Source organism: Mustela erminea, chromosome 19, assembly GCF_009829155.1.
Source record: "Mustela erminea isolate mMusErm1 chromosome 19, mMusErm1.Pri, whole genome shotgun sequence".
Classification (NCBI taxonomy): domain Eukaryota; kingdom Metazoa; phylum Chordata; class Mammalia; order Carnivora; family Mustelidae; genus Mustela; species Mustela erminea.
The window spans coordinates 2,594,114-2,871,605 of record NC_045632.1 but is presented as its reverse complement, the minus strand read 5'-3'; the positions used below and the strand labels follow the sequence as shown (position 1 = coordinate 2,871,605).

Here is a 277,492-nt window from a genome sequence, read left to right as displayed (position 1 = left end):
CTTATGCTTAACTGACTGAGGAAGGAGGAAGGGAGGGAGGAAAGGGAGGATGGAGTGACAGGAGAGAAGAGTCACAGGGGATGGACAGAGACAAAGCAATGGAAAATCGGGATGGAGAGAAAGGTGCAGCCCGGGGGGGGGGGGGGGGGGGGGGGAGACAGGAGCTTTCATTTTTAGCATCGGCAGTGGCTGGCCTGGCCTCTGGGGTGGGCCCTGGAACAAAGCTCTGTGTCCCCACTCCTTGCTGGAGACAGTCAGTAATAGGAATAGATATTCTCAGTCCAGTAGCCTCTGACCACCTGCTCTTTGCAGAGCTGACTGGACGGCCTTGCATTTGCTGCCTGCTGTCGTGGAGCTGGAACCCAGCACGACCCTCAGCCAGAGTCCAGGAACGGAAGGAAGCGAGGTCCTTCCATCCTAATCACTAGTGAAACTGTCCCTAGACGAGGACCCACCTAGCTTGAGTGGGCCCTTAAGTCAGTCGGACAAAACGATGTAGGTCCCCAGAGCTCAGAGTTGACGGGCCTTCCCGAGTACCACCCTGATGGGCCCTGAGGCCGGCTGGGTCCGGGGATGCCTGAGCCGATAGAAAGCCTTCCTCTTACAACACACACTGCCTCTAACCGCAGTCACAAAGAACTAGACTGTTTGTCTGGAGTCTTCCCAACAGTCTCCCAGGAGGAAAACCATAGGCAAGACAGGCCATGCAGAGGCAGCCCTCCGCCCCCTAAAATGCACCACACACCCTTGTTCCGAAAACCAGCAAAGCAGGAGGACAATTAAGGAAAGAGTTCGGATCTGGTTACCTTATTCCAAACGTGGCAAGCGAAAAAAAAAAAAAAAATCAAGCAAGAAGGGTTCTTTGCAATTCCGCACATGATTCAGCATGACGTTCGCGTTCAGCCTCGATTTGGGGTGGTATCGCCACGAGAGCGCGCGTGGAGGGCTGCGGTCTCCAAAGCCTTTGATGTGCCCTGCACGCTGGGTTATCCCAGGCCAGCCTGACCCCACGCTCCACTTTCAGCTGCTGCAGGAAACATCAGCTCCAGTCCCTCTGGCAAGCCGCTCTTCAGCTGGAAAGAGGAAGAAAGGCGCGTTTGAGACCAGGGATGACAAGCATCTAGGTTAAGAGGTGGAGAGAGGGAGGATGAACCAGGGTGCTCTGTCAGAAGACCCACGCATGGAAATTCCCTGCCCTGCTCTCTCCACTCCTGCCTCCAGCCCAGAGGCACCTGTCATTTCTTGGTGGCAGGAACAGACATACGGTCAGAGGTCCCACTTGGCACGTTTTACTTCAAAGTCACCTTCCCCAAGAAAGCAACGATCTCAAGGCACGAGGCCAGAAACAGGACCAATATTTGTGACAAAGGGCACTAGGGTCTCTTTGATATAGCCGTTCTCTGTGGTGGCATGGATTTAGTTCCCATAACTGGCTCTCTGTCATGGCCCAGGCCCAGAGTTCAAGGGGAAGCCTCAGCCTGAGAGCCGGGGGCCCTGGGGAAGCACTAAACCTGGTTCCCAGTTGGGGTCATATAGACGCCCACTCCACCTCCCCGTGGATTGCTTCCTCCTGCCTCCTTATCCTCACCTAGACTCCGAGTCTCCGCACAAGCGCAAGAGGACGCGGACCAACCTGTGGGACAGAAACGGGGTTGGCAATGGAGCCAATCTATTGTCATTTCCTGCCTGAGGTAGGCTCTGCGGAGAGTTCAGCTTCTGGCTACAGTGTTAGTTTGAAGCAGATTCTTTGGGATCTGGTTCTGGCAGGAAGTGGGCAGTGTCCCCAGAGCTGGCCTTGGACTCCCTGGGATCCTGAAGGAATTCCCAACTCCCAAGTCCGTCTGAAGGGAACCAGACTGGACATGGGGAAAGCTCGTGTGAGCTCTCTGGAGGGTGGGAGGGGCTGGGATGGTGCAACCCATCAAGCTACAGCTGGTCCAAACAACTTCCGGGGGGCTACCAAATGTTCCAGGGATCAAGTCTGCTCAGCTGTCTCCATTTCACCCCAGTAAATCCTAATATATATATATATATCTCCATATACACACACACACACACACACACACATTCAGTGATATCGGTATTTGTATCCACAAGCACATAGCATGACGAATGTGTCTATTTTGTGGGACACTCAGAACAATGCCCCCTGGTAAATATCCAAATGTTTGCAAAACATTGGAAAACAATCTTCTCAGGGCAATAACTTTATATATCCTCTACATCAGTGAGGAGTCCAGATTTCAGTCAAGATAAACACACTTGGAGTAATTCATTTAGAAAAGGAATTTATCGGAAGGGTACAAGGGAGCCCCAAGAATCAACTGGGAGGCTGGAAAAATGGGCACAGAGCCTAGCTGTCCTAGCTCTTTTCAAAACCAAGCTATGGGGGCGCCTGGGTGGCTCAGTGGGTTAAACCTCTGCCTTCGGCTCCGGTCATGATCTCAGGGTCCTGGGATTGAGCCCCCTGTCCAGCTCTCTGCTCAGCGGGGAGCCTGCTTCCTCCTCTTTCTCTGCCTGCTTCTGTGCCTATTTGTGATCTCTGTCTTTCAAATAAATAAATAAAAATCTTAAAAATAAAAAAAACAAGCTATGGATCAAAAACCAGGAATGACTGCTCCCCAATGTATGTGCCTGAAACGGGGGTCTCAGTGCAGTTGCTACCGCCCCCCGCCATGAGAAACACTGTGTTTTCTGGCCCCAGAGTGCTCTGCTCACCCACCAGAAACAGGGTCAGCTGCAGCCTTCATGTAGCCAGAGAGATGGCAGCCCGGGGTGAACTGCTAGAACCCAGAGCTCTCCCAGGACCTGCTGACGTCAGGTCATATCTCAGATGTCTTCCAGGTGAGGAAATCCTGAGAACATTGGAGCCTGGTCACAGATCTTGAGAGTCCCTCCCAAGTCACAGTGTTGACATTTTTTTTTTTTCAAGAACTATGATCTCCAATATGGGAGCCACTGGTCACAGCAGCTTTTTTAATCAATTAAAATTAAATAAAATGTTGGGTTTATTTCCTTGATTTCCAGTACAATGGAGAATGTGTTCGCCATGGCAGAAAGTTCTGTTGGACGGTGCTGAACAAAATGCTTTGAGAGGAGAATTTAAAGAGCCTCTCAGTGATGAAGTGTATAAAACCAGCAAAATGAAGAAAGATTCCAATTTCCTAACTCTTGTGGGTTTTCTCCCACAATGTAACCCACTGTGGTTGGGTTGCCTGGGCGGCTTGCCACTGCCTGGTGGGAATTGTCTTCTCCCAGAACATGTTCCTGGAAAGTCTCTGACTGTGCCCTTAGACACAAAATGGAAAATCTCAAAATGAAGTCTGCAAAAACGTCACCAAATCATGTACACTTGCAACTGGTAAACTTCATGACGTGTAAACTAGATCCCAATAAAGTTGTTCCAAAGTAGGATAAATTCTGTGCAAAAGACAAAATCACTTATGTAGAGTGTCTTTCTTTTTTGTTTTTAAAGATTTTATTTTATTTATTTCTTTGAGATAGAGAGAGAGTGCACACAAGTATCGGGGAGGGGCAGAGGGAGAAGCAGATGCCCCGCTGAGCAGGGAGCTTGACAGGGGGCTCCATCCCAGGGCCCTGAGGTCATGACCTGAGCCCAAGGCAGACGCTCAACAGTCTGAGCCACCCAGGAGCCCTGAGTCTATCTATCTTTCCCCATTATGGCCAACAGCAGCACAGTACATATAAGGCTCTTCAGAAATGGCGAGGTGAAAATAAAGACAAACATGAAAAAACCACTTGTCAGAAACTGGGAAGGGACGGAGATGTTAACCTTACTGCATCCTGCCACATCCTACGGTTCCTCTCAGAAGACACAAGACTTCTGGGTCAGAGACAAAGGACAGATTTGCTCCCAGCAGTAGAGAATAACCAGGTGCCAGCATTTGCACCTGTCCCCTGAGCCACAGCACCTACAGGGCAAGGAAGGAGGTCCGGGGGACGGCAGCGCACACAGAGGGTTGCATTACAGGAGATGTACTTGTATCTTAAGTAAGAAAACCCAAATTTTTTATAATGGGTGGTAAGCCTGCCTGGCTTTTGTCCTGGAAGATCTTACCACTATTATACAGGACACTGAACAAATCCGTCCTCCCCCTGGAGGGAGATACTCCCTCTTATCTTTCAAGGCTCTTCACACTACAAATATTCTTTTTTTTTTTTTTTTTAGATTTTATTTATTTATTGGACAGAGAGAGATCACAAGTAGGTAGAGAGGCAGGCAGAGAGAGAGGGGGAAGCAGGCTCCCCACTGAGCAGAGAGCCTGATGCGGGGCTCGATCCCAGGACCCTGAGATCATGACCTGAGCCAAAGGCAGTCTGAGTCACCCACTAACTCACTAACCACTCACTAACCCACTGCGTCACCCAGGCGCCCCTCTTTTTTTTTTTTTTTTTTAAGATGTTTTCACACTACTTGAAAGGAACTTGGAAGAAAGAGCAGTCAATACCTCCTGGCAAGACAGGCAAAAACACAAGAGACACACGGAGAATGGTCACCAACACCAACAAACAATATTAAAACAAAGAAACACCTACAGTAGTCCCCCCCCCTTCCCTTATCCATGGTGGGATATTTCCAAAATCCCCAGTGGATGCCTGAAACCATGGATAGTATCCGATCCCATAAATACTATGTTTTTTCCTATAGGATACCATAGGTGTCCACAAATACCTATGATAAAGTGTAATTTATAAATCAGGCACAGTAATGGATTAACAGCAATAACTAATAATAAAAAGAGAATTATAATAATACGCTGTACTAAAAGCTATATGAGTGTGGACTCTCTCTCTCAAAATATCTTGGTGTAGTGTAGCGCACTCATCCTTCCCGAGATGACCCGGGAGACGTGATGAGATGGAGTGAGTGGAGTGACAGGCATTAGGACACAGCATTAGGCTACTATCGACCTGGAGATAGTCCTTCAGAATTAGGGTTATCTGCCTCCCCCCCATGGCAGGTAAAGCAGGGACTGCTGTAAATAAACGAGTTAAGAATAGAGAGCAGGCTTGTGGTCTGGGAAGTTGTTGTCTTTGCTAAGATGGTTGTGACAGTCCTGAGCAGGAGGGAAGACACTAGGATCACAGAACCGTGACCTGGTTTCCATCTTCAAGGTTGCTCAAAATCAGGGAGCGACTCCCACTGTCTCCAGGATGAAACCCAACCCAGTCTGCCCAGCACGTCCAGCAAGGTCCTTCCTGATCTGCCCTGCTTGTTCTACAGCACCTTCTCCTCCAGCACTGCTGGCCTCCGCCATGCACCCCAACACTCTCTCCCCGTGGTTCCCCAAACAGGTTCCTGGCTCACCTGCGGGTCTCTGGGTATTATCCTCCTGGCCTTCACAGGAGTCATTCAATCTTCTCGCAGGGCTTGGCTGAGGCCGCCCCTCCTCCCCACCCTCCCAGCACTGCCAATTCCTCCCACTGATAATGAATAAGGTGTATGGTGGCTCAGTGGGTTAAGCAACCAACTCTTGACTTAAGTTCAGCTCAGGATCTCAGGAGATGGAGCCTCTATCTGGGGCTCCATGCTGGGTATGGAATCTGCTTAAGATTCTTTCTCTGCCTCTCCCTCTGGCCCCGCCCTTCTCACCTTCCCATTCCAGTTCCTGCGCACTGGGCAGGCACTTTCTCTCTCTCTCTCTCTTAAAAACAAACAAACAAACAAACAAACAAAAAAACCATTCTATCTGTCCCCCATAGCGCTCATGCTTAACACTATCATTGGTTCATGGGCCATGTGGAGCCAACCTAGGCTCCTTTTAAATTTTCAAAGGCATGCATAGATAGGGTAAAACTTCCAGCTCATGCTTTTTTAGAAATTAAAAATTAAAATCGCTCTCCCTTCCTTTGACCTTCCTCCCCATCAGCACTCCTGAGTCCCACGCTTTTACCAGTTTCTGGCATTAGCCCGTTCGTGGCTTTAAATAATGTGCTTTCGATTCTCTTTCATGATTTTAAGGACCCGACTCTACCATTTCCAAGCAGTGGGATTTTTTTGTCCAGTGACTTAGTGTCTCGGACCTTCGGTGTGCTCTTCACATACAATGAAATAACCACACTTGCCCCTGGTTGGTACTTAGGTACGATATAAAGCAAATGCCGTTGTAATTATCACGGACACTGGAGACTCCAGCATACTCCTTATGATCCAAATTGAGTCCATTTCTGGAAACATTTTGGATAGACATGTTTCAGGACATAAGAATTTGGACTCTATTTTTTTTAAGATTTTTTTGTGTGTGTGTGGGTGGTTAGGAGCTGGCTCGGTGGCTGAGTCAGTGGAACGTCCGACTCTTGACCTCAGCTCAGGTCTTGATCTCAGAGTCCTGTGTTCAAGCCTCGCATTGGGCTCAAAACGTGGGACTTGAACTTACAACCTTACAAGATCAAGACTTGCATGCTGCCCGGACTGAACCAGTTGGGCGCTCCAGCTTTTGGGGGCTGAATCTACCAGCCTTGCTTCTTGCTTGACAAGAGGTTTCATGAGGTTTCTATGAAGATAACTTAATTACACGGAAATTAATTCTTCTACTAGTAATTTATGATTTGGCTTTATAGTTGGTTATACTGTTTATCTACAGCATTCTCCTCCCTGAGGCCAGGAATTCCTCCGTTGTAGGTTCAGAATTATGACTGAATTATTAATTCATTCATAAGCTAATTAATTTAGAAGACAGGAACGCAGTTTTTCACGTCTGTGATCCCATCAGCAGAGGGGTGGGTGTGTCTCCAAGGTTGGGTCTCCTGTTGGGATGCCTTGGGCATGAGGAGACAGTGTGGAAATCTGCTATGCCAATACCAACCTACGCAGTGCCTGCTGAGACAGCACATACAGTAAAACTGGAAGGATACAGAAATTAGCACGGCACCTGTACAAGGAGGACACGCAAATCTGCAAAGCGCTCCCTTTTAAAATAAACAAACAAAAGCAGAAATATACACCAACCCACACAGACTTCTGCCAAATTAGGGGAGGAGGGCTCATTTATATGCGAGTATCCTCAGACTCTAACAGCCCTCCAGGCTGTCGTAACTTGCTTCAAGTTACACACGCATTGTTTGCTGACTTAATGCCTTTGGTCTCTAACAGAATTAACTTGGCTACTTTGAAATTTACAGACAACTGGCCTTGGGCAATAAGGGATCAGAACTTCCGCAGGCCACAGAGGCAGGCAGGTCCACTTGAAGTCCCCTGGGCTTTCTGACTCTCTCAAAACTCTTTTAGCAAATGAGTCTAAGGTCATGCACCACATTACCAACCCCACTTTGCACATCTGTAAAACTTGTCCTCCTTGGCAGAAAGAACAGAATACTCTTGCACAACAACAGGGTATGAAAATATCAGACCTTCTTGTGCACCCCACCCAAACCCAGGGCACCAAGGAACTGGAATTTCTGGTACAATCAATCTCCCAGCACAGAGGTAACTCAGGAGCTGGCACCAGCCAGAAAGGTCACTGATCCCAGCACTTCCTTAACGGATTCAACCCCTTTGAAAAATCTCCAGGCTGGGCAGAAACTTTGGAGTTGGCCTTTGGACAAAAGCCCACCCTCTCCCCAGGTGGCCAGCCTCCTGAGTAAAGCTCCTCTCCCCAATCAAAACTCATCTCTTGAGTACCGACCTTTCCAGGGAAAGGCTGCTGAACTTGGGTTTTAGGAACAAGACCACTCCTATTCAAAATTACTCAGGCACTTACAGAGGAGAGGGAGGAGTCCCATCGGCCGCAACAATGCACTTTTACAAGGATGGGAATACTCTGCTTTCTCTTTGTCCAGCCTTTCCCATCTTTTTCTTGTGCCATGAGAAGGAAGCCATCAGGAGACAGAGGGGCACAACTAGTAATATCCCACGTACTTATCTCTTCACACAATTAACGTTCATGGTGACAGTAGAATCCTAGGAAGGAGCATGGATGGAATGTTCCTTCAGACAAGGCACTCCTGTAGTCTGCTGCCTTGCAGTGTTTTATGAACTCTGGAGGCCTATCCTGTGGTTGCCTATTCCTTTCTGGTTCACTCTGGTGGAGTTTCTGCAGCCCCACTCTTCTTCTAGATCATTCTGAAGCTCCATCATTTCCCACAAATGAGTCTGAAGAAGACGCACAGGGTGGGTCTGGAGGTGCCTTGCAGGGGAGGGGAGAACGGGGACCCCTTGAAGCCTCCAGGGCAGGGGAACACGGAAAGTCTAGAAAAAAGTGGGCCTCTGGCCGGTGACTTGATAAGCGATCATTTCCAGGTGGGCTTTCCCTGGAGGCCTTCAGAGAACGGCACTTGCCAGAGTCACCACTTTGAAAGTATCCGTGGTCATACGGACCCTGAGGTTTGGCAAGTGTGTCTACCAGAGTCCCAGGATCAAGTCCCAGCCCCAGCTCTGTGGCTGCTCTGCCCACAACTGCTCTGGAGTCGAGATTCGAGAACCGTGGTGCCCAGGATCTTTGGTAAGGATCCACGGGGCACTCCCCCCAAGCTTCTGTCTTGTCGCATCCCAAATGGACCCATGAACCTCAAACGTAATGCTCTCTCGCCTGCTCGATTCTTGGCTTCCTGCTTGGTCATCACCCCCAGGCCAGCTCTGGCTGCAGCTCAGTCTCCCCCTGACCGGCAACTATTAGACCCGACCTTTCCTGGAGCCCTTCCTGCCACCCTGAGTCTGTGTCAACATCCACTCTGAGCTGTGGCCCACGCTGAATGCAGCTCAGTGACGTCATCTGCTGTACCCCGGTGCTGACCACTGACCGGATGCTTATACTCTCTCCATCATTCTCATGTCCCTCCGCTGCCGCTGCGGCTGCTGCCTCCCATTCTAAACTCCGTGAGCTCAGGCTCGGAAGGAATCACAGGTGAGAGCAGGTGGAGTGTGGAGGGAGGAGGTGGTACCGTGGTTGGAGGTGGGTGTTAGGGTCTGTAATCAAAGGAGCGAGACTGATAAAAAGCGAAGGTCAAGCAAAGCTTTATTTCGCGCCAAGCATCAGGAATCATAACGACCATCAAACACACCGACCGGGGCCCGCCCCTCCAGAGAGGACGACCCCTCCCTGCTTTCCAGACTAACTTTTATAGAGCAAAGGCCATGCGGTTGGGCCCGGCCACACACAGGTGGCCAATGAGATTGTAACACACACAGGAAACTCCACAGTGATGCTAGGCGACCAACTGAATTACAATTTACCCTAGTAGACATTTGAACCAGCCTATCACACCTTGGTTAAGATTGGCACCAAAAGTCTCCCAAAGGGCGGGGCCCATACTCCTCGGTAGCTTGGAGACAGTGTGCGCCCCCACTGATTGAATACCTCCACCTGGCCGGACCCACCCTTGTACTTGGACTTTGTTACCTGCAACTGGTTTCCATGACTTGCTTTTAAATAACTTCCCCTGGGGGGGGAGGGGCAAGGTCAATTTAAGTTTTACAACAAAATGGCAGTTCAACCGGGGTGGGGCTGCTCTGGCTGAATAGGCCCTTACAAAATGGAATCTTTTATTTGATTTGAGCAGCTTCATTTTTGATTTATATAAAAATGCAGGGTCACACACTGTTGTGATAATATTTAATTTTTAGGGGCACCTGGGTGGCTCAGTGGGTTAAGTCTCTGCCTTTGGCTCAGGTCATAATCTCAGGGTCCTGCGATCAAGCCCCACATCGGGCTCTCTGCTCTGCAAGGAGCCTGCTTCCTCTCTCTCTCTGCCTGCCTCTCTGCCTGCTTGTGATCTCTCTCTCTCTCTCTTTGTCAAATAAATAAATAAAATCTTTAAAAAATATTTAATTTTTAGAATTAGCTTCCTGCTGTTCCAACTGTATGAGACTATTGCTACGATTTTGCAGACCCTGACATCATTGTAAATTTCGGGTAAGTCCATTCTGAATGTAAATTTCAGTAGTTCTGGAGCTGATGATTCTCTCAAGACAAGTTCTCTAAAAATATTTAACTTTACAAATCGGTCCTGTGTAGCGTGGATTTATTTAAATGCAAATATATCCAAGGGTATTTTGCTGTCTCATTTGACATTTCTTATAACTTGTGAAGTTGTCTAAGAAACCAAACGGGGCTTCATAATTTGTATATAACTCAAACGTTTTGTGTTTCATTGTATCTTCAACTATAAGGAAAAATGACTTTTTTAAAATTACCTTCCTGGGGCGTCTGGGTGGCTCAGTGGGTTAAGCCTTGGCCTTCGGCTCAGGTCATGATCTCAGGATCCCGGGATCGAGCCCAGCATCGGGCTTTCTGCTCAGTGGGGAGCCTGCTTCCTCCTCTCTCTCTGCCTGCCTCTCTGCCTACTTGTGATCTCTCCCTCTGCCAAATAAATAAATAAAATCTTTAAAAATAATAAAATTACCTTCCTGGAGGGGTGCCTGGATGGCTCAGTTGCTAAAGCGTCCAGCTCTTAATCTTAGGGTTGTAAGTTCAAGCCCCACACTAGGCTCCATGCTGGGCGTGGAGCCTACCTTTAAAGAAAGAAAAAAAAAAAAAGAATTATTAAACATTTTATGAAGGCAGAAGTTTGGATAGGATCATTTGAATATAATTTTCCTTGGGTTTTGTCTTTTGGGCTTTTTTGGTAGGGGAGGAAGGGTCCGTGTTCCATAATTCCTGGTACCCTAACCACAAGCATGGTGGACCCCTTGGTCACTCACCACTTGAGGAATTTTCCTTTGTTTTCTGATGATTTTTTTCTTTTTTTTTTAATTTTTTTAAAAGATTTTATTTATTTATTTGTCAGAGAGAGAGCAAGCAAGAGCGAGCACAGGCAGACAGAGTGGCAGGCAGAGTTAGAGGGAGAAGCAGGCTCCCCGCGGGGCAAGGAGCCAGATGTGGGACTCCATCCCATGACGCCGGGATCACGACCCGAGCCAAAGGACCCGAGCCGAAGGCAGCTGCTCAACCAGCTGAGCCACCCAGGCGTCCCTCTGATGATTTTTTTCTTAATATATATTGAACTTTGTGAAGTACCTTTCTGTGTCTATTGAAATGACCATACAGGTTCTTCCTTACTCTGACGCCATGGCAAACTATACAGATTTTTTTTTAATGATAAATAAAGTCATTGCACTTAACGCTATTGTCTTAGAAACCAAATCATCATATTCCTTAGTGTTGTATCAAACACCAACAATATCAGTTCAAATTAGAGGAAATACATGCCAATACCAGCTTCTGACAATAAAACTAAGGAAGGTTCAAGTCCCGAAGTTTGGCTACTTGAGGTCAGGAAATCATGGAAAAATTCCAGAGTATATTTTATCATTCTGCACATTGAAGGAGGGCAGGAAAGACAGCGGTGTTCTCTTGTATCACAAGATCACGTCTTCCCCTTTATTTCTGGAAGCACTAACTTGAAGAGGTCCTGGCACATTCCAGTTATAATAATTTTTCTCCCATGAACAATTATCTCATATTTGCAGTATGTTGAAAAAAATGTCATCTTGTAAGTCTTTTCTTTTCTTTTGAGTCTGAACCACTAAGACTCCCGGGTACTTTGGGAGACCCTGATGGGTTGGATGGCGTGCTGAATGCATCAAAAATCAAATTTGAGCCCTTGGCTCCGCCAGTGAACTGTGAGGCTCGATCTTGGCGTTCTAAGTTTGAGCCCCACATTGGTTGTAGAGATTACTTTAAAATATTTATTTTTTAAATCAAGTTTTGTCCTTTGAAAATACTCTTAAATACATACGCACACCACGGACATGGTGGAATGTGTATGGACATGGAGCTCAGATCTCTCTCACTGGAACTTTGACATCTGAGGAAACGTGTGTGTTAGAAGTTGCACGTTAATTCTGGTTTGTTCCTTCTCCCTGAGCGGCTGGGCTTCCTTTTCCACGTTCTTTGTTGTTCTCTTGCTCTCTTTTCTCCCTTTGCTATTTTCTGCTGCCTCAGAACATCTGCCGGCTAGGCCAGCTCGCATCCTCTTGCCATGCCCTGGTACTTTTCTTGCTACGTGTCTCTGTCACCTAATTCAGGAAACTGACGGGAAAAAGCCAAATTTGCAGAGATGCCAATCAACCCCAGAAACCATCTGGAAGGCCAAAACCTAACGGCCCATTCCCCTCCTCCTCCTCCTCCTCCTCCTCTTCCTCCTCCACCGGCTGCCTCTCCTCCTCCTGCTCCTGCTCCCCACCCACCATCTCCCTCCTCCTCCCTCTCTCTCCTCCTCTCCCTCCTCCAGCCTCCTCCTTCTCCTCCTTCTTCTCCTCCTTCTTCTCCTCCCCTTTCTCCCTCCTCCTCCTCCTTCTCTCCCTCCTCCCCCCCCTCTTTTTTTTAAAAAAGTTCTCTCTACACCCAACATGGGGGTTCAAACTCACAACCCTGAGATCGAGAGTCACGTGTTCTGCTGACTGAGCCAGCCAGGCGCTCCATGACACACTTTTCTTAATAATAGTTTCCTGAACTTTCCTTACAGTTGCTGTCTCGTCCTTAAAACAGCTGGATCCCAGTTGTTTCAAAATGTTTTGTACTGTGGCCACATTCCCACCTCGCCCTGGGTCTCTACCCGTGTGGGTGGCTCTCCCTCTCAAGCAGCCCACTCTTCGTCATGCATCTACTTAGGAACTGATGAACTATCGGCTCTGGTTGCAAAATTATCTGATGGCCAGGTGACTTCTGTCCTCTGCCAGATCTGCAACCTCGATCTCCTTAGGAACAAGAATCCTGCCTCGAAGCAGCTTTAAGCTTTAAGTCACCAACTTCCTGATGGCCAGTGGGGAAAATCACAACTTGCCCTCCCCCTCCACTCTGCTGTGGGCTGCCCCGGACACAGGATATGAAGGCTCGTGCTTCACCGACTGGGTTTTGAACGTTAAGCACACGCAGAGCTGCTGGGTTAAACCTCATTTGCTCTCGTTACATATTTGTTGGATTCTGTCTGCTTGTACTTTATTAAAGCGTTTTTGTATCCATGATTTTCTTTATCTGTCAGACAGAGAGAGCAAGGGGGAGCAGGAGGTAGAGGGAGAAGCAGGCTCCCCTCTGAGTGGAACCCTAACCCAGGACCCTGGGATCATGACCTGAGCCGAAGACAGTCGCTTAACCCACTGAGCCCCCACCAGGCGTCCCATTGCCTCCATTAAAAAAAAAAAATTTTTTTTAATAAACATATAATGTATTTTTATCCCCAGGGGTACAGGTCTGTGAATCGCCAGGTTTACACATTTCACAGCACTCACCATAGCACATACCCTCCCCAATGTCCATAACCCCACCACCCTCTCCTGACTCCCCTACCCCCAGCAACCCTCAGTCTGTTTTTTGAGATTGAGTCTTTTATGGTTTGTCTCCCTCCCGATCCCATCTTCTTTCATGTTTTCTTTTCCTGCCCCCCAACCCCTCCACATTGTATCTCCACTACCTCATATCAGGGAGATCATATGATGGTTGTCTTTCTCCGATTGACTTATTTCGCTAAGCATGATACGCTCTAGTTCCATCCACATGGTCACAAATTCATTGCCTCCATTTTCATGAGGGATATTGGTCTGTGATTTTTCTTTTTCGGGAATATCTTTCTTTCTGGCTTTGATATCAGGATTACGCTGATGTCATAAACGAGTTAGGGAGTACTTCTTACCTCGATTTTCAGAAAGAGTTTGTACGAAACTGTCCTTTATTCCTTGAATGTTTGAATCCACCAATAGAACTGTCAGGGTCTGGGATTTCACTCTCCGTTACAGGTCAACAAATTATTCCGTAATTGTTGCATAAAAGTTGGCAGAAATCTCAAAACACCTGGGTCAGAGACAGAGGACTTTGGTATTCAGAGCGTATCAAAAGGAAGAGGATTAGCGTGTCCATATTGATGCATCCCCCCCCACCACCACCACCCCCACAAGTACCATGGGGCAGGCAGGGGGAGTCAGAGCCTGGCCGGCTTGCCTGCGGTTGTATCGCAACACAGAGCTTCAGGAATCTGAGCAGTAAGTCAGTCTCCTCTTTATCTGGGAGATAAAGCCTTCCGGGCTGCCAGCTGTAACCACGATCTTAAGAAATACATAAACAGCCATCTGAGCTTGGATTCCTTTCTCGCTCAACAAGAATGTTCAGGGATGCTCAGTTCCTTCTGTGGATTGCCTCTCTCTGGGGGCTCAAAGGGAGAATTCTTTCCATGTGTTCTATTCGTTCTTTCAGCTTCTGGTGGAAGCTGGTAACTTTGGCTGTGCCGGCATTGTTCCAATCTCTGCCTCTGTCTCTGCAGGGCTTTCCCTTCTGTCTCTAGTCAAACACCCCTCTCTTTCCCCCTTCTAAGTGTGATTGTATTTAGAGCCTACCTGGGTAATCCCAGATAATCTCCCCATCTCAAGACCCTCCCTGAGTATAATCACACCTGCAAAGATTTGGGGGGAGAGGGTCTTTTTGCCAAGGAAAGTAACACTCACAGTTTCCAGCATTAGGATATGGGTATCTTTGAGGAGGACCACTTTTCAGCCTACCACAGCCATTATATTACACAACCTTTCAAAGACACAGTGAACACAATTGCCCTAATCGAGAGGTTGAAACAAGGAATTAGTAAAAATCTCTCTAATTTATGGAGCATCAAAGGGCAGAAGAATTTGGTAAGAGGCCTGATCTTAGGTGAGGCTCAGCAATATTATCACAGATACAGATTCTCTGTATCTTCTCTGCCTTCCGAATAGGTGACCACACTAATTGTGGCTTCCCTCATGGTTGAAATCAGGTTTCCAGAAGTTTCCGTGGGTGTAGTTATAGACCTCCAAGAGGGTCTGCTATCTTTCACTCCCTCTCCCTCTCTGCTCCTCAAAATGACCTCTTAAAAATGCAAAGTGGTGGGCAGTGCCCAGCTGGCTCAGTTGCTGGAGCAGAGGTTGAAACTCTTGATCTTAGGGTTGTGAGGTCTAGCCCCACGGTGGGTGTGGAGATTATTTAAAAATTTTAAAAAAAATTTTTTAATTAGAAATAAAAATGCAGTGGCACCTGGGTGGCTCAGTGGGTTAGGCCACTGCCTTCGACTCGGGTCATGATCTCAGGGTCCTGGGATCGAGCCCCACATCGGGCTCTCTGCTCAGTGGGGAGCCTGCTTCCCCCACCTCTCTGCCTACTTGTGATCTCTCTCTCTGTGTCAAATAAATAAATACAATCTTTAAAAAATAATAAAAAATGAAATAAAAATGCAAAGTGGGTTAGCATCACTCCTTACATGCTTTTCTGTGGCTTTCCAGTGCTCACAGCACAAATCCAGGCCCTTACCAAGCCAGACAAGCCCCAGGAGAATCTGGTTCTACTGAGCTGGCTCCCCACACACTCTGGTCCTTTCCAGTCCAGCAACAGCAACCTTCTTATAGCTCCAGAACATTGCCCTGCAGTTTCTCTTCTCCACACCTCTACTCCAGCTGGTCCCTCTGACACAACAGCTCTCTCTCTGGACCCTGGCTGATTGTGCCTATAGGTGCTGTGTGATCAACACGAAACTCAGTAACTCTGGGCTCTAGTTCTTCATGGCATGGTTGCCATAGCTCTTATTAGGAGCAAACCACTCTCAGGGACACACAGACCCCCAAGAAAATCACAGAACAGGACCCTTGAGAGGCTGAGGCTGTCTCCTTACTATTGAGATTGGGGAAAAGCGCGCCAGGGAGGGCAGGGACAGCTGAGGACGGCGCGCCCTCTGGCGGTGGAAGAAGGGAACAGAGGAGAAGGATGCTTTTCCCCCTCGCCGAAACCAAGCTCAAGGTCAGAGTTGATGATGATGTTCTTTGGGGGCCTGCTACCTGCCAGGCCTAATGCTAGCCGCGCCACCCATGTGAAATATAGTATATCTGGAGTTATTTTAAATAGTTAGGAGTTTCTTTGTTTCTGTGTGTCTTCCCTACTAGAAAGTGAGTAAAGGGACGCCTTGTTTTTGTGTTTTTTTAAAAGATTTTATTTATTTATTTGACAGACAGAGATCACAAGTAGGCAGAGAGGCAGGCAGAGAGAAAGGGAGGAAGCAGGCTCCCCGCTGAGCAGAGAGCCAGATGTGGGGCTCGATCCTAGGACCTTGGGTCATGACCAAGCTGAGGGCAGAGGCTTTAACCCACTGAGCCAGGCGCCCCATGGGACGCCTGATTTTGTTGTTGTTTTGGTTTTGTTTTGTTTTTTGTTTTGTTTTTAAGATTTTATTTATTCATTTGACAGAGAGAGGGGGAGTGGGGGAGCGGCAGGCAGAGGCAGAGGGAGAAGCAGGCTTCCTGCCCAGCGGGGAAGCTGACGCAGGGCTTGATCCCAGGACCATGGGATCACGACCCCAGCAAAAGACAGACACTCAACCAACTGAGCCACCCAGGCACCCTGGGACTCCTGTTTTATTTACCATTGAGTCCCCAGGACCTGCAATAGGTAGAGCAGGGAGCCTGCTTCCTCCACCTGCCGTTCCCCCTGCTTGTACTCTCGTGCTCTCTTGCTCTCTCTCCTATGCTTGCTTTCTCTCTCCCTCTCTCTCTGGCAAATAAGTAAATAAATAAAAAATTTTTATTTACTCGACAGAGATCACAACTAGGCAGAGAGGTGGGGGGGGGGTGGCGGGCAGGCTCCCTGCTGAGCAGAGAGCCCAATGTGGGGCTCAATCCCAGGACCCTGAGACCATGACCTGAGCCGAAGGCAGAGTCTTAACCCACTGAGCCACCCAGGTGCCCCAAATAAAACATTTTTAAATAAAAATAAATAAATCTTTTTAAAAAAAGAGGAACAACAACAAAAAAAGGTATTAATCGCATGACTTAAAGTCAACTGACTGAGAGATTCAACAAATGTGCAAGAAGCTGTCCCCTTCCCCCTCCTCCCCTCCTTCCCTCCAATGGCCCCGAGTGAACCATGGTCTCTGGCAGGAGAAAAAAAATCCATTTTGAAAGTGCACAGTCACGCTTGGTGTGGACTGTTGCTTTGCACACAGCTTTCTATGTTGTGTTTCTGAAGGTGTTTTTGCAAAGAGGCAAGACCGTATTTTGCCTAGCAGCTGTCTGCTTGATGTATAACTTTTCAATATTTAGCAATAGGGTATGTAGACGTCTATCTGTACTTTTTTAAAAGAATACAAGTCAGGGGAAGGGCAGAGAGAGGGAGGAGCAGACTCTGCTGAGCATGGAAACCAAGGCGGGGCTCGATCCCAGGACCCCGGAACCCAGGACCCTGAGACCATGACCTGAGCCAAGGGCAGAGCTTAACCCACTGAGCCACCCAGGCGCCCTGGGCCTCTATCTGTACTCTTGCCCAGGAACATTCATCTGAGGGGCAGTCCTGATGCTTACGACAGCTCTCTGAGGGCAGAACTGTCCTTAAACACATTCACAGATGGAGAAACGGAGGGTAGCTTCGAATGTGATCTTCCCATGTATCTGCCACCAGCTGTATGCAAGGAACTGGGGATATAATAGTATGCAAAACGGGGGAAATGATAGCCCCTTCCTTATCTTTAAGTCGGGTGATGACATGTCCTCAGTTGTCTGGGACAGTCCATGTTTGCCTGCTGACCCAGCAAAACTATCAGTAGCTCTGGACTACTGTAGGTCTAGGCTACTTATAGACCCCACTGTATACGAGAGACAGAAATTCATCAAAAAATTGCCCAGGTAAGTTAATAACTATGCTTGTGATAAACACGAAGGAAAGGAAATGATGTGGGGAAAACAACTGGGGGAATTCGTCACCTCCTCAGGTGACACAGAAAGAAGAGTGACAGGATGGGACAAGTGAGGGGGGCTTGGGAATGTCAAGGAAAAAAAAGAAGATTCTGCATTGTGTTTTAACTTTGTTTTTGCTACAATCGGCATTTAGTTTGACTTTCTCTCATTGTTGAGATGACAAAGAAAACCAGTGTTTTTTGCTAACTGCAAGAGAATCTGAGGAGTTTTTATAATGGCTGACTTAATTATAACGAGATCAAAGAAAAGCAGTTGATGAATTAAATATTGAAAAAATCCAACTTCCTAAAACATACAGGGAGTAGATCTAATTCCCTATTTAGAAAAATGTATCAGTAATACAGTGTCAGGATTAAAGGTAATACAATTACCCACTGAAGCTCTTGTAAATGCTCACAAGGGTATGTCTCAATTTTAGGCTGACAAGAGACAGAATAAATAGAATTCTAACAAGGGAAGACTTCACACCACCTGTTCATAGTACCGGCAAGCAGTCCGATGTGTAAATATCCCTGTCTTGTTACAAAAGGCAAGCTGAATGTTTTGTCATCTTAAAGGTAAGGTACAAGTTCCCAAATTTTTTAAGGTTCCTCTATTTAAAACTTGTACACAGTGTGAAGAAAGTCCCCTGGGGACAGGGTATCAAAGTATCCTTAAAGGCAGCAAGAAGGGCAGGGAAGCTTGATGTCTCGGGAGTGAGCCAAGCAAGGTTAGGCTGATGTCAGATCATGGTGAGGTGCTTGGGACTCACCCTAAGGGTCATGAGAAGCCACAGAAAACTGCGATTCACTTTTGAGAGTGACCTGATCAGATCTGAGCTGTGGTCTCACGGGAGCCAAGGTGCATGCTGGGAAGTCACCGAGGAGGTGGGAGCAAAATCCAGGGGCAAGACTATGGTGACTGGACCAAGATGGGGAGGGGGCAGTAGCCAGCCTAATTCATAGGACATTTAGGAGATAACAGCAACATGACTTGGGGGTGACTGGATATTTATCAGTCATTCAGGATTTATTGAGCACGTGCTATGTACGGGCTGTTGTTCTGGGGGGGGGGTGGGTGCTGGAAACAAGAGGAGACAGAGTAGAGGTTGGTCAAGGATGGTAAGCTCATGCATGGCTTTTGTGACTGGAAGACCATCACAGCATTCCTTTAGATGGGGACTCTTGGAAGAGGGCTGATTATGGAGGAGCACATCCTAAACCATTCTGGGAACCTTGCATTTGAGTTCCCCGTGGGACATCCAATTAGTGATGTCAAGTAGGCAGGTGGATATACAGATGCAGACGTCATCTGAAAGCTCCAGGCTGGACATATAAAGTCTGGAAGTCAGCTGCATTTCAGGGGCAGCTGAAGTCATCGCATGGATAAAATCCTCCAGTAGAACAAGTATAGTAAGATGGTCAAGGAAGGAAGACGGAGTCAAAAAGGGAGAGAAAAAGACCAGCTAGAGAAGCAGAAGGAAAATCAAGACAGTCTTGTGCCACAGAGGCTGAGGAAAGTGAATGTTTCAAAAGGGTTGTGGTCGACTATGTCAAATGCTATCTAATTGCCCAAGGCAATCCAGCTAAGGTGTGGCAGGACTGAAATTTAAAATTAGGTCTAACTATTTAATACAGTGCCAGGCCAAATGGCTAGCCATTTGGAAACAAAATTAACCCCCTACCTCACACTGTATGCAATTGCAAATTCTTGCCAAGGTAAAAGTCTAAAAGTAGAAACACAGATAACAATATTTTTTTAAACAGAAAAAGTTTTACAGTCTTGGTGTGTTAAGGTATTCTTAAGGCAGGGCAGGAAACACAGCATCCATAAAAGAAAGAAACAGACTTTTCTTTTTAATAAACTAGAGGAAAATGTTTGCAGCACATTTGGCAGTGTCAATACTCTCCATATACAACGACCCAACAGCAAAACTGAGAGACTTAAAGAGATGAACAGACAGTTCGCAGAAAATGGATGCAAATAGCCATAGATAACCACCTCTCTGATCCTTGAAGAAGTGCAAATAAAACAGTAATGACACCATTCCTTGGATTGGTAAAGCATTTTAAAGCTGATCCCATTACTGGGGAAAAGAAATACGAAAACTTTTTTAGGATGATATTTGGCAATATTTATTAAAAATTTTAATGTAGGGGCACCTGGGTGGCTCAGTGGGTTAAAGCCTCTGCCTTCGGCTCAGGTCATGATCCCAGGGTCCTGGGATCAAGCCCCACATCAGGCTCTCTGCTCAGCAGGGAGCCTGTTTCCCCTCTCTCTGCCTGCTTCTCTGCCTACCTGTGATCTCTGTCTGTCAAATAAATAAATAAATTCTTTGAAAAAATTTTTAATGTAGCTCTATTTCCTGATGTGGGTGCTGGGTACATGGTGTATTCATGGCGTGAAATTAACATAGTTCTTCACTCTATTAATTCTAACAACCCTATTTAAAAAGTACAATTTTCTATATGTATGTTATTCCTTGATGCTTTCAAAAAGACCACAGACACAAAATGTACACACCCAATGACTCAACAGTCCCAGTTATGGGATTCTTTCCTTCAATTTGCAAATTGATAACAAAAAGATGAACAACCCAATTTATTTTATTTTTTTAAGATTTTTTTCCTTTAGGCATCTCTGTACCCAACGTGGGGCTTGAACTCACAACTCTGAGATCTAGAGGTGTGTGTTCTACAGACTGAGCCAACCAGGTGCCTCCAGTCCAATGTATTTCAAAAATGGACAACGGACATGGCAGCCAATCGACAGAAGATGATTCCCAGCAGGCAGAAAACACAGGGAACAAAATGTCCTGAGTGGTCATAAAAATGCCATTTCAAGTTAAAAAGAGATCTCTATTGCTTTACACTCATAAATTTAATAATTGATAACATCCACCTCTGGGATACAAGGGGGTTCCAATACGGTACTGGTAGAAATAGGAATTGTTAACAGCCTCCGGGGGAAAACCATTGGGTAATAACTATTAAATATGTAGAGTCTTTGACCTAGAAAGCTTATATTTTATCAGTTATCAGTATGTATGTCTGATAATATTTTGTGCATGGGGGAGGTTGTGGAATGAAGAACAGCAAAGCTTTAAAAAAAAAGCAATGATCCTCTCCAAATGGCAAGCCTATACCATGAAATACTATGAGACTATTACAAAGATTCCATTAGAATTAGCTGTGTTCAACTAGAGAGAGGGACATGGGATAGGAGGTCACAAAAGGCAAAGTGATGTGCGTGATTTGATTTTGGTGTTTTTTTTTTAAGGCTTTATTTATTTATTTGACAGAGATCACAAGTAGGCAGAGAGGAAGGCAGAGGGAGAGAGGGGGAAGCAGGGTCCCTGCTGAGCAGAGAGCCCAGTGCGGGGCTTGATCCCAGGCCCCTGAGATCATGACCTGAGCAGAAGGCAGAGGCTTAACCCACTGAGCCACCCAGGCGCCCCTTGATTTTGTTATTTAAAAAAATACAGTTGGGGCACCTGGCTGGGTCAGTCGATAGGACATGAGGTTCTTGATCTTGGGGTTGTGAGTTCGAGCCCCATGTTGGGTGTAGGGATTCCTTAAAAATAAAAAAATTTTGAAAAAGGTAATAAAATACTTAAAAACTGAAATACACACACACACACACACACACACATATGATCTTACATATATGTTTGTAGGAAGCAGACCGTGGTCTAAAACTCCATCTCTGGGGTTCTAGAAGCCTGTGGCTAAACCCCAGCATTCCTGTCTTCTCCCCATACGTGATAACCTCTCTGGGCCTCAGTTTTCTTGACTGTAAAAGGGGCTAATTATAATATCTATCTCCCAGATCCACTGGAAGAAAGTGAAGTGGCAAAAAATGCTTAGCGACGCCTGGTGGGCCAGTCCGGATCACAGAGGTAAGCGTGCTCTCCGAACCACCGACAACGCCATGGAGGAAATCCTACCACACTGTGAGTGAGCTCTGGCGGACACAGCAGGAGGGGAATGGGACACAGGGGATTAACATTTTGTATCAGTTTGACTGGTTACAGCCAGCATGGGTTACTTGTGTAATTTTTTTTTTTTAATCCACTAAAGTGGAAGGAAAGGAGGAAGAGCAAAGGAGGGAGTCGGCCCTGAATTTACCAGCTCTCTGAGAAGTGGTGGGAAAGGGGGCTTGGGCAGGGCAGAGGCCCCACTACACCCCAACAGGTGATCTTAAGCCACCAAGTGGCCTGGGCAAATGGCTGTTCCTCTCTCGACTTCAAGAGTCCCTTCTGGGCAGAATGGAGTTGCCAGCGTCACCCAATGCAAAACATGCAGCTGACTACCAAGGACAGGTTTGAGTTTGAGTCCCAGTGGCCCTTATGTGACACTAGGAGCCGGACCTGTTGTAAGGGCTCCACTCTTATCCACCCACTTGCTTCCTTAGTTCACATCAACCTTCTGAGTAAGGTACTTCACAGTATCCCCATTTTGTAGGTGGGGGAAACTGAGGCACAGAACGCTCACTTGCAGGAGCTCACACACTGAAATGTGGCCAGAATTCAAATGCAGGTTCTGAATCCAGCCTGTGGAGCACCAAGTCCTCCTATGTCCCCCTCTCCCAGCCTCAGTTTACTCAACTGCAAAATGGGCTTCTCAACACTCAACATCTTCAGTTCATTGCAAGGGTTAAATAACCATGGGATTGGGCCTAGGAGAAGTGTTTTTTAAAATGGGAGCTTTGGGGGCACCTGGGTGGCTCAGTGGGTTAAGCCTCTGCCTTCGCTAGGGTCATGATCTTAAGGTCCTGGGATCAAGCCCCACATCAGGCTCTCAGGGAGCCTGCTTCCCACCTGCTCCCCTCTCGCCCCACCTGCCTCTCTGCCTATTTGTGATCTCTGTTAAATAAATAAATAAAATATTAAAATAAAATAAAATGGGAGCTTTTGATTCTTAAATACAGAGATTAAATGGGCAAGAGAAGGTTGGGAGGGGTGGGATGTGGGTGAAACAGACAAGAGGGATTAAGAGATATAAACTTCTAGTTATAAAATAAGTCACAGGGGTGAAAAGTACAGCTTAGGGAATGTGGTCAACAAGATTGTCATTGCATAGTTTGGGGATAGATAGGGGCCACACTTATCACCGGGAGCACTGAGTAAAGTACAGAACTGTCCAATCACTATGTTGTATACCTGAAACTAAAATAAACTTGTATGTTAATTGCACCTTAATTTAAAAAGGGGGGGAGGGAGCCTTTGTTACCCAGGACCCTCCAGGAGGAAGACAAAGGCACACAGGCCACCACCTCCTGTGTTAACGTTCCTGGTGAGTTATTCAAAGCCCCGCTGGTAAGGGAAACAAAGCTGGGCAGGGTGCCAGGCCCTTGCTCTTCCAGAAACCACAGGGCGAGGTGACCAGAGGCCTGTGCACCCCTCCCCACGCTGACTCTCAGCCAGGAGACAGGCCCCTTGGCTTTGCCACAGGCTCCCCACTTCCCCCACCTCACCACAAAATATCCTGTTGTGGCCAGAGAAGGTAGCAGAATCTGGGGTGTAGAGAGACCCGCCTGTTCTGCCTGGGTGTGAAGCAAGGCCCTCCCCGCTGCCGGGCCCCAGCAGATAAAGGTGGCCCGGGCCAGCCTCGAGCTCCTAGCTGTGCCTGCGTGCCTCACCTGCTATGTCCGCCCCCTGTGCGCTGCTCACCTGGGCCCTCCTGGCTCTCTTCAGCCTCGGGCTCGGGGTGCCTGGAGAAGACCTCCCTTGCTCCTGCTGCCCCATAGTGCCCCGGAGAGAGTGGAAGGCCCCGGCATCCAAGTGCGTGGATAAGTTGAAACTGCCCGCACGCTACGTGGTGGTGTCGCACACGGCCGGCAGCCCCTGTGACAGCCCAGCCTTGTGCCTGAACCAGGTCCAGAACGTGCACAACTACCACACGGGGATGCTGAACTGGTGTGACGTGGGCTACAAGTGAGTGCGGAGCGGGGGCAAAGGCTGGAGCCAGGGCGGATGGAGGGAAAGGGGTGCAGGCCCGAGGGACCCGCCCTGGCCGGCCATTCTAGACTCCCCCTGGCTGACGGGTGGGCTTGCTTTCTCCCCAGGGCGGGCACACAAGACTGTGCGCACGGCACACAGGTGCTAAGAGCGGAAAGGGCTGAAGTCCATGCTCTGCTCGCCCCCGTGGGAGGGAAAGCCTTTGCCAACACAAAAGAAACTGTCCTCTACACTGCAGTCATTTCATAAAGTCCGCCGCCTCTGCTGGGAGGCAGATAAGCAGGCTGGTTCAGCCCACAGGACAGGGGACAGCGAGGGGGACGGGGGGTAGGGGTGGGGGTGTCACCAACGCTTTCCCCATTTTCATTTGCTCTCCCTCCTCTGGTCAGCTTGTGGCCCCCACCGGGTCACTAAATCAGCCAATACATACGTGCAAAGCCCTTAGGACACCACCTGGCATGCAGTAGGAACCCCCAAGTTCATGGGCTCTTGCCCTTAGGCACTTACTATGTGCCAGGCCCTGCCCAGGTGCTGGGACAGGGGACACATGACCAGTGCGAATCTGGCCCAATGGGATTTAAAGACCAAAAGGGAGGAACAAGTGGGAAACAAGCAAAGGCAACCAGATAAATTCAGCCGGTGATGGAAGCAATAAGGCAGGACGAGAGTTGTGGGGGAGACTGAGGTGGCTCTGGGATGGGGGGCGGCGGGAAGAGTGGTAAGTTGCAAGGTCCAGCAGGGGTAAAGGCTAAGAGGACAAGTGAGAGGGTCATGCCTGGAGGACAGAGGTCAGAGTGGCTGGAAGGAGCTGGGAGGAATGACATGAAACGAACAGGGAAGACCAGGTGGGCAGCGCCTTGTGGACCACCCTAAGAAAGACTGGAGCCATGGGAGGGGCGTGAGCTCTCTGGGTGTAAGAGCCCCCTCTGGCGGCTGTGGGGAGAACAGACTGCAGGTGGGTGACTGCAGAAACAAGACGGTAAGATCTCCGTCTGGGGCCCATGCTCGCTTCCCGCCCCCCCCCCCTCCCCCGCCCACACTGCAGCGAATGACTTTGAACCCTACAGGTTCTCAGACCTTGGTAAGCAGCAGTCACGGTACTGGAAATCCAGGTTCCTGGCTTCCAATAGGGCTGGGGAAACCTGACATCACTGGAATTCTAGCCGATGAGGGTATCCCCAGCAACTTGGCTCAAGCTTTTACAATCCCAAGGCTCCATCTTCCAGGATTTGTCTCCAAGACTCAGGGGCTCTGATCCTAATTTTCCATGAGGTATTGAAAGCTTGACTCCCCAGCCTCTGGCCTAAATCGCCTCACAGAAAAGCAGACCGAAGTCTGTTTCTCAGATTTTAGGATTTAGAGTCTGATCCCAACATTCTGGATCTCTCTTCTTGTCACTTTACATTTTTTGGGTCTCAGTGCCTTTACTGAGAAAAAGGGCTCCTCACTCGACCCAGCTGGTGGTGGTGCTGGAGGCTTAAACTAGAGGCTTCCATTTCACAAACACACAGGGAGTCCCAATTGCCCATGCCACGTGCTGAGGCTGTGGCAAGGCCAAAAGCAGCCCAGTCCTGGGGGCCATCATCACCCTGGAATTTCTAGTCTCTCTGGAGCCAGATTCTTCTGCACCTGGCTTCCTGCATGGGAGGCTCAGGACCCAAAGATTCTGAACGTCCAACGTTCTTTCCATCATTGGTGACTGTGAGAGCTAGAGGTTGGAAGCAGTGATCTCGCAACTCCAAAATGCTGATCTTCTAGCTAATCCCAATGTGCCAAAATCAGACTCACTCCATCAAGATGTGTCAGATGAGTCTTGAGGATCTGATGCCAGGACTGGAAACTTCCAAGAGCCAGATGCCAGGACTCCAGGGTCTGTATCTGGTTTTGATGCCCATCCTTGAGTCTCAGATCCTGTCACTCAGTGTACCCCAGCAGGGAACAGAGAGCAGGAAGCAGGCTGAGCCAAGGGGAGAAGAGCTTCTTGGAGGAGAGTTCTGAGAGGGAGGGGTCTACGGGGAATGACCTTGGGGTTGACAGTGTACCTGCCTCAGAGGACTGCATAAGAGGACTCAGCAAATCAAGAGTTCAACAAATCCTCCTGGGGGGCTGGAGGAAGCAAGGAATCACCTGGGTGGGAGTCTCAGGGACCCGGATGAGAATCCAGACTCCTCTCTCTGGTTGTGTGATTGCAGGCAGATGTCCCTACCTCGCTGATTCTCCACCTGCAGAATGGGGGCAGTACTGGCTCACGGGTGGCTGTGAGCGTGTAGTGTCGTGCCTAGGATCTGGCAGGGGCAAGAGGCATTGGATTTCAGGAGAAGAGGGAGGTGTTGAGGGGAATTATGTGTGAGTAGCATGGGGCAGGGGAGGAAGGGGGGAGGAGGCCCTCCCTTACTCATCAAGTCCACCCACCCACCCACCCACACAGCTTCCTGATTGGAGAAGATGGGCTTGTGTATGAAGGCCGGGGCTGGGACACCAAGGGTGACCACACAGGCAAGATCTGGAACCCTATCTCCATTGGCATCTCCTTCATGGGTAACTATATGGGTGAGTGTCCAACTGCTGGCACGGTGGGCCGGCCTGGGATCTGGGGGATGGTGCCGCATGCTTTGTGGTCCTTGGGAAGTTCTGCCACCTCTAAGCTCTGTGACCTCGGGAAGTGAGTCAGCTTCTCCAAGCCTCACCAATTCCTTCAGAGAATGACCATTTCTTTGCAACTGCATGGTCTGGGCCAGGACGAGTTAATCTGTATAAAAGTTCTTTGGCCAGTCTGTGGCTCATAGAATATGAGCCTGAGACACAGCCACCGTCATGGGGAGGACCCAGAGGTCTGGGGGCAGAGGAGGGAGGATAAGCTCTCATCTTGATACTTGCTGAGGGTTTAACCTGTACCAGGCACTGTTCTGTGAGGGCTTTACATAAAAAAACTCATTTTCTTGTCCCACAGCCCCATGGGCACATGCCATCATTCCCTCCTTTCGCCAATGAGGAAACTGAGAACGGCAGGATTAAGTTCCTGCTAGAGGACTGGCAGACCCCGTTCTGGGTGCTGGTGGGGCAGGGTGAACAACTGGAACCACTGCCCCACACTACCTCTGCCCCTCAAGGAAGCCCCAGCCTAACTCCTGCTTCTGTCTCCCCCAGAGCGGTCACCTCCACCCCGGGCCCTCAGGGCGGCCCAGAGTCTGCTGGCTTGTGGTGTGGCTCAGGGAAAGCTGAGTCCCAGATATGAGGTCAAAGGACACCGGGATGTGCAGCGGACACTCTCTCCAGGTGACCAACTCTATGAGATCATCCAGACTTGGCCACACTACCACGAGTGAGACCCTGTCTACCTCCTCCACACCCAGAAACCCCACCACCGACCCTCCAATAAAGGAGTAGCTCAAACTGCGTTCCTGCGTCCCACCACATGTCTCCCCTCCCTCTCTACCTCCCACAAGACCCCCAGCCATTCCCACCCGCCCCGGGGCCCAGCACTCTGTCCTCGCTGGTGCTCAGAACCCAGAGGCCCCGACCCTGAACCAAGACCCCAGAGATCCCAGCTTGGAAGGAACATCACAGCTCAGAACCCAGAGGTCTCAGGTCAGAGCGCAGGAATCAGCACCAAGTTGGCCCAGATGTCATTGACAGCAGCTCAGGGGTCCCGTGGGACCACGAACCATGCTCCACAACACCCCTCCTCTAGCACTCAGTCAAAGATATCCTGTGCAACATCTCTGCTTGGACCCCTTTGAGGATGAGCTGCTCACTACCACCCTTCATTACTTTAGAGAGTCAGCAAGTTTTTCCTGACTCTGAACCCCAAAGTGCCTCCCAGAAAGACACCAGGCCCCATTTACAGCCACCACCCAATCCTCACGTCTTCCCCACTCCAGCCCCACCCTTCAGTCATAAGCTGAAGGATCCCAGAGGCAAATACGTTTATTTACAAAATGCACATACCCTCCCTCCCAGCATGCAGTGTGTTGGGGGGAATCAAGGCTTCACACACCTGAAACCCCCTGTGAGCACCAGCAGAGGAGGAGCCTGAGTGGGGCTGGATGGACAAGTCGACCAGCGCCCCCACTCGGAATCCAGTTGTGGGGGGGATGGAGGGGCTGTACTCCCTGTGGGGGTCACGACCGTGTGTCCAGTCGGTTCATATATTCCTGCAAGGCCTTCAGGCGCGCGTCTATTTCGGCCATGTCCGCCGCCTGGTGGTCGGAGCTGTATTCTGTGAGAGCGGGTGTGGGTGCAGTGGCCGTGAGGGCCCAGCACACTTCCTTTGGGCCCAGGGGGCTGGGGAGGGAGAGATGTGGAGTCCCGGGCTCACCTTTCATAGGGACCCAGCCTCCTGAACTGGTCAGGCGTCTCTGATGGTGGCTGCGTTCCAGAGGGGTGGACTTCTGCTGCTGGGGGAGACGGGAAGGAGGGGTTCGGTATTCTCCCTCCATTCCCGTCCCCCAGATCCCACTGGAAATTTTGAACCTAAGGGCCTCAAAGAACTGGGACTGACACCAACTGGGCACTTACTAGATACAAAATCGCCTCCTGGTATCTCCACCGGAGCCCCCTGGGATGAAAACTACTACCATCCCCTTTGAACAATTTACGAAACTGAGGCTAAGGGGCACCTGGGTGGCTCAGTGGGTTAAAGCCTCTGACTTCTCAGGTCATGATCCCAGGGTCCTGGGATCAAGCCCGGCATTGGGCTCTCTGCTCAGCAGGGAGCCTGCTTCCCACCCCCCTCTCTCTGCCTGCTTCTCTGCCTACTTGTGATCTGTGTCTGTCAAATAAATATATAAAATCTTAAATTTAAAAAAAAAAGAAAAGAAAGCGATGATAAGAACTACCAGGAGTCACACACGTGACAGGAAGGCGGGGCCATGTTTTAAGAGATGGTCACTTGAGGCCAGGTGCCATCAGCAGGTATCATCTCCCCCAACCCAACTCCACACTCCCCTCCAATCCAATGGTCTCAAAACATTCTGCATCCAGATGCATATCAAAAGACCCCTTGGCAACCTGACTGCCCCAGAAGGGAAATGATGGGCTTCTGGTGGTTTCCTGCTACCCCCACCCCCTTCAAGATCTGGGGAAAGACACTCACCTTGCTGGGCCCACCCCAGGTTGTGGGGCTGGGAGGCTTCCCGTGGCGGCGCACGCTTGACAGGAAGAGAGTATTCAGGAACAGCGCGAGGAGCCTTGGGCACCTCCCACCTAGCCCACCAGGGTGGTTTCAAGGCTCCCGTCCCTATCACCCAATCTCCCCGCAAAAGGCTGTTTCCAGACACCCCAAATTCCCGTTTGGAGGCGGTCCTTTCCCTGGGCCCAAGTTTTACCCTCTAGGAAGGGATTCGGAGAAATCCTCCAACTCGCTGCAGGAGCTGGCGGACGAGCAGCGGCTGCGGAAACTGTCCACTAGAGCGGGGAGCAGAGAGTAAGCCAAGCCTCCTGCGCTCGCCCGCCCGGGGCGCCCAGCCCGCCGGCCCACCCCGCGCACTGCAGCCCAGTTACCGGAGGAGCTGCGGTTTCGAGAGCGGTGAGCCGCGTCCCCTCGGCCGCTCACGGCAGCGGGGGGCCGAGTCTGGCGAGACCAGGAGAGGGACGGACCGTCCCCGCTTCCTCCGCTGCCCAGTCGGTTCCGCTGCTGCTGCTGCCTAGGGAGCGGAGGAGGAGACACCACCTTGTGCGCCCAACTGATGCTAGGAATGGCGTCGCTGGGACCCTCTAGGTCACAGCCAGGGCCAGTATCCCAGCTGAGGTCACACAGGAAAGGGAAGGAAAAGACATGCGGACACACAGACCTGGGGGCAGGGGGCAGGAAAGGAGGTGGAGGTAAGGTGGAAAGCAGGAGCAGGGAAAGGGAGAGATAGAGCGGGTGACAGACGATGGCGACAGATGGGAGACGAGGATGGACAAGTGCACAGGCCCGGGGGTGTGTGTGTAAAGGGACAGGTAAGGAGGAAATGGGCGCTAACCTCAATTTGATCTCTCTCTGCTTCTTCTCTTTGGCTTTCACAAAGGCCGTAGGGTCAAAACGTGGCGCGCGACTACCTAGGATGGGGTGGGAGAGCGTGGAGAGAAGAGGCTGGGGTCACAGGACCACGTCTCCACAGCGCCAGTCCATCCCCCACCCTACCGCGGGCAGGGCAGCGCAGGGCAGAGACCTGTGGGCGAGGGTGAGGGGCGGGCAGGGCGGCCTCTACCCCGGCCCCCCCGGCCACTCTCCCGGGAAGAAGAGCGGGTCGCACCGCGACCACGCGATGTGGAGCGCTCCCGCGACGACGAAGCCCGATCCTCCCGCGCCCGGGGCTGCGGCACTGGCGGAGTCCGTCTCCTGCGGGCACAGGGCCCAGCGTCCGTTTCCCACCCGCCAGCTCCTGTGTCAACTTCTATCTCAAGCCTCTTCTCGGATCACACCCTTTCCCAACCTTCAGGTCCATCCCCATCAACTAGACATTCACGCCCTTGCACAGACCCTCACAGATACCTTGTCCCAGGCTCCGCCCCTCTCGAAGTCACAGAGAACCCTCCCCCACAAAAAGAACCTGTCACTTCCCTACATCCGAACAAACCCCCTTCACCAGACCCTTCTTCCTGAGGTCTCCCACAGCTCCCTAGAAATCCTTTCCAATAATCCATCACCCATCCCAATAAATAACATCGGACATCAACCAGATCCCCACCAGCTGGGCCATGCCCTTTCGCTCCACAAGATCCATAGGTCCCACCCCTCCCCCCCTTATCTCCAGCCCCAGTCTCCTGACTGACCCTTCAAGCCCTGTCCATCTCTTCACAGACTCGTCCTGCCGTATCCAACTTTCCGCCCCACGCAGTCTATCAGATTCCTTCCAACCCTCTATCCCCCCCTACTCTAAGCCTCCCTTTCACTCAGGCCCCGACCCTACGGCCTGGGCCCCGCCCTCCCACCCACAGACTCCGCTCCTGCTCCCCAGGCCCCACCCATCCAGTCCCTGGCCCCGCCCCTCCAGACCTCCTCTCTCACCCCCTCTTGTACACAGCCAGCTCGGTGTTCACCGTCCTAAGCCGGGCGCGCAGGCTCCGCTCCGAAGCCTTCACCTCCTCGAGCTGCCAGGAGTGAACAGGGGCGTAGAGGACCACACTGAAGCCGAGGTCCAAACGTCACTGGTCACCCCGCCGCCCGCCACACCCCCTCACCTCCTTGGCCAGGCGCCGGCAATCCTGGCTGCGGCGGCTGACCCCGCGGTGTCCGAGGCCCCGCTCTTGCCGCAGCTCCAGCTCCAGGCTCCGGACGAGCCCACGCAGGGCCTCAGCCTCCTGGCGCGCTGCCCTCCCGGCCAGAGCCTCCTCGCGTGACTGGCCCAGCTGCGCCTCCAGTTCTCGCTTCTCAGATGCCAGGCGTGAAACCCTGGGGAAGACAAGAGTAGGGAGGGGGACTCACAGGATCCCATCACTGTCATTTCTCCATGGGGCTGGGCACGAACCATTTCATCTGCTCCACGAAGGTAGGCAGGCACCCCCACCACTCCAGCTGCCCCCATGGTCCCATCATCTCTCCTCCGCCTCCCGCACATGAGGAACACGGCCACATCACTCCCACTCATCCCACGGGGAGAACACAGCCCTGTGAGTTCCACTGCCAAAATAAGTCATTGATCTGTCCTTCTCTATACTCTGAAAACCTAGCCCTGAGGTAGGTCCTGACCTTGGACTTCCTCCAAGACTCTCAGTCGGCTCACACTGCCTCCTATTCACCAGAAGACTCTTTCTAAAATGCAAATCCAATGGGGCATCTGGGTGGCTCAGGTGGCTGGGCTTCTGATTCTTGATTTCGGCTCAGGTCATGATCTCAGGGTCCTGAGACTGAGCCCTGCACGGATCCCCTCATCTGGCTCCACGCTCAGCCTGGGGTCTGCTTGTCCTTCTCCCTCCCCTGCTTGCACTCTCTCACATGCGATCTCTCTCTCCCTCTCTCTCTAAAACAAATACATAAAATTTTACTTATTTATTTATTTTTAATTTTAAAGATTTTATTTATTTGTCAGAGAGAGATCACAAGTAGGCAGAGAGACAGGCAGAAAGAGAGGAGGAAGCAGGCTCCTTGCCAAGCAGAGAGCCTGATGTGGGACTCGATCCCAGGACCCTGAGATCATGACCTGAGCCAAAGGCAGAGTCTTAATCCACTGAGCCACCCGTGCTCCCATAAATAAAACTTTAAAGATGCAAACCCAATCAGGTCATTACTATGCTCAAAACCTTCCTTGAGAAAAAGACATACACACAAGGCTATTCATTGCAGAACTCTTTGTAATAGCAAAAAGAGTAGAAATAACCAAAATGTACACCAACAGAAAATAAGTTGAATTTCTACTGTATAGCCACTCAATGTCCTAGCCAGTGCAATACGGCAAGAAAAAGAAATGAAAGGGAAGGATTAAGGAAGAATGAAGAAAACAGTCATTTGCAGATGAAATGATTATAAGTATTGAAAATCAAAGGAAGTCTACAAATTATAAGAAATAATAAGAAAACTGACCAAAGTTACTAGATACAAAATCAACATATAAATAAAACTATCAGGTGTCTAGGTGGCTCCGTTAACCAACTGAGCACCTGCCATCAGCTCAAGTCAAGATCTCAGGGTCCTGGGATCCAGCCCTGGGGCTCCCTGCTCAGCAGGGAGTCTGCTTCTCCCTTTCCCACTCCCCCCAACTCCTGCTCTCTCTGTGTCTCTCAATTAACATCAACATGGTTTATATTTAAAGAAACCATTAGCAAAATCATCCAAAGATGGAAAAATCTAACAAAATATAGACCTACATAAACACATAGGTATACTGTTTACATATTAGAATACACACTATTGGGGCACCTGGGTGGCTCAGTTGGTTAAGTGACTGCCTTCAGCTCAGGTCATGATCCCAGAGTCCTGGGATTGAGTCCCGCATCAGGCTCCCTGCTCCATGGGGAGTCAGCTTCTCCCTCTGACCTTCTCTCCTCTCATGCTCTCTCTGTCTCTCTCTCAAATAAATAAATCAAATCTAAAAAAAAAAAAAAAAAGAATACACACTATTTATACAGATTTCAGCTTTTCAGCTTCCCCTAAATTATTCTATAGATTCAATGCAATACCAATAAAAATCCCAACAAGTTTTGGGGCACCCGGCTGGCTCAGTCAGTGGAGCATCTAACTCTTGGTCTTAGGGCCATGAGTTCAAGCCCCATGTTGGGTGTAGAGATTATTTAAAAAGAATAATATCTTAAGCCCGTTATTTAAAAAAAATTCCAGCAAGTTTTATGTTTTTGTACTGAAAAACCTATTGATTCTAAAATTCATAAAGAAATGTAAATTTCCAGGGCGCCTGGGTGGCCAGGAAGTCTGCTTCTCCTTCTTGCATTCCCCCTGCTTGTATTCCCACTTTCACTGTCTCTCTCTCTGTCAAATAAATAAACAAAATCTTTTTTTTTTTTTTTTTAGATTTTATTTACTTATTTGACAGACAGAGAATCACAAGTAGGCAGAGAGAGAGGGGGAAAGCAGGCTCCCTGCTGAGCAGAGAGCCCAATGTGGGGCTTCATCCCAGGACTCTGGGATCATGACCTGAGCCGAAGGCAGAGGCCTTTTTTCTTTTTAAGATTTATTTATTTTTTTTATTTATTTGACAGACAGAGATCACAAGTAGGCAGAGAGGCAGGCAGAGAGGGAGGAAGAAGCAGGCTCCCCGCTAAGCAGAGGGAGCCTGATTTGGGGCTCGATCCCAAGACCCCGGGATCATGACCTGAGCTGAAGGCAGAGGCTTTAACCCACTGGGGCACACAGGCGCCCCAAATAAATAAAATCTTTAAAAAAAAAAAGGAGTTGATCAAGTAAAGAAAAAAAACAAGAGAGAAATGTAAATTTCCGGGAAGGCTGGGTGGCTCAGTTGGTTGAGAGTCTGCCTTTATTTAGCTCAGGTCGTGATCCCAGGGTCCTGGGATCGAGCCCCACATTGGGCTCCTTGCTCAGCTAGAGGCTTGCTTCTTTCTTTACCTCTGCCTGTCTATGCTCTCTTTCTCTCTCTGAAAAATAAATAAAATCTTTTTAAAAAAATGTTAAGTTTCAAAAAATAACCAAGAAAAATTCTTAAAGTGGAAAAACAAAAGTCAGAAGACTTCCTCTACCCAGTATCAGCCTAATTATAAAGCTACAATAATTTTAACAGTGTGGTGCTGGCACAAGGACAGACAAAACAATGGACTACAGAGCACAGAACCTCACCTGATGTGTGATACATATATAAACATTATTGATGATAAAGGTGAAAATGGCTAGGGAGTAAGGAAAGGATACTCTTATCAATAAATGTCATTGGGCTGATTGGTCATGTGAAAAAAACCATGAATGCTCTCCTACCTCCCCAAAAATCAATTTCAGGTATATTGTAGACATAAATGTGAAAAGCAAAAGACAAAGAATTATAGAAGATGATACAGGACAACAGCTTCATGATACTGAGAGAAAAGGATTCTAAAAACAGACATAAAAATCACTAACTTCAGAAAAAAAATTTATAAATTAGTTTACATAAAATTAAGAACTACATAAAGGTGCCTGTTTATCAAAAGACACTATTAAGAGAGTGAAAAGGCCAGCTATAGAGGGCAAGAAGGTTTCTGAAATACATAAAATTAACAAAGGGCTCATATCCTGACTATATAAAGAGTTCCTGGAAATCACTAAGAAATAGATGACAGAAGAAAAATAGGCAGCTGACAAAACAGGAAATCCAAATGGCTACTAAATATATGAAAAACTGTTCAATCTCACTGGTAATTAGCAAATGAAGAGTACAAAGAGATGCTAGGCTGATGGAAACTTAATAAGAAGGAACCAAGTCTCCGTATCCAAACTCATCAGCCCCAACACCATCTGACAGTAGGCAAGCACACAGTACCACCAAGGAGGGCGTCTTGCCAGAAACCTAAATCTGATGAGCCTATAGGTTTAACAACTACTTCACAGGAAATACAAGGAATGGGGAATGCATTAACCACAGAGACAGAATGAAGTATTTACAGAGGAGATATGATGTCTGGGATTTGCTTCTGAGGGAAAGGGGAGTACACAGATCAAACAAGATGGGCAAAATGTAGATAACCATTGAATCGGAGGCAAAGGACGTGGGCATCATACTATTGTCTACTTTTGTGTGTTCTTGGAATTTTTCCTAATAAAACACTTCTTGGTGCCTGGGTAGCTCTGTCAGTTAAGCGAATGCCTTCAGCTCAAGTCCTGATCCCATGGTCCTGGGATCCAGTCCCCCCTCAGGCGCCCTGCTGAGCAGGGAGCCTGCTTCTCCCTCTGCCTGCTGATTCCCCACTTGTGCTCTCTCTCTGTGTCAAATAAATAAATAAAAATCTTTAAAAAAACAAAAAAGTTCTTAAAATTTGTGGCTCCCCTATATTCTCCAAGGAGCTTCCCATTCAGCCCCACCTATTTGACGTCCCTCTTCCCTTCCTCTCCCCGCACCTTCCCCTCCAGCCAAGCTTCTCTTTGCAGATACAAGTCTTCCTTCTGGAACACTCTCTCACCTTCAAATGTCACATCCCCTGCCTGCTGCCAGGCTAGGTCACGTCTCTCTCTTCTCTGCTTTTGTGGTTCTCTGTACATTTCCTTCCTAAAGCTAACATTTATCAGTGTGATTATCTGTTTTCTGTCTGGATCCTCCAGCCGTCTGGCCACTGTGAGGGACCCGAGTTCTGCCGCCAGATTGACTATGTTTGACTCTACCCCACTTATTACAAGCTGGGTGACCTTGGGCAGTTTGACCTCACATCTCTGCAAAGTGGGATGATAAAAATAATAATTCCCACCTATAAGGTTGTAAGAATCTATGAAGAGTGCTTGGGATCATATCTGACACTGAGTAAGGGCTCAAGAGGCATTAACTAGGGCTGGGCAGCGAGCCTGGCACACAATACGAACCGGGAAAATGTCCTATGGATGAATGAATGAATTTGGAGTCGACCCGAACTCCCGAACTCCAGTTAGGAAGAGGAAGTTGGGAAGAGGAAGATAAGAAGCCTTTGACCAGCTATAGGATCTCAAGCTACCCTTGCTAGTTCTGGCTGGTTCTGAAGGGCAAAGGGCACCACGCTGTGGCCAGTCTGGGAAACACATACATCCACACAAACCAGTCCTAAGGCTGAACTGAGGACAAAGCTTGCGCTGCTTCCCAGCAACGCACAGCCAATCTCTTCCAGGAGGACCCACAAGGCTCTCCAGCTCCGTAAGCTCCCACTCCTCCCCGTCAGCCCCAACACTCAGTCCTGGCCGAGCAGCCTAGCAGCTGCCAACAGAACAGAGCGCAGCAGCTAAAGGAAACAAAGGGGGCTTGGTGCTGGCTGCCCAGATTCAAGGTCTAGCCTGGCCATATTACTCACTGTGACTGGGGCAAATTCTCTAACCTCTCTGGGCCTCCATGTTCCTCCCCAGCAAAACGAGGATAACAGCAATGCCTGCCTTACAAGGATTAAAGGGATGAAGTCATAAACCACTGAGCAGAATCCCTGGTACACAGTGAAATCCTCAATAAACATTAGCTGCTGTAATAATTATTATTGTTACTTCTATTATTGTTACTGAGCGCCTGGGTGGCTCTGACTGACTGTGCCATGTCCGACTCTTGATCTCAGCTCAGGTCTTAATCTCAGAGTTGCGAGTTCAAGCCCCATGTTGGGCTCCATGCTGCGTGTGGGGCCTGACATTAAAAAATAAAAAAGATAAACAAATAAAAATATTATTTGCCCTACCCAATGGATGGGGTCCCCTCCAAGTGGGGATGGAGTCCCTGATTCAGCACCCCACAAGGCATAGCACATGGTAGGTACTCAGTAAACATGCCAAAAAGACTGCTTTCTTCACTTTACTCTCCTAGTCCCCTTGTTCTCACCACATCCTACCAAATACAATGCCTTTGCACATGTTGTTCCTTCTGCCTAGAATACCCTTCCCTTACTAGGCAGGCTCCAGTCTCCCCTCTGGGCTTCCCACGTTCCACCCACTGTGAATCGTAACTGTCTGCAGACAGAGCTATCTCCCCCCACTGGACTGGGAGTCCCAGGAGGGCAGGGCCAGGACTGTCTCCATCAGTGCTGTGTCCCCAGCACCACCCAGCACGAGGCAGGCACAGAGGAGGGGCTCAGAATAAGTACCTGGTGAATGAGGGCCCACCATCCTCCCAGTAGCCCGGAGCACGGGGCCCTGAGGCGCCCCCCCCCCCCAGCCCCAGCCGCCCTCCCCTCCCAGACTCACTGCTCCCTCAGGTGCCAGATCTCCGTGTCCCGCGTGTCCCGAGCATCCGGGCCGTCTAGCCCTCGAAGGCGGCCCAGCTCCTCCTTCAGTGAGCGGATGATGCCCTGCAGGACCACAGGGTCTGGCTTGCCCTGGTACGGGAGGGGCAGCGGGTAGTGAATCCTGGGGAGGATTAGAACCGTGGCAGCTCAGAGGCCAAGAATCCACCCAAGGGCAACTACCAGAACCTGAGAGCCTTTGAGTATGAAAACCCCCAATTCCAAAAACCTCACATTCCTAGAGACTTAAGTTCCCAATGCAGCTTCGAGCCCACTCCCTGCTCCCCTGCCCCTCGCACCCACCTGCCGGCCGGCAGACTCCCTTATCTAGTAGACTTGGAACCACCGGCACCGACAGGCCTGGTGGAGTCTGAGCTGACTCCCCTGTCATTCACTGCTGATGGAGTGAACCTGCCACCAAGCACAGTCCTAATTCAGGTTCCACAGGGGTAGATTCTAAATGGCCCAACCTGCAACACCTCTTGGCTGAAGAAAGGTAAGTCACCTCAATCTACTGCCCCACCAGATGCTATGCATCTGGGACTGACATCCTCCCGCTAGAAAATCAGATGCAGCAGACACCATCCCCTGGCTCCCCAACGGCCATTTCTGGCACCCTTTTGCCTTGCTGCCTCCCAATATACAGGCTAAAGCAAGCTTATTATCCTAGCATCCCCTGCATGTGACTGCTTGTGGCCACGTATTAAGGAAAGGCCACAAGACCATTCCTGGCCAAGTATTATAGGAAATCTGTTGGGCATTTCCTAAGAACACTTTTGCTTTCCTGATAAAAATGGTAAATGCCATAACAAGTACAGCCCCGTTCTCTTCCTCTTGCTTTGATATAGAATAAGTGCCTGGAGGGCCAGCAGCCATTTTGTGACCATGAAGAGGTAAGTATGGAGGTCAAAAAGTCAACACATCAGGGATGACAAAAGGAAACAAAACAAAACAGCGGGAGCCTGAGTCCCTAATGAAACTTTTTGTTGTGTCATAAACTATTGTTTGTTTCAAGCACTAATAATAGTTATTCTGCTATTTATAGCCCAACACAGTATTAAATGATACAAATCTCAACCCTGAAGATTCCAAAGGCAACACCCACCAGCCCCCCCCCCTTGCCCTCAGGGGGTTCCTGAGTTCTACCATCTGCGCACCAGCCTGAGCTTAGAGCCAGTCTCTTATCCCCACCTGTCAAACTCCACAGAGTAGATGAGGATCAGGTAGCGCTTGGAGTTGAGCTGGGCTGATCTGGAGGCCAAGGGGCCTGAGCGGCTCCCCATCTTGCGATTCCGCAGGGACTCCAGATCTGTGTAGGTCAGTAGGTCAAGGGTGACCGACTCACTGCTCTGTTGGAAGAGCACGAGGACGGGAGGAAATGCTGGGCGACCCGACAGGGCCACACCCAGAACACACAACCCACCTACCCAGGCCACACCCATCCATTCTTTGGGCTTGCTGGGCTTTTCCTACACTGAGGAGGATGATCAAGATGGCCCTGCCTTAGGCCTGGCACAAGGATGTCAGAGGGAGAAACGGGAAAGAACCTAAATGCTCACCCATGGGAGACAGCTTAGTGCTGTGGCTCTCCAAGCATTGCCTGAAGACCGGTGGGGGTCCCCAAGACCCTTTCAGGGAATCCATGAGGTCAAAACAATTTCCATAATAATACTAAGATGTCATGTGCCTTTTTTTGCTTTGCTGGCATTTATACCAACAGTGCAAAACAATTGTGGGTAAAAGCAATGGTACCCATCAGCACACATCAAGCCAGCGGCATCAATGTAGTAGTAGTCACTGTATTCTCTGTTGCCCCGTAGTCCCAGTGGGGGGCCAGGAAGGAAGAAGAAAGGAACGAACAACATAACACAGGAAATCAAACCTAGAATGTTCTTTTTTTTTTTTTTTTTTTTTTTTAGATTTTGTTTATTTATTTGACACAGAGAGAGACCGCACAAGCAGGGGGAGCAGCAGGCAGAGAGAGAGGGAGAAGCAGGTTCCCCACTGAGCAGAAAGCCCAATGTGGGGCTGGAGACCAATGTGGGGCTCGATCCCAGGACCCCGAGATCATGATCTGAGCCGAAGACAGACATTAACCAGTTGAGCCACCCTGGCGCCCCAAATCTAGAATGTTCTTGGTGAAGCAGTAAAAATCATTAATTTTATTCAATCTCCATCCTGGAGAACATGGCATTTTACTACTCTGTGACACGATGGGAAGCACACATTCTGTGGCATTCCAAAGTATGACAGTTGTCTCAGGAAGAACACTTCTGTAATCGAGCTTAGGTCTAAATTAGCCACTTTTTCATGGAAAACTATTTTTACTTGAAACAACGACTGACAGACATAACTACGGTTATTCAGACTTGGGTGTCTGGCAGGCATTTTCTCAAAAATGAACAAAGTCGGCTTGTCACTTCAAGAAAAACAGCTACCGGTATTTGTTGCCAATGGTAAAATTCAAACTTCACAGCAAAAATTAGAATTTTGGAAAACTTGGATCTGACACTGGGTGCTTGATAGCTTCTTGATGTTGAAAGACTTCCCTGGTGAGATCAGGGAGGATATTAACAAATGTGACTTCCTGATATTGTATAAAAAAAAATGTGTCAACACTTGGAAGATCTATATAACTCAGTGAACCATAATTTCTAAATGACCATCGCATGACATCATAAGATGGGTAAAAGATCCAAGTAAAGTTCAAGATACATCCATAGATTTTAATGTAACCTGATCATGTTCACGGATAGGCTTTTGGACTCCACACTGCAACAAATCTTTAAGAAATTACCACCTGCCCACTTTTAGTATGTTAGCAAAGAAGGATTTGCACAATTCCCTGATTAAGGGGCTCCCTTTTCCAACTACATAGGTACATGAGAGAGATTTTTCTGCATATACTTCAACCAAAACAAATCACAACAGACTGAATGCAGAAGCACATATAAGAATCTAGAAGTTTTGGGGGCGCCCGAGTGGCTCAGTCAGTTAAGTGTCTGGTTTTGGCTCAGGTCATAATCTCTGAGTCCTGGGATTGAGCCCCTCCTCAGGCTCCCTGCCTGCTTCCTCCCTCTCCCTCTCCCTGTGGCTCCCCCTGCTTGTACTCTCTTCTCTCTCTGTGTGTGTCTGTGTGTGTGTGTGTGTGTGTGTGTGCACGCGTGCATGTCAAATAAGTAAAAATCTTTAAAAAAAAAAAGGATCTAGTTTTCTATTAAGCAAGACATTAAAGAGATTTACAGAAATGTAAAATAATGCTGTATTTCCCACTAATTTATTTTGTTTTAGAAAATGTATTTTTGGGGTGCCTGGGTGGCTTGGTTGGTTGAGCGACTGCCTTTGGCTCAGGTCATGATCCTGGAGTCCCGCATTAGACACCCTGCTCAGCAGGGGGTCTGTTTCTCCCTCTGACCTTCCCCCTCTCATGTTCCCTCACTCTTTCTCTCTCAAATAAATAAAATCTTAAAGAAAAAATGTATTTTTCTGGGGTGCCTAGGTAGCTCAGAGGGTTAAGCTTCTGCCTTCGGCTCAGTTCATGACCTCAGACTCCTGGGATTGAGCCCCACGTCAAGCTCTCTGCTTGGTGGGGAGCTGGCTTCCCCCCATTCTCTCTGCCTGCCTCTCTGCCTCCTTGTGATCTCTCTCTCTGTCAAATAAATAAATAAAATCTTAAAAAAAAAAAAAGAAAATGTATTTTTCATTAGAACGTTCTTTAATATATAATTGGTTTATTATGGTGATTGTTAAGTGAATTCATAAATATCTTTAAGTTATTCTCAGTTTTAATTTATAAGACAACTTAATCTATAATATAGCAAATATTGATAGGTAAAACCTTCATAAACAAAAGCTCTTTGATGTCTTCAATAATTTTTTTTTTTAAGATTTTATTTATTTATTTGACATAGAGAGACACAGCAAGAGAGAGAACACAGCAGGGGGAGCAGGAGAGGGAGAAGCAGGCTTCCCGTGGAGCAAGGAGCCCAACATGGAACTTGATCCCAGGACCCAGGATCCCATAATCCCAGGATTATGACCTGAGCCGAAGGCAGATGCTTAATGACTGAGCCACCCAGGCGCCCCTCAACAATTTTTAAGAGCATAAAAAGATCATGACACCAAAAATCTCGAGAACCATTAGGTTAAACAAATCATGCCACCTGGGTATAATGGAATACTAAGCAACCCCTAATAAGGATAACAAACTCAGAAGTTGATGACAATAATAAAAAGAGAGTATCGGGGCGCCTGGGTGGCTCAGTGGGTTAAGCCTCTGCCTTCGGCTCAGGTCATGATCCCAGAGTCCTGGGATTGAGCCCCACATCGGGCTCTCTGCTCAGCAGGGAGCCTGCTTCCCCCTCCCTCTCTGCTACTTGTGATCTCTGTCAAATAAATATTTAAAATCTTTAAAAAAATAAAAATAAAATAAAAAGACAGTATCTGTAAAACACTTACGAGCCAGACGCCATTCTAAGTTTTTTATAAAGAGGTCATTTAATCTTCACCACATTGTGAAATAGGGACTACTGTTATCCCCACATTACAGTTAAGAAAATTAAGGCATGGGGTGCCCAGGCAGCTCAGTCAGTTAAGCCTCTGACTCTTGACTTCAGCTCAGGTCATGATCTGAATTGAGCCCTACACTGGGCTCCACACTGAGTGTGGAGCCTGCTTACGATTCTTTCTTTCCCACTGCCCACCCCCCTGCCCCTGTTTGTACACTCACTCTCTCTCTCTCTCTCTCCCCCTCTCTCTAGGAAAAAAAAAAAAAGAAAAAGAAAGGGGAAAAAAAGAAAAGAAAAGAAAAGGAAAGAAAAAAGAAAAGAAAACTAAGGCATGGAGGGGAAGTAACTGGCCCAAGGTTCCCAGCTACTAAGTAGCAGTGATGAGTAGGGAGTTCAGAATTCATGCTCTTGGCCATTATGCTACACTGCCTATACATGCTAAAATGTTAACAGTCTAAAGTAGGGGATAGACGGGATTATAAGAGACTGTCACTTTCTAACTCACATACTCTTTCACTGTCATAATTTTACAAGTACAAATTCTCTCTATAATCAGAGAAATAATGTAGCTCATAGTTTTAAAATGATGTCTAAGTAGCATCCCTACCACTCTAACTTCTAGCCTGCTTTTTTTTTTCCTATTAATACTTTTAACTATTTGCCATTATATATTTTTTCAACTTTCTGTTTTTCCCACTAGAATGTCAGCTTCGTAAGGACAGGAATTTTGTCTCTTCTGTTCACTGCTATATCCCAATGGCTATCACAGTGCCTGGCACACTGTAGATACTCAGTAAAAATGACACGAATGAATACTTATATTCACTGATGTGACTAAATGTTTATGAAATATTGTTGAATCTTTTAAAAACAGGTTAAAGAATATTTTGGGAAGTATATCCACTATATAAAATTACACATCTACAAATACACACACATACACACACTTTCACAAGTAAACAAAGAAATAGAGAAATGGCTGGGGTGCTTTTCACCAAAATATTAATAAAATATCATCAGGAATGAGTATTTGGAGTAAAGTGATTTTTACTTTCTTCCTTACCTTTTTTTGTGACATGATTTTTACTCTCTTCTTTACATTACTCTGTGACATGAATTTTCTACATGAGAGTATCTATCACTTACATTTGGGAATGAAAAAGATAGCCCTGTCCCTTTAAGGAAATACAAGGTAGAGGGTCTTGCATATATCAGTTGGGTATCTACCTCCCCAGGGATCCAGAAAACAGAAACCTCCCCTGACCCCCAGCCCTGGCCCCTACCTGGGTGAGAGCCGACTCTAGCATGTTACAGAAGATGTTGAACTGTTTGAAGTTCCCCGTCTTGTGAGTCAGATCTTCGATGACTGGGTAGAGAGAAAAGTCCTTCCTGAAGTCTGACCACTTGCCCAGCCCAAGAGCAATGCATCCAAGCTTTTCAAGTTTCTACACCTCCCGTGCTTCTGGCCGGAGGGATGAGCCCTCCACCCCCTCCCCACGTTAGAGTCTCTTGTCAGGTAGAAGAGGCAGATAGGCAGGTTCCTGGTTGGCCTCATCTTCAGGGGAAGGTAATCCTGAGGAAGGACAGGTGAAGCCACCCCAGGCAGGCACACTCACAGCTGGCGTCAAACTGGCCCCGCCACTGGTCAGCGGTCATCCGGTCCTCTACTTCCAGCTCTAGCACCTGCCCAGACACCACCACCCGCACAGCATGCTCCACACCCCGGAAGACGTAGTCCACCTGCAGGCCAGCTGGCTGGTCCATGGCCAGTGTCACTGGGGAGAGGGATGAGACAGAGACCCAGAGGGGCTGAGAGCCTGGGCTCCGAAGCTGGAAGGCCAGAATTCATATCCTGGCTCTGCCATTCACCAGCTTCAGCACCTTCGGAAAAAGACTCCCTCTTGTTCTCATCTAGAAAATGGGTATAATAACGGCATCGACCTCACAGAGTGGTCATGAGGATTAAACTGGACCATACACATAAAAGCATGTAGAACTGTGTCCATACCCAACATGTGCTGGCTAACAGAATACATGGTTTCTGACAAGAGAACCATGATTAATACTATTATTAATTTATTAATCCTCATACTCATTATATATTAATTAGTCATTCATTCATTCATTCATTCATTCAAACATTTATGGAGAAAAATCAAGCTGCAAAGGGGGACAGAGAGTACTGAGGTCAGGAAGGGCAGATTTTAAGTCAGGCTTCAGGGCCGGCTCCTTGAGGAGGCAACCTATGGGCATATGGCTATCTAGCAAAAACTGGTTCAAATCGAGAGAACAGCAGCACTGTATATTATCGATGACACACTTAAATCATGTCTAGTGAACTCATAATCGACCTTATTAATTGGTCTGTTCTAAGCCTAAGTCAATGGGTTACCACTCGCTGTTAGTTCTATGAGGTGGAAGAAAGGGACAGATCTCTGCCTTCAGCCTGGATTTTAGCGGCTGGTGCAGAATGAGAGGCCTGGGCTGCCTGAGTTCACATGTAGCTTCAGCTATGTGCACATACGCAGGCAAGCTCTTGGTGCCAGATTCCTTATCTTTAAAGTACATGCCATCCTGGGTGCTGGGATATGATGACAAACCAGATTATGCCCCACTCTCAAGAGGGCAGCAACAGTCAGAGGTATAAAAATGTCTGAAAAAGGGAGGGAAGTAGTGGAAAAAGGAGATGCTGGGGGTAAGGGTTGTTCTTTTAGCTAAGGTAGCCAGGGAAGGCCTCTCTGAGCAAAGGCCTGGAGAGGGGTAAAGCAATGGGTTATTATCTCAGAGAAGAGTATCCAGGCAAAGGGAACAGCCAGGCAAGAGCTCCAAGGTGGGATGTTCCTGATTTATTCCAAGAACAGCGAGGTCAGCATGAGGGAGGGACAGAGATGAGATCTAATGGGCCAGATGGCGCTCACACAGGCCTTTGTAAACCCACAGAAGGATGTCCGTGCTCATCTCCTTGGACTGGTGTAAGGATTAAGAGTTAATCACGTTAAAATCTTTGGACAAACTCGGGCGCCTGGGTGGCTCAGTGGGTTAAGCCGCTGCCTTCGGCTCAGGTCATGATCTCAGGGTCCTGGGATCGAGTCCCGCATCGGGCTCTCTGCTCAGCAGGGAGCCTGCTTCCTTCTCTCTCTCTCTCTGCCTGCCTCTCAGTGTACTTGTAATTTCTCTCTGTCAAATAAATAAATAAAATCTTTAAAAAAAAAAAAATCTTTGGACAAACTGAGCAATGTCCGACACACAGCAATCACTAAAACACATACTGGCAACATCATCATTATTATTTGTTGTTGTGTCTTGAAAGGCAGTACAGAAACAAGGCAAGCTCATTTTTCTTGCTGGTGGACAGATGGGGAAATTGAGGCTCAGCGGAGTCCCACAGCTGCCCCCAAAACAGAGCTACCCAGGGCTGCCCCAACCCAGATCATGGGGATCTCTCCAAAGCCTGGGCTCCTTCTCTCCCCCACATCCTTTGCTCCTCACACTTCCCCAAGAACTCCTCCTAAAGGCTGATACAGAAAATATAATATTGTGAGGCCAGAAAATGATGAGCCCCAAAACTCTAATAAGTCAGTGGTTTTTAACCTTTTAAGAGTCTTTGCACCTTTGATAGTCTAATGAGATCTCTGAACGAGATCTCCCCAGATAAATGAATAGACCCATAACCCTTTGCAAGTAATTTCAGGGGCTCCCAGACCCTCCCCCCCAGGCCCATCTACAGATTCCCCTTTCTCAAAAGCCCAAGGACAACCGCCAAAGCCCCAGACATTCTGGTAGCCTCCTCTGTCTCTAGGCCTAAGCTCTTAAGTTTATTCGGGGGAGGGGTCTCTCGTCTTTGGAAGCGGCTGATGAAATCGTGAGACCTCTTCCCCTTGCAAATCCACTCTCACAATTAGCCACTCTCACGATTAGCCACTCTCACATTCCCTGGAGGCGCAGAGGTGGGGTTAATAATCTCTGACCTATGGGCCAACAAATGGCTACACGTTTCAATACATCCTGCATCCCCTGGTCCTCAGTGCGGGTGCCCGTCAGCGCTGGCCCCGCCCCACCGGGTGTCCTAGACCTCGCCCCCCGACCCCGCCCCTCCAGCTCCGAGGGCCAATCAATGGTTGCGCCGTTCTGGTTACCAAGGCGTTGGAGGTACCCGCAGAACGCCTGAGGAGCTGCACACCTTCACTTGCCCAATTCACCACCCCACTCGTGGTACCCAACTCCGGGGGGTGACAGAAAAATAAAGGGGCCCATCCCACCCCATCTCCACCACCAACCCACCCCTGCTCTCCTCCTTCCCCACTCCCCCGCATAAGCTCCCCACTCTCTTCCAAATAGCAGCCCTTCACTAAATCACAGGGCCTTTCGGAATCCAACTGCCCTGATGTCATCCGCCTCCACCTCAGTCCCCAGATATTAAGCCCCTGAATATTCTCGCTGAATTCCATTGTCCCCTTACACACACCTGCCTCCCACACTTCATAAACTTCGCCCGCTCCCCTCCCCTCATCCCTTCTTCTCCGCTGCTTGTCGTGAGCGCCCAACAATTGCTGATGAAATAAACCCACACCCCTGCCAGCTCCCCATTGCTCATGCCCCAGAGGGCCTGGAGATTCAGGACTCTCCCACCCCTCCCCGCTGCAGAACCTCCCTCCTTCCCTCCATATCTCAGCCTCACTCCTTCTACCACATTCGTGAAACCAGCACTCTCCACTCCCTTCCCCAAGTCCCTTATTGCCATTCTGCATTCCCAGATTGGGGGGGGGGGTGCATTCCCCTTCTCCGTAAACCAGCCCCCATGTTCTCCATGGGTTTCCCCATATTCTACCTAAATTTTGCTCCCTCCTACTTTTCCTCCTGGATTCTGCATATTTGCCCAAGGTTCTACGCCACAGTGGGGATCTACCCCCATTTTCAGCCTGTCTTACATTATCCCCACATTTCACTTAGATTCTGCTCCCTCCCAAATCCTATGTATACCCCCCCAATATTTTCCACCTCTCTTCCCTGGAGAGCCTTCCCAGAACACCCCTCCCTGCTCCCCCCCAATTTGGGGGGGTTCCCCAGGCCCCGCTTCCCTCCCCCCTTCCAATCTCCCCACCGTGTCCTTCTACCTGCATCCTCTGTCCTTGCTCTGTGACCAGTGGCCCATCCTGGTTGCTGGTTTCGTTCCAGTCCCAAGACTCTCCTAGCTCTTCGCCTCAGCTTCCAGACCCTGCATTCGAGGCCCCGCCCTCACCAACCCATGACGTCAGCCCTTCAACCTTGAGCGCTCTGCGCGCACACCCCAGCACCCCACTCTGGCCCACACACCTGACCCCATTTCTCGGGCCTAGTGACATCATGGCTTCAGCGCACACGCGCATACACGTACGCACACGCACGCAAGCACACACGCACAAGCACACTCAGCTTTCCGACCCTGGGGCCTTTCCCTCTCATCTTTCACTAAGGTGACTCCCCTCTCGGTTTCCAGGGTTACATCACTGTCCCTGGCTCCTCCTCCACCCAATAGCGCTCCCTGGATATTTCCGATTTCACAGTCCTTGCCCTAGGGTGGAAGCTGAGAATCTTCCACGCTGGGCTCCCCTAAAACAAATCCACATCACCATCTCCCACACAGGACACGAGCAAATCCCCACCTCTGTCAGCCCCCAGTCATGACAGCTATTTCGCACTGGCTGCAGCACCGGCTTCCTCCAACATCACAGATTCCGGCCTGGCCAGGACTTAGCTGGCCTGTCCTATACAGTATATGACCCCCACACCACACACACACACACACACACACACACACACACACACACACACACACACACACGCTTGGCCTGAGTTACCACTCCCCGCCATGTGAGTTTTAGCTGGCTAGAATCCCCCTCCCCTCACCCTGTACTCCCCCAGAATACAGACAAGAGCCTTCCACCCTGTCCCCCTGGAATATATAAACACGAAAGCCTTTAAGGACTCCCCACAACCTGCCTCTCCATAGTGCACACTGCAGCCCACTCCTCCCCCCATCCCCAGAATATCCAAATACCCTCCCCTACTATTCCTCAAACGCTTTTTGCCTTAGATGAGGACTACACGCACCCATCAGTGACTTGTCCTAATTCTGCTCTCAGGTAGATGCTGTAACCATCCCCCATTTCACAAAGGATGAAACTGACGTTTGCCTAGAACCCTGCAGTGAGGGGCTGGCACACTGGTTTCCCTCCCCATCACCCAGCTACGCTTCTGTTTCCTCCCATAATTCTCTGCTCCTTTCCCTCCAGGCACCAATCCTTACGTGTGGCCTGGTACCTTAAGCATGACACACACCGCAGGACAGGGACTCCTGGGTTCAGCTCCTGCTCCTCCACTTACCCACAATATGGCCCAGGGCACTTCGCCTCTCTGGGTCTTCTCCCATCAGTAAAGTGGAGATGATAAGAGCTCCCATCTCACATAGGATGGTTGTGGGGATTAGAGTAATTAATACATGTACAGAGTTTCAAACAGTGCCTGGCACCCGGTCAACTGTCCACCATCTGTGCAACTAGCTGACGATTACCTGACAGACCAGAAGCCCAAGAAGGCAGAGCCATTTTGTTCGTTCTTGTACCTTCAGCACCCTGGGCCTGGCACAGATTGGGGACTACTTGTGAATTTATGTGAGAGGCCAGGAAACAGGGTTCTAGGCACTGGAGGTACAGACAAAGTCCTCTCCCCTCAGTTCATTGCTGTGTCACCAGGTCCCAGCTCCAATGTCCATTCCTGTCAGATGCCCTCTCGGACTCCCAAGCTAGGTAAGGAGCTGTCTCAATCACCAGTGTCCCCAGCACTGCCCAGTGGAGGGGTAGGTAGCCCCAGAGGGGGAGTTTAATGATGAAAGAGCTCCAGTCCAAGCTCCAAACTCGTCTGTTATTTCAAGTGAGGACTGCAGACCTTCAGCATGAACTCGGGTGCTTGATAAAAATTAAAAATAAAAAAAATGCAGGATCTTGGGCATGATCCCAAATCTAAAGAAGTAGAACTGGGGGGTGGGCCCAGGAATCTGCATTTTCTACAAACTCCACCAGCACTGAGATCTGAGAGCTTCTGCCCCTGGATACCACAGTCTGCCCAGTTTATTACCCCATCGTGACCCCACCACCCCACACAAGACTCTCCCAGCTCAACAACCCTGCCCTATACCACAGGGAGTCTCTCCTCCCCACCAAGAAATGGTGATGTTGATGATATAATACAAGTAACACTTTTTTAGGGCCCTATGGGCCCTTCCAGGTACTATATTCTCATGGAGTCAATACTCTAGTGGGGGTTGGGAATCTAAGAAGCCAGGGGATATAAACAAACCCTAATATAAGTTGGGTAAGTGGTGTTAACTGAAGAAAACCAAAACCAGGTGATAAGAGGCCAGGGAGTAACAGAAGCTATTTTAGCTTGGGTGGTCAGCAATGGCCGGTCTGTGGATCTGACATTTGAACAGAGACCTGAAGGAAGTGAGGGAGAAGCCATGCAGACATCTAGAGGGAACACTGCCCAGACAGAGGGCACAGCAGGGATATTCCCCAGCTGGGAATGTATTTGCTATATCTGAAGAACAAGGAGGCCAGGGTGGCTGAAACAATGTCAATAAGGGAGAATGGCAGGAGTCTGAGGGCAGGCTGGAGGGAGAGCCGAATCAGGTGGTGTCCTGTGGGCTTGGCAAGGTCTTGTAATGTGCGAAGTAGAAGCAAGTGTGGGAGTGCCTGGACCAGGGAGCAACATGATCTGATTTTTGTTTCAACAGGAACCCTCGACTACGGGCTCCAGGTGAGGGGCAAGGAGCCCAGCGAGGAGGCCACTGCAACAGACCAGGTTAGGGCAGGTGATAGCATGAATCAGAGCAGTAGCAAGGGAGGTGGTGAGACAGGGCTGGATTCTGGAAGTGTTCTGAAGATAGACGCATGAGATTTGCGGATTGGCAGATGACACACAGGCAAGGGAAAACAGAGTCAAGGACAACTCCAAGGTTTTTGCCCTGAGTACCTGGAAGAATGGAAGTGCCATCAGCAGGGTTTGGAGGTTGGAAGGGGAAGCTACAGGTTTGGTTTGGGACAAGCTTTTTAAAGCATGGATGTCAGTTGGACTTCCAAGGAAAGAAGAGTTGCCGTTGGACAAGCGAGTCTGGAGTTCAGGGGAGAGATCCAGACTGCAGACAGGCACCTGGGAGTTATCATTATATAAAGAGCATGTGAGGCCAAGAGACTGGGTGAGGACAGTAGGTGAGTGGTACAGAGAAGAGATGGAGTCATTCTAACGATGCTAAAGCTGAGGCACATAGGGTTAAGGAATTTGCCCGAAGCCAGCCTGACATTCAGCAGCAGGGCCAGTGGCAAAGCCAGCATTTAAACTCAGGCAACCCAAGTCCAGATCCCACAGTCTTAACCACCGGGAGGGTGTTAGGAAGTTTAAGGGTCATTCTTACAAAACCTGGCATATACTCAGCCCTAGATAAACGCTCCATGTATCATATGACTTCACACCTCGCCCAGGCACACCTCCATCCTCCAAGTCCTCTGTCCGCTCCTTCTCTCTCTCCGCGTAGCTTCACCTGCCCTGCACCCAGATCAAGGCTTGTAACTCATCTCAAGGACCTCCTCTCCTCCACACCGCGCTAAAATCACCCCTCTCCTCAACCCCCCCATTAAATCACAAGGCTATAAGAGAATGTCTGTATTTGACCACCTGCTGTCTCCAGCTTTACACACTCTTCCCATTAAAGACCCTCCTGCGAGAAACAAAACATGATCCCCCCCCAACTCAGACGCTGCCCTCTGCCTCACAAACCCTCGTCAAAGCGCCTACCCGTGTTAAACGTCACCCCCTCCCGATTCCTACACTGCGGGGTCAGCTGCCCGCCGCAGCCCACCCTCCCCCAAAGCATCCCCTCCCCCCAGGATCGCCACCCTGGCCCGCGCACCCGCCACTCTCGCAGCCTCTCACCTTCTCCACAGGTACCCCTCCTCGCGAGCGGCTCAACTGCCGAAGCTCCAGCCCCGCCCCAGGATCCGGCCTTCTCGCTTCTGACTGGCCCTGGCTCACTCCCAGCTGAGTTCTCATTAGTCAAAACAGACGCCCGTCATTCCGTGTCCCGCCTCAGAGACGAACCCACCCTCCAAAGCTTGCCATTGGTCAACTCGGATGAGCGATTCCTAAATGGGCCTAGTCCCCGGTCTTCGCTCCAATCGTTACTGGCTAATTCCTACTGCCAGTCATGCAAAGAGGGTTGTTCCTCGGAGGGGGGAGGAAATCCAGGAAGTAGGAATCCTTGACTCCGCCCATCACCCCCTGCGCGCGAGGAGGGGCGGGCTGGAGGAGAGTTGGGTGCTCTTGCGCGCAGGAGCTTCTTGGCTGCGGGTCGTCTGGGAGCTGCGAATTCTTTGCGTAAAGTGGGGCAGGGGTTTATCCTTGCTCACTCCGTTCCAAGCCAGCATTAAGCGCTTTGCAGGCGTTGGCTTATTGAAACTTAACAACAACTGCGGTGTAGGGGCTACTATGATCCCCATTTTGCTTTTAAGGAAACAGTCGCAAAGAGGAACAGCCACTGTCCAGGGATCGCACAGTTTGGGAATGTATTTCTCTTCTGAGCCAATGAGTCATTAACGGGGCTGATAGAACTTGCGGAGTTTCGTGGGGGAGATGGGGAAGGGGGCGTTCCTATAGAAAAGAAATACAAATTACTAACACAAATTGGGGTAGGAGGGTTGCCTGGGTGGTTCAGTAGGTTAAGCGTCTCCCTTCAGCTCAGATCATGGTCCCAGGATCTTGAGATCGAACCACCGATCGGGCTCCCTGATCACCTGGGCGTCCGCTTCTCCCTCTGCCCTTACCTCTGCTTGTGCTAGTGCTCGCGCTCTCTCTAATAAATAAATAAAACCTTAAAAAAAAATGTTGGGTATGAACGTGAAAACTTAGAATATGAAATAATAACAAATTACATATTTAAAAGAGCTGACAAATACCACAAGCATTGCAAAATCCCCAAAGATAACGTAATGTTTTTATTAATTTACTGCCTGACACACCTCTTGTGGTAGTCGCCTACTTTTTTGGCTGGATATACTTATTTCATAATGTCCTAGTCTGCAGAGAGAAGAGAAAAGTAAATGAACTTTCCTCTAGTATGCACTTGGTGGAACTTTTTTTTTTTTAGTCCCTATAGTTTAGAAAAACTTTCACCCTCCCAAGTCAGAATTGGTGATGTCATCGAAACATTTTGGAAACTGGTAAAAACTTTCAAAGTTTAGCTCACATTAGCTATGTTTTGGAAAATGTTTTTTGTGGACTAGATTCTGGCTCAATCTTTTTTTTTTTTTTTAAGATTTTATTTATTTGAGAGAGGGAGAGAATGAGCGTGGGGGTGGGGTGGGGGGCGGGCAGGAGGGGCACAGGCAGAGAGAAAAGCAGACTCCCCTGCTGAGCAGAAAGCCCAATGTGGAACTTGATCCCTGGACCCTAGGATCATGACCTGAGCCAAAGGCAGACAACCAACTGAGCCATCCAGGCACCCCTCACTCAGTCCTTTTAATTACTAACTCACCTCCACAGGTGCTTGTGGAGTAGGCCACTAGAGCATAGGGTCATGCCACAATAGACTATGGGCCTTGTACCTACTCAGTTAGCACCGCTCACAGTAGGAGCATTCCTGGAATCCATTCCTAAAGCAGGACTGCTAGTTAGGCCATTAAAGTATATCTGAAAGTGGCTATGAACCACATCCCCATATCCCATGAAACCCAACCTAAATGTATCCTCAACTCACCTTCCCCTCTGCTAGATCCCACAAATGCTACTCTGGCACCACCCACAGTAAAGAGAAGTGCAACAGGGGGGAAGTAGAATTGCAAAGACAGTAGTCTTCACCAATTGCATTTAAAATATCCTCCTTTTGCAAATGTGATGAAGACCTCAGACCTTAGGAACACACTGAAGGACCTTTGCAAATCAGGGCCCTCAAGCTGGCATGAGCTTGGCTATCAACGCATCCTGAACACGTCATCGTGCACTTAAGTGTCCATTATGTGCCAAAGGCTATTACAAAACATCTTGCCCCAAAACTTAAAGGCCAATCCTGCCATTGCCACCAACTGGTTTTGCCTCCCCCCAGCCTTGGATTAGAATCCAAGACACACTGGGGAAGAAAAAAAAGAGGAATCCCAAAACATCCTCTCACCAGCTGTGGAAGCTTCCATAAGTCACGCCTCTTCCTCAAGCTTTCTTCATTCATAAATGGAGTTCAATTCATTCCTTTATTCATCAAGCATTTCCTGAGCATGCTTCATGAAAGGGAAACAAAGAATTAAAATATAAACAAATGTATATATATGTCAGATTGTGGTAGATGTCACGGAGAAAATAAAGCAGAGTGAAGGGAATAGGGCAGCCAGAGGTGCCTCAGAGAAGGTGACTTAAAAGAGAGACCTGAAGAAAGTTAAGGAACCAGCCTTGCGGGTACAGAGGTAGAACAGTCCAAGAAAAGCAAACAGTGAGTGCAAAAGCCTGGAGGTTGGAGCCTGCCTGATGCATTTCAAGAACAGTGAGGAGGGGCACCTGGCTGGCTTTTTGGTAGAGCATGTGGCTCTTGATCTTGGGGTCATGAGTTTGAGCCCCATGTTGGGGGTGGAGTTTACTTAAGAAAAAAAAAATCAAAGAGGAAGTCAATACTGAGTGAATGGGAGTGTGGAATCAGACACCGGGGAGGGAGCCAGGGGCCAAGTCATGTAGGGTGTTGGAAGCCACCGTGAGGTCTCTGGGTTTTGTTCTGAAATGGGACCCACTGAAGGTTGAGGGCAGCAGGGACACTTTTTTACTCATGTGTTAAGTGGTGAGGCTAGTGGCTGTGTTAAGAATAGACTGTGAAGGGACACCTGGGTGGCACAGTCGGTTGAGTGTCCAACTCTTGGTTTGGGTTCAGGTCATGATCTCATGGGTCATGAGACTGAGCCCTGAATCGGGCTCCGCTCTCAGCATGGAGCCTGCCTGAGTTTCTCTCTCCCTCTTCCTCTGCCCCTCCTACTATCTCTCTCACTCTCTCTCAAATAAATCAATAAATCTTTTCTTAAAAAAAGGAATCAGCTATTAGAACAATTCAAGTGAAATAAAATAGTGCCACCTATGGAAAACATTTTGGCAGTTCCTCAAAAAGTTAAATGTAGGGTTACCATCTGACCCAGCAATTCCACTCCTTGATGTTGACCTCAGAGTATGGAATACCGGTGTTCAAACAAATATTTGACATGAATGTTCACAGCATCCCATTCAAAATAGCTAAAAGGTGGCAACAACTCAAATGTCTATCCATAGATGAGTGGATAAACAAGATATGGTATATCTATGGCATGGAATATTATTCAGCCATAAAAAGGAATGGAGTATTGGTCCATACTACCTCATGGAGGAACCTGGAAAACATGCTGAGTGAAAGAAGCCAGACACAAAGGTCACACATTGCATGACTCTGTTCATATGAAATGTCCAGAGTAGGCAAATCCATAGAGACAAAGGCAGGTTAGTGGAGCCAAAGACTGGGGGTGGGGGTAGGGGTGGGAATGGGGGAGTCACTGTTTAATGGGTGTGAGGTCTCCTTTGGGGATGATGAAAGTGTTTTGGAACTAAATGGAGATAATGCTTTCACAACACTGTGAATGTACTAGATGCCTCTGGCTTGTGCCCTTTAAAATGGTTAATATTTTTAAGCAAAAGATTTAAAAAAAAAAACAACATTCAAATGAGAAATGATGGCGGCTTTTATGAGGGTGGCAGCGGTGGAGGTGGGGAGATGTGGTTAGAATCTGCACACGTTCCGGAGGTAGAGCTGACAGAATTCGCTGATGGATTGGGTGTCAGGAGGGAGATAAAGAAACGAGTCAAAATGACTGTGAGGCTTTTTGATCTGAAGAGCTGCGAAGATGAAGTTTCCATTTATTGAGATTGGATGACTAGTAGGTGGGGGGCAGGGAGAAGGAGGGATCAGGAGTTTGGTTTTGGACACGATGGAGTACTTCACGGACTTCCAAGTGGAAGTGTTGAGAAGCTAAGTGAATATATGAGTCTGAATTCTGGGGTGAGGTCCAGTCTAGAGAGATCTATAAATTTGGGAGGCCAAGAGAAGAAGACCAAGTGCTGAGCCCCAGTGTTTAAAGACGGGGCACTTGGGTGGCCCAGTTGGTTAGGCATCTTACTCTTGACTTTGGCTCAAGTCGGGTCATGATCTCCAGGTCGTGGATCGAGCCCCACGTGGGGATCTGTGCTAGGTGTGAAGCCTGCTTGGCATCCTCTATCTCCTTCCTCCTCTCTTTCTCTCCCTCCCTACCCCCAGCTTGCAAAGAAACCACAGAGAAGGAGCAGACACTGAGATAGGATGGAAATCATGAATGTGGAGGGTCTTGGGAACCAAGGGAAGAAAATAAACCTAGGAAGAAGGTGTGGCTATCAGTGAGAAGTCTCAAGCGGCATGAGGGCAGGTCACTGGACTGTTGGGTTGAGCCACATGGAGGTCACTGGTAACCTCGAGAGTTGATTTGACCAAGTTGTGAAGGCAAACCCTGGCTGGGGTGAGATATTAGTACAAATATCTCTCTCTTTCTCTCTCTCTGTTAGGGTTTTGCTATAATTCCATAAAGAACAGCAGAACAGTGGAGCTGTAGTTATATGAGGTTAATAAAGCATATTTGTAATAAAACGTGTTTTACACCAATGAGAGTGATCCAGAAGAGAGCAGACAATGGATGGTGCAGGAGAGAGGGGAAAGAATTGGTTAATTTAGTCCCTGAGCAGACAAGAGAGGATAGGACCTAGTGTCCACTGAGAGTGTCTCTGTATCTAATAGGAAGGCAGAGAATAGGGACTCAGGTGCAGGTAGGAGGTAGCTGTCCTGGGAACGTTCTGATGGCTTCTCTTCTCTCTCTCAGAATGAAGCAGGGTCCAGGGTGAGAATAAGGAGTGTGGTAGGGCTAGAGGTTCAAGGGGAGGAGAAGGTGTGTAGTTATTCCAGGAGCGTGAGAGAGTGAATGGACAAGAGGAGGGCTTCCAGGCCATCCCCAGGCAGGTGATCACATAGCATGTGCTTGTGTCTAGCCACACTGAGCCGGTGCAGGCACAGAGTAGGCAGAGAGCTGGGGAAGAACTGCCCACTGGTCTCATTCACATAAAAGCTGGGAACAAGACCTGGTGCCCAAGGAGTGCTAAAAGGAGGACAACTTAATGGCTAGAAGTGCTTTGATTTGGGAAATAGAAGGGCTATGAAAAGAACAGGGACCAAGGTCTTGTTTAGTCCTATCCATTTACAGATAGGGAAACAGAGGCCCAGGCAGGTCCAGGTTTCCCACACCTTAACATGATACTTTTTAAAATTTTAAAAAGATTTTGTTTATTTATTTGACAGAAAGAGATTGAGAGAGAGAGAAAGAGCACAAGCAGGGGGAGTGGCAGGCAGAGGGAGGGGGAGAAGCAGGCTCCCTGCTCAGCAGGGAGCCCCATGTAGGACTCAATCCCAGGATCCTGAGATCACGACCTGAGCCGCAGACAGATGCTTAACCTACTGAGACACCCAGGAGCTTCTAACATGATTTTTTTTAATGTGAGGTGCTATAATTATTATGCTCATAAAATGTCCCCAGTAGAGGGGCATCTGGGTGACTCAGTGGGTTAAAGCCTCTGCCTTCGGCTCAGGTCATGATCTCAGGGTCCTGGGATCGAGCCCCGCATCAGGCTCTCTGCTCAACAGGGAACCTGCTTCCTCTTCTTTCCCTCTCTGCCTGCCTCTCTGCTACTTGTGATCTGTCTGTCAAATAAATAAATAAAATCTTTAAAAAAATAAAAAAAAAATAAATTGTCCCAATAGATAAACCCAGGATCAGATGGACTGAGGTCATCAGCAAACATAGCCCAAGCCGCCCTGGATTGTCCTGCTGGTTATACAGCTGAATACGTAGAGAAGTCATTAAGCTGTAGGTGCTTTTCCTTTATGTCTCAGTGAGAGGCAGTGAGGTGGTTAATGAGCTTGTCTGCCTGGGTTTGAATCCCAGCTCTGCTTCTCACAGTCTACTTCTCCTGTGTCTCAGGTTTCTTATCTGTAAAATGGGGATGATAACAGCAGATGGGCCTCGTAGGGATTTTTTGCGGGAGGAATGAATAGGTCACTATATGTAAATCTCCTAGCACAATGCCTGCCACAGAGGAAACACCAAATAACCATGGTGATTATTATATCGTCAAATCCCTTTAACAATCTAAGAGAGAGGTACTATTATGATCCCTTTTTGACTGTGACAGGAACTAAAATTTTAATGCTTGAATGGGTTAGTATGCAAAGACACACACACACACACACACACACACACACACACACGGCTGCATGTGTTTGTAATAATTCTGGGTGGAAAGGAAGAATAAAGAAGCCCAGGGAAGCTAAACTAATCTACATCGGTACATAAAGCAAATTTTTCACATTCACTAGATTGGCCAAAATTAGGTGGTCTTGGAACATCGAGTTCTGGAGAAGTATATGAAAGAACAGGTCATCTGGCACAGGTATAAATAGGGGCATCCCTGCTGGAGAGCAGTCTGGCATTCTCAGAGGAATTAAAGAGAAGGATGCCTGACAACCCAATTTCTCCACTCTCCAACAGGTCTGTACGTGAGGTACGTATGAGGATGGGAATTGAGTGCAGTTTAGAGGCAAAGGATTGGAGGGAATTTGATGTCCACATTGGAGGGAATTTTAGGGCTTGAGAAGCAGAATGTCGACTCTATGGTGGGATACTCCGCAGCCACAGAGAAGAGAAAGATTTGCACGTCACTGCACTGCTTAGTAAATGCCTAATGCTAAATGCTTTAAGATGCCAGCTGGCAATGATCCTATGAGAAAAGTGCCATATATATATATATATATATATATATATATATATATATATATATGTATTTTTTTTTTTTAAAGGGAAGGAGACGGAGAGAGAGAATCTTATGCAAGCTCCATGCCCAGTCCAAGAGTCCAAGAGCCTGATGCGGGGCGATCCTACGACCCTGAGATCATGACCTGAGCCAAAATCAAGAGTTGGATGCTTAACCGACTGAATCACCCAAGCATCCTGAAGGTGCCATTATTTGACAATCTCCCATTCTACCCAGAGAGGTTAAGAAACTCTCCTGAAGGCATTCAGCTAGCAAGCAGCCTGGCGGGTTACTTAAACCCCAGCAGCCTCTCAGAATCCTTTCAAGACTCACTCATCCTGAGCTAGAAATAAGCATAGCCACACAGAGAGCTCTCCAAAAGCACAATGAAAGAAAGATAATGAGGTTTGTGGCCCAATGACACTGTTGCAAATTTAAAATACACACAAAGAAACTAACTGTAAGGATACACATGAATCTTAATAAAAGAACAGAAGAAGGATGGAGGCCAAAAATTAAGCACGCTAGAGTGGATGCCTATGGGAGGGGGGTAGATGAAAGGGGGAAATTTCTAAAATTAAATTCGATCAAAGATGATTGCACAGAATCAGTTCAAGTCTGTGTGCTTGTGGTACCTAAGTAGGGAAGCATGGAGACTCCCAGGGAGGGGGAGATGGCGGGGGAGGGGGTGGGGTGGGGGGACACATGTACCTGGGAGAAACTTGGTCGGAGAAGAGGGACCAGCAAGAAACAGAGGCAGGGTGGTAAAGCTGTGTGAGGTTAACCCTGCCAAGGGTTCAAATCCCAACTCAACCTCAGGGGATTCAAATTCCCTGTGGCTTTGTTTCCTGTATTTTTTTTTAAATAAGTAATTCTTTATGATTTTTTTAATTAACATATAATGTGTTATTTGTTTCAGGAGTTTAGGTCTGTGATTTATCAGTCTTACACAATTCACAGCGCTCACCATACTTTTTTTTTTTAATGCCAACATGGGGTTTGAACTCACGACCCAGAGATCAAGAGTCACGTGCCCTAGCGACTGAGCCCGCCAGGCACCCACCCGCCCTAATATTTTTAAAGCCACACCCTCAAGAGAGATAACATATAAAGCCTCTTTTACCCCTCCCACAGACCTAAGGCAAGAAATCTATATTGCTCCTGGATGTTCTTCCGGAAAGCCCATTTTTCTCTCTCTTGGATACTGCGCAGTGTATCCTCTGACTTGCCTTTTAAAAGGCTGGCTCTGGCTGCTGTGGAAAGGGGGCAAGAGTAAAAGCGGGGAGCCCAGAAAGAGGCTCCCGTGAGAGAGTCTAGTCAGGACCCGTTGGGGGCCAGTACCTCGGTGGTGATGAAAATTGGGGCAGGCGTGATGGGGTCAGATTGAGAATCTAAGACGGCAAAGGCTGATGGATTGGATGTAGGTGTGAGGGAAAGAGGGGGTGTCAAGGGCAAATGCAAGGTTTTTGGCCTGAGCGACAGGGAGAGTTTGGAATTTATCCCAGAGGCAGTCGGAAGTCATAGGAAGATGTTGAGCCTGGTGGGGGGGGCGGGGGGAGGGGACTGGGTCAGATGCCATAATCACCAAGGAGGCAGCCAGGACTGGGAACACAGGCCTGGGAGACAGGCCACGAGGATGGATTCTAGCCCTGGCTCAGCCCCCAACTCACTGTGGGCTCCTGGGCAGGATAAAACTATTCTCTGGGCCTCCATTTCTCCAACCTACAAAGAGCCTGGTAGGAATAAAAGCACACTGAAAGCCCCCTCAGGGCAAGTATTTTTGGTCCAAGATTCTCTGATTCAAATATTCTCAGGATGAGATAAATACACAATCATTATTCAAGGATCAACTTCTTCTTTTGAATCCTCCACCCCGAAGTCCCCTTGGAGGGGCACAGAATTTCTCTGGTCTGGGCAGGAGGGACATAACATCAGTGACAATGGCGGGTAGTATTTGTTGAGCATACATCCTGTGCCAAGGGCTGTCTGCGCTCTGTCAACACTGAGATCAGACAGGAGACCTGAGAGGTGGGTGCTTTATTATCCGCCCCTATTTGTAAGTGGGGAAAATGAGGCTCTGAAGAGGTGAAATGATTTGTCCAAAGCCATGTAGGAGCGCAAGGACTCTAGTGATGTCTCCCCACCTGCACGGCTACCTATCGCCTTGGTCCAGCCAGCCACCAGCCCTGCTCATCTGGATAGTCAGAGTCACCTGCTCGCTGGGCTCCTTCTACCCTCCAACCCCCAACATACTATGTTTTTCATACACAACTAGAAGGATCTTTGATAAAGCCGATGTCAACTCACATCCCTCCTCTACTCAAACCTCTCCCACAGTTGTCATCTCACTCTGAGTAGAAGCTAAGACTTTACAGTGGTCCTCAAGGCCCCACACAGTCTGCTCCCTGCCTAACTGGCCTCATTCCTCCCACTCTCCCCTCCCCCACTCTGCTCTAGCTTCCCTGGGCTCCTCTTTCTTCCGCCAACATGCCAGGTGCACTCCTGCCTCAGGGCCTTTGCACCTGCTCTTCTCTCTGCCTGGAGCCCTCTTCCCCCAGAGACCCATATGGCCCACTCCCTCACCTCCTCCTCCTTCAGGTCTCTGCTCAAATGCCACCTCCTCAGTGAGGCCTCCCCTGTCCACTATATTTAAACCCAAAGCCCTACTCTCACCCTCTTGTGTTCCGGCCCCTCATCCCCCTTTCCAGATATATTTTCTCTGCAGTCTTTATCATCTAACACACCATATATATATATATATATATATATATATATATATATATATATATATATAGTTTGTTTTTTTTAACTTCTTTTGCATGTTGATTGTCTATTTCCCTAGCATGTGAGCTTATGAGGTCAGGAATTTGTGTCTCTTTTGTTCACTGCTGTATCTCCAGTGCCTAAAACAGTGCCCAAAACATAGCACATGCTTGATAAATATTATTGTCAAATTGATGAGTAAGGATTTGTCTTCAAGGCTGATGCTTGTAACCACCATACATTGTGTTCAAAACACTGTGTTAACTCTTCACGTGTTGGCTTCTGATCACATCTTTCCATCTCTCCTGCCCCTGCTAGGGTCCGGACAAAGAGCCCCTTCCTCCCTGGAGTCTGTTCTAGCTCACCCCTTCCCCCCACATTGCCCTGTTGGTGCCCATGTCACTCCCCTGTGTAAACTCCTCCAATGATCCAGGATTGCCTCTCATAACCACCACACCTGGGTTTTTCATACTGTTGGTCACAACCAGTTAGGGGACTGTGAAATCAACCAACATTCTTCAGCAGAAAAGAATAGACTGGAGTCTGTGCACAGAGTGTAGACATAGTGCAGACATAGGTGAAGTACAATTTCATTAAACTTCTGTTTCAGTGTTGTATGCATTCAGTTGTGATGTAATATCTCTTATCGTGGTCAAAACAGTTTGCAAAATCCTGTACTCCATAGTCCAGACTCCTAAATCCCATGCACAGACAGAAAGGAGACTGTTGATACCAGTTCAGATTTCTCTCTTAGCTGGCGGGGACCCAAGCCAAATGGTTTCACCTGCTTTGGTTCTTGGACTCCTTGCCACACCCTAACCACTGTTAGAGTTCTCCATTGATAGATGGTGAGATGAGGCTCAGACTGGGGAAAGCCCATGCCTGAGATCACAGGGCTGGGAAGAAGAGCCAATCTCCCTCCTCAAACTGCGCACTTGCTGGCCTGCCCTGCCCCTCCCAATCTCCCCCCCCCACCCCATCTACATGGATGGCTCAGGTTTGCCGCCCCATCCTCAGCACCCCAGGTGCAAGGTGCCTCATAGATCCTCAGCGGGCAGTACCATTTGAACGCCCATTTTGCAGGCAGGAATACTGAGACAAGCATTTCCAGGAATCCACCATTCTATCACCCCTTCTCCCAACTTCTTTAAGTAGCAGGAGAGAGAAACAGCTAAGGCCATGTCTTTGACTGCCTGGGTTCAAATCTCATGTTTCAACACCGTGTGATCTCAGGCAACCTCTCTGGGCCTCAGTTTCCTTTCCTGCAAAATGGGAATAATAATAGTACTTACCCATAAGGCCATGCTTAGGACTTCAGTAAGTTGGAATACATGCAAAGTTCTTCGCTCAGCAGGCACAACACTTTGCCGGGAATCATCCCCACAGCCCTATGTAATTAGATTTCTCTGTGCCCCCCAACATTGTTGTGGAGACCCGGAGGCCCTTGCCTGTGTTCCTACAGCTAGAAAATGGGAGGTTGAGAATTTGGATGCAGATCAGGCTGGGCTTTTAGCCACTGAGTCACAATAGCCCTTGGGGTATTAGTATCGGCAGCAACACCAGGAGCATTTTCCAAATTAAGGAACATGAAACTCAGAGAGGGTAAGGACATGCCCAAGTCACACAGGGTGTTGTCAGAGCCAAGATTTAAACCCAGGTTTGTGTGTTTCCGGGGGCAGGCTGACCTTTGCCCCATGACCCCCCCCCAATAAAGCTCTGATGGAGCAGGAGAAAAAAACACATTGAGTGGTGCCTTTGCCTCAGCTCGGTCTGAGAGGGGGTCTTCTATCCTTGGCTCCAGCCTTTCCGTACCCACCCTAAGGTGACTGCTCCCCTGAAGACCTGGGGGTAGAGATACTGGGGTGGCATGGATGATGGCCTCTGATTGGGGCCCTGCAATCCCCCAGGATTTGGTGCTTGGAAAGCTGACGTTAGGTTGCCATGGCAATGGGTTTGGGGCGGTTGCCATAGCAGCTGAACTAGCCTGGGTTTAAAAATATCTAGGAGGAGGTTTGTGTTTGTGTGTGAGTGTGAGTGCGTGACCAACCGTGCTGTCGTGTGTGTCCAAATGGGAGGGCTTGGGGGGGGGTGTGTTAGCTGGGGCTGCAGGCATGACTTGGGGGTGGGGGCTGACCAATACTGGGGATTTCCGTGTGTGCTGAGCATGTTGCTGAGTGGCCTGTGAGGTCCCATGTATTTTGTGCATTCGACTACGAGAGCCCTGGATCTGAATGTGTGTGATTATCCAGTTTGGTAGAAGGCAGGATTGGGTCTATTTGTCAGTCTACATATCGCATGTCACTAACATGTATGCCTTATGTAACATAGGCTGTTTATGTCTTATGGCTTTGATCATGTACTTGTAACTTCTCAGGGTATGTGTGGCCAAGTGTGGAGTTATTTTGGCTTATTTTGGCTGCATGTGCACCTGGGACATACTCGGGTATCAGATGTGTGTCTCTCTATTTTTGCATGAGAGCCTGTGATATATATGGTCCACATGACTGAATGTGCATTATGCATTATGCGTGACTCTGTGTCTGTGTGTGTGTGTGTGTACCTATCCCCATGATTCTTCTTCATATATCAGCCTATGCCAGTGTGAGACTGTTGAGTACACACCTGTATGTCTGCAGGAGGGCTGGTGTGAATGTGTGTGTGCTGGGGATGTGGAAATTCATGCCAAACTCTATAGATGTAGGGATATGTACCTTTGTGATGGGAGTATATGTGAATCAAAGGGTCTGAGGTGTGGAGCTCAGCCTGACCTGGGTGCCTCCCTGCATCTCTCTTGCCTCTTCCTTGTCTCCATAGCAACTAGCTCCTCAGTTCCCTCCAGGAAGACGGAGGGGGAGGATCCAGACTGCAGTGGACCACAACCCCCTCGAATCCCCCTTGGCTCTGGGGACAATGGGGGGGAGGGGACAGATGGGAGGCCACTTCATCCTCCCCAGGCCATCTGCTACCGTCCCCATCCTGGGGACCTGAGAGCATGACAAGGGAGGGGCAGAGTGGGATGGAGCAGAGGGAGGGTCCCCAGCTGCCACAATTACCCCCACCTAAGCCCCCTCTGAGCCTAATCTTGTGTCTGGCTGACATAGGAAGAATCCTTGAAGACAAGGAATTCAGGGAGAACACTGAATATTAGCAATGATCCACTCCAAAGAAGGGCCCCCTACTTCAGGTTCTGAAATTAAGCTTGTCCTGAGTTCAAATCCCAGTTTCCTCTCTGCCTGTCTACCTGTGTGCCCTTGGATGAGCCACACTCCATTTTCCTGAGCGTCCACTTTGTTTTCTGAGAATCAGGTTTTCTTAATGACATGAATAGTAATACTTTGTCTATCTACAAGGGCCAAGACTGTTTTGTTCCCTCTTGTACCCCAGTGTTTGGGACAGTGTCTGACACTTAGTAGGGGGTTTGTAAGTGATGTTGATTGACCTGGGCACCACCTGGATGTTAAGCTCAGCTCTACACGGCTAACACAGGTATTCATTAAATTCAATTCCCTGAGCCCTTGCAGAAATCCTGTGTTGATTCTTCAAGAGATGAATCAAAGATTCGAGAGGGAACTTCCCAGCTGTCAGAGGTGGGAGACATGTGAAGTGAGATTTCTTATTGGGACCAAGTGACGTCACTGAGGCTCAGTTTCCTTCTCTGTAAAAGGGGGATAGTAAGAGTACCAGACAGAGTCGGTTGCTCTTGGAATTAAACGTGGTAAGGTTTGTGAAGCGCTTACTTGGAACCAGAGTTAGCACACAGTAAGTGCTCAATAAACGTACATTACAGGTGAGGGCTGCGGAAGGTGTAGATGAGCCCAGGGTCCTTCCTGTAGCCTGGGGGAGCCTGGTCCCTCTCCCAGCTGCGGGAAGGGGCGTGGTCAATTCAGGGGGCGTGGCCCGGGCTTCAAGGGAAGACCAATGGGGGCGCAGAAGGGCGCGGCCCTGACCGGCATGGGCGTGGCTTTGATCGGGTGGGAGGGGCCAGGCCGCTGTGGGAGCCTCCGGGAAGAAGATGCTCGGGCCAGCAGCCACCGCCAGCCCTGTCGCCGCTGCCGCCCGCACCCGCCGCCCCCCGGGTCCCCATTAGCGGCTGCCTCCGCCTCCCACCTCCGGTCCCGCTCCTCCGGCCCCCCGCCCCGAGCAGGGTCTGGGGGGCTCGGCCCTCCACCCGGGGGAGCAAACAAGGGGGTCCGGACCGCCCCCAGTGGCGCGGCCAGTCCCTGGTCTCGGTAATCTTGAGAGAGACCCCACCCTTCAGTTCTCTCCGGGCCGTATTGGGGACCCCCCCTTGCCCTCCCGTCCTGCTCACATCCGCTCTCCAGGCTCTCCAGGCTCTGACAGCCCCCCAGAACCAGCTCCCTCCCTTCTTGCCTCGCCAGGGTTCCCCCTCCCCCATCCCTCCGCCGCCGCCCCCTCCCCCTCCCACATCCCCTTCCCTCCCCCTCCCCCCACCCCCGTCCCCCGCCCCCCCCCCCGACCATGAGGATGATGGCCGCCGGCGCGGTGCACGGCCTCTTCACGGCCTCCGCGGCCCCGCAGCCGCCGCCGCCCCCGCCGCCGCCGCCGCCGCAACCCCAGCCTCCCCAGCAGCCGTCGCCGCCGCCACAGCAGCCGCCGCCGCCGCCGCCGCAGCCGCCGCAGCAGCAGCAGCCGCCGCCCCAGGCCCCCCCCATGGAGCCCGAGGCCCCGGATTCCCGCAAGAGGCCCCTCGAAACGCCCCCCGAGGTGGTCTGCACTAAGCGCAGCAACACGGGAGGTGAGAAAGGGTTGCGACTCGGTGTGGGGGAGCGGGCAGGGGGCCTCGCCTTTCTCCATCCTCCTCCCCCCGCCGTGGCAGGTGCAAGGGCTCTGGGGCGGGGAAGGGCGCCCCTCCCTAGACCCCGGAGCTGAGAGGGGCGTTGGGGAGGGGGCCGGACCCCCTCCCCCTCTCGCCGCTGCCCGGGGCTGGGAGCTTTGTCTGCGATGAGAGGGGATGGGGGGGAGGGGGTGGTTAAGTGTCCTTGGGGGGCGCAAAGGATGGGGGGCGTGGGTCCTTCTGGGCGGGCGTCTCTGTGTCCTTGAGGGGTGTGTGATGTGACCCTTTCGGGGCAGGGGTGTTCCCGGGCTGGCGTGTCCTGGCGAGGAGGAGGGGAAGGAGTAGAGGAGGCCTGTGGACCTGGAGCTTCCCAGCCTCCCTCCCTGGGGATGTCCTGAGCAAGGGTTGTCCCAGAGGGAGGTGTGAGTGGGCCATGGGCGAGATTGTGCGTGGGGACAAGCTGGGTGGGTGTGTTGGGTGAGATGGTGGAATGGGTGGGTGTGTAAAGCTAGGTGGGAGAATATGTAGCTGGGACAGGTGTGTGTGTATTTGTGTGTATGTGCGCGTGTGGGCCCTGTAAGGCCTGGATGTGTGACATTAAGGATCATGGATATGACAGGAAAGAAGATGTGTGTGCGTGTGTGTTAAGAGACAGGGTGAGATGAGGGGCTGGGCTCTGTGTTTGAGACCCTCAAAGGGGTACGTGTGGCAAGGGAAAGTGTGTGCATGTCACCCTAGAGGGGGGGCTGTGGCAGTGTGACACATTAAGTGAGAGGGTGTGTGTGACATGCAAGGGGGTGTGTGGGGGAAGCTGAATGGGCCAGCTCCGGGTGTGAGCCATGAGAGGCTGTGTGGATCAAGGAAGGCAGTTCAGTGTGTGTGACACCGGCGTGTCTGGGGTGGGGTGGGACCAGAAGAAGCTGGTGAGGGTATGTGACAAGAAAAGGGTGTGGGTGTGACTCCAAAGAGGCTGTGCCTGGGTGTGACACATGGAGGTGTGCAACAGTGACATCAGAGGGGGCGTGTGCGACAAGGGAAGGTGGGTGTATGACGGGAGAGGTTAGGGCTCTGTGGGTGAGCTGCACGAGGGTGTGTAACAACGGAGGGAAAGATAGTGCCTGTGTGACAGGGAATGTGTGTATATGACACCTAAAGGGTATGAAAAGGGAAGATTGTGTGTGTGTGTCTATAACAAGGGGAGGGGGTGTGTGTGAAATGGTTGAGTATGTAACTAGAGATCTAGAGATGCGGGAATGTTTCTATGTGTGAGAGAGACAAGGGATTGTGTGTGTACGTGTGTGATGTCTGAGTGTTTGACAACACAGAAGGTATACGTGTGTAAGACAGGAGGGCCCCCACTGTGTGTGTGACCTGAGGAAGTATGTGTACCAGAGAATAAAAGACAAGCGGGGCGCTCTAGCGGGTGTCTCTCTGGCCAGGGATTCAGGAAGGAGGTAGGGATTTTCAGAGTCTCAGAGCTCAGCCTCTTAACTCCCTGGATGGAGGGAGACCCCAGAGCAGACAAGCCCCTCCCTGCGGTCACCTTAGCCAAAATCTGCTTCCTCTGGCCTTTTCCTCCGGATGGGAGAGGAATGACCTGGGTCAGAGTGCATGCTCCCCACTCCGCCAGGCCCTGTAGTGGGTGGGGTGGGGACCTCCCACCTCCTCCCCTCCATGGAACACAAGCCAAGTCTCTTTCCTCCATTCCAGCACCGCCCTCCCCCTCAACTCCTGCCCAGGTGGGACAGGAATCGGGGACCCCCTGGCTGCCTGTGAGAGGGTGTCCAGCAGAAATTGAAGGAAAGGGAAGTTGGGGGAGGGGTGGGAGGGAGCTTCCTGTCCTTCTTCCTGCTCCCCCCACCCCCAGCACACACATGAATATGTCCCAGCCAACTTCCTTCCCTTCTTCCTGCCCCACTGCCATTCCCAGTGCTGGAGAGAATCAGGGACCCAGGCAGACCCAGGCAGGGACCCAGGCGGTCCCTGGGCGCCTGACCTGGCAGCCCAGCCCTGCCCCTGCTTGTGTGTGTGTGTGTGTGTGTGTGTGTGTGTGTGTATGTGTTGGTGGTGGTGGGGCATCTCATCCTTCTTTTAAAGGGGCTGAGGTGCTCCAAATCTGATTGCTCAGGGCAGCTCAACCTAACAATAGTCACAGTCAGGCCCAAGTACCTGGCACCTACTAGAAGTCAGGCTCTGAGATATGGGTTAATTTCCTAATACAACACTCTGGGGGAGAGGATTTGAGCTGCTTTTTCGCATGAGGAAAACAGGCTCAGCAAAATGAAGCCACTTTTGCCCAAAGTCACCCAGCTCATAAATTGGTGGAGCTGGGATCTATCCAACCCTGGGCCGTCTGGCTCCAGAGCTCATGTGCTTTAACCCTGGGCATCCTGCCTCCCTCAGCAGCGGGGAAAACTAGGATGAGCCCTTAGGGACCCTACCCTCCGGTGACCTGTGGGGAAACTGAGGTCCGGAGATGCAAAGGGACAGTCCTCCATTTATAGAGACACTCAGGAGACAGCGTTGGGCAAGGATCCGGGATTTTCAACTCAAAATTGAGGGCTCCTTGCGATAATACTGCCATGAGTAGGGGTGCTCCGTTAACCTCACCCCTTTCCTGAGCCTCAAGAGTCACCATCTGTCAAGTGGGAAAATCACAATAATCACAAGGATAATAGTAATAATCACTACCCGTTTTGCGGTTCTCTGCTTTATAGGCAGTAAGTCATGTAATTCTCCCCACACTCTGTGATGTAATAATTAACCACAGTAAATTATAATAATGGCTAATATCTATGGTCTGCAGAGCACCAGGAAGTCTTATGGAAAAGACTCTGTGCTCGGCACAGACCAATCATGTACTCCTTACAATTCTTGTATGTTCCCCTTCTTAACAGATGTCACACTGAGGCACAGAAAGGCTAAGTAACATGCCTATGGTCAGTCAGCTAATCAGAGGCAGAGCTGGGGTTTGAACTTGGGAGACTGGCTTCATGATATGGGTAGACACTATAGTGAACCCCATTTCTGGATGAGGAAGCCGAGGCCCAGAGGGTTGAGGGAGACTTCTGGGGATGTAATGACAAGGCATGGCAGACGGGGTCGATCAAGCTTGGGCCCGCAGAGCCAGCCTGCCTGCCACTCCTGCCTGTTCTTGGGGGTTGAGAGAGGAGATGGGGGCTGTTCCCACTAACGTCTGGGCTCCAGTACTGCCAGACACCATTGGTGGGGAGACAAGGCACTTAAGGACAAGAGGACTGGGGAGGGGGCTGGGAGTTGAATGGAAACTCAGGTTAGGAACTCACTCATCAGAGAGACAAAGGGCTGTAGTCTAGCGGGACAACACCAAGGGATGCAACCCACCCGGAGTACAGATGAAACTCTTCAAGGTGTTCCTTGCCCATAGACACACGCACATGTGCACCAGTCACACACACACACACACACACACATACACGCCTCCTTCCCCACCCCACCCCCTGCCCCGAATGAGTTTCCGGCCCCCAGGTCTTGCTCCCAGCATCCTCGCTGTTTCCCATAAACACAATATCACCAAAGTTAAGAGCCCCAAGAGTGAGACCTTCCAGGGTCCATCTCATCACAGCCATGGGCTTGGTGTGGGACAATTTATTTCACTGCCCCAAGCCTCAGTCTCCTTATCTTGAAAATGGGAGTCGTTAAGATCTGCTACTACCACTCCGGGCTTTTCTGTGGCTTAAATAGGACTGTATATATGATACACACCGCAAATCATCAATACACGGTAGCTGTCGTTACTACGATTGGTGCCACCAAGAATGTCATCGGAGCCTGTTGCGCTGTTGCGCTATCCCGCGGTGCTTCACCCTGTGGAAATCATACCCATCCACCTTTCTTTCACTCAGAGACGGTGTCACAGCTCGAAGATGGCATCACACCTTCAGCATGCCGTTCCCCCCTGCTTCGGTTGTATTGCATTTCTCACGGGAATGGGCAGCACCGTCATTCACAGACTGCCTCACACACCTGCTGTCCCCACCCTCCTGAGCGGTGCTGCTCCCCGCCACCGTGTCGTCTTGTCTTCCACCAGCCACATCCCCACACACTCCCACAACAGTGTCAACATCACACCCCCTCCGCCTCACACCTCTGTGGAACACACCGATACTTCTGCCCCCAACCCTCAAGCCAGAGCAGGTCCCATAAGCTGGCACCCCAACTTTGGTTTCCCCTAGACCTCCTGTCATTGAAAACAACACAGCCCCCACCCCTTCAGCTCTCCCTTTGTCGTTAGTGACCTTCCCCTTTAAAACCACCTATCAGGGTCAATTCTCTGATAAAAAGTGTGACTCTTACCACACAGCACCCCAGATCTCTCAGGTAGGTCACCATTTTTTTTTAAGATTTTATTCATTTATTTGACAGACAGAGATCACAGGTAGGCAGAGAGGCAGGCAGAGAAAGAGGGGAGAAGCAGGCCCTCTGCGGAGCAGAGAGCCCGATGCGGGGCTCGATCCCAGGACCCTGAGATCATGACCTGAGCCGAAGGCAGAGGCTTTAACCCACTGAGCCACCCAGGCACCCCTAGGTCACCATTATTTAAGGAGAGAGGGATATTGGTTGCTTTTTGGAAACTCCAGAAGCATTTCTGAAGAAGGTGGGCACAACAGATGATGGGGAGACTAGTAAAGAGAGGACTGCCCCTTCCCAAGGTGGGAATGCTTGAAGTTGTAGCAGGAGGAAAACCAGCAGGAGAGAAATGGGCACCTCTAGTTCTTCAGTCATGTTCAAGGGTAAAGGGGGCTGCCTGAACCCCAGCGGAAAAGCTAACGGGGTGGTGGTGGAAGTAGGTGGGTGTGGAGTTCTGGCATTTAGATCCTACTCCAGTAGAAGGAAGAACTTTTTCACAGGCAGAGCCTTGGTTTCTCAAACCGGGTGGGAGCATGTGAGGTCTGGGGGCTCCGCCTTCAGCTGAGGGTGTGTGTCTCCCCTTGGTGCAAGGCAGGCTGGAAAGAGAGGCCTGGCTTTTTGCTGGGGGACGTGGGACTCACCGAGTGCATTAAAGGGGAGGGGGTAAGCATACTCCCAAATGGGAAAGACATGCAAAGGATTCTGAAGAGGATCAGAGGGGTCTGTTGGCCACAGTGGGGACTACTGTCCTGTGTTCTGAGCTTCTGCAAGTGGGAGATCCCACCTAGTCATTCTCCATAGGAGGCTGGCTTCCGGTCGAGGCTCCTGGTTTGTACTAGTCTGCTACAGGGACCCTCAAGCACCCGGAAGGGGCTTAAGAGGATCCATGGACAAACTTTTTTTTTTTTTTAAACCATTGTATGTTTATATTCTATGCTTTGGAGGGGAAAACATAACCAGCCTTCAGACTCTGAATATTAGCAGTGGTTTTTAGGTGTCCTCTTTAAAGAGACGCATTTAAATTTTAAAAAGTGAGTGAACTTGGAGGAAATGGTCTGTGTCATGTTCCCTGCTGTGTCACCAGCACCTCAAACAAGGCCTGGCACAGAGTGGGTGCTCAGGAAGGATTTGTTGGAGGAAGGGAGGAAACAGTACTGAGAGGATACATCAAGGGCAAAGGCAAGAAGTAGTGTAAGAAGGAAGAAAGTCAGAGAGATGAGGGACAGGTTCTCGCTTCCATCAGTGAGAGCTCATTCCTCCTCCAAGAAGCAGAGAAAGGCCTGGGACATCCTCTAGGGAGGAAGTGATGAAGGAAGTGGGGTCTCCCCTCCTTCTCCCATTGCCCAATGAAAACCTCAGGCCTCAGAGGCTCGTCTCCCCACTTGCAGAGCACTTATCCTGGGCCAGACGCTGTTAGAAGAACTTTGCTTGTGTTTCTAACATTGGTAAATGTCATGATGATAGTGGAGGTGACGATGGCTAAGGTTTCTTAAGTGTTGCACGTGCCTGAGACCAGCCTAAGTACTTTACGGTTTATCACTTAATTTCCATAGTCCCATGAGGTAGTGCTTTCATATCCCTATTTTGCTGATGAGAATACTGAGGCCCCACGAGGTGAGGTGGTTTGCCCAAGGCCCTGCATCCCGTCAGGGACAAAATTCACACTCAGTCTAAAGCTGTTTCTGCTGTTGCATACAGAGATTCCTGGGGAAGGGGAAGGCAGAGGGCACAGAAAATGGGGTGGGGATGTAATCCCAGTTTTCTTCAGAGTAGATGAATACCTTCTACCTTCAAGAAAGAAGTTGGGGAAGAGGCCCTGGCTGGAGAGAAGATAGGGGTTGAAGTTAAAGAAGGAAAAAGCGGATAGAGTCCTTTGTGAGAATGCCCTCCCCATCTTTCTGAGCCTTTCAGGGATGGAGGATTGGTCTCCCATCTCTTTGACAGGTTTAGGGGTGGGGGCAGGCAAGAGGCTGCCTCTGTGAGCCCAGGGAAGAAAGTGAATTCAGGGGGGGTCAGGATGATTGATGGGAAGGCACTCTGGGGGGCTAATTACTTAATAGGTTTAATGGTCTGATGAGGCAAGTTTAAGTGGATTGCCATGGGCTTAGGGCAACCCCTTCATTCTGGACCCCCGCCCCATGCCTATGAAACCACATCCAGTCTCTTGCCCCCAAACCCCCATCTTAACACATCAGGGATCCCAGAACCTTCAATCTAAAGCGATCAGGCAGAGATGGGCAGGCTTCTGCCCCCCCCCCCGCCCTGCCCCCACTTTTACCAGAACAGTTTCTCTTTTATCTGCTCTGTGTGTTGGAGTTTCATGTGAGACATTGAAAATAGGTTTCCTTTGCTTAAAAGAAAAAAAATTTAAAAACCACTAGGGGATGTTTTAAGACCTTAAGCTTTGGAAGCAGAATGGCCTGGCTCCTCCCTTCCTTTCCCCAGTGTTTATTGCATGCCTACTGTGTGCTGGGCCATGGCATGAGTCCCTGGGACACAGGGGTGAGCTCCAGTGGACTTCTGTGGTACCTTGTTCTGAAGGCACAAAACGAACAGGAGAGGATCCATCTCCTCCTCAGGGTTCCAGGAAAGCTTCCAAGAAGAAACAACATTTGAGTGGGGACCTGAAGGACAAGAGGAATTTGCTGTGGGAGGGAAGTTCCAAGCAAAAGGAACATGCAAAGGCCCTGAGGTGGGTGGGAGGAGGGAATGTTTAAGGAATTAAGAGGAAGTAGGTCCGATGCACATAGAGGAAGATGAGGACGTGAACCTGGAAAGAAGTACAGGGCCAAGTCACAGAGGATCTAATACTGAGAAGGCTCCAGAATTTTTACCCTATGAGAACTTAGGGACAGCAGTTGGGTTAGAAGGTAGAAGAGGTTAGGCATGTACCTTGAGTGCATTAACGAAGCACTTTACACATGACCAAGAAAACTGGTCCCTAATGAAGAATTGCCGCAGCCCCACAAGGGACCACTGGCACCACCTCCCCGCCCCTGACCCTCTCAGCCCCTCACCCCCTTCCACTCTTTACCTCTCTGCCTCAGCCCCAGCTCCACTGGCTACCTCACCTTCCCTCACACAACTCAAGCGCAGTCTCACCCCAGGGCCTTTGCACTTGCTCTCCCATGGAGGCACATGTTTCCATTCCCACCTCCACAGCCTGAAAAACAATCAGTCATAAGGGTTCAGAGCCTGGACTCTAAAGCCAGGTTACAAAGTACTGCTTTCATAGCATCAGTGTGAAAATTAAAAGAACTAATATTTGTGTAGTACTTGGAACAGAGTCTAGTGTTTACTAGGTTCTGTAGAAGTGTTTGTTAAACAAAGAATGCCACATTCTTGGGGAGGGCTTTCCTGCCCACCGGATCTGACACTACAGCCCTTGCAATCCCCCTTCCCTTCTCCTGCCCCCTTTTGTGTTCTTGGTGCTGACCACCATCCGACATAAAGCATACTGTCTGTCTCCCCCTCCTTCTAGAAGAATGTAGCTGTGTGAGCTCTTGGCTGAATCACTGAAACTCTCTCGGCCTTATTTGCCTCATTTGCCTGCAAAATCAGGGAGTTTGTCTGTTTTCCTCACGGCTGTTTCACTAGAATACTGCCAAGCGTGTGATAGCAGGTGCTCAGTAACTATCCGTGGAATGAATGAATGAATGAGTGAGGGAATGAATGAAGATCATTATGTGTTTATTCTCCCTGCTGCTATTCTCATGGCCATTGCTCCTGTATGTTCCTTTGATGCCAGGGGTTTCCTATGACCACACCATGCTGAGGGGGAAGACCCCTTCCCCGGCCTCCCTTACCTCCCCTCCCCATGTGCCCCTGCAGAGGAAGGCGAATATTTCCTGAAGGTGCTGATCCCCAGCTACGCGGCAGGCTCCATCATTGGCAAGGGCGGGCAGACCATCGTGCAGCTGCAGAAGGAGACAGGAGCCACCATCAAGCTCTCTAAGTCCAAAGACTTCTATCCGGGTGAGCCCTGGCCCAGGACTCTGCCTTTGGCCTCCTGTCCCTCCCTCCTGGGCCCTGGATAAGGGGGAAGAGCTGCCCTTGGGGCAGTCATAGTGATGGGGCTCTCCCCTCCTCCTAAGGGGACAGAGCTGCCCTCAGCCCCAGGGGCCAGGCCTGAGCAGATGGGGGTGGGGGCAGGGCAAGACAATGGGCCTGCTGCATATTCATGAGTTCATTTGCATGATGTGCTGGCAGATGTGCCCCTTCCCACACACCTGCCTCTTTGGGTCAGTTGGAGTTGCTGGAGGGGGGTGGGCAGGGAGGCAGGTGTCAGGGTGTCCCTTGGGGTTGGGGGGCCAGCCAGCCGTGTTGCACACTCCCCCCCACACACACACTTCTTTTCCCTCACTCTTTCCCTTTGGATTTCTCTGTTACCCCATCTTGCCCAGTGTGAGTCCCACTGGTTTTCTCTATCTGCGTCATTCTTCCCTATGTCTCTCTCATTCTGTTTCTGATTTTCCATCTCTTGCTCCTCAAGCCTCCATTCCCATCCGCCTCTCTCTGGCTCCTCCTGCTCTTCTTTTTGTTTCTATCTCTCTGATTCTGTTTGGCTGTCCCCCACCCCTCGTCCCCATCCGTCTGTCTTGTCCATCTCTGTTTTCCCTCCTCTCTCCCCCTTCTCGTCTTCCCACCCCTCGCCCCGTCTTTTTCTGGCCCTCCACCTCTCATTGTCTCACATTTTTCTTTCTCTTGCTCCTTAACCCTCTCTGGCCAGTCATTCACTCAGCCAATATCCAGTAACACCCCCTAAATGATCTGCTGGATTGCCCCTCATTTCTTCCTGACTCTAGTCACCCACCTCTCCCTTCATGTTTCTTTCCCAGTCTCAACCCCCACATACTTTTTCTCTCCTTCCTCCAAACCAGCCTCTTTTCTGCCTCTCCTCCAGCTCTCTCTCTCTGGTGGCCATAACATTTCCAAGTCCCCTCCCTCCCTCTACTGTCCCCTGCTTTATCTGTCACCCCCTCTAGCTCCCCCTCCCAAGACCAGTGCCTGGGCTTTGACATCTAGAGATGTCCCCCAGGAAGGGCCCCCAGAATTGCATCTTTGGACCAGAGCTGATTCTAGTCATCCTTAATCCCCTTGGATTTTTTAGGTCAAACACCAAAGCTGGAGCCCAGGGTCAGGACACATTCATATTCTCTCTCTCTGTCTCTCTCTCTCTCTCTCTCTCCCTCCCTCCTGCCTCCATCCACACTGCCGCCCATCTCACTAAGCAGCTTTGGCAAGAGGTTTAGAGAACTGTCCAGGGAACCAGGCACACACCCCCAACCCTGCTTTCCTCTTCTACCCTGGCCCAGTTTCCCCCACACATCCCCTAGGCCACAAGATATGGATAAGACCTCTGCTTGGGGCATATGTCCGAGGACTCTTGGTTCCTTATGCTTGGATCATATTCTATGACATGAAACACATCGTCTCCTCCCAATTCAGTGACATACCCCACAGGCCAGGCATCTGAGAACCCCAGAGGATGGGACAGTCATTGGCTTTCTTGGGCCAAATACTATTCAAACAAGCAACATGAGCCAGCATTTCTCCCCAGCCCCAGGAATGTGTCCAGCGCCCCCTCCCCACTGCTGACATGGAATTTTCAGATCATAAAGCTTGTGCCACCTCATAGATTCAGGACATGGCCCCACACATCCTAGTCCAGCCCCTACGACTTCCTAGGACCCACAGGAACACAAGAAATGAGGGTGCTACCGGTTGAAAGGAAGAGCATTTTTCACTTTGCTCCTGGCTAACACCCTTTCATTCATTTATTCAACCTACATTCTCTGATTACCTATTCTATGGACAGAGATGAGGACAGCAGTGACTGAGATATCCCCCCCTTTCCCTCACAGATTTCACGGCCCAGTAGGGAAGACAGACTGAACACCAGCAATGACCCAGCATGGTCAGGGCTAGGACAGGGATGCTCAGAGAATGGTGGCAGCCCAGACAGGGCACCTGACCCAGCCTGGAAAGGTCAGGGAGGGCTTCCTGGAGGAGGGGCCCAGAACAATAAGTAAAAGTGAGCTAGATAAAAGCAAGGAAGAGCACTCCAGAAAGATGAACTAGCATGTTCAAAGGCTGGAGGGGGAGTTTGTTCACTGTGACTGAAGCAGACAGAGCAGATGAGAAATGACAATGGTGAAACACACAGACAGATGGACACACACATACACATGCATGCACACACACACACACACACACACACACACTCACTTGTGTCTACTACATGAAACAAAAACCTACCTGACCGTTATCCCCAAGAGAGGGGTAGAGTACAAAGGTTGTCCCCTCCTTGGTACAGGAAACGCCAAGCCCCAGACTATCCTTCCAGATCATTCATAGAGAAACTGAGACCCAGAAAGAAGCAGGCATTTGCCCAAAGCCACACACAGACTTACGTACACGCACTCAGATACCATAGTGATTCCAAACTGCTTCTGATTTGGAGCATTTGCCTAAAGCTCTGTCCCCAGAAAAAAAGCACAAACACACAACACACACTTTTTAAAAAATTACTGATTTATAACATTGCCTTAAAGTACAAAATCTTGAGAGATTACTTCATAAATCCATACATTACTCTTTTTTACTATCAAAAATGTGATAGCAAAAACGGAGTCATCTTATGCCTTCTTCCCAACACACGCACCAGCACACACACAGTCTGCATACCCCACATCGAACACAAGGGTGGCTCAGTGGTTAAAAGCTCAGACTCTGAAGCCAGATATCTGGGTTCCAGACCCTGAACTTCCACTACTGGCTGAGTGAACTTGAACAGATCCCAAACCTTCTCTGTGCCTCAGTGTCCTTAGCAGTAAATGGAGAATAATAATAGCGCCTACCTCCTACATGAAGTGCACAAATATATACGAAGTGCTTAGAATAGTGCCTAACGCTTGGTATTTTGTAAGCACCAGCTGTCATTATTGGACACTCTTTCAGGGGCTAACCGAGCCCTCCAAAGCCCTCATGGACCCCAGTTGAGAACTACAAAGTGTGGGAAATCCCAGACTCCCTGAGCTGGAAGGGAGCCTCGCCATAATGGAGAGCAGACCCATTTAAGCCAGGCTCTCCCTAGGGCCCCCCCCTCCGGTTCCCACCCTGACCCACACCCTTTCCTATTTACACCCAGACGGAGGCAGCCTGCACGCTGACTCACCCTTGGCTCAGACCAGTCCATTGTTCTGGGGTTGGGGGGAATAAGTGAGGAACAGTGGCCCAGAGGAGATGGAGGTTATCAACTATCCAAGTGCCCCCCAAGACAGTGACACCCGGACATATGGATAGACTGGCATGCCAGGCTGAGAGATGCCAGTGAGGGCTCAGGGTGGGGGCACCAATGTGCTGCGCTAGAATGCCCATGGGAGACTGGACCCTCACCCCCAAATGTCCCAGACACTCAGGCACATGGAGCCTGGCACGGGCTCAAGACCTTTTATAGATCCAGGGAGCTAACTGGTCCCTACAGGCAGTCCCACCAGAGAGAGAGAGAGACAGACACCCACTCTACACAGCAAAAATGCACAGCTCGACCAGGCGCACACACTTTCACACCAGCCGGTCACAGTAGAGCTGTCTTTGTCTGGCGATAATGCATACAGACACACACACACACACACACACACACACACACACACACACACACCAGTCCTCCTGTCATACTGACGCTTGAGTGAGTCTACTTTTCCGTCTCTCTCTCTCTCTCTCTCGCTCACATTGACACATACCAGTGATAGAACCTTGTCTGTCTGTCTCCTACACACAGGCTCACGCACATAGACACGCATGCCACACACCAGGCACCCAGATAATCTTTCGAACACCGAAAGGTGTCTCATGGTTTCTTTGCTGCCAACGCTCACGCTGACATCAGTCTCAAAGTGATAGTCATTCATCATATAGCATCAGCACGGCTTCCTGAGATCCTTTGTTTCTTTCTCTCAAACTCTCCTGAACAAGCAGCTTGGTCTCACAAATGGTACATACATAACCTTGAACATCGCAGTGATACTCAAAGTCTTTCCCATGAACAAGAGTGCATACATGGTTACTGGATTCACTGTGTCGTGCTGTCGGTTTACAACTCAGTCTCTCCCACTCTTTCTCTTATACACGTACACAGCTAAAGACAACTGAGCCATTCCAGCCCAGGTATACACATGCATGGACACCTGCTCATACACACACACACACACACACACACACACACACACCACTCACCCAAACAGCCACACAGATATATTTGCACTGGTCAGCTTGTCACCCAGGCTCTATCCCACACACATATCCCAACATCACCCAGAGCTGGTTTCTCTGTTCCCCGCTGCCTCCCTACCTCTAGTACACACACATATGCACGCAGAGTGAGGGTGCCTAGGTTAGAACCACAGCCAAAATCTAGACACTCTCCAGCAAAGGCATCCACCCCACTCTCCTTTCTCCATCCCTGAGCCCCTACCCTTCCCTAAGTTGCCTCTGCTCTCCCTGTCCATACCCTTGCCCTCCCCCACCCTTCAGCCCTCCATCTGGTGGGTCCAGGCAGGCACTCTGGTCTCTCTTCTGCCTCCCCCATCCCCCAGCCCTTCCCCATCCTCTCCAAAAGCCCAGAGGCCTTCGCTGCAGGCTTTCAGGGGTTGCTACGGCAACGGGGCTTCGTCCCTCGTCCCCCTGGGGGTGGGCTGAGGACCCGGCCAGCCAGACCGATAAGGGGGTTCCAGTTACTGTGGCAACCGTTGCAGGCCTGAGCTCTAGTCTTCTGGGGTGGGGGGGGGGGGAAGTAGTGAGTGAATGGTTGCCAGAGCAACCAGGAGCCGGCAAGGACTGGGAAGAGGCAGCTGAGCCCTGTCTTCCCTGCCCAGGGCTGCTGTGGGCATCGCAAAGCACTTAAGCATCATTCTTCCATCCCCTGGGGTTGTTTTGGGGGAGGGACACAAAGTGCAGATTATAAAACAGGCATTCCACTCACTTTCCCAGCTACCCATCATGGCCTGGGAGTCCATGCCAACTTCCCCAGGCTTACCATGTGCCCTGGGCCCGGTTAGGTCCACTTTCTAGATCTAGGTTTCTCTTTCCATTAAATGGGGCCTGTCTCCCAGGAATCTTCTCATTCCTGTGTGATGAGGGTGCCCTCTCTCTCCCTTGCTCAACAGGAACCACAGAACGAGTATGCCTGGTACAGGGCACAGCAGAGGCCTTGAATGCTGTGCACAGCTTTATTGCTGAGAAGGTCCGAGAAATCCCACAAGCAATGACCAAGCCTGAGGTGGTCAACATCCTTCAACCCCAAACCACGATGAACCCCGACAGAGCCAAGCAGGTCAGCAGGGGCAAAGACTGGGTTTCTGTAAAGCCGGTGAGGTTCAGGAGAAGATACTTCTCCCATATCACTGGATTACTGTGGGAGTTGAATGGGATAACGCCGATAAGATATTTGTCAAGCAAATACATGGTAGTAATTAGTCGTATTAGGTAGTATTAGGTCGTATTATTAGGGAGTCAGCCTAGGGACTCCAACCTCTTAGAGTGGGCTTGATGCAGAGATGGAGTGAAGGTCTGGGAGAATTTGCCCTAGACGCCGCCCCACTAGCGCCCCCCCCCCCCCACACACACACCTTATCCCTCCTTCCTGGGATTCTCTAGACCCTTTCCTTCCTTCCACCTCATCCCATTGTCTCCCAGAGCAACCCGCCTCCCACTTCCTGTTCTCACCGGAAGTGACTTCATTGACAACCCATCCACATCCAGAAAAGTTTAGAAATGGCCTCATACTCCCTCTCTCCTTTAATTATTGTATGGTGTATCCACCATTTGGGAAAAATGGGTATTTTGCTAGTGAGAGAGGGGGCAGGTCCCTCTCCTACACAGCCCTCTCTAGGAGGGATGGAAGGAGGAGGACAGCGCCTCTTGGTTGCCTCAGTTACGGGGAAGCTGTGGCGTAGGGGCGTGGCAGGGAGCGGACCAATCAGTACCCCGGCCTCTCTGGTTGCCATGACCACGGTGTTCACCGGGCAGGTGGGCTTGCTGCAAAGCCCCTGGCGTGGGTAGGAGGGAGAGGGCAGGGGAACTGTGCACACTCCCCGTTTTCTCCCCCTTTACCCACTCCCAAATACTTGCAAACACGACGCAGAGGGGCAAGAGCCCCTGGCAGGAGGACAGGGCCCTTGTGAGAGTTCCTTAACTTCTGCCTAGAAGCAAAGACCAGAGAGAGACTCTCGGTAAAAGGAATCCGGAATTCTTAGGAATTCAGTTACCCTGAGATGGGAGAAACCACGGACCTGAGTTCCCCCGAGCTCCTGGGGAAAGGGTGGGTGGAAAGCCCTGGAAGAATGCTGCCAAGCGAATCATTCCCAAAAAAGACTTGGGGCTTGGGGCTTGGAGAGTGGCTGCTGTCCTTGGTGCTGAAGCGGCTCTGCCGGGTCTCTCCCGAATCCCTTCCCACCGGCAGGCCACGCCATTTACACGGTGGCAAGAATATCACCTTTTTCCTTCGCCTTGGTCGCGGCCACAGAGGGCTAAGAGTTCATGAAGAGTCTGCACATGCTTCAGGGAAAATGGGGTCAACACCGTCTGCACCTGATCCTTTCACTCCTCCCTTTAATCCACAGAAACTCTGAGATAGTGGAATCGAAAGGTTATAGGACCAGGATTTTTCCTCTCCTTATTCATTACTTAGGGGGCTCTAAAGAATGAAAGAGATAATGGCTGAAGGCTCTGGAGTCAGATGTTGAGTTGAATCTTAGTCTGATAACTTATTTCTTTACCTGGGCGACCTTGAATAAGTGACTTGATTTCTCCATGCCTCATTTTTCTCATCTGCAAAATGAGATTCATTATGGCACCTACTTAAGGGCAGTGATCAGTGTTCACTGTTGTTTAAAAAGCACTTAGCATGTATTCCTAATTCATAGAAAGTTCTCAAAAGATGTTAGCTGCTGATATTATTATGGGATTTTTAAGTCAGGAGACGGGTCTACTCTCTTTCTACATTGGACTTGCTGTGTTACTCTAGGTTCCTTTCCCTTCTGTAAGCCTCAGTTTCCTTTCTTTACAGTGTGGAAGCTGGGCCAAACCAGGGATTATAAATTGAAATGCCTCCAAGATTCAGACAGGGAACATAAAGAATTGAGGACTCTGGTCTCACCAGAGAGATATGATGCTATCCCTAAAGGGGGCAGCTACTATTCAACTCAACTCAATTCTTACCCTTTGGGAATGTAGACAAAGTGTTGCCACATCTCACAAATTTTTCAGAAGAAGCCAGAAATATTTGAAATCAACTGATTTTTAAAGGTTGGCTCAACCTTAAAACCACTATGTGGCTGGGGGCTACCTGCGGCCCAAGGACCCCCACTTTGCCACCTCTGGGTTATACCAGTGGTTCTCAGCCTTGGCTGGTATCTGAATCATCTAGGTGTCTTAGAATCCAGATTCTTGGTTCCCAGCCTAGAACCACTGAATCGGAATTTCTGGGGTGAAGGCTTGGAAATCTGAACATAGATTCTGGACTGAGATCAGATCCTGGCTCTATTACTATCTGTGTGACCTTGAGCAAGTTACTTAACCTCTCTTGCTTCTGTTTTCCAAGCCATAAAATGTGATAATAATAGTGTCTGCCTATTCTTTCTTGTAAGGTTGCTGTAGAGATTAAGTAAGTGACTATATGATTATGAAAAGTGTTTGAAAGTGTTCATATAGTGTTTGAAAATGAAACACCATATGAAAGTGTTTACCAAAGGGTCGGGCAAATGGAAGGACCGTTAGCTGTAAAATTATTATTCTACTATTACTATTTGAAAATCTCCACAGATTTGCAAATCAGGGGAACAGATGTTCTCTGAGGTCTTTCTGGCCCTAAAACTCCTACAATTCTATGGCTCTGTGATTTCAAGATTTTTGATGTACATTATTCTAAGACTCTACTGTTCTGACTGATGTCCTGGCACTCCAGGATTCTATGAAACTGCACCTGTGATCTCTCTGAGATGCTGTGGGTCCCACCTGGGCCCATCAGGAAGACAGTTAACCATTTGCCGAGGGCTTCCCATGTGACAGGCACTCCAGTCATTGAATATTCCCAATGGTTGTATGGAGTAGCTGTGGTTACATCTGTGTTGGAGGAGAGGAAATGAGGCACAGAAAGGTGAAAGCATTTGCTCTCACCATTTTTGGTGAATAGTTAATTCATCCTTTCTTTTTTCCTCTGAATGCTGTATCATACTAAATACCTTTTGATTCTTAGGTCTGGTTCTAGCCTCTTGACTTGTCGGACTCTTTTTCTGATGATGTTTTTGAATATATAAATTGAGATATTAAAAAAATTGAGATATAATTCCCATACTGTATAGTTCACCATTTTAAAGTATACCATTTAGTGCTGTTTAATATATTCACAAAGTTGTGCACTGATCACCTAATATAATTCCAAAACGTTTTCACCACTCCAAAAAGAACCCTTACATGCTTTGGCAGTCACTGTCCATTGTCCCAGCTCCCCCTTCCTGTCCCTTCCAACCACTAACCTATTTTTGGTGTCTATGGATTTGCCTATTCTGGATGTTTTATATAAATTGAATGACATAACACATGGCCCTTTGTGTCTGGCTTCTTTCCCTTAGCATACTGCTTTCAAGATTAATCCGTACTGTAACATATATCAAAACCTCATTCCTTTTTATGGCCAAATAATATCCCACCATATGCATTTATCACATTTTGTCTGTCTATCAGTTGATAGTCATTTGGGTTGTTTCTTTTAGCTATTATGAAGAATGCTGCTATGAACATATGTGTGGGTATGGTTTTCAGTTCTTTGGAGCATATACCTATGGATGGAATTGGGTCAGATGATAGATCTAACCTTTCGAAGAACTGTCAGACTATTTTTTAAAACAACTATACCACAGATGTGAGATTTAAATCCAGGTCAGCCCATGGAGGTAACAATGACAACAACCATTTCTTGAGCATCTACTATGAGCACATATTACCTGGACACTCACATAGCACCATACGCTCAGCACATAGTAGGTGCTCCAAAAATGTTGCTTGTTTGATTAATGGATAATGATCTGCCTGCCCATAAGGGCCAAGCAGAAACATAGCTAAGGGGCACTGGTCCCTGAATCAAGCTCATCATTTCATGAATGATCTCAGTTAAGCTTCATAATAAATCTGTGGAGGAGGGATGGATATCCCCATTTTATAGATGAGAAAACTGAGTCTCAAAGAGGTTAGGTCACTTGCCCCAGCATCAGTGGTGGAGCCAAGATTTCCAACCTGAGCAAATGTCTGGAGAGTCCAAGGCATTCACACAGTCTTTGCTGAATGCATACCAGGCATTCCCCTAGGCACCGAGAACCCAGTAGTAAACAATACAGACAAAAATCTCTACCCTTGTAGATCTAACATTCTTTCATGTGGAAACCGAAAACAAGCAAGCAAATAAAAAAGTCAGAGAGTGAAAAGTGCTATGACAAAAGACAAAGCAGAAAAAAGAGGGGGAAAGAGTCCTGGGGCATTTTTTTCTCCTTTTATTTTGAAAATGTTGAAGAATAATACAATGAACTCTCTATACACTGCCCTTAGACTCAGTAAGCATTAACATTTGCTTTATCTCTTTACACACATGAACACACACAAGCACTTGTTAGCTTTATTTGCTTGGTTGTTGGGTGGTTTGTTTGTTTTTGCTGATCCATTTGAAAATAAGTATAGACCTCGTGACTCTTTATCCCTAAGTTCTTGAGCATGTGTCTCCCAAGACTAAGGATGTGTCCTGTATTGTTATGTTACTGTTATCGCACCTACAAAAATTAACACCAATTCCATGCTCTCGGTTAGTAAAAAGTTCACATTCACATTGTTCCAAAATATGTTATGTCTATAAAGTATTTTCCTATCCAAAATTCAGTCAGTATTTCTGCATTGCATTGAGTTGTTATAACTTATTAGTCTCTTTTAATCTAGAATAGTCTACTATACATGTATTTTTAAAGATTTTTTTTAAAGATATTATTTATTTAACAGAGGGAGAGATCACAAGTAGTCAGAGAAGCAGGCAGAGAGGAGGAAGCAGGCTCCCCGCTGAACAGAGAGCCCGATGCGGGGCTTGATCCCAGGACCCCGAGATCATGACCCGAGCCGAAGGCAGAGGCCCAATTAACCCACTGAGCCACCCAGGCGCCCCTAAAGATTTTTTTAAAGTAATCTCTACACCTAACATGGGGCTCAAACTTACAACCCCAGGAACAAGAGTTACACAACACTCTATTGACTGAGCCAGCCAGGCACCCTATCTACTATATATTTTGAAGATAGAGTCAACAGAATTGCTGATTGGATGCTGAGTGGCAGGGAAAGAGAGGACTTCTAAGTCTTGAGTCTGAGAAGGGAAAGGGTGCATTTTCCCACATACTGAAATGAGGAAGACCATGGCAGAAACACATCTGAGCAGATGAGGTGGTCCACTTTGGATTTTTTTTTTTAAGATTTTATTTATTTATTTGGCAGACAGATCACAAGTAGGCAGAGAGGGAAGCGGAGAGAGAGGAGGGAGCAGGCTCTCCGCTGAGCAGAGAGCCCGACGTGGGGCTCGATCCCAGGACCCCGAGATCATGACCCGAGCCAAAGGCAGAGGCTTAACCCACTGAGCCACCCAGGCGCCCCTCCACTTTGGATTTTAAGTTTGAGGTGTCCACTCGACATCATTCCAGAGATATGAAGTTAGCAATTGGATACAAGTCTGGAGGTGTCTCTGCCAGGGACATAAAATAAGCAAATAAACAAGCATCAATAATTGGGGTGGTAAGGCCTCTTTGTGCCTTAGTGCAAAGAACTGAATGATGAGGTGAGCCTCCTTTTCTGGGAAGGAGCATTCTAGGTGAGGGCATAGCAGGAGCAAAGGCCCTGAATCTGGACGAAGCTTGCAACTTGGAGGAACAGCAGGGAGCCTAGTATGCCTGCCATGGAGTCAGCAAGAGGGAGGGAGGGAAAAGTCGAACTCAGATCAACAAAGAACAGAGCAAGTAGAGCAGTGCTTCTCAGGCTTGTCAAACCCCATGCCCTCTTTCTCCTACAAATATTTTCCCAGCCCTCTTTCCTCTGAAATTACACACACACACACACACACACACACACACACACTCCTTTCAGTGCATGGAAAGCACATATAATGTAGATGCATTACCTATCTAAATCCCTTAAGATTTTCAACAGTTTTATTAAGATATTAATTCACATACCTACAATTCACCCACTGAAAGCATGCAGTTCAAAGTTATTATTATATTCAGAATTGTGCATCCATGCCCACGATCAATTTTAGAACATTTCATTTCCTCATAAAGAAACCTTGATCCCCTTAGCTAGCACTCCTCAATCCCCACAGCTCAGCACCAGCCCCCAGCCCTAAGCCACCACTAATCTACTTTCTGTCTCTATAGATTTCCCTGTTCTGAACATCCATATAAACGGAATCCTACAATATATGGTCTTTTGTGTCTGGCTTCATTCACACAGCATGTTTTCTAGCTTCAACCATGTTGTAGCCTGGATCAGTACTTTGTTCATTTAAATTGATTGCCAAGGAATATTCCATGGTATGCGTGTATAATTTCTTTATCCCGTAAGACGTTTTTACATAAAGGAGAAATGAAAGGAAGGTGATGTGTTATGAAATGAGATGAATTTTAATAGGTAAATGTTACATGTTACTACAGCAGATGTAGTGCCATAGTTAGCTGCTCACACCTAACACAGTCCGAGACAGTGACAAACACAGTGAACCAGGGTGTCTTATCAGAGATGCAAATAAGACACATGGCATTACTACTGTTATCATGGTTGTTTTTTTTGAAACGATGAACCAGTCTTGGTAAATTTCAGAACAAAACGAAGTACAATCTTCCCTTCCTTGACAGGTTAGTTGCATTCCTGGAAATTTCAGTAGCTCTTAACCACGTGGGAAAAAGAAAATACTCGGCACTTATATGGATCGTGGGGTTCAGGTCTGGGCTCTGAATTTTATAAACGGACTTTTTGCCAACACGAATGTCCAGGGAGTCACTTAAAAAGTCATACGGGCGGACGATTGGTCGGTTGGATGTTGTAAAGAACTGACATCCAAAGCCCAGGCCCACAGCGTGCCCGCATCTGCCCCCTCAGTCGTCATGACAACCAGAAGCTCTCCCACAAATTTCCCAAACAACCCTGGGGTCCAGCTCAGAGGCAGAGATGGGAGGTGGGGGCTTTAGCGGGTAGAACCGGCAGGTGTGAGAGGATTGAGCAAGAGGAACCTATGTGTAGAAGTGCTCTTGGATATGCCAAAGGAGACTTTTGGTTTTGAAAGCTCCCCCTTTGGTTTTGAAAGCTCCCCCTCCCCCACCCCCAGAATTAAGATAGATCAGATTTGCAGCAGCAAAAGATGGGCCTTTTTGCACCCGAGAAGGGGACCAGTGTATTTAAGTGCCCAATCCTCTCAGATGTGAGGTTTATCTTCATTTTACAGCTAGGACAACTGCATTAGATTGCTAGGGCAGCCGTAACAACAGACCGCAGACCGGGTGGCTTAAGCAACAGAAATTCATTTTCTCAATAGTTCCGGAAGCTAGAAGTCTGAGATCTGGGGCAGGGCTGGTTTCTTCCAAGGCCTCTTTCCTGGGCTGGGAGATGGTTGTCCTCTTCTCCGCATTCTCACGCCGTCTTTCCTCTGTATGCGCCTGTGTTCTAAGCTCTCCTTCTTATAAGGACATCATTCCTTTTGGATTAGGACACACCCCAATAACCTCACTTAACCTTCATTGCCTCTTTAAAGACCCTCTGTCCAAATGCTGTCACATCCTGAAGTACAGGGGTGGATCAGACTGCAGCATCTGAATGTCGGGGGCAACAATCTGACCCATAACAAAAAGAGGGTTAAGCGCAGTGACCTTGCCAGTAGGGTGGGAAACACCACGGAGCAGGAATCCAAGAGGCCAGACTGCAGCTTCTCCACAATCTGGGTAACCCTGGGGGGAGTCCCTTTCTCTCCTAGGTCGCAAGTGACTCCTCTGTAAAATGAGACTTAATGACTCCTTTTCTGGGGCTGGGAGTCAGAGTGTTTAGTATTTCTAGAAGGCGTGAACACCAGTGCAAGCTGGGAGCACCTGCTGTCCTGGAGGGCACCCACTGGGTTAGCCATTAAGTCTTTAAGGTGCTGGAGGGAAGGGAAATCCCAGGGGTCCCAGGGACACAGGACAGGGTGCCTGAGAACCTACCAAGAGGACTTGGAGTACTAGCTCTCTTTTTTTTTTTTTTTTTTTAACCAACCAATATGAAAGTATTTCGCTATTTTTTCAAGGGGGCACAGCGGGCCTGATCTGGGCCAGGGGAGAGCGGGGCGAGTGAAGAGTGCAAGGCCTTGCCTAACGTTAAGGTTCAGTCTCCACTCACCGTCCTAAAGACCCTCCCTCTCGCCCCACACGCAGGCCAAGCTGATCGTCCCCAATAGCACCGCGGGCCTGATCATCGGCAAAGGGGGCGCCACCGTAAAAGCCGTGATGGAACAGTCGGGTGCCTGGGTGCAGCTGTCCCAGAAGCCGGAGGGCATCAACCTTCAGGAGCGCGTGGTGACCGTCAGCGGCGAGCCGGAGCAGGTGCACAAGGCCGTGAGCGCCATCGTGCAGAAGGTACAGGAAGACCCCCAGAGCAGCAGCTGCCTCAACATCAGCTACGCCAACGTGGCTGGCCCCGTGGCCAACTCCAACCCCACCGGCTCACCGTACGCCAGCCCCGCCGACGTGCTGCCCGCCGCCGCCGCCGCCTCGGCCGCTGCCGCCTCGGGCCTGCTGGGCCCCGCGGGGCTGGCGGGCGTGGGCGCCTTTCCAGCCGCCCTGCCTGCCTTCTCAGGCACCGATCTGCTGGCCATCAGCACGGCGCTTAACACGCTGGCCAGTTACGGCTACAACACCAACTCCCTCGGCCTGGGCCTCAACTCAGCCGCGGCCTCCGGGGTCCTGGCCGCCGTGGCCGCCGGTGCCAACCCCGCCGCCGCCGCTGCCGCCAACCTCCTGGCGTCCTACGCGGGGGAGGCCGGGGCGGGGCCCGCCGGAGGGGCCGCCCCGCCTCCACCCCCGCCCCCCGGAGCCCTGGGGTCCTTCGCCTTGGCCGCAGCCGCCAACGGCTACCTCGGGGCCGGAGCGGGCGGCGGGGCGGGCGGCGGGGGTGGCCCGCTGGTGGCCGCCGCAGCTGCAGCCGGGGCCGCCGGGGGCTTCCTGACGGCGGAGAAGTTGGCAGCCGAGAGTGCCAAGGAGCTGGTGGAGATTGCGGTGCCTGAGAACCTGGTGGGGGCCATCCTGGGCAAAGGGGGCAAGACGTTGGTGGAGTACCAGGAGCTGACAGGCGCGCGCATCCAGATCTCCAAGAAGGGAGAGTTCCTGCCTGGCACGCGGAACCGGCGGGTCACCATCACAGGCAGCCCTGCGGCCACACAAGCCGCTCAATACCTCATCAGCCAGCGGGTCACCTACGAGCAGGGAGTGAGGGCCTCAAACCCCCAGAAAGTGGGATGAGGCCTGTGGTGTGTGCTCCCACCCTCCTCCCGGCCCCTTCTCCTCCTCTTCCTTCTCCTCCCCTCCCCCACCCCACCCCCAACTCCTGACCTCAGCTCGGGTGTAGTCCTGCTCCTCGTGGGAAGGGGCTGGGGTAGGCCTGACTGCACCCCCCCCCGGTAGTCATAGGCAGGATTGAGTGATGGCTGGGGAAGGGGCCCAGAAGCCCCCTCCCCCAGCTCTGAACTGACCCCCTTCTTCCTTCCTCCCGACGCTTGGCTGGGCCTGACCCTCCTATCCCAGGGCCCGGGTCTGTGTGATATCTGTATATATTGCATTTTGTTGATTTTAATAGAAAACAAAGTGTTATTTTCTCTTTCTTTCCCTCCTTTTTTTTCTTTTTTCTTTTTTTTTTCTTTTCTCCCCTCTCCACACCCCGCCTTTTTTTTTCTTTTTTTCTTTCTTTCTTTCCTTTTTTTTTTTTTTTTTTTTTTGTGAGGATCCCCCCCCCTTTGTAAGTTTTTGTTTTTATATGGGAGGAGGGGAGGGAGCCTCTGGGCCGCCTAGAATGAGGGGCCTCCCCCAAACTACACCCCGCCTCTCCTGCTTTCATTTCTGGATCTGAGAGAAGGGACAGGAATAGAGGTAGCTGAGGAGTCCGAGCTGAAATGGGGTATTTGGAGCAGGGACCCCAGAGTTCCCAGATTTTCTCAGCGACTCTACCCCTATTGGAGTTGCCTCTCCTAGGTGGGACTGTTCACTGTTTTGTTGTCAGGCCCTATGGGGGGAGGGGGTGCAGTGCTGCTGGGAATGAGGCCAGCTCTGGGATTGGTCCAGTCCTGTGGGCAAGACTCTTGTGAGAGGCTGGAACAACTTCCTGTGGTTTTACCTAGAGTAATGGGAATGAAGTTCCCTGTTGGGATATCACTGAGTCAAGTATTTTCTGGGGTGCTGCTGGTACTCCTTATGATGTCACGGGAAGTAGTTCCCCAGAGGTCACTTCCTGTGATGATAGGACAGACAGGTACTTCCTATGATGTCTCAGTGGGCCTCCCTTGAGGGTTACTTCAGTGACATCATGGGGGCATGTACTTCCTGTGGCAGCTCCAGGTTATTTCCTGTGACGTCATTGGGATGGAGCATGCACTTCCTGGATTGGGCCATGGCCAGTCACTGACACTCCTTCTCTACCCACACCCCTCCTCCATGGGTCTTGGCCTGGGGGTCTTGCCCAGGAGGAGAATAAGGGGTGGGACTTGGATCCTATCTGGAGAACTCTAAGGAAAAAGACCCAATATTGTCAGGGTCATCTCTATCCAAATACACCAAGTCTGTGAACTCACCTGACAGGGAGGGGTGGGAGATGGAGCTAGTGAAAACTGTTAAAGATCCCCCATTCCCACCCCCGCCTTTTGTGTGCATGCTTGTGTCTGCGTGGCTTTGTTTCATTGAGTCTGGTGAGCCGAATGTGTGGTGGCTTGGTCGGGCCACCATGACGCAGTGTAGGGTTCAGTGAGCCACGGTAGGGTCCCTGGAGCGTGAATGCTTTGTGTGGTCTAATAGATTACATTGGCTTGTGGTTTCCAGCAAGCTGGAGTACTTTGGCAGTATTGGAGGGATCAGAATGTTTCGGTGCTCTTGCCATGGGCCTTGAGGAGCTAGAATATTATGACAGAGTCTGCTAAGCCAGGCAGCCCTGAGAGTTGGTTTGGGAGTGGCTCCCTGAGCACTGTGACTGTGGTCAGCTCTAAGGCCTTGTTGGCAGGCTGAGATTTCAGGGCCTGACAACCCTATGGACTTAGGATAGCTGAGACCCACCTCTACCCTCATCCATCTCCCCCTCCCCCTTGGAGACCACCTCCACTTCCTCCAACCCAAAGCAGGGCCTCCGGTGCCCTGGTTCCATCATCAGCATCTCTGGGGGAGGGGCACCCCATGCCCACCCTCTCCCCCATTTGTTCCCCTCCTAGGTCTTCCAGACCCTTCTCTACTCCATGGCTTTGGGGGAATCAGGCCTCCTCGTCTCTCTCCCACAAAGGGAGAGAAGAAAAGCCAGAGACAATTCTCACCCCTAAAGCCTGGGAGACCCCTGCCCCTTGCTAGAGAGCCACCCCCAAATCAAAATGTGAAAATCCCTAGAAAGCAATAGCCTTCAAGGTACCTTGCACTGAATTTCCCACCCTGGCCCTTCCACCTGATGGGAGGCTGTAGCTGGGCACTAGGGTGACTTTTTCCATGCCCTCTTCATCTCCAGGGTGGGGGGCAGGCCCCATTTCCCCATCCCCCATCTCCCATCGCTGCTGCCCCCACCCCTAATCTCCAGACTGAACCCAGATGGAGATTCGAGTGCCAAAACAATTCTTGATGTAACTTTGTACATATCTTCTGCAGGGGGGGAAGCTTTTGGGGTTGGAGGTGGAGGTGGCCCTGGGGGCCGCTGCTCCCCTCTGCCTCTCAGAAGACCCTATGGTATTCCACAGTCTCTCCACCCACTGGGTGCAGTGTCTAGCTGGAATATCCCCCCTACAGCCCCCCAGGCCCTGATGAGGAGGGGAAGGAGCCAGGGAGAGGTAAAACACGGTCTGGGAGTGGGGAGGTGGGATTTGAAGGCATTCATTTGCATATCATTTGCATCCTCAGCTGCCCCGGTCTGTCCTATGCTTTCTACAGCCCTATTCATGGGAGTCTGGGTCCCCATCAGAGGGACCCAGTACTCCTCTCACACAGACACGTCTCTGGAGGCTGGGCCTCCCGAAAAGTGTTCCCTCGAGGTATCTGTGTGACAACCCCCTCCCTATTCACATTTCTTGGGGACCCCCTACCCCACCAGCCAGGACTATCTGAAAGGTAGTTTGCTAGCTCAGTGAGCTAGTTTGCTCACCAGGTTGGTGAGTGGAGAGCCACACACCTCTCCCTGTTTTTACCCTAGGAAACTCACTCTACCATCTTTCCTGTCCCTTGAAAGTCTCTTCTGCATTCTGACCTCAATCTTTTGCGCTGCAGTATGTTCAGAGGGGACACAGATGTGGGGTCAGGGATGGGGATCATTGAAAAACCCACCGCCTCTTTTCCCCCTCTCTTCCCTGTTAGCCAGTCAGATCTCAGAGACTCTGAGTGGTCTCCTTGCCCCCTGCTCTTCAGCACCCAGTAGGTGCTTAATAAGTGTTTGCTGCATTGAATTATCTCCCTGTTCTTTCCCATTTGCCCTTCAGCTCCCAACATCTTCCTCTTGAGTCTCCCTCTCTCTCTTCTTCTCTCTTTTTCTTTCTCAGTTTCCCTATGGCTTTCTACTTTCTCTCCTTGTGGCTCCCATTGTCACCTGTCCTGTCTCTACCTTTGTCTGTCTTTTCCCCTCTTCTCACCCCTCTTAAATCTCTTTCCTCCTCCCACCTTCCCACTGATTAAAAAAAAAGTGCCAAACTTCCTTGGAACTGAGCCGCTCTGGGGGGTGGGGTGGGGGAGGGAACCTCAGATTAGAGGGGAGGAAATGGGACCATCCCTCTCTGAGGAGGCCCCTAAGAGGCATTGAAAAAGTCTGTGGACACTTAGCTAAATTGGGTCCCCCTTCCTCACCCCTCCCACCCTGAGTTTTTCTTAGAATCTTTGTAAGAAAAAAAAAAAAAAAAGACAGAAAAAAACTCCCCTTAAACTAATCCCTAACCTTTTGGACAGCCCCCCCCCAATTCCACCAGCCGGGGAGAACCCCACTTGCCTCCTTCTGGCAAATCTGTAGAAATTGGGGAGGGGGAGACAAGCCCAGCCCCTCTTCTGCTGGCCCCAAGGATGGTGTCAGCTGGATTCCAGAGAAGGACCTCAAAGCACTTATGAGAAGGAGGGGTTAAATGTGCCAAATTCACCTCTTTCATCCCCCCTCTCAGGGGGCTCTGAGCCAACCTGCCCCAGCCACCTTCTTCTGCCCTGTCCCAACCATCTCTCCATGGGCAAGGAGACTTCACTGCAATAATTATTAGGGGATTAGAAGGTGAAGATCGTGCCATCTTTATCTGCCCTAACTCCTGCCCTGGACTTGTAGGTGGGAATTATTATGGGTACCCCAAGTGGAGTTTGGTTAAGAGTTGACTTATAGTCGGTTGGGGACCTATACTTGGAAGAATATGGTACCACTTTGCTCTGCGTGGTATTTCTTTTCCCCCTTCTTAATCCCCAAGTACGTCAATACCCCCCTCTTTCTGTTTCTCTTGCCTAGTCCTCCATCCCAACCCCCTCCTTATTTTGTTTCTGATTGGTGGCCAACTGTGGAAAGTGAGGGAATCCCCCTGCATTCATTATTGCTGTTGCAAGACCAGGATTTGAGGTCGTGATGCGCTGAGCGGTGGGAAAAGTATTAACCAAGAGTGGCGACGAGGGTGGCAATTTGGGCGTCCAGGCTGCTGATTGGGTGCACACCTCTCGCGACAGCCAGGCAGGCCTTCGCGCTGTTTGCCGCGCACCGCCCCGCCGACTTTGAACTCCGAGGCCGGCTGTTGCGAAAGCCTGAACCGGATGTCACGACGGGGAGAACGGGATCGCGATGCCTAAGTTGGGGCTCTGAGGGCCGGGGACACAAGTTTACGGCTCTCGTGGAGTCGCGACACCCAGCCCTGCTATCCGATCCCTCGCCACTGCAGTCAGCTGTCTGGACGCCGTGGTTGAGAGACTTGTCTCCGTGGCGCCGCTGCTGGTGTGTGTAAGGTCCGTCTCGGTGCCCTCTGCCAGTCGCGTTGGGGGTTGCTGGGTGGCAGGGAGGGAGAAGCGGAACGTCTCTGGGTAGGCTCGGTGGGGGTGGGGGCTGCTGGTATTTAACCCCCTCTCAGCCAGTCCAGGACACTCTTGTCTCCCAGAGATAATTGGGGGAGGGGGGCTGCTTAATCCCCCTCCCCCCAACCCTTTCCTCCTCCCTACCCGCTCCACCCCCCCCCCCCAAAACCACCAACCTCTCATCTTCTAAGTGACTCCATCACCACCGGCCACCGGGACCTGCGGCCTCATTGCTCCAGCCCGCCCCACTCGACCGTCAGACTCGCTCATCGAACTCTTTTTGATTAACCCTTTCTGTGTTCATCCCACGGAAAACTGTGTGTCCGGCAAGGGGGAGGGGGTAGGCGAGGGGCAGTAGCTACCTTTCCTCCATCTCCTCCCACCGCCCATGCCTCCCCACCCTCACCCTATCCCATGCCCTACCCCCATCCCTCACCCCTAGGGTCCTCCCCGCTCTGGGGAGAGTGACCTTTATAAATATCTCAGCTGTTTGGTTTTGTCCCTTTCAAAGGCGGGGCCAGGGGCGTGGCCTCCTGCCAGCGGAGCGCTCACTCTGGCCCCACTCCTTTCTGTGCCCCCACCACTCCCCACCCCTTCATTGTAAATAGTCACTTTTGTACTGGGTTTGAGCCAGGGGACGTGGGGAGTCATTTTTTTTTTTCTTTGTGTTGGCATCTCAGGCCCCTGGAGGCATGGCCCACATCCCGGTTACATTTGGGAGAATCCCAACGTGTGTCCTCTTACCTGTCTCCAGTGCTAAGGATTTCAATATATCAGTATTACTCCTAGAGCGATGCGGTGACAGGTGGCAGGGAGGTGGGAGAGGCGTGGAAAGGAGTTGTCTGACAGGAACGTCTCAGTTGGCCCCATCTACAAAATGGGTTCGCCCTCCGGGTTCCCTGAGGAGCCTCAGTGAGATAATGGTAGAGTTAGACTCTCTCTGTCCCCTTTCTCTATTTGGGGCAGCCAGGATAGGAGAGTTGGAGGAGGGCATGACTATCTTTGGACAACTGACTGCTAAGTCCTTATCGGGACCTTAAGCTCGCCTCTCCCAGGCTTATTTTCTCTCTGGGAAAATGGGGGGCTTGGAGGATCTGTAAGGTCCCTTGGGTGTCCCCAATCCTTAGATTAACAGCCCAAGCCCAGAGCTGGCCCGCTGCCTGCTGTCCCGCCCTGACATTCCATTTCTTGGGCCCAGACCATCCGCCATGTGGCCATGCCTCCAGTGCCTCCATTCAACCCCCTCTAACTGATTCCTTTCATCCTCTGCGACCAGAGACGCCGCCCACCCCCACCCCACCCCCCACCCCACCACCTCCAGAAGCTCCTGGCTGGGGCCCGCTGCCCTCTCCTCTCCCCCTCCGCACATTGCCATGCCTGGGCCACGCCCCCCACCCCCCCACCCCCAGTGTCCGTCGTGTGACCTAGTGCACCATGTATTAGCTTCCATGGCCCCCACCCCGGCCCCCACCACACCCTCCCCCCCTCCCTCGGCGACTTCACCTTTTTTTGCCGCGATAAACGCCATCTCAGCATCTGTGTCTAATGTTGTCTTTTTTGCTTGACATCACACACTCCTTCTTAACCCATCCCCTTTCCTCTCCCTCTTCCCTGCACCTTCACCCTCATCCTAAATTCTTGCCCCCCCTCTCCCTCTGGGCTCTTGGGTATCTAGGGGAGGGGGTGGGGGGACCCCTGAGTATGGGCCCAGGAGGGGGAAGGAGGGGAAGGGTGGATTATTCTCTCTGGACTGGGTGAGCACCCAGAGGAAGTGTGTCAGAGAAAAGCAAGGCTCCAGGTTTAACTGGGGGGTGAGGGGGGCGCTTAGTGTCCAATCAGGAGGGTCGATGCCACCATCACCACCACAAATACTTGGCACCACAGTCCCACAAACGCACCCCTGGACCCACGTACACACACACACACACACACACACACAGAATTGCAAATGCACAACCCCAACTAGTCAGGATAGCCTCGGGTTTCCCTTTTGGAGTCAGGTAAGATCCAGATTCAGATCCCAGTGCTGCTCCAGAACCCTGGGAATTTGCCCCTCAGAGCCTCTGTCTCCCTATGTATACAAAGGAAATGTTTTTAATGGTATTTCTATGATTCATGCTAGGATCCAGTACAACACCCACTTAAAAAAAAAAAAAAACAGTGAGCACATACAAGGTGTCAGGCACCTTTGTCGGTGCTGGAGGTAAAGCCGTTAACGAAACAGACCCCCAAAATCTCTGTCTTCGTGGAACATATATTCTACTGAAATCTGGAAATTCTTCTTTGGCACTTGGAACTAAACACAATTCAGATATTGCAAACAATCGGCCAGCAGGCCTATCTGGGGCACACGTGATCTCGTTTGACCTGAACAGCGTTTTGTGTGAATTTGGTGCCAGCAGTTAAGCCTCAGGAGACTTCTGAAAATGTGGGTTGCAAGACCCTCTTGAGAAATCCGATGTAGCATCTCTGGGTGGCCAGAACTGGCTGGAGCAGGCCAGGCTCTCCCCATCAGCCAAGGCAGACAACCTCAGCCCCTCCCAACCCTCCACTACTTTTTTGTGTTATGTGCCCCGCCCTGGACACATTTCAGTTTACGACCCTGCAGTCAGGGTTTAGTATGAATGTCCTTACGTTGTGGAGGAGTCAGGGATGGCTGGGCAGGTGACAATGTGCCAAGGGGGAGGGAGAATGGCACGTGAGATAGAGAGACAGGTTTAGGTTCTGCTGTGACCTGGGCATCTCATTTCCTCTCTCTGGGTCTCAGTCTTCATGTATGGAAAAGATCCTCCAAAGCTGTACTTATCCTTCTGGAATATTCCAGAAGGATTCCACGAGTACCTCACCCCATCAGTGCCTGACACAGAAGAGATGCTCAGCTCGTGGTGATCACTGTGGAGACCCCTCTGACCGAATCTGAATAATAAAATAACTCTAGGGAAGGACAGAAACCAAGGCAGAAGGGACAGAGCAGGGACAAAGTGAGAAAGAGACGGGGGTGGGAATGAAGAGAGTAGCAGACATGGAGAAGGGTCCTCAACTGCCTGGGGTGTGTTTTTTTGTTCATCCACTCATTCATTCATTCATTCATTTGTTCAATAGACATTTATCGAGCACTCCCTATGTTCTCAGGCCTAGGGACATGGCAACAGCCACAAGTCACCGCTCCCATGTTGCCAGCTCAGAAGCCGTTATCTCCAACTCTTAGTGCATAGTAGATGCTCAAAAGTCTACCATTCCCTGCACCCCAGGCAACTCTGGTCCTTGCCTGCAGGCCCTCACGTTTTGCCTGGGGTTCAGAAATATTGCCAAGACCAGCCGTTTTCTGGCAAAATAGAGGAATTTTCCACCAGGAAGCAGGGAACTTAGAAGGGATTTGGGGGTGGGGTGAGGGTTTGGTCTCTATTTTGCTGTGTGACTTTGGGAAAATTTCTGACCTCTCTGACCCAGGAGGTGAAAAGGAAAGGAGATGAGGTCGGGATGCAGGTGAGTAATGGGGGATTCCTAACTCCCTGAAAGCCTTCAAACCTTGTCCTCTGGTGGGGGTGGGGGTGGGCTTCAGGGGTGGGGGGCCTCGATGAAAAGAGAGATGAAGAAAGAAGATGGAGGAGTGGCCTGGAGGAGGGAGATGGCCCTAGAGACAGGCCTGGGATGGGAGGACAGAGGGAAGAGGGGGCCTAGGTGGAGGCACGGGGTCTTCAGAAGTGGCTCTGAGAGGCCATCACACATCAGAGCAAGGTCGCCTGGAGAGAACAGAGAAGGTAGAGGCAGACTAGGACAGAGGGAAAGACAAGCACAAAGAGGAAACAAAAAAGAGGCAGAAACAAAACAGATGGGGATAGGATGGCCTGACGTAGCAAATAAAAATACAGTATGTTCAGTGGGATTTGGATTTCATATTTTTAAAAAATTTCTTAAGTGTAAATATGTCCCACGCAATATTGGAGCCGTACTTACACAAAATATTAGCTGTCACTTCTCTAAAATCCAAATGTAACAGAGCATTCTGTATTTTATCTGACAACTCTAGAAGGAAGAGAAGAAAGACATCTGAGGGGCAACAGTGAATTCAGGACAACTAGTTAGAGAAGCCCGGTTATCTGAGTCCACTACCTGGAATCCTAGATCCGGCTTGCCTGGCTCACTGCCCCATCCCTCCCCTGGGTCCCCATCTCTCTGCCCCTGGGTCCACCTCTCTTTGCCTCAGTCTCCCTCTCTTGCAGACCCTCTTTCTGTTCCCTCCACCCCTCTTGGTCACTCAGTCGTCCTCTAAGCTCAGGAATCGGCCTCAGTCCTCAAAGGTGGCTGAATCACCACTGTCACTTCTGCCCAAGTCAAGTAGGCTGGTCTTCAGGCGTAAGGCCCGAGAGGCGAGTGGCAAGCAGGTGGAGAGTCTATTCAGAGACACTACGATTTCCTCAGTTAGGGCTGTTGAAGGTTGGGGCTGGGAATAAGCATGGGGGGGGGAAATGAGAAAAGGAAAACCGCTCCATCAGCAGGCGAGGCTTTGGTGAGTCTGGCAAGTCAATTCCCAGGCCCCCTCCAATCTCTGGCCTCCAACTCTGCCTTCTGGAGAAGTTTAGTCTCTAAAGGATCCTCTCCACCAACACTCCCACGCCAACATTCCGGGGAGAGCTCTGGGACATTGTTTCTGCCCCCCTCCCTATCCTTGCCTCTGCTCCTCTCTGCCTCAGTTTACCTTCAGTATTTCTCTGGGTGTCTGTGTCACCCTATCTCCCTCCTTCTATCACTCTTTTTCTCCCCCTCCCCTTAAAAAAAAATCATCATCTCATTGTATCCCTGCAGGGCTCTGTCTCTCTCCTTGTCCCCGCTGGAGATGGAATCTCTCCGACTTTCTGTTTCTGTCCGCCTCTGCATCTCTTTCTCCCTCTCTGTGTACCCAGTATTGCTCAGTGGCGTGAACAAAATCTACTCTGGCCAGTGTAAACAGAAAAGGACTTATGAAGGGACACCGAGCCTGTCCGAGCCTTCAAGGCACCCCCAAATCCACCCTCCAGAAATATCCGCCCGGGAACTGCCGCTCCTCCAGCGCGATCAGGAAGCCTGCCGCTGGTTCCGCAATCGCACCAGTTCTGAGAAATCCCCAAGCAGGGCAGTGGCCTCGCGGCTACCTCCCTCCCCGCTGACTTGAGTTAGAAATTCAAGCTTCCCGCGAAGGCATCTGATTGGTGGAACCTAAACCCCCTTCCGGAACCCCACCGCAAGGCATTCTGGGAGCTGTAGTTTTTTGCTTACCAGTCCGTGCAGTCACCGGAAAGTGCTAGGCAAGAGCGAATAGACGCTAGGCGGGAAAGATGTTGGGGGGAGCCGTTTTCTCCCTATTATTGCACACACTCGTCCTCTGTCCACCTCTGTTTCTGTGTTCCTGTGCTTCTCACGTTGGGCCTTTCTTTTTGTCTCTATTTTTCTCTTTTTTGACTCTTTTTTCGCCAGCCAGCTGTATTTAGTCCTTCCATCTCTATGGCCTTCTCTCTCCTCCTTCGTCGCCACTGGCTGTACCGAGCCCCACGGTGTTCCTGCCTCATCCCCACCCCTATCTCCTGTTCCAGCTCCAGTGTGAGGGGAGTCTCCCTCTTAGCCTTCACCCCATTCTCAGCTGAACTGGAGGCTCAGAGCCGTAAGGGGGCGGAATATATGGGTGCCCCTGGTTCCACGGACAAACTAGGAAGAGAACCCAGGCTTTCGCGCTTCTCAGCGGCTCTCACTGCAGGTGGACATGAGCCAAAAGCTTAGGGAGTTCCTGGTCAGCTGAAAAGTGGTCACAGGGGCTTGGGGACAGAGCCACGCCCTCTGTTGACCAGGTGTAATTGAACACTCAACTTGCTTTTGTGGAAGCTGTGGCCACTGCCACCCCAGCCCCTCTTCACTCTTCTTCCTCTTACACAATCATCTTAGAACTACAGGGCAATGGAGCTGCATCCTTCTCAGGAAGTACATGGTCATTCAAAAATATTCATTAAGCGTCTACTATGTGCCAGGCAGTGTTCTAGACATTGAGTAACAAAAGAGACAATTTTCCCTATCCTGGGGAGCTTGTGCTCCATAGGAGGAAATGGACAGTAAACAAGATAAGTAAACCACACACTACACTAGATGATAATACATGTCATGAAGAAAAATGAGGCTGAGAAAGAAAACAGAGAATTCTGGAAGAGAGAGGCACTGCAATTTTCAGTAAGCTGAATGGGAAGACTTTACTGGACATGTGACATGTGAGTAAAGACCTGAAGGAGAGTTGGGGGTGGGCATGTGGATATCTGGGGAAGGAGCATTCCAGGCAGAGAAAACATCAAATGCAAAGAGCTTGGGGTGGGATGTGCCTGGAGTATGTGTGGACTAGCAAGGAGGCCAGGGTGGCTGGAACAGAGTGAGCGAGGAAAGGGGAGGAGGAAAGGAGGTCGGATAGGAAACAATGGGGGCCATTTTATTTAGAATCTTGGGGGCCAATATAGGACTTTGACTTTTACTCCCAGTGAGATGGAAGCCATGGGAGTGTTCTGAGCAAAGAGATGTGAGCTGACTCAGGTTTTAACAAGATCCCTTTGGGTTGAGGGTTAGAAGAGTGGAATGAACATAGAGCCCAGGGGAGGGTGGCTGCAGCAGTCCAGGAAGAAGATGATGGTAGTCAGACCTGGTGACTGTGGAGGGAAAGAGGGATGGTCGGACACTGATAGAATGTGAAAGTAGCACTCTCAGAACTGACTGGCAGACTGGAGGTGGAAAGTAAAACAGAAAGAAGAGTCAGGGATGACTCCAAATCATGTGAAACTCTTAGAACTGGTGTTTGGGTCCAATTAGGATTAGAAATTAAGGATCAAGCTAAGGTTAAGATTAAGGATCAGTAGCAATCGTTATTGGTAGAGTTTCGTTTGAGGTTTGACGACAAGGTTAAGATTCAGGTAAAGGTGACAATTAGCCCTGGTGTTCAGGTTATGGCCGTGGTTTGGGTTAGGGCTAGGTACCCAGGACCTGGGTAAAGATTGGTTATAAAGTTAAGACAGCCAGACTCAAAATCAAGGCTAGGATTATACCTAAAATCAGAGCTGGATTTGGATCTTAGGACTGCATTGGGGCTGACGCTGGGATCAAGGTCAGGGTGAATCTCTTCTCAGGACCAGGATTAAGGTTTAGACTTGTGATATAAGTGGGTCATAATAATCAAACTTACAGTTAAGGGTCGCATCAGAGCCAAGGCGATTAGAAAGAGAATTAGGCCAAGACAGGGGTGGCACTAAGGACAAAGTTGAAGTAGGTTATAACATAAACAGAACTAGGAATTTACCGGAGGTCAGAGTCAGGTAGGTCAAAGGTAGAGACTAATATTGGGGTAAAATTACCTTTAAATGTTGACTCAGTTTTTGGCAGGATGTGGGTTGGGTCCTAATATGAGAGGACATTGTCCCACCACTGGAGATGGATGTGAGTTGAAAATTCAGGAATTTTAGCGTGGTCTTGTCAGCTTTCTGTATGGGAAGGAAGGGTGGGCATGGTATTAGGTAAGGTAGTTTTAGCTGCTATAACAAATAAACCCTGACATCTCAGTGGCTTAGGGCAACAGTAGCTTAGCTCCTGCTCACACAACAGTACAATGCGGGCCTACAGCAGGTGTCCATTTATGGGCTCCACCATCACCGGGAAGGGGAAGGTGCAGAAGCCTTTCTAACTTCTTTCTGTCGCTTCTGCCAGTCTTCCATTCACGAGCACTAGTCACTTGGCCCTTACCAGTGATACAAAAGGGGAATCTGGGAGGAGAAGAATGGATTACAGCCTTGGATTTGATGGGGAGAGATATCCATGGACAATCTTCAGCCTGGCGTTCAAGGGCTGAGAAGGGATATGGCCAAAAGTCCAGATAGATGGCAGAGATTGAGAAGGCAGAGAAACTCAGAAACAGAGAGAAATGGATGGAGATCACAGAGAGGAGGGGAGAAGTCAGAGAGAGGGACAGAGACTTAGATCTGGGACAGTGACACAAAAGAGAGGGTAGCTAGAGAGATGGGGGATAGAGACCTGGAGTGAGGGAGACAGAGATCAAGAGGGGGTGAGTAGAGACCCAGAGAAAGAGAAAAAGAGACCTGAAAATAGAGAAATCCAGACAGGATGGCTGGGGGCAAAACCCAGAAGCCCCCTCCTCACCTTTCCTGGAGCCACCCTTCCCCCCTCTCTTCACTCAGTGAGGCATGACCCCCACTCTGGGTCGTTCCCAAGTGACAGCTATATGTAGTTCATTTGTTGATTTTAGTAAATGAAGTGTCATTTTTCCCTTTCTTTTCTTTTCTTTCTTTTTTTTTTTTTTTAAGTTTTGTATCTTAGAGGCAAGAGGGAGCCTACCCAATTCTGACCACCCCTCTTTAAAAACAAAACAAAACAATCATAACACTTTCCTCTCTTGCTATAGATTCCAGAGATTGGGTGGAACTTTGAAGATGAAGGTAGAAAACAAGTGGCCTTTGGTGAGGGGTATCCCCACATCACCCTAGGTGCCTTTGGCTCTCTTCTCCCCACCGGAAGACTGATCCCTGGAGAGGTTTTTGGAAATACAGATCACTTACGGACAAAGAGGGGGTGGGCAGAGATCTCTCGGTTCCACTGCTGCCTACACCCCAAGGCCCAGAGATTCATGTGTCCCTAGGGCAAGATGTACTTCGCCAACCTCCCATGGCAAGAACTTTTTGAGGGCAAATAAAGTCTCCAGGACCCACACCCCTCCACAATCTAGTGACTGCTCAAGGCCTAAGGCATTTGGGGGGCGGGACCAGGTGGGGGAGAAGGCGTGGCTAGAGCGGGAACGGAGGAAGGCGTGGTAAAGTGTGGGAGGGTTTGTGCCCACCGAGACCTGGAATTGACAGGTGGCGTGGCTTCACGGCTTCCTTCCTGGAATTGGAGGGCTTAGGGGTGACGGGGGTGGTTGGGCGTGGCTAAGGAACGCCGGCCTCCCAGACAGGGGAGGTAGCTCTGGCTTGTAGACCTGGGGTCGCAAGGCTGCGGAAAGGGAGTGGTTCTGGAACCCGGGTTCGCGCCAGGGTCTGAGAGTGGATGCCAGGGGTAACCTTGTAACTAGCCACAGGAACAGAAGATCCGGAAAGTATCGATGTAGCTCCTCCAAGCGCTCAGGAATACACGGGATGGTAACAATAACACCCAGGGGAAGCGCTGTGAAGCTGATGGAATGTCACCCCGCACACTGTGCTGAATGACACACTAGACCGAATAGGCTGCCCTTGAGGAGCCCCCCGCCGCCTCCCCGCTGCAGGCTAGGTGGCACCTGACATGCACCATCTCCTTGACTCCTCCCTCACAAGGCCTTATGAGATAGAAACTGTGATTATCTCCATTTTACAGACAAGGAAAAGGAGGCACAGAGACACTAAGTAACTTGCCCGAAATCGTCCAGCTAGTGAGCCGTGAGCGGGAGCTGAAGCCACGCAACCTCCTTCCCGAGCCTATGCTCTGATTTACTAAGACTCAAATACTCCCACGGACTCCGGGAGCAGACACAAGGTAACAAGCAGCAAACGTACACAACGCACACCCTGACTGGATGCTCCTCTCCCCGCCTTGCCCACCGCGCCAGCCGTGGGACTCCACAGCTCAGCCTCCCCGCCTTCCAAGCCTCGGGTCCTCCCGGGACCCAAAAATGACACCCCTTGCCTTTGTCCAGCCTTCCTGGCATAACTAGGGTTAAATAACCAAAGTTTCTAGCCACTGAGCCCGAGACCTTTGGAAAGACCTAGTATGGACTTCAGGGTGTCCTTGACCCCTGAGATTGGGTTAACTTGGAGGGAGTCTTCGCCTAATAGCTAAGAAGAGAGAGACTCACCCTTCCTTTGTCATTGACTGCCTATGGGATCGTGGGAAAGGCTGTCTCTAGTTCTCTTTTTCCCATCTACATAATGGGGATCATCAAGGACCTTCCTTCTGGGATTACCGCAAAGACTGAGTTATGTTTAGAGCACTTAGAACACAGCCTGATTCAGACTAAGGGCTCTTCAGACTAAGGGTGCTAGTTATTAGTAGATGTGAGTCTCAGTTTATCTGTCTATCAGTTTATCTGTCTGGGGGGCTTGGCATGGACCAAATGGACGTCTGAAACGGTGCACAAAATGGCATGCATTTACTTACAGCTTTTATTAGATTCCTCAGTGGGTCCCCCCATATGGTAAAAGAATCCACAGAAAGGCACAAAGAGATGTCTTTCTCCATAGCAAGGGATCCCTAATCACATCACTCTCTGCTTATAACCCCTACCCTGACCCCAGGATTTCCATGTAAAAGCCACACTACCGAACATGGTCTGCAGAGTCCCACTCCACTGACCAGCCCATCAGGCCGATTTTGAGGGGACCTGGATTCAGCCTGACTGGCTCTGCTTCCCCCTACCCCCATTCCTGGTCCTCTCTCTGCTCATCAACACACCAAATTCTGCCTTGCCTCAGGGACCTTTTACATTTGCTTTTCATCTTCTTTTCAACTCAACATCCTACCTAAAACAGCCACACAACTCACCTCACCCCACCCCAGAGTCTCTAACCAGTATCCTATTTTAGAGTCTTTATAGCACAGAATGCCATTCATTCACTGATTTTAATATGTCTTTAAAATGTGTATGTGCCAGGTGCTGATGGAGACAACAGACACAACAGTAAACAAGACAGCCATTGCCTTCACTGGGCTCACACTCTGAACCTCTTAAGTATTTGCTTATTTGCTGCTCTGTTGTCTTCCTCCCCCACCCCATCCCCAAATAAAATGTTTATTCCCTGAGAGCAAGGAGAATTCAGGTCTCCAGCTCTTTTTAAAATGTTAAAATGTATCCTAAGCCAGATCTCCATATTGTCTCAAAGTGTCATTCCCGACATGACTTGGTAATTCCAAAGAGGAGAAGGCACCTATACAAGGGGAGATGTGAACAGCACCTTAACCAAGGGATGGAACTCCGCATCACCGATAATTCCACAAACAAAGGTCACATGCCCCCACATGCCACCACTCCCCACATAGAAGGACAGGATAGCACCTTTGCCCAATTGCCTGAAATGTACACATCTAATCATAAAGAAATATCAGACAAACCCAAATTGAGGGACACTCTACCAAACACCCAGTCTATTTTTTTAATCTCAATCTCATGGGAAAGAAAAAAAGGTAGGGGACTGTTCTAGATTAAAGGAAATGGAACAGATGTTATCACTAAATGTAGCATGGATCCTGGTTGAGAAAAATGAACCCCACAGGTGTAAAAGACATTACTGAAATGATTAGGAAAATTTGAGTACCTATATTTGATAATAGTACTCTATTTATATTCTAAGTTCCCAGAATTGGATAACTGTACTATGGTCGTTTAGGAGAAAGTACTTCCTGTTAGGAAATATGTGCATGCTGAAATATGTACCAGAGTAAGTCATGAATGATGTCTGGATATATATATATATATATATATATATATATATATATATATATATTTGAGCATTTGAATTTTAAACACATGAACTTTTTATAGTATTGGGGTGTTTAGTTGGCTCAGTTGGTGGCGCATGTGTGACTCTTGATCTTGGGGTTGTGGGTTCGAGCTCCACATTGGGTGTAGAGCTTCCTTAAAAATAAAATCTTTCTTGGGACACCTGCGTGGCTCAGCTGGTTAAGCATCTGCCTTCAGCTCAGGTCATGATCCTAGAGTCCTCGGATCAAGTCCCACATCAGGCTCCCTGCTCAGTGGGGAGTCAGCTTCTCCCACTGATCCTCCCCCATCTTGTGCTCTCTCTCATTCTCTCTCAAATAAATAAATAAAATCTTCAAAAAAATAAAAATTAAAAAATTAAATCTTTCTTTAAAAGAGAGTATTTGATAGTATTAAGAAATTATGATTATGGGGCACCTGGGTGGCTCAGTGGGTTAAAGCCTCTGCCTTCAGCTCAGGTAATGATCCCAGGGTCCTGGGATCGAGCCCCACATCATCAGGCTCTCTGCTCAGCGGGGAGGCTGCTTCCTCCTCTCTCTCTGCCTGCCTCTCTGTCTACTTGTGATCTCTGTCAAATAAATAAATCTTAAAAAAAGAAAGAAAGAAATTATGATTAATATTTAGGTATCATACTGTATTGCTCTACTTTAAATCTTAGAATTACATACTCTAGCATATGTGATTGAAATGATACTATGGTCGGGGTTTGTTTTAAATAATTGAAGAGAGGCGCTTAGGTGTCTCAAGTGGTTAAGCATCTGACTCTTGATTTTTGGCTCAGGTCACGATCTCAGGGTCTGGAGTGAGGCTCCACTCAGTAGGCAGTCTGCTCGAGATTCTCTCCCTCTCCCTCTGTCCCGCCCCCCCGATTGTGTGCACACACTCTCTTTCTCCCACTCAAAAATAAATGAGTGGATCTTTAAATAATCTAACGGATGCCAGAGGCATGGTGGGAACAAGGATGAAAGAAAAATGGCCACGTGTTAGGAACAGCGAAGGCGGGTAATGGGTCTGTGGCTTCACTAAACCGTGTTCTCTACTTTTGTGTGTGTGTTAATCTGCTCAGGCTGCTATGGCAAAATACCCTAGCCTGGGTGGCTTCAGTAATGGAAATATGTTTTCGCACACTTCTGGAAGTCCGAGACCAGGGTTCCATCCAGTCTGGTTTCTGGTGAGAGCTCTCTTCCCGCCTTGCAGACAGCTGCCTTCTCTCCTTCTCACAGCGTCCTTATGTGGCCTTTCCTACGTGCTGGGGGGACAGAGAAAGAGACAGAAACAGAGAAAATGTGTGCTTTCATGTCTCTCTCTCTAAGGATACCAGTGTCATCAGATTAGGCCCCACTCTTATGTTCTCATTTAACCCTAATTATTTCCCCAATGACCCCCTCACCAAATGCCGAATGAACGGGGCAGGAAGGGAACAATTTAGCCCATGACAGTGTATGTATGAAATTTTCCATAATAAAAAGTTCTTGGGGAGAATTCTCAAATGCCAGTGTGCACCAGAATCACCCAGAGTGCTGGTTTAAAATACAGCTACTAGGGTTCCCGGGTGGCTCGGTAGGTTATGTGTCTGACTTTGGCTCAGGTCATGATCTCGGGGTCCTGGGATGGAGTCCCTCACCGACCGCACTGGGCTCCCAGCTCAGCAGGGCATCTACTTCTCCCTCTCCCTCTCCCTCTGCCCCTCCCTCTACCCTCCCCCTGCTTGTGCTCTCTCTGTCTCTCAAATAAATAAATAAATCCTTAAAAAGGGGGGGGGGCTTTTTAAAACATCGCTAAAATACAATGATCACACCTGAAAATTTTTTAGAAAAATTCCTAATATCACTTGATATAACTGCCGTGTCTCCGCAGCATGTTTGGACCTTTGAGAAGAGGGTTTTTTTTTTAAGTTTCTTTCTTTCTTTTTTTTTTTTTTCTGTAGTAATCTCTCCATCCAATGTGGGGCTCAAACTCAGGACCCTGAAATCAAGGGTAACGTGTTCCTCCTAGTGAGCAGCCAGGCACCCCAAGGAGCTTTTAGTGTTACGGTGAAGAATTTTTCGTGGTGGGAGATGAGGCCAACAGCTACGGACTGTTCGATCTCCTGAAAACTTAAAGTTGTCCGAGAAAAGATGTGTAATCATAGCATACTAGAAGGCTCGGCTGGGGACAGGGTTTTACTTATTCATAATAATATAGGCATGAATATTGATCTAATAATAAAGGCATGAATATTGATCTAATAATAAATTGGGAAGCAATTCCACAATGAGGAAGGAGAGAGCGAGTGCTTTAAGGGGAGGGGGCCTGTGTGTAAGAAACTCCATCACCTTCCACAGTGGAAGTCAAAGGGTAATGTGAAATCGAAAAATAAGTAGCAATTTAAACACATTATCTAGAATCCTGGGAGTAAACCACCAAAAGAAGGGGTGACAAGAGTTCAAAGTGGTTGGGTAAGAATAAAAATTAAATTTAAAGAAATTATTGACATAAAGCACACCAGGGGTCCTTATTGTGGAGCATCCACAGAGCCTCTCTGAAGGGTGGGGGTCCTTGAGCCGTAGAGTTGTGTGTTTGTGTACGTTTTGTTCAAAGAAGTGGGGTGCTGGACTCGGGAAGGGGAAGGGTTCTCTGAGATGAGGCAGCACGGTGTGGGGAGAGGCAAGGCCATCAGGATTTGTGAAGAGCCCAATTCATGTTCAGGGGACCCTTATCCTCACCCCACCCCATCCCCAAGGAAGCTCAGGACCCCCCAGGGAAGGCCAGACTACGGTCCCAAAAGGAAGCAGAGGACACATTCTGTTCAGTTCATTTGAGTGGTTGTAATTTACAAGGGTGTAACTAACCCCCAATGGATGGTACTGTACCCTGGGGCAGGTAATGTGGGGAACAGTGGCCTCACCAGGCTGGGGACTGTGAGGAGGGGAAATGGGGGGCAGCAGGGGGTGGGGTGGGAAGATGTTGGCTGAATCCAATGGGAAGCCAGATCACATTGATGCATATGAGACAGCGCTGGGAAGAGAAGGGCAGATGTGGAAGCTAATGGAAGCCACCCACAGTGAGAAGTGGAGGGACGGACCTGTAGGTCAGATCCCATTCTTAATCAGAAGGGAGGGTGGTGATACCAGGCTCTTGGTTCGGGACAAACCTCTCCCCTGCATCCTGGGCAGACCCCCTCATCTCTTCCCCGCCCCTCCCCAAGTGTTTCTCTCCCCTCACCACCCCTGTTCCACCTTCTGAAAACACTTCTCTGGTGACTAGGGTGGTTCCTGGAAACAGCAAAGCAGCCACGCTGGACGGGAGAATACAAACAGGTAATCAACATAAGAAAAGATGCTCAGTGGGTTTAGCATCTGCCTTCAGCACAGGTCAGGATCCTAGGGTCCTGGGATAGAAACCCACATTGGACTCCCTGTTCAGTGGAGAATCTATTTCTCCCTCTCGCTCTGCTTGCTTGTGCGCTCTCTCTGTGTCTAATAAATAAAATCTTTAAAAAACAAACAAGTAATCAACCTAAGAAAAGACGTTCAGGGGCGCCTGGGTGAATCAGTCAGTCAAGTGTACCACTCTTGGCTTTAACTCAGGTCATCTCAGGGTCCTGAGATTGAGCCTCGTATCAGGCTCCACACTCAGTGTGGAGTCTGCTTGGGATTCTCTCTCCCTCTCGCTCTGCCCCTCTCCCCACTCATGCTCTCTCTCTCCTCTCAAATCAATAAATAAATCTTTTTAAAAGATTTTATTTATTTATTTGACAGACAGAGATCACAAGTAGGCAGAGAGGCAAGCAGAGAGAGAGGAGGAAGCAGGCTCCCTGCTGAGCAGAGAGCCTGATGCGAGGCTCAATCCCAGGACCCTGGGATCATGACCTGAGCTGAAGGCAGAGGCTTTAACCCACTGAGCCACCGAGGCTCCCCTCAATAAATAAATCTTTAAAAAAAAAAAAAAGCCATTCACCTTAGTGAGCTTGAACATGAGAATGAAATCAGGAAGGAGCTTTAGGAAAGGTGCGGACATGGAGAAGTTGTAGTCTGGCCATCTTCTTAAAAATAGTAGGTTGGCAAGTTTAGTTTTCTCTGCTTCGGATACTGGCAGGCTGAATTATTTGTGTCAACTCTCCCACTTAACACAAGGGAAATGCTGGCTACCTGTATTTTCCCATCTCAGAAGCAATGAAGAGAAAACAGTTTGGCCATTTGTTGTAACGCGAATCAGGCACTTACCAGGGAACCCAGCAATCACACAATGGGTGCTTTCCCAGAGAAATGAAAATACATGTTCACACATACAACGGGCCCATGAATGGTCACGGCAGCTTCATCCAAACAGCCAAAAATCAAAAGCAATCTGGGTATCTTCCAACAGGTGAACAGTTAAGCACGTTGTGATACTCCCAGCCCGTGGTTGACAACTCAGCAATAAAATCGAATGAACTCTTGGCATGTATAACAGCTTGGATGAATTTCCAGAGAAGTATGCTGGTGGGGAAAAAAAGCCAAGCCCAAGAGGTTGCACACTGTATAATTCTATTTCCGTAACATTCTTGAAACGACAAGAATCATAGAAATAGACACTAGAATATGTTGCCAGGGATTAAGAAGATGGTAAAAGCCAAGAGAGGGGTGAGCGTGTTTATAAAAGGGCAATCAGGTGATCCTTGGGGTGATGGAAGTGTTCTGTATCTTTTTTTAAAAGATTTTTTATTTATTTATTTGACAAAGATCACAAGTAAGCAGAGCAGCAGGCAAAGTGAGAGTGGGAAGCAGGCTCCCTGCTGAGCAGAGAGCCTGATGCGGGGCTTGATCCCAGGACACTGAGATCATGACCTGAGCCGAAGGCAGAAGCTTAACCCACTGAGCCACCCAGGCACCCCAAGAAATGTTCTGTATCTTGATAATGGTGGTAGATAATACAAACCTACACGTTCTAAAACCACATGGAACTAAACGCACACACACACAGATGAGTTCAAGTAAATGCAAAATCTGGACATGATCAGGGAGGGGATTATATCAATGTCTACATCCTGGTATTATGTTATTGTTTTGTAAAATATTATCATTTAGGCAAGCTGAGTTAGGAATACACGGGATCTCTATTTTTTCTTATGACTGACTGGGGACTCTACAGTTTATCTTAAAATAAAAAGTCTCATTGTCAGGGTACCTGGGGGCTCAGTTGGTGAAGTGTCTGCCTTCAACTGAGGTCATGACAGCTGTTCACAGGAAGTAGCGGAGCTGGGATTCAAGCCTGTGACTGCAGAGCGCGTTCTCCCTCCATGTCAACTTAACAAAGGCGCGGGTGTGGGGAACTGTGAAGATCCATTACATTCATTCACCCATCTCTACTGTCCATGATGTACCAAGCCTGGGAATACTAGAAAGACTACTAACCAGATGCTTTCCTGTGAGGTTTACACTCTAGTAAAACCAGCTATTGTTAAACTAGACGATCAACAGGGTAATAACAGAGTAAAAAAATAACTGAGGGTGAGACAGAGGACCTGGGGGTGAGAGGGTGAGCTCTAGCGAAAGCATGGCCAGGGAAAGCTGATTTGGGCTTGGGCCAAGAGTTGGATGGAGTTAAGGAGCCAGCCTTACCAAAATAAATAAAAGGGAAAGAAGAAAGGCTCAGGAAAGGAGAAGCAGCAAGTGCAAAGGCCCTGTGGCCTATTTGAGGGTCAGAAAGGAGGCTTGGATGGCAGGGGAGAGATAGGAGATGAGGTCAGAGAGATCACAGTGGAGGCTGTGGGTGCCAGAGGGGAATGTGGACATGGCGTTTAGGGACCTGTAGGTCATGGCTAAATTTTGGGACTGTATTCTGAGGTTCACAGAGAATGAGAGATTTGAAGCAGGAGTGACACAATTTGATTTGCATTTTAGAAACCTTTTTCTGGGGGCACCTGGGTGGCTCAGTGGGTTAAAGCCTCTGCCTCCGGCTCAGGTGGTGATCCCAGGATCCTGGGATCAAGCCCCGTATCAGGCTCTCTGCTCAGCAGGGAGCCTCTTCCCTTCCTCTCTGTCTGCCTGCCTCTCTGCCTACCTGGGATCTCGGTCTGTCAAATAAATAAATAAAATCTTTATAAAGAAACCTTTTCCTGCTGCTATGTGATATTCAACATCTAACTGCTTCCTTCCCCTTCTTCTCTGCCCACACCTGTCCAAGCCACCATCATCCCTCCCGTAGGTTGAACAGAGCTCCTGGCTTCTATCCTCAACTCTCATAGTCTTTTCCCCCATCCAACAGCCCTAAGATCTTGAATCTAAGCAGACCCTTCTCTGCTCAGAAAACCCCATCTTCCCTGGCTCTCTCCTCACTCAGAGCACGAAGCAGATTTCTTTTTTTTTTTTTTAAAGATTTTATTTATTTATTTGACAGACAAAGATCACAAGTAGGCAGAGAGGCAGGCGGAGAGAGAGAGAGAGGAAGGGAAGCAGGCTCCCTGCTAAGCAGAGAGCACGATGCGGGGCTCGATCCAAGGACCCTGGGATCATGACCTGAGCTGAAGGCAGAGGCTTTAACCCACTGAGCCACCCAGGCACCCCACAAGGCAGATTTCTTAACAGTAGCCCACATGGTCCTACATCATCTCCCACCCCCCCCATGTTCCTTAAATACCTAAGGCGTGCTCTGACCTCAGGGCTTTTGCCCTGGCTCTTCCCTCTGCTTGAGACAAATTTCCCCACATGTCTATGAGACAATTTCCCCACATGTCCTCTCTTACCTTCTCCAAGAGACCTTCCCTGACCACTCTCTATTTCCCTACCCTCTTTATTTTTTTTCTCTATAGTATATAACCTTACCCAGTAAATTTCTATCATTTGTTTCTCTTGTTATCTATATAAAATTCTGCTCCATGAAGTCAAGCATTTCTGTATGTTTTGTTCCTCACTGTATCTTCAGCACCTAGAACAGTGCCAGATATACATTGAGTAATCAGTAAATATTTGCAGAATGAATGAGCAAATATTCTCCCCGTGTCTCTATACCTCTGCATAGCATTCCTCAGTAAATCTTTAGTGAGGGAATAAAATTAAATATAATGGCTAAAACTCACCGTGGACATCCCTCTGCTAATGACTTTACCTGTTTTGTCAGCTGCCATCCTCAGAATAACCCCTTAACAGGATCCCCCTTGCCGTGATCCCCTTTTGGTTAAACGGAGGAGACGGAGTCCAGAGAGGTGACATTACTTGCTCAAAACCACACAGCTGGGAGTGGCAGTGCCAAGATTTCCCACCAGGCACAACAGAGATCTTGAGGACAATGACCATGACTTCCTTGGTCCTGAGGGAGTCTCTCACCTCCCTGTCTTTCTTTTCTCTTTCTTTTTTTTTTTTTTTAAGATTTTATTTATTTGTTTATTTGAGAGATAGAGCATGAGCAGGGGGAGGGACAGGGGAAGAGGGGCAGGGGAAAGGGGTAAGCACACTCCACTATTGGGCCGGGAGCCAGGTGGAGTTGGGGCTCCCTGTGCAAGCTCAAAGCCAGGCTCAATGTCAGGACTCAGAGATCATGACCTGATCCGAAGTCAGACGCTTATCTGCTTAACTGACTGAGCCACCCAGGTGCCTCCCCATCTTGGCCTCTGCACAAGCATGCCCTACAGTCCCTCTGGGAATCTGGACTGCCTCTCTATGTGTGCCTCCCCCACTTTCTCTGGGTCCCCCTCCTCCTGACTCACCCTTGCCCAGCCTGCCCCTCTCAGGACTTCCAGGCACCAGGCAGAGAGCGAAACTCACCAGTAAACAAGGCAGCCTTGCAGTCTGGAGACTGGAGCCGCCATGGTGGGGGTGGAGGTTGTGAGAGAGTAAACACCAGGGCTGATGAATTTCTCATCAGTATCATCTCTGCCTTTCCCTCAGTACACAGCCCCAGCCACTCCAGGGAAGAAGGCTTGTCTGAGGAGCGATGTCTTTCAGTTACTGATCCAGTGAAACACCACTGGGAGGTGGAGGAAGGGTAGATATGGCCGTAATAACAAAGTCCTAGAAAAAAACGACTGGGGGTGGGAAGTGGGGGTGGGGCATGGGATAAGCAATAAAGGGAGAAAAAAAAACCCAAAAAGTCTTGCGAGCAACAGAATCGGAGAGTCTCCAGACAGTCGGTGCCATTATTAAGGGGAGTCGTGGAACCTGGAAACCTCCACCTGTCCATAGTCACCCTCACGCTCCCAGCGGATCCCACCGCCCTGGCGACCGGCACTGGGTCCACACGCAAGGACTCACACCTGCTGAGCGAAAGGTCCCGACTCTGATGACTTTGTGGAAAACACTTAGCCCAGAGACCCCCATACTCGTCCTGGTCCCTCCCTACAGGAGCCTCATTCTTCTGTGTGGTAGATTCCTGTCTCTTCTGCCTTCAAGAAGATACATCCCTGTCCGGCGGATTTCATGTGTTCAGTCTGTGAAAACCTATGTGACTCAGCTACCCCCATCCTTCCCAGTTTCCCACCTCATCCTACAGTTCTCACACCTGGCAAGTCCCACCTTGTCTCCTACTTTTTTTTGTGGGGGAGGAGGTGGGAGAGTAGAGAGAGAGAGAATCTTAAGCAGGTTCTATGCCCAGCATAAAGACCTACACAGGGTTTGATCCCACAGATCCCACAACCCTGAGATCGTGACCTGAGCCAAAATCAACAGTCAGACACTTAACTGATGGAGCCATCCAGGCGCCCCACCCCTGCTCTCTGCTAACCACTTTTGCAGACTTTCACAGGAAATGGGAAGATGTCCTGAATTCGGCTCCAGCCTACCCTCACTGTCCAATGTAACCTTGCACAAACCCCTCCACCCCTCTGAGCTTCCCATGGCTCATCTGATAAGTGGGGTTTTTAATGCATTGTACAGGGTCTGGGTAGGGCAGAATTCTGACCCAAAGAAAATGCTCAGGAAATAGGGGCCCTTAAAATTATCGCCTTAGGGCGCCTGGGTGGCTCAGTGGGTTAAGCCGCTGCCTTCGGCTCAGGTCATGATCTCAGGGTCCTGGGATCGAGTCCCGCATCGGGTTCTCTGCTCCGCGGGGAGCCTGCTTCCTCCTCTCTCTCTCTCTGCCTGCCTCTCTGCCTACTTGTGATCTCTCTGTGTCAAATGAATAAATAAAATCTTTAAAAAAAAATTATCGCCTTAACTGTGTCTTAATTATCTTAGCTAATATTTAATAAACTCATCCAAGGAACCAGGCTCTATGTTCTGGGACAGGTGATGACATCATTCTCTCTTGACAGAGGGGAAACCAAGGCTAGGACACGTTAGGTAATAAGCCCGCTCGGCTAGCAGCTAGACTCCGCGGCTAATTAACGAGCATTTACCCATGATGCTGTCCACCAACTAACCTGGGGTGTTTTGTTCTCGAGTCACCCCACTGCCTGACCCAAGGATGCCCCCCCACACTCTAGAACAGAGAGTTCTAGACTCACTTCTTCGGGGGAGGGCGGTGAACTAGCAGAAAACTTCACAGTTGACCATATGACCAGGGGGGTCCTTTTATTTATAGATTTCTAGAAAGTGCTTGGTGTGCACATGAATCCAGGGATCTTGGCCAGGAATCATGGCTTGAAGAACTGAATTCTTGAATCCTTCTCATCCAGAGGCCTATTTCCACATCAGCAAAATAAGAAAGTGGGGCAAACTAGACTAGATGGTCTGGAAGACTCTCTGGAGCTCTTGGATGCATTAATTTATTCATTCATTGTGCTAACTAGTATTTATTGAGGCAGTATAGGGCAGTGGTTAAAGGCAAAGACTTTGGACTCTGGCACACCCAGGTTGGAATCCCAAATCTGCTGCCTGCCAGCTGTGTGACTGTAGACAAGTCACCTAAACTCTCTGAGCATCAGTTGCCACCTTTGCAAATCATGACTAATAATAGCACTTACCTGAAGAAAGGGATGACGGTTAAGTGGCGCCTGGTGGGGACAGCCTCAGTCTCGCCTCAGGGGTTCACAGTCCAGAGGGGAAGACAGACCAATCCCCAACTCAGAGTTGGCAGGACTGGGATGTGGTCACCTAGAGAAGTTGACCCAGGGGTTCAGCCTGAAGGTCTGGAGGGCTTCCTGGAGGAGGAGACATTAGAGCTGAACAGTGACAGCCATTGTAACCACTCAAGATACAAGAGTCACCCATGTGAAAATTTATTATTGGTCCGTGGACATTTAGAGCAAGGAAATAGAATGTGATCTGGAGGGCCACACCATGTCCATCCATTCATTCATCTTTTTCTTTTTTTAAGATTCTATATATGTTTTAAGTAATCTCTACACCGGACATGGGGCTTGAACTCACAACCCCAAGAGTTGCCCACTCCACCGACTGAGCCAGCCAGGCGCCCCCATTCATTCATCTTGTTAATATTCCCTGCTCTGAGCAATGCCCAGCCCTGCGCTGGGCAATGCTGGGGACACATCAGTGCCCAAGACAGCCCTGATCCTACCTCCCAGGGCTCATGGATTACCACTGAGGATAGATATCAAACAAGTCATTATCCAAAGCATTACTTCAGAAAGGAAATTACAGAAAGCTAGGAAATCGTATGGCAAGATAACTTTTCCTGTGATATTCATGAATTTCCTCCCTTTGTTGCTTCCCAACCATGAGCCCATCCACAGAAAAAAACACATTCATTCAATAAGCATTTATTAAGTTCTTTCTGAATGCATAGCATGTTGTTTCCCATTGGGGATTTTTAACACACTTTGTTCAGACTTTGCTTCCTGAGCAAACTGAAACAATGTGAGCTGATGGGGACAGCCCCACTGCCCCTATCCAATCAGCAGCAAAGAGAAGAGCATCCTAAAACACATTTCTCCTACATCCCTCCCCTGCTTATAGCCTTCAGTGGCTCCCTATTGCTCTGAAAGCAAAGACCAATGGACTAACTTTGACCTCTATCATTGGTTCTTATTCTGTAAGACCCAATATTTGCTTTATCAAACATTTTGAAATGTCTCTTTAATATTCTAAAATTAGGGGCACCTGGGTGTCTCAGTTGGTTCAGCATCTGCCTTGGGCTCAGGTCATGATCTCGGGGTCCTGAGATCAAGTCCTGAGACAGGCTCCCTGCTCAGTGGGGAGTCTGTTTCTCCCTCTCCCTCTGTGATCTCTCTCTCTCTCTCTCTCTCTCTCTGTCTCTCTGACAAATAAACAAATTCTTTTAGAATAAAAATTAATAATAATAGGGCACCTGGGTGGCTTAGTTGGTTAAGCGTTTGTCTTCTGCTCAGGCTGTGATCTCAGCATCCTGGGATTGAGTCCCACATCAGGCTCTTCAGCCTGGAGGCCTGGGAGGCAGGGAGTCCTGCTTCTCCCTCTCCCTCTCCCTCTGTGATCTCCTGCTCTCAAATAAATAAATAATCTTACAAAATAAAATAATAATAATAATAATATTCTGAAATTAAACTCACAGGTAATATGGACCACCAACACACAGATTTTATTTTTAAAAAGTAATATCATGTCCTGAGTTACAAAGGGGAAATAAAAGACAGCCATTCATAATAAAATAATAATCTATTTTCATGTATGAATGCTCAGAGAAGGCCAATCTAAAACACATCTCATTAGGCAGATACTAGCATCTCTGTGGAGACTTCCACAAACGAGACAGGGACAAACTGTGTCTTGTTTGGACAGTTGCCAGAGTCAGCATAGCCTGGGGTGGCGGGGCTTCTAGAAATAGTGAACAGCTCTGAATAACAATGTGGGCAGTGGTTGCGTTCCAGGAAAAGTCAGTGTATCCGAAAATACCGCATTTTTCTACATACATGGGTGCCCAGTGGGAACACTGGATGGTAACACGGTGCCCAAGACAGATCTTGGTCATGTGGATCATGGAGTTCTCTGGCATCCGCGGTCCCTGCACCCTAAATCCAGTCACTGCCAATGACCGTGACAAACCCAAAGGGCTTTGCTGAAACATCCCCTAAAAGCAATCTATGATCTGACGGCTTCCAGCCCGTACACACAGGGCTGGCTTATCCTTGCTCTGTTCTGTCCACCCCACTGCCCTTGCTGTCCCCCAACTTCAGGGTTCCATATCTTGTGTCCCTCTTTCTGGAAGATTCTTCTTTGTGGTCTCACCTTCCAGGCCACTACCCCCCAGTCCTGTCTCCCTCGGAGCACCCTGTTTATAGGTAACCGGGTGTCTTGGGTCTTCTGTTTTCTAATTTGCTGGCTGTTCCCCACAATGGGCTGGTAGCTCGTGAAACGGGCGCCAGATTCGCTGTGGTCACTGGTTAGTGTCCAGCAACCAATGATATAAGGAGGCTCAGTGACTCTGCCCTGGTCAAGGTGATAGATGAGGCTAGTGGAGGAAGAATTCCTGGAAGGGGGTATGGGCAGGAGGGAAGCTTTTTCTTGGCCCCTGAGGTCAGGGAGGAAGTGGAACAACACACAGGGTCAAAGTGGGACGTTCTAAGTGAGACTGTGTCAGGCCATGGTCCTCTGCTACCTCTAAGATCAACTCCCAGTATTTCTAGAGTCCCATTAGGCGTGAATTCCAGCTGTGCCACTCCCCTGCTGAGCATCCTTACGTACATTCCTTAACCTCTCTGAGCCTCACATCCGTCTCCATAAAACGCAAGCGATAATGCCCACCTCCCTGAGTGGTCACAAGGATCTCACAGATCTCACAGATCTCATTTCTGGAACATAGATCTCGTTTATACAGCATCGAACACCGTAGTGTGATTCAACAAATATCCTGAATATTTGGCTCCCAGTTCAGGACCTGGGTCAGAGGCCCAGCTCTGTCACTTGCACACTCTGTGACTCCAGGCCAGTGAGTATCCCTCACTGAGCTTCAAGCAACTCGTCTATCACTGGGGGCTCGTAACTGCGTTTCCCACATAGACATTGTGAGAATGAGACCAGATCGCGCAGGTAACTGCTGTGTAGCACAGTGTCTGGCCTGGGGTAAGGACCTGTTATCATCATCAGGAATGGCTCTGGAGTATCTGGAGGCCCATAGTCTCGGAGTAAGGGAGGATAGGGGGCAAGGGTGTATTTGCACACATGGAGCTATAAGGAATGGGTAGGGAAACTGAGGCCCAGGGAAAGGAAGGGCTTTTCCAGGAGTCACGGAGGCAGAGCAATGACCACAGACAAGGGGAAGGGCCTCCTTCCCCCTCTCGGTGGGGAATTACAGTCAGATGAGGAGCAGGACCATGGGCAGGGAGTGGGCCCTTTAAATCCTAAGCTCCACCTTTGTTTAGAAGGGTCTTTGGGGGAGTATAAAAGGGGGGTGTAGTTCCTCTCTGCTCCAAAAAAGCACCTGCTGCTCTTGCCCAACGGCCCCCAAGCCCTGGCTTCTCTCTAGCCGCCCCCCTCTTCCCGCCTCCCCACCCCCGGCCTGGGAGCCATGCAGCTGCCGCCCTTTGACATGTGGAAGGACTACTTCAACCTGAGCCAGGTGCTTTTGGCCCTGATCCAGAGTGGGGGGCAAAGGCCCGAGGCCCAGGGGAATGGGGACCCGAGGCCCGGGCCCTCTCTGGGGCCGGAGCAGGGCGTGGGAGGGCCGGGGGCCGGCAGAGGCCTGGCCACCCTGTGTAATTTCTGCAAGCACAACGGGGAATCGCGGCACGTCTACTCCTCACACCAGCTGAAGACCCCAGAGGGCGTGGTGGTGTGCCCTATCTTGCGGCATTATGTGTGTCCCCTGTGTGGGGCCACCGGGGGCCAGGCCCACACGCTCAAGTACTGTCCACTCAACGGCGGCCAGCAGTCTCTCTACCGCCGCAGCGGGCGCAATTCGGCTGGCCGCAAGGTCAAGCGCTGAGGACACAAGGTGCCCACCCCGCAGCAGCCCCCCGATCCTCCTGGTCCAGTCCCTGCCAAGTCCCCGGACCCTCCCCACCAACTCCCCCAGCCCTTGGGAGCTTCTGGCTCCCAGAGCTCCGTCCCTGCTGGATCCTGAGACACTGGAGACTACTGGGGAACCAGGCCAGCTCTGCCCCAAGGGGGACCTCGCAGGACTTGGAGTTCTGAACTGGGGGTGTCTGTGGATTCTGGGTGCAGCAGGACTGCACGGCCTTGGGGCTCCTTCTGGGCCCCCCCTTCCGGGCCCCCCCCCCCCGTTCAAGGCTCTTTTTCGTCTTTCCCGGGCTGCTGGGGATGCGAGCACTGCCTGCCCCCTTGACTTCTCAGCCCCGTGGTTCCATTCCTTCTGGAGTTCTTGGACCAGTAGACCTACAGGACCCAGCGTGCTCTCCCAGGCCCGCCCTTAGAATCTGAAGAGAGTGAGCAAGACTGGCTTGGACGCTTGAGCTGAGAACTTCCAAGATGGGATTCTGACGCGAAACCTGCCTTGTCCACCTTCTTCAGCTACCTGTAGACTCACCGGTTTCATCACAGACCTCCCTGGACTGTTCCTTCCCTGCCCCAGCAGCCCATTCCATCGGGAGCTGGGAAAGGGAGGGGACATGCTGCAGCATTGGGGGTGGGGGGTGCGGGGGAGGGATCTGGTCTTCCAAGGCTTCTCTGGGAGAGGAGAGCCTTGGGGTGCACGGACACCCCTCAGCTCCCCCTGGTCGACCTTCTTGTTTCACTGCACTCTCATCCCCAACCGCAAGTCCCCGCTGGGCGGTTCCCCAGCGGGAGGAGGGCATCTCTCCACTGCCTCCCTTCCACCTTTCAAATCCTCATGGCTTGTTAAAGGTCTTTTTTTTTTTTTTCCCTCCCATTTTTTCCCCATCTTCCAACACTAAATCCGCCAAGCTCCGACAAAAAAGGGGTTTTAGTGCCCACTTGAGAAAGGCAACTGCCTCGGTTTTCTTTTAGGGGAAATGAAAAGAAAGAGCTCCGGTCAGATTGTAAGTTGCTCGTTTTTTGGCTCAGGGTTGGGGGCCTGGTGTTCAGTTCTGGTGAATAAAGAGCGTTTCTGGTTGTCTTTGAAATCACTCTGGTTCTGTCTTCTCCCCTGGGGGCTGGGGGAGGGAGCCACGTTTGCCCCAGTATGGAGGCAGAACAGGAAGGGGTCCTGGGTTCCTCTCACGATATGCCCCCCCTTCACGTTCCCTGACACAGGTCACCTAGGGACTGGTCCCCATGTCCAAGCCTCCACCTTAACCTCAGATTCCTTTTCCATGCCCTTCCTGGGGCTCTGTCCAGGGGTCCCCCTCCCTCCCCGCTAGACCACAGCTCTTCCAGGACCAACTTGATGGGAGTTCTTTTTTGTTTGTTTGTTTGTCTTGTTTTAAAGATTCTACTTATCAAAGAGAACACAAGCAGGGGGAGCAGCAGGCAGAGGGAGAAGCAGGCTCCCCCATGTGGGACTCCATCCCAGGACCCCAGGACCACAACCCGAGCCAAAGGCAGGTGCCTAACCAACTGAGACACCCAGGCATCCCCTTGATGGTAGTTCTTAAACTTCGGCTCCCAGATCCCCTTTGGAGAGGTGATGGGAAAAAATGATCCTCGGCCCCTTGAAAATCCACATATGCACAAGTCATCTGAGGGCTTCTTTTATCCCAGCAGGCCACAAATATTTATTGATGGCTTACCTTGTGCCAGGCATCTTTCAAGGAACTGGTGGGTACAGCAGGGAACAAAGATGACATGTGAGCAAAATCCAAATGAAACGAGGCAAGCAGAGACTATCTGGAGGAACAGCATTCCGGGTAGAGAAGACAGCAGATTCAAAGGCCCTGCAGGGGCAAGAGGCCGGCTGAGTCATAAGAGTGAAGGTCAGAGAGTCACATGGGAAGGGCAGTTGAGAATCTTGCAGACCCTGGTGAGAACTTGACCTTTATGCCCCAACCCAACCCCCCCACCCCAGACCATGATGTGCACCACGGGCCCCTTCATACATACCTTAGTCACACAGAGACCAAAGATCCCAGTTTAGGACCTCGCAAAAACAGCTCTGCGCGCAACAGAGACCACCCCCCCCAAGTTAAATTAAACAATAGATAAAAAGAGGACTGACTCCCCAACCCCAGAGCTGTGGCATGTCCCTGACAGGAGGGTGAGCCCCAGAGGAAGAGGGAGCTGCATCGGGCAGGAAGGTGATGGCCTTTCAGATGGGGCTATGGAGGAGAGCCTTGTAGTTTATAATAAAGGGACCGTGTCTGACAAAGTGTGGGCAGCAGGTGTGGAAAGGGAGAAAGGGTGTTGCATACCATACTTGGGGACATTACAAAGGGTTGGGGGGGGACACTTTAGAACCCCAACCCTTTGGGGGAAGTAAGAGGGAAAGATGCTGAGGCGGGTCTGGAGTGTGGAGTGTAGAAGGTTCTTGGGGACAGCCACAAGTGCTTCACAAGGGGACACATCCCAGAAGCTTCTAGACACGTGTAATGGGGCTCAGAGGAGAGGGCTGGAGACAAGCAGTTAGTGGTTGTCAAGTGTGCGGGTTGTTGGTTTTGTTTTGTTTTGTTTTTGAATGAGTTAAGTCATTTATGCAACACATAATTAAGTGGCATGGTAGCTGACAGAAGGTGGGACACTAAAGAAGTCAAAGGAACTACAAACCCTGCGCCCCATCTCCTCCAGCTCCTCGCACCTGCAGAGCTCCGTGCACCTGTGAGCAAGGTTCCCTTACCAGCAGCTTCTCATGACCTCCACACTGGACCGAGACCCAACTCCCCACTCAGCCCAGACCCTCCACGAGTTACTGCATCCCGGCTGCATCTCTGGGATTGCCCAGGGAAAGGGAGAGGTCTGGGTGACATGCAGGTGTCTGCTGCAGGTTCCGGTTGGGGGTACAGGGTCAGTTAGGACATGGTGAGCATAAGGTCCTCAATTGGTGTTATGAGTTGAATTCTGTCCATCCCCCAAAAAGATGTGTTGAAGTCCTAACCCCCAGTACTTCAGAATGTGACCCTCTTTGGACATAGGGTCATGGGAGATGAAATCAGTTAAGATGAGGTCATATGGGAGTAGAGCGCTCTTAACCCAACATGACTGGTGTAATTATAAGCAGAGGGAAGCGGGCACCGGGGTGGCTTAGTTGGTTAAGCATCTGCCTTCGGCTCAGGTCATGATCCTGGGGTCCTGGGGTCGAGCCCGAAATCGTGGGTCTCTCTGCTCTGCAGGGAGGCTGCTTCCCTCACTGCCTCTGTCCCTCTCACTGCTCATGTGCTCTCCTCCTCAGTCTCTCAATCTCTCAAATAAGTAAATAAGCTCTTTTAAAAAAAGACCCAGGGCAGCCAGAGGCCGCAAGAGGCAAGGAAGGATCCTCTTCTGGAGCCTTCAGAAGGAGGGCAACACTGCCAGCAGCTTGGTTTCAGGATTTCTAGCCACCAGAACTGGGTGAGTATATTTGTATTGTTTTAAGTCACCCACTTTGTGGTATTGTTACAGCTGCCTTTGGAAACTGAGGCAGGCATCCCTGAGAAAGTAATACACGGGGCATCCTGGGGAGGCATCCAGAATGCTCTTTGCACACGGGGGCTGGGGGGCTGGGTTGAGAGGGGAGCTGGGTCTAAATCAGCTCGTGAGAAGGCTGGAGACAGGGAGCAGTGGGCGGAAGTGAGGCTTAGGGAGCTCTGCAGATGTGGGTAAGTTGAGGCAGGATGCAAGCAGGCTGGCATCTTCCCGCACCTCCCCCGCCCCCATGAACACAGAGGCAAGGCAGGTAGGCAGATGGATAGCTCATGAGGCAGCCTCCTGGGCTCAGATCAGGCAGACAAGGGGCTGGGTGGGCTGGGAGGGCCACCAGAAACGTCTGCGCAAGGGTGTTGTGGGGTCATTCTGCTCCTTCTCTAACAGAACAGAGGAGGAGACAGAGGCCGCCCTCCATGCAGAGAAGCGAATGTTTGGAAATGACCTCCTCCGTCCAGATCCACTCTAGACTTAGGAGCGGCCATTCTGCACCCACTTAGTGCTGGGGAAGGAAAATCAGATCCACTCAAGGTTGATCTAGAAGGCCACAGAGTTACCACTGCGTCCCCGAAGCATGCAAGCCTAAGATTGAATCCCTGAACCTCAGCTTCCCACTTTGCGCAGTTGTGTGTGTCTTGAAAAATGAATCTGTGCATCTGCGGAGGTCCAAGTGTCCTGGTGAGGCATGCCTAGAAGTTAAAGCTGATTTCCACTGTTGACCAGAATCGGGGCCATTCTAGAGGTTTTTTTTTTTTTTTTTTTTTTGAAGATTTTATTTATTTATTTCACAGAAGGAGAGAGCGTGCTCAAGCAGGGGGAGCAGCAGAGGGAGAAGAAGAAGAAGGCTTCCCACTGAGCAGGGAGCCTGATATGGGGCTGGATCCCAGGACCCCAGGATCATGACCTGAGCTGAAGGCAGATGTTTAACCCACTGAGCCACCCAGGCATCCCCATTCTGGAGGGTTTCGTATGAAGCAGAGGAAAAGGTAGGTCTGTTAACTAACGTCTTTTTAACTTTAATCTGTATTGAGCACGCCAAGAGTTTCACTTTTTTTTTTTAAAGATTTTATTTATTTATCAGAGAGAGAGAGGGAGAGAGAGCGAGCACAGGCAGACAGCATGGCAGGCAGAGGCAGAGGGAGAGGGAGAAGTAGGCTCCCCGCTGAGCAAGGAGCCTGATGCAGGGCTCGATCCCAGGACGCCGGGACCATGACCTGAGCCGAAGGCAGCTGCTCAACCAACTGAGCCACCCAGGCGTCCCAAGAGTTTCACTTTTTAGGTTTCTCTTCCAGTTGCTTTCTGTCTTTCAGTCTGTCCTTTTGGCCGACTCCCTCCCTTCCTCTCTTTATCTTTCTTTTCTTCCCTCTCCTCTCCCACCATTCCTTCCTTCCCTCTCCTAGTCATTCTGACAAATGCGGACTTTTCTCCTAGATTCCACCCTCACCATGTACCACTGCCAGTGAAATACCTGCTTAGATGTTTCATCATGTCCGAAACAGAAGTCCTGTCCACTCTACCTTCAGAATACACCCAGAATCTGACCATCTTCCCCCAGCCACTACCACCTACCCGATCCCCACCACAACTTCTCACCAGGACTGAGGCAGTCACCTCCTCGCTGGTGTCCCTGCTTATGCTCTTGGCCTCCTAGAGTATATTTCAAAACCCAACAAAAGTGATCCCGTTAAAACACAAGTCTACTCGTGCTCCTCCTCAGTTCAGAGCCCTCCCGTGGTCCTTGTCTCCCTAAGTAAAAGCCCAAGTCGTGGCCTCTCTCTCTGACCTCTTCTCCCACCCGCCTCTTTCCTTGCTGCTCCTTGAACGCTCCAGGAACATTCCTGCCTCAGGGCCTTTGCGCCTATCCTTCCCCTCCTTGGATTGCCCTTGCCCCAGATAGCCACGTGGCTTCCTTCCTTGCTTCCCATAGTTCTTTGCTTATATGTCACCTTCTCTGTGAGGACTGCCCATCCTCACACTCTTGATCTTTCTTACCCTGTTCTCCTTCTCTTTCCTCCTTAAGGCCTCCCACCATCTAGCATACTTTACTGTTTATTTATTGATTATGTCTGTAGTTACGGTGGTCATTTTGATGTGTCAGCTTGGTGAGGCTACAGTCCCCAGTATTAAAGCACTAATCCTGGTGTCACCAAGAAAGTATTCTGTAGATGCGATTTAAAGTCTATATTTAGTTCACTTTAAGTAAGGAAGATTATCCTGGATAATCAGGGTGGGCCTGATCCAATTAGTTGACAGGTTTAAAGAACAGAGCTGAGACTTCCTCTCCTAAATTCCCATTGCTTTCACTTTTCATGGCAAACCACACTGAGAAGTTCATTTTGCATCTTGATTCAACACACACACAGACTCAGCACACACCGAGGACAAAATAATGATCTTAGTAATATTAACAGAACAATTATTACCTACCAGGAGCTACTCAGTTACTTGATTCCTATTGAAACGTCACAGTTCAATGAGGTAGATTCTGGGGTTAATCCCCACTTTTCCTCTCCGGAAAGGAGAGGTACTATACTGTACTTCATACAACACGGTCCGATTTTTTCCGATTTTGCTTTATTTCATGTCCTTAACGCTTGTCACAACCCTTTAAGTGTTTTTCAGGACCCAAAGTTAAGCCTTAGAAAGACTTCCCTGATCTGCCCCATCCCAGGCCCTTGCTCTCTGACCTCCTATACCCACACCTGCAGAGCTCCACACGCCTCGCCTCTGCCAATGGCTCCCTGTCTTCAGCCTTTTCACGAGCTCCAGACTGATTTAGATCCAACTCCCCCCAACTCAGTCTTCTGTTGGGCCACAAACATCCCAGATGCCTCCTTTGGGTGCCCAACATATGAGTTTTCCCCTGGTTGTCATAACCAAGGGCCACAAACCAGTGACTTAACATACAAAGGTACTATCCCGGTTCTGGAGGCTACAGATCCAAAATCAAGGTGTTGGCTCTAGGGAGGATCCTTCCTTGCCTCTTGCAGCCTCTGGCTGCCCCGGCCCTCTCTTGGTCAATCTCTGTCTCTGTCTTCCCTCTGTGTACCTCTTTCCCTCTTCCTGTAAGGACACCAGTCATGTTGGGTTAAGAGCGCCCCCTACTCCCGTATGACCTCATCTTAACTGATTCCATTTCCAATGATCCTATGTCCAAAGAAGGTCACATTCTGAAGTCTTAGAGGTTAGGACTTCCACATATCTTTTTTTGGGGGGAAAATTCAACCCATAAAACCTATTGAGTGCCTTATACTTACCATGACTCCATACAACTGGAACCTGGACCAGAATACTTGCCGTCACCTAGAGGGCTTCCCTGTCCTCCCCAGACTGACAGTCACATGCCCTGTACATACTACCTCTCAAATGTCTTCATTTCTACCTTCCCACTGTCCCTGCCTAGTCTTCCCCCATCCCTCTTCCTCTCCTGTCCCTTTTTCTTCTTTGAGTCTAGCCAATAATCTTCCCCCTTCCCATCTATTGTCTTTACAAAAGTGGGGCAGGGAGGCCGGGTGTCTTTCTAAAGCACAAATCAGACCCTGTCCTTCCTTGCTTAGAACCCACTGCCCATAGGATTGCATTCAAGCTCCTTAATGTTGCCCATAAGGTCCAGCATGAGCTGGACCCCTGGACCTGACTGACCCCTGGACCCCTGACCCCTGGACCCCTACCCCTCATGGGGCACATGGTAGGACCTCATACAAAACCAGGCCCAGTGAAAGTCGCCTTGTTACCCATTGTGAACCTGCACACACTCAGAGTAATGTAATTAGAGAAAAACCCAACTCACTTCAATTTCAAAGCCAATGACATTGAATGATTGGGTCTATTTGTCTACATTTCCCTGGCCACTCATCCACTATCTCAGGGATTTCTCCTGTGTCTTCCCTAACCTCAGGATCTTTCTCTCACCTCAGACCCTGCTTCCTACTCTCCTGAGACAACCTAAGGAACAGAAGAGAACATTCATACGTTCCTGACATCACCTCTTGTCTCTTGCCTGCCTCCGTGTCCTCCCCATCCCGCTGTTTTCTATAGTTAAACAGCTCTTGTCCCTTAGGCCACCCTCTACTCCTGCCCTGGGTCCCACTTACTGTGTCTATTCGAGGACATTGCTCCAGACACTCGAGGACATTGCTCCAGACTCCCTCATCGGCACCATCAATCTCCCCTCTTATGAATTATCGTGAATCAGCACACAACATACTATTACAACTCCTATCTTAAATAGGACTCCAGGACTTCTTCCAGATACACCCCTTTGCTGGGCAAGAAAGGACCATCTACACTGGCTCTCTCCAAACCCTCTCAATCAATCAATCAATCAATCTTTTTTTTAAGGTTTTTCTTTTTTTTAAAGGTTTTATTTATCTGAGAGAGAGAGAGAGAATGAGTGGGGGAAGGGGTGGAGGCAGAGGGAGAAGCAGACTCCCCAAAGAGCAGAGAACCAGATAGAGGGATGTTGGGCTCGATCCCAGGACCCTGGGATCATGACCTGAGCAGAAGGCAGATGCTTAACAAACTGAGCCACACAGGCACTCTAATAAGCCCTCTCTTGAACCCATCCAATCAGACTCCTGCCCCCAAGACATCACTGAAATTGCCCTCTTCAAGATTACTAATGACTTTCATACTGCTGGTCCCAATGGTCAGTTCTCAGGTTCACTGGACTTGGCCTCTAGGCAGCATTTGGCCTCATTAATTCTTCCTTCATTCTTGATTTGTGCCCTGCACTTGGCCTCTAGGACAGCAGACAGCCCTGGTTCTCCTCTCATTTCACTGAAGGCACCTGCTCAACCTCCTTTGCCAACGTCAGCTGTCTACCGTGGAGTGCCCCAGCCTCAGACTGTCATCTACAGTTGCTCCTTCTTTAAACTTGCCTATTCTTAGGGATCTGCATGTCATTTAATCACTGACAACTCCTAAAGTTATAGCTCAAACCTGAACCTCTCCCCTGAAGTCCAGTCTCAAATATCCAAAGGCTTGACATTGGTACTTGGTGGAGTAAAGGGCACCTCAGGTTTGGGCAAACGTGAACTCTTTAAGATTTTATTTATTTATCTGTCAGAGAGAAAGAGAGAGAGAACAAGCAGGGGGAGCGGCAGACAGAGAGAGAAGCAGGTTACCCAATGAGCAGGGAGCTTCGAGCCCAATGTGGGACTTGATCCCAGGACTCAGGATCACAACCTGAGCTGAAGGCAGATGCTTAACCAACTGAGCCACCCAGGCAGCCCTTCCCGCCCTTTTAAAAAATATTTTACATATTTATTGGAAAGAGAGAGAAATCGCATGAGCAGGGGGAGCACAGAGGGAGCAGCAGACTCCCTGTGGAGCTCCATCTAGGGACTCCAGGTTCCTCACCTGAGCAGAAGCCGCTCAACCACCTGAGCCACCCAGGGGCCCCTAAACTTGAACTCTAGATCCTCTTGCAGCCCTGCCCTTCTTTGCTGCTGGTAGCTCCAACCTTCCTTGCTTTGGACAAAGATGTTGGGTCATCCTGAACTTTCTTTCTCGAAGTATCTGTACCCCATTATGCTTCATTTCACCTCCACAGCTAATACCTTGACTGGAATCACCACCTGTCTCCTGAACCACCTCTCTCCACAACTCAAGGGGCACCCAGCTTCCACTCTGGCTTCCTAAACCCAGTTCTCCAGAGGAATCCTCCTAAAACCAGAATGGTCGGATCATGCCCTTCCTTTGCGCAGGGGCCCTCCTGTGACTTTCACTCATGTAAAGGCCAGCCTCCTTACAGGGATCCATGAGGCCTGTGCCATCTACTTCCCTGCCCTCCCTCCTCACTGGCCTCCTCCGCGGTCCTGGAACACAGGAGGCACTGTCATGCTTCTCACTGCACTTGCTCCCTCACCTCTTTTGTGTGTCTACTCAAATGTCATCTTCTCAGGGAGGGCTCCCCTAACCACCTTATTTTATTTTTTTAAAGATTTTATTTACTTATTTGACAGAGACATAGTGAGAGAGGGAACATAGCAGAGGGAGTGGGAGGAAGAGAAGCAGGCTTCCCGCAAGGCAAGGAGCCCCAATGCAGGGCTGGATCCCAGGACCCCAGGACCCCAGGATCATGATTTGAGCCAAAGGCAGGTGCTAAACCGACTGAGCCACCCAGGCGCCCCCCCCACAACTTATTTTAAAATTACAGACATAGGGATGCCTGGGTGGCTCAGTTGGTTAAGCGGCTGCCTTTGGCTCAGGTCATGATCCCAGCGTCCTGAGATCGAGTCCCACATCGGGCTTCTTGCTCGGTGGGGAGCCTGCTTCTCCCTCTGCCTCTGCTGCCACTCTGCCTGCCTGCGCGCTCGCTCGCGCTCTCTCTCTCTCTCTCTCTGGCAAATAAATAAATAAAATCTTAAAAAAATAAAATAAAATTACAGACATACACATGAGCACCATACCCCCCAACCCCGTTTCCTACCTCCATTTTTTCCCATAATACTCATCATCTCCTCACTTAGGTATCTTATTTTGCATATTGTCTGTTACTCCCGACTAAAATGTGAGCTCCATAAAGGTATAGATTTTTATCTTCTGTATTCACTGCACTTGGAACCAAGGAGGTGCTTAATAACTATTTGTTGACTAGATGAATGAATTACCGATTCTTGAATGAGTTCTCAATGACCTTGAGAACTCCTGCAGGATGCAAAACAAAATTTCCCGGCCGGACTTAACTCCATCATGCTTTCTTCCAGCTCACACAGCCCGTGTTCTAGATTCACTCCTGCCTCCGCGCATTTGCTTAAAATCATACCTGTGCCAGGATCACCCTCCCCACTCGCCAGACTCTCCCTCTAAATTCTCCCTCCCCGCGCCATTACGTCAGTGTGTGGACAGGGGGCCCCCCTAGGCACTGTTGGAAGGTTGACGGGTTGCCATGGTTACTGCACCCGCCTGAGGTGGAATATCCCCAGGGTGCCCCGCCCCAACGGGTAATAGCTGGTTGGCGGATCCAGAGCAGCTCCGCGCTGGGGCAGGTATGAGCCGGCGGCAATCTGGTTTTCGTACGCCCCCACCCAACCCACACAGTTGTCATGGAAACGGAGCGCTTGCCTCCAGCGCAGTCTCCCTCCCCACTCTCCTAGGAAAAGGCACCCAAGCAGGGTAAGAGCGCTGGGTTAAGGCAAGAAGACTGAGAGAAAGGCGAGGACGGCGCGCGTTCTCAGCGATCTCTCCATCATTTCTCCCACCACCTCCGAGGATTGCTACGCCTGCGCGGGGACAGAGCCCCGGGTACCAAAGGTAGCGGGAGAGCCAGGGGCGCGCATGCGTGCACAGAGTTTTCCGCGTACGCTGCTGAGGCATCGAGAAGCTCCGCGACCTAACGCCTGCGCATCTAAGCCCCGCTCGAGGAGGCCGGTGGAAGGCAATTCTGCGCTTGCGCCGTGGGAGGGGCGTGAAACTCTAGCGGTAAGGGCGTTGGGGGCTGACTGGCGCTAGGTGCGCCTGCGCCGTGGCTCTCGGGCGGCCGGGGGCGGGGCCCAGAGGGGGAAGAGAGAGGAGGGGGGAGGAAAGAGGCCGCAGAAGCCCGAGCCTTGACCGACGGGCAGGCGGGGGCTGCGGCGGCGCCGGTGAGTGACCCGCGGCCCGACTCGGTCCCCACCCTCCATGACCCTCACTCTTCCTGGAGTCCCCCACCGCCTCCGTTGTGCCCTCTTACTCCCGGACCGCATTACCCCCAGAGCTCCTCTTAATTCCTGGCAATCCCCAGAGCCCCCACAATCCCCGCAGACCCTAATCCCTCGTATTTTATAGTCCCAGCTCCTTCACTGTCCTAGAAGCCCCCAACTCACCGTTATTCCCGGGCATCCCTTCTAAGGACCCCTTCTCAGACCGTTCTTACGTCCTATTGCCCCGGAACCCCAGAGCGCTCCTCTGCTCCAGATCCCCCCTTCCTGCTGCATCTCTCCTTCAGCATCTCCTTACCCCCATCACCCCCATGCTTCTTCGACCCCGAGACACCCCCATTCTCCCTCCATTTCGCATCCTCCTATGCCCCCATTCTCCTCTAACTCCTGCAGACACCCCCTCTTTCGCTTTTCCTCATTTCCCTCCACCCCTCCAGACCCTCCCCCAATTTCCATCAACTCCTCAGTGTGGCACTTTGCACCGCGCGAGGCACCAGAGGAGCGCCCAGCGGGTATCAGCTATTATTAGGCACTCTGAATGTCCCGCGTGGCCCGTCGCCCCCAGCCACGCTTCACTCCAACCCCTGGCCCCGGGGACAGAGGAGGCGGTGTCGGGGCTGCCGGGGCGGGGCGGGCGGCGCGCGGACGCCGAGCCCCCGCCAGCTCCGTGCGCCATGTGCCTGCAGCGCCGGCGCCCCCCCATGCGCCAAGCGGCCGGACGGCGGCGTCGGGGGGCGCCATGGCCTCGGTGGCGGCGGGCGAAGCGGAAGAGACCACCCGGCTGCGCAAGCCACGCTTCTCGTTCGAGGAGAACCAGATCTTGATCCGCGAGGTGCGCGCCCACTACCCGCAGCTCTACGGCGCGCAAAGCCGTCGGGTGAGCGTAGCTGAGCGGCGGCGTGTGTGGGACGGCATCGCCGCCAAGATCAACGGCATCACCAGCTGGAAGCGCACCGGCCAGGAGGTCCAAAAGCGCTGGAATGACTTCAAGCGCCGCACCAAGGAGAAGCTGGCCCGAGTGCCGCACTCCACGCAGGGCGCCGGGCCTGCCGCCGAGGACGCCTTCTCCGCGGAGGAGGAGACCATTTTTGCCATCCTGGGGCCGGGCGTGGCGGGGCCAGGAGCTGGTGCAGGGGCCGAGCAGACCTCCGGGGCCGCTTCCTCACAGCCGCCAGCCCCAAGTGCCGGCGCCCAGCGCTACGTGTTGTCTGAGGACCGCAGGGAGGACCGACGAGCAGGTGAGTTCGTCCAGCCTCACTGTAGCCGGAGCAGATGGTCACCAAGTCAGCTGTGTTCTCAGCACTGTTCTGAGCCCTCTCCGTGGCTCATCACAACCTCCCTTACAGCCCTGTGAGGTGGGTGGGTGCTGTGATTATGCCCATTTTAAATCTGGGGAAACTAAGGCTCAGAAAAGTGAAGTGACTCACCCAAAGTCCCACAGCTCATGACTTGTCAGAGTCAGGAACGGAACCCAGACCTAGGAGGCCTGGCTCCAGAGTCCACACCTGGGATTATCAGCACACACACAAGATTTCATTGAAGGCAATGTAAGGTGGTGACAATGGAGGCAGGCTGTCTGGGCTCCCGTCACAACTTGGCCACTCAGCTGTGTCATTTTGGGTAAGTTCCTGTGGCTCAGTTTCCGCTTCTGTAAAATGGGGTTGAAAAAAATAGTCCCCACCTCAAAAGCTTGTTGCAAAGATTAAAGGAGTTAATACGTGTAAATTGCTTAGTACATCTCCTGGACACTCACTTTTAGCTCTTGATAGGATTATCAGTGCTGGAAGGTAGGAACTATTTTACAATTTTATAAATCAGAGACTCAGGTTTGGTAACTTTCCCAAGGTCATGCCATGAGTAGGGCAAGTGTGCAGAGCAGAGTGCACAGACTCCCACTTAGCCTCAACTTTGGATTATTCTTTCTCCCACAGCTATTTCCCGAACACCTACCCTATGCTGGGCAGTGTTGGGGACAGAGTGGTGACTGAGACATCCCCAGCCTTGCCCTCCTGGGGCTGAGCTGTGGGAGTGCGGAGGGGGCACGTGACCCAGACTGGGAGGTCAAGGAAGGCTTCCTGGAGGAGGCAACATCAGAGGCACAGAGCAAGAATGAGGAGCTGAAGAAGTGTTCCTGATAGAAGGAACAGCATGTACAGTGACTTTGAGACAAGAAGGTTTAGCCAGTTTAGGAACTGAGAAGTTTCCAAGTTAGGGGAATGGGAAAGTAAAAAGACTGAAGAATGGAAATGTTTTGAGATGAGGTTGGAGAGGTCAGCAAAGGCCAGACCAGGTAGTGCCTTTCAGGCTGAGGTGAGGAATTCCATCCTAAGTGCTAGAAGGAGTCACCGGAGGGTTTTGAGGAAGGGAAGGACGTGGAAGCGATCAAACAAGTTCAAGATAATGTGACTCAGAGAGGTTTGTTCACCTACCCGAGGTCACACAGCAAATAAGTAGTAGAACTGGGTCTCAAATACAGGTTGTGTCCAACTCACAGCACATGCACTTAACCACTGGGCTAGACTGCCTGGCAATCACAGCAACAATTAATATCGACTGGGAGTTCATGGGTATGCCAGAATTAGATCACACGCGGTGTGTAAGTGAAGGTCATCACTTTGAACTTTATCTTCAGGGCACTGGGGAGGCCTGAAAGCATCCTCGTCAGGAGAGAGAGAGAGAATTGCTTGGGACCCTTGTTCTCAATATAAATCTCAAACCCCATTGCTTCCGTGAAATGCCCATGTTGAACCAGAGCAGAAATGACAAACTTATTTTTTCAAGAGCTGTACAACTATTCTACTCATTCATTCATTAAATCAGCAAATATTTATTGAGCACCCCTTCTGAGACAGGCACAGTGATAGATGCTGGGAATACTGTGGAGAGAAAGACAATGGAGCTGGCTTTCCAGTTATTGGAGACAAACCAGAACAAGTAGCCCCCAAAGAGATCATATACCAAGAGGTGATAAGAACTAAGGAGAAAAATAAAGCACATTTAAAGCATAGTGAGTGATGGAAAGGGCACTGTAGTCAGGGAGGGCATCCCTGAGAAGGTGGAATTTGAGCAGAGACCTGAATAGAATAAGTGAGTCAGTCAGATATCTGGGAGAACAGCACTTCAGCTAGAAGAAGCCACACATGCCAAGGCCCTGGGGCAGCAATGGGCTAAAGCACCCTTGATTGGGACCTCACATGGAGATTACCCACTGTGTAAACTCATAAAAGAGGAACTCATAAAAGAGGAACTGCTCTGACTGCAGGACTGGAACAGGGTCTGGGGCAGCCTGAGGCATCTCTGTTGACACTAGAGGGAGACCTAAGGATAATTTCTGCGGACCTAATATTTGAAAAATAAATAAATAAATAAAATAACAGTAACGGCATTGAAGATTTGCTGTGTGCCAGGCACTGGCCTCATCCCTGTGCCTGGGGTGATTCAGTTAATCCCCGTGAGGGCCCTCAGGGAAATGTTCTGTTATTGGGTCTCTTGGTCCTTTGCCCACACACACACCTATTTACAGGTGGGGAAACTGAGCCCCAGAGTTTGCAGATAAATGATTTTAAATCTTGTGGTGGTCCTTCTATGATCCCTGTGGACATGACAGCTGGGCAACTTTCTGTTGTTCAGTAGACTAGAAGAGTGGTATTTCAGAGTGGCAACAGTGTCCCTACCCCTCATGAGGGGGACTCAATACCCTTGGGCCCAGAGCCCTGTCTAACAGTAGTCAAAAGCATGGGTTCCATCTGGGTTCAAATTCCTCTTCTCCCATTCACCAGCACTGTGACATCTCTCTGGGCCTCAGGTCTCCTAATCTGTAAAATGGGCAAATAATGACAGCACCTACCCCCAGAGAATGGCTAAGAGGACACATTGCAAGAACATAGGAGGAAAGGTTAGCTGCTTCACCCCAGGGCCGAGCCAGCAAAGAGTTCAACAAGCATTAGCGCTCGTTATCACCTCTCTCCCCGCCTCCCCCTGCCTGGCTGGCCCAGGGAGGCTGGTGCCCTAGCTTTTAAGCCTAGAGGTGGCGGGCTGTTGCTGGGACAAGAGAGTAGGGAGATCAGATCTGGCCTTGGAGCAGGAGGCAGGCTTCCCCAAGGAAAGAGTCTCTGAGCTGGCCAAGGGGCCGTGCAAGGGGGATACTCCTGGTGGAGGGAACTGCATGTTCCTTGGCTGGCCCTGAGCCAAGGAAGAGGGACAGAAAGGGGTAAGAGCTGAGGCCTTGCAGACTTCGGGAGGGGCTGGCCTGTGTACCCTGTGGGTGCTGGGAAGCCGTGGGAGGGTTGTGGCAAGGACCTGGGGCCCAGGGCCCCAATCAGGGCTGACTCCCTGGAAGCCACAGTTCTTTTTTCATTAAAGAAAAAATTTTGTGCTGGACATTGTTCTAGGCGCTGGGTAAACAGCAGTGAACAAAACAAAGCCCTGCCTGATGGAGCTGACATCAGGAGGAGGAGACAACAAACACAGAACGACCCCATGCCAGGTGGAGATAAGTGGTATAAAATAAATCAGGTAGGGTTAGGAGAGAGAAAAGGACAGAGATGGGAGCTACTGTAGATAGCAGGTCATGGAGGGTCTTCCCAAGGAGGCCATATTTGAGCAGAGATGCTAAGGGAGGGAGCCAGCCAGGTGTCTGGGGAAAGAGCTTTCCAGGTCAAGGAACAGCAAGTGCAAAGGCCCTGAGGCAGAGGCAGATCTGCTGTGTTTGTGGACCACCAACAAGAAGGCCAATGTAGCTGGAGCCTCCTGAATGAGATACAAAGGGGAGGAGCACAGATGAGGTCAGGGAGATAGTGAGGCAAATTGTGGAGACCCTTTGACGGTGGGGGAGGGGGGGCACAAGGGCTTTGATGTGAGAGAGGAGAGCCCCAGGCAGCTTTTGAGCAGAGAAAGACTACATATGACTTGTGTTGTTTACACACCTTGATTGAGATACAATTCCCATACTGTATAGCACCCCCCCCCCATTTAAAGCGGACAATGCAGGGCTTTTAGCGCATTCCTGGAGTTGTACAACCATCACTACCATCAATTTGAGAACATTTTCATCACTCTGAAAAGAAACCCCCGCACCTCTTAGCCATCACCCCCTGCTCTGGGCAGCTCCAAGTGACCACTCATCTACTCTTTGTCTCTTGTAGATTTGCCTATTTGGGACATTTCATATAAACGGATCAGAGGCCAGGTGGTCCTCTGCGGGTAGCATAAATGACATGTTATTTTGGCGGAACCTCAGCAGTCCAAGTGGGACATGCCGGGTGGTTGGACCAGGAGGGGCTGTGGAGGTAGAGGAGGACAGAACAAACAGGTTGGATGTTGAAAATAGTCTGAAGGCAGAGCCAGTGACATTTACACACAGAAGGTGTCTTGGAGAAGAGAAGTGAAAGTTTTGGCCCCGGGTGGCAGGAAGGACAGAGGGACCATCAGCCCATGGGGAGAGACGGGATTGGGGAGGACCAGGAGCTCAGCTCTGGACCAGAGAGTGTGAGTCATTGCTAGGTGATGGAGGGGGTACACAGGGACACAACTGGAGGAGAGGTTTCCAGCGGGGCTGGGAAACCTGGAAGCCTCTTTGGCAGACTCTGTTCAAGTTCATGAGCATGAATGAAATCTCAGGTGAGGAGCCAGGAATCGCAGGCAGCAGGCTTTGGTTTGAACTGGTACAGACCACAGCTGAAATAGAACTCCTCCCACCTGATGGGACAGAGCCCAGCAATGCGTTCTGAGAGGTGTATGGTGGGGGAGTGGGGGTGGGGGCGAGGGATTCCAGAGTGTTCAGAGCCTTCTAGAATGTTGGTTCTGCCTGGCTCTGCAGGGGACCTCCAGGACCCCGGTTCCACTAAGGCCGGCATCGGCCTTCAGGTGGTTGTTAGATACGTTTGACTCTCCCCTGTGTTCTCCTCCAAGGCACGATCTGACTCAGGTTTTGGAAAGATGGTTCTGGGACCAGGGTGCGTGGGAAGTGGAAAGAGGAAATCAAGACAGCATGGGGGAGTCGCCATCACCTTATGTACCTCTCTCTCTCCACAGATACACCAGCCCACAGCAAGGGGGGCTCCAACAGCCCCGAGCAGTGGGCCCGGCCCTCCTGCAGTCCCCAGGAAGGGGGCTGCCCGCCACCCAAGGAGCGTGAGTCCCCGCCCCTTCCAGCCCTGCAGACGGTCCAGCTGCCCCGTTTGGCCTTGTCTCCACCGCCCTCAGCCCCTCCTCCACTGCCACCACCCACGCCCTCAGCCCCAGACCCCTCCCTGGACTTCCTGCGGGCTCAGCAGGAGACTGCCAACGCCATCCGGGAGCTGGCTGGCACCCTTCAGCAGGGACTGGCCAAACTGAGTGAGGCCCTCAGTGCCCTACTGCCCCTTCTGCCGGGAACCGCAGTGGACAGGCTGCCTCCGCCCCTGCCCCCGCCCCCGCCCCCACCCCCACCTCCCAGGCCCCTCCTGCCGCCTCCTACCCCCAAAGCCGAGATCACCCCGGAGCCGGTGTCTGTGGTAGCTGCCGTGGTGGACGGAGCGGTGGTCGCAGCCAGGGGGGTGATCATCGCCCCTAGGAGCGAGGAGGGGACCCCCCGGCCACCCCCAGCCCCGCTTCCTCCCCACGACTCACCCCCACACAAGAGGAGAAAAGGTTTCCCTACACGGAAGAGGCGGGGGCGATGGAAATCTCCGTGAAATCTGCCCTTGGGTTTGAGCTCCTCTCTGCTCCTCCTGCCTGCACCTCCTCCCCCCAGCTTAGCCCAGTGGAGGAGGGCGATGCACCTTCCCCATCTCAGCTGCCCCCCGGGCTCCCCTGCTGCAGGGGCACGAGCACCCCACTCCCTCTACTAGTTAGTGCCTGATTCTCAGGGGACCTCACTGATGGGTGCCCCGGCCCTTTCTCCAGTACAGCGCTGTCTGCCTGGCTGCTTCCCCAAACCCTAACTTGTAAGCCATCGATTTTACCTTATTATTGCCCTTCGTGGGTTGCGGAGGGAATCCCTCGGGTCTGCACATACCCCCTTCCCCAACAACTCCTGGTCTTGACTTGAAGAGAATTGACCCGAAGGGGCCTCCTCGCTTCTCCGATCCAGACTTTGGAGGGGCTGGGAGTCTAGAGACAAATCAGAATATGGATGACAAAGGATACAGCAGTCTGTACCCTAGGGAGAGGGGGGTGGAGTTCTCACTGGGGAGGTACAGGTTGGGCCCTTTGCCTCCCAATGCTCTCTCTGACCTCCAGAGCTCAACCCCCTCCTTTCTGAGTGGTGACAAGATGTGAATAAACTTATTTTTAATACAATTACTTTGGGCTCTGAGACAGGCCTGGGGGTTTCTGCACTTACACCTGCCCCCACCCCTCTGTGGACAGGGGGTGTCTCCTTGAACTTGGAGGCTGGTGGTTTTCCAGTGCCGCCCCCCCCCCCCCCCCCCCCCCCCCGCCTTTTCCCCTTTCTTTCCTTAAACCCATCAAATTCTGTGTTCAAATCTTATTCCTACTTACCCATCCTTCAGAAATTAGCCCAAGTGTCATTTCCTCCAGGGGAACTTTCTGGATTTCCTCCTTCAGGCTAGAATGGGCCTGCCTAGATTTTTTTCTAGCGTCCTTTGGTCCCTAAATGAGCTCATGCCTTTATCTGTTTAAAGCTGGTCCCCATTCCCCCACCCTTCCCCAGTTTCATGAAGGCAAGAGCCGGTTTTTTGGTTTTTGTTTTCTGGTTTTTTTACTCCTAAACCTGCTGCAAAGCGTAGTCGCAAAGTAGCTAATAATCACCATGCCCCATCTGATTCAGTCAGACGGGGCCCAACCCCTGGCACTACCCTGGCCAGCTGTGTGGGCCTTCTTTTTCCTCATCTGTAAAATGGGTATAAAAAATGGAGGAGTCCACAAGAGCTCCATTCTGTTTTCATCCTTCAGGTCTCAGCTCAAATACTACCTCCTCAGTAAAGTCTTTCCTGGCACTCCCTCTCACCCAGCAGTTAGGGGAAAAACATAGTTAAATACTACTTGAGTAAATTTAAGTAAGACATCTGCCTCCATCACCGGGATGAGCCCCGTCAGGGGAAGGCCTGAGTCTAGCTAGATCAGTGCTGTGTCCTCAGCATTGCCCAGCACAGAGGGAGAGTTGCGCCTTTGAGTTAATGAGCAGCTTAAAAACAGTCTCCATGTGTGGTGCTCCTTTTCTGGGCCAGGCACCATGCTAAACATTTATATGCATGTTTTCATTTTAACTTGAGGCTGCCCAGTTAAATGCAGACTCTAATGGGGGGTGTCTATGTTTTTTTCCCGAGTTTAAAAGAGACTTACACTGGGGCACCTGGGTGGCTCAGTGGGTTAAAGCCTCTGCCTTCGGCTCAGGTCATGATCCTAGGGTCCTGGGATCGAGCCCCGCGTCGGGCTCTCTGCTTGGCAGGGAGCCTGCTTCCTCCTTCTCTCTCTCTGCCTGCCTCTCAGCCTACTTGTAATCTCTGTCTGTCAAATAAATAAAATCTTTTAAAAAAGAGAGAGAGAGAGAGACTTACACTAAACTTGTGATGGGGCCAGTCGCAATTCAGCTGACCTGAAGCTGGACCCCAGCCAGAACTCTAGACCTCACCCCTCTCCCCCAACTAGTTTTTACAGAAGAATTGCTTAAAGGCAATTTTCGATGATATGTGGATGGCCGCTTTTATTTTTTAAGATTTTATGTATTTATTTGAGAGAGCCAGTACAAGCTGGGTATGGGGTAGAGGGAGAAGCAGGCTGCCTGCTGAGCACGGAGCCTGATGTGGCTCCTTCATCCCAAGGATCACGACCTGACCCAAAGGCAGAAACTTAACCAACTGAGCCACCCATGTCCATATGGATGGCCTTTTTAATAGCTCTTATGTGGTATTAAACTTTATTAAAATGTAGCTAGTTCCCCAAAAATGTAGTTAGTATATTAAAAACCTACACTTCTGCCCATAATACAGACATATCTCGTTTTATTGTGCTTTCCTTTAAGATACTGCATTTTTTTCCCCTACAAGTTGAAGGTTTGTGGCAACCCTGCATCAAGCAAGTCTGTCGGTGCCATTTTTCCAGCAGTTGCTCATTTTGTGTATCTGTGTCACATTTTGGAAATTCATGCAGTATTTCTAACTTTTGCATTATTACTACATTTGCTATGGCGCTCTGTGATCACTGACCTCTGAGAGCTCAGAGGATGGTTAGCATTTTTTAGCAATAAAATATTTTTAAATTCAAGTATACACATTGTTTCTTTGGACATGGTGCTAGTGCACACTTAATGAACTGTAGCATAGTGTAAACTTTTAGATACATTGGAAAAACCAGAAAGTTCATTTGACTTGTTCTACTGTGATACTTGCTTTATTGCTAGGTTTGCTTTATTGTGGTAGTCTGGAAGGAGCCCACAGTATTTCCGAGGTATGCCTGTATTGCTTAGGATGAGGCAAAAGTAGGAAGTCTTTTTCTTTCTTTCTTTCTTCTTCTTTTTTTTTTTTTTTTTTGGTTAAGGGAGTCAATTTCCAGAAAATAATACAGATGTTAAGCGAAATTGTGAAGCTGACAGCGGTGTTTGGATAACAAAATCAGCAGCTAGGATTGCACCGGGATGTGGGAGAGGGAGTAGTCTGATTAGTTTGAAAGCCACTAATGAATGCATGTCTGACAAGTCATTCAAATATTTTTGAGTTCTCACGGACCCAGGCTTAAGAGAGAGGAAGAGTTAGAACCTGGAGACTTGTCCTTCCCTCCCTCCCTCCCCTTCCAGCCTGACTCGCACTGGTCCCGATGCTGGGAAGAAATCCCTCCCCGGGGGCGGGATGGGGTGGGGGTGTCCCCAAAGCCTGGTTGGTCCGATCAGGTAGTAAGCACTGGAGGTTGGAGAAAAAGTACTCCCTACAACTCTTGCTGACCATCCCCGGCCTCCCTCCCTTCCCCCGAATTAGCGGTCAGTAGTGGGTGAGGATTCCCTCAACGCAGTGCTCCCCAAAAACCTAAAACCCCCAAACATTGAGCCGGAGGTAGGAGACAGCGGCAATCGGGAAGGCCTCCCCCAGCCTCTTAGGCAGCGGAAGTGCGTCGGTTTGTCCTCCCGGCAGAGCATTTTGGGAATTGTAGTGAAGTGGCAGTGGGGAGCTGGGGAGAAACAGTGTAACCCTTTGTAGACCAGAGCGCGCCGGCAGAGATGGAACAGAGTTCGAGGGCGTTGGACCACTCTTTAATAGATGAGGCAAGTGTGGCAGAGGCCTGGCCCAGAGGCGTTCGTTCTTCCTCTTTCACCGGCTGCTTCCGGCCCCATGATACACAACATTGGAGGCAAACGGGGTGCCAAGCAGAACCCTCCCTCTCCCAATTGCCAGCTTCCCGTCCCCTACCCTGAAACCATCCAATCAGGGCCTCTCCTCCCGGCCCCAGGAGCTGCTGCGTCCCTAACCAGACATTGGCCCACCTTTGATGGGCGGGGAATTGAGCCTCAGAAAGAGCAAGACTTTTGCCTAAAGCTGCACAGCAAGTCGGAACAGAAATTAGACGCCCGAAAGCATGTCCACTTCCTACCATTTCTGAGTCCGTGATAGCTGTGATCATTCATAACTCATCCCCGCCCCCAAGCCCTGTGCCCGAGCTCCTCCGAGCGCGTGGAACTCCCTGCCTCGCCGAGATGAATGGTAGGGTTTGCGCGTCGGAGAGGCTACGAGTCCAGCCCTCCGCCGCCAGCCGTCCCCTTTAAGAATCGGCCCCGGCGGGACTACGTTTCCCAGAAGGCTTTGCCGGCGCGTTATGTAACTTTCCCTGCGAAGCGGCCTCTGGGGCAGAAGGAGGTGGAGGCGGCGGCGGCCGTTGCAGCAGCAGCGGCGGCGGCGGCGGGATCGGCGGGAGCCCGAGGCGGCGGTGCCCGCGGCCCATTCCGGGGCCCGAGCTGTGCGCCTCGGCCCGGAGCCCAGACCGGGCAGGGGCGCCGACGTGCCTCTAACAGGCTTTTCAAGGAGGCGGGAGTGAGGAAAAAGGCTTAGGGCCCAGGGGGCGGGGAAGGGGGGCCGGGCCTGGATCGGCGGGGAGGCCGAGTCGGAGGCCTGACTGTGGATTGCGCGGTCCCGGAGACGCGAATCGAACGTCTGCGGCGCGGATCGAACGTCGGCGGCGGGTGGAACGCCGGGGCTCAGCGGCGCGCGCGCGGGGGTCATGGCGTCTGTGCAGGCGTCCCGCCGCCAGTGGTGCTACCTGTGCGACCTGCCCAAGATGCCGTGGGCCATGGTGTGGGACTTCAGCGAGGCGGTGTGTCGCGGCTGCGTGAACTTCGAGGGTGCGGATCGCATCGAGCTGCTCATCGACGCTGCCCGCCAACTCAAGCGCAGCCACGTGCTCCCCGAGGGCCGCTCTCCCGGGCCCCCCGCCCTCAAGCACCCGACCACTAAGGACCTGGCTGCGGCCGCTGCCCAGGGGCCTCAGTTACCGCCTCCACAGGCCCAGCCCCAGCCGTCAGGAACAGGCGGTGGCATCTCTGGCCCGGACCGCTATGACAGGGCCACATCGTCGGGCCGCCTCCCCCTGCCCTCTCCCGCCCTGGAGTACACCCTGGGGTCTCGCCTGGCTAATGGGCTGGGCCGCGAGGAGGCCGTGGCGGAGGGGGCGCGGAGGGCCCTGCTTGGCTCCATGCCCAGCTTGGTGCCCCCCGGGCTGCTGGCAGCTGCGGTATCTGGCCTGGGAACCCGAGGCCTGACGCTGGCACCCGGCTTGAGTCCTGCCCGTCCGGCTTTTGGCTCCGATTTCGAGAAGGAGAAGCAGCAGAGGAATGCGGACTGTCTGGCAGAACTGAACGAGGCCATGCGTGGCCGGGCGGAGGAGTGGCACGGGCGCCCCAAAGCTGTGCGGGAACAGCTGCTGGCATTGTCGGCCTGTGCCCCCTTCAATGTCCGCTTCAAGAAGGATCACGGGCTGGTGGGGCGGGTGTTCGCTTTTGATGCTACTGCCCGCCCGCCGGGCTATGAGTTCGAGCTGAAGCTTTTTACCGAATACCCCTGTGGCTCTGGCAACGTGTACGCAGGAGTCCTGGCAGTGGCTCGCCAGATGTTTCATGATGCCCTGCGGGAGCCGGGCAAGGCTCTGGCCTCATCAGGCTTCAAGTACCTCGAATATGAACGGAGGCACGGCTCGGGGGAATGGCGCCAGCTGGGGGAGTTGCTAACCGACGGTGTCCGCAGCTTTCGAGAGCCCGCTCCCGCAGAGGCCCTGCCCCAGCAGTATCCAGAGGCAGCCCCTGCAGCTCTCTGTGGTCCACCCCCGCGAGCCCCGTCCCGGAACCTGGCGCCCACTCCACGCCGTCGAAAGGCTTCCCCCGAGCCCGAGGGTGAGGCGGCTGGGAAGATGACCACCGAGGAACAGCAGCAGCGGCACTGGGTAGCCCCGGGTGGCCCATACTCCGCCGACACCCCTGGGGTGCCCTCACCCATCGCCGCCCTGAAGAACGTGGCAGAGGCCCTGGGCCACTCCCCCAAGGACCCTGGCGGGGGTGGGGGCCCCGTGCGTGCTGGGGGCGCCAGCCCCGCAGCCTCCTCCACAGCCCAGCCTCCTGTCCAGCATCGTCTTGTGGCCCGCAACGGTGAGGCGGAAGTCAGCCCCACCGCAGGGGCAGAAGCTGTTAGCGGGGGTGGTGGCAGCACCGGGGCGACCCCTGGGGCACCCCTGTGCTGTACCCTGTGCCGCGAACGGCTGGAAGATACCCACTTCGTCCAGTGCCCCTCAGTGCCCGGACACAAGTTCTGTTTTCCCTGCTCACGGGAATTCATCAAGGCACAGGGCCCTGCTGGGGAGGTGTACTGCCCCAGTGGAGACAAGTGCCCCCTGGTGGGCTCCTCTGTCCCCTGGGCCTTCATGCAGGGCGAGATCGCCACTATCCTTGCTGGAGACATCAAGGTTAAGAAAGAACGGGACCCCTAGGCCACCACTGCCACCAGTCTACTGCCTCCCACCCCTTTGCTACCCACCGCTGCTGCGGATAAATTATTCCCTCCCCCGCCTAGCCCAGTGCTACCCCGACTTGTGTACATACCCTCTTCCTCATCCCAGATGGGTCCCCTGGGGTAGATGCATTGAGGGTGGGGGGAGAAAGCTTGTGGCTTCTGTTCGAGGGGCTGTGTGGGGTCCCTTGGCCCCTCCAGTTTTCCTCTCCCCTCCTTGGCTTGGCTTTGCTGCTGCTTGTAGTTGGGGGAGAGGTGCCCCCCTCCTCCTTGAGAAGGGGCCTCCTGAAATCTCGCTCTTTATAAACAAAGCAAAAGCATTTTATTGCCCCCCCTCTCCCGCCCCCTTTTCCTCCTTCAATAAACCGAAAGATGGGGTTTTTTTTTTTCCTTCTTGGTCCTAGTTGTGAGATGCTGCGCCCCCTCTGGGACCGAACTGATCCCTGCAGGAAAGGACTTTGCGTTGTAGCCTCCAGGTGGCGCCCTTCCCTCAGGCGGCCCGTTGGCTGTTTTTAGGAATGCCGGCCATTCCTCAAGCGTCCTAGCCGTCTGCCCGTTTTCCAGATGACAGAACTGAGGCTCAGCCAGAGCCAAGCTCGGGAAGGTTTCCCTTCTGGTCCAGCCCCTGTGTCTACCCAGGATGTGGGGGACTCAGCGCCCTCGAGGGGAGGGGAAGAAGGCATCAGGAGGCTTCCAAGAAGGGATGGGTAGTGAGTTCTTGCTCAGAAGGCAGAATATTAAAGCTGCATTTCTTAGAGGAACTGCCCTACGAGAGAGGAAATTCACCTCCATGGGGTACACTAACAGAATCCCTGGAAACAAGGTGACTGCTTCCTGCCTCTGTTGGTGCCCTGGACTGCGCTCCTCACGTCCATCTAGGGAGACCAGTCTCAACGGTGGCCATCCTAGGACACCAGGACTGGCAGGGTAAAAGGCACAGCCCCGGCGGCCGCCTCTGATGTGAGCGGCCTTGTCCCGCACCTGTCCCGATGGGCTGATCATTAACCAGGACTTCCTGCTCTCTGGCGTCAAGGGGCGGGGCCTGAGCAGGCTGCGGCAAAGCAGGGGTTAAGGGGAGGGGGCTGCCCCAAGAGCCCAGCCCCCACCCCTGCGGTCTCCCTCTGCTACCTCAAAGTGGAGGTTGCCGAGAAGGGGGAATGTGGGGCGCCATGGCCAATAGATGGATGGAAAGATGGGGAGTGAGCCGCAGCACTGTCACACAGTCCTGAGACCCCAGATTGCCCCAGATCTCAGAAACATAGGTGTTCTGTCACCTAAATCTGGAAGACCCTTAAGTCTTGGCCCATCTTCTCAGCTATACACGTGTCCCACACCTATCTTGCAGACCCACATGCCTCAAACCCCAAATACCAGAGACCGGGAGACTTTGGGTCTGGAGGACCCGCCACTCTTAAACCCCCAGTTCTTGGGCTGGGGAGGAGAGGGGTCCCATCCCCTCCTCCACCCCCCACCCCCGGCATCAGGTCTCAGGTGTTCTGTCACCCCTGGTACTGCCAGCCTGAGCCCTGGGCAGGGCTGGGAAAACCACCCCTGATTAAATATACCAGGCGATAAGCCTGGGGCAAGGGAGACGCTGGATGGAGCTCCAGGCCTGGCAGCCCATCCTGGGGCTAGCCTGTGACCTACCCCCCCCTCCCCAGCCCTGCAATCCCCTCCCCACCACACCACTGGGTAGTTCCCCCTTCCCCTCCTTCATCCCCAGGACAAGAGACCTCCAGACAGTAGGGTCCCCTGGTGAGGGCTGAAGAGCTGCAGAGGACACCTGGTCCTTTAAGAACAGCTGGTGGGGGGGTGGGCAGGGGTGTCACCCCCAGCCTGGCCAGTGTGTATTCTAGATAGAGGTTGAGTTAACCATTAACAGAGCAGACAGCCTGACCGGTGTGGGTGTGAGGGGCTGGATCAGTCCCCCTTCCTACCACCAGCTACCACCACCACCGTGCCAGGTTGGGGCCAGAGTGGAGGGCTTCTGGATTGATGGGGGTGATCAATGAGTAGGTGAAGAGACTTCCAGAAAGGAGAAATGGACAAGGAGAGATGGGAAACAACAGAGGTGGACAGGGAGGTAGAAAGAGACCAGCTCACTGGAAGAAGACAAGAGACCCAGAGAGAGGGGCAAGAGAGCTCAGAGACCCACTGAGATGGGGGAGATGAGGTAGACACAGAGAGACCGACAGATGTTCAGAGAAGAGCTAAGTAGAGAAATTCCCGGATACGTTCAGAGAGACTGAGATACAGATGATATGCCAAGAATAGGGACCTTGAAGGAGGGAGAGAGGAGAGATGGAGATTCAGAGAGAGAGGACTTGAGAGGGGGAGAAAGGAGGAGAGACCGAAATCAGGGAAAGGTATAGGTTTGAACTAGAGTTAAGACCTCTTCAAACTCAAGTTCTATGAGACTGAAGGAGAGACTGGAGATCTGTTAAGAAAGGCAAGGCTGGGTTTGTCTTGATCGCTTGGTCCCCAAGACAAGGCCTGGCTCATTCCCACTTGTCCTACACACGTCTCAGCTGAGCTGACACCTCCTCCAGGAAGGCCTCCTTGACCTCCCAGGCTGTGTCAATTGCCACTTCTGGGCTCTCACAGACCCTGCGCATTCTGTATCATCATTGGGGAATGGACTGTCAGCCCCACGAGGGCAGGGCCAAAGCTGTCTCAGTGATCACTATGAACCCGGCATTACCTAGCACAGAGTTTAAAGGGTGGATAGATTAATGTGCTCCTTTCCTTTAAGAAATATTTATTCAGCATCCTCTGTGGGACAAGCAGTGTGCTGGGTGCAATGGATAGAGCAGGGAGCAGAATGCAGCCCTTCCTCTCGTGGAGCTGACATTTGGGTAGGAGAGACAGATCCATAAAATGTGACAGCCATGGAACGGTAAGTCCTAAGAAGAAAGAGTAAACCAGGGGAAGTGGCTAGAGAGTGACGGAAGTTGCTGCTGTGAAGAAGGAGGTAGAGAAGGGTTTGCTGAGGAGCAGACAGGAAACTAAAAGAAACGAGGGAGCAAGCCAGAAGAAATCCGGGGCAATGGCACATGCAAAGGCCCTGAGGCGGGAGCCTGCTTGGTTTGTTCCAGAAGCAGCCAGGTGGCCAGTGCCAGTGTGGCAAAGAGGAGGGGTGTGCGAATGAGGTCAGACTAGCTGGCTCGGTTGGCAGAGTGTGCGACTTTTGATATGAGGGTGGTAGGTTCGAGTCCCATGTTGGGTGTAGAGATGACTTAAAAAGAAGATTAAAAAAAAAGGATGAGGTCAGAGTGATGGTAGGGGAAACTTGGGGGGCCCCATAGGCCATGATAAGGCTTCAGATTCTATTTTCATGAGGACGGGGGGAGGGTTTCAAGCACTGGGTAAAGAGATGGAGGAAATGAGACAGAAGTGGCCCAGAATCAGCCGGGATGGACAGCATCTCATTGCTCTGTGTCTGGGGCTTTGCGGACAGCCTCGCACATATGCCCAACAGCAGTGTGCAGTGTGGGGACAAGTGAATAAGCCCCAGGCCAATAGAGAAGAAGTCAGAATGACATTAGATGGGTGGACAGACTCCCAGGCAGAAGCCAGGTGAGGACCCGGGGACGCCCAGGGACAACAGACGCAGACAGGCAGACAGCAGCTGGCTGAGAAGTCCCATTTCTTCCCCACCCGGAAAGCTTCCCCAGAGCTGGAAAAGTCCCCAGGCCCCCCTGCCCGCCTCGCCCGTGGCGTGCCCACTCACACCTCAGGCAAAGGAAGCTGGCAGGCCCCACAGGAACCTTTCTGTGGGGCAGGGGGGAGTGGAGGCGGGCGGGTGGCAGGGACGAAGGGAGAGGAGTGGCGGGCAGGCAGGCAGCGGGCAGCGGCTACACAAAGGCCCCAGTGTCTGCCCCTCCTGCCCCCGGGGTACAGATATAAATAATATGTACATCTACATTTATATATATACCAGCGGGCTGAGGAGCCGGGGGGTGGGGGACACATACTTCCGTAAGGGCCCGAGGATGGCAGAAGTCTGATCCTGCAGGGGGCTGGGGGGGCTCCGAGACACACGGAGAGAGTGGCCAAGCCTGACAGACGCGGGCTGAGAGGGACACAGGGACTGAAGAGAAGAGAGAGAAACTTACAAAGCACCAAAGATCTCCAGAAAGAGGGGCAGACAGACCCAGAGTCAGATCAGGAAGAGAGGGAAATGACACTTCACTGAGCGAGGACAGAGAAAGGGGGAAGTAGAGGGACAGTGATAGAATGGAGACGAGGGTCATTCCAGAGAAAGGCAAAGCTGCAGAGTAACTCAGGAGAGAGGAGGTAAGGACAGAAAGGAACAGAGAGAGGCCAGGAGACACCCAAAGAGAGAGAGAGAGAAGCAGATGGACAGACAGGGCCGGGCCAGGGCTGGGGGCTCTGGGACGCTTGTGACCGTGGTGGAGGGATGGGTCAAGGCACACCTCCAGTGTGGGGGCAGCACCTGCGGGGGCTTTGGGGCGCAGCCCAGTCCAGGGCAGGCTGAGGGACAGGGAGCAGAGGGGAGGGAGGTGGCCCTTGGGTTCCGGATCTCGGTGTTTACCTGTGGCAGGCATTGCAAACAGGCGCCCAGCCTGGCCCATGGCAGGCGAGGGTGGGCCGGGCTGGGCCCCCGCCCTGGCACCAGTGGGCCCGACACGCCCACCTGTGGCCTGGGCGGTGAGTAACACACACAGTGACACTGGGTAGATGGTGACACATAGGGGAACAGACATGGTGACAAATAGGGACAGATATAGGCAGACCCAGAGTGACAGAGACATAAACAGATCTGCCGAACCCGGGGACAGAGTCACCGGAACAGACCCAGTGACAGACACACACCAAGGACAGACATCAGACTACGAGGATAGGCCAACAGGAGGCAAGGCACAGAGATCCAAGGACAAAACACAAACAGTGACAGACAGGCAGATGCAACACACACCGATGCATGGACCAGAGACACATCACGGGTAACACAGAAGACTGCGGCCCTGGGATCCCAACCCACTGACACCAAGCTAGATGTGTGACAACCAGTGACATGGACACACTTGTAACCCCCACCCGCCCACGACTGCTGGCTTCTCCCGGGGATGCTTCTCTCCTCCTGGAACAGGTCGTGGCGGGGAATGGGGCTGACTCTGAGAGAGGGCTTGGGACCCCAGGGCCCCATGTTGCTCTCATTTTCCCCCAACACCATGGTGGTTAAGGGCACTAACTCTGGGCCAGACTGCCCGGGGTTCAAGTCCTCGGTCCCTCCCCCTAGCACCCGCTCCAACACTATCCCTGTGACCTTTGACAAGTAGCTTTACTTCATCCTGCCTCAGTTTCACGAATAATAAAATGGGGGGGGGGATTGGTTCAATCCTATCAAGTGCTCACACAATGCCAGACAGAGGATAAGCCCTAAAAGCCACTATTAGCATTTCTCTTTCCAGCATTGTTATCACATGCCTTCTGATGTCATGGGACCTCTGTCCACAGCTAGGACGCTACCTTGGCCCTCTGTTTCCCCACCCGTGGGCCCCTCCTTTGGACCATGTCCCCTCAGGCCCGCCAGGCTCTGTCCAGCTTCACCTATCCCAAGGCTGGCTTCTCTGTGTCCCCATGGCTATCCCTCCATTCACGATCCCTGGCACCCTCACATCTGTCCATGCGCCCCACGTCTGACCATGGTACTTTTCCACGCTGGACATCAGCCGGCTGTCCCTGGGGTGGGGGGTCACACCTGCCCACGCCAGCCGAGCCGGTGGCCACCAGACACCCTGACGGATGGCCCCACCCTCCCTCCAGGACCCTACAACAACACCCGCCCCTCCGGCCACCTGAGGTCCCTACTGGGGCGGCCTGAGGCCCAAGCCTGGGGACAGGAAGCCCCAGGCCTGGCCGCCCTGAAAGCCTCTTTCAGCCTGGGCCTCCTCCCGCCACCACCGGCTCCTCCTGCGGAATAATATTTGGGCTGTTGGCCGGGGGGCGGGGGCCAGATCCGGAGGCCGCCTGGGAGAAGCCAGAAACCGCAGGGCTTCCTGCCTCAGGCCGGCTGACTCCGGGAGAGACCCCCAGGCCCGAGGGAGGGGGGCAGGCGCCCGGGGAGACTGAGGGCCTTTCTCTCGGCCCCAGTTGTTTTTTCCAGGAACCAGGAGGAATTCCCCGGCCTGCCCAGGACAGCGAGACCGGTGGGACGGCTGACGGCTGACAGGGAGCCAGCACGGCAGGGGGCGGGGGGTGGGTGACACGCAGCGGCAGGGCGGGCACCGCGACAGAAATAGAGGGCCTGGCCTTCGAAGTGGCAGGTAGAGGCAGAAACTCTGGGAGCTGGAGAACAGAGAAGGAGGAGCGAAGGAGTGAGGCCAGAGATCCAACGTAGTTAGGGTGAAGGGGGTGGGAGAACCCAGAAGGGAGTCACAGTCCCCAAGTAGGGGAAGGAGACATTCAGAGCCCAGAGACAGGGAGGAAAGGATAGAGTCAACACAAGGGAGTGAACGAGAGAGAAAGCCCAAGGCGGACCGTGTAAGAGGTAGGCTACAGAGGATGAGCAAAGGTTTTCAAAAAAGCCAGGAGAAGACAAAGGCTCAGAGAGAGGACTAAGGACAGAGTTTCCCAGAGAGATGACATTTAGGAGACAGAAAGACACACAGAAACTAGGGGAGACATCTCTCACACACACACATACACAGGCAGCCCTTGGTCTGATGAACAAATTAATTAGCTGCTAGAGAATAAAAGACCAAGAAAAGCAAACCCCAAATAAGGAAAAGACAAAATGAGACCAAGCCCGCCCACCTGCCCTAATCTGGCTGAATGACCCTGGCCCAGTCCCTTTCCCTCCTGAGCCTCGGCTTCCTGTCATTGTCTCCCCCTGCCCCTCCCAGAGCCATGCACTCAGAACATCTGAGCTACTGACCCCAGACTCAGAGCTCTGTTCCTCTCAGAGACACCCAGACATTAACCGTAGGGGCCCACAGCCACACAAGGAGGACGGAGCTCTTTCCCCACACACCTGCCTGCTGAAGTGACTGCCGACCCTCCATGCAGAGGTGACAGGCGTAACACCCAAGCGCCGACAGACCCTTTGAAACACTTGAAACATACAGGTGGATACTGACTCACAGAGGTGCACACAGAACACACAGTGACAGGCAGGCTTGCAACATGGATCGAGCCCCACACAGACCCCTTGAGGTGGTGGGTATGCAGACGGATGGACATGAAGAACTGCGCCTAACAGTGGGAGACCCACTAGGACCCAGGGGTAGGGGGACAAAGAGAACCACACACACAAAACCGTAAGACATCCCAGGACACCGATAGGTAGCAAGCACCCAGAATGGAGGGATACATACCAGAGGGAACAATGGGAGGGCCACAGAGACCCCAGCGGGCACAGTGATATCCTATGACCCATGGAGGCCCACCCCCCCAGCACACACACACACACACACACACACACACACACACACGCACACCATCTCCTTCAATTAACACCTTGTTTGTGCCTTCCCCTCCTCCCCAGCTTAACGAAAAATCGAAAAATCGAGCAGCCCCTGGGCTCCTTGGGCCTCAGAGTTAGAGGTGTGTGTCTGGGGAGTGGGGGTGGGGAGATGGCCTTGGTCATTGCAGAGCCACCTCCCCCTGCCCTGGCCCTGGAGCTGCGGGGGCTGCTATCTGTGAGCAAACTGTCCTTGGGGTCAGGGACAGCAAAGAGCCAAAGGTCAGGTCGATGCCTCCCCCAGCCCCTCCCCCAGAGGCAGCCAGCTCTTGGGGGCAGGCGGGAGAGGGGACAGGGACATGGCAATTCAGGTGTTCAAGCCCCATAGGGCCCGCCCTCCAAAGAAAAGAGACATTGAGTGAGAGGCAGAAACAGTGCCTTTAATGGTCCAACACAGGCAGTATCCCGCTTCCCAGGCAAGAACCAGACTTCAGCAAAAATTCCCCATACCCTAGCTAGTCCTTTCTGGTTTCCCCTGGACCAGAGGGGGGAATGGGCTCTAGAAAAAAACAAGGAGTAGCCTCACCTCCATCCCTCACTCAACTCACACCAAAGAGACGTTGATGACAGTGGCCAACCCAGGGGCTGTGGCAGCTGTCACGGTGCACAACGGTACACTGTTTATGTCAGCCAACCAAGATGGTGGCCATCGTAGCACCCAACGTGCCCAAAAAAAGATGTTATGCAGGATGATGGCCAACTGGCCCTCCAGTATGCCAAGAAGTCAACCAAAAAAGAAGTGATCACAGCATCCAACGGGCCAAAGAAGATGTCACTGGAATGGTATCACCATCCCATCCAAGAGGATGTCCATCACCATGTCCAAAGGGCCAACTGAGATGTCATCCCAGGTAGCAGCCATCAGAGCACCCAATGGATGGACTAATAACGTCAATCAACATGGCAGTCTTGGTAGAACCCAGTGGGCCCACCAAGATGTCAATGGCAGTTATCACAGTACCCAAAGGATGGATCCGATGCCCTCAGACACCACAGCCACCACAGTAATAGACCAAACAAGATGGTAACTGACGGGGCGAGTCAAGTGTTACCAGGAGGATCAGGCCCCAAGTGCCCAATGGTGTGAGCTATAGCCATACCCCACCCACCACGCTGCCACACCCCTGCTAGGACGCGTTAAGCAGAGAGCGGGAATAGACACCCTGATAGTAGACCCCAGGCTCCCCACTCTCCACCCCATAGCCCCCAAACCCCATGTCCAGCTTAGGAGGTGCTGGCGTCTGTTCCGACATCAGGTTGTTGATGGAGAAAGGGTGATTGAAGTTGTAGGAGGCATCAAGCTTCAGCTCCCCGGGGAGCTCCAGGCCAGTGAAGTAGGGTGAGGAGGAAGGGGGTGAGCCACAGTCCAGAGCCCCCACATCTTCCCCGGCCTGGGCCTCTGGCTCAGGGGGTGGAGGCTGGGGCTGCGGGGGAGAGGTGACCGTAGCAGCAGGGGCAGCGGCCGAGGCAGCCGGCCCTGCACTGTTCCTGGGGGTGGAGGTCCCGCCAGCTCCCTTCTTCACCTTCTCCTCCAGCTTGAAGCGCTTCTGGCGACGCAGGTAGCAGCCGTTCTCAAACATGTTCCCTGAGCTGGGGTGCAGGGCCCAGTAGGAGCCCTTGCCCGGCTTGTCTGGGGAGCGTGCCACCTTGACGAAGCAGTCGTTGAAAGACAGGGAGTGGCGGATGGAGTTCTGCCAGCGCTGCTGGTTCTCCCGGTAGTAGGGGAAGAGGTCCATGATCCACTGGTAGATCTCGCTCAGGGTCAGCATCTTGCCCGGTGCCTGCTGGATGGCCATGGTGATGAGTGAGATGTAGGAATACGGCGGTTTGGCGTGGGCCAGCGGCCGCCGGTAGCCTTTCGGCATCTCCTTCCCATGCACCAGCCCGTGGCCCGGACCCCCGTACCCTGAGCCGCTGCCTCCGCTGCCGCCACCGGCCCCCAGGCCCGGGAAGGTGGGCCCCAGGGTTGCTGCGGGCGCTGGGGGCGCCAGGGGTCCTGAGGGCAGCGGAGAGGCAGGGAGCCCCCCGGGGGGGTAGGGAGCACTCAGAGGATTCAAGCTCATGTAGGAGTTGAGGGGGGCCATCGTGGGCACTGGGGTAACCGGCGAGTAGACCTGCAGGAGAGAAAAAGAGATGGGGGGAGGTCAGTGAGTCGCCACTCTGCTGATCAGCAAAAGGTTGCCAGTGTGTCCGCCACTGTGTGTCTGTCCGTCTGTCTGTCTTGCCCCTTCTACAAGTCCCCTCCCCCATCCTTACCTGTGTATGCAGATGGCTATCTCTAAAAGTCTCTCTCTCTTCCCCATTCTAATGCACCTCATCTTCCATCCCCCAAGCTCTCTATACTGGAGTTCATGCTTTAGGTGGTTATCTAAGTAGGGGTCTGGGGCACACTGGGGAGTCTCCGAGACCCTTTGAGGGTGTCTAGGAGGTCAGAACTATTTGCCTGTAATGCTAGGAAATTACTAGCCTTTTTCACTATGTCTCAGGAGTTACAGTGGACTTCTCCAGAGGCCACCGGACACTGGACATTGCAACAGACCAAATGTAGAACCTGCCACAAGAATCCCGCTGTCTCCTATTGAACCAGACACTGAAGAGATTTGCCAAAAGTGTAACAGTGTCACTCCTCTCACTAAACGTTTTGAAATATAGTTATTCTATTTTAGTTTTTATTTTTATTTTTTTTTAAAGATTTTTTATTTATTTGACAGACGGAAATCACAAGTAGGCAGAGAGGGAGAAGGAAACAGGCTCCCCGCTGAGTAGAGAGCCCGATTCAGGGCTCGATTCCAGGACCTTGGGATCATGACCTGAGCCGAAGGCAGAGGCTTTAACCCACTGAGCCACCCAAGGCGCCCCTTTTTATTTTTTTTTTAATAGGCTCCATGTCCAATGTGGGGCTTGAACTCACGACCCTGATATCAAGAGTTGCCTGCTCTATCGACTGAACCAGCCAGGGGCCCCTGGAAATATAGTTATTAATAAAAACATAGTATTTGGAGCGCCTGGGTGGCTCAGTGGGTTAAAGCTTCTGCCTTCGGCTCAGGTCATGATCTCAGGGTCCTGGGATTGAGCCCCGCATCGGGCTCTCTGCTGAGCGGGGAGCCTGCTTCCCCCTCCCCTGCCTACTTGTGATCTCTCTCTGTCAAATAAATAAATAAAATCTTAAAAAAAAAAAAGAGAGTTTCTGAAACCAAAAAAATAAAAAATTCCTCACTTATCTAACCATACCCTCTATGTGGTTCTGCTCTATCACCCTGTCAGGTTATAGAATTACACTGTTAGAGGCCAAAAATGTTTCAGGATGGGCGGGGGGGAGGGCACCTGGCTGGCTCAGTCAGAAGAACCCACGACTCTTGATCTCGGGGTCATGATTTGGAGCCCCACGTTGGGTGTAAAGGTTACTTAAATAAATAAAACTTAAAGAAAAAATTTTTTTAATGTTTCAGTATCAGAAATCACATGTTTCAGCTTCATCTGCATCATCTCTTTCCCATATATCATTATATCTAAGGCATCGCTATTTGTAAGCTGTAATATTATTTTAAGTACCAGTAAGAATGATACCAGTAAGGGGGGCAAAAAAACCAGCCAGTCCTAGACACCATTGATTGTAAAACCCATGCCATTTTCAGAAATGTTCTAATGAAAAACGTGCATCTTAGCTCACTGAAATACAGTAGACATGGCTAGGTCTCTCTAAGTAACCCTCTCTCTCTTTCATCCATCCAACCAATATCTATATGGTCCCCCTACGTAGTGCCAAGCACTGCTCCGAGCACGTCACAGGAAAAGGTCTCCATTTCAACCTTTACAACTGCGCTGTGACGACACGCACTGTATAACTGAGCAAGCTGGGGCCCAGAGAGGTTGTCCAGGGTCACACAGTAAGAAAGGGGCAGAACTGGGATTCTGATTTATGCAGTCTGGCTCCAGACCAGGGCTCTGGATCACAAAACAAAAGCAAGACAGGAACAGCGATCCTCACAGACCTGACAGTCTAGCAGGAAATGAAGGAGAGAAAACGCGGAGAATAAAAAGCATGGGTGGTGATTTCTCCCTCCCTGTGTTTACCCGTTCAGCCCACTGTCCACCATCCCCCTCCCTCAGTCCGACAATGGCTTCCCCCCTCCCCTCCCCCTCCGTGTGCCCTGCTCCCTCCCCACGCGAGGGTGGGGGGGTACAGCTATCTTTCCAGCAGGAGCCACCTTTGCTGTGGGTCAGTGGGTTCTGTCTTGTCCCCTGTCACTGTAAGGATCTGCAGGTCCCAAGGTCATGAGAGAGAAGGGAATGGCCGGGGTCACTCAGAGACTCAGGGACAGGTGACAACCAACTCTCGTCTGAGTGCAGGCAGAGAAACTCTCTCACGCACTTTTCTTTCATCTCCATCTCTGGTCTCTGAATCTCCCATCTGGTTCCACGTGTAACTGTCCACCTCCTTCCCCGTTTCAGTACCTCCCTGCTCCTCCTCTCTACTCCCAGTCTCCATCCAAGCTTCCTCTCCGCCATCCCTGTCTCTCCCCGTCTCTTTCTTGCCCCTCTGTCTTCCCCTCCTCCTGTCTCTCTCTCCTCTTTCCCCAATCCCCCTCCCAGTCTTTCCCTCCTTGTGACTCTCCCCAACTCCATCTCTCTCCCCCCACCCTATCTCTCTCTGCCCCACTCCTGGGCCACGTCTCTTTCCCCCCAGCACATATCTGTCCCTCTGTCTCATTGCTTCAGCATCATCTTCCCAGAAGCCTCCCATTGAAACTGGAGTCACAGGTACCCCTTCTCCATGCATTGGTGTCCCCACCACCACCTTGGCTGATTCTGCCCCCTCCCCAGGATAAGGGAAGTGCGTCCTTAAGAGCTGAAGGAAGGCAATGGACTCAGAGAGCTCCTAAATCCCTCTGCGACCCCTACTCCAATTCCCCAACTCCATGAGGCTCCTCTGGATCACAAAGGAAGATTGACTGGGACCCCAGGACTCTCCTTTTCTGAGTCCCCACCCATCCGGAAGTCCTCCTTGAGGTCTGACCTCAAGCACTCCAGCTGCCCTAATCCACCCTTGGCTTTCCCACGCCCCAGGGCTGGGATGAACCCCCAGTGTCCGGGTGTGAGCCGGATCTCCCCTGCCAGGGCGGGGCTGAGATTGGGGGGAAGCCCTCAGGGGACCGGCACCCCCATCCTAGGAGGCTGGAATTTCTCTCTCTTCATTTCCTTATTGTCTCTGGGGGGAGGGTGTGACAGGGAGCATAGGAAGGCCATGTGAAGCCAGAAGCCTAGTTTCTAGTCCCAGTCCCAGTCCCAGTCCAGATCCTCCAGATCCTCCAGCAGCTCCCCCTTCCCCACGCACACACACTTGGAGTGGCTTCTGAGTTCCCATCTCTAAAAGGGGGGAGAACTTGGACCAGCTGATCTGTGAAAATTGGAGGTCAGTGGGGACACCCCAGGGTGCTAACTTTCCAATTTCCTTCCTGACAGGGAGCTTGACCAGGGGTGTCAATCACCCCAGCAGGAGGGTGCTGTGAGCAAGAAGCAGTTTGGGGACCCTCTTAGTTCTTAGTTGCTGAATGAGTGCAGATGTTTCTTTCCCTATTGTTCTGACGGGGGGGGGGGGAGAGGAGGTGGCTCAGTGCCTGGGAAGGCTGGGGACACCGTATTTCCATTTCCCGCCCCCTATATGTTAACTCTTCCAAAATATGCCCCCAAATACTAATCATCTCTAGACTGTCCCTCAATTTCTGACAGTTTCCACGCAAGTTCTTAAACTTCAGACTGTGCCCTCATAGCAACTCCTCCATTATAGACCAATACAACTTTCTTCTTAAAGATGTGCTCCGCCAAACATAGATCTGTAGTTGGGTCTTCTTCAATCATGTCCCTAGATTCTGAACTCTCTCGGCTGGGGCACCCCCCACCCCCACCCCCTCACCGGCCGGCACTACCTGCGAACGCTTCCACTTCCCACCCGTTCTCTGCCTTCCCCACTGTACAAGTGACACCTCCAACTCTCAGCACTCCCAGTCCCTTCCCTGGTCAGCCTGCCCCATCCCACGAGCACCTCACACCTCCACAGCCCCAAGACTGGCCCCTCCTGGGCACTCTGCCAAGCCCTGCAGTCCTGGGGAACCAGGAGTCCCAGCCCAAGCTTCAAACCCCAGACCCAGAATTCAGGCATGGTGGGGCTCCTTGTAAACCCCCAGATCTCAGAATCCTTGGAGATCTCACACATTCCAGTCCCTCTGCGACCTGAAACCCAAAGTCTCCTTCCAGGTTAAGAACCCAAATGTCCGGACCCCCATAACCCTCCTACTGGGACCCCTCCCTCTGCCATTTCACAATCTTGACTATAGAAAGAACAAGCTAAAGAGGAGCCCTTGTAGTAGTGGGAACGGGAGTTAGAATTGGGGAAGGACTTTCCCTCTGCGGAGGTACGGGAATTAAGATACACCCTGCCCCCTACTCCAAGGGCAGCCTTGTCAGAGATGGGACAAGTGAGGACATTAGCAATTACTGGAGATTACTGGAAGGCAGGGGTGTGAAATCTGAAACCCTCCAGCCTCTGAGTATCCCTGCTGAGGGTCTCTAAAAACAGTTAAACCACTGAAGTTCAGTCAGGAGGGGTAAGGGTCCTGAATAGAGATGGGGGGCGGAGACTGACCCCTCTCCTGACAATGCCCTTGCTCACATCTGCTCTCAGGTTCCCAACTCTGACCCCATCTGGGCCCCCATCTCTCTGAGCCCCAGCTCTCACCCACCTGTGATTCCAGGCTCCCAAACCATGTTTCATCTCTGAGCACCTCCATCCCTTAACTTTGAGCACCAATCCCTATTTCTGACTCTAAGATCATCACCCCGGAGATGCTTACCGCATGCACAACCCCAACACTGATTTCTACCCCAGAAGTCCCATCTTTAACTATATTCCACCCCTGAGCTCCCACCTCAGACTTTCCTTAATGGTGAACCTTTTCTCCCATCTCTTAGCTCCGGCCCCCCCCCGCCCCTCCCGCTTTGGAACCCCACCTCCTAATCCCCCAGCTCTGTCCCCTAACCTGGAACTCGGATTTCTATCTTTGTTTTTGTTTTGTTTTTCATTTTAATCCCTTGGATTTTGGGTCCCCAACACCCAGTCTTCACGTTTAAACTATGAGCTGCCCCTTGCCTAAATTTTTCCGTTTGAGCCTTCGCTCCAACCAGCCTAAACCGCACTCCCACGCCTCGTCCCCCATCCCGAACTCCTACACCTGGTCTGCGTGTCTGTAGTTCCTCCGCTCCTCAACTGTAGTTGGGGCCCCCATTGGATTCCCACACTCCGTCCTTGCCCCGATTCATGCTCGCACCCTGATTCATGCCCCCCACTTCCCGCTCCGCCATCCCCGAGGACACACCTCGCCCGCCTCCGGGTAGTAGCTCCACTCGGCCAGGTCATGGGCCTCCATCTTCACCGAGCCCAGCATCCCCCGGGCCTGCGCCCCCTCCCGCCCCCGCTCCGGCCCGGGGGGAACCGAGCACTTCAAATCTCTCAGCCGGCACCGCCCGAGTTGCGACCGGTGCCCGCCCGTCCGACCGCCCGGGGTCCCAGCCGTCCTGGGCGCCGCGGGAGGTGGCCACGCTTTATAGCTGGGACACCCCCCCCCCCCCCGCCCTCGCATGCCCCGGGCTCCCCTCCCGCCTCCCCGAGGGCGGCGCGCTCGGACTGGGGCGCCCCCTGCGGGATTAAGCGGAGACAGACCTCAGGCGCCGGGAGCCGCAGCCCGGGGCCACGAGAGCTGGAGGTGGCTGCAGAGAGGGAGCGACGGGTGCGCAACACTGCCGAGGCTAAAAGCCCCAAGGGCAGAACTCTGGGGCTCTTCTACCCCATCGGGCTTCATCTTCTCGACAGAAGAGGGCGAATGGCCAGAGCCCAGCATGACCGCGGCGGAGGAGAAGGGCCTCAGAGCGCTGTGGACTCCGGAGGTCAGTATATGCTACCATAAGGACTGCAAGAGACCCTCGAACCCACGTTCCCATTGGACGGACTGGAAGACTGAAGCTTCCGACAGCTGGAAAGGCTCCAGACTGCGTAAACGGTCAGGACCTAAGGTGGACGGGATCGAGGACTCTGCTTAGACTCCACTGGGGCAACAGATCACCTCCAGGTCCTCGGAGCTTTGCCGCCCGGACTCTCCGCCCGCCCTAACACCAGCCGTCCAGGACCCAGAACTACCAAGAACTCCATTTCCCAGAAGCCTCTACCTCCCTTTCCGTCCAATGCCTCCGCTAAGGGACTACATTTCCCTTAAGGCATGGCAATCAAAGGCCGGAAATAAAGGACGCCCCGGCGTCGTCTAGGGGAGGGTGGAAGACCTCTCGCGTTGCAGGAGGTAGGGGCGGGGTCGGGCCGCAGTGTGGACTCCATTTCCCGGCGGCCCTGTGTGCGCGGCGCGTGCGCAGTGTCCCGGCGGCGAACGGAAGATGGCGACGGCGGCGTCTGTGAGGAGGCGCTGCTGAGGGGGCGCGAGGGGGACGGAGGCCGGCGCCGCGGTGAGCGGGGGGCGGAGTGGGGGCCCGGGAACGAAGGGAGGAGGGACCCTGAGGCGGCAGGAGCGCTGGCCGGCGGGTTGGGGCGCTGCGAGGAAAGAGGAGCAGTGACGTTCGGGACCCCGGTTTCTTCCCCAGCTCAGGACCCACCCGTGGCTCTCCAGTGCCCTCAGGGCAAAGTTCCAACGTGGCCCCTAAGGCGCGTCCGCCCCTCCGGCCCCGGCTCGGCCTCTCTGCTGGTTCCCCACTTCGCACAGCTGCACTGGCCTTCCGGTTCCTCAAACTCGCCATGCGCCTTCCCGTCTCAGGATTTTTGCACATGCTGTCCCCTTTGCCCGCAACATCCTTTTACCCATTCTGCCTGGCTAACTCCCATTCATCTTTCGGGTCTGTGCATCAACGTCACTTCCTCTGCGAAGGCCTGCTTTCCCGCCTTCCGTCCCGAAATCCGCCTGTTAAACCCTCTCATAGGTCCCTGTTCCTTTCCTTCATGTCACATGTGGTCTGATTTCTCATTGGACCTTTATTTGTGGGGTTTTTCGATTAGATGCTTGGCCGTGAGGTCCACGGAGACAGGGACTTAGAGAATGTGTTCCCAGCACAGCGCTGGTCGCACTGAAGATGCCCGGTTAATGTTCGTTGCATGAATGAAAGATACTCCTGGGGTTACTTCCTGTATGAGGGGAGTCGTCATACTCCCAGATGGGAGTGGGGCAGTGGGACTCCAGGAATACACCAGGAGGGAAGGGGAAACAGTGATGGTCGGTAATCGCAAAAAAGACTGCAAGCACCCCCAGATGTTCTTCAATAGGGAGGCTGGCAGAAAAAAAGCTGGTAATACCTACATAATAAAATACTATGCAACTATTAAAGGGGGGTTGGGGGAAGGGAATGAAGAAAATGTCTCTATGTTGATATAGTGGGCTCCAGAAAATATTAAGTGAAAACAAACAAAAGAGAAGGTGGTGCTAATTATGTGCTCCTTTTTTACTAATCATATGCTTCCCTTTTTAGGAAAGAAAGGAAATGTGCATATACTTTTTTTTTTTTTTTTTTTTAAGGATAAACCAGAAAGTAGGAGAGGGTTTATTTTTTTAACACAGGGTTAAAAAAATTAAAAAGGTAGATTTCAATCTGTTATTGTCATGGAAAGAGTGGAAAGGTTGGAAAAGTTCATCATGAAAAGGTTCAATGTTCTGATAAGAGACTGCAGCGTGCTGGTTGTCAGGTGACTGTGCCCCTTGGCTTGCTTGAACAGACCTGTCCTGGAGAAGGAGTGCCTTTCAGAGAGGCAGGACTGCCTAGTGGTGAGGAGGATAGACTCTGCAGTCATACTGCTGGGTCTGTGTCTCAGAAGCTGTGAGCCTTTGGTCCAGTGACTTTACCTCCCTTACCTTCAAATTTCCTCATTTGTAAAAGGAGATTAAAAATAGTAACTGCCTCCAAGAGTTGGTGTTGGGAGCTTTAAATAAGCTAACATGTGTGTTAGAATTGTGCCTAGCACATAAATATTAGCTATAATTTTTCAAGCGTTTTAGAGCCAAAGGGCGGGGATAGTAAGTCCAGTGATTGGGGAAGCCCTTTGGCATTCATTCTGATATTTACTGAGCACTTACTCGGTGCCAGGTGCTGTTTCATGCTGGAAGTCTAGAAAGTGAACAGACACACGCAAATCCTGGCCTTCACAGAGCTTATAAATTTGTAGTATGCTGATGGTAATAAATGCTGCGCAGAAAAATAGAGTAGCACAGATGGAGAGGGAGAAGGAATTGACGTTTGAAATAGGGTAGTGGAAAAAAGAAAAAGAAAGAAATAGGGTAGTGAGGGAAAAGCTGGAACGCAGAGACCTGAGAGGAAAGTGAGGGCAGAGGTAGAAGGGGCCACTCATATAAGGTCTCCTAGGCCTTGGTGAGGATGAAGGCTTTGATGCTAAACAAGATGTGACTGTGACAGGTGGCAGGGAGTCTAGGAAGGAGGCTGCTGGATACTCGTTCATTCAGCAGACATCTGGTGAATAACTACTGTATTGCAATATATTACATTCCTTTATTTTTATTTATTTTTTAAAAAGATTTTATTTACTTATTGACAGACAGAGATGACAAGTAGACAGAGAGGCAGACAGAGAGAAGGGGGAAGCAGGCTCCCTGCTGAGCAGAGAGCCTGATGTGGGGCTCAATCCCAGGACCCTGGGATCATGAACTGAGCTGAAGGCAGAGACTAACCTACTGAGCCACACAGGTGCCCCTTACGTTCCTTTTAAAAGGTGCATCTTTGGGTGCCTGGGTGGCTCAGTGGGTTAAGCCACTGCCTTCGGCTCAGGTCATGATCTCAGGGTCCTGGGATCGAGTTCCGCATCGGGCTCTCTGCTCAGCAGGGAGCCTGCTTCCTCCTCTCTCTCTCTCTCTCTGCCTGCCTCTCTGCCTACTTGTAATCTCTGTCTGTCAAATAAAATAAAATCTTTAAAAAAAAAAAAGGTGCATCTTTTTCAGCCTCCTCAAATTGTTAATGGTTTATGCAACATCCTTCAGATCTTTTCAGGGGCACATAAAAATAGTAGCTGTACTTATCTTGTGTTTATTTTGCATACTAACTCATCTACTCCTCAGAAAAGTCCTGGGAGGTAAACATTGTTGCCGTCCCTGTTTTTTGGTTTTGTTTTGAGATTTTATTTATTTATTTGAGAGAGAGAGAGTGAGCATGAGAGGAGGGAGGGTCAGAGGGAGAAGCACGCTCCGCACTGAGCAGGGAGCCCAATGTGGGGCTTCATCGTGGCATCCTGGGATCATGACCTGAGCTGAAGGCAGACGCTCAACCTACTGAGCCACCCAGGCGCCCGTCCCTCTTTTATAGAAAAGGAAACAGACCCAGTTCATAGTGTTATCTACATACACAAACTTGACAAAAATAGATTGAATTAATGTATTCTGTGATGCCATAGGCTATCGTAGATAGCTTTTTATGATAATACATTGAGACCCACCGGATTTATTTTACTGTTTTCCCTCTTCTTCTGGTTTTTATCTTTTCATTTTTAAATATGTATGTAGATATAGATATACATGTGTGTCTATATCTGTATGTGTCTCTTTTTTTTTTAAGATTTTATTTATTTATTTGACAGACAGAGATCACAAGTAGGCAGAGAGGCAGGCAGAGAGAGAGGAAGGGAAGCAGGCTCCCTGCTGAGCAGAGAGCCCGATGCAGGGCTCGATCCTAGGATCCTGGGATCATGACCTGAAGTGAAGACAGAGGCTTTAACCCACTGAGCCACCCAGGCGCCCCTATATGTATTTCTCTTTTGTAAAAAGGGAGGATGCAGCAAACATTGACTCCCACTTTGCATGTTTTCAGTTAGTATATGTTGGACTCTATTGTTAATCAATATATAGAGATTTTCCTTTTACTCATCCCTCATTTTTTTTTAAGATTTTATTTATTTGAGAGAGAAACAGAGATAGCGAGAGAGAGCATGAATGGGGAGGAGAGAGAGAAGCAAGCTCCCACTGATCAGGGAATCAGACGTGGGACTCTCCTGGGATCACAACCTGAGCTGAAGGCAGATGCTTAACTGACTGAGCCTCCCAGGCGCCCCCATCCCTCGTTTCTTTTTACAGTTGCATAGTATTTTGTTATGTGGATTTATCTTGGTTTTTTCAGTCAGTCTCCCCGTTTGAGAACACTTGGGTTGCTAATAGTCTTTTGCTGTAATTGATGCTTATTAAATAGTTCTGCCAAGTGTGACTCTGGGACAGATGCCCAAGAGTTCCCCTTCCCCAACTCCCCTTTTTAAAAAAAAAAAAACAACTCCATAATACTCCAGAAAATGGCTGAAACCTAATTTATTTTAACTAGGCCTTTTTGGATGTGTTGAATACTTACCTGGTAGGACTCTGTACTGGCATTCCTCAGAGCTCCCTTGCAGAAAGCTTGCTGTCATGTCTGGTCCCAAGTACAGCCCCGACGGCATGACGAGGCCCTGAAACCAGCAAGGAGGTTGCTGTGTGTTCATTTGTTCAGTCATTAAGCAGATGTTTGTGGTCAGCCTGCTATAGGCAAAGTCCTGGAGGTGAGGCCTGGCACTCCACAAGGGACTTCCTCCAACCTGGGAGACCTCTGTCGCTCCCAAATCATAACCCCTATGTACACACACAGTCTGAGACAGCCTTGATGGGAGACGGAGTTCAGAAGACCCAACAGGGACAGGACAGAATGGAAAGGAGGGTTGCTTCCTTTGTGGACAGTTGGGTGAAGGTCCAGCCTATCCACAGGGTCCCAGAGCTTGATCAATCCTCTTTTTCTCCAGGAAGTACCGGACAGCAGCCATGGCAGGCAGCAGTGGCGACAGTGTCACTAGGCGGAGTGTGGCATCACAGTTCTTCACACAAGAGGAGGGGCCAGGCATCGATGGCATGACCACCTCAGAGAGAGTGAGCATGGAGGGAAGGGCTTAGAATGGGGAGGCACAGCCCCTGTCTTTAGGGCAGTCCACCCCCAGGTGCGGAGCCCAGGGAGTACCAAAGGGGCTGGGCTGGTAAAGCTAGCACCATCCCCTGCCTCTCCTCCTCCTTCCAGGTGGTGGATCTCCTGAACCAGGCAGCACTAATCACCAATGATTCAAAGATCACAGTACTCAAGCAGGTGAGGGGCTGGGGTGATGCCGGGCTAAGCAGCACAAGGGGAGGGGCTGGGAACGTGAAAAAGAAGATACTGGTCTGACACCAGTGTCCCCATTTAGGCATTTAGGATATGCTTGCTGTGGTGCCCAGTGCTGTACAGGCATGCTCTCTTTTAATTCTCACAAAAGCTCTGGGTAATTTGGTCCCCAGTTTCTACAGAAAGAAGCGGAGTTTCAGAACTTAAAATAATGAGCCTCAGGTCAGTCTGCTAGGAGCCGGCTGAACTGGGACTTGGCATGCTGGATTCCAGATCCAAATCCTCCGCTCTTCATCCTTGTATTTCCTCTCTGCCAGGTTCCTGTTTAGCGGGGAAGACGTATAGGCCACCAGACAGTGGAAACAGAGTGGGCAAGGCAGGGTGGGTTGGAGGAACCCAGCTTGCTGAGGAGCCTTGAGGGGCCTGCTGACCCGGCCTGTGGGTGGGAAGTCCGGGAGGGCTTTCCGGAAGAGGGCACCTGGGAGCGGAGACCTGGAGGATGAGGAGAGAAACAGGTTAAATGAGAGAGGGAGGGTGTCTCAAGTGAAGTGGAGGGCACAATAGATTACACAAAGGCAAAAGAAGACAGGAAGAATTGGAGGGGAGGGGCCGGGTGTGGTTAAGACTGGGAGGCAGGTAAAGTTCAGGGTTGGAGGGGGTCAGGTTGTGTGGGTGAGAACCTTAGTTCTGCTGCTTGCTCCGTGTGTACAGCGTGTAGCCTTGGATGGCTGACTCAGCCTCTTAGCAGTGCGAGCCAGACTACTACTGGCACTGGGCTTCTGTGAGAATGTCTGTGGGAAGGGCTTATTCCAAAGAACCTGGCAAATCCAAGGACATCAGGAAATAGGTTCTCGCTGTCATGAAATGCCTGATGAATTGTGGCAGTGTGATTGGGGAGTAGAAACAGAAGGAGAGTGGAGAGAGCCTGAGCCTCCGGAAGGAATTCCGGCAGCATCCCTCTTCTTTAGCCTCCATCATGTGTCTTGTGCTTCCTACCGACCAGGACCTTATGCCTCCTTATAGGATCTTCTTATTAAAGCTTCACAAGAGCCCTATGAGTTGGTGTTTAAGATCCTCCTTTTGTAGAGGAGCAAACAAATTTGGGGGAATCCACTAGCCCAGGCCATGGTTGGGAGTGGCAGAGCCAGGATTTGAACTGAGTTTGTCTGCTGCCTGTCTCCACGCTGTTTCTCTTATACGCTCCTGTCTGAACTGATTGGAGCCTGCTTTTATATGTATGGCCCTCCTCCTCATCCCCAGTGTCCTTCTAGGTCCAAGAACTGATCATCAACAAAGATCCTACACTACTAGACAACTTCCTGGATGTGAGTGACCCGTGGGAGAGAAAGGGTGTGGGTATAGGGTTAAGGGGATGGATCCTGGTACGGCCCTGACCACCTTCTTGATGTTGGCAGGAGATCATCGCTTTCCAAGCGGACAAGTCGATCGAAGTGCGCAAATTTGTCATTGGCTTCATCGAGGAGGCATGGTACGGGGTGGCGCAGGGAGCCCCTGGGAGCACCCCGGTGGAGATAGCCTCTTCCGCTCCCCGCCTGGCCCTTCTCTCTGCTTCTCGGGCCCATTTTTCCCTGCCATGCACACTGATTCCTCAGCAAATACTTAATAAGGTCAAAGTCGTGGAGTCATTCATGATGGCTCTACTTCTACACTTCATGTCTACATCATCAGTAAGGACTCTCAGCTCTGCCTTCAAAATCTGAATAGCATCTGGGCATTTTTCAACCACTTCTTTGGCTATTAGGCTGCTCCAAGTCACCATTACCTCCCACCTAGGTGGCTCCAGTGGCCTTCTGTCTGGTTCTCCTGCTTTCCCTCCCTCTCTTCTGTTTAATTGAAGTAAATTCACATACTATAAAATTAACTATTTTTAGGTAAACAATTCACTGACATTTAGCACATTCACCCATCTAGTTCCAACACATTTTTAACCTCCCGAAAGGAAGTACCAGACCCGGGCCCTGCTTCCTCTCACACAGTAGCCAGAGTGATCCTGCTAAAATGTAAACCAGCTCTCGGTGCTCCCCTGCTCTCAGAACTCCACTGGCCCACTGGCTCACTTAGATAGAAACCCAGACTCCTCCCCTTTATCCCATCTTCCCTAGTGCCTTCCCTGATCTTTATTGACACCCTCCAGCCTCCCTATTGTTCTCAAAACCTACTATTCTCTCAGCTTGCTGTGCCCGCAAGGGATTCTCATCCCCAGGGAGCCCCCCCACCCCTCGCTCCTTTACTTCTCTCTGGTCTTCCTCAGCCGGCCTCTCCTGGCCCTGCTAGTGCAGCCCCCCACCACTGGCACCCCCTCTGCACTGTCTTCTCTTCTCCTCAAAAATGTCAGCTCCACGAGGGCAGGCCTTCTCTGTATGGCGGACTGCTGTATCCCCATGTCCAGGACAGTGTTGGCACAGAGGAAGCACTGAATACGTATTTGTTGAACAAGAATTGAACTGGAGGAGTGACCATGTGGGAAGCTTACTCTGCCATGTACTCTGCTCTGTTAAGTCCCCTCCTCTCTCTTCACCTGTAACCGTCACAGTGGCCTTGGGAATGGAGGCTTTGTTATCCGCCTTTTAAGGAAAGGGAAACTGAGGCTCAGAATGATGAAGTGATTTGTTCAGGCTGAGTCATTTGTTCATTCAGCATTTATTAGATGCTTTGTGACTCAGAGGAAATGAAATAGCCCCTAATTAGTGACTGTTTTCTCTTTGTCGGGCATTGTACTAAATGCTTTACCTAATTTGTTATGTACTTCGATCTTCAAAAATAACACCATGGATTAGTTTTGTGGCCCATTTATAGGAAGACAAAACTGTGACTCAGAGAGGTGAAGTGAGTTTCTTAAGGCCACACAGCCAGTATGTGGCAGGGCTGCAGATTTAACCCATATCTGTAACGCCGTTGCCCAAATTCATAATCTTCACTTTTTACTGGGAGAATTTGTGGTAAATTTCAATATGCATTCAACAGGTATGTGCCAGGCATTTGTGTCTTAGGCTATAGGAATACAGCAGTGACTAAATACAGATACTGCTTCTGATTTCACATAGCTGGCAGTTGAGTTTCATTTTTTCTTTAAGATTTATTTATTAGAGCACGCATGCACGTGAGCTGGGTTGGGGGGCAGGGGAGAGAGAGAGACTCTCCAACAGACTTCTTCCTGAGCACAGAGCCTAAGTCGGGGCTCAATCCCATGACCCCAAGATCGTGATCTGAGCCGAAATCAAGAGTCGGCCGCTTAACGAACTGAGCCATCCAGGTGCCCCGAGTTCCGTATTTTTTGGCTGATTAGCTTAATATTTAACTTCAGATTATAGAATGTTGTAAAAATTATATTCACGATCTGAGGTCTAGGTGTGGCCTTCTTGAATTTTTTTAATTCATCAAGCACATATTTCATTCTTCAACAAAAAAACAAGACTCTGCTCTTATGACTAGAAAGGGTCCCCCGCTTTCAGAGCCCTCAGACTGAGGTAAACAAATGAGTGAACAAAACTGGGGATTTCATAAAACAAAGTGCCGGAAAGTAATAAAGAGTTTTTGTTTCTGAATGCTTTTTATACCGTTCTAAGTACTTTACAAGTATTGCTGTGTTCACAACAAGCTATGAGGGAAGTACTATCCTAAATGAGACAGTTGGCTTGTCCAGATTCCCACAGTTGTCTGGCTGTGCTGCCCCTGGGAACAGCTCAGCTCTTCCCCTGGGAACAGCTGGGTGAAAGAGTGAAAGAGTGGGCATTGCAGGGCTAACCCAGAGAGAGGGTTCGTGGGTGGCTATATCCAAAGGTGCCAAGCAATGTTCTTGGTTTCCGGACATGTTGACAAACAAGACAGATGCAGTCCCTGACTTTGCCCCCCCTCAGTCTCCTGACAACAACTGACCTTGATTTCCCTTTCCTCATGGACCCCAGGCTTCCCTCACAAACCCCAAGACCACACCCTGACCATGACCTTGACCTTTTTTCTTTATCCCCCCAGCAAACGAGACATTGAGTTACTGCTGAAACTGATTGCGAACCTCAACATGCTCTTGAGGGACGAGAATGTGAATGTGGTGAAGAAGGCCATCCTCACCATGACCCAGCTCTACAAGGTGGCCCTGCAGGTAGGTGCTCCCTCCCACCCGGGGTCATCCTGATCTCACAGGTCTCATTTACAGCTTCTTTGGGACACAGGGGCAGGTCAGTTAAACCAGGGACAGATAGACTCTTTATGGGCAAGACATGCTATTGATCTTCAGGAACAGGCAACGAGAGATCTAATTTCCTAACAGGGAGTCGCCATCCATCCATCCATCCAAACACTCAGGTGCTGCACAAACATTCCCTGAGTACTTCCTCTGTGACTCAGATGCGTTGGGTCCTGCCTTTAAGGTGCTCATGGCCCAGTGAGGGAGATAGATGCTTATCAAAGAATCACAGAAATTTTCATTTGGCACCAAGGTCAGTGCTATAAGGAAAAGCATGCACTGGTGAGGTGTTCATTAGCATTAATGAAATAAATGAATCCATTTACTCTTGGCCACCACGTTGTGCGGGCAGCATTTTTACTCCTTTGTCTTAAGATTTGAGCCTTTTCACTCTGGGTTGTCGCTGTCTGTGAACCTCATGAAGGCAGAACCTGACCTGGGTCTTATCTCCAGTATCATCTAGCACGGGGCCTGGGGCAGAGCTGTAGCTCAATACATTTCCCAAATGAATTTATTCATCATCTTCATGGGTCTCTGGGTAGTGAAGGAGTTGGCAATCGATGTCTTGTCCCTTTCTCTGTCTCCATTCCTCCCTGGCCCCTCACAGTGGATGGTAAAGTCACGAGTCATCAGTGAGCTCCAAGAGGCCTGCTGGGACATGGTGTCTGCCATGGCTGCGGACATCATTCTGCTGCTGGATTCTGACAATGACGGCATCCGCACCCACGCCATCAAGTTTGTGGAGGGTCTCATTGTCACCTTGTCACCCCGCATGGCTGACTCGGAGGTGCCCCGACGCCAGGAGCATGACATCAGCTTAGACCGCATCCCTCGTGATCACCCATATATCCAGTACAGTGAGTATCCATCAGCTCGTCCCATCTGTCAGTCACAAACTACACAGACTCCCTTCCTCCCTCTTTTCTTTCTCAGTTTTTCATTTCTGGAGACAGTGTAAGACGTTGATTAAGAGGGGCACCTGGGTGGCTCAGTCGATTGAGCATCTGGCACTTGGTTTTGGCTCAGGTCATAATCTTAGGGTCAGGGATAGAGCCGATTGGGTTTTGTGCTAAGCAGAGTCAGCTTGAGAGTCTTTCCTCTCCTCCCTCTCTCCTCCTCTACTCCTGCCCTAGATGTGTGCGTGCCCACACACACTCTTTTTTTTTTTAATCAAATAAATAAAATCTCTTAAAAAAAAAGACATTGGTTAAGAACTCTGATGACAGGATCCAATCCCAGCTTCACCACTTAAAATGTGAACTTGGGTAAATTACTTCTCTGAGCTTCATTTCTTTTTTTGTAAAGTGGAGCTGTAGTAGTACCCCTTTCATGGGTTTGTCGAGAGGTTCCATGAGGATATGAGCACTCAGTAAATGGTAGCTAGTTTTAAGTGGGTTTTTTTGTTTGTTTTTTTAAGATTTATTTCTCTATTTGAGAGAGAGAGAGAGCATGCGTGGGAGGAGGGGCAGAGGGAGAGAATCTTCAACTCCTCCCTGAGCAGAGCCCACAGCGGGAGTCAGTCTCATGACCCATGAGATCAAGACCCCAGCCAAAACCAAGAGTTGGACACTTAAGAACTGAGCCACCAGGCACCTGGGTGGCTCAGTGGGTTAAGCCTCTGCCTTCAGCTCAGGTCATGAACTCAGGGTCCTGGGATCGAATCCTACATCAGGGATTCTGCCTGACAGGGAGCCTGCTTCCTCCTCTCTCTCTCTCTGCTTGCCTCTCTGCCTACTTGTGGTCTCTCTCTGTCAAATAAATAAATGAAATCTTTAAAAAAAAAACAAAAACCTGAGCCACCCAGGTGCCCCCCCCTTTTAAAATATTTATTTATTTAGGGAGCACATGTGCAAGTAGGGGTGCACAGAGAGAAGAGGGAGAAAGAGAATCTTAGGCAGGCTCCACACCCAGCGTGGAGCCCAGGGCAGGGCTCAGTCTCATGACCCCGAGATCATGACCCACGCCAAAATCAGGAGTCACCCAGGCACCCCTTAACTGTTTTCTCAATTGCAAATTATAAGCATGGGTCATGTACACTAGTGAGGTATCAAGCAAAACACAACAGAGGGGTATAAAGGGAAAATACCACTCCCCAGTTCTGCTTCCCAGAGATAAATATTACTGAGTATGTTTCTTTCCAGACCTTTCTTCCTCAGAAATGGACATTTTATATATATATATAACCCCATTTTATATATATATATGACCCCAGGATCATGAGCTGAGCTGAAGGCAGATGCTTAAATGACTGAGCCACCCAGATACCCCCTCCAGTGTATTTTTTCATAGAAAGTGTCAAGGAAGATATCCACCAAAGTTATTAAAGGTTAACTTTTGGGGACCAGATCACAGAGAGTGGTAGTACAAAGGACTGAGTGCTTTGTCTCTGTGTACATACACATTTTTACATAGTTAAAGTTTTACCTCAATATTGCACACATCATCAGATTCCTATAGTTGGATATTTAAAATCATTTCTAGTCGTTCACTGCTGGAATCTCATGCTCTGAGCATCATCTCTAATTTTTTCTGTTCCTTTTTTTTTTCCCTTAAGTAAGCTCCACACCCAATGTGGGACTTGAATTCATGACTCTGAGATTAAGAGTTGCATGTTCTACTGACTGAACCAGCCAGGTGCCCCTAAATTTTTATACTCATTAATAGTCTGCCTCATAGGATTCCTCAACCACTAAATTTTCTGGGTTTTTTTCAGCGCTTCTGAGCCATCATGTGTCAGAATCTTTCTCCTTTTGGCGCCAAAGGCTGCTCTTTGCAGAGGCCAGGGAGAAAGCCCCTGCTAACTGGTACTCTTCTCTCCCTCATTAGATGTGCTGTGGGAAGAAGGCAAGGCAGCCTTGGAGCAGCTGCTCAAGTTCATGGTGCACCCCGCCATCTCCTCCATCAACCTGACCACAGCGCTGGGCTCCCTTGCCAACATCGCCCGCCAGAGGCCCATGTTCATGTCAGAGGTGATCCAGGCCTATGAAACCCTGCATGGTAAGTTGGTCCCCTCCCCTCTCGCTCTCCACTGGTCAGTCTGCTCTGTCCTGAGAAAATGTGAGCCTGATAGTGGGTCCATGAGGGATTCATCCATTTAGTAGGTCTGGACACCAGAAGCATTCTCTGGATTAGACAGGAATCTTCTGGTTGCGTGTGACAGCTGTTTCAAAGCTGACTTTAATATTAAGGTATGTGTGGATGAAATGACATGATGTCTGTGGAATACTTTAAGATATTCCAGCCTTCCCCCCTCCAACATTCCAACAACAAAAAAAGCAGGAAGGAAAGAGTTGGGTACCTGGTGATTTGTAACAGTCTTTTCTCTACTTTCGTACATGTGTGAAAACTGAAATGTCCAGGCTTGAGGTGTGAATACGAACAGATTGTGGATCTGTCTCCATTTCTTGGCTCTTAATTCCTCCTTGTTGGCTTTTTTGTTCTGTGTCTCTTTCCTTGAGATAGCAAAGATGGCCACTGATGGCTCCAGGCTTCCATTCTGTCCACTTGGCAACCCCAGGGGACAGAGTGTTTCCTTCCCCATCATTCCAGCAAAAGTCCAAAGACTGATGCCCATTGTTCCTGATTGGCTGAGAAGACATTGATAGCCTCTCTCTGGACCAATCACAGTGGCCAAGGGATTGCATTGTTCTGACTGGCCTGAGTCTGTTGCCCACTTGGACTGAGAATGGAGCCGGGGTGGTTCCCTCAAAGGAAAATGGGAGCATTGTTGGCTGAGGAAGGAGGGAAGGATCCTGGGCAGGCAAAATTACAGGCATCCTCTTTCTTTGTGGAACAGGGAAGGCTTGTTCATCAAGGTGACTGTTAGACATGGGACAGTCATTCTGGTGGCAGGACCAACAAGGCACACTGTTGGGGGGATCAGTTGGGGGGATTGTGGAGGTGACGATGGTGATGATAGCTTTCCCCAGGGGACGCACACTGGAAATTCCAGACCGGGGGGTGATGAGCCTTTATGTTTAATAAAAAGAAGGGTGAGCCTCCTCTTTGTTTTAAGGTTGATTAATCCTGATGGAAGCCTTGAGGGTTTTAAGCATCAGCTTGTACGCAGTAGATCCGAGAGCAAAGGAACTTTTCTAGGAGGTGCCTGCAGCCACCCCTCTCACTGGGGCTTGGGCAGTGAGATGAGCAGGGCCCCGTGGGCTGTGTGCACAGAACAAAGCTTCCACTTCTTTCCTCACAGCCAACCTGCCCCCGACGCTGGCTAAATCTCAGGTGAGCAGTGTGCGCAAGAACCTCAAGCTGCACCTGCTGAGTGTCCTGAAGCACCCAGCCTCCCTGGAGTTTCAGGCCCAGATCACCACCCTGCTAGTGGACCTGGGCACGCCCCAGGCCGAGATCGCCCGCAACATGCCCAGCGGCAAGGACGCCCGCAAGCGGCCCCGAGACGACTCTGATTCCACGCTCAAGAAGATGAAGCTGGGTGAGCTGAGGGGCTAGGCAGGCCTGGCCAGAGGCGGTGGCAAGGAATGACCCCATTCACTTACATTTAACTATGAGTTTCATTTGTATTAGTTAATAGTATATTGCAAATTACAGTGTAAGGATATGACATAGCAGATGAGATCAGAATTATTGAAATTTGTGATGCACATGTAATTATGAATTACTTGAATCGTGCGGAAAGGAATGGAATGAAGTCTCCCTCTTATTCCTGTCCCCAAAATAACCACTCCCTAAGTATTAACCCTTATGTTTTCTTTCAGAAATACCTGAGTTCTCATTTCCTTTGTTTCCTTTATAATTGGATTTTCTTTCTAAAGTAATTTCTTATTTATGTATTTATTTATTTTAGAGACAGGGCTGGTGCAGGGCTGGGGGAGGGGCAGGAGGAGACAGAGAGAGAGAGAGAGAGAGAGAGAGAGAATCCTCAGGCAGACTCCCCACTGAGTGCAGAGCCAGATGCAAGGCCTGATCTCAAAACCTGGAGATGACAACAGCTAAGCCACCCAGGCACCCCTCTGCTGCATCCTTTTAACGGTGGTATTATAGTCTCTAGTGCTTGTGGATTGCTTTAACCAGTCCTCCTGGTGATGGACATTTGTGTCCCCCCGCCCCTTTTTTTTTAAGTGTAGAGATTGCTATAGTATGAGAGTCTTGAGTGCCTGTCCACTTACAAGACAGTTTCCTAGTAGGGGGATTGGTGCATTTAAAACTGTTTTTTTGCCCGCCAGTTTTAATTACTATTTCCTCAAACTTTTTATTCTGAAGTAACTTTGGACATGCAGACAAGTCACAAGAATAGTCCACAAAGCTCCTGCATCCCCTCACACGTTGCACCTCCTTAGCCTCCCTAATTCATCCCACAGCCTTCCTCTGCCTCGTGACCTTGCCATTGTGAAGAGCCCAGGACCACCTTTGGGTCAAATGTCCCTCTCTTTGGGCTCGTCTGCTGTGGCCTCCTGACTGCATCTAGGTTCTGCACTTGGGGGAGGGACACTGCAGAGTTGATGCTCTGACTGTCTCTGTGGGGTGTCAGGAGGCACATGATACCTATTTGTCCCCTTACTGGTGATGGGAGCGTGGATCAGTTGGTTGAAATAGTGCCTCCCAGGTTTCTCTAGTATAAGTGCACTTTTCCCCATTGTAAATCCTAAGTTGAGGAAGACACTGGTACTGTGTAAAACTACCTGTTCCCCTTCACAGTTTGACCCAGTGATTTCTTTTTTTTTTTTTTTTTAAGATTTTATTTATTTATTTGACAGACAGAGATCACAAGTAGGCAGAGAGGCAGGCAGAGAGAGAGAGAGGAGGAAGCAGGCTCTCCGCGGAGCAGACAGGACCCTGGGATCACGACCCGAGCCGAAGGCAGAGGCCTTAACCCACTGAGCCACCCAGGCGCCCCTGACCCAGTGATTTTAACATGTGCTATCGCTCTAATGATTATGAGAAGCTTTCCTTCTGTGTTTATCAGTCGGCATTCTGTTAGGAAGAGCTTTCTTCTCCCTACTTCATTATCCGCTGTGCTCGTGGATTCTCACTTACTCTCCGGACTGTGATCCATTACTCTCGGTACTCATTTTGTGCCTTACACTGCCTCGTATTGAGCCAGGGAAGCCTTTGAGCTGGCTCCGATGACCCCTTGGTGTGTCCCGCAAGTTGTTCTGAGCAGTTCTTACTTTCTGGCACAACATGATGTTCTGGACTCCCCTTGTACTTTCCTTTCTTTCTTTTTTTTTTTTTTTTTAAGATTTTATTTATTTATTTGACAGAGATCACAAGTAGGCAGAGAGGCAGGCAGAGACAGAGGAGGAAGCAGGCTCCCCGCTGAGCAGAGAGCCCGATTTGGGGCTCAGTCCCAGGACTGTGGGATCATGACCTGAGCCAAAGGCAGAGGCTTCAACCCACTGAGCCACCCAGGCACACCACCCCCCTTGTACTTTCCTTACCCCAGCCTTGGAAGCAGCCTTTTCTCCTAAGGAGCCCTGGTTTCTTTTAAGCAGGCAATAGTTTCAAAAGCCAAGATCTGAGTGCTGAATGTGCTCATTGCTACTGTATACATGGACTTTTTTTTTTTTTTTAAGATTTTATTTATTTATTTGACAGAGAGCACAAGTGGCAGAGGCAGGTGTGGTGGGGGGTGTGGGGAAGCAGGCTCCCTCTTGAGTAGAGAGCCCGATGTGGGGCTTGATCCAGGACCCTGAGATCATGACCTGAGCCAAAGGCAGCAGCTTAACCCACTGAGCCACCCAGGCACCCGTGCATGGACATTCTTGATAGCTGTTGCCAAACTGTTTTCCAAAGAACCTGCACCACCATGTGGTGTGTGAATGCCCATTACCCCACTCTTCCTAGCCCTGGGTGCTCCATAAACCCTTTGGGTATAAATGGTATCCCTGGTTTAGGTTCGCTTTCTTGCACATGTTGCAGTCGGGCTGTGTGTGTGTCATTTTACATTTATTAGCCATTTGCGTGTCTGTGAAGTGTCAGTTCTGTTGAGCCTTTCGTAGCTGACTTGTGTGTGCCCTTGCTCTTGGTTAATGCAGAGTGTCAGCTTTCTGTTACGTGTGCTGCAAACTTTTTTAAGAGACTGAATAACAGGGGTGCCTGGCTGGTTCAGTCAGTAGAGGATGAGATTCTTGATTGTGAAGTCATGAGTCCAAGCCCCACACTGGGCCTGGAGCCTACTTAAAAACAAAGAAAAAAAAAACCCTATTACATTGCACCATATTCTGCCATCATCTACTTAAATCATCACCCTATTAAATATTCCAGCTTCAAAAAAAAAAAAAAAAATCTGGCTTCAGGGAACATCTCTGTACATGAAGGTTTTTCTCTGTGCTTTGTATCTTCACTATACATTTATATGAGTTAAGTGTTTAGGCTCAATATCTAGAAGTAGATTTGCTGAGTCAAAAGGTGCATACATTTAAACGTTGGCAGTACAGTCAAATTGCCCTTCTAGAAGGCCATACCAGTTCACATCTGCACAGTCCATACCCCTACTAACAGCTGCCGCTACCAGCCTTTTTATTTTTTTGTCAATCATGTAGGCAAAAAGACTATCTTATTAGGTTGTCTTTATGTTTCGTGATTCTTGGTGAGGTTGAGCCTATTTCAGAGATAGAGGTTTTTAAACAATAAAGCTCAGGGAAATGACTAGTTAATCTTTTCACCTTCTTGGAGTTTCGTGTCATCAGCCAGGCTGGTGTGGCTTATTCCCATTTCATAGATGAGGAGAACAGGGCACGGACAGAGGCAGGTCTTTTCCCCAAGGTCACGCGATGCTTTGATGGCAAAGCACGGCTGTGGCCCAGCTCTTCGCCCGCTGCACTCTGCTGCTTGCTAGGGCCGCCTGGATGCAGGGACCCCACTGGGCTCCCTGGGAGGGGGAGGGCCTGTTGCTCACTCTGACACCAGCATCTTGTCTCCTCCTTTCTCAGAGCCCAACCTGGGGGAAGATGATGAGGACAAGGACTTGGAGCCAGGTCCGTCAGGAACCTCTAAGGCCTCAGCCCAGATCTCAGGCCAGTCAGACACAGACATCACAGCTGAGTTCCTGCAGCCCTTGCTGACACCTGACAATGTGGCCAATCTGGTGAGGATGAATGCGGGCCATTTCCCACAGGAAGGAAGGGTTTCCCGTCCTTTTCCTACCCTTCACTCCACACTGCCCACCTCTTCCAGATGGTATTAGTTCCAGCACACCACTCCGGTCTCGGTGTTGGGATGGTGTGGTCCAGTGGGCCCTCTCTATCTTGGATGGACCTTTTCTCTGATCTTTACTCCTTTAGGAGATCCCTTGTCACCAACCCCTGAACCATCCCTCTTTGGATAGTCTGAGTCCCTGTCCAAACCCCACCCCTCTCCTCTCCTTTGAAGGCAGGGCAGGGTAACTGGAGAGCAGACCGCACAACTTACTTGCTAAGTGATGTGGGATTAGCATGGTGGGGTGAGATGGCCCCCTTTTTCCTTAGATTCTCAAAGATAATCCTGCTCTACAGTGAAAGAACCACTGGCTCGAGCTGATGGTGTGGGGGGCGGGGGGTAGCTCCCATCGGTCCTCAGGCTGTAGCAGCGCCCAGGCCTTTACATTGGGTGCTTATGACAGTGCCTCTTCCCCTGCTCACCATCGGTCTTCTCTCTGCCTAGAGGCTCCACGGGGCTTAGTTCTTGGGAGAAGGAAGTTGGGTTTTTGTCACAAGGGTAGCAAGAGGGAGTTTTCTGTCCCACTCAGATCTCTTTGGTGAGCTCCAGCTTGGAAACATGTCTGCCTCTTGCATTGTTCTCCCCTTGGAAGTTCCGCAGGCACTGCAGACTCATTCATTATGTCAGAATAAACCTGTGGAATTTCTCCCCGTGCTCCTCTGCAGGCTGTCAGTGTCCTGTGTTCTTGGCACGCCTGCCTCCTGGTTCGCGACCCACAGACCTGGAGTTAAGCTCTTTGCCTCCCTGCCAGGCCTTCTCCGTCTCCCCTGGCCCCCGCCTGGCCCTGGCTCTGCCTGTCTGCGCCCTGGCTTTGGCTTCCATTCCCCTTGCTATGGCCAGAAGTATAGCTTGTGAAGCTTTCCTGCTCCAGCCCTGCCATGGCTCTTTGTTTCCTTCCAGAACCAGTCTGAATGAATGCAGCTTGCTGAGGCTCTGTCTGGGGCTTCCGTTAACTCACTGTACCTGGTCTGTCCTCTTCACATCTTCAAATTATTGGCCTAAAGTTTTTCACAGGATTCTTTTTTATCTTTATAATACCTGCTGTCTGCATAGTAATGTGCAGCTTTTTTGTCTCAAGCATTGGGTCCTTCACTCCTTTTTTTGTTGTTCAGTCTCACCATCCATTTGTTTGGTTATGGTCATTCCAAAGGACTGGCTCCGAAGTTTCATTGGTACTCTTTTATAACCTTTTCTGTTGTTGTTTTCTTAAGATTTTATTTATCTATTTGACAGAGAGAGAGAGCACAAGCATGGGGAGAGACAGAGGGAGAGGGAGAAGCAGGTTCCCTGCTGAACAGGCAGCCCGATGTGAGACTCAATCCCAGGACCCTGGGATCATGACCCGAGCTGAAGGCTCTACCGACTGAGCCACCCAGACGCCCCACCTTTTCCGTTTTATTTCTGTTGTCTTTATTCTTTTTTTTTTTTTTAAAGATTTAATTTATTTATTTGATAGGCAGAGATCTCAAGTAGACAGATAGAGAGAGAGGAGGAAGCAGGGTCCCCGCCGAGCAGAGAGCCCGACATGGGGCTCTATCCCAGGACCCTGAGATCATGAGCTGAGCCGAAGGCAGAGGCTTTAACCCATTGAGCCACCCAGGCGCCCCTGTTGTCTTTATTCTTCCCTGCTGCTTTCTTTGAATATTTTACCCTAGCATTTTATGTTAAATGTTTCACTTAGTAGTTTTCAGCAGTCTTTTCCAATGTAAGCATTTAAGAATCTGATTTTCTGCGTAAGAACCATTTTAGTAGCATCCCACACATTTTGATTTGTAGTGATTTCATTCTCTCTCTGTTCTAATTATTTCCTTATTTCATATATATATTTAAACATCTAAGCGTGTAGGGAGTTGGAGATGACTTTTTGTTACCAATTCCTGACAAAACTGGATGAGTTCTTATTAAAATACCGATTTTTATTTTTATTTATTTATTTTTTTAGCCTGTTTCTGGTTCATAGGACATCCTTCACTGAACTTAGGCTTTCTGGGCAGGGTTCTGCTGCTGCTCAGCCTTCCTCCGTGCTGCTCCTCTGCCTGGAATCCATACCCCGCTCCCCCTGCGTCAGCCTGACACTGGCCCTCCTCTCAGTTCTCAGCCTGGCTGCTACTTCCTAGGGAGCCAGAGCAGCGCCCTCCTGACCTGTCTCCTGCCCCCTTTATTTCCCGGTCTCGTGCACCGCACTGCACCACTGTTCGTTCTCTCTCTGACTTCCCCAGGAGTCTGAGCCCCATGGCAGCAGGCCCAGGGCTCTCTGAGTCACTGCCCTGTCCCCAGCCTTGGCCTGGGTGTAGAACAGAGGCTTGTTGAGTTTGTGAGTAAGGAAGGGCTGACTCCTCTCCTGGCCATCTTGCAGGTCCTCATCAGCATGGTGTATCTGCCTGAGGCCATGCCCGCCTCTTTCCAAGCCATCTATACCCCAGTGGAGTCAGCAGGCACTGAAGCCCAGATCAAGCACCTGGCTCGGCTCATGGCCACACAGATGACGGCTGCAGGACTAGGGCCAGGTGAGTGTCCTGCAGTGCTGACCCAGGCCAAGGGTTGGCACTGTGGCTGCTGGGTTCCCCTTCCTGGAAGAGTGCCTCCTACCATGGTACAAATGAAACTCACGTGAGATGGTAGGTTATAGGTCCCGTAGATACACTGAGTGCTTTGTAATTTCAGGCCCTGGACTTTGAATGCGGTGGACCTGGATTTGAGGTCTCAGTTGAATCAGACTGCCTCAGCCACTCAGTAGCAGTGTGACCTTGGTCAAGTTACTGAACCTCTCTGACTTGGGTTTTCCTACGTTAAAAGTACTAGGGAGATATAAACTATGTACAGAGAAACACAACTCTTAACTGTACATCTTCGTGAGTTTTCACAAATTGGACACACTCATATAGCCACCACCCAGATGGAGATAATAGACTATTTCCTCCGGAACATTCCTTCTTGCCCCTATCCAGTCAGCACTGATGGCAGCCCATCCCCTGAGAGAATCACTTTTCTGATTTCTGTCTCTATAGATTGATTTTTCTGGTCCTGAACTTCATATAAATGGGATCCTAGAGAGTCTGGCTTCTTTGGCTCAGCATAAGTGTTTTTTGTTTGTTTATTTAAGTTTTGTTTTTGTTTTTTTTTTTTTTAATTTTACCAGCAGTTGGGGGGGAGCACATGAGTGCATGAGCAGGGGGAGAGGCAGAGACGCAGGCTCCCCGCTGAGCAGGGAACCCAATTTGGGGCTTGATCCCAGGACTCTGGGATCTCGACCTGAGCGGAAGGCAGATGCTTAACCAACTGAGCCCCTCAGGCACCCCTTTGCATAAGTTTTTGAGAATCCTCTGTGTTATGTGAACCACTGTTGCTCAGTAATATTTCCTTACACAAACACGCCATTGTCTGTTTGTCCACACCCCTGTTGATGGATCTGTGGCTTGTGTCCAGTCTTTGACCATTGTGAGTGAAGCTGTACAAGGGTTTTGGGGGGTTTGTTTGAGGTTGGGGTTTGTTGGTCTTTTTGTTTTTGTTTGGTTTACATACAGACGTTTTGGTGCACACATGCCCTCATTTATCTTGAGTATACACTAACGAGGGGATTATTGGGTCATAGGTTAGGGTGTATTCAGTGCTCTTAGAAGCTGCTCATCAGCGTTCCAGCGTGGCTGTGCCATTTGCTACCCCCACCCATGGTAAACGGCACATCTAGTTTGAGCCTTGGTTGTATGCAAAGTGGGGATAAAAAGTGTGCCTGTTTCAGAACGACGTTTTGCAGATCGAGATGGGCTTTGTGTGTACAAGGCTTGCACACAGAAGGTTCCTGGAGGGGAGCAGAGGTGTGTGGTGTTCCTGGAGCCCATTTGCTCCCTCCCCCTCAGGTGTGGAGCAGACCAAACAGTGCAAGGAGGAGCCCAAGGAGGAGAAGGCGGTGAAGCCAGAGAGCGTCCTGATCAAGCGGCGTCTGTCGGCCCAGGGCCAGGCCATCTCGGTGGTAGGCTCCTTGGGCGCCATGTCTGCTCTAGAGGAGGAGGCGCCCCAGGCCAAGAGGAGGCCGGAGCCCATCATCCCTGTCACACAGCCCCGGTGAGTCCCCTATGCGTGCACGGGGGTGTGCACGCGTGTTAAAGGCATACCAACAAAGACAGGTGGGGCTGGACGAGGGTCTGATTACAGAGTCAATGCCACCATAACCGCCAAGCCTTAATGGTTGTTTTCTTTTACATAAAATGCCCCCTTTCTTTCTTCTGTCTAAAGCTGGAATGACAGAATCTATCTCTGAGGATCAAGGGAGATGAGTTCATAGTGATAGATCATTAAATTAGATAACTCCTGGGGTGGGAAGTGAATTTGATACAAAGTATTTAGCACGATTCCTAACATGTTGTAAGTGCTACTTGTCGTTATCCTCCTCTTCATTATTACCTCCCTACAGACAAAAAAAAAAAAAATCCAGCCAGTCTCTGCCCACACCCTCCCAAGACCTGCTGTCCAAGCAGTGCCTGATTCACCCTCCAGGCTCTCCATCCCCCTCGCTCCCTCCTCCAGTCTCACTGGCCCCTTGGTTCTCCATGAGCAGCCAGGCAGGTCCCCACCGGAAGGCCTTTGCACTTCCTGTTCTTTCCACCGGGAAAACTCGTCCTCCAGATCTGCGTGCGGCTCCTCCTCTTGCTTCATTCAGCTCTGCACTCACGCTACCCGCCGCAGAGAAGCATTCCCTGAGACACGCTTTACAGAAACAGAATGGCACCGTGTTCTGTCTTGTTGCCCTGTGCCCTGCCATGCCTGAGTCATAGGAGGGTTAGAAAGGCAGTATGGTAGGGGGTAGGGATGGGAGTCTCTGTATGGCCTGGGGTGGGCCTGGGCTCCAGAAAGGATGTTCTGAGTCACCATGACCCTGTCCCTACTCTCCCACATAGGCTGGCTGGCGCTGGTGGCCGCAAGAAAATCTTCCGCCTGAGCGATGTGCTGAAGCCCCTGACAGATGCCCAGGTGGAGGCTATGAAGCTGGGCGCTGTGAAGCGGATCTTACGGGCAGAGAAGGCTGTGGCCTGCAGCGGGGCAGCCCAGGTATGCCCCTGTCTCCCCTGCCCATGCTTCCCGGCCCACTCCCCACGGTCCTGCCTCACAGCCCAGGGATGAGACAGCCCCGGCCTCCCTGGCTCCAGGTCCCAGCCGGGCTGCCCACCAGCCCTCCCTGCCTCTCTTCTTCCTGCCAACGGAGGCGGCGATAGCAGCTCTGCACAGAGATGAGGAGGAAGAAATGTGTGGACACACATGGCTCTCGCTCAGCACAGAGCTGGCCGCCTGGGAGGGCCCTGCAAGCGAAGGCTGTTGCTGGGTTCTTTCTCGCTGGTGGTTAATAGTGCTCTTCTTGTTACTGCTGACATTTAGATGGACCAGGTCTAAATCCTAATTCTGCCACACGCTGGCATCGTAACCTCAGCCAAGTGGCTTTTTGAAAACCCCACTTTTATTTATTTATTTATTTATTTATTTATTTTTTTAAAGATTTTATTTATTTGACAGAGAGAAATCACAAGTAGGCAGAGGCAGGCAGAGAGAGAGAGAGAGAGTCCCCCACTTTTTTTAAAGTGTAATTTCAATTAACCAAGAAGTTCAGAAAAGTACTCTCTGTTAAAAAGATATTTCCAGGCCATAGAGGTACCATAAGTCTTCCTCGGCCCCCACCCATGTCCCATCCCTTCCTCCAAGGGGACCAGTGAACAAAGTAGGGGAAGTCTTCAGGATCTTTCTTTGTGTACTGAAGTATGTGGGTACTACTTTCACAGACTCACTTTTGTTCTCTGACGATTGATCCCCAACACAAACGAGACCTATGGTTATAAGGTTCTCAGCCTGACTTCCTTGCTTAACACTGTGTCTGCAGTGGGGGGGGTCCCTGAGCCTGGGCAGGAAGACGTGCAAGGCACGATCACAAGGTGCCTGGGATTGCCGCCCACACCCACACGTACCTCCACTCTCCTGTCAGGTGCGCATAAAGATCCTGGCCAGTCTCGTGACGCAGTTTGATTCGGGCCTGAAGGCTGAGGTCCTGTCCTTCATTCTGGAGGATGTGCGGGCCCGCCTGGACTTGGCCTTCGCCTGGCTCTATCAGGAGTACAACGCCTACCTGGCAGCCGGTGCCTCGGGCGCCCTGGACAAGTATGAGGACTGCCTCATCCGCCTGCTCTCCGGCCTGCAGGAGAAGCCAGACCAAAAGGATGGGTGAGGGGGACTGCCTTGCACCCTCCTGTGTCCTCCCTTTCTATTGTGGTTTCCAGTCACCTCTTTCCTCACCACCCAAGGCCTCATGCCCGTCCCCCGAGACTCCCTGCTCTCCCTGCTCTCTGGAGACACTTGTAAGGCAGATTACAGGTGGGCTCTGGGGCCTGCTCTGCTGCGTGCCTCTGCACCTCCGCTCTCATAGATAACGGTCTACCTTATAGGCTTGTCTCAGAGGTTGACTTCTCTCTGCCCCATCTCTCACCTGAATTGCTCCTGTAACTTCCTCCTTGTTCTCAACCTCCTGCTGATCCATTCTTCACACAGCAGTCTGGGTGACATTTTAGAAAGTTAATAGTCTTCTTGTTACCCACTAAAAACCTTCCATGATTCGCCATCGCTCTTGCGATAAAATGCAGCCTTTTTTTGTGCCCTGAGACCAGTGTAACCCAATTCCTACCAACCTCTTTGCCTTCTTATTCTGCCCCTCTGCTCCTCACTGCCCCCAGACTTTAGCCACGCTGGCCTTCTGTCTTCTGACCCTTGAACGTGCCAAGTTCAGGGCTTGACAGGCCATTTTAGGCCACCACATTTGAAGAGCAGTACCCTTCCCCACTCCCTGTCATTCTCTTCCATTACTGTAGTAAATGAGTAAAGTTAGGAATCCCCATTTGACAAAGGGGAGAGCTGAGCTTCGGAGAGGTAAAGTCTCCACCTCGGTCAGCCGGCCGGCTGCGTTTGAACTGGCTCTGTTTACCTCCAAAGTTCTGTCACCAGTTGAGCAAATGGTCTGTGAGGGGCAGCCCTGCCAGCCCCAAGCTCCAGCAGGACTGGAAGCTTCTCCCGGCAGCATTTCCTTACTCTTCGTCCCTGGCAGGATCTTCACTAAAGTTGTGCTGGAGGCGCCACTGATCACGGAGAGCGCTCTGGAGGTGATTCGCAAGTACTGCGAGGACGAGGTGAGAACAGCCTGACTGTCCCCTCAGCACCCCCAGGGCCTGTGCTGGGGGCCTGAGGAGCCCACAGGCTGGGCCTTGTGGCAAGGGACTCTGGGAGGGACCTGTCCTCTTGTCCGATCTGAGGGAGGCAAGGGAGGCAGGGGCACCCTGCACATGAGCTGAGTGCTAGTGTCCCTTCTTTCTGCCACAGAGTCGTACATACCTGGGCATGTCCACTCTTCGAGACCTGATCTTCAAACGGCCGTCCCGCCAGTTCCAGTACCTGCATGTTCTGCTAGACCTCAGCTCCCACGAGAAGGACAAGGTGATCCCCTGCCACCCTGCGCTGGGCCGCACTCTGCCCTCCATCTGCCCCGAGCACCTAGCCCAGACTCTTCCACATGCCCCCGAACATCCTCTCTGGGTCTGACGCACTCCCCACAGTAGTGTGATGGTGGTGGTGGTGGGTATGTTATCATTTCTGGTGGCACAAAGCTGCCTAGACTATACACATGCATATATATACACTCAACCCTCCAGGAAGGGCAGCCGCATTCTCCCTCCTTCTCCACGCATGTTGGGGAGCCCCTGTGTGGCCTGCTGCTGTGCCGGAACCTGGAGGGGGAGCTGACAGGAGAGCAGCCATGTGGCCTATCAGTGAGCAGTGAGGACACAGCCAGCCCGTGGAGTAGAACAGCACGCAGCTGTGGGAGCCCTGGGGAGGGGCCTGACCTACCTAATGGGGGAATGGGAAGGATTAGCTTTAAGGAAGCCTTCTGAAGGAGGGGACAGGTGAGCCAAGACCTGAAGTAGGAGTAGAGGGTGTGACTGAATAGTGGGAACTAGGTGTGCTTACGTGTGATTGAGAGGGCCCTAGACCCAGCCCTGCCAAGTGTTTTGCTGCCTCCTCTCTTGGTGTCTTGTGTCCATTTTTTCAGCAGACCCTCACTGCAGACTCTGGCTTGGCCCTTTGGTGCTGCTAGGGACACAGCAGTGCCCAGGAACAGTCCCTGTTTTCAGGGCTCCCACCCGGTGATGTCTCAGTAAAATGGGGTAGAGCCAGTGACAGGCATTCTGGGCAGTGGGAACCTTTCGTGCCAAGTCTCAAAGCCGAGGAGAATGCTGTCGCTTTGAAGGAACTAAAGAAAACTCTTTCTGGTTGGAACGTAGCAAGTAAGGCAGGAGACGGTAAGGGACAGGCATGAGCAGGTCGGTGAAGAGGTGGTGCAGCCTCTGACTTGGGCCAGGAAACCTCTCCTCCGAGTGCACACGTGACTCAGGTAGACCAGGCCTGTCTCAGTCTTGGGCTTGTTTTCCCATTGGTCCTGCCAAGCTCCGAACGGTGGTTTCCCCATTCCACCATCTTGCCCACCCTCTCTTTTCAGGTGCGCTCCCAGGCCCTGCTGTTCATCAAGCGCATGTATGAGAAGGAACAGCTGCGAGAGTATGTGGAGAAATTTGCCCTCAACTACCTGCAGCTCCTGGTCCACCCCAACCCGCCGTCTGTGTTATTCGGAGCCGACAAGGATACAGGTCTGGCGCAGCTTCATCAGATGAATATTGAGCATCCTCTGGATCCCAGGCTCCCGGCCAGGCCCTGGGAATGGAGCTGATTTGAAGCTGGGCTCTGCTCAGCCTCTTAGGGAAGACAGCCAGGCAGTAATGACCAGAGCAAGCAGGCCTGGGGGCTGCAAGAGTCCAGAGGGGAGTCTCACCACAGCCCCGGGGTGAGGGAGAGCATCCTGGAGCAGGGGGCGGAGGGCTGAGAGCCAGAGGACAAGGAGAGCTAGCCAGTGACGGGGCGCCAGGAAGGGCCAGGCGTAGACCCATTCCTTTGACAAAGCCCCGGGTCCCTCAGAATTACAGGTGGGAAGACCCAGGCCCCAGGGGAGCAGACCATTAAACTGGAAGGTTCTGGAGCCTCTGGTTGGCTCAGTGGGACATGCAGTTCTTGATCTGGGGGTCATGAGTTTAAGCCCCATGTTGGGCATGGAGCTTACAAAAACTTGGAAGATGCAGGCTATGACAGAAAGCACGGGATCTTCAGGAGCCCTGGCACAGCCTAGCTGCCCGGAAGACCTCCCAGGAGAGACACTGCTTGTGTGAGACCCAGAGGATGAGGAGATACAGAGAAGGGAGTTGGGCAGCAGCGTTCAGGCAGTAGAGTGATGTGTGCAAGGGGACCTGTGTGGGCTCTGAGGGGTGGATTGTCAGGAGGAGGCTGTGGCTGGAGCATGGAGCCCCGGGGAGCAGGGAACATACAGCATCTGGCAAGTAGAGCCAAGGTGGGCGCTGGGGATTTATCCCAGGCACAGGGTAGTCGTGGGAACGCAGAACCGGAGAAGGGCAAGCTTAGAACTTCCCTTTGGAAAGATCCCTCTGGCTGCCCTGTGGATTGCGGGCAGAGACGAGGTGGGACTTCAGTGCAGAGGCTTCCAAAAGGGGAGTAGTCCTGGTCCCTCGCCATTGTCCTGATGCTTGGCTTCCTGCCCTAGAACAGTTCCCTTCTGTGCCTGGCCCCAAAAGAAGGGACAGACAGTGAGGGTGGGAGACGCGGGGAGGAGAGTGGTCCCTGATCCCCGCCCCCTGCCCTATCAGAGGTGGCGGCGCCCTGGACCGAGGAGACCGTAAAGCAGTGTCTGTACCTCTACCTGGCTCTCCTGCCTCAGAACCACAAGCTCATCCACGAACTGGCGGCCGTGTACACGGAGGCCATCGCCGACATCAAGCGGACAGTGCTGAGGGTCATCGAGCAGCCGGTGAGGCCCCTGAGCCCACCAGGCTCTGCCCACCCATGGGCAGGGTTGAGGTCCCAAGTCCAGCCCTTCCCCTGGTATCTCCACCTCGGCGAGGGCTCAGCACCGATGGTGGGCGCCCTGGGTCCTGCCGCTCTGGAGCTTGTGGGTGGTCCACCTGCCCTGTCTGCCAGTGAAAGGACAGCAGGGTCGCCCTTCAGTTATGAGGCTGGAGCAGGGCAGACCCAGGTCCACATCCTGCCTCTCTGACCTCCCTTCAGTAAAAACAGGGAGGATGATTCCATCCCCCCAGCTTGCTGCAAGGACTCCAGAAGCTCATGCACATAAATGTCTGTGTCACTGTCACCGGCTAGGAGCTGGCCTTCCCTTGGCTGGCCGCTGGCCATCTTTAGTTGTCATTACACAAGTCTCGCCTGCTCCTCTCTCTGGAGCCACAAGGTCACCCACATGAGAAGCAGCAGGCCCCTGAAATTCAGTTATATCTCTATGCCCCTGCTTTATTACAGAAAATCTCCAGCATAAAAGGAGTCTGTTGGGCTCAAACCAAATACCCGCCCCCCAGATTCAGCAGTGTCCTCCCCTGGTTTTCAGAGTGAGTCCACCAGACAGTGAGCTCCCGGAGGGCAAAGACTGCCAGCTCCACGGACCATTATAAACATTTATGGCAGAGGAAGGCCTGAGCCCTCATACCCAGCCTGGTGCTCCCTGCATTGTTGCCCACTGAGAAGACCAGGGCCGAGTCCTGATCTGAGCAGGCCGCCATGCGGGGCGCTGGTTGCCACTTACATCTTTAGAAGCCTGAAAAGTCTTTACTGAGGAATTGGAGGGCAGGCTGGGCATCAGAGGTCAGGTTAGGTCAGAGGTGACGGGAAGGGCCCAGCTGCTCAGTAGATAGCCCAGCTACTCAGTAGGTAACCAGCACTGGTGAAGACTTGGGAGCTACAGCAAGTCTGTACCCTGTAAGGGGGGGTAAGGGAAGGCCCCATACTGCTGCCCTGCCCCTTCCCACCTTCCCCACATTTCTCCCAGTTCCCTGAACTCTGTCACCAGTTCTGTTGTCCCCCAGGGTCACTGAGGTGTAACTGGCACATAGCCTGTGTTCCCATGAGATGTCAAACCCAGTGTCTGTGGGGAGGTCGGGGTATTGCAGGAGGATGATCGCGGAACATTAGCTAACATCCGTCACCTCACATTGTTTGTTTCTCTGGTGACAAGAACTTTTAAGATCTCTTTGTCCAGTTTGTGCCCCAGAGTCCCATCATCCCTGCCAGCCACACTGCCTCTGGGCCTCCCTGAGTTCTCCTCTTGGGCCCCCTCGCCCTGTACATGTTGCCCAGCCCCTTCTCCAGCCTGCCATCCCTTCTCTCCCTCTAGATCCGAGGAATGGGCATGAACTCACCAGAGCTGCTCCTGCTGGTAGAAAACTGTCCCAAGGGGGCAGAGACACTGGTCACACGATGTCTGCACAGCCTCACGGACAAAGGTGCCCCCAGGACCCCCCACTTCTCAGCCTTTTCCTCCCTTTTCCTCCACGTCCCAGACCTTCCTCATGGGCCCTTCCCAAGACCTGGCCCTCAGAGCTGTTGGCTGTATTGCTAAATGCATTTGAGAAACCAGGGGCCAGCGATTCCTGCTCTGAAGCGGAGTTGGCCCTCCCCTCCCCTTGCCCACAGCCACTGCCATTTCTCCTTCCTCTCGGGGCTCCCCCTCACCCCACCTGTGCCCCCTGCTTACTCTTCTGCCTGCAGTCCCGCCCTCCCCAGAGCTGGTGAAGCGGGTTCGGGATCTCTACCACAAGCGATTGCCAGATGTCCGCTTCCTCATCCCTGTGCTCAACGGACTGGAGAAGGTATGGAGCTGGATGTCGGGATGACCCCCGACGAAGGCGGGCAGGGCAGGGGTGGGGAGGAGGTAGGCACCCTGGTACCCACGTCAGACACTTGGAAGCCCTGGAGGAGCTTTGGGGCAGTCTCAGCTCTGCTTTCTCCTCTGAGACCTCAGGCAAGCCACCCCCTTCTCTGCTCCTTGGTCTTCTCTGTCAAATGAGGATCATAGTGATGCATGTGTGCTCGCATGCGCGCACACACACACGCCGGTCCAAAGGCCTAACTGTGTTCCCCTCACCCAGGTCTTATTGCTAACAGGCTGTGGGGCCCTGGTGAGCCTCAGTCTTCTGTGGAAAAGGGATGACGATGACACCCTCTCCCTGCAGGGGCCATCAGGGGGCATGTGGCACAAGGAAGGCTCAGATGGGGAGTGACGAGGCTGGGACTGAGCCAGGCCCAGTGACTCAAGGAGAAAGCTCAACCCCAAGGGACCAGAGGGAGCAAGAGGAGGGAAGTGTCCGAGGTCAAGGCCGGAGCTTCTCCTTGCCTCATCCCAGGGCGAGCACCTGGGATGGGGGTGCCCTCTGACCCGCTTCCCCTTCACTCCCCCTGCAGAAAGAAGTGATCCAGGCCCTGCCAAAGCTCATCAAACTCAATCCCATTGTGGTGAAAGAGGTCTTCAACCGCCTGCTGGGCACCCAGCATGGTAGGTGGTGTCTTCGATGGGGTCGAAAGAAGCAAAATAGAACTTTGAACCTAGAAAAACAGCCCAGTGACCTAGGATGGACCCCTCAATCTCACCCCGGGGGCTCATGGTGTTAGCGAGGGAATGGAGGCTGGCTGTTGCACCCATAACATGATCGATCGATTGATTGATTTTTTTAAATATTTATTTATTAGTGCACAAGTAGGCAGGGTAGCAGGCAGAGAGACGGGGAGAAGCAGGCTCTCTGCTGAGCAGTGAGCCCGATGCGGGGCTCAATCCAGGACACTAGGATCATGACCTGAGTCAAAGACGCTTAACGACTGAGCCACCCAGGCGCCCCCATAACATTGATTTAAAACCCCCACACAGGAGTGTCTGGGACCCCCCAAACCACACCAGCAGAGTGCCGTCTCCCCTAGCTGCCTGTGGGCAGCGTCACCTCTAAGTGCGGTCATCGAGTGCATGGCCTGGCCCATCTGTGCTCTGCAGGGGTCCTGCCCTCCTTGGGGGCACAGCCCAGGGAGGAGGGAGAGGAGCTGCTGGAGTGCATCAGCTATTGCCCTAGAAGGGTAGGAACCCCATGCAGGGAAGGAGGAGAGCAAGGTGAAGGCTTCCCGGAAGGGGTGGCATTCATTCCCTTCTTTTTCGTCCCCTGCCCCAGCCTTCTGTCCTCCCAGTCCCATCAACGCAGAGGGTGCCTCATACTCGTTCACACTCCCCTAGTCTAGGGACCCAGACACACCTCTTAGGTGCCACCCTGTCTCCTTCCCCTTCCCGCTCCCTCCCTACAGGTGAAGGGAACTCGGCCTTGTCCCCACTGAACCCTGGAGAGCTGCTGATCGCACTGCACAACATCGACTCGGTGAAGTGTGACATGAAGTCCATTATAAAAGGTGAGGCGCTCCCCCCCATCCCCCCCAAGTGGCCTGGCTGCTGCGGACCCAGGGAGGAACCTCAGTCACTCACATGTCCCTGCTGGAGTCTGCCGCGCTGGAGATTGTGCCACCTGCAACCCCGTCTCCGCTCTGGACACCTACCCTCGTTCCTTTGCCTTCCCTCCCTCCTCTCTTTCCTCCCTCCCTCTGTCCAAGGAACTGGTGCATCTGCTATGCACTGGCCCAGAGTAGTCCTCAAGAAAGGTGGGGGCCCCCTCCCTCCCCAGCCCTGGCTCGAGGAATGAAGGAAGCAGAGCCCTCGGCCGAACAGGGGGCAGAGGGACGGCCAGCAGAGCAGATGGAGCCCACCAAGGCCATTGTCGGACCAGGAGGAGATGTCGAGTCCAGTCCGGGCTCCAGTTGAGACAGGAGAAGGTGCCTCCAGGGCAGGGGTTGGGGACACACTGGCTGGCTCTCCTCAACCAGCAGTTTCCTAATAGCTGCCGGCACCACTTCCCGAGCACTTACACTGAGCCAGGCTCCCCCGAGTGCCTTTCAGGCCGCCCTGCCGACACATGCCAGCTGTTACCTGGTGAGTATGCAGACTTTCGTCTTCTAGACGAGAAAGTGAATGTTCCAGAGAGATTGAGGAACTTGCTCAGGGCCGTGCACAAGCTAAGCGGTTTAGTGGAGCCACACAGAATCTGAAGCCCGCTAGACCCGAGTTGGAACCCAGCTCTGCCAGTTCTGCCCGCCTGTGGCACCCTGGGTCCCAGTGCTGCCACCTCCCATAGGAGGACTTCTCCCTGTCAGCTCTCCTTGGCACTGCCCCCGCTCCTCCCTGAGGGAGGTTTCTGGCCCCCAAGGTGGAAGTCATGTTCTCCCCCCAAGGTGGAAGCCCTTACTGTCGCCCCCCTCTACTCAGACCCCCGTCCTTCGAGTCCTTGTCTCCTTTAAGAGCGGGGAGAGGGTCCCCCCCCAGCCAACCACCACCACTTAGATTCTCGTCTAGCCTAAACTGGCTCCTCCCGTGACTACTTATTTCCTGGCCTTCCTTAGCAAGTTCTCTCAGAATCTTTGAGATTGAGAGAGGAGCCTATGGAAGTCTAAAACTTACGCTACAACTGAGGAGGAACTAAGGCCTCTGGTGAAAGAACAGTAACGTGAAAAGGGTCTCGAAGCTAAGCATCCAGAAGTGGCCTTTTTATTTTATTTTATTTTATTTTATTTTATTTTTTTACACTTATTTGTTTATTTAAGTAATCTCTACATCCAAGGTGGGGCTCGAACTCATGACCCCAAGATCAAGAGTCACATGCTCCTCCGACTGAGCCAGCCAGGCGCCCCCAGAAGTGGCTCTTTTACAGGCTGTAGCCCCTTTGATGTCAGGGAAGTGTGGGCCCCTTCCCGAGGGGGACAGACTCACACAGTTTTGTGTACAATTTGGGGGGGATTCACAGACCACACCACCCGACTAAGTCCATTCGCAGGCCCAGAATAAGTCCAAGGAAGGAAGAGCCTTGTCACAGGTCACTCAGGTGGGCAGTGGCCAGGTCCCTGGAGATGTTGTCAAGGCCTGGCCTTTAGAAGCCCACCTGTTTTCTGCAAGCCCAGGCCTACGCACAGCCTCCGTGCCTCTGAGCTCCTAGCAACCTTCCAGCTGCTCTCCCTACCTGCTGTTTGTCCCTAGCACCCGAGCTAGCCAGTTCCCAGAGTGCGTTTCTCCGCTCAGGCGCTAGTGGTGGTCCTGGTTGCACTAGGATCCCCATTCAACTCTGAGCTCCGGATCCAAGTCCAGTCCTGTTCTGTGCACCGTTGGGTCCCCCATGCCTGATAGTACAGGCATTCTCTTCTCCTTTAAAAGCCACCCTCTTTCTCTGGTGAGGTTTTCTATAACGGGACCTGCACTGCCTCCCCCCCCCCCCCCCCCCCGCATTCTGGTGCGGAAGTTAAAGAAAACTCACTGAGCGCCTGTGCTCGGTCCTGTGCTGGACAGTGCTGGGGACCCAGCAGGGATGGAGACAGCCCTGATCCTGCCCCCCAGGGCTCACGGTCCCTCCTCAGATGATGAAAGCCCACAGTGAGCAGGGCTGGCACGGGGGAGCCTCAAGAGGACACCTGAGCTAAAACCACAGAGAGATGAGTAGGGGTAAGGTAGCCGGGGAGACACTGATCCCAGAGAAAGGAAGAATATTTGCAGAGGCCAAGAGATGTGCTGGCACGGTCTGGTTCTAGAACTGCAGAAGTGAGGCTGACGAGATCTTGTGGTTGAGGGGAAGGGGCCTGGTCAGGAGAGGTCAGACCATAAGCATTAAGAACACCATGCCTGGGCCCCACCCACACGGGGTCTTCTAGGCCCCAGTAGGAGATTAGACTTGATATCTTGAGGACCCCTGGGAGGTGTGGGGTCAGGCTGAGCTTCTGAAAGGACTTCTTTAGCCTGCTATGAAGGGTAGAGTAGAGGGCAGGGTAGAAGGCCCAGGGGAGACTGGGGCAGAGGGGGAGGAGAGGAAAAGGGTTTGGCTGTGGACCCTTTTAGGTAGAGGAGGCAGGAACCAGCCACTAACTGGAAGGGAGGAGGAGGAACTTCTAGGTTTCTGGTAGGTTCACTCTGGCTTCTGCACTGTCCTTACCTTCTACTTTCCTCTGCTCCTTTGGCCTAGATACCTGCCCTACCCCACTCTCATCTCCTTCCTGCCTGTGTTCCTGTAATGCCTCCATCCTTCCCCTGTTCCTTATAGGAGCCCCCCTCATTCCTTATAGGGACCCACCCCCGTTCTCCATTAGCCTCTCAAGGATTGGGGGCCTCTCTTCTGGCTCAATAAAGACTTCCTGGTTGACAGACTCACATGGCAAGTGGTGTTTGGGGAAGAAGGGGTTCAGAGGCAGTTCCTGGGGTCTCCCCATTAGCACAATGGATTGGAACACCGCCGATCCCACTGATTTTTGGGGTACCACTACCCATTCCCCAGGGAACAGACCCCAAGTCCTGTCCTGGCCCTCTTGCCTTCATGGATGCCCTGTCGTGCCAGCCCTTCCTGGGCCTTTCCTGGCACTGGATGTTGAGCTGGGGAGCACCTCGTCGGCCCAAGCTTCCTCCTTTTGCTCCCTTACTCTCTGCACTGTGCTTCGCACATGCCCCCATGCCTGGTGTCCCTCCAGCACCAGCACAGATCCTTATGCTCTGATCAGGACTGGGAGTGGGCAGTCCCTTGACTGGCCTGCTGGTAGAGGGCATCTCTGGTCTCCTGTGGGGGGTCTTATGGAAGTCAAAGCTGCCTTCCCTTTCTGGGACAGGTGGGAAGGGCAAGCCAGAAAGGGCCCCCAGGCATTGGCAACCTGTCTCTCCTGCCTCAGCCTTTCCATGGGTTGTCCCCAAAGAAAAAGGGCCAAGGTCTGCCCACTTTGCCCAGCCTGGGGCTTCCAGCAGCTGGCCATGTCTTCCCTCGGACCAACACCCCAGGCTACAGTATCCCCTGAGAGCCCTGCTGGGTGAGGAAGTCTCCCCTCCAGAGCTTCCAGAATGAGGGCTAGGTCTCCACTCATGGGGGCAGATTAATGGGGCTGAGGCTCTCCTTAAGGGTGGCGGGGCTCCCGCCTTTTCGGGGGAGCTGGGCAAAGAGGACAGGCCCACTCTCCGCCTCCTCGCAGCCACCAACCTGTGCTTTGCGGAACGGAACGTGTACACATCGGAGGTGCTGGCCGTGGTGATGCAGCAGCTGATGGAGCAGAGCCCCCTGCCCATGCTGCTCATGAGGACCGTCATCCAGTCTCTGACCATGTACCCCCGCCTGGGGGGCTTCGTCATGAACATCCTGTCCCGCCTCATCATGAAGCAGGTAACCTGCCCCCGGCTGCCCCAGCCCTGCAGGCAGTGGGCTGCAGCGGGACACACTGAAGACAGATTGGAGGCAGGCCCCGGGGCTTTTCCAGCCCACTGGCTGCCCACCCCACAGAGGGAGGCAGGATGAGGAGAGCGCACTCTAGACCTGCCAGCCCCTTTGCCCTGCCCTAGGCCAAGGACAGTACAGCCCAACAGGGGTCGCTGAGTCGGCTCCAGGACAGCAGCGTGATGCGTGAGGGCAGCTGGGGGCCAGGAACAGCTGGTGGTAGGCTTCACAGGGTGGGCGTCCCAGGAGAGACATAGTCCCCCTTGCCGCCACCTCTGCACCCAGCCACAATACATACTGGAGCTGAAATAGAGGCCCATTTCTCAAGAGAAGCTAGAAATACCATGATGAAGTTAAACAAACAAACAAACATTCACGAGCTCTCAGACTAGAGTGAGCCCATTGATTGCCACTCTGCAACATCCAGCTTAGAGGGGAGATGCAGGTTTGGACAGCCCTGGGTTCAAACCCTGGTTCTGCCCCATGGTCCCCGCCTGACTATGGACGAACCCCTGTACCTCCCTGGGCCTCATCTGTTTAGCAAGGCTGACGTCGCACCTTGAAGCTGCTGCAAGAGTGAGATGAGACTGTGCTTATGTGAGGGGGTGGGAGGTGGCGGGGACAGGATCCAGAACTGGAGGGCCAGAGGTCAGGGCTGTGGGTAGCTCAGAGGACTCTGTTGGCTGGCAAGGATTTGGGCCCCATCTTGGTAAGGTCTTCCCATTTTCTGGGGTGACTGCCTGAGCACCTGCTCAGGACCGCTCCCTCCCCGCCCCGTTCAGGTGTGGAAGTATCCCAAGGTGTGGGAGGGCTTCATCAAGTGCTGTCAACGCACCAAGCCCCAGAGTTTCCAGGTCATCCTGCAGTTGCCACCCCAGCAGCTGGGTGCCGTCTTTGACAAGTGCCCAGAGCTCCGGGAACCCCTGCTGGCCCACGTCCGATCCTTCACCCCCCACCAGGTACCCCAGGGTGTGGGATGGGTGGCCCCATGGGTTCAGCCCTGGAAGACTGGATGGGGGTGAGCAGACGGGAGCCCTGCACTGTCGCAGAAGCTCAGGGGCTCTGGGAGGATCCACTAAGGGTCTTGGGTCCAAGCACTGCATAGAGCCCCCAACCTGCTCTTCCCCTAGCAAGCACACATCCCCAACTCCATCATGACCATCCTGGAGGCCAGTGGCAAGCAGGAGCCAGAGGCCAAGGAAGTGCCTACAGGGCCCCTGGAAGAGGTGAGGGCCCACAGCTCCCTAACCCCTAAGCCAGCAAGGCCCATCCTGTTCCCCCCCACCCCAACCACCTCTGTCTGGTGGAGGCTCCTGCTGAAAGGGATGGGAGGTGGAGGAACAGCTGCCCCTTGCGTACTCCCCATGCCCACCCTGCTGGCTCCTTGCCACCATCCTCTGACAGCAGCCTATGACCTGGCCCCCCCTCCCTCGGCGCTGAGTTTCCGTGTGCCCTTCACCACCCCCAGGACGACCTGGAGCCCTTGGCCCTGGCCCCGGCCCCTGCCCCCCGACCCCCTCAGGACCTCATTGGCCTGCGGCTGGCCCAGGAGAAAGCCTTAAAGCGTCAGCTGGAGGAGGAACAGAAGCTGAAGCCGGGAGGAGTGGGAGCCCCCTCGTCGTCGTCGTCGTCGTCGTCGTCCTCTTCCTCCACCCGGCCAGGCCCTCCCCAGCCCGAAGAAGCCATAGATTTCCGGGAGGAGGGGCCTGAGTGTGAGACCCCGGCCATCTTCATCAGCATGGATGACGACTCGGGGTTGACCGAGGCCGCACTCCTGGACTCTAGTCTTGAGGGGCCCCTACCTAAGGTAGGGATGACAACCTCAAAGCAGCAAAGGAAGAAGACAATTAGGGCCCCCGGATAGAGGGTGTATGCCAAGTGCCCAGGGTCGGGGGGAGGGGGGTACAGCCCGAAGGAAGCATGGAGGTAGAAGGAAGCATGGAGGTAGGACCACGCTCCGCTATCCTTGACCTGCTCCCCCTTCTCCTGTCACCAGGAGGCAGCGGGCGGGTTGACCTCAAAGGAGGAGCGCAGTCCCCAGACCCTCACTCCTGCCGGAGAAGACACCATGAAGACCCCCAGCCCTGCCGCCGAGGAATCCGGGGAACCCGAGATCAAGGGGAACAGCTGACCGGGCTTGGTGGGGAAGGGGTATGGGGCTGGGGGCTCGGGAAGGGCGGGGCGGGGCCTAGCCGCAGGGGCTTTGCCTTTAAAATTAAAAAGATCGCGGGTCTGGGGCGTGGATGCAGTCTCTCGTCTCTACCTGCGTGTCAGCTGTGGGACTGCCCTGTGTGGAGTGAACGCCCCCAGGTGCTGGCTGGAAGACTGGCAGGCCTTGGGGCTGGGGGGCTGCGCCTGCGCAGAAGTCAGGTCCTTGGCCGGGCGTCCCCGCGCGCCCTCCCCTGGTAACGGCCCGCCCCCTCCCTCCTTAGAAACCCGCTACCGGGCCTGTGCCGGCAGGCGGGCAACTAAGCTGGCCTCCCTGTCTGCAGGCCTTACTTCTGGAGGTCTGCGACCTCTTCTGAACTATGGGGGACCCATCGCCCGACCCTGAGCCCCAACCCCAGCAACCCTCAAGTCGAAGGAGTTCCCAGGTGCCCCAGCGGCGCAGTCGGGAGCTCAGTCTACCCCAGCCTAGCATCTCCGAGGAGGTGCCCCAGACACCATTTGATGGCCCGGCCGTGCAGAGCAGTCAAGGGAACTTGGCAAGCCAGACCAACCTCCAGGATTGGTCATCAGGGCCCCCCCTGACCGCACAGGAGAACTTGGCGATGTACCCCACTGAGGAAGCCCAGCTGGGTGGTGTAGAGTACCCGTCCCTGAATATGGGCTTTCCTTCCGAGTTACAGCCCCAACCTTACCTGGAAGAAGGCGGGATGCAGGCCGCCCGAAACGTCAGCCTAATGCTGCAGCAACTACAGCAGGGCCAAGGCAGCCTCTTCCAGCAACTGGACTCTGCTTACCTGGAGACGCAGCCCGACTACCTGGGCCAGTTCAACATGTACCAGGGAGAAGACCTACAGTTCGACCAGGGTGTCCCGCATGGGCCCTACATGAGGGATGACCCCACCCTCCAGTACTCACCCTCGGAGCTGGGCTTCATGCCCTTCAGTGCGGAGGTGCCTGAGCCAGAGCCTCGGGAGCTGGCCGTACAGAATGCCAAGGCCTACCTGCTGCAGACCAGCGCGGGCTGCAGCCTCAGCCTGTGAGAAGGGGCTCTCGAGTGGGGAGGGAGTGGGACGCAGGCAGGGAGAGGCCCCATCCAGCTAAATCTCTGCCTCAGACCCAGGGGTCTCTTCTGTCAGACGGGATCACCCCTCATGGGTAACCAGTGCCTGCTCCAGGGGCATCTGACTCAGACTAGCAGTTGGGATGAAACTAGTAATAGTTAACGTTTCTTTTTAAAGGTTTTATTTATTTGAGAGAGCATGAGAGGGGAGAGGTCAGAGGGAGAAGCAGACTCTCTGCCAAGCAGGGAGCCTGATGTGGGACTCGATCCCAGGACTCCAGGATCATGACATGAGCCAAAGGCAGTCACTTAACCAACTGAGCCACCCAGGCGCCCCATAATAGTTAATTCACTTAGTAGATGTTGTGCCACCATCCAGATGTTAACATCCAGTTCTCACAGCTGAGATTAGCACACTTACTGTCCCTGTTTCACAGAGGATGAAACTGAGACAGAGAAAGTAGGTCCCATAGCCCAGATGATAACAGTTGGATGAAGCAGATGTGCGTGATTTGCGTCCTGAGGCCCCATTCTCCACTCAACTTTTCTGCCTGGGGAAGGCACTTGCCAAGGCTGCTTAGCTGTAGTCAGTACACTTCTCAGTCCCCATTACATCATGATGAAATTTACATTCTAGTTGGGAGAACGGACAATAAATATAACAAATGAAAGGTGATGATGGGAGCTAAAGCTGGAGGGGTGCCTGGATGGCTCAGTCAGTTGAGCACCTGCCTTCGGCTCAGGTCATGATCCAGGAGTCCTGGGATCAGGCTCTCTGCTTAGCAGAGAGTCTGCTTCTCCTCCTCCCTCTACTACTCTGTTTATCTCTCTTTGTGTGTCAAATAAAATCTTAAAAAAAAAAAAAAAAGCTAAGGGGGAAAGTAAGGCAGAGTAAGGGGGTTTAGGGAGTACTTGTTAAACAGCATGAGGTTAAGGAAGGCCTCTGAGGAGGTGACATTTGATCAGGGACCCGAAGCAGATGAGGGAGAACACCTTGGAGGTAACTGGAGGTACAGTGGTTTAGGTATAGGACACACCATGTTTAAAGGCTTTAAGGCTTGCAGTATTTGAGGAACAGCAAGGAGGCTGGTATGACTGGAACCAGGGGAGAAAGGGGGAGGAGACAAGGCTGGAGAAATAACAGATGTTGCTCAAGTACAAAACTAACCCTATCCCTCCCATGGGCATATCTTGCCATGGCTCCCCAGTGCCCTCAGGAGTAGGTTCATACTTTTCAGCCGTTCAGCCCCTACTGGCTCTCTAAACTTCATCTCTAGTCAGCTCCCTATCCAGGCTCCTAGAGTCTAGTCAAAATTAACCTCTAGCTCTTTTCAATGGTTTCCAGCCTCGGTAACTTCAAGGTCTCCTATTGAAAAGCCAAGGCCAAAGTCTGACTTCTTACCCTTCCCAGTTCAGTGATGGCTCTCCAGCACACCCCAGACCGCCACCATACAGTTTCCATCCAGCAGAGGGTTACACATACATGCTTTGAAATTAGACCAACCTGGTTTCAAATCCTGGCTGTGCTGCCACTCTGTGACCTCATGACCTCAACTCTTCTAAGTCTCTGTTTCCTCATCTGGAGAGTAGGGATCACGATTGTTCCTCAGATGTGTGACTGGGGTGAGAATCCAGCACAACTCTCAAGTGCCCAGCATAGTCTGGGACTCAGGTGACTCAGGTACAAAGAAGCCATTACAATACAGCCATGACCCCACCTCCTTTCTCCCCCTATAATTCCTCTCCTCTCTTCCACCAAAGCCACTCTGATGTCTTCAGTGTTCCTCCAACACACCAGACACACCCTCAGCTCAGGGCCTCTGTTCATCACATCACCTGCACACCATGACACTTTCCCTTCCTCCTTTCCAATCCTTTTTACCTTTCCCTTCTTTTTCATGTCAGATTGCATTGGCTGAGACCTCCAGTGTGATGCCCTTTATACGATTATAAAAAATTACCTTCTATTCCTAGTTTGCTGGGGTTTTTTAAAATCATAAATGGCTGTTGAATATTCTCAATTTCTCTGCACTGGTTGAGGTGATTTTATATATATATATGAAATTTTAGACTTATTTATTTATTTTAGAGAGCATGCACAAGTGGGGGCAGGGGCTGAGGGAGAGAATCCCAAGCAGACTCCCCACTGAGTGGGGAGCCTGATGTGGAACTCAATCTCATGACCCTTGAGATCATGACCTGAACTGAAAACAGGAGTCAGATGCTTAACTGACTGAGCCACCCCGGTGCCCCAACATATATATATATATATATATATATATATATATATATATATATATGTTAACATATTAACATGATGGGTATGTTTTTTTCTATTTTTCTAGTATCAACCTAGTCCTGTTACTAGCCCAGTTTAATTATTGTGTGTCATCTTTCTGAGAGCAACTTTTTGCTGGGTGCCATTTAGCTTAGGACCTCAGCATCTATAATTCGTTTTTTAAAAGATTTTCATTTACTTCAGGGAGAGCCAGAGAGAGAACACAAGCAGGGGGAGCAGCAGAGGGAGAGGGAGAAGCAGGGGGCTTAACCCCAAGGCCCTGGGATTGTGACCTGAGCCGAAGGCAGATGCTTAACCGGCTGAGCCACGCAGGCACCCCTGTAGCATCTGTATTTCTAAGCAAGTTTGGCATGGAATGTTCCTATCTCCTAGTTTCCTTGAATTTTGTCAACATTCTGTTAGACTCATGAAATGTCTCAGGGTCTATCCAGCAGTTTTTCTCTCTGACCGAAACACCCCCAATATCTGTATGGTTTCCTTCACGTCACTCAGATCTCAGCCTAGAAGTCCCCTTGGTGTGACCTTCCCTGGCCTCCCTATTTAAAATTGGAAGCCATCTTCTATCCCTGGCATTCCCAGTGCCCATTCCCTGCTTTGTCTTCATAGAAAGACACACTATATATTTCTGCCTATCTGGTTAATGTCTGCCTCCATCATCAGAATATTCCCTCCATGGGGGCAGGGACATTTTCTCTACGGGGTCCCCAGTGCCAGGCTCAGGGCCGGGCACACAACAACAACTCACTGAGCTGAGCGAGTAATGTCTCCCACTTCCCACTCCCTCCCTGGGGAGGCAGGTATGAGCACCTGGTGAACCTGCTGACCAAGATCCTGAACCAGCGGCCCGAGGACCCCTTGTCCATCCTGGAGTCACTGAACCGCACTACGCAATGGGAGTGGTTCCACCCCAAGCTGGACACCATGCGAGATGACCCTGAGTTGGAGCCCACCTATGAGATGGCTGAGAGGCAGAAGGGGCTATTCCTTCGGAGCAGCGCGGGAGGCGAGGGTGAACAGGAGATGGAGGAGGAGGTGGTAAGTGAGCCTGTGCCGGTAGGAGGGGTGCCCAGCGGGACCCTCAGTGGCCCAGCCCAGGTTTATGCACAGCCTGTGCTTAGGTCTGGAGCGGAGGGAATGCAGAGGGAATGCAACACAAACAGTTTCAGTTTTGTGTGTGCACTGGCTGGAGGGGTCCAGAACCAGGTTACAGAGGGCTTTGAATACCGGGCCAAGGGGCTCAGGCTTTCTCCTGAGGCGCCTGGAGTGCCCTGAAGTGTTTGAAGCAGAAGGGCTAGTTGGCCCTCTGCACTCCTGCGGCTACATGGAGGTGGAACTGGTCTCTCTTACCATCCTCTACTCCTTCCTCCGAAAATAATTCTGGTTTGCAGATATTTTCTGTGAAACCCATTGCCTCCTGGAGTCCCTCAACGCTGACGTGCTCACCAGTCCCCAGACTCAGTTTCCCCTTTCGTTGAGACCCTCTAAGAACTCTTCCACTCTTTGCCCCTTAACATTTCACTGTCCTCAGAATATTTAATTCCACAATCATTTCCAGAATTGGACAATGGCAGAAAATTCAAGTAAAGTGTTCTTTCACTCATTCAAGAAACATTTGTTGAGAACTGTTTATGATCATTCTGACACCTCCCTGGCTCCTGCTAAGAGCTTGAAGAGCTCTCATTCTGTCCCTAAATCAACCCTGCGAGGCAAGTGCGACCTACTCCTATTTATAGAAAAAAGACGCAGGCTCAGAGGGCACGAAGGTGGGAATTACCAGGGACTGCATTAGGAAGGCAGGAATGTGATCTCCAAAGCCCATACTATATACAACCTTTGACACATCTGCAGTCGCTCTTGATCTGTGCGCACTTCTGTCTACGCTCCTGAGACTCCAGGATTCTGACGATAGTGGGGTGGGATGGTGAGAGAATGGAGGAACCACAATCTGATAGAGGACCAAAGCGCAGGTGGAAATCCCTAGGCTTGGGCACAAAGTTCTACCTAGGAATATGGGTTTGAATTTCAGATCGTTTCTCCTTAGGAGACCCCACCCACTTAAAACTGGTTTGTTTTTTTTGTTTGTTTGTTCTTGGTTTTTAAAGATTTTATTTATTTATTTGACAGAGAGAGATATCACAAGTAGGAGGAGAGGCAGGCAGAGAGCGAGGAGGAAGCAGGCTTTCCACGAAGCAGAGAGCCTGATGCGGGGCTCGATCCCAGGATCCTGGGATCATGACCTGAGCTGAAGGCAGAGGCTTTAACCCACTGAGCCACCCAGGTGCCCCTAGAACTGGGTTCTAAGCGGTTCCTCCCCTACCCCCAGGTCTTGTCTACGTCTAATTCAAGTCCCTCAAGGACCCGCCTCCTAGAGGCCCCGCCCCCTTAGAACAGGGTGGCAATTGAGGCTCCGCCCCCTTGAAATTTTATTGGTCATGAGACTCCGCCCCTTCGACCGCCTGGTCCCTCAAGGCCCCACCCCCTTAAGAACTTGGAGCTGGGCTTTTTCTTTTTTTTTTTTTTTGAGAATTTTATTTGTTTGACAGAGAGAGATCACAAGTAGGCAGAGAGGCAGGCAGAGAGAGAGGAAGGGAAGCAGGCCCCTGCTGAGCAGAGAGCCCGATGTGGGACTCGATCCCAGGACCCTGAGATCATGACCTGAGCCGAAGGCAGTGGCTTAACCCACTGAGCCACCCAGGCGCCCCTGGAGCTGGTATTCTTAATGGGAGGTCTGCAAACCGGCAAAATTGTGGGCGTTTGTGGCCTGTGCAGACTTAAAGAAAGAGACTTAAAGAAATCCGCAATTCAGCTTTTCGTATTTATTTTTCTGACAGGAGATGAGGCTCTCATTTCCCCTTTTCTATTTCTTCTAAGTCGCTGACCATGATCCCCAACAGCCCTTGTGGGAAAATGCATCCTTTCCTTACGCCCTCCTTTGAAATGCCATCTCTGTGATTTATTTACACCTATATGGACTCGACCGGTTTGTGGATTCTCTGTTCTTCACCTTCGCTCTATGGATGGTTTTTTTTTGCTTTAGAAATCTCCTGCCCGCTGCGTACAACCGCCGCATAGCAGGTTTGGCTGTTTGATAGCACAGAGCTCCCTGGCTCCGGGCCTCTGTTTCATAAAGGAGGCTAACTATTCTTGCATTTGTAAGTTCAGACTAACTTTGGGCACGCTCAGCGTGGAACCTGCTTGGGGTTCTCTCTTTCCCTCTCCCTCTGTCCCTCCGGGCACTTGTTCTCTCATGCTCTCTCTCAAAATAAATAAATAATACCTTTTAAAAAATAATTTCAGGGGCGCCTGGGTGGCTCAGTGGGTTAAAGCCTCTGCTTTCGGCTCAGGTCATGATACCAGGGTCCTGGATACCAGGGTCCTGTGATCTCTTTCTCTGTGTCAAATAAATTAAAAAAATCTTTTTTAAAGTAAATAAATTTTTTTCAAGATTTTATTTATTTATTTGACAGAGATCACAAGTAGGCAGAGAGGCAGGCAGAGAGAGAGAGGGAAGCAGGCTCTCTGCTGAGCAGGGAACCCGATGTGGGGCTCTATCCCAGGCCCCTGGGATCATGACCTGAGCTGAAGGCAGAGGCTTTAACCCACTGAGCCACCCAGGCACCCCTAAACAAATTTTTAAAAATAAAAATTTTTAAAATGAAGTTTTAAAATTGAGAGTAGAAGTTTCCTAGAAGCCTCTCAGAAGACCTCTGCTTGCATCTTGTTGGCCAGATTGAGTCACGCGACCATCCCTGGCTGCAAGGGAGGCTGGGAAAGTGACCTGGGAGCAACAGAAAAGGGGCTTGCAGATGGTGCTGGCTCAGCGGGCTGGCAGGGCTGATCCACCCTTTCCAAGTCAAGGGCAGAGATGTGGCTGGGCCTCTGGCAGAGCTTCAGAGATCCCAGTGCCCATCCTTCACCTTTGCCCCTCTCTCCTCCTGGCCCCCTGCACCTTGCAGCATACAGCTGCGCCATAGCGCCTGAATTCACTTTTTAAAACTTCCATCCAGTTGTCCCTATGAAATCATTTCTTCCAGACCACAGATGGGATCTTCCTGGAACCTGGGAGGAAGAAAAGAAGAAAGAATCTGGCCACAGAATCTGGGTTCAAACCCAGTGATACCAAAGGAGTAATTTCTAGGCAGGGGGAATGCTAGCTGTACTTTTTCTCCGACTCAGTTACACATGACAGGTGGAGACAATGGTAGGGAGAGAAGCAGAGTCTGATCTGTCCTTTCAGGTCAGTTTTCCACTCTTGCTCCAATCAACAGTGCCAGGATGGAGGCATAATCATTTACACATGGCTAGAGAGGATACTTCATTGCTATATGGATGGGAGGGGGATTCCCAGAAAGAGGGTGATGGCCACTGGCTCATGGGCCAACCACACACTCCCAAGAGAGTTTCCTACACTCATTCCTGTATCTTCCTTCCTACCAGCAAAGTGTCTTAGAATTAAGTTTGATTCAGCCCTCCCTGACTTTGGTGTCCACATCAATTAGGAAAACAAGCTTTCGCATCATGTTCATGACTGAGGGAAAGTACCAGAACGCTGGGGTGTGCCCCATCCAGCTGAGATAACAAACAGCACCACAGTCTCTGTGGCTTCAAAGGACACAGCTTAGTTCTCACTCACATCGCCTGCCCATGCAGAGCTGGCCAAAGGTTTCTGTGCATCAGCTGCTTGAGAACGCAGGGCAGTGGGGTTTGCATTGTGCCACAAGTTTCCACCCTTGCAGGGGGGAGAAAGAGAGCATATCAAACCCCACATTGGTTCTTACAGCTGCTGTCTGGCTGTGACAGGTGTCCCTGTCACTGCTGTTTCAAGAAGCCAGAGCAAGTGACACAGCCCCTCCTGAGTGCAGTGGAGGTGGGGAATGGGTGGGAGCGTGTCATTCCTCTTTGGAGAGGGGCTTCAAACACTTGTGAACAACAGTATGCCTATTTCCATCAGGACGTTTGTCACCAAATCTTTCACAGCAACTGGTGTGATTGAAACATCACCACCATCGTATTTACACCAGCCATCTGTTCTCGGTTGTTCCTCCACAAAAATTCTAATGCAGGGAGAAGTATCACTCACCCAGGTCCTGCAGAATGGGAACTTATCTGGAAGAAGGATCACTGTAGATGTAATTAGTTAAGATGGGGTCATTCTGGAATAGGGTGACCCCTAATCCAATAGGACTAGTGTCCTTACAAAAGGTTACTGTGGACACAAAGTCTCAGTCATCTGCCGTGTGGCTCCCACATTTAACCTGTTTCACCTTCAGCAATTGGGACCTGTATTTGTCTCTTGTTGCTGCTCTAACAAACTTCATGGCTTAGGACAACAGAACGTTCCACCTCATAGTTCTGGAGGTCGAAGTCCACTTCGACTTGGTGTTGCCAAAGCTAAAGTCAAGGTCGGCAGGGTTGCCCTCCTAATGGAGGCTCTTGAAGAGAGACCATCTCCTAGCCTTTTCCAGCTTCTAGAAGCAGCACACGTTCCTTCATCCTGGGTCTGTCTCCAGCTTCAAAGCCAGCAGCGCAGCACCTTCAATCTCTCAGTCGGATTTCTGCTTCTGTCGTCACATCCTCTCTGACCCTCCTGCCTTCCTCTTTCACTTATCAAGACCCTTGTGATTACACTGCGCCAACCCAGATCATGCAGGAAGATGTCCCCATCTCCAGATCCTTAATTTAATCACACCTGCAAGTCATGTTTGCCGTGTAAGATATAACGAAGGCACCGGTGCAGGGATGGGGGCCTGGACAAACTTTGGGGGCAATCATTATTTTACTTACCATACCCCCTCTCTCTCCATTCTGATTTCAAATCCTGGCAGGAGAGCATGTGGTTTGGGCAATGTGTTTTCCTGGACGTGTCATGTTGGTCAAGGGCAGGTCAAGGGCTGATCTCATGAGGAAGAACCTCATGTATTTTGTTCTCTGATATATCTCAGTGCCTGCCCTAGCCTGGGACTGGCATCCACTGCGTCTTTATTTTTCTATTTTTTATTTTTTTAAAGATTTTATTTATTTATTTATTTATTTATTTGAGAGAGGGACAGTGAGAGCGAGCATGATCGAGGAGAAGGTCAGAGGGAGAAGCAGACTCCCCGTGGAGCTGGGAGCCTGGTGCGGGACTCGATCCTAGGACTCAGGGATCATGACCCGAGCCAACTGAGCCCACCCAGGTGTCCCTATTTTTTAAAATTTTTTATAAAGATTTTATTTATTTGTTTGAGAGAGAGCACGTGTTCATAGAGGGAAGAGCAGAGGGAGAGGGACAAACAGACTCAGAGCTGAGCATGGAGCCCCACGTGGGGCTGTAACCCAGGACCCCAAGATCATAACCAAAGCCGAAACCAAGAGTCAGATACTCAACTGACTAAGCCACCCAGGCACCCCTCCCACTGAGTTTTTTTAATATTTTGTTTATTTGACAGAGAGATCACAAGTAGGCAGAGAGGCAGGCAGAGAGAGAGGAGAGAAAGCAGGCTCCCTGCTGAGCAGAGAGCCTGATGTGGGGCTCGATCCCAGGACCCTGGGATCATGACCTAAGCTGAAGGCAGAGGTTTTAACCCACTGAGCCACCCAGGTGCCCCCTGCACTGAGTCTTTAATAAAGATGTCTGAACTGACTAAATGAAAAATTACTGGGTTCAGCCTTATGGCCCATGTGGTTGTGGGGGTGGTTGGGCTCAAACCTCACTGTATTCTAAATTATTTTTTTTTAAGATTTTATTTATTTATTTGACAGAGAGAGATCACAAGTAGGCAGAGAGGCAGGCAGAGAGAGAGAGAGGGAAGCAGGCTCCCTGCTGAGCAGAGAGCCCGATGCGGGACTCGATCCCAGGACCCTGAGATCATGACCTGAGCCGAAGGCAGTGGCTTAACCCACTGAGCCACCCAGGCGCCCACCTCACTGTATTCTAGTCTCAGCCCTCGACTTGCTTGTTCTCACTCCCTTTCTGCCCTCCCCAGTCTCTCTGTGCCCCCCTCTGTCTCCCTGAACAAAGTAGATGGTGAAGGAGGGGGCAGTGAGGGCAAGACTTACCACTTCCATCCTCCAACATCATTGATTCCTGGGTTCAGGACTTGCCTCTTCCCTTAATTTGCTCTATGATTTGGGATATCTGTTAGGGGCGCATTTGGGTGCAAGTAACAGAAAACATGACTAAAAGTGGCCTCTTTGTTCCATAGAACAAGAAGGCCAGGGAGGTAAGGCAGTTCAGTGATGCCACTGGGGACAAGTGGTTTCCACCTTTCAACTCTACCATCATTAGGATATGGGATTTTTTTTTTTTTACCCCATGGTCCCAAAATAGCTGCTGTGCCTCCAGATCTCACACCCCATTCCAGGTGAAAGAAGAGGGAAGGATGAAGGAGAAACGGATTTTCTCCTAGTGATTTGTTGTTGCTGTTGTTGCTGTTGTTTTGCCTTTTCTCTTCCTATAACGGACATCCTCCCCAAGGACTTGCCCCTACATCCATCTCACTGACCAACAGTGGTCACATGAGCAGCTGGGTTACAGAGCAGTTCACTTCTCTGGATTTTAGAAGAGTCAGGCTAGGGAGCAGGGCTTCAGCCTTCCTCCCTCTGCCCTCCACCCCACCCCTGCAGGCTGAGACAGCAGTGCCCAACATCATGGAGACGGCCTTCTACTTCGAGCAGGCCGGTGTGGGCCTGAGCTCCGATGAGAGTTTCCGCATCTTCATGGCCCTGAAGCAGCTGGTGGAGCAACAGCCCATCCACACCTGCCGCTTCTGGGGCAAGATCCTGGGACTCAGCCGCAGCTACCTGGTGGCGGAGGTGGAGTTCCGGGAGGGCGAGGAGGAAGGGGAGGAGGAGGAGGTAGAGGAGATGATGGAGGGCGGGGAGGGCCTGGACCCGCACGGTGAGGAGGAGGGCGAGGAGGACGAGGAGAAGGTCACCGACGTGATCCCCAAGCCCATGTGGAGGCCACCACCCATCGTCCCTAAGGAGGAGAGCCGCTCGGGCACCAACAAGTACCTGTATTTCGTGTGCAATGAGCCAGGCCGGCCGTGGACGCGGCTGCCACACGTCACGCCCCTCCAGATCGTGCAGGCCCGCAAGATAAAGAAGTTCTTCACGGGCTACCTGGACGCCCCCATCATCAGCTTCCCGCCCTTCCCCGGCAACGAGGCCAACTATCTGCGGGCCCAGATCGCCCGCATCTCGGCCGCCACGCACATCAGCCCGCTTGGCTTCTACCAGTTCAGCGAGGAAGAGGGAGATGAGGAGGAGGAGGGTGGTGCGGGGCGCGACTCCTACGAGGAGAACCCCGACTTTGAGGGCATCCCGGTGCTCGAGCTGGTGGACTCCATGGCGAACTGGGTGCATCATACACAGCACATTCTGCCACAGGTGAGGCCTGGGGACCCAAGCTTCCCCCTCCCTGGCCCCCGGACCCCGACTCCAGCCTCCTCCCCTAACCCCCCCTCTATTTGCGGGCCCTTTGTCCCCTGTCGGTGCCCCTGTCAGAAACCTTCTGGGGTGACACCTGGGTGGCTTAGTCGTCAAGCATCTGCCTTCAGCTCAGGTCATGATCCAGGGTCCTGGGATCCAGCCCGGCATCGGCATTGGGCTCCCTGCTCAGCGGGAAGCCTGCTTCTCCCTCTCCCACTCCCCCTGCCTGTGTTCCCTCTCTCACTGTGTCTCTCTGCCAAATAAACAAATAAAATTTAAAAAAGAAAAAGAAAAAGAAACCTTCTGGGACCAGGCACATCTTGGTGGCCTGCATTTTTTCAGATTTTAAAAAGGCGACACAGTGCATACACCGCTATCCTCCAAGTCTTTATTTCTGCTGCAAAACTGAACAGCCGCTTGCTGCTGCCGCTTGCAGCAGGCCGGGCTTGCTGCCAAAGGGTGCAGGGAAGCAACACTTGGTTTTCACAGTTTTCAGGTTTGGGAATTATGGATAAGAAACCGAGGACCCGCCTTTCCGGAATGCCGGACTAGTCTGACTTTATATTCATTCATTCACTCATTCAAGGAAACACAGTTCCTAGCTGTGTGCTAGAACTTTTCATTCATTCATTTGTTCGTTCAACGAAACTTTATTGACCCCGGCGATGTTTTATTGAACCCGAATAACTCCTTTTGAAATCGTTATAACGGCTGCTCCTATCTCATGCTGGAGGCAACTGAAGTTGGCTCTGTGGATCAGCCCTCCAGTGCCTCATGGACCCCAAGAGCAGTCCAATGAGAGAGGCCCCTATGACATCCCCATTTCACAGAGCAGCAAACAGAGGATCATATGGGCTGCTGAGTGTCAGCTCCACATGCAGAGGTTTTGGGGGGTGGTCTCTTCTCTCAAGGATCCCCAGCACCTACCTGTATATACTAAGTGCTCATTAAATGTAAGATAAAAAATGAAACACTGCCCAGATGGGAACCACATAGCTAGCAGGTGGCCGCGGTCTCCGCCTCACCACTACAGCTCTCTCAGCCTGTCCTCTCTCCCCTGACCTGTGTGACTAACCCTGTCCTCCTGCCCATCCCTGGTTGCCGAGGACATGGCCAGTGCCAAGTGTCCTTCCTGGCCCCTCACCTCCTCCCAGAGTGCAAGCCAGGCTCTGTCCACCAGGGGTGTTGACTGACCTTCCCCTTACCCCGCTCCCACCCCCAGGGCCGCTGCACCTGGGTGAACCCTTTGCAGAAGCTGGAAGAGGAAGAGGAGCTGGGGGAGGAGGAAGAGAAGGCGGATGAGGGGGTGGAGGAGGTGGAGCAGGAGGTCGGACCCCCACTGCTGACCCCGCTCTCAGAAGATGCAGGTAACAGGTCTTACCGGCCTGGCGAGAAAGTGGGAGGGACAGCAAGACTGCTGGGGGGTGGGGGGCATCTCTCTGAACCTCAGTGGTTCTCTCTTCTATAACACGGGCCTGATGACAGCAGCTCCCTTGTGGGGTTATGGGGACACATCTGTCTTGTGATGGCACATGGCGATGTCCTGGATCAGGGGGATATGAACTTTCGAGTCCCGTGTGGATTTGGGGGGAAAGAGAGAGAGAGAGACTCGAGTTAGAGAGGCTTTCCACAAAGGAACCAGGACCAAAGCTGGATTTTGGAAGCCTGGAGAGGAATTTCCTGAGGTCAGAGTCTCAGGCACGTGTAGGAAGAGACAAGGAGAGGCTGAGAGTGGGTGAATGGATAGAACCCAAATTTGAACCCAGACTTCCAGGAGCCCAGGGCTTGAACTGTACCCTCCGAACCCTGGTCCAGATCAATGACCAGCCCAGAAGGGAGATCATAGCAGCTCCTGCAAGGCAGGTGAAATAAGGATACCCACTTCTTAGGTGTGGTCACTAAGGCTCGGACAGGTGCAGTGGCTAACTGGGGCCACACAGTGAGAAAGTGATCTAGAGCCAGTCACAGTTCCCTCCATGCCCCTGGGCCCTGTCCTCCTCTGCTCTATCCCCTCTTTCTGCTTCCCCTCCAGGGGGGCTGTGCAGGGCTGGAGGGAGCTCTGACCTCCCTGGTGCTCTCCACTCCCCTGCAGAAATCATGCACATCTCTCCCTGGACCGCCCGTCTGTCCTGCAGCCTCTGCCCGCAGTACTCCGTGGCCGTCGTGCGCTCCAACCTTTGGCCAGGGGCCTATGCCTACGCCAGTGGCAAGTAGGTCTTCTTCTAGTCCCTTCCAGCAGAGAAAGCCAAGGGCAAGGGGCAGGGTGGAGATCAGAAGACCCCCTTCAAGAAGCTCTCAGGGCCGACCTCCACACCCAGCTCCAGGAATTCCACTGGGGCTAAAATGAGACATCCTGGACAAGGAGTGTGAGCCCCTCGGATAAGAGAATGGAGGATCAGAGAGGAGAAGGAACTGACTCAAGGTCACACAACATATGCAGGATTCAAATTTGGATCTCTGTCCTCCCTGCCTATGCTTCTCAGCTATATGGGTCACAGAGCCAGATAGGACTCAGGGATCCACCTTGAGGTGGCCCTCACAGGGGCAGAGTCTTGTGTCTGGGGGACATAACTCCTTCCCTGGGCCCCCTAGACCGTTCTTTCTATGGGGCAGAAGTCTTCCCCACCAGTTGCTCCAAAAGATCTGCAGGTCGAAGTCACTCCTGCATTTTCCCACCCACAGCTACACGCTCACTGAGATGCTCACTGCACACCTACTACACGCTGAGAGTCCCTCAGTCTTTCCCACCAGGCACATCCCCAGCCTTTCTGCTTAGCAGCTCAGGGAGGGGCCCTCCGCCACCACGGGGTGGGTGCATTTACTGACTCTGTCCACCAGGTGGCATGAGACGTTGTCATAGGTTTTCCTGTTGCATCTCCGGTAAACCTGGACTGTGTTGGATCCCATGATGAGGTTTCACGTAATCTTGATACTTTACGTTCTTGGCAATTTTTTCCCCCTCCAGAAACAGGGAAGAGTCTCGCTTGCTTGCTTTTGCCAACCCCCTTCTTCTGGCCACAACCTCATTTGCCAACGTCTTTCTTTCTTTCTTTCTTTCTTTTTAAGATTTTATTTATTTATTTGACAGAGACACAACGAGACAGGGAAGAAAAGCAGGGGGAGTGGGAGAGAGAGAAGCAGGTTTCCTGCTGAGCAGAGAACCCCACACAGGACTCAACCCCAGGCCCATGGAATCACGACCTGAGCTGATGGCAGACGCATTAACAACTGAGCCACCCAGAAGTCCCTAAGGTTTTATTTTTTAAAGATTTCGTTTAATAGGGCACCTGGGTGGCTCTGTGGGTTAAGCCTCTGCCTTTGGCTCAGGTCATGATCCCAGGGTCCTGGGATTGAGCCCCGCATCGGGCTCTCTGCTCAGCAGGGAGCCTGCTTCCTCCTCTCTCTCTTTGCCTACCTCTCTGCCTACTTGTGATCTCTGTCTGTCAAATAAATAAATGAAATATTTTTTAAAAAAAGATTTCATTTATTTATTGGAGAGAGCTTGAGCATGACACAGAGAGAGAAAGGGATAGAGCAAGAGCTGGGGCACGGGGAGAGGGAGAAGCAGACTCCCCATGGAGCCGGGAGCCTGATGTGGGGCTCAATCTCAGGACCCTGGGATCATGACTTGGAGGCAGATGCTTAACCCACTGAGCCACCCAGGCGCCCCTCTAAGATTTTATTCTTAAGTGATCTCAACACCCAACACAGGGCTTGAACTCACAACACCTAGATCAAAAGTCACATGCTCCATCAACTGAGCAAGTCAGGCACCCTGCCAACATCTTTCTGAAAGCAAAAGATCCAAATTTGGAACTCCACTTATCCAGCCATCCTTCACCCATCCACCCACCACTCAATCATCCATGCCTCCAATCATCCACGTTTCTTCCTTTTTTTTTTTTTTTCCATTATAAAAGACTCTTGGATGTCCTTGTCTGCCAGCTGTATGCTAGGTCCCAGGCCCTTTATTGAAAAGGCGATGTGGATCCTGCCCCTGAAAGCAGACAGAGGAAGTGCTGACATTAATAATATAGCACCCCTCCCCCCAGCCAAAAAATACCTTGTTATGCTAGGGACAGACAGTTCAGTGACCAATTGCAGCTCCAAAGTCTCATCTTAAGGGGGTCAAAATAGGGTTCCTGGGAAGAGCGATCTTTACGTGAAATCTCTAGGGGAAAGAGAAAGTAACGGGGAAATACAGGTAGAGAACATTCTAGACCAGAGCTTCCCAGACGTGAGTGCACAGGACCCCAGGGATCTGGTTAAGGGCAGGTTCCGGTGGCATGGGAGTGGGGCTGGGGCCCAAGAGTCCATCTTCCTAGCAAGCTCAACTGCCCTGGTGAGGCTTCCAAGGAGGCAGCATATTTGAAGACTCCCGAGGAATTCCTGGAGGAAAACAATTATCTCAGGAACAGCAAGGCGGGGATACAGGGCAAAGCCTCAGAGCCCCCATGGCAAACTCTCCATCCCTCTTCCTTCCCCCTGGATTCTCCTCTCTGCCTCTCTCCCTACCTCCCAACCCCCCTCCTTTGCTCCCATTTCCTCCTCTAGTTAAAATTCTGGGAACAGGTGGACTGGCAGGGCTTGGACCTGACCAGTTATGTTCTTGTTTATTACCAGTCTCCTCCTCCTAGAATGTAGGCACCACCGCAGGGATTCTTGCTTAATGTGTTTTCTGCTGGGTCCCCATATCCAGACAAGCGCTGTCCAACACAAATGAAATACGAGCTGCCTGTATCATTTTAAACTTTGTTTTTTCTTTAATTGTTTCAAGAGCTTTTTTTAACTCTTTAAAGTTTTTTATTTTTTTGAAGATTTTCTACTACTAGCTATGTCCAAGAGTTATAAACAGGTAAAATTCATTTTAATAATTTATTTTATTTCACCCTAAATATCCTTTTTATTTTTTTAAGATTTTATGTAGTTATTTGACAGAGAGAAATCACAAGTAGATGGAGAGGCAGGCAGAGAGAGAGGGAAGCAGGCTCCCTGCTGAGCAGAGAGCCCAATGTGGGACTCGATCCCAGGACCCTGAGATCATGACCTGAGCCGAAGGCAGCGGCTTAACCCACTGAGCCAACCAGGCGCCCCACCCTAAATATCCTAAATGTTATTATCACAATGTGAAAGCAACAACATAAAAATCAACAAGCTATTTTATATTCTGTCTTTTATTTTCATACCACGACTTCAGAATCTGGTGTGAAATTGACACTTACAGCACACATTCCGTTTGAAGCTACCTTGTTCTCAGAAGTACTTGGTCTGTATTCAGATCTCACAAAATTTGTAGTTGAGAAAGTAGATTCATGTACTCGAGTTGTCCTGGACCTGCTTAGACATTTTCCAGTAACCAAACTGAGTATCAGTTGTATTGCTTAAATTTAAATTCATTACAATGCAATAAAATCCACTCCAACAATAGCAAGAACACACATTCTCCTCAAAGTGTTCACGGAACAGGCCCCAGGACTAGACCATATACCAGGCCATGAAACAAGTCTAGATAAATGTACCCAGATATTGATGGTCCAAAATATGTTCTCTGGCCATACTGGAATGAAATTAGGAATCAGGGATGTCTGGGTGGCTCAGTGGGTTAAGCATCTGCCTTTGGCTCAGATCATGATCCCAGGGTCCTGGGATCAAGCCCCACATTGGGCTCCCTGCTCAGTGGGGAGTCTGCTTCTCCCTCTCCCTCTGCCTACTGCTCCCCTGCTTGTGCTCTCTCTCATTCTCTGACAAACAAATAAACAAATAAAATCTTTTTAAAGAGATTTTGTTTATTTATTTGATAGAGATCACAAGTAGACAGAGAGGCAGGCAGAGAGTGGGGGGGAAGCAGGCTCCCCGCTGAGCAGAGAGCCTGATGTGGGGCTCAATCCCAGGACCCTGGGATCATGACCTGAGCTGAAAGCAGAGGCTTAACCCACTGGGCCACCCAGGTACCCCAGCAAATAACATCTTGAAAAAAAAAAGAAATTAGAAATCAAAAACAAGGAATTTGGGAGAATTTCCCAGATATGCAGAAATTACCATACTCGTAAATAACCAGGGGGACCGAAGAAGAAATTGTGGGTGAAACTGGAAAATCAAATATTAATTAGAAACTCAGCTCTGGTCCCCCTGGGCACATGTCAAGTGCACAAGGGCTCCACATGCTGTTACAAAGAGCAACTCTAGGCACGCCTGGCACTTTTAGGAGACAGATGTTCAATAACAACTGAAGAACACACAGAGAAATCCCGTGGGCACAGATGACCCCACCAGCCACTGCTCTGCAGTTGGCTGTGCCCAAACGGGGTCCCATCTCCAGTAAAAGCCCGGGCTGGGTCTTCAAGGCCTTCAAGGGAGGGAGGATTTCCCACTGTCTCTCTGACTTTCCAGGAAGTTTGAGAACATCTACATTGGCTGGGGCCACAAGTACAGTCCCGAGAACTTCAACCCACCCCTGCCAGCCCCCATTCAGCATGAGTACCCCAGCAGCCCCGACGTCATGGAGATGAGTGACCCCACGGTGGAGGAGGAACAGGCCCTCAAGGCAGCCCAGGAGCAGGCCCTGGCGGCCGCAGAAGAAGAGGAGGAAGATGAGGAGGAAGATGAGGATGAGGACCTGGATGACTGAAGGGGGGCCCCTAGCCCCATCCCCCGAACAGGTAGATCGCAGGTTTTCCCTTATACATAGTGAGTGATGGGTTGTTTTGTTCACAGTTGGTTTGCTTTCTGCCCCCGGAGGGCAGGGGTAGAAGAGGAAGGTAACTGCTCTAAATAAAATTTCCCCACGGCTTATGGCCGAGGTCTTCATTCTTTTGTTGACATGGCCTCCCAAGTCAGGGCTGTTGGGCTCTGCTGGGAACAGACATTGCCCAGCATCATGTCTCCTATCTGTGTCATTTATTCCTTCATCTGGACTGCAAACGACTACTGATGTGCCTTCTGTTGGCCCAGCCCTGCACTGGGGACACAGAGGTGGCCAAGCAGCCCCAGCTCTGCTTTCCCGGGGCTCGCTCTCTATGGGAGAGACAGACACATCCTCGGCAGTGACAACCCAGACGGGGGAGCCCCGAGGACGGACAGAGCTCCTGAATTGACCCTTAAAGTGTCCAGAACAGAGCGGGGAAGAGCATTCCAAGCAGAGGTAACAGCATGTCAAAGGCAAACCCAAGGGCAAGAAAGCGTTGTGTTGAGGTAGTTTCCTGAATCTCCATGTTTAGGACATGGTGTGAGGAGTGAGTGGTGAGGGATGAGGTTGGAAAGAGAGACTGGCAGGAGCAGATCACTCAGGGCTTGACTTTGCTGTGAGAGCAGAAGGGAGCCACAGATGGCCTTGGAGCAAGGGAAGGCCCCACTCACATTCATGTTTTAGAAAGACCTCTCTAGATGCCAAATGGAGTGTACATGGCAGGGTGCGATGGGAGTCCAGGGGAGCAGAGATAAGGCTGATGCTGAGAGGGCCCCAGGAGGAGAGGAGGATTTTGGACCGGGCTATGCAGAGAAAGGGACTGGAAAAGAGGACTTCACTTGACAGAATGCAAAAAGCTTGGGGACTGGAAGCAGGGGATGAAGGGAGACGATGCAGATCTAGGGAGATCTAGGGAGACCCTAAGGTCTGCAGCCTGGATGACTGGGGGAATGGGAGCCTGAGCTCTAAGATGAGGACACAGGAGAGGAGCAGGATTTGGAGGAAGATGTCAGTTTCATGGTAGGACTTGTCCAGTGTGAGATGCCTCTGGGACATTCCGGTGAGAAATCTGAGAGACCACTGAGCATGGGTCTAAGAAGTTCTGTGATGGGGGCAGGGTGGCTTCAGCAGAAGTGAGAGGCAGTGGCAATCAGCGGGGGCTCCTGGGATCAGCAAGAGCTTTTAGATTACTAGTTGATCATTGGGACACTGTGGGCATTGTGGGGATCAATGAAATTCTGGAATCATAAGAGGGTGTTGGAGGACCAAGTGAGACTGTTGAAGATAGTGAAGTCATGGAGATACATACTGAGGGTTGGTGGGAAATGTGGAAATGTTTAGGGTTAACGTTAATCGGTAGCGGGTCGGATGAAGTCCTTGGAATTCTATGGAGACGCTGGAGATCTGCGGGATCTGGGGGATCATCAAGGATGGGGGAGGAGTGTCTGGAGATGCCATAGCCGGTCACGGATTTTAAGACGTCAGTGGGAAACACTGGAGGTCAGGAAAGTGTATGTTGGGAGTCTAAGGAGGCGCTGGAATCACTGGGGTCATCTGTGACGTGATGGTTATGAACCAGGCCTTCTCTTGAGGGTCCCTCCGTTGCTAGGCAAACCGTTCCCAGGGCACCGTTGCTAGGGATTTGGGCTTTTCCACGACCCCGCCCATCTCCCTTTGGGACGCGCCCTCAGCCAACCACACGTCGGTCGCCGGCACAGAGGCCACGCCCACCTGTCGGCCCGCCCCCGGCCCCAGAATCGTTACCCGAGCGACGGTCGGAGCTCATCCCGCCTCCCGACCCTGTTGCCAATCGAAGAGGCGTCGCCTGGGTGATCACCCCACCCCTTCCGGCGCGGGCCCGAGGCTTCCGGCAGGGGGCCCGGCGGCGGGCGGCGGTCCGGCTGCGGCGGGGCCGGGGCCTCGGCGTTGGGGGGGCGCCCAAGATGGCGGCGGGCGGCGCGGAGGGCGGCTCGGGCCCCGGCGCCGCCATGGGGGACTGTGCGGAAATCAAGTCGCAGTTCCGCACCCGCGAGGGCTTCTACAAGCTGCTCCCCGGCGATGGCGCCGCTCGCAGGTCGGGTCCGGCTTCCGCCCAGACCCCGGCGCCGCCCCAGCCGCCGCAGCCCCCGCCCGGCCCTGCTTCCTCCTCCGGCCCCGGCGCCGCGGGCTCCGCGCCGTCCCCGCCGCCTGCAGGCCCGGGACCAGGGCCCGCGCTGCCCGCCGTGCGCCTCAGCCTCGTGCGCCTCGGGGAGCCCGACGGTGCCGGGACCGGGGAGCCGCCCGCCACGCCCGCGGGGCTGGGTGCCGGAGGAGACCGGGTCTGCTTCAACTTGGGCCGCGAGCTGTATTTCTATCCGGGCTGCTGCCGCCGCGGGAGCCAACGGGTGAGCGGCCTGCATCGTTGTGGCCTCGGTGCTGGCAGAGAGGATAGGGCCCCCCTGAGGTGATCCAGAAGTGATAGAAGGGTCCCCGAATGGATTTGGGGTTCTGAGATGGGCATCCTCGATAGGGGGAAGGGTGCCCAGAAGTAATGCAGAATTCTAAAAGCGGGGGATCTGGGAGGGCCTCTGGGGTGCTGGCTCTCCTAGAGGTGATGGAGAATCTTGAGGTCATGCGGGCTCCCCAGGTAATGCTTGGGAGTTCTGGAGTGGTATTTTGGGGAGATTCTGAGATGCCATGGAACCCTCCGTGGTTCTGGGTGGTAGGGAATCTGCCCGTGGTGGAGAATCCCTAGGTGATGCAGGCTTGCAAGTGATGGAGAACCCCCCGGGGTGTTGCAAGTCTGGAGGTGGTGTGGGGGGTGAAGGGGATCTTGAGACTCAGAGAGCCCAGAGGTGAGGATGATTGTGGAATTGATGGGGCACTTAGAGGTGATAGAGATCCCGCAGGCATATGAAGTTTTAAGGAGCACTGGGGTTCTGGGGATCATGAGGGACCTGGAGGGAATGAGAATCTCTGAGCTGATGGGGAGCTGGAGGTGATAAGAGCCCAAAGGGGACATCCTCAGGTGTGATGGGTATTTCTAAAGCGATGTAGGTCCCAGAGGGGATGAGACCCTTGAAGGTTATGGTGATGCCCAAAAGTGATGGAGACCCTGAGAGCCCAGAGGTGGTGAAGGACCAAAAATATGGGGGACCACGAGGTTTAATGTATCCATGAACTATGATGGGGGTCCTGAAATTTAGGGACTCCAAAGTAAAGAGAATTCTGAGATGTTGGGTGTTAGAGTCCTGGGGATTTGCGTAACCCTGCGTTTGGGGGAGCTTGGAATATTGAGGTGCCAAGATCCAGAGGGAGTTCCTGAGTCTGTGGGCTAGGACTGGAAAGAAATTGGAGCTCAGGGACTGTGGGGACCCCAAGCCTTGATACTGCAGACAGGGGTGTCCCTAAAGTTAGGGAGTCCAACTTTGGGGGGAGGCACCGTGGCCTCGTGTGGGGTGAAGGGGGGCACCTTCCTCTCTGTTTTTTCTTTACTGGGTCTGTGATTGGGTCCTCCTTCCTGTCTGTGGTTGCCCACTCCCCCATCCACCTACCCACTTCCCTTCGGGATTTAACCCTCCTTCCTTTTAGTGGTTTCCCCCAACCTCAACACCCTCTTCCTTCCTCTCAGTGGTAGGAGCTATTAACTCCTTTTCTCCCACTGCTCAGTCCATTGACCTCAACAAGCCGATTGACAAGCGGATCTACAAGGGCACCCAGCCCACCTGCCATGACTTCAACCAGTTCACTGCTGCCACAGAGACCATCTCCCTGCTGGTGGGGTTCTCCGCCGGCCAGGTGCAGTACCTGGATCTCATCAAGAAGGATACCAGCAAGCTATTCAATGAAGAGGTGATTATGGGCCCCCAGGGCTTAGAATGGCTCCCCTCTCCCACTCACCACCCGCACACCATTGCCGTGAGACTGCAGCTGCCTGGGGAGCAGTGGAGGCCTGAGAGGGGCAGGAGACAGGAGAGAGAGGGGACGGACTGACGGATATATGGCTGGGGTCTCAGACAGTAGCTAGTGGGATATCAGCTCATAAAGACAGCTGCGCCTCCCATGCTCGGGGCCTCTGTTGTTAGCCCTGTGCCGAGCACTTTGCTCCTTGCGTTTTCCTCCATGGGTTAGGGATTGTGGTGCCCATGTTGCAAGGGAGACAACCGAGGCTAGTCCCTGGTTGGGACTTGTTGGAAGCCAGAGCTCTTGATCTTCACATTCTGGGCCTGTGAGCATCGGATTGAGATCATTGGTGCGCCTTTGAGTCACTGTATGGTTTTGGGGAGGTGACTCTCCCTCCTGAGCCTCACTTTTACTTCTCTGCAAAATGGGATTCTCATCCCTGCCTCAATGGGAACATTATTACGAAATCGGAATCGGATGTGGAAATGGCTTAGTCTGGCTAGACCTGGTGCCAGAGGACATGCCAAGGAACGACCTTATCCATGGGCAGAAGCTGCTCTTGTCCTCTGGCTTTTTCTCTCTGTTTGGAGGAAGTTCCACATACACAGAATGCGTGAATGGCAGAAGGGAGTGAGGTAACAACAGTGAATGGATTAAAAATTCACCAGCTCGTCCATTCTCAAAATACGGATTGAGCATTTGGTCTGTGCCAGGCGTTCTAAGCACCAGGGATCTCACATCTTAGTGAGCAGAACAGAGAGAGGGCCATGCCTTTGTGGAGCCTTCATCATCTAGCTCAGGGAGCAGACAGTTATCAAATAAGTATGCTGCATGTCAGAAGGTGGTGAGTGCCACAGAGAAGAATCCAGCAGGGAAGGGGGATGCGGAGTGTGTGGTGAGGTTTAAATTAAGTAGGCTGGTCTGGGAAGTGTCACTGAGGGGGGGGTGACATTGAAATAAAGACCTGAAGGAGGCAAGCAAGTTATCAGGGGAGGACATTCTGAGTAAAGGGAACAGCTAGGACAAAATCCTAGAAGCAGGACAGCAGAAGGACTGTGTGGCCAGAGCAGTTTCTGAGGGAGAGTGTGGGAGATGGGTCCCAAGAAATAACTGGGAGGCATCGGCCCCTGGAGGGGCTGGAAGCTCATGGTAAAGACTTCGGCTTTCAGAGCATTTCTCGACCAGGGTTCATCTCAGCCAGAGAACACAGAGATGATGTGATTCTTTTCCAGCTTCTCCCCAAGAACAAGAAGCAACTGAGATGCCTGGGGAAGAATTTAATTCATTGTGTTCAGTGGGTGCCAAGGGGCTTCAGGGCTCAGTTCTCTTTGGAACCCTGCTTGAGAAGGGCTGCCATGCTGTGGGGTTCGTTGGGAGAAGAGGGCAGGTTCTGGGTATCAGCAAAGGATTGGTTCTGAGTTGCGAGGGGGAAAGGAACAGAGGCGCATGTGCAGCTGGCCGGACAGGGCTTTCCCTCGTGTGTCGAGGAAATCGTTTCCAGGCACTTGTTGTGTGCACAGGTCTTTGATCTGGGGTTAGAGTAGTGAACCACATAGATGTTCTGTGAATCGTTCTCTTGTGAAACCTGAGGCAGTAAAGACAGGAGAGGGTTAGACAGGTGAGGAGAGTTATCTGAAAGGCAGGACTGTCCCCTTGCCAGAGATGGGGCACCAAGGCTCCATGGAGCTTCCCGGGGCTGCCTCACAGGCCGCCCTTCTTCCTTTGCGTCCCTGCGGCCTGCTGTCCGGCGCTTACCCTCAGTGTGGGGGAGCCCTGTCCAAGGAGGTCAGGGCCGCGTGCGAGGGCCGTTCGAGGGACTGGCTTGGGGAGGAGGTTGGCCAGGAACGGACCGCCTCCCCCAGCCCCCCACATCTGTCCCGGCAGCGGCTGATCGACAAGACAAAGGTGACCTACCTGAAGTGGCTGCCCGAGTCCGAGAGCCTGTTCCTGGCCTCGCACGCCAGTGGCCACCTGTACCTGTACAACGTCAGCCACCCGTGCGCCTCGGCCCCACCCCAGTACAGCCTGCTGAAGCAGGGCGAGGGCTTCGCCGTCTACGCCGCCAAGAGCAAGGCGCCCCGCAACCCACTGGCCAAGTGGGCTGTGGGTGAGGGGCCCCTCAATGAGTTCGCCTTCTCGCCCGACGGCCGGCACCTGGCCTGCGTCAGCCAGGATGGCTGCCTGCGTGTCTTCCACTTCGACTCTATGCTCCTGCGCGGGCTCATGAAGAGCTACTTTGGGGGCCTGCTGTGTGTGTGCTGGAGCCCTGACGGCCGCTACGTTGTGACGGGTGGCGAAGATGACCTGGTCACCGTGTGGTCCTTCACCGAGGGCCGTGTGGTGGCCCGGGGCCACGGCCACAAGTCCTGGGTCAACGCTGTGGCCTTTGACCCCTACACCACGAGGGCCGAGGAGGCCGCCGCAGCCAGCGGTGACGGAGAGCGGAGTGGAGAGGAGGAGGAGGAGGAGGAAGAGGAGCAGCCTGATGCCGGGGGCACAGGCTCCGGTGGGGGAGCCCCCCTCTCCCCACTGCCCAAAGCCGGCCCCATCACCTACCGCTTCGGCTCAGCCGGCCAGGACACGCAGTTCTGCCTGTGGGACCTCACTGAAGACGTGCTTTACCCCCACCCGCCCCTGGCCCGCACCCGCACCCTCCCTAGCACGCCTGGCACCACACCCCCCGCTGCCAGCAGCTCCCGGGGCGGCGAGCCTGGCCCTGGCCCTGGCCCCCTGCCCCGCTCCCTGTCCCGCTCCAACAGCCTCCCGCACCCTGCAGGCAGCGGCAAGGCCGGCGGCCCGGGTGCCACAACTGAGCCGGGCACACCATTCAGCATCGGCCGCTTTGCCACGCTCACGCTGCAGGAGCGGCGGGACCGGGGGTCAGAGAAAGAGCACAAGCGCTACCACAGCCTGGGCAACATCAGCCGGGGGGGCGGGGGCGGCGGGGGCGGGGGCAGCGGTGGGGACAAGCCCAGCGGCCCTGCTCCCCGCAGCCGGCTGGACCCAGCCAAGGTGCTGGGCACCGCGCTGTGCCCGCGCATCCACGAGGTGCCCCTGCTCGAGCCCCTGGTGTGCAAGAAGATCGCCCAGGAGCGGCTCACAGTCCTCCTCTTCCTGGAGGACTGCATCATCACCGCCTGCCAGGAGGGCCTCATCTGTACCTGGGCCCGGCCGGGCAAGGCGGTGAGTGGCCCCACAGCAGCCTCCCCAGGGCCCAGGGAGAGGCGGGTGTCGGCAGGAGGGTTTGTCCCAGTCATAGCCTTTAGTCCTGTGGGATTAGGGGAAGCCAGGGAAATCTTAGCATCCAAGACTTCTCAGATCTTAAGAGTACCAGGCTTCTAGAACTCTCTGTGGCAGCAGAGAGAGAGAGGGTTGGGAAGAGACAGCTGGGAGTGCTGAGGACCGTGGCCAGCTAGCTGAAGGGCAGCCAGTGGGCCCAGCATACCCAGACCTTATCACTTGTCATTCGAAGCCAAATCTGGGTTCCTAAGGGGCGTAAGGATTTGTGAGTTGTGAAACCCTTTGAATAATGCGGGTCAAATTCTGTGGGCCCGCCTTCTGGCCTGGATCTCAGACTCTGGATCCAAGCCCACCTCTATAGAGTCCCAGCTTTTGGAATCCCAGCTTGGGTTCTGGGACTGCTCCCTGTGCGACCTTGGGCAAGTTGCTGCTCTTTGCTGACCCCTTGAAGGCGGGTGGGAGATGGAAGGGTCCAACTGCTGGGATAGTTGTGGGGTTCAGGAAGGGCCAGGTGGGGAATATCCCAGTGCAGGGAGCGTGGGCCTAGCCCCTTCCGTCTTTGGAGCTCTTGTCTTTAGAGGGCTCAGCTCAATGGGGTTTGGGCTTGTGTGCCTGGGATGCTAGGTCTAAGGCCCAGGGAGGGAGTGGTTTTAGAATCACAGGGTCTCGAATCCTTAGAACATCCTAACAGTCTCAGAGGCAGGGTCTTTGGGATTTGGGGACTCTGAAGAGTCCTGAAAGAGACCCCTCTATCTCCCTAGTTCACAGACGAGGAGGCGGAGGCCCAGACAGGGGAAGGAAGTTGGCCCAGGTCACCCAGCAAGTCAGTGGTAGAGGTAGGATTGCCCCTGAGTTCTCTCCCCCTCACCTCCCCAGTCAGAAAGGACCCCTGAGTTCCCCCCATCCTCTCCACCCCTACCCCCCTCTCTGCTCAGGACCACCAGAGGGCTTTAATTATGGTCCAAGAGTGCCGCCTGCAGGGCTGGGATACTAGCGGGGCTGGGACCTAGAGCAGCGGCCTCTGTCTGGGGGGCTCTTGGGTGGACTGAAGGGCAGGGCCAGGGTGGCAGCTGCCATGGGGGATTCCAGGCAGGTTTCCTCCCCACGGGACAGGTGGGAGCCCCAGGCAGCCTCTAACCCTCCTGTCTCCTCTGTCCTCTTCCCCAGGGCATCTCCTCCCAACCAGGCAACTCCCCGAGCGGCACAGTGGTGTGAAGCCACGGATGTCGGGGTTCCCTGCCCCCACGCTCCCTGCCTCCTAGCCATATCCCTCCCGCTGACCTCACGGATCAACGTATTAACAAGACTAACCATGACAGATGGACTGCTCCCGTCCCTTGCCCTGCACAGATTTGAGGGGCAGAGGGTCCCCCAGACCGGCCCAGACACTTGGGGGGATGTAGTGGCCAGTGCGGCCTCAGCCTTGTCCCCACCCACTGCCAAGTACAATGACCCCTTCCTCTGAAACATCAGTGTTCGCCTCATCCCTGTCCCCAGCATGTGACTGGTTGCTCCTGGGGGAGAGACTCCCTGCCCACAAGCTCTGCGGTGTGCCCCTCGTCCTGGGGGCAGGGCCGGGGTGGCCCACCCCTCCCCTGGCCTCCACCCTGCCCTTGCTGTTGTTCGTGCTTTTGAAGAGTGTTAAATTATGGAAGCCCCTCTGGGGCCCTCCCTGTCCCCCAGGACCTCTTATTTATACTAAAGTTCCCTGTTTTCACAGCGTCTCTGTTCCCTTCTGGGAGGTGTGGAGGGAGTGTGTGTGTCCTTTTGCTGCAGTCCTAGAATCCAGCTACTTCCCACCAAAGGAAGAGTTAGGCCCTGCCTCTCCCTGACCCGGTCCCCTCCCTGCTCTCACCGCAGGAGGAGCTGAAGGCCTGAGGAGGGACTCAGGGCGCACAGCGGGCGGGCCCCTCTGCCTGCCAGCTCTCCAGCCCTGAGCCCCGGGCCCCCAAACTCTAGAGTCCCAGCTTTTGGAATCCCAGCTTGGGAGAAAGGGCCGCCAGGGCCCCCTTCCCAGTCTGAAAGTGCTTGAACTATCCAGATCAGATATGGAGGGAGGGCTGCCCGGATGGGTCCCCCAGGTAGTTCCTGAGGTGCTCAGAGTGTGTCCCAAGTCTTGGCCTCCTGCTGCCTCAGCATTCCTGGCTCGCAGGCACCAGCTGGAGACCATGGTTCCCTCCAGGAGCGGGAGCACTGTCCGCCCCTGCCGGGAACAACGAAAATCCCTCCTGGCTGGCTCTCCGGAGCTGCAGGGAGGGGTGTCTTCCCGCTCTGCCCTCCACCCCCCGAAATGTTTCTGTTTCTAATCCTGGCCTGGGCAGGAATGTGGCTGTGCGGCCAGGGTCCAGGGAGCTATTCTGGGGGCTCCTTTGCCTCCCCCATGTTTTGGCCAGTGGGTCACCCCTGGTCCTGGCTCCTGAGGGCCTCCCTTCCCAATTCTCTCACCACCCCTTCCCCACCTCCTGCCAAACAACAACAACAAAAACAAAAACAGTCAGTGTAAAGCAGAGGCCCTGACTGCTAAATTTAAACTGTCCCAAAGTCTGAATCCCTGGCTGAGTCACCCTCGAAGCTGCCCTGGCCTCCTGCCCCCCCACTCCAGTCCTCCCCCCTTTCTCCCCCACCCCAATTCCAGAGCTTGAGAGGGGTGTTACCCGATCATTCTGAGCCTCAGTTGGCCCCCTCGGGATGGGAGGGCTCATCTTTGGCCTCTGCCACACCTGTAGCTCCTTCTGGGCTCCGCCTTTTTGGGGGGCAGGCGTGGTGCGAGAGTTGGGATTCTCCATCCCCCCATCTCACACTGACTCGTCCTGTGGGGCCCTGGTAGGAGGGAGTTGGGGGGCCTGGCTCTGGAGGGGTTAAGGAGGGGTTAAGGCCAGGAGGCGGGAGGGGGCCGGACCGAGGGGTGGGGAGAAGGGGAGGAGGCCTCAGCAGAGAGAGAAGTGGCCAGAGAGGTCCAGGGGACAGCCAGGGACAGGCAGACATGCAGCCAGAGCCCCGAGGTCTGGACAGGGGCTGCCGGGTTCCCTGACGGGAGGACCCCGAGCCCCTGGCCCGGGGAGGGGCCATGGTGCTGCCTGCCCAACATGTCAGCCGAAGTGCGGCTGAGCCGGCTCCAGCAGCTGGTGCTGGACCCTGGCTTCCTGGGGCTGGAGCCCCTGCTCGACCTTCTCCTGGGCGTCCACCAGGAGCTGGGGGCCTCCGACCTGGCCCAGGACAAGTATGTGGCCGACTTCTTGCAGTGGGGTGAGTGCCTGCCTGCATGCGTGCCCGGATTGGGGAGTGGGGAGGGCAGGGCAGAGGCTGGAGATGGGGAGAGTTGGGGGCACGGTAGATGTGGGAGAGCCTCCCACTCAGGAGCCCGAAACTTGGTCCTGGGTCCTAGGGTGCCATGCCCCTATCCCTGAGCCACCCTGGCAGGGCAGGCCGGGCTCAGCAGAGGGTAACACAGGCATGGTTCCAGAGCTGTGACCCAGGATCCGTGATAGGCTGGACTGGGCACAGCTTCCCGTGGTCCTACTGTACCCCCTCCCCAAGGTCTAGGCCTAGGGACCTGCTGGGAGCCCCGTGTCCTGCGACCACCCCCACACACACCAAAATGGGCCCCATGGCTCTCCATCCTGGTCTCCCAGAGCACAGGGGCAGGCAGAAGGGACAACATGGGGCAGCTGCCAGGGGCGCAGCCAGTGGGCAGGTGTTCGGCGCCAGCCTCTCCAGCTGCTGCAACAGGTGCCCAGGCCCTGGGAGGGTGCGGTGACTCAGGCCCTGGGGGAGAACGAGCTCTGCAGACAGGCACCACCCCCTGGATGCCAGGGGAACAATTTAGGGTTCTCCTGGGTGCGCCCATTTTCTAGGGTCTGGCCACCCCCCACCTTCCCAGCCCTGGTCCATCTAGTCTGCCTGGGGCAGCCTTGACTCCTCTCCAGCTCCCCAGGTACCTCTTTTCATGACTTCTGACCTTCCGGCTCTTGCACAAAGTCCCTTCTGGCCAGGTCTTCCCCCGGAGACCAGTCTGGAAGGCACATGCTTCCACCTCAGCCTCTGGCCCTGTCTGCCTCTGCCCCTCCTCCACCCCAGCACTCCGACTCTTTCTCGGTTTTCTCTCTCCCTGACATCCTGCCACTCCGTCCCTGCAATGGCTTGTCCCTCAGTGGCTTGCGCTTGGTCACTGGGTCATTGGTCACTGGTTTCTGTCTCTCTGCCTCCCCCTCTCCTCCATTTCTCGTGTTCATCTCTTTCTGACCCAGGCCTCGCTCCTGTCCCTCCCATTTCACAGATACGAAGGTGGAGACCAAAGGCCAGGCCACTCAGCTCCTGGGAGAACTTTCTCCCCACCTCCCCAGGCCCTTATTAACTCTCTGGGCCCTGATTTTGCAGAGTGGGAAGTCAGGCTGGCTGGGTAAACTGAGCCCTGAGCTGGGGGGCAGGGGTCTGGCTCTCCTGTAGGGAGCACTCCTTTTGTGGCCTGAGCAGTTTTCTGCGGCCCCTCCCCTGCCAGGCCGCTGGGGCGGGGGAGGGGACCTGGGTTCCTGCTGCCTTAAAAGGGCTCAATGTCTTGGCTCTCTCCTCCCTCCCCTGTCCTGGGCCCTGGCTGGTTCTTCCCTGCCGGCCCGCTCTCCCCGAAACTCGTGGGGGTCTGTCTCTCGCTGCCTTAGCCCACTCTATCTCCCCTTACTCTCACTTGAACCCATCCCTCTCTGTGTTGCCTCCCAAGTCCCCAGCGTCCTCCACTTCCCGGGCCTCCCTCTCCCTGTGCCTCTGCATTCCCTCCGCCAGGCCCTTCCCCTCCCTACCTGCCCTCTTTAACATTCCTAGCTGTAGGGCCTTGGCCAGACTCTTCACACATCTGAGCCCTGACCTCTCCACCCATAAATGAGGGGTGACTGAAAGAAGCCTTCTTCCCCGAGTTGAGGACAGAGCAGCGAGTACACTAGAGCCTGGAATTTGGATCCACGCTGGCTTTGTCTTCCTCTCCTGTTCCCTCTGGGGGCCCCATCCCCAAATCCAGTGTTTCCCAAAGTGTGGTCCAAAGCCAACAGCATCTAAACCTGGAGGTGCTGGACTAAACTGAGCATTCCAGGACAGGATCTGAGATGGACTGAGAAGCCTGGGGTGGGCCTGGCAGGCATTCCCACTCTCAGCAGGAGGACGGGTGAGGCCCGATGCTTGGAGGGGGGTGGGCCCTAAGGACGGGGCCTCACATCATCTGTTCTCCAGAACCTCCCTTTCCCAGAGCGTGCGCTCTCCACCTGCACCCACTAGAGCCCTCTGGCTCAGTGCCCTTCTTTAAAAGGGGTTCCTCAAGCATCCCACCTTTTTTTCTGTAGGAGGGGAGTTCAGGGGTCCCCAGAACTTCTCACAATGTTTTTGTGGGGAAGCCTTTGGGAGACTGACAGTCCTAGGAGAGAGAGAAGAGGGGAGAACAAGGGACAGAGGAGACCGTGGGACAGAGACGGGGGGGGGGGGTGGCGTTGGGCGAGGGGAGACTGAGGGGCAGAGGGTGGGACTTCCTCCTGTCTCTAGTGTCAGTCCCAGCTACCCCCCAGCTACCCTCGGTTCTCACCTCCCCCTGCCCCCCAGTGGAGCCCATCGCGGCGAGGCTTAAGGAGGCCCGACTGCAGAGGGATGACTTCGAGATTCTGAAGGTGATCGGACGCGGGGCGTTCAGCGAGGTGAGCCTTGAGCGGCGGCTGCAGCTAGCCAGAACAGGGGACGAGACTTTTCGTGCAGTGGGCGGGACCCAGGGGTTTGGGGCGGGACCTTAGAAATTGATGAATGACTGAGTTGGGAAAGCCTGCACCAGTCGGGCGGGGGGCGGGGCTTGAGGGTGCTGGGCGTGGCGTTAATAGTGAGGCGGTGCCAAGAGCATATTAGGGGTGGAGTCCAATCTGGGCCAGCCCCCGTGTTTCCCCGGCCACCTCCGCCCCCGTGACCCCATTTCGGCCTTCAGGTGGCGGTGGTGAAGATGAAGCAGACGGGCCAGGTGTATGCCATGAAGATCATGAATAAATGGGACATGCTGAAGAGGGGCGAGGTGAGGGCTGGGGCCGGAGGTGCAGGGCGCTAGGGTTACCCACCCCTGCTCCGGCCCCCGGCCGCTTCAGTACCTCGGGGGGGCCCCGCAGGTGTCGTGCTTCCGCGAAGAGAGGGATGTGTTGGTGAACGGAGACCGGCGCTGGATCACAGAGCTGCACTTCGCCTTCCAGGATGAGAACTACTTGGTGAGCCCCAGACCCGGGAGAACTAGGGAGACGGACTCTGACCCCGAGGCTGTCAGTGAACGTCGCGGGGTCAGGGAGAAGTTCTAGGCTTGGGGAGCTGCCTCGAAATGGCAGCAGCGTCTCTGGGTGTGGTAGGAATTGGTCTTCTTTTCCCGGGATGGGAGATGTCCCTCACCGCTCTTTTCCCAGGCTGATTCCAGAGGACCCTGTAAAGATGCCACCGTTGCGGGCGGGGTGGGATCTTTCACCTGGACTGCGATAGCTCTCTACATTCTATCTAAATACCCTGGGCAGGGTATTTAGGCTGTGTACTTTGGGCACTGGGAGCTCTCTGGGCTCTCTTTTCCCTTCTCTCTTTGGTTTTGGGGAGGAGTGTCTCTGGCTTGGCCTGGGAGATCTCTCGGGCTCTCCTTGGGCTGGGACTACAGGGCCTCTGCCCAGGGATGGGGCATTTGAGGACAAAGACCTTTGTCCCGGGCAGTCAGCGACGAAGGGTGTGACTGACTACCCCCCCCCCCATGTCGCGACCCCTGCCAGTACCTGGTCATGGAGTACTACGTGGGCGGGGACCTGCTAACGCTGCTGAGCAAGTTTGGGGAGCGGATCCCGGCAGAAATGGCGCGCTTCTACCTGGCAGAGATTGTCATGGCCATAGACTCGGTACACCGGCTGGGCTACGTACACAGGTGGGTGCAGCGGGGGCTGAGGGGCGGGGACTGAGGCCGGGGCCTGGAGAAGGAAAGCAAAAGTTGTACACAGGCAGGGAGCAGGGTACCGCCAAGGTTGGAGCCCAGAGGGGGCGAGGCCTGGAGAGGGATCTCACTGGTGGGGGCCACTGGGGACAGGGCCAGAGGAGTGGGGTTCAGATTTCAGAATCCACTAAGGGGGGGCCGCAATTGGAGAGCATGTTCCCTAAGAGGGTGGGGACCTGAGGCTGTGCTGCCTGGAGGGGTGGAGCCTGGTGAGATGAATGGAAGGAGGCTCACTTATTCCACTTTCCCCTTCCGTTTGCGCAGAGACATCAAACCCGACAACATCCTACTGGACCGCTGCGGTCACATCCGTTTGGCCGACTTCGGCTCCTGCCTCAAGTTGCAGGCGGACGGAACGGTGAGCGAGGCGGTGCGCTGCTTCGGGCAACTCGGGCCACCAAAGAGGAGTGGGGTCAGATGGGGGGACCGAAAGTGCAGTGTGGCGGCGGGGCTGAGGCGCACAGGTAGAGTTAGGGTGGGGGCACGACCAGATTTGGAGGGGGAAAGAGGAGGAGGGCACCCGCGCCTAAATTTTTGAGTGGGTTGGGGTTAGCACACTCGAGGGGAGGACTACGCCTTCGGGGCGGGGTTGAGAGGGGCGGGGCCAGAGCCCGGAGGGGCGGGGCCGAGCCCAGCTCTGCACCTTTTGCCTCAGGTGCGGTCTCTGGTGGCGGTGGGCACGCCGGACTACTTGTCCCCCGAGATCCTGCAGGCAGTGGGCGGCGGGCCCGGGATGGGCAGCTACGGGCCCGAATGTGACTGGTGGGCGCTGGGAGTGTTCGCCTATGAGATGTTCTATGGGCAGACGCCCTTCTACGCCGACTCCACGGCTGAGACCTACGGCAAGATAGTGCACTACAAGGTGAGCCCGGCCAGAGGAAGCCCTGGTCTCCCTCACACATCCTGCCCTGCTGACATCCCCCGTCCTCCCTCTCCCTCGGGCAGGAGCACCTGTCTCTACCACTGGCCGATGGGGGGGTCCCTGAGGAGGCTCGAGACCTCATCCAGCAGCTGCTGTGTCCCCCTGAGATGCGGCTGGGCCGGGACGGAGCAGGTGATTTCCAGAATCATCCTTTTTTCTTTGGCCTTGACTGGGACGGTCTCCGAGACAGCGTGCCCCCTTTTACGCCGGATTTTGAGGGTGCCACTGACACGTGCAACTTCGATGTGGTGGAAGACGGGCTCACTGCCATGGTGAGCGGGGGCGGGGTAGGTACCTGCGACCACTGCTGGGCAGAGGGTATCCCACCCCCCCAATCCCTCATCCACAAAGTTGGGCTGAGAATAGTACCCATCTCCTGGGGTCTTGAAATCATTCCTTCCCCAGAGCATGTGCGTTATGCGCCCCCCCCCACCCCCAGTGCTGGGAATCCAGCAGTGACCTGCATTCACAATCCAGTGGGGGAACACAGACTGGTCCCCAGACAATGACTCCACAGAGAGTTTGGGGATCAGACTGGGAGGACGGGGGTGAGGCTCTTGACCCAGCATGGAAAATCTTGGAGGGCTTCCTGGAGGAGGCGCTATTTGAGCTGAGGCCTGGAGGATTAAGTGAGAGGCAGGAAAGCATAGTGGTGTGAAGGAATCTCTTTTAGGCCACCTCTGTCTCAACTGTGACACAAGCTGTCCTGAGCGCATGTTCAGCCTGGGTGCCCTTGTGCCAGGTGCTGCTGGGGACACACAGGGACCAAGCCAGCTCCAGCCCCTGGCCTCTTGCCCTCATCCACTTACAGCCCAGGAGAAGTATGTAATTACAGCCCCAAGGGGAACTGCAGGATACAATGAAAGAAGATGAGGGAGGGGCACTTGAGATAGTGGGAGCAGGTATTTAAGCACAGACTGGGAAGGGCCCAGGGACCAGCCCCGAGGAGCACAGGTCACCTACATCTGTTTCTCTTGTATAGGAGACGCTGTCGGACATGCGGGAAGGCATGCCACTGGGGGTCCACCTGCCCTTTGTGGGCTACTCCTACTCCTGCATGGCTCTCAGGTAGGCGTGGCCCCAGGGCAGCCTGTGTGTAGGCCGCAGGTACCAGCCTCCAGGGGCCCAGGAGGGGCGCCAGTCGTATTGCAGGATTAATCTTGGAACTTTCCTGCCTTTGGACCACAGACTATTAGGATTCCAGAGATGTAGGACCTTAAAATCTCAGACCATAAGTACTGTGAAATTTTAGATTCAGTTTTAAAACCTCAGAGCCAGACTCGGCCTTTCCGGAATCTTCCAACCTGCCACTTTCAGAATTCATTCTTTCTGTCTTTCTTTCTTTCTTTTAAGATTTATTTATTTATTTGACAGAGAGATCACAAGCAGGCAGTGAGGCAGGCAGAGAGAGAGGGGGAAGCAGGCTCCCTGCTGAGCAGAGATCCTGATGCGGGCTCGATCCCAGGACCCTGAGATCATGACCTGAGCCAAAGGCAGAGGCGTAACCCACTGAGCCACCCAGGCGCCCCAGAGCCACCCAGGCGCCCCCACTTTCAAATTTCTAGTATAGTCATGGGACCCCATCGGCCAGAATCTTAGAAAATTAAGTTTAGAATTTCTAAATTGATCTTAAAAGAATACAAACTTGCTGAATCACTCTTATAACCACAAAGCCTTTTAAATACATTAATTATACAAGCAGTACTTTGCTTGTCACAAGTAAATTAGAAAATGCGGACAATGAAAAGGAAGCCCACCATCAGGGACAGTCCCTAGCTCATATATGCGTGCACACATACTTGACAACTGTGAGAACATGACATGGACTAACCTGTTTTGTTACTGGACAATGTATTGCAAATGCCATTTCCTTTTCTTTAAATTATTTTTTAAAATTTAAAAAGATTTTATTTATGAGAGAGAGAGAGCGTGCACAAGCACAAGAAATGAGGGGGGCAGTGCGAGAGGGACAAGACTTCCCACTGAGCAGGGAGCCCATGGGGCTCAAACCCAGAACTCTGAGACCATGACCTGAGCGGAAGGCAGAGGCTTAACCGGCTGAGCCACCCAGGCACCCCACAAATGCCATTTCTTACCATGAGTGAACAATAGCCTGAGCCACCAAGCAGTGTGCTCCTCACTGGGCAGGTCGGGACCCAGCTGTCCATCTCTGTTGTAACCCAGGCTGGATGAACAGCTGCAGTGGGTCAAGCTCGCCCAGGCTCACCAGGCCCTTGTGACCAGTTTCCACGAGAGGGAGTGTTGGGTTGGAGGGGACATCTACTTTTATGGCAATTTCACATTCCCAGGGAGGGTGTGACCCCGTCCCAGCAGCTGGGGATGGCGGGGGCGCTGATGACCAGAGTCACAGTCCTGGGATCCCACACCCAGTCTAAAGACTGTATCTTTGGAGGTGGCTAGAGTCGGGTGGGGCACTCCTCACTGTCCTGACATCCTAAGGAGAGGGGTCTGCAAAGGTCACATGGAGAGGGAGGACATAAGCAGGCCCCAGAGCATGGGTGTCTGGATCCCAGGATCTTCCAGAAGCAGAGGCCAGCTCCCAGGGCCATGAGGCCATGCAGAGGGCAGGCCTTTACTAACAAGAAGGGGACCTGTCACACCAACCTGGGAGAGTTCCCTTTTCTCTGCCCTTCCCCTCCTCACACTAGGGGGTCTTCAGAGTCTGGCTCTCCCATGACCACAGGAGAGGGAGTCCTGGCTCTAAACGCAACCTCTCGAGGGGGCCCAGCTCTCCCTACCCTTGCCCTGCTCCTCTCCCCAGGGATGAGGAGGCCCCAGGCCCCACAGCCATGGAACTGGAGGCCGAGCCATTGCCTGAGCCACCTGTGCAAGCAGCCAGCCCGGAGCCCACCGTGCCCCCACCGGAGGAAACAGTGAGTCTTTGGAGAAGAAGGTCAGGCATGAAGGGGAGAGAAATGCAAGGGCTTCCGGGGTCTTGTGTGCTGTGGAGTGCTAAGCTCTCTGGGAGCTCACTTGACAGAAGGGGACAGAAAACATAGTAGAGACAAAATTACTTCAGTCAGAAATGATCCCTATGAAGAAATGAAAACAGGCCATTGTGTTTGGGAGGAGAGGGACTCTGGAGAGGGGCAAGCCCAAGAGGAGGAGGAGAACAAGGCAGACCATCCGTGGGAAGAAAAGTACCTACTGGTCAACAGACAGAACTTCAACGCAACAGATTTATTTTGGAAAAGTAAAGGAGGGTGGTAAGGCTGACTTACTGATTCCAGGAGGAAGGGCGTGGAGAATGAGGGGAGGGGAGACTGAGGCCAACAGGAAACCAACCAAACAGGGAGGCAGGCCTTCCCGAGGGCGCTGAGGGGCTGGAGAGGAGAAGAGGGATGTGGTCAAACTGGGTGTGGGTTGTAGGAACAGACCTTTGGTTCCCAGGTGGAAGAGCCCAGACCAAAGGCAGGAGACCAGGACACGAGCTGGGGTTAGTTAGGGAAGGAGGAGACCTGGGTCACTGCACGAGCTGGGAGGATTCCCAAAGATCTAGAGGACAAGAAGGTGGGCGTCCCCAGCCTAGAACCTGGGCGCAGGTCTTGGGTGCGGCAGGAGCCACGAGCAGGCCTAAGCGCAGTCCCGCCCGCAGGCTGAAGCGGCGATTCCGGAAGCCATTCCAGCCTCGGCGGAGGCCCAGGAGGCCCGGATGACGCTCCGGGAGCTCCAGGAGGCCCTGGAGGAGGAGGTGCTTACTCGGCAGAGCCTGAGCCGGGAGCTGGATGCCATCCGCACAGCTAACCAGAACTTTGCCAGGTCGGAGTCGGGGCGCCCGGGCCCGTCCTTGCCGTCTGCAGCCCGTCTCGCTCCGGCCCGGGAGGGCTCACGGTCTTCTGCTCCCCGCAGTCAGCTCCGTGAGGCCGAGGCCCGGAACCGAGACCTGGAGGCGCACGTCCGGCAGCTGCAGGAGCAGATGGAGCTGCTGCAGGCCCGGGGAGATGCAGGCGAGTCCCTCATGCGGCCCCTTTCCCCAGGGCGACGGGGGGAGGTGGGCCGTGGCGTGTGTGGACACCTGGGGGCGGGCGAGGGGCCCAGGCTGGGGCACGCCGCGCCACCGCCCTCCTCTGTCCCTCCACGCGCCCTATGCCTCTCTCTTCTCCTTCCAGCTGTCACGGGGGTCCCCAGTCCCCGGGCCACGGATCTACCTTCCCATGTAAGACCCCTCTTTTTCCCTTGTATCAAGCCTTTTAGTCCCTCTGCAGACCCCGCCCCGTCTCCCCGCCCAGATTCAGTGATCACCCTAACTCTTGGGGGTTCCAGAGAGCAAACACCCTCCATTCAGCCCCACGTCTACCAAATACCCCTCGGTCCAGGCCTCTAACCACATTCCGTCTAGGCTCTCCCTCGATTCCTTCCCCGACTCCCTCCGCTGTCTCTCGCCCCCTGCTGAGGGCGGCCGCTCCGGGCTGGGCTCCGATCGGGTCACCTGTCCCTTCTCTCTCCAGCTAGATGGCCCCCCGGCCGTGGCTCTGGGCCAATGCCCGCTGGTGGGGCCAGGCCCCATGCACCGCCGCCACCTGCTGCTCCCTGCCAGGGTACGTCCGGCTGCTCACGCCCGCCCGCCGCCGCGCCCCCTCCTCGCTCCACGTACCCCCAGGCCGCCTCTGCTTAGCTGCGCCTCTGTCGCGCGGGGCCCGCCGCGGGGAGGGAGGATGCCCGGGCAGCCAATCAGCAAGGCCGCTAGGAAGCCTCCAGTGGCGAGTTCGGACAAGACTCGAGGCTTGCCAGCGGACCAACCGCAGCTGCCCGCGGGGGCGGGGCGGAGTGCAGAGAGGCTGGCGGACCCACCTATGGGAGTAGGCGTGGCGAGTCCCAGGAACCAATTGGTGTGCCGTGTCTCGGGGACCTGATCCCGCCTTCTTGTCCGCAGGTCCCTAAGCCTGACCTATCGGAGGCGCGTTCCCTGCTCCTGTTCGCCGTTGCTCTGGCTGCTGCCGCCGCCTTGGGCCGCACTGGGTTGGTGGCCTACGCCGAACATCTCGCCCCGGTCTGGCGCCAGCCAGGAGCCGCCTTCGCCTCCTGAACCTTAGAACCCAAGCCGGAGGGTTGGGTGACCTGGGCCATCGCCCAGAAGCCGCTCCCACCGTCTCGGCGTTCACAACGCTCCAAGCGTGGGTCTCCACCACAACTCCAGCCCTGTGATCCGGGCCCGCCCCCTGGCGGCCGGGGAGGGAGGAGCCGGGCCCGCGGTCGGAGCACGGCGCTCCGGGAAGGCTTGTAACCGGGAATGCTGCAGCTGCTGCCGGGGGGAATCGCAGACCACTTCCTTCCTGCGGCCTGGCTGAGGCCCCGACATGGACGGGCAAACTGCCATCTAGAGAAGGCAGCAGGGCCAGGGCTCCGCCATCAGTTTATCACCCTCCCCACCTCTCCACTGCCCCTACCCCGCCCCCATCGGCTCGCAGACCACAAATCCTTCTGCATGAGGCCCCGCTATCCCGGGAACGTCCTCTTCCCGCGGCGAACGTCTAGTGCGAGCTCCGCCCGCCCGCTCTCTCGGGAACCTTCTGCTTTTGCCAGCCCCGCTTTTTCGGGGACTCCCGCGCCCTCCTCACGTGAGCTGCTCTCGGAGTCACTGCAGGCTCCGCCCGCCTCCGCAGTTTGGGTATTTATTGACCTGTCCTCCGACCCGCTGACAGGCTCCAGGACCCCAGCGCCCTAATCCACGTTTTGGATGCACTGAGACCCCGACATTCCTCAGTATTTATTGTCTCTCCCCACCTAGGACCCCACCCCCGATCCTCGCGAATAAAATGCCCTCCCGTCTGCCCGAAGCTGGGAACTCCAGGGTGTCTGCTCTCTTTGCGTTGTGGGAAGGCGGCTGCTCAGGGGGCCAATCGGAAGGCGAGTGGAGGCGGCCAATGGCCTGGCGGGAAGCTAGCGGGCCGCAGAGCTGACGAATCAGGGCTGGGGTGGGGGTGGGGACGCCGGGAGGCGTGACCTCGGCATCGGGCCAATAGGAGATGGCTAGCGAGCCACCAGGAGACACCGCCCCCTGTCCAGCTGTGGTCCAGCTGTGCCACCCGCTCGCGGGGAAGAAGGGGGCTGGGCCCGCTGCGCGCGCGCGGCCATCCTCCTACCACTGCGCCTGCGCTAGCCACTCGCCTCCGTTCCAGAGACTTGCTCAAGAAAAGTTGCTGCAAACTTTCTAGCCCATTTCCCCCGCCCCTTCTCCCGGCCAGACCCGCCCCCCTGCGGAGCCGGGAATTCCGAGGGGCGGAGCGCAGGCGGAGATGGGGAGTGGGGGGGCCTTCAGAGGACTCTGGAGACGGAGGCGTGCAGAAGCTTAGTCTCCGGGCGGAGGTGGCTTCGCGCCCTTAGCCTCCCGGACGGCCCGTTACCTTCTCCGTTGTCCCGATGGGGAAACTGAGGCCCTGAGCCTGAGGCACACGCGGGGGGAGGCAAAAAAGCGCGGCCTGAGGCGGAGGGAAAACAAAAGGAGAATCACGGACAGACGGGGAGGGAGGCGGGCACTCACACAGACACTGGGACCGAGACCCAAGTGGAAAGCTGGGCCTGGCATTGCTGGGGGAGACGCGGGGTCGGCGCGGGGGAGAAGATCGGGAAGCGCGAAGGGGAGGGCGGAGAGGGGGGACGGGCTGAGGAGGGGGTTGGGGAAAGCCCGAGGGAGGAGGAGAAGGAGGGAGGAACTTCCCAAAGTTGCAAAACATGGCTACCTTGCCTGCGGAGCAGAGCGCGGGGCCGGCGGCCGGGGGGGAGGCGGTGGCGGCGGCGGCGGCGACCGAAGAAGAGGAGGAGGAAGCGCGCCAGCTCCTGCAGACTTTGCAGGCGGCCGAGGGTGAGGCGGCGGCCGCGGCCGGGGCCGGGGCGGGCGAAGCGGCGTCGGGAGCGGAGGGCCCGGGATCCCCGGGCGTCCCCGGGTCGCCCCCCGAGGCCGCTGCCGAGCCGCCCACGGGCCTCCGCTTCTCGCCGGAGCAGGTGGCGTGCGTTTGCGAGGCGCTGCTACAGGCGGGCCACGCCGGCCGCTTGAGCCGCTTCCTGGGCGCACTGCCCCCGGCCGAGCGCCTACGTGGCAGCGATCCGGTGCTGCGTGCTCGGGCCCTGGTGGCCTTCCAGCGGGGAGAGTACGCCGAGCTCTACCGGCTGCTCGAGAGCCGCCCCTTCCCCGCCGCCCACCACGCCTTTCTGCAGGACCTCTACCTGCGCGCGCGCTACCACGAGGCCGAGCGGGCCCGCGGCCGCGCGCTGGGCGCAGTGGACAAGTACCGTCTGCGCAAGAAGTTCCCGCTGCCCAAGACCATATGGGACGGCGAAGAGACCGTCTACTGCTTCAAGGAGCGCTCCCGCGCCGCGCTCAAGGCCTGCTATCGCGGCAACCGCTACCCTACGCCGGACGAGAAGCGCCGCCTGGCCACGCTCACCGGCCTCTCGCTCACGCAGGTCAGCAACTGGTTCAAGAACCGGCGACAGCGCGATCGGACCGGGGGCGGCGGCACCGCGCCTTGCAAGAGGTGAGGGGAACCCGGGCGGCGCAAGTCCTGCTTTCCCGGGGATGTGGTACCCACCGGCCTCCCTCTCCCCCATGCCCATGGCCGGAGTCAGCGCGCCGAGCTCCTGGGACACCTCCTGCTCACACCGTCAGGTGCCCCCCACCCCCCAGGGCGCGGGGAATACGTGTGGACAGAACAGGCACACGCCCCCGGCCCTGCCCCCGACCCCGCTGCTCCTGTCGCGGAGGTTGGGAGACCTCATCCCTCTGCACCACTCGGCGCTCCGTCCCCAGTCCCATCCGGGTTCGTGGCTGGGGTGAGGCAGTGAGAAAATGGGGGGCTGTGGAAAGGGGGACCGGCCCTTGTCTACCCACCTCACGCGGGCCTTTCCCTGGTTGTGTCTTTTCCTCACCCCCCCATCCCCCCCCCTCGGGGCCCAAACAGCGTGGTCCGTCGTCTGTCTTTGTTGTGAAACGTGAACCTTCCCCAGCTCCGGTTTCCCTGTAACCCAAGCCCTTCCCCTCCCACCCTGCGCGCAGGCCTCTCACTCCCTTTTCTGACGCCCGGCGGGGGTTGGGGCGGGGGAGAGGCCCCGGGAACTGAGCAGGCTACCGCCTCTCTACTCCAGGAAGACGCTGGGCTGCTTTCAGCCCGACCCAGGGGACCCAGGGGCCACTGTGCTGCCCAGTGCTCAGCTTCTGGGGCCCGGAGGCCAAGGGGCTGGAAGAGGAGGGCCTCCTCCCTCTGATGGGGCCAGCTTTAGCTTTTACGGAGAGGTATCAATGCTGGACTTGCAGAGGCTCCCTCCTTGGGGGTCCTTGGGTGGTCTCAGGAGGTTTTATAGCCCACCCTCACGCTTTCTGCTTCAAAAGTTTGGGCTGGGGCAAGGTGGGGAGAGAGCAGTCCGCCGGCGCCCCTGCAGGCGGCTTGCTGGCGGCCAGTGGGGAAACGGGGCGTCCAGGGCTACAGCTCACAATCCTTTCTCTGGCCAGCGAGTCTGACGGGAACCCCACCACCGAGGACGAGTCCAGCCGCAGTCCCGAGGACCTGGACAGGGGGGCGGCTCCGGTGCTTGCGGAGGCCCCCGCCCAGGGCTCTATATTTCTGGCGGGGGCCGCCCCTCCTGCGCCCTGCCCCGCCTCCTCCTCCATCCTGGTGAACGGGAGCTTCCTGGCTGCGGGCAGCTCTCCCGCCGTGCTCCTCAACGGCAGCCCGGTCATCATCAACAGCCTGGCCCTTGGGGAGGCCTCCAGCCTGGGTCCCCTGCTGCTCACGGGTGGCAGTGGCGCCCCTCCACCGCAGCAGCCGGCGCCCCAGGGGGCCAGTGAGGGCAAGACCTCCCTGGTCCTGGACCCTCAGACGGGGGAGGTGCGGCTAGAGGAGGCTCAGCCCGATGCCGATGACTCCGCTGAGACCAAGGAAGCCCAGGTGGCTGCCTCGGGGACGGCTGGAGAGGAGGCTGCTGGGCCTCTGCCCCAGGTGGTGCCCGGCCCCCCACCGGCCACCCCCTTTCCTCTGCCCCCAGCACCGGTGCCCTCTGTGGCTTCTCCGCAGGTGGTGCCCCTTTCCCCACCCCCTGGGTACCCTGCAGGCCTGGGCCCCACATCCCCACTGCTGAACCTGCCCCAGGTGGTGCCCACCTCGCAGGTGGTGACCCTGCCCCAGGCGGTGGGGCCGCTGCAGCTGTTAGCCGCTGGGCCAGGCAGCCCTGTGAAGGTGGCAGCCGCCGCGGGCCCTGCCAACGTACACCTGATAAACTCCGGGGTGGGCGTGACGGCCCTGCAGCTGCCCTCGGCCACTGCCCCAGGTACCTCCCACCTTGCTGGGGCCTGAGTGATGGGGGTGGGGCTGGGAGGTTGGGCAGCCCATCCCTGGCACAACCCGAACCTCCAGAGCTAGTCGGCTCCTGCCACGCAGACACAGCCCCCATCCCGAAGCTCCCCCACCCCGATCTTCCTACGGGCCCTGGGGAGCGCCAGGTTCATGCCTCGCCTGGCCCATCTCATCCCCACAGGAAACTTTCTCCTGGCCAACCCCGTGTCCGGCAGCCCCATCGTGACGGGCGTGGCCGTGCAGCAGGGCAAGATCATCCTCACGGCCACCTTCCCCACCAGCATGCTGGTCTCCCAGGTCCTGCCGCCTGCCCCCAGCCTGGCCCTGCCCCTGAAGCCAGACCCGGCCATCTCAGTGCCTGAAGGAGCCCTACCAGTGGCCCCCAGCCCTGCGCTCTCGGACGTCCACGCCCTGGGCCCACTGTCTGCACCGCAGCCTCCACCACCGTCTGTCCCTGCTGCCACCGCTGCTACCAGCCTGCCCTTCTCCCCAGATTCCTCCGGCCTCCTGCCTGGCTTCCCAGCGCCCCCGCCCGAAGGGCTCATGCTGTCCCCCGCAGCCATGCCCATCTGGCCCACGGGACTGGAACTGAGCACAGGCCCGGAAGGGCTGCTGGAAGCCGAGAAAGGGCTGGGGACACAGGCCTCCCACACCGTGTTGAGGCTGCCAGACCCCGACCCCGAGGGTCTGCTTCTGGGGTCCACGGCAGGTGGTGAGGCCGACGAGGGCCTGGAAGCCGAGCCCAAGGTTCTGACCCAGCTGCAGTCGGTGCCTGTGGAAGAGCCTCTGGAGCTGTGAACCCCCACACAGCCCCCCGGGGCCTCATCGCCTCTGCTGCCAATGGTGCTCGAGATCCAGGACCGCCTGGGCTGAGGGGCTGCTCTGACACTTCACTGTGAGCCTGAGATTCTACCATGGCATCCACCCCGCCCCCGGGCTGTGTAACCTCTCCGAGCCCTGGAGGTGCCAGGGGGACTCGCCCCTGTCTGCTCCCGTCCAGGAACACGGTCCTCTGGATCGGGGCCCTCTGTTACAGCCCTCTCCTTGCTCTGTGCTCCCAGATAGGGAGGTTTGGGGGTCCTGACTCGGGGCTGCCACCCCCAACCTGGTACTAGCTGTGAGCCGAAAGCTCGGCCACGTGGCTGATTTCCAGCCCCCCTGAGCCCTCCCCCTGTCACTCTCTCAAACGCTATTAATAGCTCCGCTGACGTCCAGTGTTCTCAGAACCACTTGGAGTCGGAGGGTGGAGGCTGTGCCCCAGACGGATGGAGCCTCGGGGCTGGGCCCTTCCTGCTGAGAAGGGAGGCAGGTGCAGGGAGGCCTGGGGAAGACCCCCTCCCCGGACTAGAGCCCTCATTCTCACATCTGGCCCCAGACCAAAGATCCCTTCACCCCTGGGGCAACCCTGACCCCTATGTCTAGTTTGTATCAAATCTTTATTTTTCTAGGACATGTTACACCTCCATTTCAATTAAAATAAAGTTAACAGACAACTAGACCCTCCAGAGGTGTGGGCTATCTTCTGCGTTACTTGCCTGAAGGAAACACTGAGCCAGAAAAAAGCCTGACCTGAGATTCTGGCTTTCTGGCCGCCTTGGGGCCGGAGGTGGAGGTCAGCTCCATGCCGCCGCTTGGGAAGGTGTGCGTGGGATGTGCTTTCGCCACGGCAGGCCCTGGGGCCTCCAGATCATGCAGGAGGAGCCCCCACCCAGGGAGGAAGCAGGGGACCAAAGGAGCCGGCCTTTCTTTCTTGCTGGAAACAAGGTCCCACTTTATTTTGTTGCAAACAATAAATAATCTATAAATAGAACGGGGGATGGAGGAGTGGGGTGAGGTAAGAACAGGGTTGAAACCACCGGGGCCTGGGGTGGCCAGTGGAAGGGCAGAGCAAGCCCCTTGTCCCACAAACCGCACCTTAACTACCTTTCACTCAAGGCTCCCCTCTTCCCACCCCATGGCTCCCTAAGGCACCCAGGCAAGGGAAGGGCTGCGGGCAGGGCAGTGGGATCTGCAGGCGAGTTCTGGTTGCCCCAACACCAGGCAAACGCACATAGCAGTGGGGGCCATCAGGACGGCTCCTCCCAGCCTGCTCTGGGAGGGGTGAGGCCCAGGAGGGAGGAGGGGTGCGGCAGGGTTACCCTCTCAGTGGTGCTGAGGGGGCAGCAGAGGGGCCAGGTCTGGGGAACAGCGGGCCTTCTCGGCCAGCAACTGGTAGAAGGGCTTGGGGGTCCCCCAGTCCTCGTCCTCACTGCTAGAGCTGTCCTGCTTCACGATCCGGTTGTGCTGGAGGCTAAACCTGCGGGCTTTGATGCTGGGAGAGAAGGAGCCACCGGCGGTCACGCTTTCCCTGCCCCCCAGGGCGGCCGTCTCCCCCACCACCACCCCAGAGCCCAGAGGCCCCCGTCTGTACAGGGGGGCTGGGCCCCATGCTCCTGTGAGATCTGTTAAGAAGTGCGCACGTGGACTGTGTGTCTCAGGGGCCAATGAGAAAGGGGCAGGTGGCAGCTCTGAGCAGGTGGGTTGGGGGAAGGGGGAGAAAGGGGGGCGGGGAGGGGAGTGGGAGTAACAGGGAAATAAGACCCAGTGACCTGCTCTGAGAAACTTCCCATGGCAGGAAGGGCAAAGGGGGTCTAAAGCTAGAATTGGGCTATTTGCCCTTCTAAGCTCCCCAGGTCAAGCACCTCCCGACCTCTGTCACCCCCAACGATCTCATAAGAGTGGCAACACCCAAGTCTTCCACCCCAACAATAAACTCCAACCTGTTTCCAATACCACGAAAATCAGAGCAGGTGGCCCCGCTGCCCCGCCCCCTGCCCCCTGGGCAGGGGCTCCTCACCAGTAAGGTCTCCGCTCCTGCTGGGTCATCACCCGCCACAGCTGGGCCAGCTCCTTGGTGGCGGCTGTGGAAGCAGTCCCGGGACAGGCTCTGTGACAGGAGGGAGGAGGTGAGGAGAGGGCAGCCCGTTCGGGCAAAGGCTGCCCGTCTGGCCACAGGAGGCTCCCCTGCCCTCTCAGGGCCTCAGTTTCCCCGCCTGAGAACTCGGATCTTTTCTACCTGCTTTGGCCTATAGGGCCTTAGGATACACCCTCTGGAGCCCGGGAGTCAAAGAAGGGAGCTGGACGGATGGTTTGTCGGGAAAGGGACACTGAGTCTTGGGATCCGGAGGGGACCCCTGTCTTCCAGTCAGGACACCAGCTCTTCAGGGCTGGGTGCCCGACCTATCAAGTCAGCCCCAAGAACTTTGGTGGGAGACGAGAAGCTCCCCACCCCCGTGCTTGAGGACAAAGGCAACCAAGAAGAGCAGGGCGGAGAGATGGGCCCACGGCCAGGCGCCACTGTCTGAGCCCTGGGCCCAGCCGCACCTGAAGGCTGTCTACGTCCTCCACTCTCAGGCTACCGGAGCCGCTTTCCTTTTTGTCTGAGTGGGGTTTTGTTGTGCGTAATTCGCGTGGATTGACCAATGCAAGGGGACCAGGTAAGATGCTGGAGGACAGGGAGGCGGGGGTTGGGGAGAGTCAGTGTGTCAGACAGCAGGGCACCGAGCTCTTGGTGGGGGCGGTGGCGGTGACAGCGAAGGTCGGGCCCCACCCAGGGCCCAGAGGGACCCCCACCCACCGGATATACTGCTTCCGGTTCATCCTGCAGAACATGATAAAGCCGTTGACGCACTTTTTCTTCGTCTGGGTCGGGCAGGAGGCTTTCTTGTTTTCCTTGAGCTTCGCGGGGCCCTTCCTGACCTTCCTCCCAGCCGCGGGCAGGCTGGCGGCCCGCCGCGTGGGGGTCCACGTGTAGTCCCCGTCCTCGTCGCTGGAGGACAGCGGGCCCTTGGGGTTGGCCTGAGTGTCCTGCGTAGGGGTCGTGGGGGTTGGGGAGGTGAGTGCCCACAGGAGGTGGGGGACCCACCTGGCCGCCAGCTGTCCTGCTCTCACCTCCTGCCGCCTCCACACCGACTCGGCCTCTGAGCCCTCCCAGCTAGAACTGGAGCCGGACGGCGCCTTGCTGTTCTCGCTCAGCGACAGGTAGCAGTGGTCCAGCGACACGGAGGACTGGCACAGGCTGTGGGAGTCGGCGGGGTCTTCGGGCGGCGCTGGGGGCATCTCCTGGTGGGTGAAGGGGAAAGACGAGAGACGTGAGGGGAGACCACAACGTCCCTTCATGTCCCCACTCACCGGTCACCAGAGCTCGAATTTAAGACAACCTCGTCCAAACAGTCCCTGGATGTCCATGCAAGTGTCCCCAGGTCCCCACAGTGGGTGGGCGGGGGCGGGGGGGCGTTGGCTGGGGCTCAGGGGCTCACTGCCCTCCTCCCTGTTCTGGGTCGGTAGCTCTTAATATCATTGGGTCAGCAGCTGTGACGTCCCCGTCAAGTGGCAACTTCTCTGAGCACCAAGTTCACCTAGAGTGCGGGGGTCACGCCACATGCCTCACGGGGCAGAGGAGCACCCAGCACCCTGCCCAGCACCTCCTCAGAGCTCTGCTGAGAGGGGCTATTTTTGTTTCTGCTGCAGATTCAGGCCCTGGTTGGAGGAGCCGGTGGAGGTGGAGGTGGAGGCCCATTTGTGTGGGGACCCGAGCTGGGGGCTGCCCCTTGGTCTGCTGGGTGGTGAGCCCCCCGGGGGGAGGGCGGCGGCGACAGGTGAGCCCCGGGAGTGAGGCTCTTTGCCACTGAGCATTTCTGGGCTCATTCTGCTGTTTTCAGTTTCCTTGTCGGTCGACTGGGGTCACCAGAAACCCTGCCTGACAGCACAGCTGGAAATTGACGTGGGGTCTTTTCTGGGTGCCCGGCAGCTTTTAGCTCTTATCCTTGGGGTCTAGTTCATTCCAAATGCCCAGCACAGAGTGTGGCCCCCAGTGGCCGGTAGTGAGGGCTCCAAGGGCGGGCAGATGAGGACAGAGATGGAAGGTGAGTGCCTGGAAGGACGAGCGGACGAGCAGACGGACAGTGAGCGGGCGGGGGGAAGCGGCCGCCCGCTCGCAGGGACAGGGGAGTCCATGAAGTAGGAAAGCGGTGCGTGTGGAATGAAGGGCGGACCGGCTGCCTACCTCGTCCTGGAGTCCCTCAAGCACGCCACCAGTAGGTGAAGACTCGGGGTCCAGGAAAACGTCCTCGAAGAGAGCTGTCGGGGAGGGAGAGCGGGCAGTGGCTGGAGCAGAAAGGCCTCCCTCCCGCTGGCCCAGGTGGCCTCAGTGCCCTTCTCCAGGTCTCTGCTTTGGGATCTCCTGTCCCAGGACCAAATTTGGCTCATGAGCCAGTGCCCCTAGGGCACCTCCACACTGAGCAGAAGGGGTGGGTCCCTGACATGGACTCCAGGAGCCTCCCCTTCACGGTTCCGGCCTGGGGCTGCCTCCGCCCACCCCAGGGCACCCAGGACGGCTGAGCCCAGGGCGGCACACTTGGTGGGTATCGCCATATGTTTCCTGAATGGACCAAGCACCAGGTCCTGTCCCAGGAGCTCACCTTGGGTCAGGAACTCTGTGCCATCCCCCAGGATCTGCTCTGGAAGCAGCTTTCCTGGGGAGCTGAAGAGGGAGGGGCTGAGCCCTAGGATCGCACTTGGGTGGCCTGACATGGTGCAGCTGTTGATTTGGGGAGGCCCCAAGGCCAGCGGGCTCCCTGAAAAGGAAGCATCAGGCTTGAGGATGTGTCAGAAATGACTATCTCTCCCAGCAGCACAGTGGCCGGCGTTGAGATGGTGTTAGATGCGGCAGAAGGGTGACTCTGTGGACCACTCATTTTGAGGGCTTTCTAAAGGAAAAGAAGAGACGCGATGCCTGGCGTCACGTCAAGGACGACCGAAGACAGAAAAATCAATGTCTGCTCTGCTACATCTGACAGACTGACTGTAGCTCCCTGGAGCTCTGTGTTAAGAAAGATTCTGAGGCAGCGTCTGGGCTCCACAGGAGTGATGGTTGGCCAGCACCGTCTGCAGCGGCGACTGCCGGTCGCTCACACAGCCCTGTGCAAGGCACACCTCGAGTCCCTGTCCTGCTTTCCTCCCACCACAGGGCTGCTCAGAGGGAAGTAAGCAGGAAAGGCCCCACACCAGCCTACAAGGAGGAGACAAGGAATTTCAGTCACCAGGGGGGCTGCCCTCCGGGGTCCAGGCAGGAAGCCAAGGGTCAGCATCTGGGGACTCCTTGTCCATATCCTCGCTGGAATCGTAGAACACCAGCTTCTGCCTGTGAGAGATGGAATTCGAGAGGCAGATCGGGAGGCCTGGGCCAGGAACTGCTCTATGGCCCCAGGCCCAGACGTTACCCCCAGCGTGTCTTGGTGTGACCTGCTGGGGTCACTCTGTGCTGGCTGCTGGGAGAGGGGTGCTGGGGGGGTGCGGTGGAAAGCTCAGCTGAGACGCCTGCCCTCAAGGGGGTTCGGGCTGGGGAGGAGAGGCAAGGGCTGGGGGGGTACAGGGCTGTGACGGGCCGTGTTCCAGGAGGACCACACTGAGCTCAGCCTGAAGGGTGGCAGTCTTCTTGGTGGACGAGGGAGACAGGCTTGCCACCTGGATGGGGTGGCAAGGATGGGGGGGGTGAAAATTCCGGAGGGCACAAGGCCATGGCTCCTGGGGAGCGGTGAAGCTATGGTGGTGTTTCAGGTCAGGTTCGTGGGGTTGGGGCAGGGGAGGGGGCTGTCAAGATGAGTCAGGACAGGGACGCTCTCAGGTGCCGATTGAGGTACGGGGGCTCCGTCCCATGGGCACGAAGGGAGGCCTGAAAGCCATGAACTGACGTGACCAAGGTCCAGGGCTAGAAAAGACACTCTGGCAGCTAGGGAGGACGGGCTGGAAGGGTGAGACGGGAGGCAGGGAGGCCAGTAGGGGGGGCCGCAGCCCTGGGCCAGCAGCCCCAAAGCTAGGCTCTGCTGGTCCCATGGTGCCCTCTCCATAGACACCCGTGCCGATGTCAACTGACCTCATTTCTTACCACCCCACCCCCCACAGCCATGCCAGACTGGACCCCCCCAGCCTCCCCCACTCAGAGCCCTTGGGGTTCCCTTACCTGGGACAGGGCTGGGTCCTGTTGAGAAAGTGGATCCGCTCAGCCCCTTGCTGGGCCTTGAAGGCTTGGTAGAGCCCATCACCCTGGGCACTGACTCGGCAACAGCAACCTGGGGGGAAGGGAGAGCAAGTCAGGAGGCTTACTCCTGCGGCTGGAATGAATCCCAATACCTGGATGGAGAGGAGCCCCGGTCTGCCACGGCCTCTCCCTCCCACATCCTCGTAAGACCTCGGCCTGCGGGGCCTCTGCATGAGACTATGGGGTGCCCTGAATGACCCCATAGGTTTCTGGAACCCCACATCCCTCTCAGAAGCTGTCAGGGAGCTCAAATCCTTATCGAGGAAGCCGATAAGAGCAAACAAATACGGGGAGCTCGCCCTGCCAGCACGGTTCGGGGCTGTTCGTATACGAGTCAGTGGTAGCCTGTGGCCAGAGGGTACCATGATTATGCCCATTTTACAGTTAAGCAAACTGAGACCCTGAGATACCAAATAACTCCCCCGAGGTCACACAATTAGCGGAAGAGCCGAAAAGCCCTCCCTTTCCAGGTGGGGCGGGTGCTTCCTCTGGGCCCACAGCCTCCTGGGCGACCGTGAAGTCTGGGTCTCTCTGTGCTCCTTCACTGGACTGTGGCAGCAGCACTGGCACATGGCCTCGCCCCGAGATGCTCGGGAAGCAGAGACCAGATGAACAGATGGGGGCAGGATGGCTCAGGGCCTCCCTCACCCGCCAGCCACCCCCATCTCACTCGGCGCTCTACTGGGTGCGTCACCACACCTTTTCAAGGTGGCCCAGGGACGGGAGTCACAGGAGCCATCGCCTGTCTTGCCCCGGTTCTGTGACCCACAGCCTTGCACCAGAGCCACGATGACGCTGCAGCACCCTGCCACCCACAACGGGACCTAAAAGGAGGACGGCGACAATGGGGAGGCCCAAGACAGCGTCCCTTTTGCCTACGGCGGAGGCCCCAGCTACTGGGCCCGGGTTCGGGACGCTGCGGGTGCCTGCTAAGGAGTGTAGAAGGGACCAAGTTAACGGCGAGGGAGGACAGCGACCTGAGCAGTCACAGTGGCTGCTGTTCTCAGCCATGTCCAGCAGCGTCAGCCGGGACCGTCCTCCCTTCCTGTCACCTTGAGGCAGCGATGATGCAACTTTGGGGTGACAGCAGGAGCTGGCATGTCTTGAAGGGGTGACAGTCCCCCCCGTGTTCCTTCCTTTCTGCTCTGGAGACAGGGCCACCCACTTCTTGAGCTTGTCCAGATCCAGACAGCGGCGCGGGTTCTGGGCCCGGCTCTGGCCTTCTGGGGGAGCAGAGAGACGAGCGTCAGAGGGGCCAGCGCCTGGCTGGGGAGGAGGGCCTCTTTGCTCTGGGCCCCGCCGGGCCTGGTCGCTCACCAGCCCTTCCCCGGTAAACCCGGATCCTCAGCAAGAGATCACCTCAGCCGATGCTCCCTGCCCCTGCCCACACGTTCGAGTCATCTGGATAGCTCTGGGAAACATACTGATGCCCAGGTTGCACCCCAGGCCCCTAGAACGTGACTTTCTGGGTGTGAGGCTCAGGCATAGGCATTTTTCACAGTCCCCTGGATGATTCAAGAGGTACGCAGCCAGGACAGGAAAGCACTGATTAGGTGCAACTCCCATTTTAAAGATGGGGCAACTGAGGCCTGCAGAAGCGAAGGGACATGTGGCGAGTTTGCAGCAGGGCTGAGGCTGGCCTGGGGATGCTTGCTGTCCACACTTGGGCCTTTTCATCAGCCCGTGCTCCCTGATGCTCTGGCCCGGGACTGCTGACAATAAATGGTAACAGTAACTTCCCCTTACGGAGCCCTGACTGTGTGCCTCTCCGCTCAGCGTTGCCACAAGGGTATGCGCGCAGGCTCTCGATCCTGAACACCAGCCTGTGGTCCAGCCCCTGGACGCTGAGGCTCAGAGAAGGAGAGCAACCTTGCCAGTCCTCAGGGCTAGGGAGAGAGGGACCAAGGCCCGGGACGTCGGACAAAGTAAGTCTCACTGTAAAACGTGGTCAGGGGCTCTGGGTAGCTGCCTGGGCTGCCCTGGAGTGAGAATGGCTCTGGAGAAGGAACTTTGCTCCCACAGGACTTGGCTTCCTGTTCCGCCTCGCTCATACCTGACAATCCAGTGGGTTTCTTCTTGCGGGGTTTCCGACAGGCTCCCTGAAGACGGGACTTGTGAGAATGCGGGGAGCTCGAGGGGGTGGAATGTCTCCGCCGTACAGGGCCTGAGCCCCAGTTCCGACCCAGCCCTGCACAGGGCGGAAAAGTCAGGTCAGATGCCTGCACTTCCCAATCGTGGGCAGAGGGCTAAGGGGGCGGCCATTGTCCCCAGGCTGACTTTATAGATGTGGCAACTGAGCTCCCGGAGGAGCCTGGGATGGTCTGAGGTCACATCGCCAGGCGGCAGAGGTTCCCTGGCGAAAACCCAGGTTCTCCCAGGGCCATCTGGGGTCCGCCAAGAAGGAAGACAGACTCAAAGCTTTCCCAAATGCTTTCCCCGCCATCATCCCCATCCCAAACTAATTCCTCCTCCTACCGTCCTCAGGGCAGCGAGGGCTCCACGGTCCATCCTGGCTCACCCAGGGGCCTCTCCATCAGGCCTCTCAGTTCTCCGTCCTCAATGTCACCCAAAAGTACCTCTTCTGTCCCGAGCCTCACCCTCCATGTGAGACCGGCCTGTCTCCGGTCCCGATCCCTCCTAACTGACCTCTTCGCTGACCTCCCTGACTCCAGTTTCTCCCTTAATAACCAATTCCACTCACTAGACGTCAGGCATCTCTTTCTTAAAAAATACCTGATCATAGCTTTCCCCGGCTTTTTAAAGTCCTTTGGGAATTCTCATCTTCATCTCCCTCCTTAGCCAAGACCTGCGCTGTGGAAAATCCACATCTAATTCCGACCCTTTAAAAACTTAACAATGAATAGGCTACTGTTGACGAGAATCCTTACAAATAACACAAACGGGCGATTAGCCTGTATTTTGGATATCCTGTGTTATATACTGTATTCTTACAGTCAAGCTAGAGAAAAGCAAGGGTTGAAATCATAAGGAAGAGAAAAGACATTTACAGGACTGTACTGGATTTATCTAAGAACCACCGCGTGTAACTTGGGCCCATGCAGCTCAAGCCTGTGTTCTTCCAGGGTCAAGCGTGCTAGTATCGGTTTCATTGTGCAGTTGAGCAAACTAAGGCATGGGGAGGTTAAGGTCTTAAGACACGCATCTGCGTCAGGATCTGGTTCGCGAGCCTGCGCACGTCGAGCTGATGTTACGTGGTCCCTCCATGCACACGGGCTGCAGGCCTGCCCTAGACATTCCACGCGCATCTTCCCGTGCTGGCGCACTCCTGCTCGCGGCACCTCCTGCCTGCCGGGGCTCCCTCGGGCTACAGTCTGCCCTGGCCCATCGCAAGGCCCCAGACACCCTGCTCGGAGTTAACAGCGTCAGGCCCGTCTCTCTCACTCTGTCTGCTCTGCCAGGCTCTGAGATCCCCAGGACTGGGGCTCATCGATGTCACTTGGTGTCCGTGATGGCTCCCCCTTGTTGGAGAGCAGACCCTAGGAATGGTAACTGAATTTACTTACCCCAGAGTCCGCCTTCCCCATTGGTGGTGTGGAATTTGAGCAAGGTCTTGGCCACATCAATGCTTCTCTGGAGGTGCTGGATGTAATGCAGGACATGCAGCAGAATCTCCTTCTGCCCCCAAAAGAAAGACAGGGCTGAGCACAGGAATGGGGGCCCAAGACCATGCGAGGCTGTGGGGGACCAGAGACAGAAAGGCTGCAGGAGCCTGTTCTTCAGCCTGATAATCCTTCCAGGGGCAGAGATATTCCTAGTCTGTTTAGACCTTGCTGCAGCTCAGGAAGAAATCTGATAATCCTTCCAGGGGCAGAGATATTCCTAGTCTGTTTAGACCTTGCTGCAGCTCAGGAAGAAATCTGTTGCAGCTAAAGAAACCAAGGCTTGGAGTGCTAGCGTGACTCGCTAAGGTTAGAGAAGAAGTGGCGGAGCTAAGATCTGAACTCAGGTCTGCCTGCCTCCTGGCCTAGTTTTTCAACACACACTGGCTTCCCACCCCTGGCCCTTTGCACATGCTATATTCGCTATCTGCAAAGCCATCCTCTTCCCTCTACAGACTCCCACACTAGCTTCTCCTCCCCTGAGCCTTAGCCCAGTGGTCTCCCCTTCCAGAAGCTTTCCCACCTCCCTGAGTCAGATGTCCCTCCTCAGCACCCTTGCAATGTCCTGGCCTAATGACCTATTCATGAGCTATTCTTTCTCATTGACCTTGAACTAGTTTGAGAGTAGAGCCTGTGGCTAAGTGATTGCTGTATCTCCGCTCCTACAATCAAGAGGTAGTTTAGCCCCTGATTGGAAGAATGATCTCCGCAGCATGCAGCACAATGCCTTCTGCCCAGCAGGCTGCCAAGTACCACGTCCGTATAGCAGACACAAAGCTAAATGAGACTTCTACCCACTGAGGGCCAGGGACATAGGGGTGAACCATGTTTACTTTCATGGAATTTTTAATCTAGTGAGGACAGCGGCCCTTAATAAACTCATAAGTCATATAGAATTATCAATGGTGGGGCGCCTGGGTGGCTCAGTGGATTAAGCCTCTACCTTCGGGTCAGGTCATGATCCCAGGGGCCTGGGATCGAGTCCCGCATAGGGCTCTCTGCTCAGCGGGGAGCCTGCTTCTCCTCATCTCTCTCTCTGTCTGTCTCTCTGCCTATTTGTGATCTCTCTCTCTGTCAGATAAATAAATAAAATCTTTTAAAAAAAAAAAAGAATTATCAATGGTGCGGCCAACATTATGAATAAGAATGTAACAAGAGTTTCGGAAATTGGACTTGAGTGTCTGGAAAGACCTCCAGCATTTTTTTTTTTTAAAGATTTTATTTATTTGAGGGAGAGAAAGAGCACAATGGGGGGACCAGCAGAGAGAGAGAGACAAGCAGACTCCTTGCTGAGCAGGAAGCCTGATGTGGGGGCTCGATTCCAGAACCCTAGGATCATGCGCTGAGCCAGAGGCAGCTGCTTAACCGACTGAGTCACCAAGGTGCCCAGCATTTATTGTGTTTAAAGATTTTTTTATTTTAGAGATGGGGAAGGGGCAGAGGGAGAGAGGGAGAATCCAAGCAGACCCTCCACTGAGCCTGGAGCCCAACCTGGGGCTCAATCTCACGACCCTGAGATCAGACCTGAGCTGAAACCAAGAGTCGGACGCTTAACCGACTGCGCCACCCAGGGGCCCCCAGGCCTCCAGCATTTAAGAAGAGACCTGAAGAATGACAGGAATTAGGAGCGCCTGGGTGGCTCAGTGGGTTGAAGCCTCTGCCTTTGGCTCAGGTCCTGGGATCAAGCCCCACATCGGGCTCTCTGCTCAGCAGGGAGCCTGCTTTCTCCTCTCTCTCCGCCTGCCTCTCTGCCTGCTTGTGACCTCTGTCTGTCAAATAAATAACTAAAATCTTAAAAAAAAAAAAAAAAAAAGAGAGAGAGAGAAAAAGAATGACAGGAATTAGCCTGGTGAAGAGGTAAGGGAAGAGCACCAGTATTTCTTGGATTGGACTAGATCCCTAGAACACCAATAAAACGGTTAGCAGTAGTCCTCCGAACTCTAGGTCAGGAAACATGGTCCCACAAAGGGGCTTGTGTGAAACTGTTCCATAAACTAGAGTCCCAAGGGTCGCTGAAGTGATGTGACCTGATCCATGGAAGGGAGCTATAATCTAACTAAGGAATGTGACACAAGCAGGAGACTTTGGAAGGACCTGGACCTGGACCACCCCGCCACTTCCTGCCTGTGTATCGGGAGCAGGCTGTTTTACCTCTTTGAGCCTCGGTTTTCTCATCTGGGCAATGGGAGTGAGGTCATTCAGTGAGGCTCATCGGATTATCCTTAGGACAGAATAAAGGAGCGTGTGTGAAATCGCCCAACACAGGTCCTGGTACGCTAGTTTCCTAATACTTTGTCGATGATCGAATGACAGCGCTTTCAAGGTTCTCAGAGGACTAAATGAGGCCCTTTTCTAACTTGGAGAATTGGATGGTGTGTTCGCAAGAGCAAATCTTTTATCTCTAACGCCAGGCTTGGCCCGCGTTTGGCACTCACTGCACTGAGTGTTCGTAAACTGTCAAGTAATTTGAAATGTGATTAGTAGGATCGTAAAGGTCGGGGTTTTTTTTAATCTTTTTTTTTTTAAGATTTTATTTATTTGACAGACAGAGATCACAAGTAGGCAGAGGCAGGCAGAGAGAGGAGGAAGCAGGCTCCCTGCTGAGCAGAGAGCCCAACTCGGGACTCGATCCCAGGACCCCGGGATCATGACCTGAGCCGAAGGCAGAGGCTTTAACCCACTGAGCCACCCAGGCGCCCAGGAGCATAAAGGTTTTATGCAGAAGGCCGTTGGGCATCATCTCAGAGTCCAAAACCGAAGGTTCGGGAAGGTTAGCTTGGGGGCTATGCCAGAGGTTCAGATTCTAGAGACCTTCTGAAGGCAAGATCGACAGGTCCTACAACTGTCTGAGCTGAGGCGATTCATTCATTCACTCACTCATTCATTCATTCGACGAACCCCTGTTGAGTGCTCAGTGACCAAGCAGCTGAGGATGTGGGCCTTTGGAGGGGGACGGATCCGAACCAGCTGTGTCCTCCTGGGCAGCAGGACCCCTCTCCTCGCTGTGGAGTCAGAGAGAGAAGCCACAGGACCACACGGGCCAGGAGGCACTTCGTGAGTCAGGACTGCGAAGAAGGACGCCCCAGACCTAAGCTGCACCCCAAATCTCAAACACAGGAAAGGCAATACGTAACAGCTCAGTTCATTCATGGAACGTTAGGCAAAGAACATCACCCAGCCCTGTGACAAGTCGTGGTGACACCCTTCAGGCAGGTGTGTTGAGGGGGGGTCTGGGGACTGGCAGGGACGCACGTTGTCCCTGGAGCAGGAGACCTAGACTGAACCCAAGGAAGGATGAGGGGTGGGGGAGAGGTCCTTAAGACTTCAGAGGATCAATGGTCACTAAAGCAGTCTGAGGCCTGGGGAGAATTCCACGAGATGTCGTCATGTGGTCATGCATGAAATGTCACCCATCGCCAGACTCTACTGTCACTCCTTCGGGGCCAGGACTGTCCCTCAGACGTCTCTGCGCTCCCACCTCCCAGGAGTGGATCTCAGTATCTATGCACACTACATACACAGATGTTTGAGGACAGAGGGGGCCTGCGAACACGTTGCCAAATATGTCAAAGGGGACTCGGCAGGTGTGACTGAGTGAGGGTCCTGATTAACTGAGTGGCCCACTGGGGTCCCAGGGGTCCTTACAAGTGGAAGGCAGGAGGATCGAAGGCAGAGAAGGCAAGGTGAGGATGGAGAGAGCCTGGAAGGTGCTCCACTGCTGGCCTTGAAGAGGCCGTGGGCTGAAGAACACAGTCGCTTCTGGAAGGTGGCAAAGGGAAAGGAGACAGAGTCTCCCAGGGAGCCTCCGAGAAGGACCCTGTGGCCGATTTTGGACTGAGGCCCTTCATGCCGTGCGCGAATAAATTCACGTTGTTTCAAGCTACTGGGTTTGTGGCCCTTTGCTAGAGAGGCCACAGGAAGGTAGGACACAGCGTTGACGGCCACGAGGTGCTTAGGAGGGAGAATTAACGTGACCTGGTGATCGATGGAAGGTGGGAGGCCCCAAGGAGGTGAGTGTTAGGATCTGGCACCCAAAGGTCTGGATCTTGCCCCAAACACCCACTCTTCTGAGCCTCTTGGAAGGCAAGTAGCACGTTCTAGCTGGGGGTCGGTCATTCCTGTGTTGGAATCTTTATTGTCCTGACCACATTCCGAGTTCCCAGAGGGTGTGGGGCTCAGGCTCCTTTGCCTCCCTTCATTGTAACCAGAACAGTTTCTGCCACCCAGCCATCTTTCCAGAACTGGCTGATGAATGAGTGGATACGTGAGGGAATGAGAGGAACTACAGCAAGAAAACAGCGCCTTCAGGATCTCTGAGTCCCTTAATAAGTGGTTGCCACTGGCGGGTTTGAGGTGGCAGCTCAGCCTGTGTCCCCTGGGGATGGGAAGAACAGATTTAGCTCTTGCTACCTCGCGGAGACGCCCCAGGACACAGGACAAGGGACTCAGGGAGGGAAGTGACATTTCCTCGAGGACTGTCATGGCTAGTGTGTCATGTGAGCCTCTCAATATCTCTGGGTAGCAGACGTTATTTTTTCTCGGATAACAGCTGAGAAATGGGATGCCTGAGAGGCCGAGAGGCTGAGAGCCCTGCCCAGAGTCCTGCCATTTCGGGGATGATGGGCTTGAACTAAGGGTTGTTTGATTCACCAAAGTGATGACCTTTACCTGGATCCTTGCCCATTTCCCCCCACCCAACTACCCCTGCCCCCTTTGCAAGAAAGGATCCCCCAGGCTTCTTGTGATGGGATCACAGAAAGGCCCACGCAAGGCAGGACCGTGCCCATCTCGGTGTTGTCACTGCAAGGGTCTGTGTGGGGGTCCCAGGACAAGGGAAGGTTACTGAGATTTTCAGTTCTGCCTCCCACATCTGCCTCCTCTCCCTCCATACCTTGGTGAGCTTCTTGGTGCCCGTCTTCAGGGCCACAGGCAACAGCAATGCCAACTCATGGAGTTTGCTGGTGTGATTCTTCCTCTGCCTCCTGTTTGGGGCCAAGAGCTGGTGTTGGTTAGGATGTTGGCACCTGACCCCCAAACCACCCATCTCTGTGTTCCCCATCTCTGAGAGGCTCCCCACCCCACACCCTCCAGACAGAATCCTGGGCATTGTAGGTCCCATCAGATCTTTCTCATTCTCCTTCCAGTCCCTTCTATCCAGCCCTAGACCCTGCCCCAGTCCACGTGTGGATGTTCCCCTTGCCTTCCCAGCGCCCCCCCCCCCGATCCCGCCCCGGGGCCTCCTCCAGTCCATCCTGTCTACAAGCATCAGGGTGAGCTTTCTGCAACACGGATCTGGCCACAGTTTTCTCATCTGGGCAATGGGAATGAGGATATTCATTGAGGCTCAAAGGTTTATTGGTAGGACTGAATACACCAGTGTGTGTGAGATGGCCCAGCACAGAGCCTGGTCCCCTAGTTGTCTAGTAAGTGCTTCAAACCTCTCAACGTCATTCCGTTATTAAGGACCAAGTTGAAACCCTTAACCCGGCTTATAATGGCCCTCAGGCCCTGGCCCGGCTGACCATTCTGGTCTAAACCCTTACAGGACAGGGGAGGTACCTCGGCTAAGGGCCCTCAGCCCCTTGCTCATGCATTTCTCTGAGCTCCGCTCCGAGCTGAGAGCTGGGGGTGGTGGACAGGACGGGCGGACACTGTGTCTCTAGCATCCAGACAGGGTCTGGCATACCGTGGGAACTCACTGCTTATTTTGTAAATAAATAAATGAGGGCACGACAGAAGCTGACTGCTGGGCGGACACAGAAATTCCAGGATCGAATCCCTGCATTTCTAATGCATAATATACTCTTGCACACGCATAAACCTCCACCTCTCTCTCTCGGCAGATGGGGACACAAAGACATTGGAGTCTCTCTCCCAGATTCTGCATCATTGTCACAACTCACACAACTCCTTTGGGAATGCCTGGACACCCCCCTCTCCACCAATCCTTGTCTTGCCTCCCCTCAGGGTTCAGTACAATTGCCACCTGCCCCAGGAAGCCTCTGGTGACCTCCTTTGCCTTCCTCCCCTGCTCTGAACAGCTAAAACACATTTTCACCGGCAGCCTGACCACGCCCCCAAACACTCCCTTGATTACAGACAGGTGTTTAGTTCCTACTCAAACACAAGCTGACCCTACAATGGACACCAGAGAAGGAGAGGGAAACTACTGTCACTGCCCTCAAGGAGATGGGGGAGCAGGGTGGGAGATGCACTTATCTCCCTTACCAAACCCTGAAGTCCTCAAAGAATCATTTTCACTCACTCATTCACCAATTACTTATTTTATTTATTTATTTGATTTGATTTTTTTAAAAGATTTTATCTGACAGAGAGAGAGAGAGAGACAGCAAAAGAGGGAGCACAAGTGGGGGCAGTGGAAAAGAGAGAAGCAGGCTTCCCGTTGAGTAGGGAGCCTGACAAGGGGCTCGAACCCGGACCTTGGTATCATGTCCTGAGCCGAAGGCAGATGCCCAATGACTAAGCCACCCAGGAGCCCCTACATTTTTTTTTAAAGAATTTATTTATTTATTTATTTATTTGACACAGAGAGAGGCACAATGAGAGAGGGAACACAAGCAGGGGGAGTGGGAGAGAGAGAAACAGGCCTCCTGCCAAGCAGAGAGCCCAATGCAGGACTCAATCCCAGGACCCTGGGATCATGACCTGAGCCAAAGGCAGATGCTTTAACAACTGAGCCACCCAAGCACCCCTCATTCAGCCATTACTTATTGAGCACCTATGGTGGGCTGGAAATGGTGTTAGGTGATAGGGATAAAAGTATAAAAATCAAAATACAGACCCTTCTAGAGCTCACAGAACCGTCAGGGGTAAAATCATTGATCAGATTGTCACACAAACAAACACAAAATTCCAATGAGAACCAGAATGGGCTATATAATTTGCTGGGGAGGGGAGCCTTGCAAATGAAAATGTGGGGCCCCCTTTTTAAAAATTAAGGATTTCAAGGGGATGAGAGCAGGGCATTAAACCAAGCATCGGGCTCTTCTAAACACAGGGCTGTGTAACTGCAGGAATTTGCACACCCAGAGAGCTGGTCCTGATGGAGACAAAGAAGGCTGCTAGAAACAGGTGGCTTTGATCTAATCTACAGCGTTTTCCCTGAGGAAGTAAATCTGGCCTTCTGGTTCTGAAGGATGAGTGGAAATGCACACGTGAAGATGGAACAAGCACATTTTGGATAGAGAGGACATGTGCAAAGGCCCTGTGGCATGAGGAAGCATGGAGAACTCAAAGGAACTAAAGCTGCCCTGTCTGGTGCACAGAAGGCAAGGAGTCTTATGGGGTGAGACAAGGCTGAAGAAGATAGGGGCCAGATGAGGCAGGATCTCAAAGGCTTGTAGTACAGAAGAGTTTTTCTCCTTTATCTGAAGACCAGCAGGAAGCCATAAAAGGGCTTTATGTAGAGGAGGAAATCATTCATGCAACCTCTCGAAAATACCATGAATATATTTGTCAGCTGGATGAAGGAATTAAAAAAAAAATAATCTCGGGGCACCTGGGTGACTCAGTGGGTTAAGCCGCTGCCTTCAGCTCAGGTCATGATCTCAGGATCCTGGGATCGAGTTCCGCATCAGGCTCTCTGCTCCGCAGGGAGCCTGCTTCCCCCTCTCTCTCTGCCTGCCTCTGTCTACTTATGATCTCTCTCTGTCAAATAAATAAATAAAATCTTTAAAAAAAAATCTCTGGTCTACAGTTACCTCTTGGTAGAAACTATAACTTTGAGGGACAAGGATGTTAGGGTTCCATCTTTGGAGGAAAACGGGGGTAGGCTGACCTCTAACTTCCTGTCTAGCCCCGATACTTACTTTTTGCATACCACTTCCCTTCTGTTCTAGAAGGACCCCTGGAACCCCCAGCGAGAAACAACACAGAAAGCAAGGAAGAAAAAAGTGTCCGGTCCTATTTAAGCTCAAGGTGTAACCTGACCATGGCTGAGGAAAAGAATTTTGTATCATCTGTAGTCGCTGGGTGTTTACTCTGGGTTTTGCAAAGCACCGAGAGCCTTCTGTGTACAAACACAGAAGGGGGGAAAATTTGGCGGGAGGAAAACCGTGACCACGAGACATCACAAAATCTTGGCATCTCCTGGGCAGTAGTCCTGAATAGGTGGGACTTGGGATGTGCTCCCCGGGCCTCTGGGAGCCGGGCACTTCCTCCCAAGACTGCCCTTTTCCTTGCTGGATGGTTCTAGTTTGGGACAAGTTCTTTTCTGTAATTTTCACCCACTAACCCCAGCTCTGCCCTCTGGGTCTTTAGGGAACAGGCCAGCTCCAGCCACACATGTCCTTTTTCTGTTTCTCTAAACTGCCAAGTTTCTTTCTGCCTTAGGGCCTTTCCTATTCCTTCCACCTGGAATGTTCTTTTGCCCTGATTGTTGTATGGCTGGTTTTTCCTTTGCCATTCAGCACGGAGCTTAAATGTAACCTCCTTAGTGAGGACTTTCCTGACCAACTGATCTAGCTAAGCATATTCTTGGTCACATCCTCCTATCATTTATCAGAATCTGAAGTCTTCTTTCTTTATTATCAACACCAGCAGAGATTTTTGTCTATTTGATTGAAGGTTATATCCCAGACTGACTTATCCATTACGTGCAGTAAGCACAGTGCCTACGTCTGGTGCCTCTTTTAAGGGCTCCTGAAAATGTCTTAATTTCTTTTTCTTTTTTAAGATTTCACTTTTAAGTCAGCTGTACACCCAACGTGGGGCTTGAACTCATAACCCAGATATTAAGAGTCGTGTGCTCCACTGTCTGAGCCGGCCAGGTGCCCTAAAAATGTTTTAATTTCTCTTAAAAGCTATGCCGATGTTGTTGTAGACTATAATTTTAAGTATGTTTTTATTGGGGGTGCCTGGGTGGCTCAGTGGGTTAAGGCCTCTGCCTTCAGCTCAGGTCATGATCCCAGGGTCCTGGGATCGAACCTTGCATCTCTCCCCTCTCTCTGCCTGTCTCTCTGTCTACTTGTGATCTCTGTCTGTCAAATAAATAAATAAATCTCTAAAAAAAACCCCACAAAAGTATGTTTTTAATGGATGAAGGGGCCTGGACGCCTGGGTGGCTCAGCTGATTAAGCGTCTGCCTTCAGCTCAGGTCACCATCCCAGGGTCCTGGGTTACTGAGCCCTGCGTTTGTCTCCCTGCTCAGCTGGGAGCCTGCTTCTCCCTCTGCCTCTGCCCTTCCTCCCCACTTGTGCTCTCTTTCTCTCAAATAAATAAATAAAATCTTAAAAAAAAAAAAAAAAGAAACAAACCAACAAAGCTTAAAAAAAAAAAAAATGGAGTAAGGGGCCCAAGAAGGAAAAATTGCCTGGGGCCTAAGCAAGTCATATGTGACCCTGGCTCTATCTTTAGCTCTTAGAATAATGATCAACACTTAGTAAGTGTTCAACAAAAAATTGTTGATTTTATGAATGCTCTTGTCTTCTGATGGTCTCAGCCTTTGAAATGGCAAATGATTCTAATTCCCGAGTTTCCTCTTCTCTGAGCCAATCAGCCTAAACTCTCCCTAGTTCTTTTATTTTACAGAAGCTAGAAGAGCCTGTCCAAATTTCTCATATTAGATATAGGAAAAGCAAGGGCCAGGCCCTAATTTTCTTTGACATGTGCAGAGATTTAAGACTAAGAGCTGCCCCAAAGTGCGACAAAGCAGGGGGCAATCCCAACAGGCAGCCTCGTGGTTGGTCTTAAGCTCCAGCTTTTTGAATAAGGCAGACCTGGGTCGGAATCCCAGCTCTGCCATTTGCTGCGTGACTTTGGACACATGTTTTCATTTCTCTGAGGCTGTTTTTAACCCATTGATAGACTGGAAGTGGCCAGAAAGTTTGATCTTGTCTGGAAAGATCTTGTCTGGAAAGACCTGGCACACTGAGAGTACTTACAAAATGTTAAAGATAGAAAGTGGACAGTCCTTTGTCAGAATTTTTTAGGGATAAGGCATGTTGAAGAATGGGGTCAAAGTATTGTATTAGCTAACTATGTTTGATAAGCTGTTGCTTTTGGTTGACAGACATGTCATCCTCCTTGCCTGGGAACACTTTCCTTTGGGGCCACCCCTCCCCCACTCTCCTTCCATGAGGTTCAGAGAGGTCGACCTCAACCTCCCCTTCCACTAGCAGCTCAGAACTAAGGTCCAGCTAAGAAGAGTCACAGTGATTGGTTCAGGATTGGGGTCATTACCCAGGTTTGGCCAATTAGAATCAATGCTCCCAGAAAGAGGCTCTCTGCTGTGCCTATCAGGCTGGCAGGATGTTGCCTTGGAGCTGCTGGGAGCCATCTTGCCCTCACAAAGGGAGAGCCTGCTTGAGGAGGAAGCCAATGTAGGGCAACAGCAGAGCCCAGAGAGGCAGGTTCCTGGCAACATCATTTAATCCTTACCTGGAACTAGCCAACCCTGATGCCCCTGAATTTTTGGATTAAAGGACCCAATGAATCTCCTTTTATGCCTAAGCTGGTTTTAGCTAGGTTTCTGTTCATGGCAACTAAGAGTTTTTATTAATATGATGCAACCCTCCCCCACACATCTAGAAAGGGGGGAAGACCCCTCCCCACAACACTGTTGATGACCTCTGGGATTCCAGGAGGAATGGGCAGTGGGATGGGCATTCTTCATTTTATTCATGGTGTTCCTTCTGAGCACAGTACCTAGGTAGAGAATCTGAACAAAGCAGATGCTTAATTTTGGAGTTAATAAATGAATGAATAGGGGTACCTGGGTGGCTCAGTTGTTAAGCATCTGCCTTTGGCTCAGGTCATGATCCCGGGGTCCTGGGATCGAGCCCTGTGTCGGGCTCCCTGCTCGGGGGAGCTTCTCTCTCTCTCCCACTTCTGCTTCTCTGCTTCTCTCTCTCCCACTCCCCCTGCTTGTGTTCCCTCTCTCCCTGTCTCTCTCTCTGTCAAATAAATAAATAAAATCTTAAAAAAAAAAATGAATGAAGAGCTGGATGGACAGTAAGTCATTCGGGAAGATAGTGAAGTTAAGATGAACTCTGGCTCCCTTTTCTTTATCCAGGCTGGGGGTGGGGGCGGGGATCTGATACGACCCTCAGTCTCCTGTGAACATCCCCTCTTAGGAGATTCCTGACACTTGATGGTTGCTTGATGGATGAATGAATGCACGAATAGAAAAAGGAAAGCAGGGCATTGACAAAGCTCCAAATGTCACAGCCTGCAGGGCCTCTGAGGTGATCTTTGGCAACCACTTCAGAATCTTCTCATCTTGAAAATGGTGGTAATATTCGCACCTACTTCCTTGTGGAGGTGTAAGGATTAAATGCTCGTATAAACAAAAGAGCTTAGCAAAGAATCTGACAAACAGTAAGTGCTCAGTAAACATTATTGTTATTATGCGACCAGAGTGGCCAAAGCCTGGAATGGAGATAGGCAAGGGTGAGCCCTTACCTGTCACTGGAACCCAGGGAACTGGCTCTGGGCCATCCAAGGGAATACAAGTGTCTGCTGGAACCCCACATCTGCAAAGAGGGAAAAAGAAAGAATTATTACTGTGACCTCTGAGATTCCAGGAGGAATGGGCCACATGGTGGGTAGCCTTCATTTTCCCTATGTTGTTCCTTTGAGCACTCAGAGATCCCTGGAGTCCCCTACCACCCCACAATTATGGGCCCAGAGACCAAATTCAAACCCCCACTCTCTAAACTGAAGTTCATGAATACCAAGTTGTAAATCTGGGCCAAGTTGTGATCTGCACCTAAAACTAAAAGCAGCAAATTCCCAAACTTTAACTTCAGAGCTTGGGTCTTAATAGTGAGATGTCAGACCATCAGTGAAAACTGGTTTGAGATCTCTAAACTGCGATGTTAGGACACCGAAACTACGACTTTAAACTCCCACAGTGAGGATGTCCTCCCAAACCTAAAAACCCTCAGCTCTAATACTGAGATACTCTAGACCCCAAACTGTCCACTTCTGAACTCCAAAGGCAACCCACTCCCAATCCCATTAAGACCACAGACCACAAACTTTAACAGAGAACCCAAACCCTAAAGAAACCCAAGCCCCCCTAAAACAAATGACAGTCTCCCAAATTGACCTCAGACCCAAAAGCAAAGACCTCTAGATCCTCAAACCGTCACTTCAGACCATCCAATTGTGAACCCCCCCAACCCTACAGTTGAGATCTCACATGTGAGTCCCAAAATTGAAGGCCCAAACTCAATGTGGGGACTCCAAGCCCTAAAATTTAATCCTCAAAATCCCAAATTGTGGCTCCAGACCCTAACTCTGGTACCTCATACTCTATACTGAGATTGTGGACCCTGAATCTGTATTGAGGCTTCAAACCTCCCAAATCAGACCCCAGGCCCCCAAATGATACTTCAGAATTCAAAACTAAGACTTCCAGATCCTAAAATTAGGATCTTCAGATTCCAACAGGAAAACTTCCAGTCACAAACCCCAACACCTTCAGATTCCAATACTAGTATCTAGATACAAAGCCAGAGATCCCACAGCTTGTGACCCCCAAAGCCCCAACATTATTCAAACAGAGCCCTCCCTGTCTCAAACTTGAGATTGGATCCCAAAACCTAGGCCCAGCCTCAAATCCAAACTCCAGCTCAGCTGCCCCCGGCCTGCCGCGCTCTGAGCACTCCGGCACGCCTGCCTTCCTGTGCCCCTGAAACTCCCGGAGGGAGACCACGACCACAGAGTGCTGCTCCTGAGCGGACCCCAGGCTCCCCTCTGGCGGGCTGTCCCCTGCCCCGTTCCGGACGGCCTCTAGCACCCGCCTCAGGACGTGCAAAATGGCGTGAGGCCCCCCTTCTGGTTTCACGCCAGCTCCACACTCAGGAGCCTGATCAGACAGTGTCTCGCGCCTGTCCCGGGAGGCTGGCCGCGCGCGCGAGCCCCAGGCCGGCCCTGGCCACTGCGTTCCCCACCCGGCCGTGGGGTGGGCGCGAATCCCCTTGGAATGAGGCTCCTTGCGGGTGGCCTGTGGAGGGGAGCAAAAGTGAGCTCCTGAGGCCAGGCCACGCCCCCACCAGTTCCCGCCAAGGTGTGCTGGGCGCGAGACTGGAGAGGGGAAACGGCAGGGTGCAAGTGGCCGTGCGCAAGCGCGCCTGGAGAAGAGCCCTGGCTTCTAGCTCAGCACGAGCTTGGCCTCGCGCCTCCTGACAAAGCCTTTGCTGGAGCGCGCCAAAGTGCCGACCAATCAGCACTCAGCCAGCTGCCCGCCTTTTCAGCCAGCCACGCCCCCGCCTAGCCCCGCCCCCACCCCACCGGCTCCTGCTGACCAGGGCTTGGGGATCCTAGTGAGGAGGCGGGGTCTCCCCAACTGCCAGTTCTCAGGAGGAAAGAGAGATCTGGTCAGTCTCCTTTCTGGCCCTCTTTCCCCCTTCCCTCTTCAGTGCATATCTAATGAGGGCCTACCTTGTGCCAAGGATCATGCTGGAAGTTGGGAATTTCACCGCGGGCTTCCCAGCGTGATCGGGAAGGCTCACAGACCTTGAGAAGCTAGTGAAGCAGGGTCTTTACATTAAAGAGCCATAAGTTAAGAAAAGATTCAAAGAGGAGGGCCATTGGGATTGGCCTTGAGTAGCAGGTCCCCTCACGGCGATCTGTGTTCCTTGATAGAGCAAATGCTCTGTTTTCGGAAGCTCTTTCTCAGGGCCGATGAGGGAGGACTGGGAAACAGCTTAACGGAAAGCGATCTACCAACTTAGTGGAGAAAAGAGGCCCTCACGCCCAACACACTTCAGTTCAAATCACTTTCTTGCCGTGTTGCTGTGGAGCAGAGGTTTCATCTCTTTTTGACTTAACTTTTACAAGTTTGGGGGTAATACTTGGGTTGCCTGGGGGTGTCTGGCGTAATAAATATTACACAACACTTATTTACACTGTTCTGGGTGCTCGAATGAGATACACAAAGGTGCCTGTCCTCGCGAAGCTTCTATGATGTTGACTAGTTCCTAGTTCATGGGGCTTTCCTCCCTCCTTAAGCTTAATTTTCTCATTTGTAAATTAGAGGAGGTGATAGTAAGAAAAAGGGGGAAGAGATATGGAAAAATGTTTGAGAAAGTACAAGGTACTGTTAATTTTTATGTTAATGAGCATACGGAAATCGATAAACTTGCTCCTTCCCAACTCTGCACCTCTCACAAACGTCTCTTTGCAATTTGCTCAGTCTCTTTCCAAGGGCCCCGGGCCAAAATGGAGGAGCCTGGACTCCATCTCCCAGTGCTCCTGGCGGGGGCGCTCTCTGCGCCTGCGCTGCAAAGAGCCCTCTCTGCCTCTTGGGAATTAGAGTCGTTCTTGTCCTCACCCCGCCCAGCTTGCTCCTTTTCCCCACCTCAAGCGTGATCACGCTGCCTTCTGGGAGGTGTAGTCCGTGGCCGCTCGGACTCCAATTCCCAGCAGGCTTCGGGGCGGGAACCCGGAAGGGGAGGTTGGAGAGGAGCGAGTGGGGGAAACCCGCGTAGCCGAGAGAGCTGCGGCGCGGGGAGATGGTGAGAACCCTGAGTCGGGGCTGGGGGCTCTTGAAAGCTGGGGCAGGGGTTCGGGACCGGGTGGCGAGAAGGATGAGGCTGAGGCTAAAATAGGGGCTGGACGACGAGAGATCGCTTTGGGGAGGGGTTCGGGAGGAATGGGAGCCGGAGGGAGTAGTAGAAGAATGGGGGCTGGGGAGGGGTCTTGGAGGTGGAGAGTCGAGCTTTGGGATTGATTATAAGGGAACTCAGAGCTGGGGAAGGGAGTCCTGAGTTGGAGAACGGGCTGGGCGTCCCGGCAGAGGCCCTGAAGGGAGCAATTTTGGGGCGGGTAGCCTGGGGGATGCGGAAAGGAATGGGGGTCAGGGCTAGATGAATGAAGGGGTCTGTAGGCTCCGAAGGGGAGATCAGTTGTGGATGCAGTGGGTTAGGGCCTCCAGATCATATTGGGGGCAGGAGGGCAAGCTGAGGTGGTGGGAGAGAGAAATCAGTGGTAGAGTGGTGTGTTGGTTAGGCTGCCGTACTGAGGGTGGGTTGGGGAGCGTGGCTTTAGGCGCCTGGGTGAGAAAGAGTTTGTGCCTAGACCAGCCAGAGACTCCCGAGAAACTGGACAGTCACAGAACTGTAGGATAAGATGGCCAGAAGGGGCCTTAGAGAGAACCTTTTGCACTCTCATTTCTCTAGTAGGATCTCGAAAAGTGTAGTGCGTTCTCTGTGTTTTGGCAGTCCAGCGTTCAGATCAATTAATCTCTTTTTTGTGACCTGAGAAGTCTCCCTTCTCTGAAACTTAGTGCCCTTATCTGTGTTGTGGGAACAGCTTGCCACTGAGAAGAGGGGAGGCTCCTGAACGTTGTTACCCTCCCTTGCAGTAAGTCCGTGGTAGGTCTTGGAGCTGTCGGTGGGAAGTTCCCCATCCCAGGAATGTGACTGGGTCACAGGTGCTAATGGATTCGCTTCTTATCAGTCCAACCCCAGAGGCCGGTTTTCTCTCTCGAAAACCTGCTACTGATCTAGGCACACCCCAGCTAAGTAGCAGGCAGGGGCTCCCCACAGTGGATTACAGCTAACACTTACTCTTTGGGAAGTGCCTGGCCCTTTTCTTAACTCTGCCAGCGTGTTAACTCATTTAATTCTGACAACACCCCTAAGGTGTAGGTGGGGTTATCTCCATTCTACCCAAAGGAAGCAGAGCCCCAGAGAATTTAAACAACTTTCCCAGGGTCATCCAGCATTAAGTGGTAGATTCAGGATTCCAATCTAGGCATAGCAGCCCAGAATCTGCTTTCACCACTGTGATTTTTGTCCCCTCTCCTTGTACTAAAATACAGTGTTACGAGAAGGGCAGGGACTCCAGAACAGAAGCAGTTTTCAGTTGGAATTTTAGCCCTGCCATTGTTGTGTGACCTTGGGCAAGTCTTTGGGCCTCTCCTTTGCTATAAAATGGGCTCAGTAACCCCGGGAATGTTAGAGGGTTCAGGGAGGTAAGCACGTAAAGTTCTTGGAGTAAGTGCTTAATACACACAAATTGTCATTTTTTTGAACAGAGTGGGAAACAGACTTGAGAGAGAACGCAGAAGACAGGGACCACCAGTGAGGGAGACATCAGCCAGGCTCCCTCCTTTTCCTTCTCCCACAGTCTGCCCCCATATCTGCTTTTTCTTGTTTCCCACCCTCTACCCGTGGGGTTCCAAGTCCAAGGGTGACTCCCCAACGGGGTGCTCAGAAACTCAATCTGTCCCCATCCCCATCTCCATTCTGATCCCCAGCCAGATATAAATAATTCACTTGTCAATGCCCAGCCTGGCCCAACTCCAGGTATTTCAGTGAATAGGAAATATTTCTGACAACTGTGTATTTTCTCCCTCCAACCTTTTTGGTTATTCCAGCCTCCCTGGGCACTTGGGCAACTTTGTAATTCATCTTGAAACACTTTGGTTCATTTGTTGTGATGCTTCCTGAGTTTATCACAGAAATTCTCTGGCGGTGATAGAAAGCTTATGGTTAAAAGCACTGGCCTCAGATAGGCTCAGGTTCTGATCCCTACTTCTGCTGCTGTGTGTCCTTGGCCAAGCTGTGTTCCCTCTCTGGCCCTGGAGTTCTCTTGTGCAAAATGGGGCTGCTTTCCAACCATGGGGCGGTTGTAAAGAGTTGATGAGGTAGCACTTGTAAAATGTGTAGTGCCTACAAAACTCTCAGTGTGTCTGAGGTCTTTTTATGATTTTTATTTTCTTAAGAAAAAACCCTGGAGCATGTGCTTTGGGACCAGAACTCCCATATTTGAATCCTGGCTCCGTTGCATGCTTGCTATGTGACTCTAGGCAAGTCATTTAACCCTCTGGACCTCAGTTTCCTCTTCTGGAAAATGGGGGTGTATTCCTCGAGTGGTCTGCAATGTTGTTAGAGTGCCTGCTGTGTGCAGACTGACACCCTGCCCTTGGGGAGCTCGTTGTCTTTGCAACGCAGGTGGCATCTGGACTCATTTTTCCATTTTTCGGGTTTGGGTTTTCTCTTCCTGATTGATTTGCAGCCCCTTATGCTAGCTTTGCCGGCTTCTCGTTGCATCATTAACTTCAGGGGTCTTTAACACTTTGTCTTCAGCACTCGGTGAATCATCTGAAAACCTCTTGGTTTGGGGGAGAGTTGGCCAGCCTCTCACTCATCCCTGTGCCTGTATGTCACAGCTGGGTCCCCTGAGGTCATATGACACTCTCCCCCGACCCGCCCCCGTTCCTCTATTTGTCTGTCTTAGAAAATGTGTCCGCTTTCCAAGTCATTTTGCCTTTCCTTAAAATCTTTCATGTTTTTCCATCCTGTGCTTGTCCGAAGCTTACTCATACAACATGATATTTTTACCATTTCTAATGGGGGTATTTCTAGCAGCTCTGCCACTGCCATATGATTCCTAAAACCGCAAGTTTTCTGAAAGACTTGGCTTGTCACCTGCCCCGTGATGCCATCCTGACCCCTCAATTAAGATCAGAACCCCCACTTCCTTCCACTCCCAGTCCTCTTAACTTGCTACATTCGTTTCCCCATAACACTTGCCACCTTGGAACTCACTCTATTTTTACTGTCCCTGTCTCCAGTTAGGATGTCAGCCCCGCAAAGGCGAGGATTTCTGTTTCCTTCTTTTCTCCACCACCCCACCCCCGGCACCCCCCCCCACCCCCGTCGTGCCCGGAACAAGGGCCTGGCGCACAGTAGCTGCTCTGTAAATAACTGTTTAATAGTTGAGACCCAGTACGCAACAATAACAAAGGAATGACCATGCTCTGACTATCATGAGGGACCAGGGTCAGTTTCCTTCCAGAATATGAAGTGAAGAGGGACGAAGTCTTTGGTTTAGTCAATGATTTCCAGACTCCTAGGTACTGAGTCTCCCCTTCCCTTAATAAGCCCAGAGCCAGAATACTGAGCCTCTCCTTGGTACCTAGCTGACATTGAGCACTCTGCTGGGTTGATCTGTGATTCATCAGGCAGCCCGTGGGTGGGTACTGTTATGGTCTACATTTTATAGTGGAGGAAACTGAGGCATCAAGGGTTAAGCACCCTACCTACAGATGGACCCCCCCAAAAGTGGGAAAGCCGCGGTGTCTGCAGGCCCTGCCTGGATTCTGTCTGCATCCCGGATCTCTAGATCTGAGGATTTGGATGATTCCTACTATAGGAGAGAGAGGTTGGAAGATTTGAGAGGAAGAGAGAGGGTGGCCAAAAATCCAAGGGAGGGATGAATCAAGATCGTGGACCAAGTGGGGATAGGGGTGGGGCTCAAGAGGGTGGGGGTTAGAAGGAGCAGGACCAGGAACAGAGCCCTGGTATCCTGCCACCGATTGCTGTGTGGCCGTGACCACAGACCAGTGCATTCCCTGAGCACCTGTTCCGTGCCCAGCCTGTGCTGGCTTGACCCTGACTGTGGGATGGAGGCAAGGGGAACCAGGCATCTACTTTTTATTCTCTATCTTCTTTCTTTGCTTTATTCTGCTATGGACATTGTTTCCAACTTTTTTTTTTTTTTAAGATTTTATTTATTTGGGGCACCTAGGGGGTGGCTCCGTGGGTTAAAACCTCTGCCTTCATCTCGGGTCATGATCCCAGGGTCCTGGGATCGAGCCCCACATTGGGCTCTCTGCTCAGCAGGGAGACTGCTTTCTCCTCTTTCTCTGCCTGCTTCTCTGCCTACTTGTGATCTGTCTCTCTCTCTCTCTCTCTCAAATAAATAAATAAAATCTTTTTCTTAAAAAAGAAAAATCTTTTTAAGAAAAAGATTTAATTAATTAATTTATTTATTTGAGAGAGAGAGAGAGCATGCGAGAATGGGGGAGGGGCAGAAGGAGAGAGAGAATCCCAAGCAGACTCGATCTCAGGACCCTGAGATCCCGAGCCAAAATCAAGAGTCAGAAACTCAGCCAGCTAAGCCACCCAGGCGCCCCTTGGTTCTACCTTCTTAGGATGATGCTTAACTTGTTCATTGTTAGCCTCTCTTTTTTCTTTATGCATTTGTGGAAACAGGTTCTCCCTAGAACTACTGCAGGCTGTGCTCCCAGGCTCTCCCTTTACCTGCATCTGGGGATTTTTTTTTTTTTAAGATTTTATTTACTTATTTGACAAACAGAGATCACAAGTAGGCAGAGAGAGAAGGGGAAGCAAGCTCCCTGCTGAGCAGAGAGCCCGATGTGGGGCTTGATCCCAGGACCCCAGGATTATGACCTGAGCTGAAGGCAGAGGCTTGATCCACTGAGCCACCCAGGCGCCCCTGGGGATTCCTTTTGCCGGTCTTCTGGGCTAGACTATTCTCTTTGATCTGATAGCTCCCTTTCTCTTCACTCACCGCTCCATTCTGGTGAAGTGGATCCTCCAGGAGCTTCCTGAGAAGGATTCCCGGACATGTATTCTTGTTTTCACAAACTCGAGCCTCTCATGGAAAGGTTTTAAGCAGAGGAGATGTGGTCTGATTTATGTTTGGAGCCATCTCTCCGGCTACCATGGAAAGGATGCAGCCAGGAGAGCTGAACTAGGCCAGTGAGCCAAGTGCGGAGGCTGGAGCAGCTGTGCCTTTGAGGAGAGGTCCCAGCCTTCTAGAAACCCATAGCGTGGAGGGGAGGGTAGGCACTCACCCAGGTCATTGTCATTCAGCAGTAAGGAGGCCTCAGGAGAAAGAGATCCCTAATAGCTTGTGAGGACCCTGGACCAGCTCCTGGAGGAGGCACCAACCTGCCTCGGTCCTGGGAGCAGGATTTCCATCCTTGAACTTGGCTGGAACCAGCCAACTTTTCCCAAGAGGTCCCCAGTAGCACATGTAAAGTCAGGCAGTGTGGTGGTATTAGGATTCTGTTCAAACAAACACATGTTGCATACCTCCGATGGGCTAGGACAGTCATTCTCAGATGTGCATGCGAATCCGCCAGAAAGCTGTGGAAGTGTCTGTTCGGCATGAGAGACCACATTCCTTACACACTCCCAGGGCCTCCTGCCTGGTGCTGCTCTAAAAGCTGGGGATCCCGCAGGGAAATGAAATAGGAAAAATCAAACAAACAAACAAAACAAACAAAAAATGGTCTTGGGAGAGGAAAGTGACAAGAAACTTTATCAACAAAGTTTCTAGTGTATTAGATAGGGCTATGTGCTAAGGAAAAAAAATAAATGGGGAAGAGAAAGGCAAGCATCTGTGGCTGTCAGTGAGGGGCGCTGGCCTGCCTGTGTTTGAGGACCAAGTAAGATGATCCGCACAAAAGTGCCACTCAGGGACTACAGCTGCTAGCCGCTTCAGGATCTCCTGCAAAGCCGGGTCTGAGGGCACTCACTTAGCCATTCCAGTGCCTCCACATCCTTGAAATGAGCTTAAGAATAGTGAGATGATGTGACAGTTCAATGAGTTAATATTCGCAAAACGCTTTGAGCAAAGCCTGGTTCCCAAGGCGTGATGCTTGGGTGAGCACAGTCTGTGATCAGTTTCTCTATTAATATATTCATGCGGGTCATGATGGTTTATTTGGATGTCTGCCCCCTTTCTCCTCCTGGTGAGCTCAGTGTCATCTCTGTGTGCCTGGTGACCAGGTCTGGGCCAGGAGGCAAGAGGACCTTCCAGTGCCAGATAAGGGGTATAAACCGGATTCTCGAATGGTTGGGGGCAGCCCACCGAGTGTCAAGCCTGTGGTTCAGTTCCTTACTGTTCAACCCACCTCTTAGGGAGAGATACATTGCAGTTTCCCATCCACAGTTGTGGATTTGCCAAAGTCTTGGCCATTCTGTGTTTTTTTTTTTGCTCTACATATTTTGAGGTCATCTTGTTAGCACATGTTGAGAATTTTTGTGTATAATTGGTCAGTTTGTTTCATTAGCATCTTTGTGCCTACTAATACCTTTTGCTTTTGTCAGCTGTTAACTTTTATTTATTTATTTATTTATTTTTTTAAAGATTTTATTTTGAGGGATGCCTGGGTGGCTCAGTCACTAAGTATCTGCCTTTGGCTCAGTTAGGATCCCAGGGTCCTGGGATCGAGTCCCATGTCAGGCCCCTTGCCCAGCGGGGAGTCTGCTTCTCCCTCTGCCTGCTGCTCCCCCTGCTTGCGTGCGCTCTCTCTCTGACAAAAAAAAGATAAATAAAAACTTAAAGAAAAAAGATTTTACTTTGAGTCATCTGCATGCTCAATGTGGGGCTCGAACCCACAACCCGAGGTCATGCTCTACCAACTGAAACAACCAAGTGCTCCCCCCATTGTTTGTTTGTTTTTTTTTAATGATAATTGTCTCTCTTCTCTTCTGTCTCTTGCTACATATTTGTCTGGTCTTTTTACATTTTAAAAAAATTTTCAGTCCCTCTGGGTCGTGATGTTTTACAATAAATGCATCTTCACATAGCATTCCCTGAAAGGTGACCTAGTGGAGGGATTAGTGTATGAGAAGTTAGAAAATTCTGCCCTGGTGACCTAGGACCCAGACAGAAACTGGGTGTGAAACAGTTTACCCTGCTAGGCCTCATAAAGTTTAGGACTTGTTGCTCCAGGGGAGGGAGCTTTGATGCCTCCATTCAGTCCCATGCTGGGCAGGGCTGCTGGGGACACCATGATGACCCTGATTGTTCTGGCCCTTCTAGGTCCACTGTCCCGTTGAGGAGACAGATCAGAGTGGGCAGGCCTGGGACTTGGAAACCCAGAGGTCCTTCTCTGGGCAGGTGGCAGGTTTCCAGAAAGGGAGCTCGGGCAAGCCCTCTCTAATGTTAAAGTTATGTTCGAGCAAAGACACAAATGAAATAAGGAACTGAGCCATGTGAAGATCTGAGGGGAAAGCTTTCCAGTTAGTGGGAACAGCAAATGCAAAGACCACAAAAGGAAAGAGGTTGGTTGGTGACTCTAGATGAATAAAAAGCCGGGAGGCCAATGGAGAAGCCCAGAGATGGAGTCTGACCTAGGCTGTGGGGGGATCAGCTTCTTGGAGGATGGAACAGCTAAGGTAGGGCGCCAGGCAGTGTTTAGCAAGGCAACAACAGAGCACAGCAGTCCCGAATCAGATTCCTTGGATTCACATCTCTGCTCCAACTCACACCCATTCTCTGTGGGCAGCCTGTCCTGCTTCAGTTCCTTTGTCCCTACAATGGAGAGGATAATAGCTTCTGCTGAGGATTGGACAGGGCCTAAGTACTCTAACTACTCTCTGTGCCAGATCTGGTGCCCATCTGGGCCCGTGGAGGGTGTGGAGGAGTGGCCGAGGGCGGAGACTGGACCTGTTGGGTACCTGGGCTTTTTCCCAAAGGCACTGGGGAGTCATGGTAGGTTTTGAACAGGGTAGGGAGAGGGTCAGGTTTGTGTTTTAAGAAGACCTTTCTGGCTGTGACCTGCAGGATGGTTAGAAGCAGGCAAGGCTGGGGTGGGGTGGTGGGGAGACAGGTGATGCCTGCCGTGAAGCCCCCTTTGGATGTCTCCAGAATCTGCCTGGCATTGAAAGGATCTAGACAGCGCTGTTCAGTAGAAATACAAAGCAAGCCGTATGTGTAATTTAAAATCTTACAGTAGCCACATTTTAAAAAGTCAAGAGATGAAGTTAATTTTAAGTATTTTATTTAACTAAATTTTATCCCCAGTATTATCATTTTAACAGGTAATTAATATTTAAAAAGCATTGTCGGGGTATTTGATATTCTTTTCTTGTACTAAGTCTGAGTCGGAATTGGGGCTCATGGTTGGAAAAGGCTGAAGGTGCGTTTGGCCACACAGCTTGAGCATTGAATGCCAAGCCCAGACGCTGAACTCAGTGCGGAGGGAGTCGACGCGGGTTCTGCCATTTGTTTTTCAAGGATGAAGTGATTCCGCTGTCCATTTCCCCCCTCGCAGGGAATCTTGGTCTTCAGGGTTCCAGACGCTTATCTTTCTGCTTGTTTCCTTCCGCCCTCAAAAGAGTCTCAATCCCGGAGCTGCCTGGCCCTTTAAATCTCAACTGTCAATCAGGGCTCCTGTTTAGAGGGAACGTTGTTTAATAAACCTCTTCTTGATACCTCGGCCTCGTCCGGGCCTTGTTCCTCCGTTTTAGCTAGGAGTTGGGAATTGTTTCACGCTCTCTTACACGCCACTGTTTCCACACCCCTTTCACCTCTCGCCTACTCCTCCCTCTTTCGAAGTTAGGCCCCTTCGCCAAGGCATTCCTTATATGGGCACGGCCCCGAACGGTAACTGCTCATTGGCTGGGGGCGTCACGCGCGGGTCTGTCAACAAAGGGGCGGAGGAAAACTCGTTGCGCGCGCCTGCCAGCGCGAAGTCTGGAGGGAAGGAGTGAGGGGGCGGACCCTCTTCTCTCGAGCGCATGCGTGTATGCTGCCACCCTCTCCCGCCGCTGGAGGGGCGGGGCTCACCGGTGAGGGTACTTTGGGGGCGTGTCTAGGTTTCGGGGGTCGTCTGAGTAGGTTGGCGGGTTGGGGGCAATTACAAAATCGGGGGCTCCCTTTGCAGTTAAGCGGTATTTGGGGGCTTGAAGTATTTGCGTGGGTGTCGGGGATACTTGGGGTTCCCTTGAGCTTAGGGGGAGACTTGGGGCTTGGGTTTGGGTTCTTTTGTAATCTGGAAGTTTCTGTTGTAGGGGTCTCCTTTGCGGTTGGGGATGTTTGGTGGTTATGTGATTTGGGGAGCTCATGGGCAGACATAAAAGCAAACTAAAGAATCCAGGAGTGTCAAGTCTGGAGCCAGAGTGCCTGGGCTTTCGCCTTTATCTAGTTCTTCCTACCTGTCTGACTCGTGATTTGGGGTTAAACATTTTTGTGTCTCAAATCTGGACACTGGGACTAAGATACTACCTGCTTCAAGGAGACTGGGGAGGATTAGCAGGGATCTTTAGAACAGTACCTAATAAGCGATGCAGTAATTCTGCACATTGCCATTGAAGAGGATTCTCTAGGAGTGTGTGGGGGGGGGGCGTTTTGGGCTTCGATAAGTATATGGTTTGGAATTAGTCTTATATACTAAGAAGCTTTTACGTTTTGTGAGTTATGTGGGGTTTTTTTGTTTTTTGTTTTGTGTTTTGTTTTTTTGGAGGGGGGCTTCTCTTAGGAAATACGTGTGGAGATTTAGAAAGTGTTTGAAGAGGAGTTAGGATTTCAAGAAACTGGTCTTTTGGGGCATGTGTAAGGTTGGGAGATTGCATTGTATGTTGGAGTTCTTGATAGACTTGGGATTTGGGAGGCGTTCCTTGAGATTGGGGCCTTCTGTTGGAGGGGATATTTATAGGTTTGGAAGTTTAAGTTAGGATTTGAACGGTCTAGGTATTTCAAGGATGGCATTTATCTTCTGGAGATAGGGTAGGAACTAATTGGAGGATTTCAGGTGGTAGCCAAGTTGTAGAGAGATAGTAACTACAGAAAACGGCTTTTGCTGTTTTTATGTCTATTCCTGGGCATTTAGATGTGTTGGTGGATGGTAAACTTAGCCATCAATAGGTGGGATCAGTATGTACTGCAGGGGTAAACAGACTTTTACTATAAAGGGCCAGATAATGAGTATTTTAGGCTTTGCAAGGCCATACATCCTCTGTTGCAACTATTCTGCCATTGTAGTGTGAAAGCAGCTGTAAGTAGATGAGCACGTTTCAGTAAAACTTTATTGGCAAAGACAAGCAGTGGGCCATAGTTTGCTGACCGCTGATCTATGGCCGTGTGGAAGATTTGAGGTTTGGAGGGTATTTTTGTTTGAAGATGCCTGGATGGAGGGAGATAGTCCCAGGAAATGATCCAGAGGGAGGAGTATGCTACCTGTTAGTCCTGCAGTGGAAAGTGGTCATGTCATACGCATTAGCAAAATTGCCTCCAGATTAGGTCACGCACAGTCGTTGCAAAATAAAATGATCATTGTTAAGAGAGCCCTGTATTGAAGAGTCCTGAAACCAAGTTTCAAGGCCTGGTTTTATGATAAGTAACCCTTACCCACTCGATCTGCCTGCGGGCAACTTGAAGAGGAAACTAGACGAGAACAGGCCTTCTTATCCCACAGGTCTATGCCAGTGCTACGGGAATTCATTACCTACACAGTCTTGTGCAAGTGGGTGCAATTCTCAGGGAGCCCCGGGACTCAAACAAAGTGAAGAGCCGATTTCTTTTTCCTTTTTTCAAGATTTTATTTATTTATTTATTTTAGAGAGCACCAGACAGAACGCATGAGCGGGGGAGTGGAGCAGAGGGAAAGGGACAAGCAGACTCCGTACTGAGTGCAGAGCCTGATGCAGGGCTCGATCCCACGACCCTGAGATCACAACCTGAGCTGAAACCAAGAGTCGGATGCTCAATCGTCTGAGCCACCTAGGCACCCCAAAAGCCGGTTTCTTAAGGGCCTGGCTGGCTCTGACCTCAAATTTTCTTCCCCTGCCCAGCCTACCTCATTCCTTCCTCCGTGGGCTCAAGTAGCCATAGCCGTGGGCAGGGCTGGGAATTCTTGTCTTTTCAGGAACAGGCTACTGGGTGAGCAAATGGAAGGAGGATGAACTGTCATTTGGTACTTTCACTTAAGTTCAGGGTTATGGCCGCAGAAGGCCCCTGGATCGTAAGTGAAGGCATTTAGACCATGGAGTATGACCTGCAGGGTTGGAACAAGCTGCCAGCTTCAGTTACATTCTGGGTGTTTTATTTATTTATTTAAAGATTTTATTTATTTAGAAAGAGAGAGAGAGCACAGGCTCAAGCCAGCAGGGGAGAAACAAATGGGGAGGGAGACAACCTCAGGCAGACTCCATGCTGGGTGAGGAGCCTGCCATGGGGCTCTATCTCTTGACCCTGAGATCATGACCTGAGCCAAAACCAAGAGTCGGACCCTCAACCCACTGTGCCACCCAGGCACTGCTGTTCTAAGTGTTTAAAAACCAGCCCTTGTTCCCTCTGCCCTCCACTTGCTTACCTGTGTGGTGGGTCAGCAGTAGAGTTCTTAGTGGGTTCATTTGGTCTGTCCCCTCAGAAGCTGAGGTTGGGGAGGTAGGAGGAGGGCAGGCTCTTCCCCCCAGCTCCCCAACCTCCTCTTCCCTGTCTCCAGGTGGCCCGCGGAGCCTCCCCTGACCATCCAGGGCCTGAAATGCGGTGAACGCCTGCCTGTCTGCTACCGCTCCCCAGGATGGACCGCGGCGGCCTCCTGCCCTTCCAGCTGTGGTGCCCCCGACCCTTTGGCACCTACTCACAGAACCAGCCACGGGCGCCTACCGCAGCCCTCAAGCCGTCAGCCTGCCCAGAGCCTGGCAGCGGGGCTGAGCCAGACCACGGACCTGCCCACTCCGAGAACACCCCGCCCGCCTTGGCCACCGAGGCCCCTGCCTCCCAGCCAGCCCCTCTTCTCTCAGCAGCAGCTGCTGGCGATGAGGGGCGAGTCCTGCTGGACACATGGTATGTCATCAAGCCCGGGAATACAAAGGAGAAAGTGGCCTTCTTTGTGGCCCACCAATGTGGTGGGGGCAGCCGGGCCAGCTCCATGAAGGTCAAGGGGCACTGGGGCAGTGACAGCTCCAAGGCCAAGCGGAGGAGGCGCTGTCTTGAGCCTACAAAGGCTCCCCCGGACCCAGGGGGCCCAGAGGCGCCCCCTGCCGCTGAGGGGGCCCCAGCCTCAGCTGGCGAAGACGTAGATCTGCTCTCTGTGGCAGAGATGGTGGCACTGGTGGAACAGCGGGCTGCCCTGGCTTTGCAGAGCTACCCGCGTCCGGGCACCCCGGCGCCTGTGGTCTTCGTGTCAGCGGAGCAGGGTGGGCCTGCCAAGGGGCTGGGGTCCGAACGGCGCTCCGGTGGCGGGGACTGCAGCCGGGTAGCCGAGGCGGTGGCCCACTTCGAGGCCCAGCGGGACAGCCCTCCAGCCAAAGGCCTCCGCAAAGAGGAGAGGCCTGGGCCGGGCCCTGGGGAGGTACGCATCGCCTTCCGTATCTCCAACGGTCGAGAGCCCCCATCAGGGGGCAGCTTGTCCAATGGGAGCGGGGGCCGGCCAGGTTGTGCCTACCCAGGCAGCCCAGGCCCTGGGGCCCGGGCCAAGGACAAGATCACCTGCGACCTGTACCAGCTCATCAGCCCCTCCCGGGATGCCCTCCCCAGCAACGTGGAGTTCCTCCTGGCTCGGGCAGATGAGGCCAGCGAGGGGGAGATGCCCGTCCCTGCCAGGCCTGAAGACACTCCACCGGCCCCACCTCCGCCCCCTGCCCGGGACTGCGGAGCCTCAGGTTTCCACGTGGATGTGGTGGTGACGGGGGTGGTGGATGAGTGCATCTTCTTTGGCAAGGACGGCACCAAGAATGTGAAAGAGGAGACGGTGTGCCTGACGGTCAGCCCTGAGGAGCCGCCCCCACCCGGCCAGCTCTTCTTCCTCCAGTCCCGCAGTCCAGATGGGCCACCCGAGCCCCCCCCGGCTGACTCCCCGGCCACCGCGCCGGGCCCTGACGATGCCGAGGGGACCACGGACACGTCCCTGTGCCGCCTGTACCGGCACGTGTCCCATGACTTCCTGGAGATCCGCTTCAAGATCCAGCGGCTGCTGGAGCCGCGACAGTACATGCTGCTGCTGCCCGAGCACGTGCTGGTAAAGATCTTCAGCTTCCTGCCCACGCGGGCCCTGGCGGCCCTCAAGTGCACCTGCCACCACTTCAAGGGCATCATCGAGGCGTTTGGCGTGCGGGCCACAGACTCGCGCTGGAGCCGCGACCCACTCTATCGTGATGACCCTTGCAAGCAGTGCCGCAAGAGATACGAGAAGGGGGACGTGTCGCTCTGCCGCTGGCACCCCAAGCCCTACCACCACGACCTGCCTTATGGACGTTCCTACTGGATGTGCTGCCGCCGAGCTGACCGCGAGACGCCTGGCTGCCGCCTGGGTCTGCATGATAACAACTGGGTGCTGCCCTGCAACGGGCCGGGCAGCAGCGGCGGGGGCCGGCCTGGCCGCGAGGAAGGGAGGTGAAGCCGGGGGAGGGGGGGGGAGAGCCCACCATGCCTGCCCCTCCCCCTTCCCCCCCCCCCCCCCAGGAGCCAAGGGCCAGGTCCGGGTCACCAGCCCGTTCCCCCAGTCCAGGCAGCGTTGATCCCCCTCTGGAACTGAGATGGGGTTCAGGGGGATGATTGAGAAAGCACTCTGATCCACTGACCCCTGTTGGTTTTCTACTTTTCAGACCCAGGGCCGCAGACCCTCGAGTAGGGTGTTTTTTTTATCAGCATCTCAGCAACTTCTCCATTCAGCCCCCAACCCTCTCCCTGCCCTCTACATCCCAGGGACCCACCAGCAGGGAGCAGAAGGCAGCTAATTTTGGTACTCTGCAAGGGTTCCCCCATTCTGGCCCCCTTCCGCCCCCTCCTACCTCCCCCCCCCCCAAAGCTCCCTGCCCACCCCAGTTCTTTGTTTCTGGAGCTGTGTTCTGAGAGGCTGCAGGGTGCAAGGTTGTTATCGCCTCTGAACTGCCACACCAGGGCTCATCTCCTCTTTAGGAACTGGGGGCCAGTGAGATCGCAGATCCGAGGTGACACTTTTCTTGGCAGCCTGCCATTTCTAGATGTTTTCCCCCACTAAGACAATAAAAATCACTGTTTTCTCCTTAACCTAAAGCTACTGGTTTCTTCACTTCCCCTGAAGGGGAGGAGAACGATGACAACAAAAAGTAGAAGTATAAAGATTCCCCTCCTCCTATCACTGAAACTGTTGCCATCACTTCTCTCCCCCTCCCCCGCTCCAAAAAGCTGTGAAGCCCTTTGCCTCGCTCTTGACAGCGTGGGGGGCCGGTGGGCAGGGACTGTGGCTTTGAATTTCTGGATTGTTTTTCCTTCCACTCTGGGTACTCGTTCAGGCATTGGGGTCTCTGCAGCCCTGGCCATATGTGTTTCTTTAGAATCCTTTGGTCGATGGAGACCTTGGTTTTTCACACAGTTTGGGCTGGGGTATTTTCGTTTGTTCTGTTTGGGTTTTTTTGTTTTTTTCATCCTTGTGGTTCTGGAAGCTTCTGGTGTGTGGCATTTGACCAGTTTTGAATTGGTCCTTTCTATAAAATCAATATTTATAAGGCTGGGCCCAGACTGGTTTGTGTGTTGTTCAGGGAGGGGGTTGGGGCGAGAAGGGAGCCACAGAGCACTGCATGGTGAGCCAGAAAAGATTGGGAGAAGGATCCTTCGCCAAGTCCCTTAGCTTGAGATTATTTTTGACTCTTCATCTGTGTCATTTTGGATTCAAAAATCTCAAAATAGTAGTAGCTTAAACAAGATAGTTTTCATTTCTTTAGAAATCCCAAGTGGGCAGATAATGGTGGCCTTGAAGTCCTCAGGAATCCAGGCTGCTTCTGGCTCCCCGTCCTTTGGCCGTGGACCTGCTAGAATTCTGACCATCACCAATTTGCAGGAAGAGAAGGCTCCTGCCTCCCATAAGTATTATACTCTACTTACATGTACATCTCACTGGTCCGAGCTTCAGCCGTATCGAACGGCTGCCAGGGAGACTGGGACATGTGGTTTTACAGCTGAGTACATTATGCCTAACAAAAAAAACTTACTAAAGATCTCTATAATTAAAGCCTCAAAACAGTCAGTTACTAAATAAAAAAGGGGAATTAAGTCATTTTTAAAAATTCTAGTATGAAGGAATAGGGAAGAATGAATGGTGAGAGATTATTAACAGTCTCTTTGTTTTAAAGACTTATTTATTTGAGAGAGAGGGAGCGCGAGTGTGCACATACTGGGGAGGGGCAGAGGGAGAGAGAATCCCAAGCAGGCTCCACACTCAGCATGGAGCTGGAGACCGGGCTCAGTCCCATGACCCGAGCCAAAATCAAGAGTGGGACACTT

At 52.4% G+C, this 277,492-nt stretch overlaps 14 protein-coding genes and 1 non-coding gene across 26 annotated transcripts; 12 read left to right on the top strand and 3 right to left on the bottom strand.

Moving 5' to 3' along the window:
- The first annotated feature begins 6,834 nt into the window (after window positions 1-6,834).
- LOC116580356 lies at window positions 6,835-6,938 on the top strand. The gene has a single exon (XR_004281613.1). It is a non-coding gene; the product is annotated as a U6 spliceosomal RNA (small nuclear RNA).
- A 16,258-nt stretch (window positions 6,939-23,196) lies between these two features.
- Window positions 23,197-26,992, top strand: PGLYRP1 (peptidoglycan recognition protein 1). The gene is made up of 3 exons (XM_032324894.1): window positions 23,197-23,570; window positions 26,023-26,144; window positions 26,742-26,992. Exons 1-3 carry the CDS (start codon window positions 23,281-23,283, stop codon window positions 26,918-26,920), a joined length of 591 nt encoding a protein of 196 aa, XP_032180785.1. The 5' UTR covers window positions 23,197-23,280; the 3' UTR covers window positions 26,921-26,992.
- A 511-nt stretch (window positions 26,993-27,503) lies between these two features.
- CCDC61 (coiled-coil domain containing 61) lies at window positions 27,504-50,436 on the bottom strand. 4 transcript variants are annotated; one of them, XM_032324890.1, is made up of 14 exons: window positions 50,372-50,436; window positions 43,021-43,179; window positions 42,688-42,770; window positions 38,088-38,245; window positions 36,859-37,020; window positions 30,762-30,972; window positions 30,589-30,671; window positions 29,750-29,919; window positions 29,561-29,636; window positions 29,097-29,239; window positions 28,922-29,000; window positions 28,690-28,744; window positions 27,913-27,991; window positions 27,504-27,813 (listed from the first exon to the last, which is right to left on the bottom strand). In XM_032324890.1, exons 2-14 carry the CDS (start codon window positions 43,166-43,168, stop codon window positions 27,716-27,718), a joined length of 1,545 nt encoding a protein of 514 aa, XP_032180781.1. In that variant the 5' UTR covers window positions 43,169-43,179; window positions 50,372-50,436; the 3' UTR covers window positions 27,504-27,715. The 4 variants fall into 4 exon arrangements, with proteins under 4 accessions (XP_032180781.1, XP_032180784.1, XP_032180783.1 ...); XM_032324893.1 differs by having other exon boundaries at window positions 27,913-27,988; XM_032324892.1 differs by lacking the exon at window positions 50,372-50,436 and adding an exon at window positions 50,349-50,365.
- Window positions 50,437-64,660: 14,224 nt separating this feature from the next.
- NOVA2 (NOVA alternative splicing regulator 2) lies at window positions 64,661-88,188 on the top strand. Its single transcript, XM_032325536.1, has 4 exons — window positions 64,661-64,838; window positions 73,098-73,241; window positions 78,434-78,600; window positions 86,747-88,188. Exons 1-4 carry the CDS (start codon window positions 64,754-64,756, stop codon window positions 87,827-87,829), a joined length of 1,479 nt encoding a protein of 492 aa, XP_032181427.1. The 5' UTR covers window positions 64,661-64,753; the 3' UTR covers window positions 87,830-88,188.
- Window positions 88,189-117,386: 29,198 nt separating this feature from the next.
- Window positions 117,387-117,803, top strand: NANOS2 (nanos C2HC-type zinc finger 2). Its single transcript, XM_032325100.1, has one exon. It carries the CDS (start codon window positions 117,387-117,389, stop codon window positions 117,801-117,803), a length of 417 nt encoding a protein of 138 aa, XP_032180991.1.
- A 10,479-nt stretch (window positions 117,804-128,282) lies between these two features.
- On the top strand, window positions 128,283-136,272 carry MYPOP (Myb related transcription factor, partner of profilin). The gene is made up of 4 exons (XM_032325043.1): window positions 128,283-128,340; window positions 128,449-128,934; window positions 129,678-130,229; window positions 135,025-136,272. Exons 3-4 carry the CDS (start codon window positions 129,731-129,733, stop codon window positions 135,663-135,665), a joined length of 1,140 nt encoding a protein of 379 aa, XP_032180934.1. The 5' UTR covers window positions 128,283-128,340; window positions 128,449-128,934; window positions 129,678-129,730; the 3' UTR covers window positions 135,666-136,272.
- A 3,194-nt stretch (window positions 136,273-139,466) lies between these two features.
- Window positions 139,467-142,304, top strand: IRF2BP1 (interferon regulatory factor 2 binding protein 1). The gene has a single exon (XM_032325042.1). It carries the CDS (start codon window positions 140,140-140,142, stop codon window positions 141,892-141,894), a length of 1,755 nt encoding a protein of 584 aa, XP_032180933.1. The 5' UTR covers window positions 139,467-140,139; the 3' UTR covers window positions 141,895-142,304.
- Window positions 142,305-149,770: 7,466 nt separating this feature from the next.
- On the bottom strand, window positions 149,771-170,274 carry FOXA3 (forkhead box A3). 3 transcript variants are annotated; one of them, XM_032326398.1, is made up of 3 exons: window positions 170,064-170,274; window positions 161,788-161,884; window positions 149,771-151,514 (listed from the first exon to the last, which is right to left on the bottom strand). In XM_032326398.1, exon 3 carries the CDS (start codon window positions 151,482-151,484, stop codon window positions 150,528-150,530), a length of 957 nt encoding a protein of 318 aa, XP_032182289.1. In that variant the 5' UTR covers window positions 151,485-151,514; window positions 161,788-161,884; window positions 170,064-170,274; the 3' UTR covers window positions 149,771-150,527. The 3 variants fall into 3 exon arrangements, with proteins under 3 accessions (XP_032182289.1, XP_032182288.1, XP_032182287.1); XM_032326397.1 differs by lacking the exon at window positions 161,788-161,884; XM_032326396.1 differs by lacking the exons at window positions 161,788-161,884; window positions 170,064-170,274 and adding an exon at window positions 156,774-157,011.
- On the top strand, window positions 157,797-194,387 carry SYMPK (symplekin). Of its 3 annotated transcripts, XM_032326387.1 has the most exons (28): window positions 157,797-157,908; window positions 162,212-162,335; window positions 162,481-162,546; window positions 163,833-163,886; window positions 163,977-164,050; window positions 166,555-166,681; window positions 167,373-167,622; window positions 169,592-169,762; window positions 170,967-171,206; window positions 174,667-174,821; window positions 177,288-177,438; window positions 178,789-178,889; window positions 178,968-178,993; window positions 179,827-179,977; window positions 180,900-181,135; window positions 182,010-182,091; window positions 182,282-182,395; window positions 183,456-183,603; window positions 184,669-184,829; window positions 186,201-186,309; window positions 186,575-186,675; window positions 187,268-187,358; window positions 188,150-188,251; window positions 191,885-192,072; window positions 192,906-193,082; window positions 193,254-193,349; window positions 193,592-193,930; window positions 194,120-194,387. In XM_032326387.1, the coding sequence occupies exons 2-28, from the start codon at window positions 162,231-162,233 to the stop codon at window positions 194,252-194,254; spliced, it is 3,750 nt and encodes a 1,249-aa protein (XP_032182278.1). In that variant the 5' UTR covers window positions 157,797-157,908; window positions 162,212-162,230; the 3' UTR covers window positions 194,255-194,387. The 3 variants fall into 3 exon arrangements, with proteins under 3 accessions (XP_032182278.1, XP_032182277.1, XP_032182279.1); XM_032326386.1 differs by having other exon boundaries at window positions 178,789-178,993; XM_032326388.1 differs by lacking the exon at window positions 157,797-157,908 and having other exon boundaries at window positions 162,317-162,335; window positions 163,822-163,886; window positions 178,789-178,993.
- Window positions 194,388-194,567: 180 nt separating this feature from the next.
- RSPH6A (radial spoke head 6 homolog A) lies at window positions 194,568-212,840 on the top strand. Of its 2 annotated transcripts, XM_032326391.1 has the most exons (6): window positions 194,568-195,328; window positions 198,449-198,686; window positions 205,257-206,021; window positions 207,286-207,430; window positions 208,156-208,273; window positions 212,454-212,840. In XM_032326391.1, the coding sequence occupies exons 1-6, from the start codon at window positions 194,652-194,654 to the stop codon at window positions 212,689-212,691; spliced, it is 2,181 nt and encodes a 726-aa protein (XP_032182282.1). In that variant the 5' UTR covers window positions 194,568-194,651; the 3' UTR covers window positions 212,692-212,840. The 2 variants fall into 2 exon arrangements, with proteins under 2 accessions (XP_032182282.1, XP_032182283.1); XM_032326392.1 differs by lacking the exon at window positions 208,156-208,273 and having other exon boundaries at window positions 212,454-212,666.
- A 1,808-nt stretch (window positions 212,841-214,648) lies between these two features.
- DMWD (DM1 locus, WD repeat containing) lies at window positions 214,649-221,587 on the top strand. Of its 2 annotated transcripts, XM_032326393.1 has the most exons (5): window positions 214,650-215,132; window positions 216,397-216,579; window positions 218,515-219,813; window positions 220,632-220,706; window positions 221,038-221,587. In XM_032326393.1, exons 1-5 carry the CDS (start codon window positions 214,692-214,694, stop codon window positions 221,083-221,085), a joined length of 2,046 nt encoding a protein of 681 aa, XP_032182284.1. In that variant the 5' UTR covers window positions 214,650-214,691; the 3' UTR covers window positions 221,086-221,587. The 2 variants fall into 2 exon arrangements, with proteins under 2 accessions (XP_032182285.1, XP_032182284.1); XM_032326394.1 differs by lacking the exon at window positions 220,632-220,706 and having other exon boundaries at window positions 214,649-215,132.
- A 787-nt stretch (window positions 221,588-222,374) lies between these two features.
- On the top strand, window positions 222,375-233,572 carry DMPK (DM1 protein kinase). The gene is given in 17 exon segments (XM_032326395.1): window positions 222,375-223,116; window positions 225,451-225,542; window positions 225,821-225,904; window positions 225,996-226,091; window positions 226,629-226,777; window positions 227,108-227,201; window positions 227,499-227,705; window positions 227,789-228,037; window positions 228,748-228,833; window positions 230,548-230,659; window positions 231,382-231,545; window positions 231,636-231,733; window positions 231,896-231,942; window positions 232,235-232,252; window positions 232,254-232,289; window positions 232,292-232,324; window positions 232,660-233,572. Coding segments are annotated over 17 exon segments (1,878 nt in total). The 5' UTR covers window positions 222,375-222,956; the 3' UTR covers window positions 232,813-233,572.
- A 793-nt stretch (window positions 233,573-234,365) lies between these two features.
- On the top strand, window positions 234,366-238,599 carry SIX5 (SIX homeobox 5). The gene is made up of 3 exons (XM_032326389.1): window positions 234,366-235,261; window positions 236,233-237,047; window positions 237,255-238,599. Exons 1-3 carry the CDS (start codon window positions 234,459-234,461, stop codon window positions 237,869-237,871), a joined length of 2,235 nt encoding a protein of 744 aa, XP_032182280.1. The 5' UTR covers window positions 234,366-234,458; the 3' UTR covers window positions 237,872-238,599.
- Window positions 238,600-238,831: 232 nt separating this feature from the next.
- On the bottom strand, window positions 238,832-262,024 carry BHMG1 (basic helix-loop-helix and HMG-box containing 1). 3 transcript variants are annotated; one of them, XM_032326425.1, is made up of 14 exons: window positions 261,179-262,024; window positions 259,193-259,263; window positions 252,663-252,753; window positions 247,676-247,787; window positions 246,205-246,339; window positions 245,129-245,374; window positions 244,074-244,182; window positions 243,154-243,254; window positions 242,533-242,688; window positions 242,118-242,191; window positions 241,004-241,174; window positions 240,690-240,919; window positions 239,910-239,999; window positions 238,832-239,384 (listed from the first exon to the last, which is right to left on the bottom strand). In XM_032326425.1, the coding sequence occupies exons 2-14, from the start codon at window positions 259,261-259,263 to the stop codon at window positions 239,216-239,218; spliced, it is 1,755 nt and encodes a 584-aa protein (XP_032182316.1). In that variant the 5' UTR covers window positions 261,179-262,024; the 3' UTR covers window positions 238,832-239,215. The 3 variants fall into 3 exon arrangements, with proteins under 3 accessions (XP_032182316.1, XP_032182317.1, XP_032182315.1); XM_032326426.1 differs by lacking the exon at window positions 261,179-262,024 and adding an exon at window positions 260,689-260,868; XM_032326424.1 differs by lacking the exon at window positions 261,179-262,024 and adding an exon at window positions 260,539-260,777.
- A 129-nt stretch (window positions 262,025-262,153) lies between these two features.
- On the top strand, window positions 262,154-276,717 carry FBXO46 (F-box protein 46). The gene is made up of 2 exons (XM_032324099.1): window positions 262,154-262,254; window positions 273,732-276,717. Exon 2 carries the CDS (start codon window positions 273,810-273,812, stop codon window positions 275,625-275,627), a length of 1,818 nt encoding a protein of 605 aa, XP_032179990.1. The 5' UTR covers window positions 262,154-262,254; window positions 273,732-273,809; the 3' UTR covers window positions 275,628-276,717.
- Window positions 276,718-277,492: the final 775 nt, after the last annotated feature.

Coding starts and splice junctions, on each gene's coding strand:
- PGLYRP1 (XM_032324894.1), top strand. CDS start 23,281: ATGTCCGCCCCCTGTGCGCTGCTCACCTGGGCCCTCCTGGCTCTCTTC. Junction 23,571..26,022: donor TGGTGTGACGTGGGCTACAA/GTGAGTGCGGAG, acceptor CCACCCACACAG/CTTCCTGATTGGAGAAGATG. Junction 26,145..26,741: donor CTTCATGGGTAACTATATGG/GTGAGTGTCCAA, acceptor TGTCTCCCCCAG/AGCGGTCACCTCCACCCCGG.
- CCDC61 (XM_032324890.1), bottom strand. CDS start 43,168: ATGGACCAGCCAGCTGGCCTGCAGGTGGACTACGTCTTCCGGGGTGTG. Junction 29,637..29,749: donor CCCCTCACCCTCGCCCACAG/GTCTCTGCCCTG, acceptor ACCCCATCCTAG/GTAGTCGCGCGCCACGTTTT. Junction 29,001..29,096: donor TCGAAACCGCAGCTCCTCCG/GTAACTGGGCTG, acceptor TCCCCGCTCTAG/TGGACAGTTTCCGCAGCCGC.
- NOVA2 (XM_032325536.1), top strand. CDS start 64,754: ATGGAGCCCGAGGCCCCGGATTCCCGCAAGAGGCCCCTCGAAACGCCC. Junction 73,242..78,433: donor GTCCAAAGACTTCTATCCGG/GTGAGCCCTGGC, acceptor CTTGCTCAACAG/GAACCACAGAACGAGTATGC. Junction 78,601..86,746: donor ACCCCGACAGAGCCAAGCAG/GTCAGCAGGGGC, acceptor CCCCACACGCAG/GCCAAGCTGATCGTCCCCAA.
- NANOS2 (XM_032325100.1), top strand. CDS start 117,387: ATGCAGCTGCCGCCCTTTGACATGTGGAAGGACTACTTCAACCTGAGC.
- MYPOP (XM_032325043.1), top strand. CDS start 129,731: ATGGCCTCGGTGGCGGCGGGCGAAGCGGAAGAGACCACCCGGCTGCGC. Junction 130,230..135,024: donor CAGGGAGGACCGACGAGCAG/GTGAGTTCGTCC, acceptor CTCTCTCCACAG/ATACACCAGCCCACAGCAAG.
- IRF2BP1 (XM_032325042.1), top strand. CDS start 140,140: ATGGCGTCTGTGCAGGCGTCCCGCCGCCAGTGGTGCTACCTGTGCGAC.
- FOXA3 (XM_032326396.1), bottom strand. CDS start 156,842: ATGCTGGGCTCGGTGAAGATGGAGGCCCATGACCTGGCCGAGTGGAGC. Junction 151,515..156,773: donor ACTACCCGGAGGCGGGCGAG/GTGTGTCCTCGG, acceptor TCTCTCCTGCAG/GTCTACTCGCCGGTTACCCC.
- SYMPK (XM_032326386.1), top strand. CDS start 162,231: ATGGCAGGCAGCAGTGGCGACAGTGTCACTAGGCGGAGTGTGGCATCA. Junction 187,359..188,149: donor CCTGCTGGGCACCCAGCATG/GTAGGTGGTGTC, acceptor CCCTCCCTACAG/GTGAAGGGAACTCGGCCTTG. Junction 193,931..194,119: donor TTGAGGGGCCCCTACCTAAG/GTAGGGATGACA, acceptor TCCTGTCACCAG/GAGGCAGCGGGCGGGTTGAC.
- RSPH6A (XM_032326391.1), top strand. CDS start 194,652: ATGGGGGACCCATCGCCCGACCCTGAGCCCCAACCCCAGCAACCCTCA. Junction 195,329..198,448: donor GCGGGCTGCAGCCTCAGCCT/GTGAGAAGGGGC, acceptor CTGGGGAGGCAG/GTATGAGCACCTGGTGAACC. Junction 207,431..208,155: donor CCCGCTCTCAGAAGATGCAG/GTAACAGGTCTT, acceptor ACTCCCCTGCAG/AAATCATGCACATCTCTCCC.
- DMWD (XM_032326393.1), top strand. CDS start 214,692: ATGGCGGCGGGCGGCGCGGAGGGCGGCTCGGGCCCCGGCGCCGCCATG. Junction 216,580..218,514: donor GCAAGCTATTCAATGAAGAG/GTGATTATGGGC, acceptor CTGTCCCGGCAG/CGGCTGATCGACAAGACAAA. Junction 219,814..220,631: donor GGGCCCGGCCGGGCAAGGCG/GTGAGTGGCCCC, acceptor CTATCTCCCTAG/TTCACAGACGAGGAGGCGGA.
- SIX5 (XM_032326389.1), top strand. CDS start 234,459: ATGGCTACCTTGCCTGCGGAGCAGAGCGCGGGGCCGGCGGCCGGGGGG. Junction 235,262..236,232: donor GGCACCGCGCCTTGCAAGAG/GTGAGGGGAACC, acceptor TTCTCTGGCCAG/CGAGTCTGACGGGAACCCCA. Junction 237,048..237,254: donor GCCCTCGGCCACTGCCCCAG/GTACCTCCCACC, acceptor TCATCCCCACAG/GAAACTTTCTCCTGGCCAAC.
- BHMG1 (XM_032326425.1), bottom strand. CDS start 259,263: ATGTGGGGTTCCAGCAGACACTTGTATTCCCTTGGATGGCCCAGAGCC. Junction 240,000..240,689: donor AACCGGAAGCAGTATATCCG/GTGGGTGGGGGT, acceptor CTCCTGTCACAG/AGCCTGTCCCGGGACTGCTT. Junction 239,385..239,909: donor CAGGAGCGGAGACCTTACTG/GTGAGGAGCCCC, acceptor CTTCTCTCCCAG/CATCAAAGCCCGCAGGTTTA.
- FBXO46 (XM_032324099.1), top strand. CDS start 273,810: ATGGACCGCGGCGGCCTCCTGCCCTTCCAGCTGTGGTGCCCCCGACCC.